This window comes from Canis lupus, chromosome 10, assembly GCF_011100685.1.
Source record: "Canis lupus familiaris isolate Mischka breed German Shepherd chromosome 10, alternate assembly UU_Cfam_GSD_1.0, whole genome shotgun sequence".
In the NCBI taxonomy this organism is placed as follows: Eukaryota; Metazoa; Chordata; class Mammalia; order Carnivora; family Canidae; genus Canis; species Canis lupus.
In genome coordinates, this window is record NC_049231.1 from 47,173,385 (window position 1) to 47,386,662 (window position 213,278).

General features: G+C 39.8%; 5 protein-coding genes across 15 annotated transcripts; 3 read left to right on the forward strand and 2 right to left on the reverse strand.

The window, feature by feature from the left end:
- Nucleotides 1-329: 329 nt before the first annotated feature.
- PLEKHH2 (pleckstrin homology, MyTH4 and FERM domain containing H2) lies at nucleotides 330-113,079 on the forward strand. Of its 5 annotated transcripts, none has more exons than XM_038551157.1 (31): nucleotides 330-428; nucleotides 7,992-8,120; nucleotides 28,505-28,567; nucleotides 37,597-37,746; nucleotides 39,375-39,458; nucleotides 40,087-40,168; nucleotides 44,409-44,594; nucleotides 47,283-48,244; nucleotides 51,392-51,467; nucleotides 52,825-52,919; nucleotides 53,541-53,685; nucleotides 56,307-56,443; nucleotides 56,553-56,663; nucleotides 56,829-56,915; nucleotides 58,884-59,042; nucleotides 67,448-67,528; nucleotides 71,396-71,575; nucleotides 75,441-75,549; nucleotides 76,450-76,562; nucleotides 81,185-81,364; nucleotides 83,528-83,625; nucleotides 85,384-85,561; nucleotides 86,676-86,831; nucleotides 88,684-88,781; nucleotides 96,238-96,379; nucleotides 96,886-97,137; nucleotides 101,119-101,264; nucleotides 103,376-103,505; nucleotides 106,619-106,705; nucleotides 109,538-109,675; nucleotides 110,998-113,079. In XM_038551157.1, the coding sequence occupies exons 2-31, from the start codon at nucleotides 7,998-8,000 to the stop codon at nucleotides 111,181-111,183; spliced, it is 4,734 nt and encodes a 1,577-aa protein (XP_038407085.1). In that variant the 5' UTR covers nucleotides 330-428; nucleotides 7,992-7,997; the 3' UTR covers nucleotides 111,184-113,079. The 5 variants fall into 5 exon arrangements, 3 of the variants coding, with proteins under 3 accessions (XP_038407085.1, XP_038407086.1, XP_038407087.1); XM_038551158.1 differs by having other exon boundaries at nucleotides 96,886-97,014; XM_038551159.1 differs by lacking the exon at nucleotides 96,886-97,137.
- Nucleotides 25,994-26,762, reverse strand: C1GALT1C1L (C1GALT1 specific chaperone 1 like). Its single transcript, XM_038549551.1, is given in 8 exon segments — nucleotides 25,994-26,261; nucleotides 26,264-26,386; nucleotides 26,389-26,438; nucleotides 26,440-26,516; nucleotides 26,518-26,575; nucleotides 26,577-26,631; nucleotides 26,634-26,654; nucleotides 26,732-26,762. Coding segments are annotated over 8 exon segments (678 nt in total). The 3' UTR covers nucleotides 25,994-25,998.
- A 5,154-nt stretch (nucleotides 113,080-118,233) lies between the features above and the next one.
- Nucleotides 118,234-156,925, forward strand: DYNC2LI1 (dynein cytoplasmic 2 light intermediate chain 1). Of its 4 annotated transcripts, none has more exons than XM_038551165.1 (13): nucleotides 118,234-118,392; nucleotides 120,496-120,604; nucleotides 132,533-132,567; nucleotides 135,213-135,282; nucleotides 136,906-136,994; nucleotides 140,626-140,812; nucleotides 141,967-142,035; nucleotides 142,656-142,733; nucleotides 146,700-146,776; nucleotides 147,359-147,429; nucleotides 150,947-151,044; nucleotides 151,406-151,498; nucleotides 156,627-156,925. In XM_038551165.1, the coding sequence occupies exons 1-13, from the start codon at nucleotides 118,385-118,387 to the stop codon at nucleotides 156,687-156,689; spliced, it is 1,047 nt and encodes a 348-aa protein (XP_038407093.1). In that variant the 5' UTR covers nucleotides 118,234-118,384; the 3' UTR covers nucleotides 156,690-156,925. The 4 variants fall into 4 exon arrangements, with proteins under 4 accessions (XP_038407093.1, XP_038407095.1, XP_038407094.1 ...); XM_038551167.1 differs by lacking the exon at nucleotides 156,627-156,925 and adding an exon at nucleotides 153,477-153,524; XM_038551166.1 differs by lacking the exon at nucleotides 156,627-156,925 and adding an exon at nucleotides 152,179-152,256.
- ABCG5 (ATP binding cassette subfamily G member 5) lies at nucleotides 148,991-198,427 on the reverse strand. 4 transcript variants are annotated; one of them, XR_005365817.1, is made up of 19 exons: nucleotides 198,207-198,426; nucleotides 197,549-197,935; nucleotides 186,605-188,274; nucleotides 185,825-185,946; nucleotides 179,263-179,399; nucleotides 179,083-179,181; nucleotides 174,537-174,669; nucleotides 172,866-173,005; nucleotides 172,168-172,297; nucleotides 171,497-171,710; nucleotides 171,209-171,414; nucleotides 170,264-170,402; nucleotides 165,395-165,580; nucleotides 161,097-161,209; nucleotides 159,861-159,978; nucleotides 158,595-158,665; nucleotides 155,212-155,353; nucleotides 152,070-152,199; nucleotides 148,991-149,805 (listed from the first exon to the last, which is right to left on the reverse strand). XR_005365817.1 is itself a non-coding variant. In XM_038551161.1 (15 exons), exons 3-15 carry the CDS (start codon nucleotides 186,748-186,750, stop codon nucleotides 159,785-159,787), a joined length of 1,959 nt encoding a protein of 652 aa, XP_038407089.1. In that variant the 5' UTR covers nucleotides 186,751-188,274; nucleotides 197,549-197,935; nucleotides 198,207-198,425; the 3' UTR covers nucleotides 158,672-159,784. The 4 variants fall into 4 exon arrangements, 3 of the variants coding, with proteins under 3 accessions (XP_038407089.1, XP_038407090.1, XP_038407091.1); XM_038551161.1 differs by lacking the exons at nucleotides 148,991-149,805; nucleotides 152,070-152,199; nucleotides 155,212-155,353; nucleotides 158,595-158,665 and having other exon boundaries at nucleotides 158,672-159,978; nucleotides 198,207-198,425; XM_038551162.1 differs by lacking the exons at nucleotides 148,991-149,805; nucleotides 152,070-152,199; nucleotides 155,212-155,353; ... (1 more) ...; nucleotides 197,549-197,935; nucleotides 198,207-198,426 and adding an exon at nucleotides 188,825-188,972 and having other exon boundaries at nucleotides 158,672-159,978.
- Nucleotides 187,055-206,610, forward strand: ABCG8 (ATP binding cassette subfamily G member 8). The gene is made up of 13 exons (XM_038551160.1): nucleotides 187,055-187,201; nucleotides 192,508-192,609; nucleotides 194,087-194,237; nucleotides 197,863-198,101; nucleotides 198,675-198,807; nucleotides 198,913-199,182; nucleotides 201,456-201,618; nucleotides 201,707-201,790; nucleotides 202,705-202,904; nucleotides 203,341-203,417; nucleotides 204,178-204,445; nucleotides 205,704-205,831; nucleotides 205,917-206,610. The coding sequence occupies exons 1-13, from the start codon at nucleotides 187,142-187,144 to the stop codon at nucleotides 206,052-206,054; spliced, it is 2,013 nt and encodes a 670-aa protein (XP_038407088.1). The 5' UTR covers nucleotides 187,055-187,141; the 3' UTR covers nucleotides 206,055-206,610.
- Nucleotides 206,611-213,278: the final 6,668 nt, after the last annotated feature.

Here is a 213,278-nt window from a genome sequence, read left to right on the forward strand (position 1 = left end):
CAAAAGTGCATTTCAGGACAGTTAACCTGACAGAGGGTAAAGGATGCATTGGCAAGAGGAGGGACTTCAGGCTGGGAGACGAAGCGGGTGGGTGTTGAGCCGAGGCAGAGAACGGAAAGGAGGTGAACGCTAAGACCACCTCTGAGCTCTAGGTATGGCGAAGGCTTGGGGCAGGCAGTCCGGGACAGAGCCCGCTCCGGAGGCAGGGCCTGGGAGGAGTCAAAGTCATAGCCACACCCACGGGTGACGTCAGACGGCCGGCTGCGCTTCCGATTGGCTACTGCGACCGCCAGTCCGAGGGGAAGGCGGTGCCCTGCCCCCGCCCGCTCCGGGCTCGCAGCTAGGCGGGCGCCCGCGGAGAGCCCCGGGAGCCCCGCGCCAGGCGCGGCCAGGACCTCGGGCGCTGCAGCCGGCGGCCCGCAGCGGAGGTAGGCAGGCGGAGCGGGCCCGGAGCTCGGATGCCGGGATCCCCGCCCCCTCGGGAGCGCGCCGTCCCGGGGGCTCGGCGGGCCGAGGTTGGGGGCAGCGGGCAGAGCGGGCGGGCGGGGACCTGGACCGTGGGGCGCGCGGGCGCTGGACCGAGCGGGACCCGCGCCCCCCCCCCCCCCCCCCGCCGCCGCGCCAGCCCGCGGTGTCGCCCGCTCGCCGCCCCCGGCACTGGGGTCTCGGCTGGAGGCAGTGGCCCGGCGCGGTGGCCGGCGGCTCCTCGCCCCCTGCCCTCCGGTGACATTTTGTTTGAAAACGCGGGGCCCGGTGTGCGGCGCGGCGCGGGCGGCCCCGGGGGTGCAGCCGGCGGCCCCGCGGCCGGGGATGCTGCGGCTCGGCCGCGGCTTCCTGGGAGCCGCGCTGTGATCTCGGGGTGAAACTTCTCACAGCCCCAAACACCCATTTTCTGCCTCTCCAGTGGCCGGAATGTCAAAGTGCCCTTAGGTGACCTACCCGTGAAACTGCGCTGGCCCTGAAGTTACTAGCCCACCTTTATGTAAAAGACGGGATCTCTGAGCCTGATTTTTGATGTGCGGAACTCCGTGGAAAGAGCAAGTTGAACGATTTACGCGTAAAAGCTTTGGTGCTACCTGCAGGTCGCTGCTTTCTTTGTGAAAATGCCTGGCGCAGGCTCGACCGCACAGCCCCGTGTCCCTGCGAGCTTGCAGTCCAGGGCACGGCTGCTGCCCCGGCCAGTGCCACCCAAGGGCAGGCTTAGCCCAGTGGGGTGGTTGGCGGTCAGGAGGCGTCTTCCACAAGGCATGCCTCAGTGTGGTCAAGAAAGGGATCCTTTCTGCTTTAGAAAACAAACGCACGCTTACCTGGCCAAGTGAAGCCGTTCCTTAAGAGGAGAAAATTAAAGAATGTGAGTGGCTAACCCTGCGCTTGGTCAGGATAAGCCTAAATAGAGACGAATTCTTTCTTTTCGTTTTCTTTCTCTTTTGGGATTTGGAAGAGAAACAGGAAGTCAGAGATTCGGAGAAAGGAGCATTCACTCCATAATTGTAAACAGTTTATTTTGTGGCAGTAAATATTCCCCAAAGTCATTGGGGGTGGGTATTTGGACAACCAAGACTTACACACACACACACACACACACACACACACACACACCCCGTCCACTGCAGTGAAGATAGATTGCTTTCAAATTAAAAATCTAGAAAGAATATTTGTTTAGCAAATGGTTATAATTCCCAAAGCTATACAGTTATGTTCTGTAAAATCGATGGTAATGGAAAAGGATAGTGGACGTTGTTCAAAGTTACAGTCTTTGCTCAAGATGGTGTATTAACACAACAGTTACTTTATGCTAACTGAAATTATGGAACGAAATGAGGAAATCAGGTGTCTAGACCTCTGGGTGGACATTAGCCAACCAATCTGTAGTTTTGAGTTTTTAAAAATTATGGCACTATTAATAGAGAATGCAGACATTAGATGCCTATTTAATAATAGGCTTAAGGTTTTGCTACTTCGTTGTAAAATATATAATGAGCATAACTAAATATATGAATAGGTATGTTTAACTTAGAGTTTATTTATTGTGTCATTTTCATAGCTAAGGAGTCTTGGTAAGATATATGTATAGACTTGCCATATTTGAGGTTAACATTTACCTCTAAATCATTGGAGTTAATGGTGGAATTCTTGGCAAGGATAACAAGCAACAATGGATCATTAAATTTGTAAATGTTGACATACTATATACATCCATGTAATGGGTGGAGTGGGGAAGATCTTTCAAAATATAAAACAAAGCCCAGAGTCCATGATGAAAATGATTGTTACACTTTACCACATATTTAAATGAAATTTTTTCTTTGTGTATATCACAAACAAGTTTTAAAAGATGACAGATGTATGGGGAACAATTGTGTGAATAAATGTATGATGAGAATATTTGTATCTGCATTGCTTTTTTAAAAATTTATATTTTTATTTGAGTATAGTTGACACACTTACATTAGTTTCAGGTATACAACATAGTGATTCCACAGCTCTATACAACTGTTACTTTTTCTTTACTCATTTGTAAATAAATGCTCTTTTTTAGATTGAAGTATAAAATTACCCTTTTCAAGGGTACAGATCAGTGGCTTTCAGTATATTCACAAGGTTATGTGATCATCAGCACCATCTAATTCTGGAATAATTTTGATCACTCCAAAAAAAAATCCTATACTCATTAGCCATTGATCACCATTGCCCTCTCTTCACAGTCTTTGGCAACGATTAACTTACTTTCTGTCTCTTTGGATTTACCTATTTCATGTAAATGGAATAATACAATATATGGCCTTTTTATGTCAGGCTTCTTTTGCTTGGCAGCTAGGATAGTTGTCATAGCAAGTATTAGTACTTTATTCTTTTTTGTGGCTGAATAATATTCCAACATACACATATACCACAGTTTGTTTATCCATTCATCTGATGATGGACACATGGATTGTTTCCACTTTTTGGCTATTTGAATAGTGCTGTTATGAACATTTATGTACAAGTTTTGGTGTAGACTTATGCATTCAATTCTCTTATAATAGTAGCATTGGAATTGCTGGGTCATATGGTAACTTTATGTTAAAACTTTTGAGGAACTGTTAAACTGTTTTTCTAAAGCAGCTATACCATTTTTACATTCCCAATAGCAAATTTTGAGGGTTCCAATTTCTCCACATCCTCACCCACACTTGTTATTACATGTCGTTATTATTATAACTATCCTATTTGGTGTGCAATAATTGTCATGATTTTAATTTGCCTTTTCCCTTACAGCTAATGATGTTGAGCATCTTTTCATGTGCTTATCCGGCATTTGTATATCTTCCTTAGAGAAATGTCTATTTAGATCATTTGCCTATTTTGTAATTATTTTGTTTTTAATTGTTGAGTTGTAAGAGTTCTTTATATATTCTGGATAAAAGTCTCTTAAATTTATGATTTGCAAATATTTTTCTCCCTTCTGTGGGTTATCTTTCCATTTTCTTGATGGTATCTTTTGAAACAAAAGTTTTGAATTTTGATTAAGTTCAATTTATCTATTTTTTATTACTTAAGCTTTGAATATCAGATCTAAGAAACTGTTGCCTAATCTAAGGTCACAAAGATGTACACCCATTTTTTGTTCTAAGAATTTTAGAGCTTTGGCTCTTACATTTAGGTCTTTGATCCATTTTGAGTTAGTTTTTGTACATGTTGTGATACAGGGGTCCAAATTCATTCTTTAGCATGTGGATATTATCCAGTTGCCTAGCACCATTGTTGAAAAACTATTCTTTCCCCATCGAATGGTTGTGGCATCCTTGTCAAAAATCAATTCATCATAAATGTGAATTGGACTCTTGATTTTATTCCATTGATCATATGTCTATCTTTATGGCAATCCATACAGTTTTGACTAATGTAGCTTCGTAGCAATTTTTGAAATTGGGACATATGAGTCTCAAGATTGTTTTCACTATTTTGGATCCCTTGAATTTCTATCTGAATTTACGATCAGCTTGCCAATTTTTACCAAAAACTGCAGTTGGAATTTTGAGAGGGATTAAATTGATTGTGTGTGTCCATTTGCAAGTATTGGCATCTTCATAATATTAAGTGTTCCAATCCATGAACTTGGATGTCTTTCATTTATTTAGGTCTTTTTTTTTTTTTTTTTAAGATTTATTTACTCATGAGAGACACAGAGCGAGAGGCAGAGACACAGGCGGAGGGAAAAGCAGGCTCCATGCAGGGAGCCCGATTTGGGACTCGATCCTGGGACTCCAGGATCATACCCTGGGCCGAAGGCAGGGGCTAAACCGCTGAGCCACCCAGGGATCCCCTATTTAAGTTTTCTTTAATTCCTTTCAATGAGGTATGCCTGGGTGGCTCAGCAGTTGAGCATCTGCCTTTGGCTCAGGGCCTGATCCTGGAGTCCTGAGATCTAGTTCCGCATCGGACTCCCTGCATGGAGCCTGCCTCTCCCTCTGCCTATGTCTCTGCCTCTCTCTCTATCTCTCATGAACAATAAATAAAATCTTTAAAAAATTTTTCTTTCAATGATGTTTTGTAGTTTTCAGAGCACAAGTCTACACTTCTTTTGTTAAATTTATTCCTAAATATTTAATTATTTTTGATGCTATTGTATGTGGAATATATTCTGATTTCATTTTTGGATATATTTTTAAAAGATTTTATTTATGTATTCATGAAAGATGCAGAGAGAGATGCAGAGAGAGATGCAGAGACATAGGCAGAAGAGAAGCAGGCTCCCTGTGGTGAGCCTGATACAGACTCGATCCCAGGACCCTGGGATTACAACCTGAGCCAAAGGCAGAGGCTCAACCACTGAGCCACCCGGGGTCCCCATTTAAAAATTTTTTTTCTTGATAATGCATAGTAAAACAATTGATACAATTCATTGTATTCTGATCTGGCTTCCTAAAACCTTGCTGAACTCAGGTAGTTCTAATAGCTTGTTTGTGAATTCCTTAGAGCTTTCTTTTTTTTTTTTTTTTCCTTAGAACTTTCTATGTATAAGATCATGACATCTGAAAAGAGAGATAATTTAGTTTTTTTCTTTTTGTTTTTGTTTTCTTTATTTATTCCTTTTTTAAAAATTTGAGTATCTATTATATGCCTGCCAGGCCCAGAGGTAGATTTAGTTTTCAAACTGGATTCTTTTTCTTTTATTTTCTGTCCCTGGCTAGAACTTTTAGTATGTGGTTGAATAGAAGTGGCAAAAGCAAGACATCTTTGTCTTATTCCTGGTCTTTGACCAGTTATTTATCATTAAGTGTGATGATAGCTGAGGGCTTTTTGTAGGTGCTTTTTATTAGGCTGAAGAAGTTCCCTTCTATTACTAGCTTATTGAATGTTTTTATCATGAAAGGGTGTTGAATTTTGTCAAATGTTTTTTTCTGCATTGATTGAAATGATTATGTGGTTTTTGGTCTATTACTATACTAGTATGGTTCACTGTATTGATTTTCATTTGTTGAAAAAAATCTGCCTTTATGTTGTTTTTTAAACTAGAAATTTTACAGGAGGACATATACAAGTTATTTTAAATGGAGAGCAAAAATTCACCAATGTGAATTAAACTCCTCTTGTTTAACAATGTACATTTCTGTGCAAAGATACAAATGATTCAGTACTTAATGACATCTCTTTCAGGATCGCTTTTTATTTTATAATATTTCATCCATATTTTCTTTCTGTGTCCACTCTAAAGCTAAGGAGGAAAGAAATGAAGTAGCAGAAGTGAGAAAAAGTTTGTGACTGACAAAGTTTGTGCATTATCTACTCCTAAATCATTGATAGTAAATGATAATTGGGTAATGATAAAGGTCATTGATAAGGTTGATATCCTTAGAAAAGACTCAGAAAAACAATGGTGTGAGCCTTCTATAAAAACAAAGATATGAAAAGAGAATGATTTCCAGTTTTACACTTTTAAATATCCCTAAAATTATGACTAGAATTTAGGAGCATTTGGAGGCTTTGAGATGGTCAGGATGCTCTTAATAAAGCTGTAGCCGGGGATCCCTGGGTGGCGCAGCGGTTTAGCGCCTGCCTTTGGCCCAGGGCACGATCCTGGAGACCCGGGATCGAATCCCACGTCGGGCTCCCGGTGCATGGAGCCTGCTTCTCCCTCTGCCTGTGTCTCTGCCTCTCTCTCTCTCTCTCTCTCTCTCTCTGTGACTATCATAAATAAATTTTTAAAAAAATTAAAAAAAAATAGAGCTGTAGCCTCGGGGATCCCTGGGTGGCTCAGCAGTTTGGCGCCTGCCTTTGGCCCAGGGCGCGGTCCTGGAGTCTCGGGATCGAGTCCCGTGTCGGGCTCCGGGCATGGAGCCTGCTTCTCCCTCTGCCGGTGTCTCTGCCTCTCTCTCTCTCTCTCTCTCTCGTCTATCATAAATAAATAAATCTTTAAAAAGCTGTAGCCTCTGTAGAATAACTCAACTTTTATTTATTTCTAAATTATTGAATGATAATGTCAGTATTAATGTGAAAATTGGTTTAAGCACAAAACAATATTTATACTAGGAAAATAATCTTTTGTGGGTCTTTAACAACACAAAGTTTTAAAAAACTATAGGTTTAGGAAGGGTTATATTACACTAAATATTGAGAAAATCAACTTTGCTAATATGTGAGGGACACATATTTTTGGAAAATAAGAGTAATACATTCAACGGCAGATCTATTCTGAAGTTCTGAGAGTTTTGCTGTCAAGTATATGCTGAGACCAGGGCTTGGCTCCTTCTGGAAATCCATTCCTAGTGCAAGTTTTTTTTTTTTTTTTTTTTCCTAGTGCAAGTTTTATCTGTTCAAAGCGAGGACAATTTAGAAATATATCATCAAGCTGCTTATTCAAATGGCCTGATGAAACATTAACATTTATTTATTTATTTGGAGAACATTAATGTTTAAAATAACATTTATGAATCCCAGAACCAGGAACAATGAATTAATAGTTTTTTTTTTCACTTTAGAATTTTAAAACCAGTTACCCTGCCTCCAGGCTTCCCTCTTATTTATGGTGCTTTTCCTTGAGATTTATCTTGTCCAAAAGAAAATGTTAATTTCATAGGGAACACTGATTCCATATTTACTTAATGTAGGTGATTCCAAATTTCATATTTATATCTTTTTTTGCACCAAAAAATTATACAAATGTGTCCAAGGTCATAATACTTTGCCTAGTTAAATATGCCAAATGATTTTTGGCTTGAAAGAGACCTTGGACTTAGATAAATTTAAGATGATGAAAGCAATAATTGTAATGTAAATCTAACTTATTGTAGTGCTAGTAGTGAAGTTTCTTAGGTTATTCTATCATGCTACCAATTGAATCAAATTGAGATAATTCTGTAAGTTTAGGACTGTAGTAAAATTGTGAGCTAAAAGATTTAAAAAATGCTATATCTGTTGGGCAGAGCTAAAATAAATATCAGTAGCCTATGTTTGGGTGGTGCTATTGTATTGTCCAAAGTGCTGTTAAAAATAGCATTATTGGGGGATCTGTGTGTGGCTCAGCAGTTTAGCGCCTGCCTTCAGCCCAGGGTGTGATCCTGGAGTCCCGGGATCGAGTCCCACCTCAGGCTCCCTGCACAGAGCCTGCTTCTCCCTCTGCCTGTGTCTCTGCCTCTCTGTCTTTCATGAATAAATAAATAAATCTTTAAAAAATAAAATAAAAATAGCATTATTTAATTTGTTCCTCACAACATACTCAGGAGGAACAATGGTTTTTTATTACCGGTGTCCTTCCCACTGAGATATGGGAAGGATATGTTATACAGAAAAGTTGAATAATAAACACATTGGGCCTCCAGTCCTGGCCTCCTGGCTCCCCCTAAGTTTTTTCCATGAACTATAGAGCCAGTTCTGAAATTCATCAGAGAATTTATAAAATTTGTATGTGAATTTCATTAGATGGTAACTATAATGTGTACATGGGATTATGTAATGCATTATCCTGAATGCTAATGGGTATTATGCTATTTGAATGCTTTCATTTCTAGATAAATATGGCAGAGCTTTCTGAGACAGAAGGACCAGTAGATTGGAAAGAACGATGTGTAGCTCTGGAGTCCCAGCTCATGAAATTTAGAGTTCAAGCAAGCAAGATAAGAGAGCTCTTAGCAGAGAAGGTAAGCTTTTCTCTCCAACTTTTGTTATTAAACATCAACTATTTGGGGCATATTTCATTTATATTAAGAAATCCCAGTACTTTTAGGGGTAAACATTTTTAAAACAACATAATTTAACTTTTTGTTATGGCTTTGAAGCTATTTTTAGCATATTCTTTTGCCAGTGTTAGAGTGAATTGGACATTAAGCCAAAAAGCATTTCTTTGCTAATACTAGTGTAATATGTAAGAATTGTATGTATTTGATGAATGTGGAGTTCATTCATTCTAGAGAGAAAAGCTATAATTTACTTGACTTTTACTAGAGGCATGTGACAGCATTTTAATTTACTAAATGTTTATGAAAATCATGTTTAAAGTGATTATAGAAGAATATTCACTATTGATAGTAAAACATGTTTATATTGTATTTGAAAGTATGCATCTATTAGGATGTATCGACTAACTATATATCACTAAACTATGATCTAGGCTAGAATTGAGTTTAATATAATTATATGCTTCTCTTAATAGTTCTAGTCATGTAATTAAAATTTCATTTATGTCATAGGAATTTTTTTATATATGTGAATAAAACCCATGGATTAATTCATTCATTTATTCATTCATTCAACAAATAGTCACTGAGGGCTCATTTTGTGCCAGACACTCTTCTTAATGCTGCAATTACATCTGTGAACAAGAAAACCCATACTCTTATTTGCAGGGAACCTGGATTCTAGACCTGTACTATTCAATAGGGCAACCACTAGCCACAAGTGACTATTAAGCACTTGAAATGAGGCTAGTACAAATTGGGGTGTGTTGCAAATGTAAAATACAGCTCAATTTCAAAGCTTAGTATGAAAAAAATATCTTAGCAATAATTTTCATATTGATTGCATGCTGAAATAACATTTTAGATGTTAGATTAAATAGAAAATACTAAAATTAATTACATCTATTTCTTTTTTTAAAAATATGGTTACTAGAAAATTTTAAATTACATATGTAACTCACATATTTCTTTTTTTAAGAATCATTTATTTAAAACATTCCTTAAAAATTTAAATTCAGGGTAGTTAGTATAAGTGCTATATTTTTCAGGTGTACAATATAGTGATCCATTAGTTCCACATGTTACCCAGTGCTCATCAAGACGAGTGCACTCCTAATCCCCTCCACCTATTTCACCAATCCCCTCCATCCACTTCCCCTCTGGTACTACTATTTGTTCTCTATAGTTAAGAGTCTCTTTTTTTTTCTTTATTTATTTTGTTTCTTAAATTCCACATATGAGTGAAATCATATAGCATTTGTTTTTCTCTGACTGGCATTTTTCACTTAACATTATACTTTCTAGATCCATCCACATTGTTGCAAATGGCAAGATTTCATTCTTTTTTATAGAATAAAAATAATATTATTTTATTTTATATTATTTTACTGAATAATATTCCACATATTTAATAATGAAATGTGAATATGTGAAAATATTCACATTTTTATACATTCATCTATTGATGGACACTTCAGCTGCTTCCATAGTTTGGCTATTGTAAATAATGCTGCAGTAAACATAGGGGTGCATATATCTCTTCAAATTAGTGTTTTCATATTCTTTGGGTAAATACTCAGTAGTGCAATTACAGGATCATAGGATAGTTCGTTCTATTTTTAATTTTTTGAGGAAGTTTCCATACTGTTTTCCACAGTGGCTGCACCAGTTACATTTCCAGCAGCAGTGCACAAAGATTCCTTTTTTTTCCCTTCCTCGCCAACACTTGTTTCTTATGGTTTGGGTTTTAGCCATTCTGACAGAATGACTCCCGTTATGTTTCTATTGGATACTGCTGTCTGGATGAATAGATATTGTATTGTCATTCATAACTGGTCAGAAGAATTTACAGGTGGTTTCTCAAACACTTGTCTGCATAATCCGTTGGGCTGGAGATTTTTACACACATCACATCTTAAAAAAGGATCTTAAGTCTTCCATTGATAGCTGAGAATCTCTCTTTTTTAAGATTTTATTTTTAAGTAGACTCTACAACCAATATGAGGCTCAAACTCACAACCCTGAGATCATGAGTTGCAAGCCCACTGAGCCAGCCAGAGGCCCTGCTAGCTGAGAATCTCTTAGCACAGAAGTATTCTAATAAATCCAAGAAACCATCATTCAGTTTAAACTTTCATATATATCATTTAAAATTTTTGTGCTTTAACATCTTTTAGGTGGAAAGATTAAAATTACTCCACTACTTTTGGGTCAAAGAATGACCTAGTAATAAACTTTGTGGAATAAATCCCTAGTATCAATTGGCTTTACTTATCGATATTAATTAGAATAAAGTTTTAATCTGAAAAAAAATCCCAGTTTGAATATCTCCCAAGTTAAAGAAGCTTATTCTAACTCAGTTAGTGACTATTGCTTAGTCTCTTGTTCCTCTCTCTATAAAAATAATTTCTCAGATTGTATTGATTCATTTAGTATTTTCTACAATCCCAACCACTCCATGCAATGATTTTATTAAGATCACCAATTATATGCTTGCTGCTATACCTCATGGACACTTACCAGGCCTTAGCCTTTTAGCAGTTAGCACACTGTTGGCCACAGCCTCCTTAAAATTTTCTTGGTTCCCTTGACTTCTATACTCTCTGGGTTTCTTTGTGGACTGAACAGGAATTATGCTTATTTTGGTTTCAGTGAATTGACCTTTAAGTTCTAAATTTTATGGCAATATTTGTTCTTTAGAAGGCCTATTTCCACAAATTTCCATAGGAGTGCCTACTTTTCAAAATTTAAAAGTGTCATTTTCTCTGTAAGTACATTTGTAAATAAGCTTTTTGCTTGTGAGTATATGTTATTAGGTTTTGTTTTTTTCTTTGTCGGTGAATGAATACTGAGAGGAATATTATTTCAAAGTTGCTATTGTAGTTGTGGTTTCTTTCCTCCTCCTTCTTCATCTTCTGTATTTTTTTTATCTGCAACTTAGATCCTGTGACAGGTCTAAGAGATGGAATTACTCAGATGTGTTTTACACAGTGGAAAGTGGATGAGTATGCCAAGTTACTCATGGTTTCCCAGTAAATATATTCAACACTAAAAGAGAATAATGTTTTTCATGATATTTTCTGTTATATTCCATTATGCAATATTTTTCCCTGGATTAAAATTATTTTTGGTACCCTCCCATGTTCTAATAAAAATACCAAATATTTATTGATTTGTTATGTGGTGAGCACTTTATAGATGTAATTTATTTAACTCTTATAACAAACTGTGAAGTAAGACATTTTATTGTTCTCATTTTACAGATTGGGAAACTGATGCTTACTATGTACCAGGCAATCTTCTTTATATATACCTTGTTAGTGATATATATATATATATATATATATATATATATATATATATGTAATTAACATATATAAATCTATTTATATGTTTTAAATTATATGTATATAAATATATATTTGTATAATATAATATAAAGTACTTTATATATTTTAACTTTTTAATTTTTATAACAACCCTATGAGGATGGTACTAGTATTATTCTTTTTTATCCAGGAGAGGACTTAGACACATAAAAGTTCTTTAACTTCCTGAGTTTATGCTGAATGATGAGTGATGGAAACAAGAATTGAAACTGAGCATTCTGTGTTGAGAGCCTGAATGCTTAGTTACCACCTTCTATGGCTTCTCTAATCTAGTTTTATTGACACATTCCTTGCTTTCTCTGGTATACTCAGCCACTCTATTCTGTCTTCTTCTCAGCCATGCAACATTTAAATCCATCTCTGCTTAAGGGCAGGTATCTGTGTGTGTTAGGGTGTGTGTATGTATGTAGTAATAAACAATTTACATAGCACTACATATTTTTAAAGAAAACCCTGTTACGGGATCCCTGGGTGGCGCAGCGGTTTGGCGCCTGCCTTTGGCCCAGGGCGTGATCCTGGAGACCCGGGATCGAATCCCACGTCAGGCTCCCGGTGCATGGAGCCTGCGTCTCCCTCTGCCTGTGTCTCTGCCTCTCTCTCTCTCTCTCTCTCTGTGTGACTATCATAAATAAATAAATAAATAAATAAAAAAAAGAAAACCCTGTTACATTGCTTCTGCATGCCAACTTGAGTCAAATGCTACATTCCAGAGGCCAGTCTGGTCCCATCCATAACCTTTGGTTTTGTGTTAGGACCAGTCTGCCCCAAGGCTTCTCCTTAATAGTTCTCTAGACCTTCCCCCCAAATGGATGCAGGCCCAAGTCTGAAGATTCTTGAGAGAATACTAATTTGATTCTTCCGCTCTTAGCCAGGAATTTTGGCCAACTTTTCTTTCCTTCAATAGTTCTAGTTCTTAGTTCGGTTTTATTGGCGCTGGCTATAGGCAGCGAACACTAGGTGCCAATGATGGTTCCTAAGCCTTTGTTACAACAACCATTAGCTTGTTTAAACCCCACGGTAACCCTATAAGGGAACCATTATTATCTCAAATATCAAGATGTTGGCATTAAGATTGAGAATATTTGAGTAGTATGCCCAATATTGTATGCTAACATATAACAGAATGGGCATTAAACCTAAGATCTTTCATACTTTTTGTGATGTAGCTAATAGAGTGCATGGCACATAGAAGTAATTCATTATGATTTTCCTGTGTCTTTCGGAAGGGGCACACTGGTTAAGTGTACAAGGAGATAACAAATGTAAATACCGATTAATAGGAGACATTTTCCCCAATTTTTTTTAGGAAAAATATATGAGATGATCTCAGTGTTTTTATAATTAAAGATGGATTTCAACTATATATACTTGATGTTTTCTGGAGATGGAAAAAGAGAATAAATGAGATTTTTTTTAAAATGGGACTATTTTGCTCAGGTTTTTTTTTTTTTTTTTCCATCACAATTTCCAAGTAACTTTGAATATTGAAGCTTGTGAAGAAAAAGACCTTATTGAAGTCTTGGGCAAATACTGCTATAAGTGGGAGAGGTCTTTAGAAGAATTTAAGGAATGGTGTTGGAAATATCTCTAGCATGCCAAATATAAACTCTTCAGGGAAGCTGAGATTTAAGGAGTTTTCCTACTTTACAATATTACTAGTTAGTGTTCTGAGTCACAGAGGGAAAGAGGAAAGTTTCTTTTTAAGTTGAAGTGAATGCTGTTTCCTATGGGTTAGATTTTCAGCAAGAAAAAAAAAGGATGAAAATATGAAGAAATTTCCCTTTGGGCATCAGCATGGCCCATGTAAACTAATGCTGCTGTTACTTGATACAGCATCGCTGTCTGGGATTTCCTACCACTTGACCTTCCTTTGTGAATATGATTCCTCTCAGGTGATCTAGGATTCTCTCATAGGAATGAGGAGCCCCTGGGTAGTATAGTATTTGCCTTCATATAATGGTCCAGTACAACATCATGACCACCCTATTTTTCTTTCTGTTTTTTTTTTTAAATTGGAGTTAAGTTTGCCAACATATAGCATAACACCCAGTGCTCATCCCACCAAGTGCCCCCCTCAATGCCCATCACCCAGTCACCCCAACCCCCTGCCCACCTCCCTTTCCACTACCCCTTGTTCGTTTCCCAGAGTTAGGAGTCTCTCATGTTTTATGACCACCCTATTTAAATTACACATCCTCTTAGTCACTCTGTTACTTCATTTCTCAGTACCTAATGGGAATTACACACATACTGACAATGAGATTTTGCAGGTTAATTTAAATGTCAGTTTTTGGGCAACTGGATGAAGATGTTATTTATTATAACAAAATAAATAAAAATGGTATTAGAGTTTTTCATGGGTTATGTTGGGAAAAATCAGGAAGAGATAGTTGGTGGGGAATTGCAGGCCACATCAGTGAGTGTAAAGGTCTTAAAGTATTCTGCTAATGTGACCAATTTGTTAAATAAGGTGTGTATACACACACACACACACACACACATTTGTGTAGGAATATTACTCAGCCATCAAAAAGAATGAAATTTTGCCATTTGCAATGATGTGGATGGAGCTAGACTCTATTATGCTAAGTGAACTAAATTAGAGAAAGACAAATACTATATGATTTCACTCGTATGTGGAATTTAAGAAACAAAGCAGATCAATATAGGGGAAATGGAAAAAAAGAGAAGGAAGCAAACCATAAGAGACTCTTAACCATAGAAAACAAACTGAGGGTTGATGGAGGGAAGTGGGTGGGGGATGGGTTAGATGAGTGATGGGTATTAAAGGAGGGCACTTGTGATGAGCACTGGGTGTTTCATGTAAGTGATGAAATACTAAATTCTACACCTGAAACCAATATTATACTGTATGTTAACTGGAATTTAAACAAAAACTTGAAGTAAAAAAATAAATATATAATACAGCACAAAAAACCCTGCCAAGTTTATTTGTATATGGTGCTTAGGACAGTGAGTATTAAATGTGGTAGTGTTAGGATCCAAGGTCAGTGGCACATTGCCTTATTCCACTTGCTGCTGTGTTCTCTGGCTACAGAGGGCACTTCTATGGTAGTAAATGAGAGCACGAGGCTTAGAATTTGCTACTTCATTTTGTTATTGTGTAAGTAGCCTATTTGTAAAAATACTTATTTTTGTTCAAAGTCTGATATAGGGCAGCAGATTATTTCAAGTTTCTTTTAAACTTGATATGGATTGCTTGTGGACTTGACCCAAGGCTTACTTTTTAGTCGATGTTGTGAAAGTAAAAACTTACTTGAATATTTCCTACGTTGCTTTTTTTTTTTTTTGTATTTCACAAAGTTATTTTACAGCTTGAATGGTTATAAAAACATTCACTCAAAATCAAAGTATTGCCTTTCCGATTACCCTTGTGTTTAAACTCATTTTAGAGTGTTCTAAACTTTGTTGAATGTACTTTACATATATTTACTTTACGCAATGTGACGCGTTCAGTGTTTAGGATCTGTAATACAGATAGTGAAAATGTAGTGATTTTCTTTTGTCAGAGTTTATCCTTTTATTTTAAAATATTTTTATTTTTAATTTTTTAAAAAAGATTTTATGTATTTATTTGACAGAGAGAGAGAGAGATCATAAGCAGGGGGAGAGGCAGGCAGAAGAAGAGAGAGAAGTAGGTTTCCAGCTGAGCAGGGAGCTCAATGTGGGGCTCCATCCCAGGACCCTGGGATCATGACCTAAGCCAAAGGCAGACACTTAACCCACTGAGCCACCCAGACGCCCTATCCTTGCTTTTAAATAAGTTTTTTGGGGGATCCCTGGGTGGTGCAGCGGTTTGGCGCCTGCCTTTGGCCCAGGGCGCGATCCTGGAGACCCGGGATCGAATCCCACATCAGGCTCCCTGCATGGAGCCTGCTTCTCCCTCTGCCTGTGTCTCTGCCTCTCTCTCTCTCTCTCTCTCTCTCTCTCTGTGACTATCATGAATAAATAAATAAAATCTAAAAAAAAAATAAGTTTTTTGGAAAGAGTTGGAACCTTGATGCATCAATTCATTTATTCAACAAACATTTATTGAATCTCTGTTATGTGGTATTCAATTACCCTGCCTCAAGCATTGTTATGTAAATAAAGCATACATGCAGAACCTGGGGGGACACCTCTTAGCTTATTTACTATCTAGTGGTAGAATTATGTTAGAATCTCAAATTCCAAATTTAGCCTTAGTCATACTTCTATCCCTGTGCTTCATTCTGTGATATGTTCCATGAGAACGTGCAACTTAAAATTGTTCCTGCTATGAATGTTACTATCACTTTAAGTTACCAATAAAAGATGCCTATGCTAAAAGGATAGCATACATGGGATAGAAATATAGACGAAAGCTTTCCAGCTAAGAATTTTGTGGTTTCATGTATTGGGGACTTATTTTCATATGGTTCTGTGTAACCATATGCTGTGTCGAGTTTATAAATACCAAAGCAGCTGCGGTTCAACTAAAAGACCACTAGAGAATCGGTGGTCTTTTAGTTGATTTTTAGCATGAAGACTCAAATCCCAGCCATGTCAGTGACTCGGAGCATAAGCTTATATAAGGCATACTCATTCTGAACAGCAACTTCCTAATCTTCACGATAAGCATAACAATTTCTGTCTTACGGTGTGGCTGAGAAATAATGTAGTGGAAAGTTTCTGGTTCCTAAACACTAGGATTTTTTTTTAAGTTCTCTTCTATTCTCCAAATTATTTTTCTTTCCTCTGAGATGATTTCCCACTTTTATGTTGTTTTGTTTTTGTTTTTTTTTTAGGTTGTAAACTTTTCTCAAATTTCGGATTATTTTTAGTGGTCCATTCATAGCTAAGAATGGGACATCTGAAAAGTTGACCAGCACTAAGTAGTTAGTGAACAACTAAACATTTTTTTGACTACTGGTCAACAACTGTCAATCTTTGTTTTAGGATGAGTGGGTGGGAACTGCCTATTACACCATGAACCCATAAATGCCACAGTTATTGGACTGATGCCCTCCAAACAATTTATTCAGTTTTGTAAGAGAAGAACATTTCCATTTTCAACAGGAAGTAAATGCTTAGCTGCTGGACATTTGGCACATGGGGATAAGTGAGAAGGTTTCAGGGAGTTAGTTGACTCTAAGGGCTACATATTTTCCATTAATGTCCACTATTTTTACCCCACACCCTTCACTCCTGCTCCAGGTTTTTATAGGATACTGTGAGGAAATTAGCTAGCAGGAGAAACCCAAGAACCTCCAGTCCTTATTCTAGACTATGGTTTCTGCTTCATCAGAAACAAGAGGAAAAATGAATATATGCACATTTAATGGTGAGCTTGTCTCCCCCCACTTCCAACCTTCCTCTTTTACATGGCTTCTAAAATGCTGGCAGCCAAACATTTATCCTAGGGGATAAAGATTGAAAGTCTCTGGGGAATCTTACCAGCCCAGGAGGAAAGAGGAAATAATGCTGACAATCAGTGGTTCCCCAACAGAAAGCTCAGCCAGATCACCTAATGTTAAAAGTTCATGGTCAACAAGCCCCAGATATGTGCTAAAAGCATGTAGGCAGCTTTTTATACTTTAATCTTAAACATAAGTAGGCAGGGCAGCCCGGGTGGCTCAGCGGTTTAGTGCCACCTTCAGCCCAGAGCCTGATCCTGGAGACTCGGGATCGAGTCCCACTTCGGGCTCCCTGCATGGAGCCTGCTTCTCCCTCTGCCTGTGTCTCTGTCTCTCTCTCTCTCTCACTCTGTGTCTCTCATGAATAAATAAATAAAATCTTTAAAAACAAACAAACAAACAAACAAACAAACAAACATAAGTAGGCAGCTCATGAATGACCAGACATATGAGGAAAGCCTCTAACATGATAGAGAACAAACACAAAACAAAACACAATATTGCTTATGCAGGGGAAAGGAAATAAAACAGAACAAGCAAAATCCTGTCATTTAATATTCCCAGAGAGAAAAGATATTGCCTTCCTAAAATAAGGAATATTCAGAGAATGAACAAGAACTCTTGAAAGTTAAAAACATGGTAGAAGACGGGTGCCTGAGTGGTTCAGTCAATTAAGCATCTGCCTTCGGCTCAGGTCATGATTCCAGGGTCCTGGGATTTTAGCCCCATCTCATGGTCCCTGCTCAGTGGGGAGTCTACTTCTCCCTCTTTCTCTGCCCTATTTCCTCTCTCTCAAATAAATAAAATCTTTTTTTAAAATGATAGAAGAAATAGTAAACTTAATAGAAGGATTGGAATATAAACTTAAGGTAAATACCTGGGAAGTAGAGAAAAAAGATTAGAAATTTAGAAGATTAGTCCAACATGTTCAAGACTAGGATGGTAGGAAGTCTGAAGTGGACAAAGCCAATGAAACAAGACACAAAAATTTCCCAGAATTGAATGACACAAGATTCTCGATTGAAAGGTCTACCAAGTACCTACCATAAAAACAAAAACAATAGTTTCACCCAAAGGCACGTCATCATGAAAGCTTACTATAGACCAAAGAACAGATTCTGCAAGCTTTCAGAGGAAAAAAAAAAAAACAAAACAAACCCAAACAGGTTATATGCAAACAATCAGGAATTAGAATAGATTTTTAAGACATGCAAGTTGCCATATGACTTGAAGAGTCTCCAGAAGGACGTGCTCCATTAAAAGGAAGAAGGAAACCAAGAGAGGAAAGCATAGGATACGGAAACAGGAGCTCCAGTGTGGGGGAAAGGGCTTTCTCTTTTCTCCAGCTGTGTTCTGGCAAGAGGTGGGTCAGTCCAGATGGGTGCAGGTCAGAAGCTCTGGGAGTGCCTTCAAGAATATGAATTTGGGGGCAGCCCGGGTGGCTCATCGGTTTAGCACCACCTTCAGCCCAGGGCCTGATCCTGGAGTCCTGGGATCAAGTCCCATGTTGGGCTTCCTGCTCCATGTTGGGAGCCTGCTTCTCCCTCTGCCTGTGTCTCTGCCTCGCTCTCTCTCTCTCTCTTTCATGAATAAATGATAAAAAAATATGAATTTGGTAGGAAATCGAGCATGAATGAACATCTTGAAGATGATTTAACTTGGAATTAAATTATTGATGAGTTCATAGGTAAGTAAAAGAACAAGACATTTAACTATAGAGGAAAAAGTTATGTAGCATGGGAAAAAGTAACCATGGTTTACTACGTGGTTCATCTCTGAATATCATACGTATAGTCACAGTAATACTGATACTGAACAGTGAATTAACCAAAGGTAAGATAGAAACATTTTGGAAGAATGGGAATGTATCTGTGTTGATGGTGGGATCAAAGAACTAAATCCTCATTCTCCATAGGAATTCTCCATAGGAAATCACTAAACTAAAGAAGTCCATAAAAAAGAAGTATGTTATTTAGAACGTCAAAGTAGAATATTAAGAGAATTGGCTAAAAGAGGATAATTTTTACTAACAAATCTTATGGAACCAGTTGGCATTTTATGTGCATTTATGACATGGATAAACATATAAACAAAAGTTAAATCAAATTGTGAAGTAAATGGACTTGTCTAGTCTTTTAAGGGGAAATCTTCATATCATAATATCATAATGGGATGTTTCCATGGAAATCACTATCTAAACAAAATAATTTATTTTGTGTTTTCAGGATATATCAAAAATAATCAAACATTCTGGGTTTTATGTTTTGAAGTTAGGTGCATTCAGGATCAGAATTGCTACATGTCCTGAAGAATTGTCGCATTTATAATTTTCAACACTCTTTGCTAATGAAACTTTGGCATTAAAGTCTCTTTTGTCTGATTTTGATATTGCTTTTAGGTAATACCTGCTTGGAATAATTTCAATCTTTTAGCATCATTTTTTAAGTATGCCCTTTTAGATACTATATAGCAAGATTTACGACTTTATCTGACTAGTGAGATAATCTCTTTAAGTATATCTGAAATCATAAATGCATTCTGTTTCTACACATTATGTTGTTGAAATTTTCTTTATCTTCCCTGTTTCATGCTCCCCCCCCTCCCCCACCTCGATGCTTTGGAAGCTATAGACTGAATTTCTATTAAGTGGGTATCCTTAACTCTTTTTAAAAAAGAAAGGCCAGGGCACCTGGGTGGCTGAGTCGGTTAAGTGTTTACCTTCAGCTCCCGTCGTGATCCCAGGGTCCTGGGATCAAGCCCCATATCCGGCTCCCTGCTCAGTGAACAGTCTTCTTCTCCTTCTCCCTCTTCCACTCCCCCAGCTTCTGCTCTCTCTCTCTTTCTGTCAAATAAATAAATAAAATCTTGAAAAAAAATTCTAACACTTCAATCATACCATATATTTTTAATTAATGAAATACCAAAGCTTTTTCATTTCTTTTTTTTTTTTTTAAAGGATTTTATTTATTTATGAGAGACACAGACATAAGCAGGCTCCCCCAAGGAGCCTGATGTGGGACTTGATCCCGGATCCTGGGATCATGCCCTGAGCGGAAGGCAGACGCTCAACCGCTGAGCCACCCAGGCATCCCATGAAATACCATTAACTTTTTCACATCACTTTCGTGTTTTCTTATTTTTATCCTCACAACTTCCTGTAAGGTAGGTAGAGCAGGTTATATTTTCCCTATTTTATAAATAAGAATTTTAAAGTACAATGTCAAACTGTTGAATAGTAGAGTGAGAATTAGAAACTGGATCTCTTGAATCTATCTTATTTTAGACTTGCTATATTAAGCCTTGCTAACTTAAAATTATTCATAAAACTAAAATATGTGTATAGTAGAAATATGCTGCTATATCAATATCCATTGAGCACCCATTAAGTATTAGACACAATGCTGGGCACTCTCCTGCTCAATCTTCACATAAATACTGTGAGATAAATGTTAATCTCTTTTACAAATGAGGAATGGAGACTCAAAGAAGTTAAATGACTTACCCATCATTATATAGCTCATAAGTAGTGGGATCTGGATTCGGATTTCAGTTGTCTTGCCTCCAACATCAGTGCTCTTTCCACTTTTCTCTATATTAATATTTCAAGGGCTACATTTTTTTTTTAAAGATTTTTTATTTATTTATTTATTCATGAAAGACTGAGAGACAGAGAGAGAGAGAGAGCCAGAGGGAGAAGCAGGCTCCATGCACCGGGAGCCCGACGTGGGATTCGATCCCGGGTCTCCAGGATCGCGCCCTGGGCCGAAGGCAGGCGCCAAACCGCTGCGCCACCCAGGGATCCCAAGGGCTACATTTTTTTAAAAAGATTTATTTATTTATTTTGAGAGAGAGAGAGAGTCAATGCCATATGAGCAGAAGAAAAGTTATTTTGCAGCAGTAAAAATACTATCCTTCATATGTCCTGCATATATGCAGAGTGGTTTACAGGAATAATAGCATTCAATAATCTATAACATATTGAATACTTACTGCATATAAACACCTGTATTAGGATATGTTACAGTGAGGCCAAGAGAAAAGGCTTCTGCTCTGTTAACTACTAGAAATTTTCAAACTCCAGAAAGAGAAAACTGACCAGATATTTTTATAGTCCTTGCCTTAGTTTGTTCTGCTATAACTAAATGCTATAGACTATGCAGCTTATAAACAACAAAAGTTTATCATAGTTTTTGAGGCTGGAAATCTGAGATCAGTGTGCTGGCTAAGTCAGGTGAGGGCTCTCTTCTGAATTGCAGACCTTTCATTGTATCCTCACATGATGGAAGGGGGTAGGAAGCATTGTGGGATCTCCTTGATAAGGACACTAATCCCATTGATGAGGGCCCCCCCTCAGGACTTCATCACCTCTCAGAGACCTCCTAACACCACCGCAGTGGGTGTTAGGATTCCAACATGTGAATTTGGTGGGGGGGACACAAACATTCAGACCATAGCATTCCATCCTTACCCCCCCAGATACATGTCCTTCTCTCATACAAAATACATTCATTCCATCCATCCCAATAGCCCTAAAAACCTAAAAAGTGCATAGTCTCATCTAAATCAGTTACGGGTGAGACTCAAAATATGATTCGTTCTGAGGAAATCCCCACCAGCTGTGAACCTGTGAAATCAAACAAATTATGTGTTTCTAGAATACAATGGTGGATAGACATAGGATAGACACTTTCATTCCAAAAGGGAAAAGTAGGAGAGAAAGAAGGGGCAACAGGTTCCAAGCAAGTTCAAAGGCCAAAAGGCAACCAACATTAAATATTAAAGCTTGAGAATAATCCTCTTTAACTAGATGTTCAGCCCTCTGGGATGGAGGTCCTACCTTTTGGACCAATTGGAGGGGAGGAGAGGTCTCACCTTCTGGACACTCAGGGGCATTTGCAGCTCCATGGCTTTGCAGGGCAGCTCTTATGGATTCAAGTTGTGCACTGATGGCTTTACCAATCTGGGATTCTAGGAGTGGCCCCAGCCTCATGGCTTCACTGGGAATTGGCCTGGTTGGGGCTCTCTGGTGGCCTTGCCCCTGAGGTGGCCCTGTTGTTGGGTTGTATGCCCACAGCACTAGGTGGCTTTATCCTTCCAAATCTAGGTGGAGGTAGCCATGCCTCCATGGGTCTCCTGGGCAGGGGTTGCCACACACCCCCCCCCCCTTGGATTTGGGCAGCTCCACTTTGGTTTGGACAGAGGTTGTATGGCTAGTTAAAACTCAGGAAATGTCCTGCGTTGGCCTTGAGAAACTGAGGAGGCAGCTCTGATGATTTCTGAATTGCATTTAGGGTCCTTCCTTCTTGTCTTGAAGAATAGCCCAGTATCACAGCCATAGCTCTAAGATCCCATCCTGTAAAATCCAAGTCCAACAGCCAGCCTCATTCCTTCCTCTTCAGTTCATATGGACTTTTCCTTTTTTGGTTGCTACCTAACTTTGTGGTTCAAATCCCTACTGACTCCTTAATGGAAAGGTGGTTTGGCCACACCCTGGCCGCTCCTGAACAGGCTTTCCCATTTCTTCCAATACAGATATGCTGAAAAGTATCTAGATTTTTAGGCTCTACTTCCTCTTTGACTGACAATCTATCTTTAAATCATTTCTCTTCTCATATTTTACTGTAAGCACTCAAGAAGAGTTAGGCCACTCCTTCAACACTTTAGCTTAGAAATTTCCTCAGTCAAATATTCAATTTCATTGCTCACAAGTTCTACAAAACACCAAGAGGAAAACCTAATTAAGTGAAACTCTTTGCTGCTTTATAACAGGGATCACTTTTCCTCTCGTTTCCAATAGCATGTTTCTCATTTCCATCTGAGACCTCATCAGAACGGCCTTTACCATCCATCACATATTTCTACTAACACTGTTCACAACCACTTAGGTATTCTCTAAGAAGACTGAGACTTTCTCTGCTGCATTCCTGTTTGCCTCTGAATTGTCACCAGAATTGCGTTAAATGGTCTGTTCATGGCAATGTAGGTTTTTTCCTACCATGCACCCCAAAATTCTTATGCTTTTTACCAATTACCCAATTCCAAAGTCACTTCCACATTTTTAGGTATTCGTTACAGCAGCACTCTACTCTCAGTGCCAATTTCTGTCTTGGTCCATTTGTGCTGCTGTAACAAAATATGACAGACTGTGTAGCTTATGAACAATAGAAATTTATTTCTCACAATTCTGGAGACTGGAAGTCTGAGATCAGGGTGCCAGCGAGGTCAAGTTCTGGGTCTTAGACTTGTATTTTCACTTGGCAGAAGAGGCTCCGTAGGATCTCTGTTATAAAAGCACTAATCCCATTCCTGAGACTCTCATCCTCAGGACCTAATTACCATCACGTTGGACATTAAGATTCTAATGTGAATTTGGGGGGGAGGGGCACACAAACATTCAGACCATAACAATCCTTTTAAGAAACTATTCAGTCTTTTAAGACTTTATTTTTTAGAGCAGTTTAGGGTTCACACACAAAATATTGGGTGGTACAGAAATCTTCCATATAGCTTTCCTCATTACCAACATCCCCCACTAGAGTGGTACAACTGATGAACCTGATGAAGTTTTGGAATATAGGTGAGATTTGGTGGGGTGAGGTCCGGAGCCGACAACCAAGAAAATTCTTGAGACGTCTTTGGTGCAAAATGGTGGTTTTATAAAGCAAGAGGACAGGATCTGTGGGCACGAAGAGCTGCTGCACCGGGGCCTGTGAGGGGTGGCTGATTCTATACCTGGGAGTTGGGAGGGGTTTGAGGATAGCATACTCTCTAAGGAATTTGGAAGCAAGTTTTCCAGAACCTTGAGGGGCTAGCTATTGTTGGGAAAAGGTCGCTTATTACTGTCTAATAAAACCTGAGTCACGAGACCTTTCAAATGTATATTTGTGGCCATGTGCTTGGGGGATGATTGCCAACATGTATCTTGGGGGATAGAGATACAGGAAATTTCTAAAGGAATTTTTATATGTTAAAGTAAACTTACAGGACCCTGGGGGTCGGGCTAAGATTGCCGTTTGCCCTTAGCAAAATATTAACATCCGAGGCAGTTGAGTCCGTAGAGGAATGTCCCTTTGCCTGTTTCAAGGACTTGTCAGTGTGCTGCCCCGGGCTCGTGCTTTGTCCTCAGCTAGCCCTGTGTTACCCCATCAAACTTACACTGACACATTATAAAAACCCAGAGTCTGTAGTTTCACTCTTTGTGTACATTCCATGGATTTAGACAAATGTATAGTGACATGTATCCATCATTATGGTATCCTACAGAGTATTTTTACTGCCCTGAAAAGCTTCTGTGCCCTGTTTATTTATCCCCTCACCTCAGTTGGAATCATACAATATGCAGTCTTTTCAAATTGGCTTCTTTCATTTAATAATATGCATTTAATTCCCTCCATGTCTTTTCATGGCTTTATAGCTATTTCCTCTTAGTGCTAAATAATATGTCACTGTCTGGATGTACTATGGTTTATTTATCCATTCACTACTGAAGGGCATCTTGATTGCTTCCAAGTTTTGGCAATTATGAATAAAGCTGATGTGAACATCTGTATGCAAGGTTTTGTGTTGGCATAAGTTTTCAACTCCTTTGGATAAATACCAAGGAGTGTGATTGCTAGATCAATAGTAAGAGTACTGCCTTCCAAATAGGCTGCACCATCTTGCATTCCCATGAGTAATGAATGAGAGTTCCTGTTTCTCTGTGTCCTCACCAACATTTGGTGTTGTCAGTGTTCTGGATTTCGGCCATTATAATAGATGTGTCAATAATCTTTTTTTTTTTTTTTTTTTTTTTTCACCAGCAAAATTTTACAGATCAGCAATTTGTTTGTGGATTTTCCTGGCAACCTTAACAATATTCAAAATTGAGGTTAAGTCTCTACAGGTGCAAATTTTCCCTAATAATATAAAGTTACATTGTAGAGGTGACACTTATCAGCATATTGTCAGTAGTGGAGGAATGTAGTGTTGGCATATGTCTGCCAGTTGTTTTCTTTTTCTTTCTTTTTTTTTTTTGGTTTAAAGAACATCCTAGACAGGAGACAGTGCCTGTCCAATGGCTTATATGTAGTGCCACAGTCTATACAGTAATTCAATAAAATGCTTTTAGACAACAGTATTGGCTTATTAAACATTTGAAATATTTTCACAAAAATTCAAGATGATATGGGGTCCAGAGAATACACTCAGGAAATATCTATTTATACACTCAAATATTTGAAGCCTCTTCTAGAAGCTAGATCCCTGCAATAAACTGTCTTAAAAAGTGCTGCTATGTGGACAGGAAGTTAAATGGCCAGGTATGATAACAATGGAATGTTTCACACTTTCGTTATTCAATAGAAATGTAATACAGACACATCTGTAGTTTAAACTTTTCTATTAAACAAATTAATAAAATAAAAAACAATTTAATATTTAATGCAACATATTAAAAATATTTCAATGTTAGTCAACATAAAAATTACTGAGATGGGGGATCCCTGGGTGGCGCAGCGGTTTGGCGCCTGCCTTTGGCCCAGGGCGCGATCCTGGAGACCCGGGATCGAATCCCACATCGGGCTCCCGGTGCATGGAGCCTGCTTCTCCCTCTGCCTGTGTCTCTGCCTCTCTCTCTCTCTGTGTGACTATCATAAATAAATAAGGATTTTTAAAAAAATAAAATAAATAAATAAATAAATAAATAAATAAATAAATAAATAAATAAAAATTACTGAGATGGTTTATACTTTTCATATTAGGTTTTCAAATAACATATGTATTATTGAGTTAAGTGTGTACTTTACACTTATATCTCTCTTTTTTTTTTAAGATTTTATTTATTCATGGGAGACAGAGAGAGAGAGGCAGAGATGTAGGCAGAGGGAGAAGCAGGCTTCTCACAGGGAGCCCGATGTGGGACTTGAACCCCGGACCCTGGGATCATGCCCTGAGCCAAAGGCAGAGGTTCAACCACTGCACCACCCAGGCGTCCTTACACTTGCATATCTCAATTCACATTGCAAGTAGATTCACATTTTAAGTGCTTCTGGACAGCACAATTCTATTATCCCTCAGCCCTCAGTCATATTCTGAACCATCTGGAAGCAAAAACAACAACAACAACAACAACAACAAAAAACAGTATACTGTTGAAATAATGAATGCCCTGAGCCAGTGTACACCATACATCATTACTATCGCCTTTCTGGGAGTTGGCCCATTAAAAGTAATAGCCATACCCAAACAGCAGCCTTCCACTACTTGCTGAGGGTTATTACACATTGTCTCTTGAATAAGATGTGCAAATGGTTTTGTATTAAATACAACTCTTCCTTAGAAGCCTCTGCATTTTCTGCAAGAACTCCAGCTTATTTGAGGCTGACCACCAGCCGAATGTCTTCAGATAATTTCCAAATCGCACTTCAATCTGCACACTTCTCAGACTTACTGAGAAGGCTGTCTCGACTCTAGACCTGACAATTTCTCCTTCCACAGCCAGGTTTTGGAGGTTGCCATGTTATAGTGTGGCCCATATAGAAAGGTCATGTTAAAGCCCTAGTAAACGGCAGATACACTGAATTGTCAATGACAGCAAAACGTAGTGGGATGTGCAAGAAAGAACCAGGTGTAGTTGTCAACACGCTTTTCAAAGACATTTGTAAGTTGGCCTTATCTCTAACCACATGTCATTTTTAAAAATATTAACCATCTATCATTTTGAGCAGTGTAGGACTCTGTTGTGTCAGAGCTTGGTGCAGGTTCAGGACAGCCTAGTAACTAACGGTCATCTCGGATTCTCCAAGGCTGATACGGTCAACACGAATAGTGTTATTAAGATCCATGCGTTGCATCCTGTTTTTCTGTTTGGTGGGCAAAGGTGTTGGTGATGGTGGTCGTTACCTCTGTCGAGTGTTAAGTGGCCACATAGTTACCAAAACACACTTAGTGCTCCCAAGCACCATACTAGTAAAAACAAAAACAAAACAAAAAAACACACCCACAGCAGAAACCCTCCTTTAGGCATTAAGTCCGCGCGCTGCCTGGGTCAGGTCCCTGCAGCCCACGTGGCCCGCAGCTATGGCCGCCCTCCTGGCTGGGCCGCTCTGGCCGCGGGAGGCCGCTTCTCTGTGGTTTCGAGAAGGGGGCGGGGCTGGAGCTGGGGGTGTCCGCCGTCGGGGTGGTACTCGGGATGCCCTTGAGTTTGAGATGCGGTAGGAGTTCTGGATACTAACCAGCAGTGAGACTGAAAATGAGCAAAGATCCAGCGACAGATGGCTCTAGTGTTGATCATATTTCAACAGTCAGAAAAAAGAACTTAAAATTGAGGTTTACATCATAGTTGTGTATTTAGTACCTGGTACACATCTCTTATGTTAATTTGCATCAGATTCTTTTTAAGGCTTTCCTTTGTTTTACTTATAATAGTCACTTTAGTATTTTGCTTTAAATCTCTGGGTGGCTCAGTGGTTGAGCATCTGCCTTTGGCTCAGGTCGTGATCCCGGGGTCCTAGGATTGAGTCCCCCACCAGTCTCCCTGTGGGGAGTCTGTTTCTCCCTCTGTCTATGTCACTGTGTTTCTCATGAGTAAATAAATAAAATCTTTTTTTTTAAAGATAAATAAATCTCCAAAGTTTTTATTCTCTACAGAACTTTAAAAGAAAACGAAAATTTTTTTTATTCCTGTGCCGTACGCTTTTGAGGACCTGTGTGTGTGTGTGTGTGTGTGTGTGTGTGTGTGTGTGAAATCAGAATCTCTTTTCTACTCTACTACAATAAATAAGAATTCAAACTACCTAGAGTTTTGATTTATTTTTTTTTTAAGATTTTATTTATTTATTCATGAGAGACACAGAGAGAGAGGCAGAGACACAGGCAGAGGGAGAAGCAGGCTCCATGCAGGGAGCCTGACGCAAGACTCCATCCCAGGACCCCAGGATCATGCCCTGGGCCAAAGGCAGGCGCTGAACCACTGAGCCACCCAGGGATCCCCTAGAGTTTTGATTTAAACATACCACCTATGGAGCTTTTGAGAATACACCATTTGTTGGTGTCATTGTGACTTTTTGATCACAAAACAAAAATGACATTTGAGGTCTTACTGTTCTTTTAGATTTAAATTACTGTTATTAATGTGTTGTCCAGTAATTTATGGTTCAATGAAGAAAATTCTATGGATGAGTACTTTTGTAGCATGTATTACAGTGTGCTAAAAGTATGAAATATTTAGTATGTTATTTGATCATTTTTAAAGACTTTATTTATTTGAGAGAGATAGTGGGAATGAGCATGGGCAGGGGGAGAGAGAGACGGAGAAGCAGATTCCCCATCAAGTGGGGAGCCTGAGGCTGGGTCCTGGGGTCCTGGGGTCATGACCTGAGCTACCCGGGGCCCCTGGTCAATTTTTAAATATGCTCTTGTCTTTAGTGTCATAAATTGTATGTAATTCATATCCATTAAACTACTTTAACTATTCTAAAAGAATTGGAAAAGAAAAAAAAGAATTTGATAGCCTTGCAAGATTTTTAAGTTATTTTCGTAAGAAATAGGAACTTTTATATTTTCTCTGTTTTTCCACATTTTACAGATGCAACAGCTTGAGAGACAAGTTATTGATGCTGAACGTCAAGCAGAAAAAGCTTTTCAACAGGTAGAGTATAATTCTAGTTAAAAAATTTTTTTCTCAGGTGCCTGTGTGGCTCAGTCGGTTAACGGTCTGACTTCAGCTCAGGTCATGATCTCTGGGTTCTGGAATCAAGCCCCTCAAGGGGCTCCGCCCTTGGCAAGGAGTCTGCATTTCCTTCTCCATCTGCCCCTCCCCTGGCTCATGCTCTCTCTTGCTCTTCCTCTCAAATAAATAAATAAATAAATAAAATCTTAATTTTTTTTCTCTCTCTCTACCAATGTAAGCCTTGTTTTGCCCAAAACAATTCTCAAAATAGTCTTCAACCCTTCTCTATCACTCTGACTATTCTGTGAGCTGGATCGTTAGAGAAAGTGGAGGATCTAACTTTATTTTGCCCCTTAATAAATTTTCACAGGATGAAAATGCTTCCGTTAGAAGGTTTTAGCTTCTGAAAAAATCAAATATTATTTTTATGGCAATACTGACCATAATGATGTTTTGAATATAAATATGTTCATAGCAGTGTCCTTTATAGAAATAAGGAGTTGAAAATAATATGGATGCCAAATTAGAAGAGAATGAATAAGTGAACTATGTTTATTCCATGAAATATTAACAACCATTAAAAATAATTATTATAAAAGATATACTAATATAGAAAAATGCTTAGAGTTATATTAGGAAAATTATATACAAAAATTTATTCTCAGTATTAATAGACATGTGGGAGAAAAGTCAGACCTTTGATAAGTCACTTAACCCTATCTGGGCCTTGCCAACATTAAAATGAGTGTTTTGGATGAGCCCACCAGCCTTAAAGTTTGTCCAATGATCCTCAATCTGTAGCTTTGCATTTTATGAAAAGATCTTTGTCAGATTCAGGCAAGTCAGGATTTTCAAAATTATTATTTTTTCCAAGAAATGTGTGTTAAATTTCTTATACTTGCTCTACATTTGTCACATGTCTTCCCTTCAACTTAAGAACTACTAAATCTTGTTTTCACCTATAAGATTTTTGCAAAAAGATTTTTGCTTATTTATTCATGAGAGACACACAGAGAGAAAGGGAGAGAGAGAGAGACAGAGAGAGAGAGAGAGGCAGAGACATAGGCAGAGGGACAAGCAGGCTTCCTGCAAGGAGCCTGATGTGGGATTCAATCCTGGATCCTGGGATCATGCCCTGAGCCGAAGGCAGATATTCAACCACTGAGCCACCCAGGGGTCCCTCACTTATAAGATTTAATTTTATAAGTAGATTGATTTAGTGGCCTGATAAATTTCTAAACAAATCCAATCTAACCTAATCCTTGACTTTCTTAATTATGCTTAAAAGACAGTCCTAAAAATTTATTATACCAAATTTCAACCAGTGTAAGAATAGAGAAAAGGGTAAAATGAACCCCCATCACCAGCTTTCACAATTAGTCAACTCAGTGATAATCTATACCTCTTTTTTTTTTTTAAGATTTATTTATTTATTCATGAGAGAGAGAGAGAGAGAGAGAGAGAGAGGCAGACACATAGAGGGAGAAGTAGGCTCCTCGCAGCGAGCCTGATGTGGGACTCAATCCCAGTTTCCAGGATCATGACCTGGGCCAAAAGCAGGTGCCCAACCATTGAGCCACCCAGGCATCCCAGATAATCTATACCTCTATCCACTTTATTCTTCTCCACCCCCACACCAGGTTATTTTGAAACAAATTCTAGACATCGTATCATTTCACCATGAGTATTTCAGCAACTAATCTGAAAATAAAGATTTAAAAAATCATAACTATAGTACCATCATCACACCAGTAATTCTTTAAAACCTCAAATTTAGATATTGAGAGAAGTAGGTAATGGTAAATAAAGATCTATGCTGTGCTTGGTTTTTTATATTCTTTAGCTGATAAGACCAAATAGTAGTATTTCCTCTTATAGCAATAAAAATCCAATGATTAACAGTAAACTCAGAAAAGGTCACTTATATCCTATGAAAGACTCTCATGTTTATGTCACTCCCTGCCATTCTATATTAAATGTCTTTGTCTATGTCTATTGTGGGCCTTGTTATCTATATCCCTGTTTAATTCCACAGCTAGCAGCACATATTCAGCAGTGTGTACCTCTCTTTCTCTCTCTGTCCCTTTTTTATAAAGTCTTTATTTATTTATTTGAGAGAGAGAGAGAGAGAACAGAGGGAGAATGAAAGGGAGAGACAGACTCCCTGCTGAGCAGAGAGCCCGATGCAGGGCTCCATCCCAGAACCCTAAGATCATGATCTGAGCTGAAGGCAGATGCTTAACTGACTGAGCCACCCAGGTGCCTCCTGCCTCTCTCTCTTATCTCCCTCTTTATCTTTCCTTTTCTGACTTCATCCTTTCTTGGTGACTTACTTCTCTTTTTACCTTCATATACCCGTGGTTGTCTCTCTCTGTTTTCTTTTCTTTTCTTTTCTTTTCTTTTCTTTTCTTTTCTTTTCTTTTCTTTTCTTTTCTTTTCTTTTCTTTTTTTTCTTTCTTTTCTTTCTTTTCTTTTCTTCTTTTCTTTTCTTTCTTTCTTTCTTTCTTTCTTTCTTTCTTTCTTTCTTTCTTTCTTTCTTTCTCTTTCTTTCCTTCCTTCCTTCCTTCCTTCCTTCCTTCCTTCCTTCCTTCCTTCCTTCCTTCCTTCCTTTCCTCTAATGCCTCATAGTGTAGGAAAAAAAGAAACAGGACAGTTTTATTTTGCCTTTTCTTAAATTAAAATTCTAAATTTATATGTGCAGCATATTTGTTTAGCTCTGAAAATTAAAATAAGTATCTTACTTATTTGTGATTCTTAGGGTTTTCTTCTGTGATTCATTAGATCTTAAGAGCAAAAAATGAATCCCCATTCCTAATTTGAGAGAAGTAAGCCATGACCATTTGTAGTTGTTAGAGGCCAACTACAGATCTTGGTAAGCTAACAGGAAGAATTTCTTGTTTGAGGTTGTCTTTTGAGGATATCAGGTGTAAACTTATTTAATTCTATGCTACAATTTAAAGAAAAAGACACCATGATTGGCTAAATGTCCTTAAATCAAACCTTCCTCCAATAAAGAGTGAGTGAGAATTGTAAACCTCTCAAAATTTCTATATAATTTGGCATATCTATAGATATTTGTTTTTGTCTCAACACTTTAAATTTATTCAGTACTTATTTTGTTATGCTTCAGAAGGGATTTTTTCCTTATATAATGATACATTATATTGCATTATATGTTATATTATTGTACATATTATACATTATATGTTATACATTATATACATTATATTATTATACATTATATACATTATATAAATTCTCATTCATATTAAATACATAATGATTCTAATAGTTTACAGGAAATATAAAGAGAGCAAATGAATTTTCATGCACCGATTATATTACCTTTTTTTTTGCCTTGCCAAGACAAAGTAAATGTTTTAACATAGAGTAACCACGTCCTTTGCTATCTTTCACAGTTTCTATGGGATTGTGCCCTATTTCGTGCTTATGCTGCTTAAATTCAGCTTATCCTTTGTCATTGAGTCATATCCTAATACTTAAACTGTATTTATATTAACCAAAAAGGAACATTTCACTGCTAAAAGCAGTAGTCAGCTGAAACCATCTCAACTCTGCACTTGAGCTTTGTTCCTTTTTCCCTTTGTTTTTAATGAGTCGCATTACCTTACCTGTACAACCATTAAATGAATTGGCTGTAGAAAAGAAATCATATATTTTTCCAGAGAAATCTTGGCAATCATTATACTTATTGCTATAGGACATTTTTATTGTAGTTGTTCAAAGTTTGGAAAGCAGTATGTGCCAGTCAATCTCATATTACTTATGAGTATTCCTGTGAGACAGAAAAACAGCAAATTGCACATGTGAAAGATATTGATACACAGGATTCATTCTTAAGTATCTGATTAGGTGTATATTCCAATCTATTACACTCTTTTATGCTAATCAAAAAGGGGTACAATAATTTCCTATATGGAAATTCGTGTTTTCATTCTTCTCATTTCAATCCCTTGCCTGTGTTTGCTGCAAACTTGGTAGCAGCTGGATTTTAAAGTTCTCTCTGACCATTGTAATATGTGGACTAACCTTTCTGTGAAGTTGGTTCTTAGATTCCAAGTCACTTGTGGTTTTTAATAAGTGACAACTACTTGGTCACACTAATATCCAGGACCTTGTAATGATTTACTTCATTACATGAAAATGTACTTTATCCAGTGCTTTCCTTTTTACCTTCAGTGAGAATGGTTCTGGGCTTACTGCATAAATTCTGGAGCACTGTTTCCAAAATAATTGTGTTTAAGATGTGATTAGAATAATTAATTAATTTGCAGTATGTTTTAAATAACTGGTAAATGGTCTGGGATTCAAAATACCCTTATAATTCCTCTCTTCATTCTATTTTGGAATGATCAGGTTTTTTTGTCATAGGATTGCATGTATAGAGAAATAGAAACTTTTAACCCTTTCCTCAAAAAAAATAGTCACATCTTAATTACATGTGATGGGGTAGGGAGGGGTGAGGTTAGAAATGGGAAGAGGGAAATACTGGTAAGGTGATTACAATAGAACAATATTTGCAGCTCCTGCTTGCTTCAGTGTGGGCAGGAAAATGGAAAACAGCCCTGGGAATTGTGTCAGTGTCCTCAAGACTACACTCAAGGTTTGTTGATTCAGCAGAAGGACTCACAGAACTCAGAAAAGCTATTATACTTACGGTTATGGTTTATTATAGCAAAAGGATGCAGATTAAAAGGAAGAATGCACACAGAGTCCAGGAGAAACCAGACATAAGCTTTCAGTTGTCCTCTTGCACTGGAGTTACACAGGGATGCAGTTGATTCTCCCATCAGTGATATGTAACAACACACTAAGTATCGACAAACAGGAAAGTTCATTTGAGACTTGGTGTGCAGAATTTTTATTGGCAGGGAGCGAGGGTGGTGGTGTCAGTCTTATAGGCATGGAATGCGCGGGTTAACTGACCTTAACTACCCAGTCTCCAACCTTGCACAGGTCAAGCTGATATGGTGTGGCTCAGGACCCTAGGTGAATTTAAAAATGAATAAATAAAGAGGCGTTCACCATAAATCACATTATTGGCATAAACTATCTAGTGTCGTCCAGTATCTTGGATATATAGTCTCATTAGGGAAGATAGTAACAAGGGCTCAGAGGTTATTTCTTCCAGGAGCTAGTCAAGCACCAGTTCTTTTTTTTTTTTTTTTTTTTGGAATGTGCAGGGTTTGAGCACCCCCACGTCTGCTGAGTTAATCTTTTACTGCAGAATAGCTTAGAGACCTCAGAAGCAGAAAAGATTTTGGGGAACTGGCTGAGGAATGTGCTAAGGTGTGTGGATGCCACCAGAAGATCTCCTGGAAGAAAAGGAGAAAGGTAGCCTAAAAGTGCAAAGTGAATATCCATATATAGGTGATCACAAGGGTTTCTTTAATGAGCAATTTGAATTTGTAGATGTTTGTTATTGGTCTCTGAGAAGTTAAAAGTCATACATGGTTTGGGTTAAATGAATAGAGAAAGAACTGGACTATTTTTCTGTAGTGAGATTTTTTAATTTTTTTATTTTTAAAGGCTGCTTGGTTTTTCTGTAGGTCTCTTATCTTTCCTATGGACTTATTATATTAATTACAAAGGAAAGCTGGTGAATCCTGTAGAACTTTGGTCCTAACAGGACCAGCTGGCAAGTAGATTGCCCATAGCTACTTTGTGATCTCTCTTCCTGAGATATTTTGACATTTTTGCCAGTAGTTTTCTTGCTTAGGAAAGTTTTGTTTAGCTAAAAGTAATGGTCAAATTAAACAGTTGTACCTGGCAAAGATGCATCCAAGGAGCTCTGACAGTAGCATTCACTCATAAAATGAGAACACCTTTTAAATTGTACATACTTTTCAGGGGATAAGAGTACTCCCAAATCCGGAGTACCGACTGGGAAGCTCAGTCCATTAAGGCATCAGCCTTCAGCTCAGGCCATGATTCTAGAGTCCTGGGATTGAGCCCTATGTGGGGCTCCATGTTCTGTGGGGAGTCTGCTTCTTCTCCCTCTCCCCCATCCCCCATGCACACACTCTCTCTCTCATATAAATTAATAAAGTCCTTTTTAAAAGATTTTAATTATTTATTTGACAGAGAGAGAGAGAGAGAGCACAAGCAGCAGGCAGAGGGAGAGAGAGAAACAAGCTCCTCACAGAGCAGGGATGCAGGCATGATCCCAGGACCCCAGGATCATGCCCTGAGGCCAAGGCAGATGCTCAACCAGATGAGCCACCAGGTACACTAAATAAAATCTTAAATAAGAAAAAAAAAAGTACTCCAAAATCATAGTTTTCTAGAACTGTAGACCTTTCCTAAGCATTAATAGGACAATTTTATGGGGCAGCCCAATGTTTGTAGGGTGGCTTGCTCCAACTTAATTAAAGGAGACTATAGGTGTAGATCTGGTAATATTTATTTATATTCTTGCTTAGTTTCTTTTCTTGAGGTTTGTAGGGGTAGAAAAATTTCTTCCCTTCTAAGTTCTTTGGCTCGTCTAATAATTAAATTGGCATAAGACATTAACAGGAAAAAAACAAGTTTAATTTCATATATATGGAGCTCCATAAAAATACACAACTCAAAGAAGTGACTGTAGCAAGCAAGTATACAATACATTTGTGAAAAATTAACAAGACAAAGAGGTTTAGGCTTGAGGTAGTAAATTAGTGAAGAAGTAACAAGGCTTGTCTATACAGCCTTCTCAGCCCTAAATTCCCTAACCAACTCTGGTGATAAGGATGACTTCTTCCCTCCTGATACAGGAGAGGGATTTATTTCCAGCTTTCAGGGGGACAAAAGAAGGTCGGAGTCGGAGTGTTCTTATACCAACTGTTTCTTAGGTAACTTTAGTTCAAAATAATCAGTATCCTGAAGTGGCATATTTTGGGGTGACATATTCTGCTTCCCTGCAGGTTTGGCATATTTTGGGGTGACATATTCTGCTCCCCTGCAGGTTTGTCATCTCTGTCCCTGAAGAACTACCATTTTGAACTTAGTCTCTGCTCTTCTCTCTCTGTTTCCACAGCTATAGAATGTCCTGTGTGGAACTGGCTATGCCATGTTAAGGATGATCCTTGGTATTTATTGTCCAGCTTTCTGTCCTCCTCTGGCTGTTTTTCATGGTAGCGTTTCTGATATAGACCTTTGCTGGTTTGCCATTCCTGCAGAAAGACTGCTATATTATGTTAAAAAACACAAATCTTAAGATAACTTAAAATTATCATCTGGATAGTGGAATGCAGGGTTTTTCTTCTGTTTTTTAAAAACCTACTTTTATTTTTATAGTTTTCAGACATCTGAGTGGTATTTAAGTAGGATACTTTGGCATCTGAGTTGATTTTACATTTCCACAGTGAACCCACGGATGACATCTTGTATTCATGGTTAAAAAAACAAAACAATGGGGAGCCGGAGCGGCTCAGCGGTTTAGCTCCGCCTTCAGCCCAGGGCGTGATCCTGGAGACCTGGGATTGAGTCCCACGTCGTTGGGCTCCCTACATGGAGCCTGCTTCTCCCTCTGCCTGTGTCTCTGCCCCCCTCTCTCTCTCTCTCTGTTTCTCATGAATAGATAAATAGAATCTTTAAAACAAAAACAAAAACAAAACTAACCTTAACACTCTCCTTCTAGAAACCCTCATTAGTCAAGTATTTTTGAACTTTAAGTGGATTCATCATGATTTTTCAGAAGTGTTTTTAACAGTTTAAGATTTTTCATCTTGATTATCATTGTTAGTTTCTCAAATGCTTTTGCATATTTTTCCTTTTTGCCCCCTACAATCTAAAACATTACAAAAATTACATTCTTAACTGTTTGGAGTATATGAAATAGTCTTAATATACAGTGCCCAGTACTTTATTTTCTTTCTTCCTGTCATTAACATCTCATACATTCCTTCATATGCCCAGATGTGTTTTGCAAAAGATCTAAGCAGAGCCAGTGTATCTTAGTTATTAAAAAAATTTTTAAAGATAGATTTATTTATTTATTTATTTATTTATTTATTTATTTATTTATTTATTTATTCATAGAGACACAGAAAGAGACAGAGAGAGAGAGAGAGGCAGAGGGAGAAGCAGGCTCCATGCAGGGAACCCGACACGGGACTTGATCCTGAGTTGCCAGGATCATATGCTAAACCGCTGCGCCACCGGGGCTGCCCTGAGATATTAAAATTAAAGCATCACTCAACCCCAGGTCACACACTGGTCTCTTTTATCTTGTTCTACTTTTCCCACTGCCTTTATCTCCTTGTGTAGCATACTCTATGATTTTTACATCTTTATTATATTTGTGATCTCTCTTACCCACTAAAATCTAATTTCTATGCAGGCAAAGATTTGGGGTCCATTTTATTCACCAGTGTCTTCCCAGAGCCTGGCACTTGGCAACTATTCCCGGAATGTTTGTTAAATGAATGAATCAATAAACCCTCACTGAACATACTCTCCTACCTATATCTTGATTCTCATTTTTTTATTTCTTGTGATTCCATCATTTGGGGCTTTAAAGTTCTTTTGTTTTCCATTTCCTTTCCATGTGTATTTGTCTGTTTTTCACCTAGGTTCAGTTTTTTTTCTGGGTCATCCAATCAGATCTTTCCTCACTAATCACCTTCTTTACTTTATATTCCTATTTAATTTAAATGTAAAAAATGAGGGCTGCAAGCTTTCTGATTTTATACACACATGAAATACTTTGCATATTATCATTGTTCTAGAAAAAATGAGCATTACTTTGTATGGTAGCAAAATTCTGAGAATCTCTCATGTGCCCTTATGTACCTCAAAGGTAACACTACTTGGCAAAATAGTCTCCAGACTTTATAATTGTTAAATAGATTAGTCTTCAGACTTTATAATTAATTAAAACATGCTGTTCAATATTTTGTTTTTATGATGATACCTTTTAGGAATCTATTTCACATTCAAGTATAATGTTTAATACTATGATAAATTAAATACATGCCTACTATTAATTTTCTAACCTCTGAATTTAGGTACAAGTTATGGAAGAGAAATTAAAAGCAGCTAATATTCAAACCAGTGAATCAGAGACAAGGCTGTATAAGAAGTGTCAAGATTTGGAGACCCTCATACAAGAAAAAGATGACATCATTCAAAACTTGGAACTGCAGCTTGAAGAACAGGTTAGGAAGAATTTGATCATCACAGTCTAAATACATGCATTTTGCATAATCTCAAAGGTTAAAAAGAGAGAGCCCACACTGCTAAATTTGGGTCAGAAATCTCACTTATTTGGTCAACTCATGGAGTCTAATCATATTTAAGGGTGAAAGGTACAAATAAAATGGCATTCTCTTTAAGACTGGGTGATTCCAAGGCCATATCTAACACTTTCTGGATGCGACTGTGCTCCTTAATGTTCAGACTTTTTAGAGTTTGAATGTAATAGTCAACTTGAAAACATTTGGTTATCAGCAGGCATTTCTGTCTGTAAAATGTTTAAAATAGTTCTTTGCTTTAGATTTTTAGGGTGTTGGAAATATTTATGGAACATTGTGTTTTAAAGGTATGTTGAATGATGTGAATCCTATTTAAAAATGTGTACACTGTTTTTAAGCCACTTTATTGAGATCAAGTTAGTTTTTAGTTTATTTTAAAATTTTATTAGGAAAAATCTGCATTAAGGTCATTTGCTTAAATTATCATTTGGCATCATTTAAATATGACCATTATGAAATTATTAAATATGTCAAATTGTTTTTTATCATCAGCATTTTTTTTTTCATTTCTCAGAGGATCAGTATTTCTTTAGGTCAGTGGTTTCCAACTTTTCACCACCTCCCAACTCCCACCCACCGTGATTTATATGACAGTCACATTCTCTTAGTTTTGTGAGCATAACCACATTTGAAGGTTGGTAAATGTGAGCTAGATTTTTTAATTTTTTTTTCTGGATCTTTAAAAATTTGCATGTAAAAATAAAATAATATATATGAAAAATAAAAACTTATGTTTGAGGGGAAAACGAATCATCTTCAGAAGAGATTCTGATTTTCCTCTCCCTAACCTGGTTGACCCCTCTCCTACTGTTCTAAACCCTAGATCATTTCCAGAAATCATTTATTTTGCTGATAAATTCAGTGGGTGGATTTCAGTATATGATCTTTCAGAGAAAGAGGATAGCATTTGTTAAAACTAGTAATATTTGCATATGCCTTTGTCGTTTATTATTACATCTGTTGGACAATGGTTTTCATTTTTTACCCTATTTGGTAATTTGAAGGTAGATGTATTACTTGGAAACAGGTTTTAAGTGGATTTGTCTTTTGTATTTACAATGTAACATTTCCAGGGGCAGCCCTGGTGGCTCAGCGGTTTGGTGCTGCCTGCAGCCTGGGGTGTGATCCTGGAGACCGGGGATCGAGTCCCACATCGGGCTCCCTGCATGGAGCCTGCTTCTCCCTCTGCCTGTGTCTCTGCCTCTCTCTCTCTCTGTCTATGAATAATAAATAAAACCTTTAAAAAATAAATAAACAAATTCAAGTTTGGGGGACACCTGACTTGGCTCAGCTGTTGAGCATCTGCCTTCAGGTGAGGGCCTGAACTCAGTCCAGGGATTGAGTCTTGCATTGGGCTCCCTGCGAGGAGCCTGCTTCTGCCTTTATGTCTCTGCCTCTCTGTGTCTCTCATGAATAAATAAATAAAATATCAAAAAAAAAAAACAATGTAACATTTCCAGATGTAACGTTTATGAGGTAATCATTTCCATGAGCCTATGTTTGAACTAAATACACTGCTAATGTTATTTCAGAAACAAATAAGGATACAAGAAGCTAAAATAATAGAAGAAAAAGCAGCTAAAATCAAAGAATGGGTAACACTTAAATTAAACGAGGTATTTATTGCTCTCTATATTTTGTGTTTTCTTTACCTTTTACTTCCTTTGAATAGATAAGCCATCAGAATATCTGATCATTTGAATGAAACAAAATTCTGATCAGTTGGTGGTGCTGCTGTCTTTTGGTAAATGTGAGATAGGTAGCTTTCATTTTTATGTCCAGTGTATTTCTACAATTAAAAATACTGATAGACTCCTAGTAAGTAGTATAGGTAGCCTCATTCTCATTAGTTGATTTTAGCTCTAATTTGTTAATTTTAAATAATTATAGAACATATGTGTATATCATAAGATTAATGTGTTCAGTATCTTGAGAAGTACACATTGGTTTATATGGCAGATTAAATGATGAAATAATTTGGTTTAAAATAATTTTACAGTGGGAAAGGCATACAGGCTGAAAATATTTGAAACTCTCAGTTCTAGAAAAAATAAATATCAAGGCCATAATTATCTAGGCTATCTAGGCTAATTATCTAGATGATAAATTCATCTGATATTTGCTCATCATTTCTTTGTATTTTGATTACATGCAATTAGGTATTAACATCTTAAAAATATTATAATTTACTAACACGTTAGAAAAATTATTCCTATATAAAAGGATACCATTATATCTTTTCAGCTGGAATTAGAAAATCAGAATCTTCGTTTGATCAACCAAAACCAAACTGAAGAGATAAGAACAATACAGTCAAAACTACAAGGTATGAATATTTTGACTAAGACAGGTTAGTTGGGTTTATTAGGCTACATAGAATTTTGCTGTTGAGCACTTGAAATATGCCTCGCACAACCAAGGAACTAAATTTTAGGTTTTATTTAATTTGAGTAGGTTTTAATTCAAATAACCACATGTTCACATTAGACAGCACAGCTGGACAATTGCAAATAACCCAAAGGGGGTACAGTAATTTGAATGTTTAATTTCAGGTATGTTTGCTTTAAAAAACTCAGTTATTTTATTTTCTATTTTCACTTGTATTGTGGTGATCAGTAATGAGTAAAATTCTTACAGCCTGAATATTTTCAGCAGAATTTTGTAATATGAATGATAAACTCTTAGCACTTTCCCATGCTTAGGGTCACTTTCTTTTCAGCATCAAAGCCTAAAAATGAGTGATAGGGTTAGAGGTAGAGATTTACTTAGTAACTCAAGTGCATACTGAGCTGAAGACAATGGTTTTTAGATCTTGGCCACTATAGTAGTTTTCAAGCTTATTTAGCCATAGAACTCTTTTTAAAACAATATTTATTTTCCTGTAGAAGCTTAAGAGATAAAACAGGTGAAAGTGGTTTTGTGTGACAGATCCAGAGTTCTGCAGACTCAGCATTACCCATGCCTCTTCTTATACCCACTGTGACATTTCCAAAAAGCCCTGAGGTTTCATAGAATGCATTGGAAAAATACTGGCATGGTAGAAAGTGCATGGACTTTGTTTTTATTTTTATTTTTATTTTTATTTTTTATTTCTTTATTTTTTTTAGACTTTGAAGTCAACGTTAATGCCCTACAGTTTAATAACTGTGTCATATTCTCAGATTTTTTTTTTTACAACAGTGAAGTAATGGTAGTAGTACCTTCCTGGTTTCATGATAGTTTGTTGATTTTAAGACACATAAGAGCATTTTGTCTACTGCACGTTCATACTTATTGCTGTCATTTTGTAAAGGAAAAAGCTCCTGTTTTCCTTTTTCCTCAATACTTCTGATGTCAGATATGTGCGAGTTTTTACCACACAAAGCAATTCTCCAATTCCCAGAGGACACTGACTGGTTGCCTTTCAAATTTAACTCAGTTCTGACATTATCTACTTGAGGTTGGCATCAGATTCCACAGGTTACAAGTTTGGTCCCACAAAGCTACCCCCGCCCCATCACAACTTCATACACCGCTTCAAACACTGTTGTAATTATCAGTTCTCAACCTGCTTCTGGCCAACTGGCTATAAATCAGAGGTTTCCATCACACACACACACACACATGACTGATAATTTGCTAGAGCAGCCCACAGAATTCGGGTAAACATTTTCTTACTAGGGGCACCTGGGTGGCTCGGTTGTTGAGTGTCTGCCTTTGGCTCAGGTCATGATCCTGGGGTCCTGGGATTGATTCTCACATCAGGTTCCCCACAGAGAGGCTGCTTCTCCCTCTGCCTGTGTCTCTGCCTCTCTCTCACTCTCTGTGTCTCTCATGAATAAATAATAAAATATATATTTTTTAAGATTTTATTTATTTATTCATGAGAGACACAGAGAGTGAGAGAGAGGCAGAGACACAGGCAGAGGGAGAAGCAGGCTCCATGCAGGAGCCCGACATGGGACTCAATCCCAGGTCTCCGGGATCAGGCCCTGGACTGAAGGCAGTGCTAAACCGCTGAGCCACCAGGGCTGTCCCAATAATAAAATATTTTTAAAAAACAAAACAGTTTACTTACTAGATTTTTGGTTTATTACAGAGGCTCTAACTCAGGAACAGCCAAAATGGAAGCAATACAGAGGGTGAAGTATGGAGAAGGGGCACAGAGCTTCTATGCTCTCTCCAAGCACACCACCCTCCCATCACCTCCATACATTCACTGAATTGGAAGCCTATCCTTTTGGGTTTTTATGGAGACTCCATTATATAGCCTTGACTGACTAAATCATTAGCCTTGGTGATTAAGTCAGTTTTCAACTCTCCCTTCTCCTAAGTTCAGAAGTAGCGGGGTGGAGGATGAGGCTAAAGTTCCAGTCCTCTAACCACAGGGTTGGTTCCCCTGGCAACCAGCCCCCACCCTGAGGCTGTCTAGGGGCTTTCCAAAAATCACCTCATCAACATAAACTCAGATGTGGTTGAAAGGGCTAGTTATGAAAACATAAGATACTTTTATCGCTTTTACCACTTAGGAAATTCCAAAGATTTTAGGAGCTATGTGCCCGGAATCATGTAGTTCTTATATCACATACTTCCTCCACCTATATGATGAAAAATTAATATCCACACAGTTGATCTAGAATTCCATACTTACATATGGAATCATTGACATAAATTGAATGTACCTAGTCTACTCTCAAAGGCTGTTATTTTATCTGATATTCTTAGCTTGCAATTCTAGTCTTCATTGGCAGTCTGTTAGGTCTTGTAGACTAAGGGATTATGAATCCTTGGAGCCTAGAGGTAGGCTGGAGAAGAATAGGTACAATTATGTAGATATAATTTAGTACTTTAAAAATGTATATCCATATATATGATTATTAAAATACTGTGGATTAGTTCTGTGAGAGATAACATAAAAATAGTAAAAGATACACCTAAAGGAATATACTGTGTAAAGAGTTTTCTTATGCTCTACTCAGTTATCAGCTGCTATTTAATTTACTCCTTTGGTGTTCTCCCAGAGTTAATTAAAAATTTAATTTGGGGGACACCTGGGTGGCTCAACGGTTGGGTGCCTGCCTTCGCTCAGGTCGTGATCCCGAGATCCAGGATCGAGTCCGACATCGGGCTCCCTATGGGGAGCCTGCTTCTCCCTCTGACTATGTCTCTCCTCTCTCTCTCAGTCTGTGTCTCTCATGAATAAATAAATAAATCTTAAAAAAGAAGAATTTAATTTTGGAGGTAGGGTTTCTTTTTCTCTCTCTTTTTTTTTCTTCAAGATTTTATTTATCTATCTGAGAGAGAGTGAAAGAGCACAAGCGGGAGGGAGGAGCAAGGTCCCACTGAGCAGGGAGCCCAATGTGGGGCTCAACCCCAGGACCCTGAGATTATGACCTGAGCCAAAGGCAGGCGCTTAACTGATTGAGTCACCCAGGTGCCCCTGGGAAACCTTTCTTACTATCTCTATGCTTTTACAGATTTTATTTATTTATTTTAGACCGAGAAAGAGAGAGCTGGGGGAATGGGTAAGGGGTAGGCACAGGGAGAGGGGAGAGCATCTTTTTTTTTTTTTTTTTTTTTTAAGATTTTATTTCTTTATTCATGAGAACCACAGAGAGGCAGAGACAGAGGCAGAGGGATAAGCAGACTCCATGCAGGGAGCCTGATGTGGGACTGGATCCTGAGACCTTGGGATCACGCCCCAAGCCAAAGGCAGATGCTCAACCGCTGAGCCATCCAGGCGTTCTGAGAGGAGAGCATCTTAAGAAGACTCCTTAAGTCTGCCCAATGTGGGCTTGATTCCAGGACTCTGAGATCATGACCTGAGCCAAAATAAGAGTTAGACACTTAACCAATTGCACCACCCAGGCGCCCCCTCCATAGTTTTAATCTTGCAAGCAGGTATGTTACAACTCTTTCAAGATTGGTTAAACCCAGGATTAATCATTACTCAAGCTATCTAAATTCTCTATCTAGAAGCTGTCCCCTCCCCTTTTTTTCTCTAAAGAAGTGATGAAGGCCCTCCATATTGTGGTCATCCATAGATCAAGCACCTCCATTGGCTGTTATGGGAGAAGCAAACTGAAAAGTAAGATAGCAAAAGTTAGTACAGTGATCACGTGATATTTTCCCCAGTGATGATATAATTTCCTTTGGTTGTCTTGGCAATCAGGACCTCAGTCCCTCTTCTCTCACCATTAGCAGCATTGCTGCTCAATCAAATTTTGCCAGTTCTTGACTGATATTTACCAGTATATGATTTTGCAAGAAGCTATAATCCTCTACTTGTCTACAATCTGTTTTTTTGTTTGTGGTTTTGTTTTTGTTTAAGAACTACTTTTAAAGGGATTAGATATTCTCTCTACAGTTAAAAAATACTTAGAACATTCAAAATATATAAACAGATTTAAACATTAGCATGTGATACTAGACATTGAGGGGTCCATGTTACTAGACATCAATAAAGATAAACTTCATGCTTTTTTCTGTCATAAGCTGTGATTTGTCCAGATTTTTATACACTTTGGTTCTATGTTTAGTAAACTTATAAAAAATTCAGATCTTGGTTTTGATGAATGATGTTACAGAAGTTCAAGGAAAGAAGTCATCCTCTGTCTCCACACCAAAGCTTTCGGAAGGCCAGCGCCTAAGCAGTTTGACCTTTGGATGCTTTTTATCCCGAGCAAGGAGCCCTCCTCAAGTAGTAAAATCTGAGGAAATGAGCAAGATATCATCCAAAGAACCTGAGTTCACGGAGGGAAAAGACATAGAAGGTATTTATGGACTAGAGAAATTTACTTTTACTTTTTTTTTTTAAAGGAAATATCAGGGATCCCTGGGTGGCGCAGCGATTTAGTGCCTGCCTTTGGCCCAGGGCGCGATCCTGGAGACCCGGGATCGAATCCCACGTCGGGCTCCCTGCATGGAGCCTGCTTCTCCCTCTGCCTGTGTCTCTGCCTCTCTCTCTCTCTCTCTGTGACTATCATGAATAAATAAAATCTTTAAAATAAATAAAATAAAAGGAAAAATCATTTACTAAGATTCATCCAAATACTGTTTAATTTTCCTTTTTTTTTCTTAACAATTTGATGTTTATAAAAATATTTTTAAAGAGCAAAATCCAGCCTTTAATTTATATAATTAGTTATCTTGTGTGGTTTTTTTTTTTTTTTTTGAGAGTCTTTGACAAGGAAGCATAGAAGAGACTGATTTTCCCCCCTTGATACTTTTTCCTGCAGTAGATAGCAGCGATATTAAAAATTAAAAAGTTCACCTTTGTACTCACAAGGTACTTGTTTTAGTTGCACATCCCATTAGAATGATGAACTATTATTTACTTAAAATATTTAAAAATTACCTGATATCAAATACAAAGTTAAATATGGCATAGCAAACTTATAAAGAAAAAGAACTCCAGGGGGACAGTTTAGTAAATGCTTTGATTTTTCCCTTTTTGGTTTTGCTTCAGAGAGGAAAATATTAGCATAGATGTTTAAAGTCCTGGACTGGCGTGCAGATTTCTACCCTTCTTTTATTCATAAAGCCCCTTTAAAATTTGCTCTGTTGTACAGTTCCTGACTTTGCCACCTGTAGTGTGACTTTGCCCAATTATTTTAGAAAGGCTTGAATTTGCACCATCTCTGTTTTCAGCTCCTGCTTCCTTCCTCCAAAGGAGAAAAACTATAGCACTAAAAAGCTGGCTCTATGCTTGGTTGTAAAATCCTGAAAACTACATAATGTTGTTCCAATTGGAATTCTCCTTTGCTACTTGCTTTTATGCTGTTAGTTGCAATTTTTTTTTTCCTTTTTCAAGAAGTCATTTTAATTTCTTTTTTTTTTTTAATTTTTTTTTTTATTTATTATTTATGATAGTCACAGAGAGAGAGAGAGAGAGGCAGAGACACAGGCAGAGGGAGAAGCAGGCTCCATGCACCGGGAGCCCGACGTGGGATTCGATCCTGGATCTCCAGGATCGTGCCCTGGGCCAAAGGCAGGCGCCAAACCACTGCGCCACCCAGGGATCCCTCATTTTAATTTCCCTTCCACTTTCTGTCAGTTGAATATAGCTCGGTACAGCTGAGATTGCCTATCCTGAAGCTCTGGCTCCCTTGCAAATTTAACAAATTGCTCGATACCAAATCATAGAGTTTATTTGTTCAGCCTCTATTTCCTTTTTATGAAGGTCATATCTATGTTTTAAAAGTTTCTCTTGTAGTCTTTACAGATCGTACAAATTTTTAGATTGCTGTTTATGAAGCCAGTGGTTCATTCTGTTAATTATATTTAAAAAAATAGGCCATATTGAAAGACTTTTTTTTTTAAAGATTTTATTTATTTATTCATGAAAGACAGAGAGAGAGAGAGGGAGAGACACAGGCAGAGGGAGAAGTAGGCTCCATGCAGGGAGCCCAACGAGGGACTCGATCCCAGGTCTCCAGGATTACGCTCTGGGCTGAAGGCAGGCACTAAACCGCTGAGCCACCGGGCTGCCCGAAAGACATTGTTAAAGAGCATTATTCTTGTTATAAAACACATTCATGGATATGAATTAACCAAAAGTAGAATGAAGAAGGCTTTCCTGTGTTTATGTTTCTTCATGGCTTTGCATATTTCATATATTGAAACTTGGGAACAATGTTTTTTTTTAACTATAGCCTTATATTTATTATGTTTAAATTTTCTTATGATAATTTTGAAATTTAGTTGAAAGAGGGCTGTCATTCTCTTTGCTTTAAAATAGAATTAGTGGGCAGCCCGGGTGGCTCAGTGGTTTAGCGCCGCCTTCAGCCCAGGGCGTGATCCTGGAGACCCGGGATCGAGTCCCACGTTGGGCTCCCTGCATGGAGCCCGCTTCTTCCTCTCCCTGTGTCTCTGCCTCTCTCTCTCTCTCTCTCTCTCTCTCTCTCCTCATCAATAAATAAATAAAATCTTAAAAAAAATAAAATAGAATAGAATTAGTGGTATTCTTTGGTGGCTGCTTTCTTTGATAGAGTTGCCCTGTTTCACATTTTGCTTTTTCATTTTAAACTGTTGTCAGTTTCCTTTTCCCCAACATGTTTCTTTGTTAAAAAAAAAAAAAAGTGTTAGGGCTCATATTTTATATTAAAGCTTACAGTTTTCAAAGTTGGATTTAAAGGGGATCCCTGGGTGGCTCAACGGTTTAGCGCCTGCCTTTGTCCCAGGGCATGAGCCTGGAGTCCCGGGATCGAGTCCTGCATGGAGCCTGCTTCTCCCTCTGCCTGTGTCTCTGCCTCTCTCTCTCTCTCTCTAATGAATAAATGAATAAAAAAATCTTTTAAAAAAAAAAGTTGGGTTTAAACAAGACAGCTAAGAAAGGATAATGTAAATTAACTTTATTTATATGAAAATGGCACTTTTTACAGTGTGGTTTCATAAAGCTTAAATATATAGAAAGCTCACATTATCAAAGGCAACATGCTGATATGATGTTACTTTTCTAGAAATGGAAATTCCAGAAAAGTCGGGCGAGAACCAAATTCAAGAAAACAACCGGGGTCAGAGGACATTGCATCAAACCCCTTGTGTCCCAGAACAGAATCAGAATACAAGAACAAGCTTTGCAACAGATGGTGGCACATCTCAGAATTCTGGGGCTCCAGGAAGTGACTGGAGTTCTGATGAGGAAGATGAGAGCAAAGGAAGATCCAAGTGCAGGTATACGTCTACCCTTTCCAGTCACACATCAGAGGAAGGGGTACAGTGCAGCAGGATGGGCAGCGAAGTGTACCTGACAGCATCTGATGACAGCAGTTCTATATTTGAAGAAGAGACTTTCGGCATTAAGAGACTAGAACACAAGAAGCTGTATTCTTGGCAACAGGAGGCACAGTGGAAAGCTCAGAATTGTCCTCTCATAAAGGGAAATTCTGAATCAAGTAAAAAGGAGCATGATAGTTCGTCGGATGAACTGAATAAAAAATTTCAGTCTCAGAGACTGGATTATTCATCTTCGTCTAGTGAGGCCAACACCCCCAGCCCTATTTTGACTCCAGCTTTGACTCCCAAGCATCCTAACTCACTCCCTGGAAGAGGCACACAGTTAGCATCTTCATCATACCTGCCGCCCCCAAAGTTAAGGATTCCTAATGTTTTCAGTATAAGTGTGGCGCTAGCCAAAAGACACTTAAGTCAACCACAGTTAAGCTCCGATAGGATGTTTGGCACAAATAGAAATGCTATAAGCATGATACGGCCGCTCAGACCCCAGGAAACAGACCTTGACCTGGTTGATGATGACAGTACAGACATTTTAGAGAATATGGACACCAGTTGTGATGATGGATTGTTTTCCTACGACTCCCTGGAATCCCCATGCTCCGATGACCAGGAAACCTGCGACGTGGCCAAGAAGCCGGCGTGCAGCAAACCGCCTACCCCGCCGCTGCACCGGTTTCCCTCTTGGGTAAATGATACTGCTGTGTGCGACCCTCGCACGCTGCTTTTTAACTAATGTCCACTTTCAGGTTTTACTTTACTTCTTTTCAGACCCAGATTGTTCTGAAAAGTCTCAGTTTTCAGAATACCATTTCCCCTTCTCTTTTGCCACTGAGTTCTGAGTCAGTTGAGAATAAGAGAAGGTGAAGATGGGTGGGAGATGAATATATTATCTTTATAAACTCAGAAAACTGATTTTAGAGAATTGCTGGGCAGATGACCTTTCCAATACTGAACTCAAAATTCTCTAGATTTATAAACCAGTCTCAGAGGCTTCTTGAGGAGAGGCCTGCCCGTCCAAAATAGCTCACAGCCCAGAGAAAGAACAAATGGGGTTTCCTACATGCCTTTACTTTTCAAGAGAAAAGAGAGAGGAAGGTGCCTGTCTGGTTTCTCCTTCTAAGCCTACTTATCACAGTAAACCTTTCTTCTTCCTTGGAAGGAGAAATGAATGGTTGGAGAGGGATCTGGAGTGGAAGGAAACACCAAGGGTGTGGAAGAAGGGTGTCTCCTACTTGTGTAACACTTTGGGCAAATTTGGAGCCAGGATACTTAACTCTTATTTGTCATCAGTTTTTGAACTTAATTAATCATTTACTTGATTGATTTAAGAGAAATTTAATTTTACTCTTCATGAGCTTATAAATCCATTGCTTTAACCAAAGGCATCGTCCTATGTATCTAGAATACATTGAAATTTCTTCCATTGAAACATTGACCATTAGGCATCTGGGTGGCTCAGTCAGTTAAGCATCTACCTTCAGTTCAGGTCATGATCCCGGGGTCCTGGGATCTTTCTGTGTTGGGCTTCTTTCTCAGCAAGGAATCTGCTTGTCCCTCTGCCTCTCCCCACTGTTCATGCACGCGTGTACGCTCACCCTCTCTCTCAAATAAAATATATAAACAAAAATCTTAAAAACAAGAGAAACACTGATCATTAATACAATTGTTAAACCCATCAATTGTGTGATTCTTTATAGGAATATGTACATCACTAGATTAAAAAGCTATTCTTATATTTGAAACAAACTGAAATTATCTGTCTTGTAAGTTTAACTTTTCCTTCAGGGGATCCCTGGGTGGCGCAGCGGTTTGGTGCCTGCCTTTGGCCCAGGGCGCAATCCTGGAGACCTGGGATCGAATCCCATGTCGGGCTCCCGGTGCATGGAGTCTGCTTCTCCCTCTGCCTGTGTCTCTGCCTCTCTCTCTCTCTCTGTGTGACTATCATAAATAAATAAAAAAAATTAAAAAAAAAAAAAAGAGAGAGAGAAAAAAAAAACTTTTCCTTCACATAGAGATATATAGTTTAACCTTTGGCCTCCAGAGAAGCATCTGGGTTGCAGGATTTTTTGGGTTCGGGGGTCATGTTCTGTTATTATTTTTTATTTAATGACCCATGTGATTATAAGCAAATTAAGGCAACCATGTTTTCCTACTGCAAATTCAGACCTTGAGATGTATCTGCTCTTTCTTACTTTTGAAAGAACATTTCATTGCAGTGTCTGCATGAAACTGTCTGCAGTTCATTATTAAATTCTGGGTAGCACAAAAAAGTAGACATTATTGGCATGTGAATCTCTGGAATTTCAATTATGTTATCCTTTAGGCAGTGAGGATTCAAAATTTTTGCTTTTATTATGTTGAGATTTTCAGAGATTTAGGTTAGGCTTTTCAAGTTCGCTTTGTTTGGCACACCACTTTCCTACTCTGTTGCCTTTCTGTCCTCAATGTGTCTTCTGAAGCTATTCAATCTTGAAAAAGTAGTATTGCTTTTCAAAAGCCTTCTAGCAGACTGGCCAAGTTTGAGGTTTTATTTCGGTGTTTGTTAGGTATTTTCAGGTTTCAAGGAAAAGAGATGTATTCCAGTTACCTCAACTTATGAGAGTTTATCTTAAGGATTTTTAAGGGTTTATTTGAAGGCATAGCCCATCCTTACTGAACTGGACTATCACTCAAAATACAATAGTCACTGTAGTGGGGAAAACACGTGATGTTTCAGCAGCACTTACTGCTTAGAAGCAGGTGACACCCACGGCCCCGGGTCCAGTAGTGGCTTAGCTTGACCTCTCCTGCCTGCAGTGACTCTGCTTGTCTCATTCCTAACAGCCCCTCTGTCATGCTTCCAGCTGCCTCTCATCTCCTGCTTTCATACACTTTCTATTCCGTATCTCACAATCACGTTCTCAAAGAAACCACATCTGATTCATTCACTCAGCCACTCTCCAAATTAAAGTGTCTCAGATAGCTAGAGACCTCATGCCCGTTACCTAGCAGGACACTGGCTGGCATAGTCCTGAAGAGGACTGTGATCGGCACCTGCTATGCTCTGGTCCAGGCAACTGTGTCCAGCTTATATGCAGCGCAGAATTAACGACATGCTGATGATGTGTTAAGAACAACCTGGAATCCCTTTTGTTACAGAGGGCAGGGCTAATAACCTTTCCAGCACCACTTTCGGAGAGTTCTCTCGAAGAAGAGAAAGCAAAATAACCTGTTTTTGGAATAAGACAATATTATAAATTCCATTGCCATTCTCAAATGCACTTTCTATTTGGCCTCGGGTGTTCCTTCTACTTCATTGAAATGTACATTGAGCTAAGGAGATGATAGCACTTAATGCTGCTCTGTGATTTCTGACTTCTAGATTTTTCTCCTTTCTTTCACCATATTCTAGAATAGTAGGATATTAAAGGTAATATTTTATGTGTAGTCAATGATTATGAATGGTTTCTAACCTCATATTACAACCATTCAAGGTTTTCTGTTTTTTTTTTTTCTTTAACCATGTTCTAAAATGTTAGAATACTAAATGTGGTGTTTATGTGTAGTCAATGATTATGAATAAGTTCTCTCTTACTTTTTTCCTATTTCTTCAAAATAATTTAAAATGCCAAACAAAAACTTGGAAACAAAGATAAATAATGGAATGACTAATAGATGGAAAATGTCTGCAGTGCTGTTCATGGTGGCATATTTGAGTTGGCACTGATGACAGTTTTATAATAATGCTCTGCTCTAGTGTATATTAAATGAAGAACAAATGAAAAACATGTGTACTGAAAGTAATCATTTCTTTGCTTTTAAATATCCAGTTTAAATCTCTCTTTTATATTAGGAGAGCAGAATTTATGCTGTAGCCAAATCAGGTATTCGAATGTCTGAGGCCTTCAATATGGAGAATGTTAATAAAAGTAAGTGATTTTGCATGCTACCATGTGGATGAACGTTGAAGACATAATGCTAAAGGAAATAAGCCAGTCATGAAAAGATAAATACTGTATGATTCCACTTCTATGAGGGATCTAAAGTTCATAGAAAATTCATAGAAACAGAAAGTGGAAGGGTGGTGAGTAGGGCCTGGGTGGCAGTGGTGTGGAGGGGGTATTGCTTAATAATGGGTATAGAGTGTCAGATTTGCAAGATAAAAACAATCTGGAGACCTGATTTACAAGTGCGCATATAATTAACACTAACTGAACTATGCACTAGAAATGGTTAAGGTGGTAAATCTTATGTGTTTCTTACATATGTTTTTCTTATATTCCAAAAAATGTTTTAAAAAATTATTGATTTTGTATTGCCATTTCACTAGCCAGCAACTTCCTAAACATCTAGTCATAGAATATGTAAAACTTTTAGAATATGTAAAACATAGAATTATGTAAAACTTTTAGAAAATAATTTCGAAGGTTGCTGATTTACATTTTAAAGTTGAAATTCATTGTTACCCAACATAGGGGCACATCTGTGTTGAACTCTGATGTAGAAAGTGCCTTTTTTTGTTTTTGCCTAAAAGAAGATAAAAGAAATTGTGGAGTTTCAGCTGTTTAAAACTGCAGTAATATCCATCTCTGTGTCCTTTTTCCAGCGTTTAAAACACATTCCTTCTTTCTTTCTTCAAAAAAGTTTTAAAGAAGGAATGCATTCCCATTATAAAAAGTAAAACCAAATAACAGAGAACTGTCTGGAATAAAAAGATAAATTTTCCTATAGTTCCTTCTCCTAGCCCCCTTCCTATCCAACACTAATCCAAATCTTAGAGGCAAACGTTGATGTTCTGTTTCTTCTCAGCAACCTTCTATTCTAGCCATTCAGGAAATTATACTCTAAGCTTACAACATGAGGTTCGCCTGATAAAGTCTCAAGCATGCCAGTATTTTAGCACCACACCATGTCACTAATAGGGCTACGAATAATCAGAGAGTATCTTCAAAGGGTACTGGTCACTGAATCAACAGGTGTTTGTGCTATTTCTGTCCAGCCTGAGCTGGAGAGAGGTGCCTGCCAAAGAAAGAAATAAAAGCTATGATCCTTACTTGCAAAGAGCTTACAGTCTAGTTGGGGAAGTAGCACATGTGAGGAAATAATGAGCCATGGAAGACAGAGTAGCGTTCTTAAAGCAGACAATATGAGAACAGTCATGTGTGTTAATCCAGCTTCTCTTTAATTGGAAGTTTTGCTAGCTCACATTCATTGGGAATAGACCTAAGTGCTAGAGAGAAGTTTTTTTTGTTTTTTTTTTTTAAGCCACTTTGTTTTCTGTTTCAGATTCTGTTGCTCTGCTCTCCTATACCACATCAGGGCTTTATACCTCTCTGATATACAAGAATATGACAACCCCAGTGTATACAACTTTGAAGGGGGTAAGTCATTATTGTTACTGCTAAACATGTGGCTTTCTTCATGGTGGATCCAGAAAACTGTTTATTCAAGCTCCAGATTCCATTCTTGACATTTTACACAGACTCTTCCTTCATAGGGAGTTTTAGATGTTCACACTAATATATCATAAAAAGAGAAGAAATGGAAAGATCTAGAGAAGATACTTATGCTTCTCAGAGTACTAGAAGTCTACTACTAGTCTAATACTAAACTAGAAGTTTGTTATACCCCATGTGATTTTTCCACCCCCTTCTTGGTGGTTAATTGTTTAAAGAAATATCACTATTAATGATGTATAGTGGAGATTCCTAATTTGGAAAGATTTTTCCGTCATTGCCTGAATTCCGCCCTCTTACTTGAAATAATTAAAATAAGCATTGTCAAGTATTAAGGGCCTTATGTTTTCAGGAATCTTTTATATTTGATAAGTGTCTTGCTAATTAGAATCTGGGATTTAACAACATGACTTTGATAATGCCAAAGTATATTCTTACATTCCTTAAAAAAAAATTTTATTCCATGACTTCTGGTAAAACATTTCACATCTAAAAAGAGAGGTGACTTTAGAGATGGACATATATAGGCTGTGTGCTTTTCTTTAGAAGGCAACCCAAATAAGCAGCAGTCCGTTCCTGGATGACTCCTCTGGGTCAGAGGAAGAAGATAGTTCCAGATCTAGCTCCCGGACTTCAGAGTCAGACACACGCAGTCGGAGCGGACCAGGCAGCCCCAGAGCCATGAAACGAGGTGAGGCATACAAGACAACTCCAAATAAGTCAGCATATTTAATAGGAATTTTATTTCCATAGAAGGATTTTTTTAAAAACAAAGTACTTGCTTCGAACCAAAGTGAAAAGAGAATTAGCCAGGACTAAGATGCTTATATTCTGGTCCTAATTCTCTTCTTAATTCTTTCTGTGATTCCACTCAAGCAAGCCACATGATCTTTTTTTTTTTTTTTTTTAACCTTATCTCTTACAGAAGAGAGAGATCACTTTATTATGGGAATAGAGTGAGATAATTGGCCAAAATGATGTTTCTCTTTTACAATTGGTGTGTGGCATTTTGGATAATAATGGAATAGACTTATTTCAGCTAAATTTGTTACTCTAAGTGGCAAAGAAAATACATCTAAAAACTTGATAGTCTGATATTAAGATGAAAACCAACAAAAACTTTACTTTGGGCAGGTCTGTGATTTTTAGTGGATTTTGGAGACATTTTTGGCATAGGTAGAGGTTATAGAGAGACATAATCATACAAAATGACACCTGTATTTTACAAAAGCCTTTAATGCACTGTACTTTTTGGCCTTCAAACCATGTTCCATGGAACCCCCTAGGTAATCCTCAACCCCTCAACTTCAACTGGAGCTGCTCAATTTTCATAGGCTTAGTAATTTGGATTTCCACTGGCCTCTTTTCTGCCTCGGCCCCCCAACAGCCAGAATCCAGTTATATCACACTTTTGCCCAAAACACTGCTAAGACTCTTAATGATTCTCAGGTGTTATGGGACTCATGTCTTTGATCTCTTCTTTCTCCTTCTTTACTCAGCTCTGGCCACACTGACCCTCTTCCTGTTTCAAGGACATACCAGGGATGCTTTTATTTCAGGGCCTTCTACTGATTGTTTCCTCTCTACCCAGTATTCTTCCCCCCAGATGGCACATACACCATGCTTTGCTCAAACACTGCCTTCTCAGGGAGATCCACCCCAAGCACACCATTCAAATCACAATCCCTTCCTCTTCTCCAACTACTAGCTCTTTTAACTCCCTCTAGTCTGCCCTATATTGTATTTTTTCATAGCACTTACTGCCTATTTTTTGTCTACCTCCACTGACTAGAATCTATGTTCCATGAAAGCAGAGGTTTTCCTGTTTTGTGGTCTGCTCTATCCTTAGCACCCAGGAGAGTGCGTAGCACACTGGCTCTGGACCAGGGCGCCTTATATTTGCACTCCACCATTGCTCCTGCTTAGCCATTTGACTTCGAACAAATGTGTGGTTTTTTTTTTTGTTTTTTTTTTTTTAAGATTTTATTTATTTATTCATGAGAGACAGAAAGAGAGGCAGAGACACAGGCAGAGGGAGAAGCAGGCTCCATGCAGGGAGCCCAATTCGGGACTTGATCCCGGGACTCCAGGATCATGCCCTGGGTCAAAGGCGGGCACCAAACTGCTGAGCCACCCACGGATCCCCCAGACAAATGTTTTAATTTAATCTCTGGGCCTTAGTCTCCTTAGAGAATGAAGGCCTTAATCAAGATGATCTCTGAGGTCCCTTACAAATCTAAATTCTTGTTATTCGATGAAAAATAAAGGTATCATTCTTGTCATGACTGTTACTTGTCTTAGTCGAATAAACAAGAATAAAGATATAGTGACATTGCCCTAACAAGTCCCTTAAATGTTAATAAACACTTGAAAAAATTGCCAGATGCTGCAATGAATAATGATGTAAGTTCTTGATTTTTTTTTTAAAGATTTTATTTATTTATTAATGAGAGACACACAGAGAGAGAGGCAGAGATACAGGCAGAGGGAGAAGCAGGCCCCATGCAGGGAGCCTGATGTGGGACTTGATCCCAGATATCTGGGATCACACCCTGGGCTGAAGGCGGCGCTAAACCCCTGAGCCACCTGGGCTGCCCAGTCCTTGATTTTATTATATTGAAAATCTACAATTGTAGTGACCCTGCAAATGTGGCTTGCAACTTGCAAGTCATTTTCTGAAAAAGGCAAGTGAATTATTGTGAAAATGTTCCCTTGAATTTTACTTTGTAGCTGCTGGCAAATCAAATAGTCTGTTTATATCTTTAAGTCTTACTGCTTTTCTTTCACAAAAAGATTTTAGAAATTTACAAACTGGTGTATTTGACGTATGAAAAATACTACTAAAGTTCTGAAGTTGTTTTTGATGTGAATTACTTTAAGAGTGATTACAAAAACTAAGTGGTCTAAAATGAGATTGCACAAATCTTGATAAATTAAAATCAAACATGTGTTTACTTACATATATCAATATGTAAATACACATTTTTAATCCTTAATGAAAGATACATTAGTATTTTTGTGTATGTTTTATATATATTTACATATTGCACAGTTTATGTAAAATTAGCTGTGCTTATAATCATATCAAAGTATTTATTTTCCTGTGACTTCCTTGGAGGTTTGCATGATAATCCTTACCCTTTAGTTCTGTTTTCTGCTCTAAAAGTTCTTTATGGTGAAAGATATGAAAATAAGCCTTCCTAGTAAGGCTTGTGATGTTGGAATAGCTGTATTCCTTAAGAGAACTCACAGCTGGCGTTTGGACTACCTGATTATTAAATGTTGAATTGATTTATTTCTTTATTCATTTAGGTGTATCTCTCTCTTCAGTGGCTTCTGAAAGTGATTATGCCATTCCTCCAGATGCTTACTCCACAGACACGGAGTACTCACAGCCAGAGCAGAAGCTCCCTAAAACTTGTTCATCATCCAGTGATAACGGGAAAAATGTAAACACTGAATCAGATTTTATAAACAAAACAAAACAAAACATTAATGAATCTTGTTAGTTTGAGCCTCTAAAAGGAAACTTAAATTTTAAAATTTTTCTTTAATTAGGAACCACTGGAAAAATCTGGCTATTTATTAAAAATGAGTGGTAAAGTCAAGACTTGGAAGAGGAGATGGTTTGTTCTTAAAGGTGGTGAATTACTTTACTATAAATCTCCGGTGAGTGGGAAGTGCTTGCTCTGTAGAACTGAATTCCTCAAACTGTAAATCAAACTCCTGATTGATTTTCTCCCCTGTAATGCAATTAATTATACAAAGCATTTCTTACTATTACTGTTACAGGTAATCAATCACGTTAACATTTGTCTTCTTCCTTTTCTGCAGAGTGATGTAATTAGAAAACCCCAGGGCCATATTGAACTTAGTGCATCCTGCAGCATTTTAAGAGGAGATAACAAACAAACAGTCCAGGTACTTTTTTAAACCTTTTTTTTTTTTCTTTTTCTTTTTTGTAATGTAAAACTTGGTTCTTAATTATCCAACCTAGCAGAGAAGAGGTTGGATGATTCAGTGTTTCTTTATTCTCTTTGTGTTAAGTGTGATGCCTCAAAAACATGTGAAACCCCAGGCCTTCTCAGTCAAAAATATAAGCTAGATTTGTGTTGAGTGACCACAGTGGGTTTTTTTTTTGCCTTTTATACTTTTCAGTCTTCTTTTTCTAGACTTACTATGCTTAATCTCCCAGCTGGTCTCGGCTCTCAAATGTCTAGCTATTTTAGGGAAGGTTTATCTGAGAAATGAATTCCCAATAAGATATTATTTGATGTACTACTAAATTCAGGAGAGTTTGCATTTTAATATAGAACCTGAAAATGGCATTTCTTCTATGAGCTTCAGCTGCTACAGCACCTAAGTGGAAAGATACTGGTGAGGAAGAGGCTGCCTTACTTATCAAGTCACACCCTAGACATAGCTGCTGGCTATTAACCCACAAAATAAGGCTAATCTTGCTTGAAACCTGTTAAATTTAAAACACACACCTGGTATCCCTGGGTGGCTCAGCAGTTTAGTGCCTGCCTTCGGCCCAAGCTGTGATCCTGGAGTCCCAGGATCGAGTTCCACATCGGGCTCCCTGCATGGAGCCTTCCTCTCCCTCTGCCTGTGTCTCTGCCTCTCTCTCTCTCTGTATCTTTCATGAATGAATGAATAAAATCTTTAAAAAATAAATACATAAATAAATAAAACACACACCTTTGAGATCATTTGGTATATGCGATTTAAATTCAGACACTTCATTTTTGAAATGCCTTTAATAATTATTATTTTCTTATCTTGCTCCTTTGGAGAGCGGAATAAAGCTCATTATCAGTGTTTTCAGGAGATAATACCTGAGAACTGCCCAAGAATGTAAAAGGGAGAATCAGGGAAAGTTTCATTTTGAATCATGGCAGATAAGAATCATCTATAATTGGGGCGCCTAGGTGGCACAGTTGGCTAAGTGGCCAACTCTTGGTTTCGGCTCAGGTCCTGATCTCAGGATCCTGGGATTGAGTTCCGTGTCAGGCTGTGAGGTCAGGGTGGAGTCTGCTTAAGATTCTCTTTTCTGGGCAGCCCCAGTGGCTCAGCGGTTTAGTGCTGCCTTCAGCCCAGGGCATGATCCTGGAGACCCGAGATCGAGTCCCATGTCAGGCTCCCCGCATGGAGCCTACTTCTCCCTCTGTCTGTGTCTCTGCCTCTCTCTCTCTCTCGTGTCTCTCATGAATAAATAAAATCTTAAAAAAAAATTCTGTTTTCCCCGTCTCTCCCCCTCCATGTGCTACCTCTCTCTCTCCCACCCTCTCTCTAAAATAAGTAAATAAAATCTTTTTAAAAAAGAATCATCTATAGGCTGAAATATTTGGAAATTTTGAAATGAAAAATTGTGAGTTCAGTTATGAACTGATCATGTTAGTGGTAAGAATTTCTCTTCTTCTAAGCAAGGTCTTCTTATTTTATTTATAATTGATTTCTTCATTTCTATAACAAATAACTCCTCTTTATTTGCTGAAAATATATGACTTTATTACAGTCTCCAATGCTGCTCACTTCAACAGCCAGGAGCCTGTGGCACATCTAAAGGAGAAAAAGAAAATGTAAATGAGATAAAACGAGAGTAAATGAGATAAAAAATCATGACTCAAAAGCTTAATACTCTGAAAATTTTTAAAGTAAACTAAAACAAAAAAAATTATTTCAACATAAAGTTAATTATTATAATTCTCACAAAGTGGTTAAGCTACTTTAAATTATTTATGGAGTCACTTATTTAGCTCCTAGGATTCAAGGTATGGCATGTTTGTTTCTATGTTAATCAATGATGTTTTTAGGATAGACAGGGAAATGCTATTAATCCTAAATCTTCAGAGTTTCCTTTCCTCTCTCTTTCTCATCCCATTCTAGTTGACCACTGAAAAACACACATACTATCTGACTGCAGATTCTCCCAACATATTGGAAGAATGGATTAAAGTGTTACAGAATGTTCTCCGAGTACAAGCTGCCAACCCGCTTTTTCTGCAGCCTGAGGGCAAACCAACGGTGAAGGGATTGCTCACCAAGGTAGGAACTTTATGTGTGTAACAGTGTCCTAGGCAATTGAGGAATTAGCCCCACTGATCATAAGTGGGGTCAGAGAGTATGTATATTGAATATTTATATTATCTTGGGTGGAGAAGGAAGTTTCACTTAGTATACCAAATGTTCTTACTATCAAAAATTCCCTAACCAGAATTTTTAAAAGATAGGTGAAAAGCTTGGGCAAGTATTTATAACATGTGAAAAACAAGCTTTTCCTAATCAGTAAGTAAAGGGTAAATATCACTGCAGGGAAAAGGATCAAAAGACACAATGGGCAAGAAGTAGAGTTGGTAGACATAAAAAACACAAATGATATTTTCAAAAATCTGGTCAAGTTGTTCCTGGGTAGCTCAGTTGGTTAGGTGTCTAACTGCTGATTTTAGCTCAGATCTTGATCTCAGAGTCATGAATTCAAGCCCCACATTGAGCTCCATGCTGGGCATGGAGCCTACTTAAAAAAAAACATCTGGTCAAAGAGAGGCTATTTTTAAAAATTATGAAACACAGCATGGACACAAATTAAGAAATCTGCTAGTGAGCATATTACTTTAGAGACAATTTGGGAAAAAAAAAAAAAAGAAGACGACGATGGCAATTTGGCAGTGTCTTGACCAAAGTGTTAGTTCAGTGAATGCTTTTGAATGGAGAAATGAATGAATATTAAATGTTTAAAAACAACAATCTCGGGATCCCTGGGTGGCGCAGTGGTTTGGCGCCTGCCTTTGGCCCAGGGCGCGATCCTGGAGACCCGGGATCGAATCCCACATCGGGCTCCCGGTGCATGGAGCCTGCTTCTCCCTCTGCCTATATCTCTGCTTCTCTCTCTCTCTGTGTGACTATCATAAATTAAAAAAAAAAAAAAAAAAAAAAACAACAATCTCAGTCCAAAAAATTTATAATTAGGAATTAGTCTTAGTTTGCAAAGATTTAAGTGTAAGAACGTCCATCACATCATTATTTGTTTTTTTTTCCTATTTTAAAAAAATGATGTATAATTAACATACATTAAAATGCAGATCATGGGACACCTGGGTGACTCAGTTGGTAAAGCGTCCAGCTCTTGATCTCAGCTCAGGTCTTGATCTCAGAGTAATGAGTTCAAACCCCGTGTTGGGCTCCACATTGGGCATGGAGTCCACTTAAAAAAAATAAATAAAATTCATATTTTAAGTGTAGAGTTTGATGAGTTTTAACAAATATTTACTGTCACTCTATCATGATATAGAACATTTTAATTGCCTCAGAAAGATTACTTGCATGGCACAGTTTATAATAAAGAAAAATTGGCCCCAACTTAAATGTAGAGTAGGGGATAGGTTTTTTTTTTTGTTGTTGTTGTTATTGTTTAAGTTTTTATTTATTAGAGAGAAAGAGAGAGAGAGAGAGCACAAGCTGGGGGGGGGGGCAGGAGGAACAGAGGCAGAGGGAGCAGTCTCCCTACTGAGCAGGGAGCCCAGTGAGATGCTCAATCCCAGGACCCCAAGATCATGACCTGAGTCGAAGGCAGAGCCAAAGGCAGAACCAATTGAGCCACCCAGGTACCCTGAATAGGGGATAGTTTAAACAAGTGCATATAATCAGATAATACTTTACTATGCAGCCATTTTAAATATTGTAAAAGAATATTTAGTGCTATAGAAATATGTTATGATGTATTGTTAGTTGATAAAATAGATATTAGTATTATGTTATCCTATTTTGTTATATACATCTATAGAAAAATGTCTGAATATGAAATATACCAAGATATAACTCTGATTTTATTCTTGTTTCATTCTGTTTTCTCACTTTTTTAGAATGAGGAAGAATTGATTTATGCTGAGATAAATATTATTTTTAAATTAAAAAAATCCTAATGGTCATTTTAAGAAAAAAAACAATAAAATATTCACATATAAAGTATCATACACAAAAATAACCTCTAAATAATCACTCATCATTCAAGTGCTTTGTTTATGTAAGAAGTTAAAAACTTAGATTTAGAAGAGCTATGTCACCATGTAATTTATACTTAGCATTAATGTGGGAACATAGATGGGTGCTACTCAGTCATATTTACAGATTGACCAGCTACACCAAAATTAAGAGAAAAAATTCACCAATATATTCAAAAAGAATCGTGCTATTTTCTTCCAAAATGTTACATTTTTGTGAAAATGTTTTTTCTGTTACCAATGACTTAGAATCTCACTGGTATTATGCAAATATATATTTTCCAGTGAACACAGTGCCACTTTAAATCATAGTCTTGCTATAATTCATAATAACTAGTTGTCCTCCTATTTCAAGGACAATGTTTATCAAACCCTTAGACTTTAATATGATCCTGTGGCTAAGGGTTTGTTGCTTCTCCCACAATTTGTTTGTTTGACTGTTTTTCATCCACATAGCAATGTCAGTTCTTGCATGTTACATTTATGCTATTCCCTGCCTCCCATCTCACAATTGCATTTTAAATGAGAATAAGTAGGTATCATTATCAGATGACTAAACCTTTTGGGGTTATAGACAGGATGCTTATTAGGTTTGCTTCCTACCATTTTTCATGTCCACCCCCATATTTTCACCCTCACAGCCTTATAAGAGAAAAACGTCCCTCACTTATTCTGAGTGACTTGTTCTGAGCTCTCATTCAGGCTACAATTTAAGATACTGTAGAACAACAGCACTTGAATACTTTGGAGGGGAGGAGGTTTTTTCAAGTTGTCACATTGTTATTAAGTACAGAAATATGTAGGTAGATATTAAGAACTTGACTAATTTGATTCCGGATATTCAGTCTTGCAACTTTTATTTTAATGCTTAAGAAAGAACATTTTCTCTACAAAAAAAGTCATTTGTTTAAAAAAACAAAAATTTATTGAGCAGTTACCACATGCCAGGCAACGGGCTGAATATTGAGATGAGGAGGCCACTGCCCCATCCCTCAGAGAACCTCATAATCTGTTGGGAAAGAAAGGGAAATAGCATATTATAATGATATGTACCAAGTGCAATTATGAGATGCATGGTAAGGTCACAGAGAAATCTAATTTAGGCTGTGGGATCAGGAGAACTTCTGAGAGAAGATTCATTTGGGCTGAGTCTTTAGGGAGGAGGAGTAGTTATACCAAATGGCAATGGGCAGGGAAGGTTTCTCAGGCTAGGAGCCAGGGAGAACAGAGGCAGGGTATTTCAAAACACTGACACTTAACAGTGAAAACAAGTCCTTTGGAGAGCAGGCTGGAGGAGCCTGATCATGGAGCGCTTTTTCTGCCTTGTTAAGAACTTTTTCATCCTGAAGGTGATGTGGAACCCTTCAGCTCTCTAACAAGGGCAGGGAGGCATATTCATGTTGTTAACAGATCACTCTGCTGAGAGGAAGGTGGCTTTGCTGGAGGCAGGCTGGACATTCTAAGAACAATTTTCAGAAGTGGCTCTTATGAAGAGGATGAGACTGAATTGTTCATAGGGCAAGAGAGGAGAGGGTGAAGTTAAGTAATGGTAGGAGGTAAAATCTTCAGTTAGATTGATTGAATTTGGGGTTAGGAAGTGGGAAAGACAAGATCGATTGGGTGAAAGATGGTGCCACATAGGAGAGCTCAGGGTGGGGCACCTGGGTGGCTCAGTCACTTAGGTTAAGTGTCCGACTCTTGATTTCAGCTCAGGTCTTGATCTCAGGATCACAAGTTCGAGCCCTGCGTTGGGCTCCATGCTGGGTGTGGAGCCTACTTTAAAATGAATGAATGAATGAATGAATGAATGAATGAATAGAGAGCTCAGGGAGGAGGAGAAATTTTAGGATGATTCAAAGGCTATTTTGGACCCTGCCAATTTTTAGAGCTTTGAGGCTACCTGAGTTAAGGATTAACAAGTCCAGCAGAAGGTGGCAACACCACACTACATCCAAGGAGGGGGGTTAGGTTGGAGAGAAGGATTTGGGGAATCCTCAGCATGTATGTAGTGGTGGAATTCGTGACAGTGAGAGAAGTCACCCAGGGACATGTGTGTTGTGGAAGAGCAGGGACTGGTGCTGGAACACTGGGTTTTACAAAGCCTAGGAGCACATAGAGGAGATGTGTAAAAAGACTCTGGAAGGTACATCATGCGGGGCGGGGAGTGGAATGTCTGACAAAGAAGGAGTAATCTGCAGTATCAGATGCCTTGGAGCACTCAGCAAGGAAGGCACATTGCAGTATGTTTAAGCATAAAGGGGAGGTGAAGAGGTGCGGTATTTGAGTTATTTGGATTTGGAGGACTGTCCATACAGTCCAGTGCATTAGAAGGAGCTGTAGGGAACATGGTATCAGGAGAAGCATTTTTAGGATGGCAAAGGCATCCCTTGAATTTGCAAACTGAGGGGAAGAAGCCAGGTGAGAGAGGTGAAGTGGGAAATGAAGAACAAGGCTCAGAAGAAGTGAGTGGAAGGGCATGGTGCGTGGGCATGGTGGAAGGGCCGGGCTGGCAGAAAGGCAAAGAAGGATGAATATCTAAGTTTGTGGGGCATTGAGTGATACCGCGTCCGATATCCTCAGTTTTCTTGATGAAGATTACTCCATAAGACAAAGTCACTTAGTGAGAATGAGGGAAAAAACTGAGAATAATCAGAGACATAGGGAAATACTCAAGGGCAGATAGAAAGGTCGATAAGTGTTATCAGGGCCTGCCTGACTTTAGTGATTTGAGTTCATAATTGATTATTTTTCTCTCACATCTTCTGATGCCCAGAAATAGGAACAGAGAATTTACATTGTAGTGATGTGAGGATAGTCATTTTTTCTAACATTTTGTTGTGTAAAATGTCAAATATACGGGAAAGTTGGAGGACTATTTTATAGTGAACACCCATCCTGCCACCACGTAGATTCTACAATTAATCTTTACTTGATTTATATATACCCATCAGGATGATATACATATATATGTCATAGGTGTGTCCCTATATATATAAAAGTATATATATGTATGTGTGTGTATATATATAAAGATTATACATATATATACACATATATATATATAAATGTTTTCTTAATGGGCATTTCAAACATGTGAAAGTAGAACAAAGAATAGAATGTACCCTAATGTATTTATCACTCAATTTTAAGTTATTATCTATGGCTAATGTTATGTCTGAAAACCCCTCATAACCTTCTTTCTCTCTTCCCACACTCCCCACTGGATTACCTAAAAGCAGATGGAGATGAAATTTTATTGAGTGGATATGTTAGAACCAGGATATGTGACACAATCCCAGACTTTGGAGAAAGTTGTTTTGTGACCAAACTCAGTATCCAAGGTTGATAGGGAAGAGAGAGAGGCCAGGAGAGAACTGATAACCTGGAATAAAATGGAAGAACCAGGTGGACTTAAAGTTTGGCATGAGGTCAAAGAATAGGAGTGGTGCAAGTTAGGAGAGAAGGAGGGGGAGAAGGTTGAGATCAGAGGATAGATTGTCAGTTTCAGAAGTGGAGCAGTTTCCAGTGAAGAAAAGTTGAGGGTGTGGTAGAAGGATGGATGGCAAAAATGGAGAGATAATAAAGGTTCTTGGAAATGAAGAGAGCAAGAAACTGTGAGTTAAGGATGTAGCGAGGCAGTGAAGCAGAGGCAAGGGCAAGGGCATGGGTGCAAGTCCTGGCCCTGCCACCTGCCCACACGTCACCTTGACTAGGTTCCTTGCAGGCTCTGTGCCTGACTGTCCTCATCTGTAAAGTGGGGGGTTAGTCATAGTGCCACCCTCACAGAGTGCTGGGAGGATGAAATGAATTATTTAAGCACATAAAGTGCTTTAGCACAGTGCCTGGCACATCATAAACACTCCTAAAATGCTAGCTGTTATTCTCACAAGACTTTCACCTAGATAGGGAAGTCAGCAAGGCTGGGTGGCAGGATTTGTGGTGAAGGCTACAGGCGTGAGAATTTAGGAGCGGAGAGACAAATGTGGGAGACTATTTTTTTGTGATGACAGAGGCTAATGGTTAGGGTATGATATACCATGCCTTCAAAGTTTCAGACAGAACTGATAGGCAGGACCTTTGTTAGAGATTCAAGGTAAAAAAGGATTCTTTCAGTTATTTCATTCGCCAAAGCCCTGGAGTTTGAGGTCACCTTTAAATTTTTATGAGGATTCTTCTAGCATAATTTGGTTTATTATAAATTTTTCAGAATAACTCAGAGTTTTAAGAAATCCTAACACAGTCAGATGTATATGTAAAGATAGATTGTTTTTTTAAAACAACTTTTACAGTGAACTGGCAAAGGTCGTTGTTAGCTTGTAGTTCTTCAAAGGTACACATTGTTCTGTTTTAAAGACAAATCATTTCAAAAGTATGCTCTCTACAGCCAGATGTATTATACTACAGTTTTGATGAGAGGCCCTTCTAGATTTTGTTTAAAAGAAGAAGAAAGAAAAAAAAAAGAAACCTGGGTGATGCAAACTGTTTAAAACTTCCAGGATATTTGTCTGTAAATATATGTTTCTAAATTTAATTAAACTGAAGCATGTCTTGTCACATGAGACATTTTTTGTTTCTGCTCAAGCCGGATTCTAAATCCATTAAACTGTCAGATGGTGGTGTTTGCTTAAACCCCAGCTTTGAAAGTCCAAAGGCTGGCTGCTTGAGTGGGTTTAAATGACACATGTTTTATTTCTCCTTATTCATATAGTGAGGAAGGAAACATTTATTGAGTAGCTACTATTATCTCTTATTTACAGGTTCTTGGTTCTTGGTCATCACAGCAGCCCAATAAGGTATTACAGTAACACCACATTATGGACAAAAAGGCTGAGAGGTTAAGTCAGTCACCTGAGGACCTCCATCTAGCAGGAGGCAGAACTGGAATTTAAGTGATGGTCCCTTTGACCTCAAAAAACCAAGCCTTTTCTTCTGTGGTGACTTGCCTCCTGTAAAATCTGTTGTGGCAGTTGTTTGCTTCCTCCCCAGTGTATTACTATCAGAACAGTTCATTTCAATGTAAGTCATTCCAAGGGCCCTGCAAAACATGTATGCCTCCCCCACCCCCATGTCCCTTCCCCAGTGACCTCTCCCCTCTGTCCTCACTGCTCAGTCTCAGACACACCATCTCTGGGCCTTAACTCTCACCCCTTTGTCCAGAGTGTTCTTCCCTCAGATGACTGCATGGCTTGTCCACCTCCTTCAGGGCTAGACTCAATATCAGTGAGGCCTTCTTGAGCTCTTTCTCTTAAACTGTAAAGCACACCCCCTCCCCTTTCCCCAAGCACTTACTTCTCTTCTGCATTAGTTTTCTCTGTAATACCTATCACCATGAGCAAGCATGACAACAGAATGTCAGGCTCTAGTTTTACTAGCCAATGTCTTAGGTTTCTAGGAGGTGGGCCTCTCCAGATTGAAGCCCACTCTGTCGCAGGAGAGGATCTAGCTTCAAGGCTTAGTGGGGCTGCCAGGGAACGATAGGGGAAATTCAACCTGGCATGCCACATTCTAGGTCTGGAGCATTGGGGCTTGTTGTAAACCTTACCCACTGGCAAGAATGGAGTTTTTGGTATTTTTCTAGTCTTGACAGTGTGGCTGGGATTGTCTGGCAAAGATCTTCAATGCCTGTACCTGGGCAGGACTGGGGCAAGGAGGAACTCACAGTAAGGATCTTCATAAAGCCACCAAAGAATGAAAAACCTACAATATTCAGTAAACATTTTGATTAAATGTCTTCCATGTGAAACATATAAATGTAAATTTTTTGTGTTCTTCATGCTAGTATATAGCCTACTGCTGGTTTCATTGTCTGTCTTCCCCACAAAGTCGTGAGCTCCTTGTGGGAGGAGCCTGTGTCTTGTTCATATCCCTCTTCTCAGATCCTAGAGCAATCTCTGACTATTCATAGTCAAGAGCTAGATTCAAATTCTTTCCCACTTGCTTAGCATCATTCCTGACATATAGGCAGTTTATTCAGTATAGAATTAGAAATTTTAATATTATTTTACTATTTTGTATGAATCCCTCTGGAGAAGGCATCAGATATTTTGAATGCATAAATCTTTAATATCTGTGAAAGCAGGAGAATTTTTTAGGTTTTAATCTTCTCATTTCTAACATTATTGAGGAGTTACCAGAGGCACAAGGTTATTGAAAATCTATGAAATATGGAAACTATGAAATACACTTATTTGTAGAATAGGCATCTTTTTTTTTATCCGTCTTTGAATCCTCAGCTCTCTCTAGGCATAGTCTTTGACATTCACCAAACATTTAGTGAAACATGCCATTTTACTGCTATAACAGGTAAATCTTAAACCACATTTGGACAATGTAGGTTGGAATATCACTTATACCTTAGCAAGCTAGATACATACAGAGTTTCAGGTGGGGTGTATTTGCTATATTTCAAGGTGTTCTGAGCTACATTTGTAATTCTTTGAAATATGATTTCAGGTAAAGCATGGTTACTCCAAGAGAGTCTGGTGTACACTTATAGGAAAGACATTATATTATTTTCGTAGTCAAGAAGATAAGGTATGTATGTATTTTTAATAAGCTAATTAGAAATATTTTGTTTGTTGTGGCTTAAAGTTTTCTCTTTCACTCTTCCACTACTAATTAAAACTTTTGAATTTTTGATAAGGTTGAAATCTTGCATAAAATTTATTACTGAGGTAATCATATACTTCTAGGAGTCTTGATTCTTAATCAGAAGTCTTAGAAGCTTTTAAGTAATTCATCTTTGTCTTAAAAAAGAAAAGTCTTCCCTACTCCCAACTGTCAACTTCTCATATTTGTCCAGGTTCTGATACACTAGGTGAGGTTGAATGAAGGGAACAGCAAGATAGGAAAGAAAAATCTTGGGAGGGAAAAGAATCCAGTCCTGTCTCAGACCCTCAAATCCCTAGATACCACTTGTCTATCCCCTGATCTATCACCTTCTACCTATTTATATCCTTATATTCATTTTTAAACTAATCTCCCAAAAAGAACTTGAGTTCTCTTCACTTTCAGGGTAAAAGGATGGGATAGCTTTCAAAGGTGAAATGTATGCCCAGTTATCACTATAGGTATTCCACATCTTCTTTGGATTACTGAAACTAAAACTTGAATCAACATGGCCAAAAGCACTTGCATAAGATAGTGATGCCAACTCCACAGAATGGCAGTCTATGACTGATTACTGTGTTCATGAGACTAGACTTCTTGATTCAGAGACCACATAGGTCAGTACTTACTTCTCTGTCCCATTTTCAGACTGCACTCTCAGTTCTGACCAGTATGTATTTAAGACACATGCCATTGCTCTCACTATTGCTCAGGTGGTGGAAATTAACACAGAAAAGCTATGAAAAATGATACCTCTGAAGTAATGCAACATGTACATAAAAATGCAACATGGGTAAGCACAATACAAAATTGTGCATTCGATATAATCTCAACTAATTTTAAGTCAGAAAAACAGAATCCACTCTATGTATTCCAGGTTTAACAGTTCTAATATAGAATTAGGGACATCCATAACTTTTAGAAAAGTTCTGTAACTTTTGGGTTGGGGGAACAGAGGTCAGGGAAGCTGCCACTGGAGATTTGAGCCCAAAACTTGGAGGCAGCTGGTCCTCAACAGGTTAGAAGAAGCTCTCACATCAGCCCATGCATTTGACTGCAAGTGTCTCAAGAGAGTAATGACTTTTTCACCCTTACCTTCCATACTTCATGTTCTTTCAGAGCAGGCTCTAACTGAGAACCCTGGGGATAAGTTCCAAACTTCTTTTCTGCAATTACTGGGAGACTTTAAAAGTGAGTGGTTGGGATGGCAAGTTTATAATTCTCAGGTTGGCACATCTATGTAAAAATATGCATAGCAAAAAGTTCATAAACAACTGTACAAAAGAAGGGGTACCTGGCCAGCTCAGTTGGTGGAGCACGTGACACTTGATTTTGGGGTTGTGAGTTCAGGCCTCATGTTGGGTGTAGAGATTACTTAAAAATAAAATCTTAAAAAAGAAAAAAAAGAATTATACCAAAATGCTGAGCAATTATCTGTGATGGTAGAATTTACAAATGATGTTTTTCCTACTCTTTTCTTATACCTTTCTATACTTCCTATAATAAGTATCTGTTTTATAAATAGGAAATTACTTAAAATTTGCTAAGAGAGTAGAACTTAAATATTCTCAATAATAATGATGTAATAAAAATGGATAACATTGGTCACGGAAGAAATAAATCAGAAGAATGTAAATTGATGAGTAGAAATCCATTATAATCACTGGAAAAGTATTGATAATGTATGTAAATTTGTATAGACCCATTTCATTGCATGCTATAGATGTTTCAGAAACAATTTGTTCTTAGTCTGGATCAGTATCTTTTTTTATTCAGTCAAAATATGTAAAAACACTAGCTCTATTTACTATTTATGGAGCCTTGGTGAATTCTATAGTAAAATGAATAATCATCTTTAAATGTTGGGGTGGAGGGATCCCTGGGTGGTGCAGCGGTTTGGCGCCTGCCTTTGGCCCGGGGCGTGATCCTGGAGACCCGGGATCGAATCCCACGTCAGGCTCCCTGCATGGAGCCTGCTTCTCCCTCTACCTGTGTCTCTGCCTCTCTGTCTCTCTCTGTGTGACTATCATGAATAAATAAATAAAATCTTTAAAAAATAAAAAAATAAAAAAATAAATGTTGGGGTGGAAAGAGCCTTGCTTTTCATATGATTGGATATGCCTAAACATAATTAGGATAGTATTGTCATATATCATCACAGTAGAATTAGTTTTCTTTATCCCATTTTTAAAAGCTTGCTATCTATTTATTATTAGAAATATGCTATAAATGTATAATAAATATGTTCAATGAAAAATCTTATTTATTCTATAAGTAAAACATATTATTCATTATCTATTTATTTGGTTTTTGTTTTACTGCCTTTCTTTTTCTGAAAGCATGTAGGTAAGTTAATTTTATGTTTTTCCTTCAGAAGTAAATTTTCTTCTTTCAGTGCCCAAAATAGTGTTTTGCACATAGTGACTACTGAGAAAATAGTCATTAATGTAATGGGGAAAAGTCATGTTTCCCATTCGAGACAATACATTTAATTAAATGAATTACTTTTGTACAATTAATTAGCTTTTAGGCAGATAATAATTCAGTTTAGATAAGATATCCAGGTAAAACCTCACTGGGAAGGTGACATTTTAATTAGGTTCTAAAGGAAGTAAATAAGGAGCCGTGTGGGTATTTCAGGCAATAACATGCCAGGCAGCAGGAACAGCAGGTGCAAAGGTCCTAAGGCAGGAGCATGCCAGTGTGTTTGAGGAATAGTGAGAAGGTCAGTATTGATGCCAAGGTTTGGAGCTAAACAGAAAAAGTTAAAAAATAAAATAAAATAAACAGAAAAAGTTGCCATCAAATAGAGAAGACTGGTCATAGCAGGTTGTTTGAGATGCTATTAGGCAGCTTAGTAGACAGAATGAGTCTGGGGTTACAAATAGGAGAGTAGCTAATATATGCCAGTACTGAAGCTGTGAGCTTGGATGAGATCACCCAGAAACTGAGCATAGTTGGGAAAAAAATCCAAGCTTTGAACCCTGGGCCTGAGCATGAAAATGGATGACAGTAAATATCCTTGAGGTTAGAATAAACATTTTCCAACTGCAATTGCAAACCTGATAAAATATTTTAGAAACTGTAATTTGAAACAGACCATGTATTTTCTTGGAATAAATGAACTTAATTAAAGCAAAAGTTTTTAAACAAATACGCTAAATATTTAACACCCAGATCGAATTGCTTTTTGTCAATAAAAGTAGGTAAAATTCAATATAAATCAGTTTTAGGAAGTTTTTTTTTTTTTTTTTGGAAGTTTTTCTTATTCTTAAAGTAAAATGGAAGAAATCATGGCATTGTTTTGTGATATATATGTTAATGCCCTCAAAACACTTCTCAATGGGGATTGGGGTGATAGTTAAGCACAATTCTTTGTATCAGCTGCCTAACCTTGTCACTTTTTCTATGAATAGTATTGAGACTTTGTCTACACTGTCCTTTTGATCCAATATCTCAATCAAATCAATTCTGTGGGGGCGGGGGGAGAAGGTCAAATGAATATTTTGACTGAATTACATAATTGCTTGACTAGGTAATTGGTCATCTTAGTGTAATGAATAATCTGAACCACTGCACAGAACTAGCTTCTTGTCTAGTACTCAAACTGTTCTTTTATATTACAATTGGGCGTTTTAGTTGTGGCTAATACTTTTGTAACAATGTGGGTAACCCAACTGCATTTAAAAAAAAGATATGCTTAATAAAGGTAAGAATGAAAGGGACTATGAAAAATTTTAGTGGAAAAGATCGAGAAAGTGCCTTCCTCACAATCACTAACATTTACTTTAGTTTCCTTTAGGTCAAATCAAACTCTGGGAGGCTAACGTTGAAGAGGTTGACAGATCCTGTGATTCAGATGAAGATTATGAAGCCAGTGGAAGAAGTCTGTTATCCACACATTACACCATCGTGATCCACCCGAAAGACCAAGGTCCAACTTACCTCCTAATTGGATCCAAGCATGAAAAGGTACCTAAGGGCTTACTGGTTGGTTTTGAATGATGTGCATTGGTGTCATTAAGTACCGGTAATAATTATCAAATCAGTTTTATGTACATGAAGAAGAGAACTTTGTTAAAGACCTTTAGCTCTATTTTCAGAGATTCTTCATGTCCCTGGAAACTAGCCTTGTTCACATGTGTCATTTTTCTGTCCTCTCCTTAAAAGTGATCTCAAGGCTGAAATTATTACATGAAGCTGGAAGACAAAGAGACCTTAGTTCAAAATGTGAATTTCTTAGACTAGGTATTTTGGGGTGGTTCTAAGGCCTCCTTCTTATATTTTTGACTCATTTGCAACAAAATTTTGGTTTAGATACAATTGAAAATGAATTATTATATGTATTATATGTATTATAATAAGCAAACAATATAAAAAGTTAATATAAAATAAAAATATAAACTGTGATAAAAGAGGCATCACAAATTAAGGGGGAGGTAATGGATAATTCAATACATAGTATGGTATGATCATTATATATTGAGGACATTGGCTATTTAGGAAAACAGTTTAGTTTTTTATCTCCCACATATAGCAAAATAGTTCTAAATGAATTTAAAGAGTTAAATGAGATTATTTTTTTTCTATTCTCTGAATAGAAAGTACTTTATGAAAAGAAAAAGCAATGTAAGAAATCACGGTAGAAATGGGTGATAGATTTGACTATAAAAAATTGAGGGGCACCTGGGTGGCTCAGTCGGTTAAGCATCTGCCTTCAGCTCAGGTCATGATCCTGGGGTTTAGGGATTGAGCCCTGTGTCATTGGGCTCCCTGCTCAATGGGAAGTCTGCTTCTCCCTCTCCCTCTGACCCTCCACCGTGCTCGTACTCTCTCTCTCTCTCAAATGAATTTTTTAAAAAAATGTTTTAAATGAAAATAGTTGTCTATATCAAATAAAATCACAAAAAGAACCAAAAAGATAATATAAAAAATAAAATATTTCATGAATGGTTACTATATCTTTAACATATAAACAACTTTTATAAATTATTCCTTCCTTTTTAAGGCATTATATTGCATTGTATGTATATACCACATTTACTTTATCCATTCATCTGTCAGTGGACATTTAGGCAGCTTCCATGTCTTGGCTATTGTGAATAATGCTGGAAATAAACAAGTGAATACAGATATCTCTTCATGATCCTTATTTCAATTTGTTTGGATACATACTGAGAAGTAGAATTGCTGGATTATAGGATAATTCTATTTTTAGTTTTTTGAGGAGCCTCCATAATGTTTCCCATAGCGGCAGCATCAGTTTGTATTCCCACTAGCAGTGGATAAGTGTTCTCTTTTCTCCACATCTTTGCCAGCATTTGTTACTTTTTTAAATAAAAGACATTCTTTTTTTTTTTTTTAAAGATTTTATTTATTTTTTTGAGAGAGAGTGCATGAGCAGGGGAAGGGAGAGAGAGAGAAGCAGATTCCCCAGTGAACTAGGAGCCTGATGTGGGACTTGATCCCAGGACTCTGGGATCATGACCTGAGCTGAGGGCAGACTCTTAACCAACTGAGCCAGCCAGGTGTCCCTGGAAAAGCCATTCTAATGAGTTTGAAGTGATATCTTATTAGGGTTTTAATTTGTATTTCCTCAGTGATTGTCAATGTTGAACACTTTTTCATGTTGGCCATTTGCATGTTTTCTTTAGAGAAATGTCTATTCAGTTCCTTTGCCCATTTTTTTTCTTTTGCTCATTTTTTAGTTGAGCTACTTGTTTTTTTACTATTGAGTTGTAGGAATTCCTTATGTATTTTGGATATTAACCCTTTATCAGATAAATGGTTTGCAAAATATTTTCTCACATTTCATAGGTTGCTTTTTTGTTTTGTTGATTGTTTCCTTTGCTGCACAGAAACATTGACCAAGGTCAATGTCCAGAAGCCTTGTCACTATTTTTTTTTCCAGGACTTTTGTGTTTTCAGGTCTTAGATTAAGTCTTTATTCCATTTTGAGTTGATTTTTATGTGTGATGTAAAATAAGGGCCCAATTTCATTCGTTTAAATGGGATATCCAGTTTTTCTAACACTATTTATTTATTTATTTATTTATTTATTTATTTATTTATTTATTTAAAATTGTATTTATTTATTCATGAGAGACACAGAGAGAGAGAATGGCAGAGACATAGGCAGAGGGAGAAGCAGGCTCCATGTAGAAACCCTGATGTGGGACTCAACCTGGAGTCTCCAGGATCACGCCCTGAGCCAAAGGCAGATGCTCAACTGCTAAGCCACCCAGGCGTCCCACTAACACCATTTGTTGAAGAGACTATCCTTTCCCCATTGTGTATTCTTGGCACTCTTACAAAAGATAAGTTAACCAGTTTTGCATGGGTTTATTTCTAGGCTCTCTGATCCATCGGCCTATATGTGTGTTTTCATGTCAGTACATGATTATTGTATTGACAATAGCTGTTTGATTATTGTACCTTTGTAATGTATTTTGAATCAGGAAGTGTGATGCCTCCAGCTTTGTTCTTTTTGCTCAAAATTGCTTTGGCTACTCAGGGTGTCTTGTGATTCCTTAGGATTGGTCTTTCTACTTCTGTAAAAAATGCTGTTGGGATTTTGATAGGAATTGCACTGCATCTGGAGGTGCTTTCGGTTGTATGGACATGTTAAAAATACTCTACCAATCCATGAACACTAAATGTATTTGTGTCTGCTTTAATTTATTTCATCAGTGTTTTATAGTTTTTGATGTCTAAGTCTTTCACCTAGTTTGTCAGGCTTATTCCTAATATTTCATTCTTTTTGATGCCATTGTAAATAAGATCATTTTCTTCATTTCCCTTTTAGAGAATTCATTATTGGTATATAGAAATGCAACTGACTTATGTATGTTGATTTTGTATCCTACAACTTTGCTGAATTCACTTCTTAGTTCTAACAAGAAATGTGGAGTTTCTAGAGTTTCTTATGTATAAGATCGTGTCATTGGCAAAGACAGATAATTTTACTTCTTCCTTCCCAATTTGGATGCTTTTTACTTCTTTTTCTTACCCTATTGCCCTGGCCAGGACTTCCAGTGCTATATTGAGTAGAAGTAGCAAGAGTGGTCATCCTTACTTTATTCTAGATCTTAAAGGAAAAGCTTTCAGTTTTTCACCATTGAGTATGATATTAACTATGGGCTTTTCTTATATGGCCTTTATTGTGTTGAGGTAAGTTCTTTCTGGGTATTATTTTCTTCTTTAAATTCTCTGGATTTAAGAAAAAATTAAAAAAAATAAATTCTCTGGATTTCCCAAGTATCTTATATGTGTTATTTATATGTATTGGGAATCAGATTTTATTATTTTTTTAAAAGGTTTTATTTATTTATTAATGAGAGACACACAGAAAGAGACAGAGACACAGGCAGAGGGAGGAGAAGCAGGCTCCATGCAAGGAGTCTGATGTGGAACTCGATCCCCAAAATCCAGGATCACACCCTGAGCCAAAGGCAAATACTCAACCGATGAGCCACGCAGGTGTCCTGGGAATCAGATTTTAAATTTGATAGACTTTATTATCTTAAAAGAATATGAATTGTTTGTATTTATTCTCATCTTTCAACCTTGTACTAACTTCCTTAATTTTATCATGCTTTCCTAAGAAACAGTTATAGAATGCAATAAAAAATGTGAGCAGTGGGAAGAGGCACTATGAGTATAATTCAAGTGAGCCTGCTTCAGAACTGTTTGACTAGGTGGCTTTGGGTTATTATTTTAAAATTAAAGAATTTTTTCAGTGTCAAAGCTTTCCACTGTTTATACAAGTTGTTTTTTTCTTTAAGTCATCACAAATTATATCTTAGTTAAATCTCTAATAATGTGTTTTGACTTGAAGGACACTTGGCTTTATCATCTGACTGTTGCAGCAGGAAGTAACAATGTTAATGTTGGATCAGAATTTGAACAACTCGTTTGCAAACTGCTCAATATTGAAGGAGAACCTTGTAAGTTCACAACATATGAGGTTTTATGATTTATGAGATGGACCCAGGCCCCTTAGCCTAATGGAATTTTCACTTCGTGAGTGCCTGTTTCCCTGTAATTTACCTATCATTTCGTTGGCTTTGTTTGTTGTGGGCCAAGTTTCTCACAGTAGTTCTTAGGCTCCACAGACACCATCATTCCCTGATATGCTATGTCCTGTAACCTTTCTGTCTTTGCTCACATTACTCCTTCTGTCTGAAACTTCCTCCTTCCTTCACATTTCTCACTAACCTGCTAAAATCCTACTTAAATTAGGAACTCCTGCTGCCAGCAGGCCTACTCCACATCAGGATCTGGCTCATAAAAGGCACTTAAAAATGTTGAAAGTATGCACTCTACATTTAACTCCTTTATAGCATTTGTTGCTTCGCATTGAAATTATTATTTTTTTTATTGCTCAGGTGTCCCCACTGAGAGTATAGATTCTATGCTATGCTTTACATAATACAGAGATCCTATTTGCAGTATCTAGCATAGGAATTTAATAAATGTTGATTTTAGGAAAGACTTCAAGTTTATCTTTCAGTCTCCTTCTTTGGCTTCTCTTCTCTCTCACCTCCTTCTTCTCAGAGGCATCTTCTACCTGGGTCACCAGTCTTTAGCACATTTCAGCAATGTGATAGTGCCATGGTAGACTTGCCTCAGCCTAGAATATGGGGACCAAACTCTCCTAGATTTAGTTTATCCAAAACAGAAACATGAAGATCGCAAATAAGATAATGTTGTTGAAGGTTTTTCGTGACCTGTATGACTTAAGGTTGTGAGTCAGGACTGAATGACTTATTTCTAGAGGGCTAATTAATGGGAGGGCAAAATAAGTGATTCTTCTGTTTTCTGTTCACATTTTATTATGTATTTAGCTTCTCAGATATGGAGACACCCTACCTTGTGTCACAGCAAAGAAGGAATCATTTCCCCACTGACAACACTACCTTCTGAAGCTCTACAGACAGAAGCTATTAAATTATTTAAGGTAAAACTTTATATGGGTTTATATGTTGTTCAAAATTTTGTTGGAAAAAATAAAAGTAAATAATTTAGGTTATAAAGTTTCACTCTCTCCCCAAAAATTCTAAATGTGAACATCATCATTGTTTTTGTTATTAAGAAAACCTACTAAAATAAAATTAGGTGAATTTAATGTGCTTTCTGAGTGGAGATTTGGGATTTACTTAAATAAACTCTGAGTGGTTTGGGGAGTATAAAACATTTAATATCAGAAGAATCATTTTCCTTTCAGCATCTCAAAAGGAGGGATTTCTCATATCACACCTACCTTAGTGTTGGAGGAGAGGTGTCAACATCCTCCTTCTTGTCTAGTGCTGTTCTCCAATCCATATTACTCAACAGCTATTATAAATCCCTAATCACTTGGAACTTACCATTCCATTATATCACTCTTTATCCCCTCATCTCTGTCATCAGTCATTTTCTGGTAACTCTTCAAATTTCGTTAAGGATTTTGGCTCCCAATTCACACTCTTTCTTTCAACCTCAACTTTTGCCATTATGTTGAATGATTTTATTATCACTTCACTCACCAGTGCCATGGTCTTAAGATTCCTGACCTTCTTAATGCCAGTAAGCTTCACCTGTAGTCAACTTCACCTTCCCATTCTCCATGTCCACATCCTGACCCCACCATTCCTTATACCACCTCTAAAAACTTATGTTCTAATATCTCATTCTATAACCATAATCTCTTAGCCTTCGAGTTTCCTTATTTTCTTATTCTTCCATTTTTCATCCTAAAACCCTTGTTTTGAGCCATTTATTTTCTTTGGGATCAAGAGAAAGCATGGTAATTGTCTCTTGGCTTTTCTTCCTTCTTTATCCAGTCTAGATGGCTTTCATTAATACTCAGTTCCTTGGGACCCATAATTCTGTGCATTCTTCAGCCAAACCCCAACATAGAGCAATACTGCTGTCTTGTCCATTTCCATATTGATCAGATGCACACAGCTAGAGAACATCAAGCAAACATGTATGGACTAGAGCCAATATAAATCCATGGTCTTCATTACTCAGGGCTGACTCCTCTTCTTTTGCTTGTCTTTGGTCTCACACACCCCAAACTCCCTATTCAATAATTTTCTCTACAACCAGTTTACCTTCTATTTCATTGAAAAAAGAGAGCATCAGACATGAATACCTCAAATCTCTCTTCCTGACATACATTCTTTAATTTATTTTCTTTTTCTTCCTTTCTTCCTGTCTCAGAATCTTATGTACCTTCTGTGGATTCAGGTCTTGACTCCATATCAGACCAATTTGCCCTAGTTTCTGAGTTTCAATTTTTGTCTTTCCTTTGGCTTCTTCTTACCTACATTCCTCCCATCTTAAAAAAATCATCTGTTTATTAGATAATGTAAATCGTTATTAATTTGGGGGTATGATATGGTGGCTATGGAAAAAACCTGTAGCACTTGGAGATCCATACTGAAGTATTTATTGACAAAATAACATGATGTACGTTAAAATATTCCAGAAAAAAAGTGGAAGAGAGTTTAAATTAAACAAGTTGGCAATATGCTAATGATTGTTGACACTGGGTAATGGGTATATGTGTAATGTTACACATTACACTGTGTAACAGTGTCATTACACTGTTCTCTTAATTTTTCCTTGTTTTAAAAATTGCTGTAATAAACATTTTAAAAAATCCTCCTGTAGAATACACAAATACCCCAACCAAGAAAGATTCCATACAGAAATGTTGGAAAATCTGGATGAAGGAATGAACGTTATGACAAAGTATAAATGGCCCAAATTGAATGGAAAATGAAATTTAAATAGGGGAATTGGTCTATCTCTGTAAGAATAAATCATTTCAATCCTGTGTCCCAAAGCATAGAAAAGGAATGAAATTTTCCCAATTCTGTTTTTTTCTTTTACTTTTTATTTTGGGAAGTTTCAAACCCATGTAACAGTAGAGAAAATATGAGGTCAAAGCGCTTGTGACCCACTCTACAGGTGTCAGCACATGGCTGGTTTTATTTTTTTTATTTTTTATTTTTTTTCCTGTTGTTGCTTTTTCTTTTTTTTTTTAATAATAAATTTATTTTTTATTGGTGTTCAATTTACCAACATACAGAATAACACCCAGTGCTCATCCCGTCAAGTGCCCCCCTCAGTGCCCATCACCCATTGACCCCCACCCTCCGCCCTCCTCCCCTTCCATCACCCCTAGTTCGTTTCCCAGAGTTAGGAGTCTTTATGTTCTGTCTCCCTTTCTGATATTTCCCACACATTTCTTCTCCCTTCCCTTATATTCCCTTTCACTATAATTTATATTCCCCAAATGAATGAGAACATACAATGTTTGTCCTTCTCCGATTGACTTACTTCACTCAGCATAATACCTTCCAGTTCCATCCACGTTGAAGCAAATGGTGGGTATTTGTCGTGTCTAATGGCTGAGTAATATTCCATTGTATACATAAACCACATCTTCTTTATCCATTCATCTTTCGATGGACACCGAGGCTCCTTCCACAGTTTGGCTATTGTGGACATTGCTGCTATAAACATCGGGGTGCAGGTGTCCTGGCATTTCATTGCATCTGAATCTTTGGGGTAAATCCCCAACAGTGCAATTGCTGGGTTGTAGGGCAGGTCTATTTTTAACTCTTTGAGGAACCTCCACACAGTTTTCCAGAGTGGCTGCACCAGTTCACATTCCCACCACCAGTGTAAGAGGGTTCCCTTTTCTCCGCATCCTCTCCAACATTTGTGGTTTCCTGCCTTGTTAATTTTCCCCATTCTCACTGGTGTGAGGTGGTATCTCATTGTGGTTTTGATTTGTATTTCCCTGATGGCAAGTGATGCAGAGCATTTTCTCATGTGCATGTTGGCCATGTCTGTGTCTTCCTCTGTGAGATTTCTCTTCATGTCTTTTGACATGGCTGGTTTTATCTTCATCTCCCCACTCCCACTGCTCCCCAACACTGGATTACTCTGAAGCACTTCTCAGTCATCATATCACCTGATTCTTTTCATGAACTGTTACTTTGATACCAAAGCCCAGAATAGATTGTACAAAACAGAGCATTTCATGCAAAAACTAATACAATCTTAGTAACAGAAACCAGCATCACTTTAAAAGAATATGAAGTCATGACTAAAAGAGACTTACTCCAAGAAATCAAGGACGGCTAAATATTAAGGTGTCTATTACTTTTATATGTATCAGGTAGACAGTCATCTCCATAGATTGAAAAGGTGTTTGACAAATTCAACATTCATAAAATAATGATAGATACTTCCTTAACACGATGAAATTTAATGGTAGAAATCTTTTTTTCATTGAGCATTTCATGTAATGCTTGGGTGCAGTGCTTTACATTAGAGAGTATATTTATTTGATTATATTCTGTTCTCAGAAGAGGTAAAGACTATCTTTTTTTTTTTTTTAATTTCATTTATTTATTCATGAGAGAGAGAGAGAGAGAGGCAGAGACACAGAGGGGGAAGCAGGCCCCATGCAGGGAGCCTGATGTGGGACTTGATCCCGGGTCTCCAGGATCACACCCTGGGCTGAAGGCGGCGCTAAACCACTGAGCCACCAAGGCTGCCCAAGACTATCTTTTATATATAACAACACGGTAGTTAAAGCCAACCATTGGTGTTTATGAACACTTCCCTTTAATCTTTCTTATATAGATTATATTTAATCAGATTTTGAATGCATTCATTAATGAAACATTTACTGTATCACTATGTGCTGTGTAGAGAACACAAGGATAAATAAGACAGAGGCACTGCTCATATGAATTTTTTTTTAAGATTTTATTTATTTATTTATTTATTTATTTATTTATTTATTTATTTATTTTTAAAGATTTTATTTATTTATCCATGACAGACACAGAGAGAGAGAGAGAGAGAGAGAGAGAGGGAGAGAGGGGCAGAAACACAGACAGAGGGAAAACTGGCTCCATGCCGGGAGCCCCACGTGGAACTTGATCCCAGGTCTCCAGGATCACGCCCCAGGCCAAAGGCAGTGCTAAACCACTGAGCCACCCAGGGATTCCCTCTCATATGAAGTTTATAGTCTGGTGGATGATAGATTCACATTCTGTATACTTTTTAAATGAATGCATATTCCACTCTTGGTGGAGTGTTCTATAAATGCCCACTAGGTCATGTTGGTTGACTATTTGTTCAAGTTTTCTAAATCCTTAATGATTTTCTGTCTCCTTGTTCTCTCAATTATTATGAGAAGAATATTGAAATCTCCAACTATATTTGTGCGTTTGTCTATTTCTCCTTGCAATCCTATCAGGTTTTGCTCCACACATTTGGAAGCTGTGTTATTAAGCACATAAATAGTCAGGATTGTTATGTCCTGTAGCAGAACTGACCCCACTGTCATCATAATGACCCTCTCTGTCTCTTGCAGAATTGCTTGCTCTGAAATCTACTTTGTCTGATTTTAATGTTGCCATTCTAGATTTCTCTGGGTAGTGTTATCATAATATATCCTGTTCCATCCTTTTAAAAAAAAACTGTTGCTATGAAGAGAATCAATATAATCCATGCAGAATAAATCTAATCATTTCTCCCCTTGAATATCTCTTTTCTGTTTTAATTCAGACATGCCAGCTTTTTATAAATGCAGCAGTGGACTCCCCTGCGATTGATTACCATATATCTCTAGCCCAGAGTGCTCTGCAAATCTGTCTGACACATCCTGAGCTACAAAATGAAATTTGCTGTCAGCTCATTAAACAGACAAGACGGAGACAGCCACAGAATCAACCAGGACCGCTGCAGGTGTATATTGACACATATACATGCAATTTAAAGTGATGTTGTTTTCCTCACTGTAAGCATGGTACATATTCAATATAGACATTTGAAAAATGCAAAAAGTATGAAAAGGAAAAAATAGCTATTAATATTTTGATATATATTCTTTCCATTTATTTATATATTTATACATTTCCATATAAATATGCATGTGTGTGTATTTATGCACACTCACTGTTTCCACATCACTTGAGCTGCAGTGTGCATACTACTTTTTTAAAAACTGTAGAACATAACATTTCCCCTGTATCCTTCAACATTCTTCAAAAACATGAATGGTGCATTAATATCAATCACTACATATTTAGGTCCTTCCACTCATTTTTCTTTTCTTTTTTTTTTTTTTTTTTTCTTTAAAGAGTTTATTTATTCAGGAGAGCCACAGAGAGAGAGGCAGAGTCATAAACACAGGGGGAAGCAGGCTCCCCAGAGTGAGCCTGATACAGGACTCAATCCCAGGACCCCAGGAACACAACCTGAGCCGAAGGCAGATGCTCAACCACTGAGCCACCCAGGCATCCCCCAATCATTTTTCTTATACTAGATACCACTACAGTAGACATCTTTGAACTTAAACCCTGTGCACAAGCCCAGTGAATTTCTTTGAATCCATTTGTAGAATTTCTGTATATTTTCAACAATGTTCAGTGTAATTCTTTTAAACTCCTTCCAGATAAAGAGTGATAGTGATTTAGGATGCATTTCTTTATTAGTGTAGCTGAGTATATTTTCAGGTGGCTTTTGGTCACTGATGTTTACCCTTCAATGAATGCCTATTTTCATCTTTGCTTATACCTCTCTATTAACTGCAGGATGAAACCAGAAAGTTCTTACCCTAGCAAATAGTACTCTCAGGGGTCCAGGTTCCTGGTACTTGAAGCTTATACAGTTTAAGCTTATACTATTACTAACATGTTATTTTATTTTTTGTTAAAGTATATTAATTTCATACATTTTAAAAGAACATAGGAAAAAATAAATAAATAAATAAAAAAAATAAAAGAACATAGGATGATGTAAACACAGTCAACAGGGCCTTTCCCAGGTCTTGGAGAGCCCATGCACAAGTGATGTTGGAAGCTTAAGCTTAACCTGCATTGAAGACCCTTCATAATCTAGCTTTAGGGGCCTCTTCTTTCTCCACTTAATTTTATGCATCCTGCATCCAGCATACACTGAAAGAATAAACATATCCCATTCTTCAAACACACCATGCTGTTACATTGTCCTTCACCTTGCATCTGCTATTCTTCCTATTACCTGGATCCCCTGTCTCTCTTCTCACCTGTCGACTTTACAGTTGGCCCAAACAACACTCTCCTGTGAGTTGTTCCCTGACTCCCACAGCAGTTAGTTATTCCCTCCATTTGGTTATACTTTAAAAAAAAGATTATAACATGATATTTGCCATGTTATATTGTAAATTATTGTTAAAATATATAAGGTCTTCTCCTAGGCCATAAATAACTCAAGAAGAGACAGTACATTTTTCTCTTCCTTTTTCATATAACATTTATAAAATGATTGAAGTTATACTTGCTTAATAGAAAATAAATAAAATAGAAAAGAAGATACAGAATGGAGCAAAGGAAAAACAAAAATTACATATAATCCCATTACATAGAGATAACCTCTGCTAATATTTTTATACTTGCCCCCTATTTTAGATATGTATATATGTGTACGTATGTGTGGGTAGATTGGTTTTGGCTTGGGGTATATGATTTTTTACTGTTTTTCAGTCTGCCTTTCCTCAAAGCCATTACTTCTATTTCAGAGAATGAGTAAATACATAAATGGACAAAAAGGGGAACAATGCCCCTCATATTTGAGAGGAATGTCAAAAAGGACTACCATAGCTACATGACCTTTGGCACCTCAGTGTAGACAATTGGGTATATAACTAGATGGATGATGGAATGTGGAATGTTTTCCAATTTATGTATTATAAATACTTTAAGCAGATAATGTTTCTGGGAGAGAAGCAAAAACATCGGGGGTGGGGGGGGGCGGGAGACAATAAAGGCCATCATCATCCCTTTCTTCAACCTGTCAGTCACACTGGTTCTTACTTGGACCTTCTGACTGTCAGGTGGTATCTAACCTGTGGTGCTTCTCTTTGCCCAGGGCTGGCAGCTCTTGGCTCTCTGTGTTGGGCTCTTCCTTCCCCACCATCCTTTCCTGTGGCTCCTCAGGCTCCACCTAAAGAGGAATGCAGATTCCAGGTGTGCAGAACACTAGCCAGCTGAACCGTTTATGTGGCTCTGAAAGTCGACAATAAGTCATAAGTATTTAGTAACCTGCCAGGTATATTTGCAGAAGAATGCGTGGAACAAATGTTGGTACGGGAAGCCTTTGGTTGTCCTTTATGTGAGGCTTGGAAAATATTTCCTTTGTTTGTGTTAAAACTCTTACAGAAGACTGCAATAAGAGCTTGAAAAACTGACAAAGAATATTTTTAAGTGAGAAGTCTTTGTACACTTCAGGGATGAGTGACTTAGCAATAGTGGGTGCTCATTTTTCTCTACATTGCTATTTTTCTCTACGTTGAGTTCTTTTATAGTGAAACTTCCCTGATGGTCTTCCCTCCTTTTATACTTGTGTGTATTTGAATTACTTCAGAATTTTTACCCCCTTTAAAAAAACATTGAAAATCTACCTGTCAGTATGGTTTTCTTACAGTGGGACCCAGGGCACCCAGCCAAGGGTTATCAGGATCATTCTGTGCAACAGGTTCATGTTACATGACTTAAATATACTCTGGCTCTAAAACAAAGGAAACAAACACAATGAAACAGAAAACAACTTGGAAATTGTAGGAAAATATCCCCCTGTTTGTACTATATTTTGGGAACTCTGTGACCAAAGTCATGTGATTTTACTTATTTATTTATTTATTTTTATTTTAAAGTAGTCTCTGTCCCCAGTGTGGGGCTTGAACTCATGATCCTGAGATCAAGAGTCCTATGCGGTCCTAATGGAGCCAGCCAGGAACCCCAATGTCATGTGATTTTAGTTGTAGTCACTGAAGAGCCCCTAGACAAAGGTTGGATGGCATTTTAAGATTTATTTATTTGAGAGAGAGAGACAGAGAGAGAGAGAGGAAAGGCAGTAGGAGAGGGAGAGAGAGTCATAAGCAGACTCTGTGCTGAGTGTAGAGTCCAATGTGGGGCTCAATCTCACGACCCTGAGATCACAACCTGAGCCAAAACCAAGAGTTGGATGCTTAGCTGACTGCACCACCCAGGCGCCCCAAAGGGTGGCATTTTAAAGATTTTATTTTTAAGTAATCTCTACACTCAACATGGGGCTCAAACCCACACCCCTGAGATCAAGCTCTACCAACTGAGCCAGCCAGGTGCCCCTAAAGGGTAACATTTTAAAGTTAGCCTAGAAGGCACTTTATAATATAAACATATTTGGAGGTTTTATCAGTCTTCTTTTATAAAAATTATGTATAACAAATGAAGGCAAATAAGATCTCTCTCTAGCTTTTTCATTTATTTACTCCAGCAGTTTTGTTTAATGCTCAAGATTTTTTAAGAAGTGCATGTTTCATAGGATAAAGAAGGAAAATACATGTACTTTTTTGTTTGAAGATAGGTTAGCAAGTCAAGCACCAGCCTCCATGTTCCTCCAAAGAGAACTGTGCTAGATCATGTGTTTCCTGAGTTAGCCTATCCTATTTTTATACAATTATTTCCTTTGTATTTGTTAATAGAATTACTGTCTATTGACTATATAATGACTGGCAACTTTAAATTCATTTTGTGACTACAATAATACAATAAAGAGGAAGAAAGTTTGATTCAGTCAGCTGCAAAAGAAGCTAGAATTTGAGAAAAGTCATGGCAGTTTAATATTATCATTCAAATAGAAAAATTACTGTCAAAATTAGCATAATACATGATAATGTACACCAACCTAATGTATTAAGTTGTTTAAATTTATTCCTAGGCTTTATCTTAAGTTGTGTATTATAGGACAGAATTTGGAAAATATGCCATTTACTGCCAGCGATGTGTAGAAAGAACACAACAAAACGGAGATCGAGAAGCAAGACCCTCAAGAATGGAAATTCTTTCAACCCTTCTTCGAAACCCTTACCATCATTCTTTGCCTTTCAGTATCCCTGTGCACTTCATGAATGGGATATATCAGGTGGGTTACACTTTCTGCCCTGATGAAAGCATGCTTGCTTAACCTTCAATCCTTTGTGTAGCCTCTGTGGAATAGGGAAAGGAGACTGCCTGCCTACCTTTGTCAGCAGCTGGCAGTGATCATAAATGTACAAATATATCTTCTATCAGAACAGCTGCATTTTGAAACAGTTTTGCTAAGGATTCACACTGAAATCTGAATTGAGCCAAATAGGGGAGGAGTTTTACTGCCCTTTTAGTTCTGATGGAGAAAATAAAAAATACTCTGGTTGAGGCCTTCTCAACCTGTGCGCTTGCTAAATGAGAAAATAAATACTGACAGTGGGTATGTACAGGTTTAAGTTTTTCAATCTCCAAATCTCAGAGATTATCTGGGAAAACTCCTCCAGGCCCTTGTAGCTCTCAGATCTAGTTGTTCACTTATTAACTGAAGCAAACATGTTCCAAAGCTGGCATCTAAGCTTTGCAGCCATAGCTTTTTATCACAGAGTTCAGATATGTAACCACGTATTAAAGAAACAAACATTATTTATTTTTATTTATTCATTTTTAATTGAAGTGCTATTGACACACAATATTACACTACTTTCAGGTGCACAGCATGGTGATCCTACATTTTTATACATTGCAAAATGATCACAAAGATAAATCTAGTTATCATTTGTCACCATACAAAGTGATTACAAGATTATTGACTGCATCCCCTATGCTCTGTTTTACATCCCTATGACTGTTTAAGTGCATTTCTGGTTTACTTTCTTCTATTAGCTTAAAGTTTGAATATTGTACTGTAGATCTTGGTTTGCTTTTAATAGGTAGGCATGATATCTCTGCAAGATGTTTATGGCTGTCAAATGATCTTTGTATTTTGAATTCATGTCTGTTGGCTGAAGCCAAGATTTCTGAATTCTTACAGCAACCTAGCAATTAAGATGACACTAATTTTCTCTGGTGGAGCTTTGGTATGGGGGGAGGTAAAGCACCTAGATAAATATATGTTATCATTAATCATGCATCAAATATGCCCTGTCTCTGCCCTGAAATCGTTCTTGAAATTTAAGTTTGAAATGTACATGTTTTTTTATTAAAAGAACAACTTCGTTATTTCTGCTTAGGTAGTTGGATTTGATGCATCTACCACAGTGGAAGAATTTTTGAACACTCTGAACCAGGATACAGGAATGAGGAAGCCAACACAGTCCGGCTTTGCATTATTCACCGACGATCCTTCTGGCAAAGATTTAGAGCATTGTCTTCAAGGAAACATTAAGGTGAAGCCAACTCCTTTTAAGAAGGCAGACCCAACAAACAGTAAAGCAGCTACTTTTTGCGATTTGCAAAAAACTCAGTTCAAGAGGTTTCACAAATTTTAAGTAATCTAGTCTGCACAACAAAAAAAAATTGTTGAGGTCATAGAATTCTCAAACACAATCTACACACATACCATGCTCCATGTTGCGACAGGAGAAAGATTGATAATAGCATTAATACCCTAACTACTAGGCTAAAAGAGAAGAGGTATAGAAACTCTAGTAAAATAGCTTTTTATTATATTCACTCACTAGGCAGTATTTATTTACCCATTATAGGAGCTGGGCTGGCCCTTGTAGGGAATGCAGAGAAAGACCACAACTAGTCCCTGTCCACAGTCAATTTGTAATCTGCCTGGGGAAGAACAGTCGTATACACTGATAAATTTAAGCCAGAATTGTGTTAAATGATTTAATCATCCTACGAGTGTTCCACAGATGGAGAGATTAAGTTCAGTTGGAAAACGGACTTCCAAGGGCGTGTAGGAAAATGGACCTGTGGAAATAAAGAGGGAATTGTAAACATAAGGAAAATCATGAGCAAAGGTGGAAATTTGGAAGATTTTTTAAAGATCTTTTCTAGGTCATAGTAAATGACTTTAATAAAGTTAGCATCTAGCAATGATAACCATTAGGACTATAAGAATATAGAACCATAGGAACCTTAACAGGAAAGGCCCTCTTATTTTGCAGATGAGGAGGCTGTAGCCTAAGAGCAGAAAACGACTTCCACCAAATCACACAACTAAAACTAGATCAGGACCATTTTCTTACTTGTTGTGGCCCTTGACTGCTCTTGGGAATCAGCACCTTGTTGTGGGGTGAAGGTATTTCTGTGATTTGAAGCTAACAGACTTGGGGCAGAATAGAAGAAATAGGATCTTAGTAATAGATCCCACAAGTTTAGAGGACATGAAATGTCAGTACTTTCTTCGAACTACCAAAGTCTTACAGCTCGGCCTGTTAGCACTCAAAGGGGTTCTACAGAACCCTGTTGAAACTCATACATAGTTCATTAGGAATGTTGGTTAGTAGGTGCTACCCACCTCCCTGCCTGCTCCCCATCCCCCACCCCTAGCCACCTGCATATGTGGCTGCATCTTGAGAAATCTAAATAAAGGAATGTCTTTTTCTCCTTAGCTCCAGGTATATCCTATTCAGTTCAGCACATTCAAATGTAAATTTTTGAGACACATTCCTAGAGCACTGTTGTTAATAATTAATCAAGAAGATAAGCTAGGCTTTTTGGTTGACTTGAGCTGAGTAAACGTTAGGGGCTTTACTGAATAACTGCTTCCCACATATTTTTGAAAACTTTTATTTATAATTCTCTGGATGACCTGTTAAAAAAACAAGCAAACGTTTATTTGATTCCTGAGGGATTTTTATTCTTTCCCAATCAAAGCATCTTAAGATTATATTTCAAGTTTCTTTGAGATAACTTTGGTTATTCCAGTCTTTATAAACTCAGAAGGTGGAAAAGTTGCTTCTTCAGTGATTAAATTATGAAAAAATTCCTGGAATCTTCTTATTTCCAGTCTCATGCAGTCTTTCATTAAGATTCCTTTTTTGAGTAAAAAATTCATGGCCACAGCCCAAAGTTAATGGATATCTGAGGGGATAAGTAAACCAAAGAGCAATTTATAACTAAATGGAAAACCAGGAGTGCACAGAAGCTTAAAACAAAAGGCTTCAGTCCATTTGGTTTGATGATGTTAATTTCATGGAACGTTTCAGTTTGCAGACATGCTTGTCTTCAAAAAATGCTGATTTGAGAACTGCTATAAATCTCCATTTCTTACTTGCCTCCTAGATATGTGACATCATTTCTAAGTGGGAGCAGGCCTCCAAAGAACAGCAACCTGGGAAATGGGAAGGTACGAGAACTGTTCGTCTAACTTACAAAAACAGGTGTGTAATGCCGTATCTAAATGCCAAAGTGTGTACCATTATGCTCATATCATGTGCCAACAGTTTCCTAGTGAAAGCTATGCTGATTGCAATATTTATTTGTTCGTTTTTCTGTAAGAGGAAACTACTTCACTAAGAAGAAACTGTCACATAAAATTTTGTTTCTAGCTCTAGTCATGAATGGCTATATTTTATAAAGATATGCATTTGGATAAAGATCAGGAAAAAACTGTAAGAAAGAATAGCTGCTCTCTTAAGGTGGTCACTACAAGCATGAATTTTTTTCACTTTCAAAAATTTCTTTAGCATTACATTTTTTATAAAGACTAAATAAATACTTAAATATCCTACTGAAAGATATATAGTAAGAAGAAATATTTCTGGGGGCGCCTGGCTGGCTCAGTCTGAAGAGCATGTAACTCTTGATCTCAGAGTTGGAGTTTGAGCCCCATCCTAGGCACAAGAGATTGCTTAAATAAACAAAACTGAAAAGGAAAAAAGAAAAGAAATTGTTCTGTTTACTCATGTCTTTTAGAAGTTACATACTCATTTATTCTCCTTTCATATTCTCTTTTTTTCTCTCTCTAATTATTGAGCTTCAGCTATGAGCTAGCTAGGTACTCTGGATAAAATGGTAATAAAAGCAAACAAAAAGACAGTCCCTGATCTTTTGAATTTATAGGCTAGTGATGAAGACTATTGTTAATCATAAAATAGTTCTAATGAATACATAATTACACATTAAGTTCTCTAAAAGAGAGGAGTTTGGTTCTGTAAGAGCATATAGGCAGCAGCCTGACCTAGACTGGAGGGAGGCATCGAGAAGCTTCTTTGAGGGAGTGAGGCTTATGCCTGGGTGAGAAGGGGCCAGAAGCGGGCTGGAAGTGGCACCATGGAAATGGGTAGAAAAGGATGTTCCAAAGCTTGTAGAGAGAAGCTGCTCAGAGGGTTTCAGGAATTGGGAAAAAGCCAGTGGGCCTGGAGCACATATCTTCCCAACAGATACATTTTTAATATACTTTGGCATATGATCAGAAACCAGATTTTCTTTGTTTCTTTCTTTTTTTTTTTTTCCTGAATACCTTCTTTTCTTCCATGTATTAGCAGAAGGTAGTACTTAGTAAACAGTGTTCACTGACCAGGTGACACTAATTGTACAAAAAAAATAGAGTATTTTGCTGATTTTATGTGGCTCTTTTACTACATAAAATAAGGAATCTAAAATATCAGACTAGAGAATTACTGGTAGAATTACTGATTTAATAGTTACTTCCTTCAGAAGCCAACTTTTGTTTTTTTGTTTTGTTTTTTAAAGATTTTGTTTATTCATGAGAGACACAGAGAGAGAGAGAGAGGCAGAGACACAGGCAGAGGGAGAAGCAGGCTCCACTCAGGGAGCCTAATGTGGGACTCGATCCTGGGTCTCCAGGATCAGGCCCTAGGCTGACGGCAGCGCTAAACCGCTGAGCCACCCGGGCTGCTCCAGAGGCCAACTTTTGGAAGACGTTCACAGGCCTAAAATTGGAGTGTAAGAAGTAACATAAAGAATATGATTGCCTTTGATCCAGTTAGGGATTTCTTTTTCTAACGATCTGTCCCAGAGAAATACCCACAAATGTGAATTCTCATTCCAGTACATCCCAGATCTTCACATGTTTAGTAATAGGGGAACAGTTAAATAAATATGGTGCATTCATATTGTGGACTCCTCTTATACAGACAGCTGCTAAAGGCCACCCACTATTTGAAAGGATTCCTTTGATCTGAATAAATTATAATTGTGAGCCATTGGAGCTTCTCTATTCAGGGTCTCATGAACTATGGTGATTTGCAAGAATTCTGAGTAATGATTGTTAAGCTTTGGTGTCTAAGGTTTTAAAATTGCTTCCTGGAGACACGCAGGATTTCTTAGATCCTGGAAATCTAATAGAATCTACTCCTGGAGGAACCTATTTACACTGATGGCAGCCTTTATCTGTGGTCCTTTGGTGACTGGCAAGAATAGCAGGCTGGACCTTTCAGATGATTTGGTGTTAGTTCTGTGATTGCTGGAGCAGTGGTTCCCAAAGTGGGCCCTGGACCTGCAGCTTCAGGATCCCATGGAAACACGTTAGAAATGCAAATTAGGGGCACAGGGTGGCTCAGTCTTGGTTTTGGCTCAAGTCATGATCTCAGGGTCATGGGATTGAGCCCTGCTAGGGCTCTGTGCTTAGCGTGGAGCCTGCTTGTCCCTCTCCCTCTGCTCTTCCTCTGCTTTCCCTCCCTCTCTATCTCTAAAATCAATCAATCAATCAACCAATCTTTAAAAAAAAATGCAAGTTATTAGGCCCCACTTCAGACCTACTGAGTCAAACAGAATCTCTGGACATAAGGAGTCTGTATTTTAACAGTTCTCCAGATGGTTCTTATGTGTGCTGACTTTGAGAAGCACTGATCTGGAGATCCCCATTGCTGCTCTGTCTCTTAATCTTACTTTTGGTAGAAGAAAGCCAGCTCTTGGACCTGACCTGCTATATATCTTTATGGAGAGAGGTTCAGGAATTCTGGCTTGGTTTTGTTGGAACTAAATGGAATTATTTCCATGTCTAAGACGATCCCTAATAGTGCATACCTTATGAATGCTTTTATACATGCTAATTCTATCTGTGATGGCTACGGTTGGAACCCAGATTAAATTTGGGTGAAACGGAGAAAGGTAGTCTGAACCACAGATAAGAAGAATACTCCAAGTCTAGCAAAAGCCACTAGAAAGGACAAAGAGGGTTTTGAGTAACACATAATAAAAATGGCCTTGTCAGAAAAGGAAAAAAAAGCCTCACAGCAGTATCTTTGACATCAGAAAAAAAAAAAAAAAAACCTCAACCAAAAGGTTTAATTTTTTACAGAAGTCTGAAATGTCTGGATAGCCACAGCTATGAGAAAGTACTGCGTTTCTAAATACAGTTGAGCTTCGCACATGTATATAAATAGCTTAGACAATGAGCCCTAATTTCCAGTGACACAGGAGAGGAACTGGCTGTGACCTATCATGCGTCCAAGGATTTGATTTTTTATCTGTCAGGCAACACCATAGTAAGTGAAACTGGATGCCAGCTTTCTATCCTGGAATTTGTACTTATGTTTAATAAGTTAATGGAATTTCAATTATGTAGATTTAGAGGTTAAAGGTCTAATTAATAGCATTTGAACTTGTTCTCATAGGCAACCATTTGGAAACTAATGTTTAAGTTCTGTTTATGTGTAAGCTGCTTATTCAATTTGGTTTCTTATGTTTGAAACTGCAAAAGTCAAGACACGTTTTTAACAAAACAAAACTGGCAAGGGTCTTTCCCTGAAGAAGACTACTCTTCCTATCTCCCCACCACCACCACCAAGCATGAAATAAGAGATTATTTTCAGTAGTCCTTTGTAATCACTGTTTCTCTGGAGCATAGGCAAACATTGCCATCTCTGCCACCTTTAGCACCTCTATCTGTTGGCTCCTAAGCCAAGAAGCATCTTGACAGGTCATCTAGTTTATCCCATTTCTTCCAGCTGTGTTCACAGTAAAAAAGTTTCCAGAATGGACTTTTGGGGGACAGAAACAGGGTAGGTCTTTGGAGCTGCCCTTGGAGCCAGAGCTGTTATGTTCTCTTTTCTGTCACTTCTGTCACTTCTGTCACTATTACAAACAATAAAGGCTGTTGGTACTGTTAAAAAAAAAAATCCAGGATAAAGAGACTTGTGATTCTATAGACTTCTAGAGGAGGATCCTAATACTACTAATAGTAATAATAATAGCCAACATTTATTGACCACTTACCACACACCAGGCCCTGTGCTGAGCTCCTCCTATGCATCTTCTTTTTTTTTTTTTTCTATGCATCTTCTGATATAATCCTAACAGCACCCTAGTGAGACAGGTGTTATTAATATCCTCATCTTACAGATGAGGATACTGCATCTTTAGAATGTTAAATCACTTACCCAAGGCTGCAGAAGGGGACTTTTCGGTCTTTTTGAGCAAATAATCCCTGTAGTTAGCAATTCTGACTACCATTCATGCAGTTACCCATTCATGCAGTAAACATCTGTTCAGTGTGTACCAATGCCAGGCCTTGTCAGAGCCCGGGGGATTTAGCGGTGAATAGAACTCCCCTACCCTTTAGAATCTTACAGTTTACAGGGAGAGACAGATGTGAAATCTTCACAGTGTAATTAATCCTGTAAGTACAGTAGAGCACAGTAGTGAAGAACAGAGGCTCTGAAGAGAAGCTGCCTGGGTCAGAATCCTGGCTGTCCCACTCACTGTGTGGCCTTGAGCAAATTACTTAGCATCTCTGTGCCTCAGATACCTTCTACATGAAATGGAAACGCAAACGGTATCTATTTCTAGTGTTTCTAAAGGACTAAGTATCGGCAAATGTAAATCCAAATTAAAGCCAGCCACACAGTAAATGCCCACCCATATTAGCTCTTAACACGAATATGACATGTGTATGTACAAAGCGTACTGGGAATATGGAAGAAGGCTTTGCGGAGTGGTGCCTTTTGAGCAGATGACTTGAGGTGGTACCTATAGGCAGCAGGCAAGGGGGGGTGGTCACGACTGCCGTTCAGTAGTGTCATCAGTAGACCACAGTGGACAGAGAAGTGAAGAGAAGGTAAATGGAGAGTCAAGGAAGTAAGTGGACAAGAGGAAGAGAAAGATAACAGTAGGAAATACATGCTCCTAGGAATGAAATACAAAGCCAGTAGGAGGCAAAGTGGCCCCCAGCAGTGCTGTACGTTCAGAAGCAGAACTGATCCTCATAGTGATGACAGAGGTGGACATTTGCAAATACCCCTGCTGTCTGCCCCTGGCCCTGCCTGGGGACAGAAGCCTACGTCCTGGGCAGCCCTGGTGGCTCAGCGGTTTAGCGCTGCCTTCAGCCCAGGGTGTGATCCTGGAGACCCGGGATTGAGCCCCACGTTGGGCTCCCTTCGTGGAGCCTGCTTCTCCCTCTGCCTCTCTCTCTCTCCGTCTCCTCTCTGTGTTTCTTATGAGTAAATAAATAATATCTTTAAAAAAAAAAAAAGCCTACTTCCTCTGCTGCAGATCTCTTTAGAACTGAGGAGTGCCTAGAAGCTCATCATATCTGAGACACTCATATCACATTCACCTGGCACCTTGTCTGTTCAAGACTGTGGATTTGAGTTTCTGACCCCTGTGATCATTTTTGTGACTCTTTGGTTCCTCTCCACATTCTCTCCAAGTCTGGTTGTTGGAGCCCAAACTGTTTCATTAGGGGCTTGAGTCAACGATTCTGCATGTTGTCTTCCTATATGCATCTCCAGGATGGTTTTTCTCTTTTTGCTTAGAGAGCTTCATTTCCCCTTCCCAGGTTCCATCTTTCCAGCACTCTAGAAGGAATAGAAAATGCACTCTAGCTCTTCTTGCCCGCAGTGATTTGCACACTTGGTTCAGTTCTTTTTTCTCCCCTCCTAACTATATTACCAACTATATTACCAATTCAAGCTTTTATTAAGAACCTTAGTTGAGAGCGTCTGAGTGGCTCAGTCGGTTAAGTGTCTGCCTTCAGCTCAGGTCATGATCTCAGGGTCCTGGGCTCCACCCCTGTGTTGAGCTCCCTGCTGAGCAGGGAGTCTGCTTCTCCCTTTCCCTCTACCCCTCCCCACTGCTCATTGACTCTCTCTCTCTCAAATAAATAAAATCTTTTAAAAAAATCTTAGTTAAATCTCAGTGGATTACAGTGACAAGTAAGACATAGTTCTTAACTTCAAGTGGAGAAATAAGCTATACCAATAAGAGTGGGCTTTCATCTTAAACTTTATTCTCGTTGTTTTATATCATTCTGCTGATAGCATTTTGAATTTAGAATCTGTTTCTGTTGCCCAGCCATAGTCTTCTATGAGTTAACAATTTGTCATCAAGGAGTCACAGATGAGTAGGGCTTACGATTTGTTTTTTCCGGAGACCACACTTATTGACTGCCTGTCCAGTGATTCCGAAGTGTGGTGGTTAGAAGAATTATCAGAAGCATGAGAAGGAAGAGCTTTTCAGAGTACACCCACCATGCTTCCCTGAGATTCTGACCTACCACCCTCAGTCCCTGCCAACGGAGCTAATTTGTGTGAAAGATGTAACTGATGCCAGTGTGCCCTCTCCCATAAGTGTATAGGGACAAAAGGGGCTGAAAATCCACTTATAGCCAATTGGGTACACACCTAGCATGTGCTGGACCTAAACCTCTCTTTTTCTGCCACCCCGTTGTCCTGCCAGTCTTAAAGTATGGCAAGGGGGCTCCTGGGTGGCTCAGTCAGTTGAGTGGCGGGCCCTTGATTTCAACTCAGGTCATGATCTCTGAGTCATGAGACCCAGCCCTGCACTCAGGGGGTGTCTGCTTGAGGATTCTCTCCTCTCTCTGCCCTCCACCCTGATCATACTCACTCGCTCTCTCTCTCTCAAACAAATAAATAAATCTTTAAAGTATGGCAAGGTATTGCTTACCCACCCCACTGTCATAACATCTACAGCATTTACAGCACTCTGTGCCTGGTCGGGAGCCTGAAGTCGGAGCCCCCAGAGGTCTCCTGAATAGTGAAGCAGCATAGTGAATAAATAAAGAGGGTTCCTGAATTGCTGAAGGCCTCCTAGGCAAACAAAAGATATCTCTTATTTCAATAAGTAATAATAACAACACATGGACTATTTTTGAGCTCCTAAAGCTGTTTATCCGGATATGGCAAAAAAAAGAGAAAAGAAAAAAAGTCAAAACATTCAAATGTATAAATAAGATCTTTTAGACCCTCAGAGAAAACTGCAACCCCCATCCATTTGATGTTGACTTTGAATTGAAACCTTCATTTTCTATTCCCTGGTATGTCTAAGTTATTTAGGGAAGATCATGAGTGTTTTGAAAATTGCTTTTAGGGGATCCCTGGGTGGCGCAGCGGTTTAGTGCCTGCCTTTGGCCCAGGGCGCGATCCTGGAGACCCGGGATCGAGTCCCACATCGGGCTCCCGGTGCATGGAGCCTGCTTCTCCCTCTGCCTGTGTCTCTGCCTCTCTCTCTCTCTCTCTGTGTGACTATCATAAAAAAAAAAAAAAAGAAAGAAAGAAAATTGCTTTTATACAGCCCACTGAAATGAAGGTTCCATCAGCATCCTGTACAAGAGAGGGCATACTTAATTTCACTCAGTGCCTTAGATTCTTCCTCAGTAGCACTTAAGGATTTGGTATTTTAGGGCATAAAAAATAGCATAGAAGCATTCCTCAACCTCAAAGCAGCTTTGTCTCTATTTGCTGAAGATGTTATATGAAACAGAAACAGAGATCACTGACAAATAGTTATGGTCTCAGTTTGTATCACTTGGGGAACTACATTAGAATAACCCCATACTAGTCCCCTGGAGTTGTCTTTCCTTTCTTCCTTTGTAAGGATACCATTTAATGAAAAATTTTCTCTTTTTTTTAGACTATATTTCTCAATGCAAGCACGTGGAGAGACTGATAGAGAAAAGTTGCTGTTAATGTATCAGACAAATGATCAAATAATAAATGGACTTTTTCCTCTGAACAAGGATTTGGCATTAGAAATGGCGGCTCTTTTAGCTCAGGTAACTTCTGTGTTCTATAGAGTCATATTTAGTGAAGGTAAGATACTAATTTCTACATTGATTTATATCTTGTAATTCTTTAAATTCACATGACTGTGATTAACACCTTAAAACTTACAGGCATTATAATTACAGTTTGACTCAGAATTGCTGACAACTGTAATGATGTCGATTGAGACAGTATTCCTCATGGAACCTGGTTTCTTAATTATCTTGAAAATATCCCACTAGGCTCTGCATTTAATTAAGGAGTTTGAGTGTAGAGCTGCAGGGCTGAGGGCACCATGCTGAAATCATTCAGTAATCTAACAGGAATAGGTCTTTAAAATGGTTAGAGTACTTTCTTTCATTTACCTGTTGTATCAGTAGGATTAAGTTCAGACTTTTATAAACACACACACAGAAATTAATAGTGCCTTAATCCAAATAGAAGTATATTTGTGTCTCACATAGAGGCAGAGTCATCAGCATGGGCTTTATCTTGTTCTCCATTGTTCTTTCCCTAGCATGTCCTCTTCGTGGTCCTGGAGAGCTGCCAGAGCTCCAGCTATTACATCAGAGTTCCAGGCATCATGATGGAGGAAGGGTTGAAACAGGGCATGTCTTCCCTCTCACCTTTGAGAAACTTTCTAGAGGTTATACAACACATGCATTTATGTCTCCCTGGTCAAAACTTGGCTGTATGGCCTTGCCAACCTACAAGGGAGACTAGCAAATGTTGTCTTTGCTGGGTGGCAAGGAGCACAGCTAAATTCAAGGTTGTTGTTGTTGTTTTTTTTATATTTTCTCCCATTCTTTTTTTTTTTTTTTTCAATTCATGAAAGAGAGAGAGAGAGAGAGAGTTAGGCAGAGACACAGTCAGACGGAGAAGCAGGCTCCATGCAGGGAGCCTGATGAGGGACTCAATCCCAGGACTCCAGGATCACGCCCTGGGCCAAAGGCAGGTGCTAAACCGCTGAGCCACCCAGGGATCCCTCAAGGTTTTTATTACTCAGAAAGAAAGAGAGAATAGTCATCAGAGGTGACTCACAGTGTCCACCACATCTGAGCCTGTGCACAGGTTAATTAAGGAAAAATGTTAAGGCAACTCTATGATATGTCATTGGGACAAAGGCTTAGATACCAGATACCTAAGGTTTTCGGTCCTTGTACTCTGCACACTGTCACAGTTTATTTTATCTACCACCTGTCATTGATTCCCAAATCTTTTCTCTCCAGTTCACTTCTTTCATGGGCTCCTTAAATTCAACATATCAAGAACTGAAGTAATCATCTTCTCTCTTTTTCCTTCACATTCTGTCTCCTTACTGTGCTACTATCTCTGTGCAGTCCCCCATGCAAGCTCCAAGTCCAGGAATCATCACTGACAACCCTCCTTTTCACCCGGTCCCACCAGTCACCATGTCCCATCCATTTAACTCTTAGATACATGCTCCTCATGATTCCTCTGCACGTTGGCCACCACTGCTGTGGTTTGGACCACCATCCCTCCTGCAGCGGACTTCTAACTCATGAGCCTTTCTCTGGTTTGATCCCCCGCAAATTTGTCCTCCACCCAGATGCTAGAGAGATTGTTCCAGTTATCTATTGCTACATTAAAAAAATGGCTCCAAGATTCTATCACTTAAAATAATAATTTGGGCAGGGATGAGTGAAGACAGCTTGTCTCTGCAGCATGTGGCATCAGCTGGCCTCACCCAGAGGCTGGCTGCAACTCTGTGGCTGCAGGATGGAATCATTTGAAGACTCCACATCCATGTTTGGTGCTCGACTCCGGCTGGTAGTCGGGACTTGTGCTGGCGCGTCAGCAGGAACCCCTCCCCATGGCTTTGTCACATGGCTGCATGTGCTTCCTCACAGAATGGTGGTTGGATGGCAAGAGAGACAAGAAGTGGAGACTGCCATTTTCTTAAGACCTGTGCCTGGAAGCTGTGCCATGGTGGTTTGTTTGGCAGCCTGAGGAACTGGGGTGGAGATTTAGCAAGCATGTGAATCTAGCTAGCGGCGTCATTCCCTTTGTTTACACAGAAGAACATCATGATCTAAGCTCTGTGTGCCTCTCCAGCATCATCTGTTAATATTCCCTGCCTTGAACTTTATGCTCCACCAAAGTGTAAACTGTGGTTCCTTGCACAGTTCCCTGACGTGCATGTGGCTCACTTTTTCTTACCTCTTATGTTTACGTGTTTGTCTGCTCTGCCTGGGAACATCTCGATCCCCATTCCTTCACCTGTTAATTTCAGTGTATCCCTTAATTCTCATCATTGGTGTCACTTATTCTGGGAAACCTTCCTGAATTCTTGGGGTGTTTGTCCTGTCCTGCACAGTACTATCTTTACCTCATTGGTTTGTTATTACTGATTTGTTTCCACTTTGCATCACTGACTGTAGCCTCCCTGAGGGCAGGGGCTGTCCCTAGTCATCTTTGTACCTAGCACAGTGCCTTACGTGTCGCCCATTCTTCATGGAGGAATGAATAGTTGATAATTTAGTTCACTTTTTTAACAGTTTTATGATCATCCAAAATTTAAAGCATTCATGCTACACTGAGGGTTCTCTTTTTGCAAGTGATGAAAAGCTGTGGAAAAGACAAATAGGTCACATATTTTCTTGGTGATAGGATTAGGTATAATGTCCTATCTGCTGCCCTTCTAGGCTCTAGTTCTCTAAAAGCACAGATTCTATAATCACTCTCATTTTTACTAAAATTTAAATTAGTCTGCCTCTTTCAACTTGTAATTTTGTCAGGCAGTTTCTCCAAGAAAAACTGTAACGTAATTTGGAGACATATACTTCTAACATGTTTTAGATGAATTTGAGGAAGGAGTAGAGAGTATATGTACAGCTAGAAAATTCTGAACATGTTGCTAACTAAAAAGTATCATTTCTCCATCTCTGAAAGGAAAGTTAAATAATACCTCTGTTCTCTTTTCCTAGAGTAGTCTTTGTGAAGACAAATGAAATAGACTACTCTAAGGTCTGTAGACGAAAGATTATTTCAGTTGTAATTTAAATATCTCTAGGTCCCTGTTGATATTCTGCATCTCAGGAAATTCTTGGAGGTAACCCATTAATCACTGTAGATAGTGTCTGGTAGTGCATTATGTTGATGTGAGTCATATTGGGAATCCTGTGAATTGATTTTCAATTATTCTGCAAGCATTTCTGTGCTCATTCTGTCCCTCACAGTATAGTATGCCAGGTGCTGGAGAGGGGATGCTGAGTGTGGAGATCCACTGTAGGGTTCCCCAAAAGGAAAGGTTGCCTTGAATGGCCAATCTTTGTAACTATTGTTTATCCAAATGCCATCTCCTTGGGGGTGAAATCTTGCTCTTAGGTTTCGCAGGTAGCTGTGCCGAGTACAACCTTGTGGTAGGTGGGGACAGTAAAAAGCTTGCTCTGGGGGAAGGATTTTAGTATGTTTGAAGAGCTGATGGACAACTTGTATTTGGTGTGAAGAAATTAGAGAAGGAGATAGAAGATGGGGATGAGAGCTAAACAGCCGGGCCAAGCCAGGAAACCAACAAGAAACTGGGTCGGAGACCTAGAGACATAGAATACACTGGAAGGGCAAAGCTCAGATGAGGATTGTAGACAGCAGTGAGTCAGATGAAGAGCCAGGAAAGAGAAGACACAAGGGTCAGAATCTCAGAGGTTGGTTGTGCTAACAGCTTGCCTGGAGGCAGAAGGCCCTCTTGAGATGGAGACCCCACCCAGTCTGGATGGATCCCTCCATCTGCTTGTTGGGGAGTGCTGAACGGAAGGATGTGAACGTTCTTTTTATTTTTAAAATAAAAAGATATAAACATATATTTTTATTGGATATAAACATTCAGTAGGACATTCATCTGAATGTTCCCCCTCCATTTCTCCCCTTGAGCCCTCTTTGGTACCCTACCTATACAAGGCACTTGACACAAGTCGTTATAAGTATAAATACTTTGTTTATACTTCAGTCTCCTCTACTAGACAGTAAAATCTGAGGGTGGGAACTGTGCTTAACTATTTTTTTTTAATTTAATTCCATGTAGTATAGTGCCTGACATATAATGGAGACTCAACATAGGTTTGGATAAATGGGTGGGTGAGTGAGTGGATGGAGAAATGGATGGGTAGGTAGAGAATAGCATCTGTGTAGCCTCATTAATAGAGATAAAGATTGAACATATTTTCATTCAGGGAGAAAGAGGAATAAAGGGGTCTATTCCCAGAATAAAGAATAAGGGGATGGATACAGAACCATTTATGGAGAAAATCTAGGAAGAAAGTAATGAGAATGTAGTTTCTGTTCCATTATATTCAATAGAGACTCTTAAGAGGTACAAACAACACTTTTTTGAGACTCCTCATAGCTTTATAACTTTGTATTTTATTTTTAACCTCTATTTTGCCTTATTACTGGTAATTAAAATAATACCTTAAAAATGAAAAAGTGTTTTGTGCTGTTATGGGTAATATTAGTGGCCGTTGGGAAATACTACTAGATGACAACATTTACAAAGGATAGTTTGCGTAGAAATGGAATTGAAATGTTTGAATTACAGATTTTTTTCCAAAATTAGAATACAAATGGAATTTAAATTTTATTAATAGCATCTATGCATGATTATAAATTCAATAATCACTCAATCATGATAATTTTATATATTATATATTATAGAGAATGTTTAGAAAGAATAAAACTAACTTTTAAAAATCTTTTCAATATCCCATTATTTTCTCTTTGGATTTCCAATTAGGTGGAGATTGGAGATTTTGAAAGACCCTTTTCAACTCCAGCGGGGCATGTTACTAATCAGTGCAAAACAAATCAAACTCTAAAACAAGTCATAGAAAAATTTTATCCTAAAAGGTATAGAGATGACTCTTCTGAAGAACAGTTAAGGTAAGGAACTACTTGTGACTCTTCATTTTTAAATTTTTATTTATTTTTAAAAAATATTTATTTACTTATTTTAGAGAGTGAGGAGGGGGGAAGGGCAGAGGGAGAGAAAGAATCTCTGGCAGACTCTTGCTGAGTAAGGAGCAGGAAACCAAGCTGTCTAACTCACTGAGCCACCCAGGCACTCCTACTTGTGAATCTAAAAGATAGAATCACACTGGACTGTTGGTGATACTCTTCTGTTCAAATTTTAAAGATGAAAATTATTATACATGGCAATTTTCTTAAGATTTTTTTAATATTGTTGAATCCCAAGAGGTTATAGATTTTTTAAAATTTAAGATGGACCTAGAAACTGGAGAATCCATATTTAAAGTTGTTAAGGGAGCACCTGGGTGGCTCAGTCAGTTAAGCACCTGCCTTCGGCTCAGGTCATGATCCCAGGGTCCTGGGATCCAGCCCCACGTCAAGCTCCCTGCTCACCGGGGAGTCTGCTTCTCCCTCTTCCCCTCCCCTCAGTCATGCTCTCTCTCCCTTTCTCTGTCTCTTTCTCTCTCTCTCTCTCCCACTCGTGCTCTCACTCTCTCTCTCAAATAAATAAAATCTTTAAAGAAAATTAATAGTCTTGTAAGGAAAAAAAATTTACCTTGATTTAGAAGATCTACTTTTCATTTGCTCTTATTCATTCTTGTCCAAATTAATCCTGCTAATAAAAGGGAAAAAATGGCCAGTACTGTGTTTAATTTTATGAAGTGTTTACCAAAAACATTTTACCTCTTAGGATTTCATTATAAACAAATTGACATAAAAACAAACTATTTAAAAAAAAAGAAACAATTTTCTTATACAAGATTTTTTACTATAAATTTTTAATTAAATACAACTGGTATAATAGTTTGGTTTTACAGAATATTCAAAGAAAAGCTGATTCAGTTGAAAAATAGAGGCAAATCCAATTCACCATGAGTTTTCCAAAATAGAAACATTTAAGATCAGTCTGTTGTCTATATAGAGTGAGCAGTTGCCATTGTGATTTTATTTAAGGCATCTTCCTCCCGCAGCCAACATCTCTCCAAGCCAGAGGTGGCATCACATAAAATTCCACCATTAAGGATTCATTCTTTGGTCTCAATGTCTTGTACTTTTCTTTTAAAATGTAAGTTATTCCCATGAGAAAGGTTTGATGTTAGTTTATCAAATTTTTTTTTTAAGATTTAATTACTTATTCATGAAAGACACAGAGAGAGAGAGAGAGGCAGAGACATAAGCAGAGGGAGAAGCAGGCTCCCTGCAGGAAGCCCAATGCAGGATTCGATCCCAGAACTCCAGGATCATGCCCTGAGCTAAAGGCAGACGCTCAACCACCGAGCCACCCAGGCATCCCAGTGTATCATATTTTTTTAAAAAGATTTATTTGGGGATCCCTGGGTGGCTCAGCAGTTTAGCGCCTGCCTTTGGCCCAGGGCGTGATCCTGGAGTCCTAGGATTGAGTCCCACGTCAGGCTCCCTGCATGGAGCCTGCTTCTCCCTCAGCCTGTGTCTCTGCCTCTCTCTCTCTCTCTCTCTCTTTCTGTCTGTCTCTGAGTGTGTCTCTCATGAATAAATAAATAAAATCTTTAAAAAAAAATAAAGATTTATTTACCTGAGACAGCACATGTGTGTGTGTGAGCACGTGAGTGGAGAGAGGGGCAGAGGGAGAAGGAGAGAGAGAATCCTCAAGCAGACTCCTTACCGAGTGCAGAGCCCGACATGGGGCTCGACATCAGTCCCCGAGATCATGACCTGAGCCCAAACCAAGAGTCTGGTGCTCAACCAACTGAGCCATCCTGATGCCTCTCATCAGATTTTTTTTTTTTTTTTTACTTTGCCTGATGGGGTGGGAGATGGAGAATCTAGGTCATGCTGAGAGCACTAATACTATGAGAATGTGGGGAAAGGAATGTCCTGAAAGGATGAGGGGTGGACAGTGGTGAGATGGGAATCAGAAAATAACAGCTCCTCCTGGGCGACGCCCAGTCATGCCTAGGATTGGCTCAAGGAGAGCTTTGCCTCAGGAGGATGATGCACTGTTTATGTCTTTGCTTTTGCCTTTTCGTTTTTTGTTTTCTTCATAGGCAGCTCTGCCAGCGACTGTCGACCAGATGGATGGCCCTCCGGGGTCACAGTGCTGCTGACTGTGTACGCATTTATTTGACCGTAGCCAGGAAGTGGCCATTCTTTGGTGCCAAGTTGTTTCTTGCGAAAGTAAGAAAGGATGGGAGGGAGCAGCAGAATTAACACCCTAACCTGTGCGGTTGACCCTGTTCAGCTGAGTGAAGTCCGACAGGGACCACAGGCCCCCCATGTGTGGTGTAGTGGGCTTTTAAGAAGGAAATGAGGAAATTCCCAACAATGTAAAGAAAACAATGAAGGGGTACTAAGAAAGGGCAGGAGAGCGAGTGGCCTCTCCATCTGTGCCTTGTGCTTCACTTCCCTTCCCCCGACCGTAGGTCACTCACACTCAGCAGGCTCACCATGAGACTGGGGTGACCGCTGAATCCCACTTACTTCTCTTCGACCACACAGCCTCTCACACATCTGTCACTCACTCTGTCACTTGTTCACTCACTTGTTTAGTATTTAGCGGCTTCTGTTGGCCAAACATTATGTACCTAGGGATACATCAGGCCGTGTTTTCAGATGAGTTGGGCCCAAACCTCCAGGAACTCCCAGCCCACTTGCAGCAGGCGGGAAACAAGCCTTGTAGGGTGAACACAGAGTGACAGGGACAGAGCGCTGCAGCACGCTAAGGACGGAGAGCTGCACCCTGCCACGGGGGATGGCCAGCCCAGTCCCCGGGGGAAGAACTATACGTCTGAATTCTGCTTCTTTCTCTTGAACCGTGTCACCTTAAACTCTCTAGGGTTCCTAAAATACTTCTCGTCTTATGTTCTCTTTCTGTGTGTTAGGTCTGTCCTCACTGATAGCTTGCACACATCATCAGGGCATAGACTCACTGATCCTGGAATTCTCCTCTAGTGCTCACGTCTTGCTTTGCATAGAAGTATTGCTTAATAAATTTTGCTGAATAGCTGCGCCACTTTGGGCAACTCAGTTAACCTTAGTTTTGTCATCTATACATGACAACTCAGACTAGAAAAAATAAAATCTAGGCTATCTTACTCTGATTCCATGAGTGACTGTATCGTGGTGAGGTAAGAAATTATTTTGCTACTGGTACTGGAAGCCATATACTAAGTCAGTGCTTGAATATCTCTCAAGTTAATACATTTATGAGGAGTTGAACATATGTTTTCTAAAAATATAAGGGTTAGATTAATATAAGGGTTAAAATATAAGGGTTAGATCAGCATTTTATAATGAATTTATTTATTTATTTATTTATTTATTTATTTATTTATTTATTTATTTATTTAAAGATTTTATTTATTCATGAAAGACAGAGAGAGAAGCAGAGACACAGAGGGCTCCATGCAGGGAGCCCCATGGGGAGCTCGATCCTGGGACCCTGGGATCCCAACCTAAGCCAACCATTGAGCCACCCAGATGCCTCTTATAATGAATTTTATTTATTTATTTATTTTTTTATAATGAATTTTAATTCTAATTTCAGCATTGCAAGAAATATTAAATATCCATCTTTGATCATTTGTTCTGTGCCTTTTAGTACAGAAATATTATTAAATAATATGTAGCATTTGCATGTTGCACGACTGGCATCTTTTCTTTGCTCACTTTTCTTCCTTTATACTACAAAAACACCTCCTTTGTTTGCTTAACGACATCCATTTTGGGAGGGGGGATAAATATATATATCATCAAATATAGCATTTTAACCATTTTTAAGTATACGTTTCTATGGTATTAAGCACATTCACGTCATTATGCTATCCTTACCACCCTCCACCTCCAGTACTTTTTCATCTTTCCAAATAAACCTCCATACTCCTTATTGCCCCTTCTCCCTAGGCCCAGATAACCACCATTCTGCTTCCTGTTCTGTGAATTTGACTGCTCTAGAAACCTCATCTAAGAGGAATTATTTGTCCTTTTGTGACTGGCTCATTTTCCTTTGAAGAATGTCTGCAGGGTTCATCCATGTTGTAGCATGTGTCAGAATTTCCTTTTTTTTTTTTTAAGATTTTATTTATTAATTCATGAGAGACACACAGAGAGGGAGGCAGAGACACAGGCAGAGGGAGAAGCAGGCTCCATGCAGGGAGCCCAACGTGGAACTCGATCCCAGGTCTCCAGGATCAGGCCCTGGGCTGAAGGCGGCGATAAACCCCTGAGCCACCTGGGCTGCCCAGAATTTCCTTTTTTCAAAGCTAAAAAGTATTCCACTGCATGTATATGCCATGTTTTGTTTCACCAAAGAAACAAAAACAATGTTTTGTTTGTTAAAGAGCTGAATGGCATCCTTTGCAATGGTTGCCTATCCTTTGCAAACCAATTCTCAGTAGATGGTAACCCAGGGGTTTTTTATACATGAAATTCTGAAAAGTTTTACTATATAAAATATAGTATATATATAAATACTATAGATTTATATAAATATTATAGGTTCATCCCAGTTCCTTATCTCTCATCTCTGTTTCTTTTATAAAGTTTAAGAGAAGTAGTTAAGTTTTTATTAGAATTTCAATTCTTGTTAAACAGTCATTGTAGAATGCTCAAAATCATTCATGGGTTTTAATTGGGGGCTGGTGGTGAGATCTTTTTATTAACATAATTTCATTGCTTTTATACAATAAGGAATTTAGTGGAAATTTTGGTATTTCTCATTACCATTCATCCCACAGTTTAATATTTTCTTTTTATTCTATTGTTATTAGTCATTGAATATCAGATTTAATAAACTTTCAGCAAAAGTGTACTTTTATAATCCTAATCCTTTATGTTGTTGCAGTAGTATTACACACACCTTAGAAAGCATATCCGCATATTTTGTTTCATTAGGATTTTGGTCATCATAGAAACCCACAAGCTTATTAATGATTAGCTTCTTAAAACAAAAGAAAAGTAAGATTAAACATTGTTGTTCCCATTCTAAAGATGAGAAAATTGAGCCACGGAGAGATTCAGTAGCTTGTCCAAATGTACAGCTGAATAAGTGGCATATTTGGATTTCAGACCCACGTCTCTTAATATCAGATTCACTGCTCTTTCCATTATGTGATATTGCCTCCACGCCAAGAGAGATTCCCCCCGATAGGTTTTATTTTCTTTTTTTCTCCCTTCTAAAGAGATTTTTTTAATACGATGTTGTTGCAAATGTTGCATTGCATTTTGATGAAAAAATGCTTCTGTGATTTTACTTAGCATTTATTTATACAGTATATTTGCACCCTTCACAGCCCATAACTCCATCAGCACTCGGAAGTACTTTCATGTGGCTGGCTATCCATGAGGATGGTTTAAGCATCTTAGAATACAACTCCATGGTAAGTTTAAGTTTTGTACTAAGTCAACTATTTGCATTGCAATGTACATAGAAAGTAATGATCTCTTCATATGATTTTTCTCATACACAGATAACATTTTTCCGATGCTGTATAACAAATAGTCATTTTACAAATACAACTGTGATTATAATTTAATCTTTTAAAACATGGTTGGACGGGTTTTATATTGCGTATGAGGAAAATATTAAGATACCATGCCTAAATTGTATTCGTGGTCATATTCGTAAAATGATTACTAATTTATCATGTCAGGGAGGTTACTTCCTGTGCAAAATGAAAGTCTTTAAGATAACATTAATGTAGAAACTTTAATTACCAAAGTTTAGGTTCAGCATCACTAAGGCTTCTGTAACTTTCTGTAATATTACTTACCAGTTCACTTGTACATATGTGGTATTTTAGAACTTTTAACATGCTTAAATATAAAGTTAAACTGTGCTTTCTACATGTTTATTTGCCTTATTTTCTATCATATTTCATATTGTTAGATTATTTTTTCCTGTTTTTGTTTTGTTTTGTTTTTTTTAAACCTGGCAGACAGGAATTGTTAAATTCACCTGGTAGGTATACTGGGCTCTCCTATGTCCAGCTGTAGTCGGGGATCACTAAGAATTTCTTGAAACCAAACTATTCTTTAGTGTTATAGTAGTTTCTCCTTATGGTTGCTAAAAAAACTTTTTGAAGAACTTTTTATTTCCTGAATGCTTTTCAGTTCTTGAATGGGTAGCTTGAAGATAGGTTATAAAATTGATGACCTAAAGTCAACAAAGAATTGTAGACTAGTATTGAATTACCATAGGTAAGTAAGCCAGTCCCTCAGACCCTGGGAGTTGGACACCAAGGCCAGAAAGTGGACACCAGTTGACTGCAGCTTGTGGGGCGTTCAGTGCTGGAATGGTCTGCTTAGAGACTTGCAAGCTAATCATTAGATACACAGATTCCTTTACCTATACATTTCTTAATTATATTTTAAAAATTTTATGCTACAGATGGGAAAAAAGATTTGCTGCATACATGGCAAAGAGTTTATATCCTTATGAAACAATAAGGAAATGATAAACAATAAACCCATTAATAGACAAATGAGCCAGCACAATTCAGAGAAGAAATACAAGTGTTCAAAAATGTATTTTAAAATGTTAGTTTCACTAGTAATCAAATAATTTAAAACAGCGAGATTCTACTTTTCACTAGTCAGGTTGGCAGAGATTTAAAAGAATTATTATATCTAGTGTTAAGACTAGAGTGCTAGGAATGTCACTGGGTATAACTTTTCCAGAGGAGAGTCTTTTATTTTTTTTGAGGTAGTAATTCCAGTTATTGAGATTTATAACTAAAGAAATAATTAGGTATGTGTATTATGAAATACGCCAAAAAATATGCATTGAAATATTGTTTTAAGGGCAGCCCAGGTGGCTCAGCGGTTTGGCACCTGCCTTCAGCCCAGGGCGTGGTCCTGGAGACCCATGATTGAGTCCCACATCGGGCTCCCTGTGTGGAGCCTGCTTCTCCCTCAGCCTGTGTCTCTGCCTCTCTCTCTCTGTGTGTCTCTCATGAATAAATAAAATCTTAAAAAAAAAAAAGAAATATTGTTTTAAGATAGTAACAAAAAATGATTTAAATCTCCTGCAAAATATAAATAATAGTGAAAGGGAATATAAGGGAAGGGAGAAGAAATGTGTGGGAAATACCAGAAAGGGAGACAGAACATAAAAACTCCTAACTCTGGGAAATGAACTAGGGGTGGTGGAAGGGGAGGAGGGTGGGCGGTGGGGGTGAATGGGTGACGGGCACTGAGGGGGGCACTTGACGGGATGAGCACTGGGTGTTATTCTGTATGTTGGTAAATTGAACACCAATAAAAAATAAATTTATTATAAAAAATAAAAAAATAAAAAATAAAATAAATAAATCTCCTGCAATAAGAGATTAGTTAAATAAGAATTAGCTATCAAATCACTTAAAAGGATGTTATACAATGGCATTTGTTGTCGTGAAAAGATATTCATAATTTATTACATTTAAAAAGAAGCAGAATCCTAAAAACAATATGCATATCATTTGTGTTTATATCAAAATATGTATACGAAGATGAACCATATGGATTTGCCAATATTTGATCATTTTTTTAAAGGTTTTATTTATTTATTCATGAGAGACACACAGAAAGAGGCAGAGACATAGGCAGAGGGAGAAACAGGCTCCCCATGGGGACCCTGATACGGCACTGGATCCCAGGACCCCAGGATCATGACCTGAGCTGAAGGCAGATGCTCAACTGTTGAGCCACCCAGGCATCCCTGACCTTTTTTTTTTTTAACCTTAAAAAACATCAGTTTCAAAAAATTTTTTAAAAAATAAAAAAATTTAAAAAAATTTTTAAAAAGCATCAGTTTCATATGGTTCAACCTAATATGGATAGAGATCTTAGAGGACACATACAAGATATTAACAGTAGTCTTCCACTAGATGCTGGGAATATAGGTGCTTTTTATTTTCTTTTTGTTTTCTGTTTTTTTCCACAGTTAGTGTCAGAATCAAACTGTATTTTAATTATAAAGGTAAATTATGCCTATATAAAATTAGTACATTTCTATCTTGAATCATAGATCCAAAAGTAGATTTTATTTTAGAAAATAATTTTTACTATATATAATTAATACTAGCATATTTTTAGTGAAGTATAGTTAAAATAGAATGTTACATTAGTTTCATTAATATTAGCATTTCAATGGAAATATATTAATCATTTCTCATCTTTCTTTGAAAGTAGAAGGTATATATGATATTAACTTTTTCTTCTCTTTGAAGAGGTTAATAGTCAGCTATGTGTACAAGAGTCTGATGACCTTTGGGGGTCATCAAGATGATTTCATGATAGTCATTAACAACACACATTCAAAGGACAAGCCAACAGAGAAATTACTTTTTGCCATGGCAAAACCCAAGGTGAGTAGAAGCCTTTCTACTAACGTTTTTATACTAGCTTTTTCATGCTAAAACATTTATTGTGCAAAAACTAACTTGTAGATGGAAAAACAGATTTACTTATAATCAAACAGTTCTAGGTCCAAATTCTGGCTTATCTCATCTTGCTAAGCTTTGTCTTTTTCATCGAAAAAATTATATGATGCCACTTACTTTTTTTTGGCTTAAGAATGAAATGATGGAATTGTTAACTGTTTTAGCCCAGTGTCTTGTATACAGAAGATTCAAAATAAGTGGTCTTGATGTAAGTTGTTGTCAGGTACTTTATACACAATTTTCTTATTTACTTGGGGTAATTCATGTTACAGACTCATTAAAGAGAAAAGTCTTATAATTAAGACATTACTTGTTCTTTGTAGTTTTAATGTCTGTAAGCAAAAACAATAAGTACAAAGGCTATATTTTCGTATTAACTCTAGTTTTAGTAAAAAGAATGAGAAACTGAGTTTCCTAAAACTTTAACAGTCTTAAAATTGTCAGAGACTATTTTTTTTAGAATCTGAAACATTTTTTAATGGCAGACATTTAAGTGAAGGCAGTTAGCCAATAAATGCAGAAGATTGAGACATACTCAGAACTTTACTTAGTTTATTTTTATTATTTATTTGTTTTTTTTAGAACTTTACTTAGTTTAAATAAGTAAATTTATTGATATTATGCACCAGATTTCTTCATTTTTTTTTTAATTTTTATTTATTTATGATAGTCACAGAGAGAGAGAGAGAGAGGCAGAGACACAGGCAGAGGGAGAAGCAGGCTCCATGCACCGGGAGCCTGATGTGGGATTCGATCCTGGGTCTCCAGGATCGCGCCCTGGGCCAAAGGCAGGCGCCAAACCGCTGCGCCACCCAGGGATCCCCAGATTTCTTCATTTATGCACGAATGCGGCTTTAAGATAATTGGTAGACTTGTGCTATTGTCACATTTTTTAATATCGCCACTAAATTGGATGGTTCTTTTTTTGTTTGTTTTAAAGATTTTGTATTTATTCATGAAAGACACACAGAGAGAGAGAGAAAGGCAGAGACACAGGCAGAGGGAGAAGCAGGCTCCATGCAGGGAGCCTGATACGGGACTCGATCCTGGGACTTCAGGATCACACCCTGGGCCAAAGGCAGGCGCTAAACTGCCGAGCCACCCAGGGATTCCCAAACTTAATGGTTCTTTAAGATCCATTCGTTTTTCTGGTTGAAGCAGGGCAAAATATGTCAATGCCTTGATGGTGCTGAACATATGATGAGCACTTCTCCGGAGCATTAACAATTCTATTTTTCTTGTTTTAGATTCTAGAAATCACTCTTTTGATCGCCAGTTACATAAACAACTTCCATCAGCAAAAGGCAGCCTTTCACCACCTCTCTGCTCCAGCACTGCTGTCAGCCCAGACTCGGGGACCCGAAGCCAGGGCAGTGGGAAGCCAGCCCCTTCTGTCAAGTAGCAGACCAACTAAAGGACCCACTTTACTTTGAAAGCTCGGGAGCCTGAACATTCACTCCCATCCTCCAGGCAATGGCTGCATCAGCTGCAAAAAAGTTCATTTACACCCTGACAGCATGGCACCCACACGTTGGTATTCTAGACTTTAAAAATGTGGGGGTTTATTTATTTCTTAAATACTCAAATGAATACTACTAATAAAACATAAATACAAAATTTGCCCGCATGCTGATTTTCTCTTAGATTAAATGGGTTAGAATTCATCTTTCCCCACCTCCTTTGTCCCTTGCTATCAGACATATCATGCAACATAGCATTTTTTGTCTTTAAAAAAAATATATTTTGGCAAAGGGAGATTCCAGACTCTCATTTGGCAAACCAGTTGATTATTTGGAAATTCTCACCGCCAAGAAATTAAGTACTGTAATTAAATGTGCTTTTAATTAATGATATGGTCTTTGGAAAGAAGTAGAGTATATAGTGTCAGAAACAGCTGAAGGATGCTGTTTAGGGGTAAATTATTGGAGCAAGTGCAGTAACTCTGGCACTATGAATCTTGTAAGAAAATGAGAGTTAGGTAACCAGAACCTCCTGTGTGGTACTTGGAAGTATACTCTGTCACCTTTTCAGATCACTGGAGTGTATAAAGTTTAGAATAAGACAGTGATTCCCCAAATTCCTTGGCTATTACTAGATAGCCCGCATTCACTGGAATATTGCCCACATTTCATTGCATTTGGTGCTGGGTCATCTTGACCTTATTTTGTTAAATAATGTCTTTGAAAGCAAAGACAGTTCTTATATTTTGCCCTCATATAGTTCTTTTTCATTATAGTTTTAACATAAATTCTCAGAATATTTTTTAAAAGAAAAGAGAATTCTTCTGTCAAAGGAGGTAAAATTTTAGTTGAGAGTATCTAAAATGTATTACTTTGCTAGGTTACATAAGTGGTCAGTTCATTTCAGTATATGTCAAACAAAGTAATTAGTATTCATGATAAAAATGAAACTGTGATAAGACATGAAAATTATATTGTAAGACTAATTGCAATAGTAATCATGAGTATACTTAATTTTATTTATGTATAGAATATTTGTATTTATTTTTTGAACATATATTTATCACTTTGTGTGTGGTATTTTTTTAACCAGTTTGAATAAAAAATGTTAGCTGCTGAATTAATTTGTTGGCAGAGCCTTCATATTTTTCTTCTTTGCTGCTTTCACCCTATGGCAATGTACTGTTGTCACACTAAGCCTTTTAAAAATATTCCATCTCATCAGAGCCAAGAAATACCCTGCTCAACTAAGATTTTACTTTATTGTTAATGTCAAAAAGATAAAAAAAAAAAACCTCCATAGAAATATATTTCCATTTACTGTTTCCCCTAAGTCTTTTGAGCCACAACCACTCACTGCATAAGCAAGTTGGTTTTTGAGAATATACCAGTTACCAGTTTGTGATGACTGACAGGAATTTTTTGGCTGGGATACAATAGTGTTTCTTAGTTCCCAGAAAACTGTTCAATAATCATTAGTTGGTGAGCCAGGGGCTTGGCACAGCTTACATATGTGTGAGGATTTTATTCTCAGGCAGTAGTTAGTTCACCATCTGGTAAGCACACCCCCCTCCAGATCTTCTAATTTGAACAAGTAGTGAAGGCTTAGCTTAAATGGTGGTACCTTACACTTGGCATTTATTTTTGATAGAACAGAGATAAAATATTTTGATGGAAAGAAATCAATTTTCTGTAACTGATGATGTGAAAATTTTATTTTCTGGGAAATTACTTATGTAGCCATTTAAAAAAATTCAAAGTATGTTATTATGATTGGTTACAAAAGAATAATGTTACGTGTTTAATTGTAATATTTGTCTCCTATCATTTTCTTCCCTTTCAATCATAATAAATGATTTACAAAACCCATTTTGAGCATTATCTTTTGAACAATCTTCAAGAAATACCTAATGTTTTCATTGTCAAAGCTGAGGTGTGCTACTAGTGAAAATGGTAGTTATTACCTCCTTCTCTTGCATTCATGCTTTGTCTTCAGTGTTGCTTTGTTTTATCCAGATAAAAGGAAGCTGTTTTGGGAAATTATAATTTTAAGATGTATGTATGCATATTGACACATATACAATATGTATAAATCATGGGGTTCTCCCATGATTTCAAAGTAAGTTCCATAAGTTTCATATAGGTGAAGTGATGGACTGTGTTCTAAAAATTTATTTTAAATGTTCTAGATTTTTTTTATATGTGTATCCTTAAAGTCAACTAGTGTCTAGCTTGGAAATGAATTTAACTCTCAATTTACAAGAAAAGTTAGTCACAACTTATAAAGTCTTTGTTCTGAAAATGTGCTTATTAATTGATTGTTTGGAAATTTTTCCCAAAGAAAAAAATACATAGTGGCCAGGTTCCTAGAACAATACACTTACCCAATTGTACTGTAGAATAATCCTGAAGAATTAACTACCACAGATAATCATATTTCACTAGACAAAGATTTTAAGTGTTTCTGGGATGCCAAGAACACATTTCACCTGTCCACCTAACGCCCTAGCTGCAATGGAATTTGGACTTCCCCAGTGCAGTGTCCAGGCTGATTCCTGTGGATCAAAGGCTCTAAGAATGTGAGGACTAAGGGAAGGGAAATGAGGAGCAGGAATAATAGGGTGGAGAAGCGTCTCTGCTAACCGGTTCATGGAGAACTGGTATCTCCTTTTACATTTTTCCCTATTTTCTTTTCCTTGAAAGAAGAAAGGGATTTTACTGCCACAGGGATAACTTTAAACTCCAAATTAAGGGGCACCTGGCTGGCTCAGTTGGTAAGTATCTTTCTTCAGCTTAGGTCATGATCCCAGGGTCCTTGAGGAGTCTGCTTCTCCCCCTGTCTCTGCCCCTTCCCCCAGTAGTGTGCACTTTCTCTTTCTTAAATAATTTTTTAAAAATGTAAAAACCTCCAAATTAAGGTAACGTCTACCTTAAGTAAGATTCATCCTTATTCGAGTGGGACCAAGACTCAAGCTCATCTTGGGCACTTAAGTGGGAAGGTGGGTCCTACAAAGAAGAGATGGGTGGACCTGGACAGAAGCTGGGGTGAGGAAATGAAATACATACGTGCTCTTGCCATAATTTTACCTGTTGAACTTAATTTTGCCTATATCAAACATAGTCACAATGATTCTGGAGGCGTATTTATAATTGGCATCAATCAGAAATCTTCATTGTATGCTTTTTAAGTATTTTTAGGTCCAGTAATAGTCAAGAAACAAAAACTTGCTTACTAGGGCAACGTCTATTAGCAAATAGCTCCAGAAGAAGATACAAATGTTCACCACAGCGCTTGAAAACAGGGTACCCTTCCTTCCAGCCCTTTGCTAACATAATCTAATCAATGGGAGGGGGTTGAATGGGGGTGGTATCCCTTTCTGAAAGTAGATTATATTGGTGGTTTTATTAAATCAGACAACACTTCAAAAGCACAGGTAACAAAATTTTAAAAACAGACAAATGGGACAACTCGAAACTATAACTTCTACACGTCAAAAGAAACAACAGAGTGAAAAGGCAGGATGGGAGAAAATAATCACAAGTCACATATCTGATAATGGGGTTAATATCCAGGATAGATAAGGAATTTAGCAACAAAATAGCTTCTTCATTCAGCAGAGAACATGCCAGTTTCCTTAGAAGGGGAATGCCTTGGGTTTCCCAATTCTAGTTTGAAAAATCCCAGAGAAAGGCTCAACTGTGCCCAACTCAGGTGTTTACTCTGAACTACTTCAAATGCTCAATATGAGGGTCACCTGGGTGGCACAGGTCGTTAAGCCTCCGACTGTTGATTTTGGCTCAGGTCTTGACCTCAGGGTTGTGAAATTGAGCCTGAGTCCAGCTCCATGCTGAGCAGGAAGCTGGCTTAAGATTCTCTCTGTCCCTCTCCCTCTGTCCCCCCACCAATGTGTGTGCTCTCTATCTAAAACAAAGTGAAAACAACTCAATATGAAGAGAATACTTAAGTAAATTCTGAAAAATGTGTATAGCGGAATATTTTTTAAACGATTTTATTTTAAAAAAAAAAAGGTTTTACTTATTTATTCATGGGAGAGGGGCAGAGACACAGGCAGAGGGAGAAGCAGGCTCCATCCAGGGAGCCCCACATGGGACTCGATACCAGGTCCTCAGGATCACGCCCTGGGCTGAAGGCGGTGCTAAACCACTGAGCTACCAGGGCTGCCCTATAGCGGAATACTACACAGCCATCAAAGGTATGTTTATGAGGGGATCTCTGCGTGGCGCAGCGGTTTGGCGCCTGCCTTTGGCCCAGGGCGCGATCCTGGAGACCTGGGGTCGAGTCCCACGTCGGGTTCCCAGTGCATGGAGCCTGCTTCCCTCTCTCTCTGTGTGTGTGTGTGTGTGTGTGTGACTATCATAAATAAAAAAAAGTTATGTTTACGATGGATTTTTAAAAATTGAGATGGGAGGGATGCCTGGGTGGTTCATTGGTTGAGCGTTTGCCTTTGGCTCAGAGTGTGATCCTAGGGTCTTGGGATCAAGTCCTGCATCAGGCTCCCCTAAGGGAGCCTGCTTCTCCCTCTGCCTATGTCTCTGTGTCTCTAATGAATAAATAAATAAAATATTTTTTTAAAAAGACATCAGAATACATTGCTTCTGGAGTATGCTGCTTTCACCCTCTTCATTTTTTCCATATAAAATTTTTTTCTACAATAAACTTATATAACTTTGAAAACAAGGGAACAAATGTGAAAACTCTGTCACTGTCTGGGCTATCGTTAATAGCCTCCATATGGACTTCCAGACTCCAAAACATCCTTCACACAGCTGCAAAAAATTATCTCACTGAAACTTAGGTCCAGGCACGGAATACCCCTATTTTAAAATTGTATTTAGTTTCTCACAACCAACACAGTAAAATCCAGGCTGCAAGATCCTTCAATGAAGCCCAATCTACCTGCCCAGTTGGCTCTCCCACCATAGCCACACCAGACACTTTATATGATCCCCTTCAACTATTCACAACCCCCCAAATATACTCTGCACACGTCTTTATTCTTCTGCACTGTTGCTTACTCTACCTAGCAAGCATCATAAAATTGTCTTCTCCTCTATCACCACCATTGAAATCCTTTAGTCTTTTAGGGATGATCCAGTAGAGGAGCTCAAATCTTTACATATTCCTACCTTAAGAACAATATTCATCTACCCAGGAAGGTCACTTACTTTGTTCAAATATGAAGCGTCAGGAGGCATAAGGGCAGAAAAGGAACTCATCTGCTCAATGAGATCAGTGGAATCCATTGATTAACCTCTGAACCAATGCTGGTGACCAGGGCCCAGCCAGACAACTTTTACCTTCCTTGTTACCGGGTTTCTTTCTTCAACCTTCTATCCTAGTCATGCAAACAATTATACTTTTAGGATGCTAGTAGAGTGCCTGGTATATAGCAAGTAGATGGCAAAATGGTAGTCACCGCTTTTGTTATTCATATCAATAGGGCTTCCGAATTAACATAGAAAGTGGTTCCAAAGTTCCAGAACTCAAATTATGGTAATTTTTTAAAAAAAATATTTATTTATTAAAAAATATATTTATTTATTTATTCATGAGAGACACACAGAAAGAGAGAGAGGCAGAGACACCAGCAGAAGGAGAAGCAGGCTCCCTGCAGGGAGCCCAATGCGGGACTCAGTCTGGGATCCCAGGATCATGCCCTGAGCCAAAGGCAGACACCCAACCGCTGAGCCATCCAGGCATCCCAAATTATTGTAATTCATTACACTCTGTCCCACACCAGTTTGTGAAACTATAGGAAGGCTAGCCCCAGGATATAGATGCTTGTGCAATGGCAGATATACCAACCTTCCTTGCACTCATCCTCTCTCTATTGAACTGCACTCCCATTACAAATGTGCAACTGTAGTTTGCTATGGCTTCAAAATGCAACTAGGTGTTGGAAGGATTTTGTTCCCAGAGATCTTACGTCATGAATGCTTTCGTTCTTTCCTTAAAAAAATTTTTGCTTCATTTCCAGGAATGTGATCTTAATGTTTCTTTGTTCAAAATTACCAATCAGTAGCTTACAACATGATAATAACAAGCATGAAGCACTTATAATGTGTCAGACACACACAGTTTATGTTTTAACTATATATTTTTCATTAAAAACTCATAAATTTCTCCTGCTTTACATAATTAGATACTGAGGTTCAGAGATTCTGAGTGATTTACCCACTGTGACAAGGTGGCAACTTAGCCAATGTAGCGGAGTCAGAATGTAAATCTAAATCCATCTAAAGCCATCAATAAGCCAAAGGGCAGAAAGGTGTAAGGAGAGTATCTCCTTCAAATATTCAAGACATCTTGGGCCAGAGGGGCCAGGTCCACTGAGCATTCAAAATAGATCAAATATTGCTACTATGATGAAATGTTTCAACAACCCCTTCAGCATAAAACTTATTCTTATGTGATTTTTTGGTATTTCTCTACAATACTTTATATCACTGGCTTTCTTTGGGTTATTATATTTAGTTTTGAGTTATTATATTTAGTTACATCTTTCTCAAGAGCAGGGATCTTGTCTTACCTCTTCATTCCATACTGTGTAGCACTGTTGCATTTATAGTAATAACTCAGTGTTTGCTATGGATTCAGAGATAAATGAAGTATCATGGAGATGCATTTGCTTTATTAACTTATTTATAAATAATGCGCTAATGCATAAACCCCGAAACAACCAAACAAGCAGAAAGCTGGAAAATACTAAAATAAATATTCTTTGCCTCTGGTGAATCACTAGAAAATAGTTCAGGAGTTTGTTTCACCCTTCATTCCCAAAGCGTTGCTATCAGGAAGAGAAAAGTGACTGGAGACAGAGAGCAGACACCCCTGGCATATAGTCCGGTACTCAGTAGAACACTCTTTATGTAAAAGAACACTTCCAGCCAGAGCTTTGGGGTTCCAGGCTTGTCAGACGTATCACCTCTTTGTCTTCTATCTTAGAGGAGGAGATAATAAGCCAGACTGGATGAAGGAACGCTGAGAACTACATTTCCCAGGATGCCCCTCTTCCGCACGCAACGCCGCCTGCGACGTCGCTCCCATGGCAACGCAAGAGTCGGAGCGATCCGGCGGGTCGGGAGCTGGCGGGCGGCCTGACCTTAGGCGACCTGGACGCTGAGCCCACGACTCCGGGTCGGTGGAGCCACGATGCCCAGGTATCCCCGCGGCCTTGCTTGCGCCCGGCTGACGCTCTCCTCGAGAGCCTGGCTTTCTCCCCTTTGCCACCCCAGCCTGGCAGGGGCAGGGGAGGGAGGACCGCTGGGGGTTATATTTAGGGAGAGGAACCCTGGGTCTTTTCTGCCGGCAACCCCTCTCTGGATGGTCAGGGATCCCTAGGAACTCGCCTTGAGCACGTGGATTCGGCAGGTAGAAAAGTTCTCCAGGTGGAAAAGTAAGATTTTGAAAGATCACTCAACTTCACCCGTTCACTTAGTAAAAATTTCTTGCAGGCCAAGGAATGTTCTAGAAGCAGAGGTTCAGGCAGTGGATTAGGCCGCAGAGCCACCTCTTCGGAGTTCGCCCCCTTTGGGTTCAGGTCCACCGTGAGTGAAGGGGCCTGGAGAACGCCCCGCAGCAGTGGAAGGCGGTGGAGCGGGAGGCCGGAGCCGGAGGCCCGAGCGGGAGGTCCGGAACGCGCATCTGGACCCTCCGGTTCTGTGACGCGAGCTTCCATTGCCCGCCCTCAAGATACCACCCGAACCTCCCATGAGGACGTCAGGGAGACAGGGCTTCTGGAGTCCCCCACAGAGCAGGATGGATCTGCTTTTCTCACTCTGTGGATCGCGGCCTACCTGATCTCTGCTGAGGCTATGAACCTTAATGTGAAAAACTGCCAGCCGCTTTCCCATCGTGGCCTGATTGGTTGCAGTTACAAAGTTACGGTTGATGGTTACAAATTTCCACCGGTCACTTGAATGGTGGCCGCACCTCCTGCTCTCCTCTTTTCTGGGAGCTTGGAAAGCAGATAATCCCATTTTGGAAGGGTGGTGTGTCAACGAGGAGCAGACAGGCCTGGGCTGAGTTCCTGGGGGGTTCACCTTGAAATAAATGCATACATTTTAGTGCATTTAGGAACACCTATATTGGTCTTTCATAGCCCCTTCCTTCATCCCTGTTTCCTGAATAGTAATTATTATAAGCTCTCAATATTTTTAAAGATTTTATTTGAGAGAGAGCGAGAGGGAAAGACAGAGAAAGCACAAGTGGGGTGAGGGGCAGAGGGAGAAGCGGACCCCGGGCTAAGCAGGGAGCCTAAGGTGGAGCTCCATCCCCGACTTCGACTTCGGGGTCATGACCTGAGCTGAAGCATGACGCTTGAGTGACTGAGCCACCCAGGTGCCCCAAGCTCTCAATACTTTTAGATAATTATATGTAGGTCAAGCCCTAAATGAAATGAATTAGCACATTTTAGCAATCAATCATGACAGTCTTAGAAGATTGCTGTTCTTCTTTATTGGCATTTTAGAGATGAAGAAACAGAAGTGAGCCTGAGGAATAGCACAGAAGCTTGCATCTGTTAGGTGCTCAATGTATATTTGTTGAATTAATAAAGGAATGAATAATCCAGAGAGGTTAGGTAATTTGCCCAAGTTGGTATATGTAGAAAGGAGCAGATTCAGGCTTAGAACACATCAAATCTTTTTCTGTATTTTTTTTAGTTCAGTACTCCATTTTTCATTTAGACTTTAATTTTAAAAAGGTATAATCTTATTTGTGAAAAATTATATGTTTGTAGAGAGATGAATGGAAAGATTATTTTCAAAATGTGTTTTTAGGTAATTTTTTTCTTTCATTATATTTTATATATTAAAAAGTGGAAACTTCAGCCAGAAATATAATTTATAAACAAGAAATACTTAAGAAAACAAAGATTGTTTGGTATACTGGCTTTACATGCTCCCCATATTCCTAGATGTTGGTAGTTTTCAAGTTATAGATTTCTAAAATTCTTTGTACGTTCATGTACATGTCTGGGAAGTTAACACGTACAGCTTCCAACCTTGGCTGGAAGCTCCAAAAGAAGACAGCCTCAAATCCTGGTGACAAAGGTTCTGCTTATCATTTTCAGCTTTTCTTTTGTGAACCAGTGGAAAGAAAATGACTAATCCTCGGAAGTTTTATCAGTTTATTGTCTCCCAGAAAATAGTGTTGATTTGTTTTTATAAATTTAACTGAAATAACATTTCTCTGAGCTTAAAATAAATATTGGAAAGGATTCCCTATGATTCTCTGAATTTTGTTTTTTGCCCCCCTCATAGTGAAACTCTCTGGGAAATTGCAAAAGCCGAAGTGGAAAAACGTGGAAGTGAAGGTGATGGACTTGAAATTGGAGAAAAATCTGTTTTCTTCATTGGCAGTAAGAATGGGGTAATGCACTTTTTTTCCTACTTCCCCGCCCCCCCCCCCCCCAATTATTATAATTTAGCAACCAGTGGAAAATTCATTTTAATACTTTGGTAAAAATGTGGATACTTCAACTCTTTAGCCAGATGACCAATCTCTGGACTCCTGGTTACCTTGGAGCTGGTTGTGCTTTGTATGAGGGTGCCCTGCTCATGGGTGAGTAGGGACAGCATCCAGCCTGAGCACTTCTTGCGTCAGGTGGTTGCTCTGATGTGGGCCGCAGAGGAAGGAGCACTTGTTTCAAATTAGACTACCCATTAGAGCAGTCCTTTTTACCCCAAAGGCACCATAAATGCTAATATGATGGCTGTAGTTCCAGTAACTTATACAACTGAAACAAGAATATAGATAACAGGGACACCTGGGTGGCTCGGTGGTTGAGCGTCTGCCTTCGGCTCAGGGCATGATCCTGGAGTCCCAGGATCGAGTCCCACATCGGGCTCCCTGCGTGGAGCCTGCTTCTCCCTCTGCCTGTGTCTCTGCCCCTCTCTCTCTCTTTCTCATGAATAAATAAATAAAATTTAAAAAAAAAGAATATAGATAACAAAAACATAACCTGACAAAGTATGATACATTTACCCTTCACTTATCTAACTAGAGTCACAGAAACTGAAGGAAACCTGGAGATACTCTAGTCTTCTACTCCGAGGTCCATGGAGATACTTCTTAGGACCAGTGAACTCTAGAAATGTATGCAGAATTGTGCGTGATTGTGTATCAGTGTTTTTATGGGAAATGGTAGGAGAACCATTCCAGCACCTTCAAAAAGGTTAAGAACCACTATAAACAGTGGTTGTATAGTTTAGGTTTGACTCTCTCAACAGGGGGGGGGAGGAGTTGTCTTCTACAAAGCAACCTGGTTCCATTTTCCTGAATTCCTAGTTAATGAGAAAACCTGAGCGGCTCATTGTAACTTCCAATGTTTGCAATTTTGGCCTGTAAAAGTATATAAATACTTGGTATTCCTAATTCTAAGGTCCCAATTTAGGTCCTAATTCTTGGTCCTAATTCTGATTTGTAACAGTACAGAAATAAGTCTGAATTTTCTTCTGCTTTTTAAATCTTGAGATATTTTTAAATTACCCTTCAAATAATTAATGGCAACCACTTTGTCTCTCTGAGTCTATTTCAGCTTTAATATCCTCCTTTCTTTCAGTCATGCCTTCTGTGGCATGGATTCCATATTGGTTATGGATTCCCTGTCATGATTTTATAACTCTTAACTGGAACTATTCTAATGTGTAATTCTTGGGAAGGAACAGGACTTTGGAGGTTTTGCTTAACTGCAGTAGACTAGAAGGTCTGCCAGCTTCTCTTTTTCCAAATGCTGTGCTCCTGTTATTGTATAGAAAAATTCTAGTAATCCCATAACCTTGTTAACTAAGGTTGAGCTTGAGATCTATGTTCTTTGCATACATGCTGTTTTGTCCTTAATTTTCTCAGATTGGATCCTCTGTTACAGTCTATATTTTTAATTACTTTTATTAAAGTGATTAACATATGTGGTTTAAAAACTCAAAGATAATCAAAAGGTGCACAAAATACTAAACCTCTCCACATTGTTCAGGGCTTCTCCTTTAAGTGGCCTCTTTCGTATCTTAAATCTGTTTTTTTTTTCCTGTAATTCTTTATTAAATAGCTTATAGGCTATTTTTAGACTTAAAATGTTAGACATTATCTATTGAATTTTTGATAATAGTAGAAGATTATTTAGTTCTAGCTGTTTTTTTAAATGATTTTTTTTTTTTTTTTTTTACATTTTAAAGTAATGTCCACACCTAACATGGGGCTCAAACTTAAAACCCTGAGATCAAGAGTTAGAAGCTCTACTGACTGAGCCAGACAGATCCCCTAGTTTATCACTTTTAAATGCTCATTTCCAGCCCTAGTCTGCAACATAGTTGTTTTTATAGTTTTGGGCTAAATCAATATTCAGTGTTATTATTTCTAAAACTTGTTTGCTGCTGAGCCAAATGGATTCCTTTCCTTTCCTTTTTCCTTTCCTTTCCTTCCTTTTCTTTTTCTTCTTTCTTTCTTTCTTTCTTTCTTTCTTTCTTTCTTTCTTTCTTTCTTTCTTTCTTTCTTAGTTTTTTTTTTTTTTATTTGAGAGAGCACATGAGCAGAGGGAGGGGCAAATGGAGAGAGAGAGAGAGAGAGAGAGAGAGAGAATGAGAATCTCAAGCAAGACTCCCTGCTAAGTACAGAGCCCAACGCAGGGCTTGATCCAGGACCTTAAGACCATGATCCAAACTGAAGTCAGACACTTAACTGAGTAAGCCACCCTGGCATCCCTCTTTTTCTTTTTTCTTTTTTTTAAATATTTTATTTATTAGAGGGAGAGTGTGTGCACAGTCAAGGGGAGGGGCAGAAGAGAAAGAGAATTTCAAACAGACTCCATGCCCAGGGCAGAGCCCCACTTGGGGCTCAGTCTCATGACCCAAGATCCTGACCTGAGCAGAAATTGAGAGTTGGCTGCTCAACCAACTGAGCCACCTAGGTGCTCCTACTTTCTTTTTCTTGAATAACTTTTCTCAGAAGTTTAAAAATGCCTTAATTTTTTTTTATTTGCTTAGCTTTTATGTGTTCCTTAGTTTTTATATGCACTAGTTATTTGTTGCTACATAATAAATTATTCTAAAACATAGCAGCTTTTAAAACAGCAAACATGGGGCATCTGGGTGGCTCAGTTTGGCTAAGCTCTGCCTTCAGCTTGGGTCATGATCCTGGGGTCCTGGAATCGAGCCCCACCTTGCACTCCCTGCTCCATGGGGAGCCTGCTTTTCCCTCTCCCCACCTCCTCACCCATGCTTTCTCTCATTCTCATTCTCTCTCTCTCTCTCTCTCTCTCTCCCCCAAATGGATAAATAAAATATTTAAAAAATAAAACAGTAAACATTATCTCATCTAGTTTATGAGGGCCAGGAGTCTGAGAGCAGCTTAGTTATGTGGTTCTGGGTCAGGGTCTATCATGAAGTTGTAGTCAAGATGTCGTCTGGGACTAAAGTCCTCTCATAGCTCAACTAAACTGGGGAATCAGTTCCAAGCTTGTTGACATGGTTGCTGGCAAGAGGCCTCAGTTCCTTGAAGATTGTTGGCCAAGTTTCAATTCTCCACATATATGCCTCTCCATAGCGCCGCTTACAATATGGCAGCTTGCTTCCCCCAGAGCAAGAGATCCAAAAGAGAGAGGGCACCCCGGTAGAAGTTGCAGCCTTTTATACCCTGATCTTGGAAGTGATGTGCTATCATTTCTGCCATAAGCTATTGATCACAAAGACCAACTCTGATACAGTGTGAGGGACCATGCCTGGGTATGAATACCATCAAGGAGGATCATTCGGAACTATCCTTGAAACTGGCTCCCCAGCTATGTATTTCTAATTCTAATTTCATAGTCCCCAACAGGCATTCAATACGATCTTCATCTAGGTAGCTGTACCCTATCATCTGAAAGTTCCCCTCTCCAGCCAGAGTCCTGTTGTCTTTTAACTATTGTGCTGGTCTGTACTGTGGTTCTCAGGACCGGCTGCATAGCTACCATCCTCCCCCAACATCTTGAGAATTCCTTTTTCTTCTTTTTTCCTGGATCCTGTGTCTTCTCTGTTCTTGGTTTACTCACTTATTTTGATGGAGCACATTCTTTTTGTAGTTTTCTAGGAAAGCATTATATGGTAAGTAAAATTTATGAGACCCTTGAATCTCTAAAATTTTCTTTATTTTTCCCTCACTGGATTGAATGTTTATGTGGACATAGAATCCTACATTACGATGAGTCACTTAATCTCTATCTGATCCTAGTTTCTGTCTAAGTCTGGATTATTTCCTTTGGGAATGACCAAAAAAATGACCAAAAATGACCAAAAATTCAAACTGATGTAGGAGCTTTTTTGAATATTTGGTATCCTCTTCACTATTAGACTTCATCTGTATTCCTCTTGTGATGTGTACCATGAGATACCATATTTTAATTCATTTCATATGGTCAGACAACAGTCTAATTACCGTCACAACATTACATCTGTTCTCATTATTTTCATCCAAATGCATTTTTCATGCATATTTATAAATTTCCATATAAATATACAAAGTGTGCTGTATTTTCTCTCCCTTTCTGTCTCTTTTTATTCCTTTTCACCAATATATTGCACTCGTAAGTTATATGCTAGTTTTGGTAATCATATGAGATCATTTTGCTTCCCTGTGATAATACTGCACTTATTACCTGCACTGTTAATGTATCTGTCGCTGTGAATATTCTTTCTAGGCCTTGACTCAGTTGTTTTCTCTTGTGAATTACTTGGACCCTCTTCCATTATTTTCTTAAAATTTTTCTTAATATCATACCTAATGACATCTCAATTTATTTGGACTTCTTTCTCTCATTCTCTCCACTCTGATTTAGATTGTCAAGTCCCTAGGCATTGGTCTTATCATTCTCTTAACATAGATTTCCTCTTACCAAGTGATTACTCCAGTATCCTAAGGTATGGGCCAGAAAACTTAGTCATTGACCAGCCTTTTTCTTCCCAGAGCTCCTGTTCTCATTCCATACCTCAACTTCTAGGTAGAAGAAAAGTGGGGAGGAAATGTCTTGACTTCTAAATTTTTCCTTTTCCAGTTTTCCCAAGTATATTCTGGTTGCAAGAGGATGCTTTCCAGGGTTCCTTAAGAGATAGCAGATACTAGTTACACATCTTCCACACATAACTTATTGATCACAACACCCTTTTCTACTGAGCCTGAAGATGACATCTAATCCCTAGCATTCCAGGAAGGTGTTGGCACTTGCGATAAAATTGATTTGTCATCTCTGACTCTAATAATGTTTATTTATCACCACACAACTAGGAAACATCAGCCAAAATCCATAAGTTGATATATGCTCCGGTGTAGCATACCCTTCAGGTCAACAGAGAGCTGATTTCACATGGAGTACCATACTATGTCACCTGAGGACTTTAAGAATTGTGCACTGTAAGGAAGAAGTTTTTTTTTTTTTTTTTTAAGATTTTATTTATTTATTCATCAGAGAGAGAGAGAGGCAGAGACACACGCAGAGGGAGAAATAGGCTCCATGCAGGGAGCCCGACATGGGACTCAATGCTGGGTTTCCAGGATCACACTCTGGGCTGAAGGCGGCGCTAAACCGCTGAGCCACCAGGGCTGCCCAGGAAGAAGTTAATTAAGTAATTTTGATTGCCATCTGAGTATTCCGACTGAAACGTGATTGAAACATATCCAGATGGAAGAATTTTAATATAAAATTTTTGTTTTTATTATCTAATGTTCTAATAACTACATTTTAAAAGTAATATTTACATATTTTACTCAAATTCATGGTCATGGAGCCATTAAAATTGAGGTTGGTAAACTAATTTTGTATGTAGCCAATACCATACTTAGTAAGAATTAGAAAGCATTTATTATTGATCTAGGAAAAATTATAAGATTAGTCAAAAATTTTAAAAAATGTTTTAACTTGTTTTTTATTTCCTCTTTTGAAAGCATTCAAGCATTCAGGTCTTCTACTACATTTGAGTATAAAAGTCAGGGTTCATTTAAATAAGTCAGGAAGGGATGCCTGGGTGGCTCAGCAGTTGAGCATCTCTGCCTTTGGCCCAGGATGTGATCCCAGGATCTGGGATGGAGTCCCACATCGGGCTCCTTGCAGGGAGCCTGCTTCTCCCTCTGCCTGTGTCTCTGTCTCTCTCTCTGTGTGTCTCTGTGTGTCTTATTTATTTATTTAAATAAATAAGGAAAATCTTAAATAAGTCAGGAAAAATAATTAAATAAATAAATAAGCATCTAAGTCAGTATCTTAATAATATTCATATTTTGGTTTCAGTTATTTTACTTTTAGGATTATCATTTAAGGAGTTACTGATTATATGAATGATGTGTGTTACAGTGTTATTTGTTATTGTGGGAAGCATGGGGAAAATATAGCAGCCCATCCCCAGGACCACTGATTGATTGGTAGGAAGAGGCCTCTCCCTACTCTTTGTAAGTTTGTTTAATTTAGCCACTATACAGAAAGGTTTTGGAATTGGCCATACAGAGCAAGAACAGATGTATCACGTCTTCATGCAGCTTTGCTTGACTCACAAAGTTCTTGCCAGGAAGGCAGAATGGCTAGTGACACTGTCTAAAAAAAGGTCAACGCTTGCAGACCCAAGATGCTGGAATTTATGTGGCTTTATAGTTCATTTCTATTTGGGGTTCCTATTATTCTTTTACTTTTAGGCTTCATGCTACCACCTTAGGGTCATGTTGACAATGAAACTTTCTGGAACTAAAGTCTGCATCAGTGAGGCTACACCTTTGCCAGGTGATGTCAGTGACCAGGTAGCCAGAGCACTCCCCTGTCTTGGAGAGTGTCCCAGAGAGCCCTCCCCACACAACTAGACATCCATCATTGTGAGATATTATACATAACATTAACATTATATTTATTGGAGGGAAATGTTATACAACCATGAAATAGTTGTTAGTAATGAAAGAATATGTTAATTGAAAAAAGCAGGACTGAAATTTGTATACAGTATGATCTCAACTCTAAAAATGCAAAGATAAAAGGTAGAAATATGTATGATAAAATTTTAGTCATCAAGTGTGTTTTTATTTTGTCTTTAATTTCTGCATTTTACAAAGTTTTCTTATTGGCCCACTTTTATTTTATTTATTTATTTATTTTTAAAGATTTTATTTATTTAATCATGAGAGACACAGAGAGAAAGAGAGGCAGAGACACAGGCAGAGGGAGAAGCAGGCTCCAGAAGCAGGGAGCTCGACATGGGACTCGATCCCGGGTCTCCAGGATCACACCTCAGGCTGCAGGCGGCGCTAAGCCGCTGTGCCACCGGGTATTGGCCCACTTTTAAAAATCTGAACTTAACTGTTTAAATAAAAGTTTCATAGGGATCACTTATATTTTAAAATTTTAACCCAGCTATAGCATATACACATTTCACAAATTTACTGTTGTAAGGAGAGTGATTTTTGCATTGATACAGTACTTTTCCAATTTCCTTTTTTTTTTTTTTTTTTTTAAGATTTGTATATTTATTTATTCATGAGAGAGAGAGCGAGGCAGAGACAGAGGGAGAAGCACGCTCCATGCAGGGAGCCCGATGTGGGACTCAATCCTGGAACTCTAGGATCTCGCCCTGGGTGGAAGGCGGACGCTCAACTGCTGAGCCACTCAGGTGTCCCATTTTTCCAATTTCCTACTTACTGCCACATAGATACATACATGGATTTTAAAAAATGAGTAAATAACTAGTACTAGTCTTATGGTACAAGTAAATTTCTATTACAAAAAGTATTCTGTATAATAAGCTACTTCCATATCCTTAAGGCGGCTTATCCTAATAGTACTGATCACTGATACCAGCGCACAAATGCTCACACACAAAATGCCCCCCAGTGTCCTTCACTAGTCACTCTCTGTAACAGTTCTTCTAGATTTTGTTGTTTTGACAGCCCATTCATGTTTTATTTGTTATTTGTGAAACCATACTTAAAAAATAAAAGTAGATTATGGCATATGCAAGCTGTTTATTTTCATTTATGTAAATTAAAACTAATTTTGCTTTTGAAGATTGGCAAACTCTCTTGATATAGGTAGTACTTTTGAGACTATTCTTTAAAAAGTATCTGATTCCATGCTTTATGCAGAATATTATTTTGAAAAATAAAGAGAAGCAACCAATTAATGCTTCTATTGTTCAGCTAATAGTAATCACCCTTTACCAAAGAAACTGCCTTGCTGCCTTCTCTATTTCTTTCCTATACTTCTGTTTTTCCATTCAGTAGGTATCTATTGAACATCTTTTATGTGCCAGGCATCCTGCCCGACTCTGGGGAAACAGAAATGAAAGACATGTTCTTTGTTGTGTGGGAACTTGGGTGCTAGTACTTGTACAACATAGCATGAGACAAATGCTATGGTGGAAACAAGGGCTCTTAACTCAGCCCAAGAGGCTAGAAGACTGGGAAAGCCTCTTAAGAGAGGGTGATGTCCAGAGTTTTAAGGGTAGGAAGTGAGGAAAGAGAGGTAATTTAGGTGAAGAGGGTCAAGTGGGTATTCTGAGGAGAGAAGAAAAATGTATGAAACAGCGGTTACAACAGATGAGAGCGAGAACATACTAGTCAAACGTAATAGGATTCCCGTCATTGCTGACTGCTGTTTTGAAGATGGGGATTAAGAATTTAGGTGACACCATTCTGTACAGCATGTGTACTTTTTCTCTGTCATCACTCACCTGCATGGGTACAAACATGGAGGAGAAGGGAAGGGAATTGAGTTTACCAAGGTTAGATTTTGCCGAGTGGATCCAGGACAAAGCTAGAGAAAGCTTGGTGGGGGGTAATATTTGCAAGGGTGATTGTAATGATAAACTGTGGAGTGTAAGGTGGAAAAGGAGAGATGTGGAGGTAGGAGGGAGCTGGTGGAGAAGGAGAAATGTTGATGGGTCAACGGACTTTTAAGACCTCTTACTATAGCCAAAGAATTGTTACTGTGGGGATTCCTCAAGAAGTGGTTGGAGAATGTGTTGTTGTGTTTGTGATTTTGGAAGTAATGCAGTTTCCAGTGGTGAAATGATTCAAGATGTAACCTTGGAAGTGACATATGGCAGAAATAGAGTGAAGTAAAGAGTCTCTGGGAGGAGGCAAAGGCACCGAGAGATCAGTGTTAGATGTGTTGCTCCCCATGCCCACATATGTGGGTATGAAGTTGTTTTTTTTTTTTTTTAAGTAAATTATTTTTTTTTAAAGATTTTATTTATTTATTCATGAGAGACACAAAAAGAGAGGCAGAAGACAAGACATTGGCAGAGGAAGAAGCAGGCTCCATGCAGGGAGCCCAATGTGGGGCTTGATCCCAGGTCTCCATGATCATCTCCTGGGCTGAAGGTGGCGCTAAACCACCAAGCCACCTGGGCTGCCCTGTGGGTATGAAGTTAACAAGACTAATGACAATAGCTGAGAAAGGGAGACTGAGCCAGAAGAGATGACAACAGCCATCACAGTAGACTGGTAGAGGCCTCTAAGGCTTTTGCAAAAGGAGGGAAATAGAGTAATTGTTTAAAGGTGGCATTGGGGGGCACCTGGGTGGCTTAGTCATTTGGGCATCCAACTCTTGATTTCAGCTCAAGTCACGGTCTCATGGGTTGTGGGATAGATCCCTGTGTCCGCTCTGTGCTCAGTGGGGAGTCTGGAGGCTGCCCTCTCCCTGCTGTCCCCCCTCACTCACGCTCCCTCCATCCGTCCCTCCCTCTGTCAAATAAAATTTTTTATTTTATTATTTATTTAATTTATTTATTTATGGGGTGGGGAGAGAGAGAGCGCTCACAATCAGGGAGCTGGAGAGGGAGAAGCAGACTCCCCACTAAGCAGGGAGCCTGATGTGGGGTTTGATCCCAGGACCCAGGGACCATGACCTGAGCTGAAGGCAGATGCTTAACCAACTGAACTACCCAGGCACTTCTCAAATAAATAAATCTTTAAAAAAATAAAGGTGCATTGGGGAGCAAGGAAATCTCTGAAGTACATGGGGTGGTAGAAGAGAATAGCCTTCTTTAACAAGATGGTAGAGGAAGTAGTCCAGAGGCAGCCATATTTTAGGTAAGGCCAATAGGTGGAGTGTACATTCTGAAAAAGAAGTTGAGGATACTGAGGAGTTTGCTAATCATAGAGCTGGCGCTATAGAGTGGAAGGATGTTGGAAGTAGGGAAGGGATTTATTGTACCAGATGAAGGGATGCATAGAGGATTATGGAATTAGAGTTCAAGGATAACAGGTCAGAGGAAAAGACTGGATTTCCAATGTCACCTGAAAGATAGGATTCATTTTGATAGTCTCTGAGTGAACAATGTAATACATGTTGTAATACAAGTATATAACAAAACACTGTAATACAAGTTGAATGTGGTCTTTCTCTCAAAATATCTTACTGTACTGTACTCACTCTTCTTGTGATGCTGTGAGATGATAAAATGACCACGTGATGAGATGAAGTGAGGTAAATGATGTGGGCACTGTGACATAGTGTTAGGCTACTACTGACCCAATGATACTATGTCAGAATGAGGATCATCTGCTTCCGGACCATGGTTGACCATGGGTAACTGAAATTGTGGAATGCAAAATCATGAATAAGAAGAGACTACTGTAGTCTTCATTTATTTAAAAATGTTAAAATATGCTACGTGTGATACATATTCAGTACAGGAAAATTAGAAAATCCTGATCTTTCTTTAAAAATATAAATTACCAGGCACCTGGGTGGTTCATTGGGTGTAAGCATCTGCCTTCAGCTCAAGTCATGATCAAGCCCTGAGTTGGGCTTCCTGCTCAGCAGGGAATCTGCGTCTCCCTCTGCCTGACCCCCTGCTCATGCTCTTTCTCTCACATAAATAAAATCTTTAAAAAATAAATAAAATAAATTACCTGCAAATCCATCACCTAGAAACATTTACTGTTAGCTAAGTGATATACCCTGGATGTTTATTTGAGTGTGTTTCTGTGTCTGTCTCTGAATCTGTTTATGTGTATGTATATATGTATATCTCAAAGAGCAGGAAAAGATATTTTGAATATTGAAAACAGGGTTATGCTAATCTATTATTAATGTTTTACCATGTTAGTATGTTCCTGTATCATTATTACATGTTATTCCATTTAAGGATTGTCATAATTGATTTAGTCCCCTATTTGGGGATATTTAGGTTTTTTCTAGTTTTTCACTTTGATGTAATACCTGCCAATTAACATAATTTACATTTTTGGTCCTATTTCAATTATTATGTTTCCCATTACTAAAAAAATAATTCAATTTTTTCATATCCCAGATATAATTTAGAGTAATATATTTGTGATCATCTTTTTTTGGTAAAAAAATTATAACTTTTGAGGAGAAAACATCTGGTCAAATGTTCTGTGTTTTTGTCAGTCCAGGATTTTCCAAACTATTTTCCTTGGAACCCAAAGGCTTCTTCCATTAGAGCTTCCCCTGCTGTTCCTCTTTTATCTGTTTTCTTGTAAGAGATTTTTTTTAAGGTTTTACTATTTTTAAAAAAATCAGTAATTAAACCACTGAGCCAATCTCTTAAGATATGAAGTTAACTTTCATGATTAGTGGCAGAGATGGCCAGAACCTATATTTTCTGACTCCTTTTTTTTTTTTTTTTTTTTTTAATTTTTATTTATTCATGATAGTTACAGAGAGAGAGAGAGGCAGAGACACAGGCAGAGGGAGAAGCAGGCTCCATGCACCGGGAGCCCGATGTGGGATTCGATCCAGGGTCTCCAGGATCGCGCCCTGGGCCAAAGGCAGGCGCCAAACCGCTGCGCCACCCAGGGATCCCTATTTTCTGACTCCTAATAAGAAACTTAGAATAAGTTCATTTTCTACAAATAAAATGACAAAAAATACTCTAACCCAGTATCTGGATTGCTTACTTTGAATATATTTGCAGCATGTCCTTTATTTGTATGTTATCTTTCTTCTTTATTTCCACTTCAACAATTGGAATTAAAACATATTAGAAGATACTAATCATCTGCTTAACCAGTAATTAGCATTGATGAATAGAGAGAAAATTTCAGACAGCTGCCAAGTTGACCACTAAAGTGAGGTATGATTTGCTAGTATTTGTCATCTGCAGGACTTTATAATTATAATAATAGCAGTGTAGTTACACTGTGATAGAAAGTTGACAGTTAACTTTTTCCACTTATCAAACTTAGGAACAATTCTGAAAGTTTCTAGTTTCCAGGTAATTTATCATTCAAGTGATTAAAAGCTATTTTTGGCCACAATTATGAACAATAACAAAATTTTACATGTGGATGACATTAACACAGTATTCTTTCTTTTTTAATTCCCAGGGAAAGACTACTATTATTCTAAGGTGTCTTGACAGGTAAGTGTTATGTTAACCTTTAGACTACATTTTTTGTTTATTCTAGTTGTACAGGGCAAGTTAGATTCTAAAAGACATACGGAAGGAGAAATGAATTTTAGGTGCAAACAATAACTTAATTCTTAGTGAATCCTTAGTATGGCCTCTAAGATCTTCTTTATTTTTATTTTTATTTTTTTTTTTAATTTTATTTATTTATGATAGTCACACACACACACGCACAGAGAAAGAGAGGCAGAGACATAGGCAGAGGGAGAAGCAGGCTCCATGCACCGGGAGCCCGACGTGGGATTCGATCCCAGGTCTCCAGGATCGTGCCCTGGGCCAAAGGCAGGCGCTAAACCGCTGCGCCACCCAGAGATCCCTAAGATCTTCTTTAAAGATAAAGACAACAAAAACAAAATATATATACAGGATTACTGCTGAATTTTCCTATTTGGGAAAGAAATGAACATAACTATGATAGTACTTACCTACTTTTTGTCTGTGCTACTCTGATATTATTTTACCTAGTTCATGATTATCTGAACATTAATTATAATCTTTAAAATGCTCATGGAAACTTTTTTGAAGCACAGTGTTGATCCTCAAACTACTTTTTACCGTTTGTTATTTGTACTTCCTAACCTATTTGGCCATCCAATTAAGTTTTGGACAGTGGACATTGCAGGAAATTAAAAGGGAAAGTCTTCAACTGATTTCGGAAGATATCCCTTCATTCCAATACCTATTTCTTATAACTTCTCCAAAAACATCAAAATAGATGGAATTTTGTCTCAAGGTCATATTAAAAAAATCATCCATTTGAAAAATACTATTTAAAAGTTTAAATAATAGTATCCTGACTTTGGGGATGCCTAGGTGGCTCAGTGGTTGAGCGTCTGCTTTTGGCTCAGGGTGTGATCCCAGAGACCCAGGACTGAGTCCCACATCAGGCTCCCTGCATGGAGCCTGCTTCTCCCTCTGCCTGTGTCTCTGTGCCTCTCTGTGTGTGTGTCTCTCATGAATAAATAAAATCTTAAATCTTAATTTAAAAAAAAAAAAAAAGGGATCCCTGGGTGGCGCAGCGGTTTAGCGCCTGCCTTTGGCCCAGGGCGCGATCCTGGAGATCCGGGATCGAATCCCACGTCGGGCTCCCGGTGCATGGAGCCTGCTTCTCCCTCTGCCTGTGTCTCTGCCTCTCTCTCTCTCTGTGTGTGACTATCATAAATAAATAAAAATTAAAAATAAATTAAAAAAAAAAAGAATCCTGACTGTGTAATTCCTTTCACAAAGATCCATACTGACACCTGCATCATCTTTCCATCCCAGGAATCATGGCTCTGTTTAGACCATATGAGTTTCTTTCTGCAAATAAGTCCTCTACTACAACATCAGCTTAGGATGAAATACGACACTGAGCTGAATTTCAGTTCCCTGATAGTCTACTTAGAAAAAAGACAGTTCTGCCTATTATATGCTAAATTTTTGTCTTAAAAGTAGCATTTTGTTTCATAAAAGAAAATTCGTATCTTTCAGGAAATATAACCGAACATTTTACTATATATATATATATACATATATATAGCATATAGTATATACATATATAGATATCTAAAAAAGACATATGTAGAAATGATATGCAAAATACTTAATAAATATATACATCACAAATTTAAAATTGTTTCTCTTTGTACTCCAAATTAAAATGATCTATAGCAATATTATTCAGCCTGAAAAAGGAAGAAAATTCTAATGCATCCTATAATATGAATGAACCTTGAGGACATTATGCTAAGTGAAATAAGTCAGCCACAGAAAGACAAATACTGTGTGATTCCACTTCTATGAGGTATCTCAGAGCAGTCAGATTCACAGAAACAAAAAATAGAATGCTGTTTGCCAGGGTCTGGAGGGAGGAGGAAAATAGTTATTGTTTAATGGGCATAGAGTTTCAGTTTTGCCAGATGAAGAAGTTCTAGAATATACTTAACATTACTGAGCTGTATGCTTAAAAATAAGGTAAATTTATGTTACATGTTTTTCACTACAGTAAAAAAATGAAGTAAATAAGTAGATATATACCATAAAACTGCTTACCAAGCAGTATAAGCAACAGTGTAAATAATTCATCAAATCATTTGTGCATTCTTAGAACTTGTTGATGTAATATCTAGCTCTCACTAGTTAAGTGATGCCCGTGTTTGAGCCATGAGTTTAGATAGAGAAAGATATTAAAGTCTTCTGTTGATGTCTCCATTGAATCGATAATTATTAGATTCCCAGCTGCCCACACCAGGGCTGAGCACAAACCTGCTATTAGTGATTCCCACATAACCTGAATACCCAGAGCTGTCGCCCGACATGGCCACCACCACTGGCAGCCACACCGCCTCCTCCACTGGCGCCAGCAGTGCCTGTAAGGGTTGCCACATCACGCAGGTGCCACTATTCCTCTCCAGCTGTGACTAAAAAGCCCTTGAAGGTGGTTTGCGAAGGCTTATTTATTTTTTACATAAGATTTTATCATGTTTACCACACTGCTATTCCACAAAGTAATGTCTCTATTAACAGAACAAGTTTTTAAGAGGAAGCGGAAATGAATTGGGTAATATAATAGCATAAGAAAACCCACGAGGGTAATACTGTCTCTCTTTATTGTGCAGGGATGAGCCACCAAAACCAACTTTAGCTTTGGAATATACATATGGAAGAAGAGCAAAAGGGCATAATATAGTGAGTGTCTTTTTAAGTGATACTGCTATGCTTGTGGATGGAGAAGTAATAATGTTGACTTTGTTTTATATTTTCATCTTATCGGTAAACATACCCAGTTGTATACTGCATGGCTCTGTGCTTTTAAACTTCAAATGCACCTCAGAGAGACATGAAGCCAACCCAAACAGAAAATAATTTAGCCTTCTTAGTTGTGCCTTAAAATGCTGTAATAAGGTTCCTTTGTAAACTTTTTGTACAGTTCTTGGAAATATTTATATTAATTGTGTTAATGTGACTTTCTCTTCTTGTAGGTGGGAATAGTATTGTTATATCCTGTCTCCCCCAAAAATCTGCTAAAAATATGAGTTAACCTTTAGGATATTTTTGAAAATATACTACTCAAAATCCAAATTATTAGCATTTTTATAAATATATCTTGAAGTTAGTAATACCAGTATTTGAGACCAGAGGCCATAATTGGTTATAATCCAATTTTCACTTGAGTGTTCAAAGGAAAGTTGGAGATTATTCAGGATAGAAGGAGAGTTTATGGCATATGTTAGAAGGATAAAAACAATCTGAAATAGAATCCTCATTTGGAGTTCTTACATGAAAATAGGTCATTTCTTAAGGAGAGTTAGGTGTATGAAAGAACAATCTATAATAGAAGGCCCCTTTCTCCCCTAACACAGGCAACATTTTACAGATTGATCTAGTCCAAATGTTTGATTAGACAATGTGTAAGAGTTAAAACTGCCTGTTACTAGATTCACCAATGAAAGTTGATTATTAAAATTGTGAGATTAAAAAGAAATAACATAGTGAGATGCAGAAGAACTTTACTTTTGTGACTCACATGAATTTTGATATGAGTGATGATGTAGAAATGGGATTATCCTTTTCACTGGAAACTTTGAAACAGCTTTCAGAGCTTCACTTTTGAGAAGAGCTCTAAAAACTCCCCTTCGTCAAATTGTGACTCAGGGAGATTTTCCAGGGAAAAATTCCCCCCCCCCCATAAACATTACTGATTTAAATATCAACAGCAAATATTCAAATAGCAACAGCAAAACAGTCTTCGTGATTATGAGACGATAATTTGTCAAAAAAATATTTTTTTCCCTAAACTTTGTGTTGGCAAGTTGGGCTTTTCCATATTCATTCTGGAAGATTTATGTCTTTCTCAGATTTAGTGTTCCCTAAGAGTTCTAAATGGAAGCACTGTGTCCGCTCCTCACACAGTTGTGGTATCCTGAGGGCTCCTCAGCAGCAGGGTGGAAGCAGAGAAGCCATGAGCTAGCAGTGGAAGAAGGATGTCGAGGAACACCTGCTCTTATTCCCACATGGCTGCCTTTCCCTTACAACCCCCAATGCTTAGGCATCCTATAAAAAGGGAATCAGTTGTTCAAACTCTTCTTGTTCCCCACCTGCCATGTTAATGTTTCATCTTTGTTTTTTGGAATAGAGGTTTTGGTGCATTTTGAGGGATGGGATAGAGAAAGAGGCAAGTTTTGACTGCCAAGAAAAGGTTCAGTGAGGACTATATTTTTGTATCCATAATTATTACCGGCTGATGCTAATGAAGTATTCATTACTTAATTTAAAAAAAAATTTAAATACGAAAAACATTTGTTTTTTCAGCCAAAAGATATTGCTCACTTTTGGGAACTGGGTGGAGGAACCTCTTTATTGGACTTAATCAGCATACCAATCACAAGTGACAACTTAAGGTAAGTGAGCTGGATCCAGGAACAGTTGGGGTTTCTTAATTTTTTTTTAAGATTTTATTTATTTATTAGAGCACACATGTGTGCACATGAGTGGGAGGCAGAGGGATTGGGGAGAAGCAGACTCCCTGCTGAGCAGGGAGCCCAATACGGGGCTCCATCCCAAGACCCTGGGATCATGACCTGAGCTGTGAAGGCAGATGCTTAACCTTAACCACCAGAGCCACTCAGGTGCCCCAGGAACAGTTGTTAGTGAGGACCCAGTAGTGTCCACAGGATGAATATGAGTGGGCTTTTGGGGATCAGAATTTGGACAGGGGTGGGGGCAGTTTTATGTTGCTGAAGGGTTACATTCTCTGCCTTTCTATGCGCTTAAAGTGTAATGCTTTCAAAGAGATTTTAAAAGAACCAGGGTTTGTCCTGTGCTGACAGCTGGCATTCCAACTGGTCACATATTTTGCAAAGCTACAAACAAACAAAATACGTCAAATAACACTTGAGCGATGAATTCACTTGGCAAACAGCAATTTGAAAAGCTTAATTCTTTTGAATATGGGCTAATTCAGCCCTGAGTTTTTTCTTCAACTGGATATTTAAGTCTACCTTTGAACTAAATGCTAATTAGTACCATAGAAGCTTCACCCAAGGGAATAGTGACTTTAGAGGAGGGAGAAAGTCTATTTGCTGACCTTAAGAAATAGAAACTTGAGGAAAACCTCAAACTCTTTGGTTGCGTTTCCTGACAATGACTCCCACATGTTGGCCAAATCAGATGTGGAAAATTGTGACATTTCTCACAATGTTCCTGGGAATGTGTCTTAGCCAAGGAAAACACACATTTTTACATCTGAAATATTTTACTCCTGTCAGAGTTTAACCCAAACCATTGCTGCAGCCTGGACCAAATACAAAGGGCTTGACAATTATTTGTTACATTTCAGCCATTAAGATCTTTAGGGTATGGAATTATTTCTGGTTAACAGAACAATTGTTTTTCTGTAAGCTAGCTAGATACAGATAGCATTGGCTTTATCTGGCTAGTGATATTTTTTCTTTTAAAGAAATTTAATTTACTGTCTTTTACTTATTATAAAAATAGTTTATGCTCATGTAGAGATCTTGGAAAAAAATTGAAGGGTATGAAGAAAGTAAGAGCGCCCGTAATCACCTGAAAAATAATCCCTGTTAACATGCCAACATATTTCTTTCAGTGTTCTCAGCATTTGTAAATATACTTTGTACAGTTGTGGAATTTTTTTCTATGTATGGTTAGATCTTGGTTTTGCATGTATAACGACTATTTTCCCCTGACATAATTTTTCAGCAACATGGATTTTAGAGTTATTTGGTATTTCATTTGTCCTCCTTTAAAAGAGACAAATCATAGAGGCCACCTGGGAATTAAGGCCACTCCTGGTGGTATGAGCAAGAGAGGGCAAGGACAGGGAGTAGCTGAGGAACCAGAGCTGCCAGACAGTGTGGCCTGAGGCCGAAAGGAGTGAAAATGGCTGGGAACTGCTCTTACCTGGGTCGGAAGCTGATTCCTGTTGTGGCCCTGACTGTCACATCACCTTGTCAAGTGATCTCACTGCCCTCCTCTGGCCCAACAGGCTTTGGGCCTGATGGCCTTGTCGAAATTCTGGTTTCTGCAGGAAGCCACATTTTTCCACAGCTTCTTTAATGCCTCTCTCTCTGAGTCTTCGTTCCCTAGAAGCCCAGGGCAGCTGTGTTTTGCTTGAGGAGAGAGGGGAGGTCAGGGTTATGATGAACAACGGAAGGGGAGCCGGAGGCCTGCATTCAGAGTAGGTTGCTGAGTGGTTAAGGAATTCATGATAAACATTTCACTCCTAATACGGTCACAAATCTCCGAGTGTTCTGTGACTTGGATCAATTTGACACATAATTAATTTCCTTATATTGGACAAAGCCCAAAACTTGAAAAAAATAATACTGCTAAATGCTGTTAGATACTGTTTATCTTTAAGATGACTGTTCATAGAGTAATTATAAATGCAGTGAACAAACTTTAGATAATCTGTAACGGAGCATTTCCTATGCTTTCATTCCCTGTTTAAAGAGGTGGTTGGGTTTTTTTTAAAAAAATGTTTTTTAAGGATGAGATTGTGGCATTTGAGACAATGTGGTTGGACCTAGAGGATTCTATGCTAAGTGAAATAAGTCAGACTAAGAAAAACAAATACCGCAGGATTCCACTCATAAATGGAATCTTTAAAAAAAAAAGAATAAACAAAAAGAATCAGATCTATAAAAACAGAACAGACTGATAGTTGCCAGAGCAAGGTGGGTGGAGGGAGGGGTACAATGGGTGAAGGGGATTGGGAGATTCAGGCTTCCAGTTACAGAATGAGTAAGTCACGGGAATAAAAGTCACAGCATAAGGAATGCAGTTGATGATATCATAGTAGCGGTGTAATGGGACAGACGGGAGCGACACTGGTGAGTACAGCATCATGTATAAACTCATCAATCACTAAGTTGTACATTTGAAACTAATGTGACATTCTGTGTCAGCTATACTCAAATAAAAACAATTCTGGGGATCCCTGGGTGGCTCAGCGGTTTGGTGCCTGCCTTTGGCCCAGGGCCTGATCCTGGGATCCCGGGATCTAGTCCTGCATCGGGCTCCCTGCATGGAGCCTGCTTCTCTCTCTGCCTGTGTCTCTGGCTCTCTCTCTCCCTCTGTCTTTCATGAATAAATAACATCTTTTAAAAAAAAAAAAATTCTTTTTGGCTATCATTTGTTATGAAGGTAAAAGTAACAAGTGTTTCCAGTGCAATGGAAACACAAATTTTAATCTTGGAAAAAGCTTGAATATTTCTGGTTTGTTTGTTTAAGAATGAATTTATTTACTTATTTATTTATTTATCTGTTTATTTGACAGAGCACAAGAAGGGGGAGCAGCAGAGGGAGAGGGAGAGCAGGCTCCCCACTGAGCAGGGAGCCAGATGTGGGGTTTGATCCCAGGACCCTGAAATCATGACCTGAGCCAAAGACAGATGCTTAACTGACTGAGCCACCCAGGCGCCCCTCTGTTTTGTTTTCACTTACAGTTATTTTCATATGGAAAATGATCAACGTATATATTATTTATTATAGTCAAGCAAAGCTGTTAGCAGTTTATTAAAATGATGTAGCTCTGGCTATACAATTTAATGGCATACTAATTTTATAGAAAATCTCAATAGTTACTGTCTAAAATAATATTTTCTGAAGTTACTAATTAGTGATACATCCGTTCTCATTCACCTAATTGTTGTGTTGTTTGTGTTGTTGCTGTGCTCTATTATTTTCGCTTCCCTTCTCTGGAGGACACAGTAAAATTGGATCCAATCATCACATTGTTGGATCCCGTTCTTGCAGATTATTTGAATTGGATTATTATTAGTGCAAATAAAACCTTCAGTGCCACAGTTGGTTGTAATACTTAAATATCACTAGAGAAAAGCACTGGAATAAATAAGGCCATAACTTTGGTGGTGGGGGCTATTTTATTAGAATACTGCTATGTTTTATAAGCTATAGTGTTACTTTTTAGCTAATAAATTTCAGTATAATAAGGTTTCAAAACTAATTATTTTGAGTTTTTTTAAAGAGATATTTTTATTTTTTTAGGACATTTTCTATTGTTCTTGTTTTGGATCTTTCAAAACCTAATGACCTTTGGCCCACTATGGAAAATCTGTTACAAGCCACAAAAAGCCATGTAGACAAAATGATAATGAAACTGGGGAAGACAAATTCTAAAGCAGTTTCTGAAATGAGACAGAAGATCTGGAGTAATATGCAGAAGGACCATCCAGTGAGTTGCTGTTGGGATTATTCCCAGAATCCGTAGCCCCATACGTAGTTAAAGATAACATCACAAACAACTTCCTTAAATTTTTATGCATGATTTGAAATTCATTTGATGTAGATGAACTTGTTCACTGGAAAATTACAGCAATTTAATAAAACCTCAGTGAGAGCAAAACCAGGGAAAGGATTTCTCATGTCTTGTTAGACATCCACTGTGATTGTTATGGCATAGGATACCAATCAAAAGAAACAGAATTTTGAAGTAGTAGTTTGATATTGATTTTATAATCTCTGTAAAACGAAGATAAAAAAGCAGACTGTACAAAAGTCATCTGGCAAAGACCAGATGAAGCTACAAATGTAAACAATGAATAGTTTTCACAGCCTTCATTGCCACTCTGTATTTTACATTCATTTAGTTCTGTCACATATTTTATATCTTTTGATTATCTGACAACTAATTAAATTATAAAGTTGTATTGATGGTAACACAAGTTCTTTAAATACAATCATGAGTATCATTTTCTAGAAAACCTATAGCAATATTTTATATTGCCCAGGGTTTATACAAATGTGTTTTACATAAGGGAATATCAGGAGGAAACTGATAGCTTATGGTTCACAACTATGCAGTGTAAATGATATTGCAACAAAAGATAATACCAAACAGTGAAAAACAAAACAGGCAGATGACATGTTATTTAAGAAAATAGGATAGGGGAACCCTGGGTGGCGCAGCGGTTTAGCGCCTGCCTTTGGCCCAGGATGCGATCCTGGAGACCCAGGATCGAATCCCACATCGGGCTCCCGGTGCATGGAGCCTGCTTCTCCCTCTGCCTATGTCTCTCTGCCTCTCTCTCTCTCTGTGTGTGACTATCATAAATAAATAAAAAATTAAAAAAAAAAAAAAGAAAAGAAAATAGGATAGAACGTGACAAATAAGTATGGTAATTTAGGGAACTGCCATTTCTAGTTTTATACTTGAGAAATATAACTTAGGTTAAGTCAAAGTTAAATATTAGGACAAACTCTTAGTCAAGCAAACGAAGTCAGCATCTATGAAAAGACTAAAATGGTATATTTTTGGAAGTCAATAGAATTTGCTAAATACATAGTACAAACAATTATAATAAATCAATGAAATGTATTTGTTAACAGGACCGTGAATTAGTTGACCCATTTCTAATACCTCTGGTCATAATTGGAAGTAAATACGATATTTTTCAGGTAAGCTTTTCCACTTCTAGTTAAAACGGTTGCTTCTACTCAGGCTTTATGGGAGAAGAACAAAAATAATAGTGAAGTGAGAAATAGGACTCTAGGAGGGAGAGGTCAAGGAGTCACACATCTTAAAGATTTTGGAAAAGACGACATAGCGGGGAAAGAGAAAATATGTAAAGAACAATACATACAGTATAATGGGGATAAGGCAGTAGAATGGGGATAAGATAGCTTGAGAAACTGAATCTTTCACCCAGTCACTGAGGGATAGGACTGACTTCCCAACTTTTAAATTGAAGAAAGTAGAAAATTGGTTTCTTATCTTTGCTTGTCAGAGAATCCCTAGGGTATTCCACACTATAAAATGTGTGCTCATATCTAAATTCTATTGAGCTAAGTGTTTAAACAAGGAAAGATCTGATAGCTGTAGTTCTAGAAGGCTGCAGCTACTATTCAATTCTCTATAGAAAAAGTATCAAGGTAATGGAATCCTACTCCTCAGGGTATGTTCCAAAAAACAAAAACAAAAAACAAATTATGTATTTCTACACTTAGTAATTTGCACCTTCCCACTACTGATATTTAATTTTCTCAACTTTTTTCTTTTTAATAATGTATTTCTTCAGGATTTTGACTCTGAGAAGAGAAAGGTTATATGCAAGACACTTCGATTTGTTGCACATTATTATGGAGCATCATTAATGGTTCGTACATTTCCTATCCTTTGGCTCGAGTGGACAGCACCATACTTAGAAAGATAAGCAACTTGATGCATGATTATAAATACTAATGCTTCTACTAGTGTACATAATCCCCTTCTTTCCTTTCCCACTGCCCCCAAATCCTCATTACAGAGTGTTTGATATTTCTTTTTTTTTTTTTAAGATTTTTTATTTATTTATTCATGAGTGACACAGAGAGTCAGAGACATAGGCAGAGGGAGAAGCAGGCTCCCCATGGGGAGACTGATGTGGATTCCATCCCCAGACCAGGAATCACACCCTGAGCAGAAGGCAGACGCTCAACCGCTGAGCCACACAGGTGTCCCAATATTTCTAGAACATACTCTGCTAGATGGCCTACCAGGTCTTCAGATCAATTGCTTATGCTCATAAACCCCAGTCAGTCTCTCTCTCTCTCTCTCTCTCTCTCTCTCTTTTTTATTTTTTTTAGAGAGAGCAGGTGTACAGGAGTGGGGGGGAGGGGCAATGGGAGAGGGAGAAAGAATCTCAAGCAGACTCCCCACAGAGCACGGATTCTCAATCTTACAACCTTGAGATCACAACCTGAACTGAAACCAAGGTGCCCCAAACCCTAATCAGTCTTAAACAGATAAACTGGCTATTAATTTATTCATTTTTAGGGGTACCTGGGTGGCTCAGTCAGTTAAGCATCTGCTTTCGGCTCAGATCATGGTCCCAGGGTCCTGGAATCAAGCCCCATGTCAGGCTCTCTGCTCAGTGGGGAGTCTGCTTCTCCTTCTGCCCTCCCCCTACTTGTGCACACTCACTTTTTCTCTCAAATAAATAAATCTTTTTAAAGACATTTATTCATTTTTAGTTTCCCCTTAAAAATTAGAATCTGTCTTAAGGGAAAAGAGGAAAAAAAAACCTATGTTTTTAAATTTTTTTTTTTTAAAGATTGTATTTTTTTATTCAAGAGAGAGAGAGGCAGTGATGTAGGCAGAGGGAGCAGTAGGCTCCCTGTGGGGAGCCCAATGCGGTACTCAGTCCCAGGACCCCAGGATCACACACTGAGCCACCCCGGCGTCCCTATATGTTCTTTTTAAAACTTAAAACAACAACAATATTGTCATAGGGGTTAAAACCATGAAGTTGGGAGTCCTGTTGCCTCTGTTCGAATCTCAGGATAGCCATTTACCAGATGTGTGACAGGCCAGGTCATCTCACTCAAGCCTCGGTCTCCTCCAGGGTAAAATGACAAAACCAGTGCCTTCTTCATAGAGTTGTTGTAAGGATGAGAGAGAGAAAATGATGTGCCCACCCCAGGGCCTGAAACAAAGTGTTCCTCAATAAATGTTGCTTAGTCTAAGAACTGTTATCCTTACCTTCTACAGCAGGAACAAAGGATAAAGGATTTTTTTTTTTTTCAAGATTTTATTTATTTACTCTGTGAGAGACAGAGTGAGGCACCCAGGCATCCCAGGATAAAGGATATTCTTTAATGCAATAAAATATAAAATCACTTCTATTTAAAAGAATTAATATCTTCCCATTTGAATGGTTTCTTTTTCCTGCTTTTTCCTGCATGAAAGTGCTGAGGAAGTTGGAGGGAGATAACAGTCTAGTCGCTGGCCTTCATGGGTAATATATTATGACAAAGTGATAATATGATCTATGTTTAAATTTTTTATACTTTTCAGAATACTCCAAATAAATGCATTGTGTATTTCCCTACAAATCAGAATGTTTTATGTTTATACTGTATCCGCTTATATATGAAATTGACAGAGTGCTTTGGAAATATTCTTTTTTTACTATTTCAAAACGATATGGGGAGTTTAAAATGAATGGCTCATCCAGGATACAAAAGCAAAGACCATGGATCTTATAGTTTATTTTTACACAAGATAAAGCCCCATAGTTAGTTCTGTTTAGTTAGCTGAGGGAAATCTCTTTCTTTAGGAACAGATCACATTTGAACAGGATCTAATCTGGTGTTATGTGTACAAATTTAGATGAAGTCAGATCACTGTAGGCCCCAGCAGGTCTAGAAGGTCCTAGAAGATCAGGATCTTCTAGGGAATGGGTTTAAGAATGGTTTCATGTCAGCTTTCAGCAAACCAGAAGATGAGAGCTTGGATTAGAGGAGCCCTTCTGGACTGCCAGGAGAATCATAAAGCTTGTTTAGCTTCTCGGACCAAGAAGAGAGTAGCCAAAGTTACAAAGCCCCGTCTTTCCATTTCACTTCCACTCTTCCCCATCCACCCCCCCAAAGGAGACAGTATGGGACTGCTTGAGAAGATTGCTAGATGCTCAGCAGTTTTCTTTTACCCCTTTAGTTGATCCTTTATAATTCAGTCAAGAAAGTGGATTCACTATTACAAGCAATCTAATAAAGTTAATAAAAATAGAAAAACATTGATGAGTAGGACCAGATTCAGTGGAGAGCTGTCAGGATGGTATGAGGCTTAAAAATATGATATATGAGAAGGAGTATAAAATTATGTTCTATTATCTAGAATGTGATAATGCTCTTTAAATATTCAAAGGACTGTCCCATGGAAAAGGGATTAGATATATTCTTTGCTCTCTTAAAGTCAAGAACAAGGAATCAGAGCAGAGTTTAGCTCAAAATAAGAACCATTTCAGATATTACCATTATCTGAAAATGGAATGGGTTACTTTTGGAGATTTTGAGTTCCTACTAAATTAATGCAAACAGAAGCTCTACAGCAATTTTTGGAGGATGTTTCAAGGCAATTGATGCAACAGATGGGGGGGTTGAGTCAGAAAACTTCTCACGTCCTCCCAGCCCTTCTATGAAATACTTTTGTGATAAGGTATTTTCCTTTCCACATAGGGAACATAAATAATAGTAAAATTGTGTTTTAAAAGTTCAATTAGTTTTTTATAGTTTTAAACTCCTTCAAAAGAAGTGTTAAAATTGTTTCAATTTTGAAAAGTCACTGTATTAAATTTTATATATTCACACGAGTCAAGATTTTGCCTGGGAGCCTGTTTTTTGTTTTTTTGTTTTTTTTTAAGATTGTATTTGTTTGTTTATTTATGAGAGACAGAGAGAGAGAGAGAGGCAGAGACACAGGCAGAGGGAGGAGCAGGCTCCATGTAGGAAACCCGACATGGGACTCAATCCCAGGTCTCCAGGATCAGGCCCTGGGGTGAAGGCAGCACTAAACCGCTGAGCCACCAGGGCTGCCCAATGGAGCCTGTTCTTAATTCAGAATGAACCTTATCCTGAAAATTGATTTCTTTGCCTTATAGAAGTACATTTCATTTTGGCTCAAGGTTGTTTTTCCTACTTTCATACATCTTAGCCATTCTGATTTGGCTGAGTAACTTTTGGTATTTCCAAAAAATCAAATCTAGTCTTAAAAGATTTGTAGGGTAACCACATGTCCTGATGTTCTCCTGGATGTCTCAGCTTAATTTCTTATTTATTGATAGTACCCACCCCCTTTCATTCTCTGAAGTGTTCTGGTTCTGGTCACCCTTGTTATATACCACTTCTGAGAATGTTCTTTGCAAGCTCAAAGGCAATTCTGAAGAGAAGTTAAAAGATCTTTTTAATGAGTATCACTATTGTCAGACCAGTCTGTAGCTTCCATGTTAGCTTTTTGGAAGACAGTAATATGCCCATGGATGGAAAAGTTATTTATGATATATACCTCCCATTTTCTACCAGCCAGACTGCATTTGGTACATAGTTATAATCCATATGTGGGTGTGGTGAACAAGTGCATAAACACAAGTCCCTTCGATACCGTGCACTCATGAAGTTAGAAGAACGAGTTGAAACAAATTTATTGAGATTTATTTTCCTTCAGATTTTTTGTCTGCTCAAACACAAGTGTGGGGCAAATAATAATTCTGTCCGCATTTTGTACTTGTTCAAAGCCATTTTTATTTTACCTGTTTCTATTTGGAAGCAGAGCATATAATTTATTCCCCTGATTTTATTTTTTTTAGTTTACCAGTAAATCAGAAGCTTTATTACTAAAAGTACGTGGAGTTATCAACCAGTTAGCATTTGGCATTGACAAAAGGTACTATTAAAATATATTTTGTGTATCTTTTTATCTTATTTTATTTTTGCCAATAATCTCAACTGATTATTGTTCTCATCTCATTATTTCTTCTAAGAAAGTATCCCCGGATGGCTATTCTTAGAGAAATAATTTCATATTATTTCCTGTTTCTTGTATTGCTTAAGTATTTCTCATTTCATAACAAAAATGTTACATAATAGAGACTAGAATAAAATAATGATACTGTTACACTTATTTCTCTGATTTCTTTGACTTCTCTCATTTTAGTAGCTTTCCCTATATTATCATTTTCTTATATTAATTAGAAATTGAATTGATAATTGTAGTATGTGTATTTTTTTTAACCTTCTACTTTTCTTGGCTTTCACTTAAGGTAATTTGGGTCTGTCACCTTTTTCCTTATAAAACTTTATTAATGACAGACTTTAATTTTTGAAACCACCTAAATATTCACTCATTCATTTGAGGGCAGTGCTCTTTCACCAATGGCTAGGTATAAAACTTGGTTCTTCTATTTACAGTAGAGCAGGATATTCGACTACTAAACTAAATTAGACTCTTTTCTTCTTATCCATGTAGCAAATCAATATGTGTGGATCAGAATAAACCACTGTTTATCACAGCAGGATTGGATTCTTTAAGTCAAATAGGTGGGTGAACTTATTAAGATTGTTCAATCTTTTTTTAATTGCTTATTGATTTTATCCTACCCCATGTTCACTTCATCTCCAACATACCACCATTTCTGATTTCATTATCATCACTGTTATTTCTCATGTATTTATTTGTATACACAGTATTGATGCAACATACATCACATTGACATATTTGTGATGGAAGGAATGTCGCCATATAAGAGACTGATTTCGGATTTCTGTTTTACTAAAAAATTTCCTTTCCCTCACTGATTTCCAGGTACTTTTAAATTTTAGCTCATTGGGTCTAGAAGAAAACCAGAAGCACAGAATAGTGAGGAAATTGAAAGCTATATATTATGGGCAGTGATGAAAAATAGAGATTCAAGTGATGGAATAAACTAAAAGACAATAGTTGTACTAATTATTTTATGCTTTAATTCTTCACTATGAAAATAGCTTGCTTCAGATATGAGATGTATTTCTTAAACTTATGGACATTTTAGGTTCATGAAGCAAAAAGAATTTTAAGAGTTTATATAATCAAGCTCCTTATCTTCCCACAGAAACTACTTTCCCTGTGGAGGTTTGGGCCTAGCAACTCTTTCTACTCAGGGGCTGACATAGTTTGGTTTTAACACTCTAGCAGATGGTAGCTTTTTATTTCCCATCCATCATTACCCTTACACACTAAAGTTGACTTCAAATATAGATCTTTGTAATTAGATTATAGACTGAACTGGAATGAAAATAGAGGTGGTTAATGAGTGATCACAAAGGCTGATTTTCCTAATTATTATTAATATCTAAATAAATACTTAAAATCTTAAAAAAAGGGGGGGGGGGCGATACCTGGGTGGCTCAGTGGTTAAGCGTCTGCCTTTGGCTCAGGTCATGATCCCAGGGTCCTGGGATCGAGTCCCACATCAGGCTCCCCGCAGGGAGCTTGACTCTCCCTCTGCCTATGTCTCTGATTCTCTCTCTGTGTCTCTCATGATTAAATAAATATTAAAACAATCTTTATAATTAATACTGACTTTTTTTTAGAAGATTTTATTTGTTTACTCATAGACACACAGAGAGGCAGAGACACAGGCAGAGGGAGAAGTAGGCTCCATGCAGGGAGCCCGATGTGGGACTCGATCCCGGGTCTCCAGGATCACACCCCAGGCTGCAGGCGGCGCCAAACCGCTGCGCCACCAGGGCTGCCCATGACTTACTTTCATTAGCAGTGAGAATCACTGTGTGTACCAATAGATAATGCCCCTATAAGTAGTTGGAGGTCAAAAAAGAAATGAGAATTACTAAATTTAAAAATCATGGAGCTTAGACCTCATCAAAATGAAAAACTTTTGTTCTTGAAAAGTCCATTTGAAAAGGATAAAAAGACATGCTACATTCTGAGAGAAAAGATTTTCAACTACATATCTGACAAAGGACTTATTATCTAGGGTATATAAAGAACTTAACAGTAAAAACAAAATGCAGTTAGAAAACAGGCAAAAGACATGAGCAGACATATCACCAAAGAGGATATACAAATGGCAAATAAGCACATGAAAATATATTTAATATCTTTATTAGGAAAACGCAAATTGAAACCACAATGTGCTCATAAGAATAGCTAACAAAAAATGATAACACCAAATGCTGGCAAGAATGGAGAAACTGGATATTCATACATGGCTGGTGGGAATATAGAATGATACAACCACTCTTCAAGACAGTTCAGTTTCTTACAAAACTAAACGTGTACCGACCATATGAGCTAGAAATTACATTACTTGGCATTTATCTCAGAAAAATTAAAACTTACGTTCACATAAAAATCCATACACAAATGTTCATGGTGGCTTCATTTGTAATAGTCCCAAACTAGCAACAACCAGATGTTATTTAAACCTGTGCTATCCATACCATAGCTTACTACTCTGCAATAAAAAGGAACAAGTTATTGATACAGTAACTTGCATGAATCACCAGAGAATCATACTGAATGAAAAAAAGCCAGTCAGTAAAGGTTATATACAATATGATACTACGTGTGCAAAAATTTTGTGATGAAAACATTTTAGAACTAGAGGAAAGATTAATGGTTGTAAGAAGTTAGAAACAGGATTGTAGGTGGGGAGATAAAGAGATTGGAGAAGGGGGTGGTGTGGGTATAAAAGGGCAACACAAGGGATGGCACTGTGTAGTATCTTGATTTTGGTAGTGGACACATTTATCTACAAAGATGACACAATTGTATAGAACTTAATACACACACACACATACACACAAATAAGGACAAGTAAAAAACTTGGGAAAACTGAAATTGATTGGTGATTTGTATCACTGTCTTTCACACCAAAGTGGTAAGGAGGTCCTGAAAGATCAACAGGGTAGATGCTAGAATAGAAAGAATGAGAAATCTAAGATTATAGACTGACAATTGCCAAGAAGTCAGCATTTTTTCAAATTTTCAAATTATACAATCAGTACACAAGACATTCTCATTATAAAATGTTAAAATAGTACATGTAAGGATCAAGTTTGATATGTATACTTCTGGATTATTTTCTATATATGTGAATGTGATATAGAAAAAACTACTTGTTAGGGATTCCTGGGTGGCTCAGCGGTTGAGCACCTGCCTTCAGCCCAGGACGTGATCCTGGAGTCCTGGGATTGAGTCCCACATCAGGCTCCCTGCATGGAGCCTGCTTCTCCCTCTGCCTGTGTCTGCCTCTCTCTCTCTGTCTCTCTCATAAATAAATAAAATCTTTAAAAAAGATAGAACATAATTCTATCATTCTATAGTTATCATTTTGAAAGTTTCTGTTTCTACTCAGTATGTCTTAGTGGTTTTTCCATATTAATGCAGTAGCTAGATCTATTTGGTATTTTGACTGCTGTGTGGTTAGAGCGTGAAAATGCAAAGTAACTTAGTTCACTATACCTTTATTGATGGACAGTTTAGCTTGGCCAATTTTTCACTTATACAAATGATGCTGCAGTGTGAAACCATTAACACTTGTATACAGGTGTTTCTAGGTTAAATACCAAAAACTAGGATTTCTGGGTAGTAGCATTTAACCTTTTTCCATATTTTCAGGGTAGGAAGTAGTGCCAAATCCCCCTCTGAATTAGTTGTCCCAATTTGCACTCTGGTGAGTAGCACCAATGAGCGTTTCCTTACAAACTCATAAACACACGAGAATATCAAACTAGGTATTTCAGTGGGTGGTGGTGTAATTATGGGGCAAGAGAATCACAACTGACTAACTGCTCTGTCTCCTCTTTCTCTGGTGCTAGAATCTGTGGCCTTGCTATACTGGGTTGGACTAAATTTTAATAGTGGCTATATTAAGGGAGAAGGGAAATGAGTGATCTAGGATTTGTATTTTTCTAAGTGCCATCCATTTTCTTGATAGTTTGTCAAGTTTTTTTATTTGTTTGTTTTGGGGTGGGGGTTAGCTTTTTTTTTTTTTTTTCCAGTTTGTCAAGTTTTAACCAGTGCAGTCATTTGGTGTACAACTTCCCATTTTAGGATCTCCTCCTATTCCTGATAATGACATTGGAAAGCTTCATGCTCATTCACCAATGGATTTGTGGAAAAAAGTGTATGAAAGAGTCTTTCCACCAAAGGTAATACTTCTAATTCTTTTAAAGCAAGAATTTTTTGCATTATTCAACAGTTACTAGGAAATGTTCCAATGAGCCTATTATGACTTTTTTACTGGCATCTTCAAAAATCAAATATATGCCAAAAGTCTATTGTACAAGAGGCACTGTGAGGTTTAAAAGATGCTCCACTTTGAAATTCAGCTTCCAGACTGTTGGAGAAGTGAGAGACAGCTGCTGGAAGGAGAGGGCCTGGTGGAATTTGAAAGAGGTTCAGCAGTGACAGTAAAAGCTCAGAAGACCATAGAGAGCCTTGCTGAGGCCGACGGTAGTCACAGATGGTTGGGGGGGGCGGGGCATGAAATGACTTGAACTATAATTTCAGAGCACCAACACACTGAAGCATATCAAAGACCCTGCGAGAGACCCTCAGTATGCTGAAGGTGAAGTTGATGAAATGAGAATTCAGAAGGATCAGGTAATAATCCTCAACATTTATTTTATCTCCTCTTGAGTTTATCACAAAATACCTCCAGAGCCCCTTAGATTTTTCACTCTTTGTTTTTACTTTTAAATTATTGAAGGGGAGGGATCCCTGGGTGGCGCAGCAGTTTGGCGCCTGCCTTTGGCCCAGGGCGCGATCCTGGAGACCCGGGATTGAATCCCACGTTCGGGCTCCTGGTGCATGGAGCCTGCTTCTCCCTCTGCCTGTGTCTCTGCCTCTCTCTCTCTCTCTCTGTGACTATCATAAATAAATAAAAATTTTAAAAAAATTATTGAAGGGGAGCCTGGCTGGCTCCATTGGTAGAACATGCAGCTTCTGAGGTTGGGGTCATGAGTTTGAGCTCTATGGTGGGTACAGAGATTACTAAAAAATAAAATCTTAAAAAATAAAATAATTGAAATAGCATATCTTCACTATATAAAAAATTTGATGTTCATAAAGAAGGAATTCAAATCATTCCACCACCCAGAGATGACCTACTGTTCACATAGCCTCTTCGGGTTTTCCAGTTTACCTTATATTGAAGATGGGTAGTGATTCTTACCTTGCTGCTGGGGGGACACTTTCACAATATTCTTTTGTTTGTGGAATTATTTAAATGATTTCATTTTTTGTTAGAATATTCAGACATACTTAAACTTTTCTTGTACCAGGAAAATTCCGGACTACCCAGTCTGAAAGCACACAAAGACAGGATCTCTCAGGAAAGTAGTTAAGAATGGAGACTGTGTTCCATATATGCCCAGCTAGCACGAGGTGTGATATGAAATCTGATGTAAGAATGCAAAAGCTGGTAAATTCATCATGATCTGATACTTAGGTTTTCTCAGATCTCTAAAATGAGACATTGTGCAGAATCCAAACTTATATCAGCAAGCACTATAAATTGAATGCTCTGACAGCCTCTCAGATGGGATTTGTAGAGCTGTGTCACTTGGGCCATCACATTGTTGCAAGGGTAATCTGAACACAACTGTCCACAGGAGCACAGATTGGGGTATTTTTTTCAGCACTAGCCTTTCACCTTCAGGGGCCCCAGAATAAAAAAGCAAAACATCCTATTTAAACATAATCCAGGGATCCCTGGGTGGCACAGCGGTTTAGCGCCTGCCTTTGGCCCAGGGCGCGATCCTGGAGACCCGAGATCGAATCCCACGTCAGGCTCCCGGTGCATGGAGCCTGCTTCTCCCTCTGCCTATGTCTCTGCCTCTCTCTCTCTCTCTCTCTCTCTCTCTCTGTGACTATCATAAATAAATAAAAATTTTAAAAAAATAAAAAAATAAAAAAAATAAACATAATCCAGGGACACCTGGGTGGCTCAGTGGTTGAGCACCTGTCTTTGGCTCAGGGCGTAATCCCAGTCTGGAGATCGAGTTCCGCATCAGGCTCCCTGTGAGGAGCCTGCTTCTCCCTCTGCCTCTCTCTCTTGTCTCTCATGAATGAATAAATAAAATCTTTTAATAAATAAACATAATCCAGGAGAATTAAAAACTATGTCAGGAATATTTAGGGGGTTTTGTTGCTGTAGCAAAGTGAGAGACATGTTGTTGGAACAGTCAGATGGCCTCATACAACCTTTATTTATGTGCAGCTCAGCTAAAAATTAGTTGGAAGCCATCCCTGAATATTTACTGAGGAGTCAATGACTAACTGCCATTGTTAAGAGTATCTGTTTATATTGCATGGTGACCCCTTTTATTACACTTATATACACAGATATTATGAAAGGGCTGGAGTGTTTTTCAGCAAGACTTTTCACATTTAAATCCATCTTCCCTAACTGACCTAAAACTGTAGGAATTTGGAATGGAACTGGAAAGCAACCCCACAATACCTATCATTCTTTGCTATTAACACAGCCTATGAAAGAATTCATCTGGCATTACTTGAAAATCTAGCCAGTTGTCTACAGCTCTTTCTTCATTCACATTGCCTTTTTTTTTTTTTTAAGATTATGTGAGAGAGCAAGAGACAGAGCGTGAGCTGGGGGAGAGGGAGAAGCTTTCCTGCTGAGCAGGGAACCCAACTCAGGGCTCAACCCTGGGATCATGACCTGAGTCCAAGACAAATGCTTAACCAACTGAGCTATCCAGGTGCCCCTCTTTTTGATCTTTTAATATGATTATTGCCACATAACATTTTTCAGTGAAAGTAGCATTATAATCTTTAGATTGATTTTGTTTGCCATTTGGAACAAAATAATATTCATTTAAAAGAAATGTCTCACTCAGGGTTTTCCATAATTATGTAAGCTGTCCTTACTTAAAACCAACCTGTAAATGCTTAGGGAAGCTCATACTGTGTGCCATATGTCTACATGCCTTTAACCCAAATGCTTCTGATTCTTGTGCTTCTTGGGAGAACAGATGATGTCCTGTTTCATTAAGATATAATATAGTTGCATAGGAGTAGAGGGCTGGCCCTAAGCCTGTCTGAGACCACATGTGATCCTCCTATCTTCTCCATCCCCAAGCCCCATTATTAGTGGCTTAATCATCAGGGAAGAAACAAAAACAAAGTTTGGGGCCTTTAAGTTTTGCCAGTGAAATTAGAGCATGTCACTTCTAAGATGAAGAGGCTAACTCACAAGTTCCATTCTAAAGATGGACACTGGGATCCCTGGGTGGCGCAGCGGTTTGGCGCCTGCCTTTGGCCCAGGGCGCGATCCTGGAGACCCGGGATCGAATCCCACATCAGGCTCCCGGTGCATGGAGCCTGCTTCTCCCTCTGCCTGTGTCTCTGCCTCTCTCTCTCTGTGAGAGATTTATTACTATCATAAATAAATAAATAAAAAATTAAAAAAAATAAATAAAATAAAGATGGACACTTGGGTTGCTTCCATTTTTTTAAGATTTCTCACAGAGAGAGAGAGGCAGAGACACAGGCAGAGGGAGAAGCAGGCTCTGTACAGGGAGCCTGACATGGGACTTGATCTCAGGTCTCCAGGATCAGGCCCTGGGCTGAAGGTGACGCTAAACCACTGAGCCACCTCGGCTGCTCTGCTTCCATAATTTAAAAAGCCCTCTAGTTTTAAAGCATTCCTGATTTTAAGGGGACATATGTATAGAAAGCACTTGCTAAATCTTTCTACCTCTTTTCTATATTTTTATTGCCAAAGAAAACAACAACAAAAAAGTGGGTAAACAATATTTTTTTTTTTTTTTGTAAACAATATTTTTAAGGTCTTCTTGGCCAACCATACATATCTATTTTGAATCCGTTTTCAAAAATCAACTTGTTCATACTCCCTAAACCTATAACTTAAAGACATACTCATTTACATGTTTAGGGGGAAAAGTTCTTACTGTCCTTTATTGAAGATGCTGTTTTAAACATCTTCAATCTTCAAGTGTTTTAAGACAGTGGACCATTTATGGTTGAAAACCTTAGAGGTTCTTAAGAGGCAAGGTGGAACCCTTTCTTAGTTTTACATTCATTTTTAAAATGGCTCTTTAGGGATGTCTGGGTGGTTGAGCCTCTGCCTTTGGCTTAGGGTGTGATCCTGCAGTCCCGGGATCAAGTCCCACATCCGGCTCCCTGCATGGAGCCTGCTCTTCCCTCTGCCTACATCTCTGCCTCTCTCTCTCTCTGTCTCTCATGAATAAATAAATAAAATCTTTAAAAATAAATAAAATGGCTCTTTAAAGCAACCACAAAGAATTGCAGTGTAAAGAAAATCCTCTTACTTGCTCTTCCTTTAGAGCGTCATCATATTATTTTGACTTCCTATGGCAGCAGTATTGAAGGTCTAGTGGACATGGTGAATTCTGTATAACACCACTAATTCTTTGTGACATGGCTGTGTGACCAGCCCTGTTCTTCTGTTCTCTGCAGAAGTAAGATAGATATCTTTAACAGAATGTCAAAACAATGTCCTCACCCTTATCATTGGTAATAACAATTCAGTGCTTCCAATTAAAGGCAAGAAAACTGATTACTGTATTCCTTATGAGTTAACAATCTTCAAAACCCTATGTGGTAGATGATTGGTGAACTGAATTAACTTCATTTTAAAAGAATAAACCAGGCTGCAAATTCTACCTTGGAATTATCATATAAAGACTCTTCAAAGTCTTTCTTCAGTTTTAAAACTTTTAACATTTAAACTTCAGTAATTTGAGTATAGGTATGAAAGAGACAATCTGCAATTTTTCTGAAAATGAGAATGGAATTTTCATCGCAACTATGAACTTCAATTATGTTAGCCAAAGGGCAGTGTTTGCCATATCTTGCAGAGTAACCACTTTCTGCTTATTTGAAATAATGTACTTTGTACAGTTACTGAGACACTGAACAATACGTAAGAAGAAAGGAGGCAATCCCCTTTGATGATCCCTTTGCATATCAATCGTCTAATGCAGGGTTCCACCCATACCAGAACTTATTTTATGAATTTTAGAAGTAACATATACTCATCACGGAAAAAAACCCTCATAAGATATAGAATAAAATAAAAAAAAATAGAAAGTAGAAGTATCCTGTCCTCTCCACCTGTTTGCTTTTTTCGTGTGGCACATACGACCACTGGTATTTTTGTTGGCTGCCCATGAAACCCTGTGTGAATGGGCTCTGACATCTTTAATAATGTCCTTCCTGGGAGATAGCTAAGTTGTTTCCATTTGTGTGCCAGTATACACAGTACAGTGACCCTCCTTTTATTTATATCCTTGCATTCTTCTCTATTATTCTGTGAGATTCATTTTAAAAGGCAGAATCACTGGGTCAAAAGAATATATACATTCTAAATATTGATAATTTGACAACATCAACCCAGTTTTGGCAAGACTTGAACAGAAAACAAAAGATCACTTTTAAATAAAATATGACAAATGCATTTATTTGAATAGTTTAAAGAATTTGTATGTATATATAGTATATAATTTCATCTTTATTAAGTGCATCTCTAAGTGTTGCTTAGGCTGTAGAAACTCTAAAGACTCTACATTTCTAGAAAATAAATCCTAGTAAGAATTTACAAGATAATTGTCAAGAAATTTTGCAAATGGTAATACCATAAAGGATGTGCTGTCATACCTAAAAAATGCTAAGGTGCCTAGTTTAATTTTTAAAGTTTTTTTCTTAATACATATTTTTGTTTTAGGAACTGGAACAATACAAAAGAAGTTCTTCCAAGTCTTGGAAACAAATTGAGCTTGATTCTTGAACCTAATTTGTATTTAGGTTCAAGTGTATTTATTTCTTCTTTCCCAAATACAAGTAAGTTTATAATTAGCATAATGGTAATAAATGAAGGAAGCAAAGATTTGTAATTTGTTAAAAGTGGCATTTCTTGTATTAAAGTGCAACTCCCTGGATAATTAGAAGTCTTTTAAAAGGGGGAAAAGTTGTATAATGACATGCAGTATTTTTTAAAATAAAAATTCTTCTACCTTTCTCTAATATGTTTAGTGTATACTCACTTCAGCACTTATAAGTTTCTGCTTTATTATGCTGTTTCAGGACTATGAAAAAGCAAGATCCTTTAGTAACAATTATGAATATGAGTTTAAACATTTCTATTAGACACATTCCTTCTCAAAGGAATTTTTTAGAATCGTGGTCATGTGCACAGGTGTCATCATTGACTGTAAAACACAGGCACAAGAAGCACCCGAAGAACCCATTTCAAATGAACACTCCTGGGCAGCCCAGGTGGCTCAGTGGTTTAGCGCCGCCTTCAGCCCAGGGCTGGATCCTGGAGACCCAGGATCAAGTCCCACGTCGGGCTCCCTGCATGGAGCCTGCTTCTCCCTCTGCCTGTGTCTCTGCCCCCTCTCTCCCTCTCTGTCATGAATAAATAAAATCTTTAAAAATAAAATAAAATGAATACTCCTGAGTTCCCACACCCAGAGACCCTGAATCAGCGGGTGTGGAATGGGGTACAGGCAGCTCTAATGATTCTCACATACTTATTTTCGGTAAAAGTTTTTGAAGAACAGGTAAATTTAAGGAGATATTCTATCAGAAAGCAGGCCAAAATTAATGAATTGGTAATATTGGAAGATCACTTCCAAAGGCTTTTAAAAAGCCTTCTCCATCTATGATTTGTATGCCTGCTAGCCAAGTTCAATCTGGAGTAAATATAATTATCACTACCAAGAAAGTCATTTATTCTGTGATCTTCCATTTCCACCATAAAATATGTTCACTGTAATAAACCATACACCCAGCTTCAAATAAGCACACTTACTAACCCCAAGAACACCAAAACTGATGAGTGGTATCTGAGTGGAGAGCAAACTCCCTGATAACTGCAATGAAATAAGACTTCATAAACTCTTAGCAGTGCATGTGGTTTCTAACACTCCTGACAACAGGATTCAACACGTTTCCAAAGAACCTCATTCTTAGGTGCAGACAGGCACCCTGCCCAAGTGCTGTGGAGAAAGAGCTCCCTTTAAATTAATAGTGAACAGTATCATCTCAGAAACATCCACTGACTTGGTGGGAAGAAACAGCCTATTCCACAATAGTAATAGAAATTTCTATTATATAATTTGATTGTCTTACACATCACTGTCCATTTTTGACTTGAGACATAGACTGTCACATGTTGAAAGTCATTGTGTTTTTCTAAGATGGTATCACTAACATTTAATAGCTTGAAGTCACGTGCTGTGTCAATTTTCCAAATGTTTCTGAGCTAGATGAAATTCATCTGCATATGAATAGTAGAAATGTTTCCACTTACAATGCACACCCATATCTTTAGTAAGTTGAAATCAGCGATTTCAAAAGAGGTTCCTGTGGGACTCTCTTTGAACTACTTTAATAGATTATCATCTGCAGAATTGTCTATAACTGATGTGACATATATAATCTGTAAGGCATTATGTAACTATTATACCATAATCATCAGTGTCAGAGACCTTTTATAAAAATTGACAATACTATTCTGGTAATTTGCCAATGTCTCCAGATCCTTAAATACTGTTCTAAGAAATAGAATTTTACTGTGGTTTCCTTAATGAAATGATCTTTTCTGCTACAGTGTGAGACATTTCAAATGCTATAATTTATCATTCTTTGCAAGTTAGGTCACAGCAACTGAACAAGTTCATGTACTCACTAAGATGTTCTCCCTCAGCATTACCATGGTAACATTGAGACAGGGTCTTTTCAGACTTGTACATGAATTACCTAAAGATCAACCAGAAAGATAATCAGTCATTTAGTACAGAACCCATTTTTAATCCTCTATATACATCATTTCATCCCTAAAATTATGTAATACAAGTATCTCTATTTGTATTTGTCAGCATCTTTTTCTCTTTATGATTCAAGAACCTGAATTCTGTGTGTGTAACCTGGTTCTTTCGATGTCAGTTGAACATTTTATCTTTATGGACTTCAAATAACCCCTCTTCTTTAGCATTAAAGATGTCATTTCTCAGTGCATACACTTTATCTAGTAACATTCACTTTTGATTTTGTAAGTAAACTAAGGGAAAAGTAGAAAAATAGCAAACTAATATTTAAAAACATTACCCGAGGTCTGTCTGGCATGCTGTGTTCTCAGTTCAGCCCATTCCTGAACGTTTTAACTCCCAAAAAAATCCCTGAGTATTCTGTATCAGGGGTCTTCATCATCCAGCATCTGTCCAACATCCTTTCAGTGTGATTGGGTAACGCAGACCCTCATGTAAACGTGTACAAATAAATGTGGATTTTTCAATGATGAAGCATTCCCACCCAGTTCTGCATGATGCTTTGCTTCACTTGAACCCACAACACTCTTTTCTGTTACTTACAGTCAGTAACCATTCAAATATCTTCTTCTCACCAAATCTTTTATTAAATGTAAGCATAATTTTGTTTGTAAACAATTTTTTTAAGATCTTTTAAATTTTTAGTCTACACCCAGTGTGGGGCTCGAACTCACAACCTCAAGATCAACAACTGCATGCTCCACTGACTGACCCAGGCGCCCCTGTAAGCATAATTTTTTAACTGACCTATTTTTCTGTGTCTAGAACAAAGAAAACAGTCACACTAGTCTCCCATAATTTTATGAAAGATTGTAAGTTATTACTATTTACATTTTTGGACTAGCCCACTCACAATTTCTAAATAGCCCATGTCCTACAAGTCAGACTATCATTCAAGGCCAGCATGGATCTGAGGGGGGCACAGATGGAGTTCAAGTGGTTAAAAGACTTAAGATGTACTATCAAGAAACATATGGCTTTCTTATTTCAGACATTCAAAGTAGTCATGCACAATTGGGCTTAAGTTCCATTTTTGTGGCAATGTTCTTTACTATCTGCTAATGAGATGATCCCTTATTTTAAAAACAACTATTCCTAGGATGACAAGAACTGGAATAAAGGCATACAATGTCAGAAAATTGGTTGTGAATCTGGATGTTGCACCCGGGCAGGTTCTCTCAATGAACTGAATTCCTTGAGTGAAGGCACACATTGGATTAGTTGTCACAGAACCATTTGAGCTGCCTGCCAGGAAAAGATGGACAGTGTCAGATATGGTGTGTCCCAGGTACTTTCATCAAGTATTTACCAACTGCCTGCTAAGTTCCTGTCATTATGAAAGATACAGGACATTTTAGAGAGCCCAGAACTCATTATTAGGTGAAGCAATAGTGTTCTGGGTCCTAGCTTCATTTTGAGATGGAAATGGATTTGTTTCCATTTGGGATGTAAATTCCTTACAACAGTACTGAAAAAATCATGATCACTATGATCACCTAGTACTGAATATCCTAAAGTTACTGCTATTACCACCTAAAACTACTTAAAACAACCATTAAATTCTGCCCTGTTCTTTAGTTGCCTTCACAGATTGGCCTGGGATTTCCATGGCCAGAAGGAACTGGTTATGCTCCCACTGCTTCTCATGGGCTTGCAGAACAGACTTTTGCCAAAAATGGCTTACTCAGCTATATACTACATACATTTTAGGGAACGAGAAGACACTGCAACCTGCTTCAACCTGTTCTCTTCGGAACGGATTCCAGGGGCGCCTAGGTGGCTCAGTCAGTTAAGCAACTGACTCTTGGTTTTAGTTCAGGTCATGACCCCACAGACATGGGATGGAGCCCTGTGGGGGGCTCTACACCCAGTGTGCAGTCTGCTCCAGATTCTCGCTCTCCCTTTGCCGCTCTCCATTCATGTGCATGCGCTCTCTCTCCTTCCCTCAAATAAATAAATCTTAAAAACAGATTCCACCCAGAGTATACTAAAGTTTATCCTGGTGTACATTAGGTCTATCAATTTTTTAAATATTTTATTTTTTTAAGTACTCTCTATCCCCAGTGTGAGGTTCAAACTTGCAACCCCAAGATCAAGAGTCTAATGCTCTTCTGAGTGAGCCAGCCAAGTGCCCCAGGCCTACTGTTTTCTAAAAACATCAGAGTGACTTGAGCTGTTGGCCTTTGACGGGTAACTAACTTGACTTTTATTTTAAAAATCAGAGAAACTGTTAGACTTTTATTTCAAAACAAGGTTTTAAATCTATTATAAAACATAGCTTTTATTTAAAAAATACATTTCCCTCAGGGAATTGCTTCCTCAGAGTAACATGTAAAAATAATATTCTAAAACAGAGTACTTACCACAAGTGAAATTCTGTCCATAGAACTCATTGACTATAAGAATCTCAGAGCAGTATTTTTGGAATGTAAAATAACTGAAGATTTTAAAAGGAATGGACATTTCTTCTGTGTTTCTGAAGAAAAGAGAGAGCAGGCTAAAATTCAGTAGTCTCTGGTAACTGTCCTACCAAGTGAAAAGAAAAGCCGCCGCCTTTCTATGTTTCCCATTATTAATATAGTTTTTATCGCTCATTATAAAAATTGTGCTGTGAAAAACATCAAACAATACTGAGAAGTACAAAAATATACCACTGCCCAGAAATAACTGGTTAAAATTTTGGTGATACATGTAACGTGTGTATATGTATGTGTTTATAAAATTATACATAAGGGGAATCACACTCTTCATGCTCTTTTTTAACCTACTTTTTTTTCAACCAAACACATGTGTCAGACAGCCTTCCAAGTCAGTAAGCATAGCACTCCATCATTTTTAATTATAGCTCAGTGGTCCATTATAGTAGAAACCTTAACAATCCCCTGATGATGGATTGGTGTCTAATTTTTTTGATAAGCACCGATGATATAAACATGAAAGAAAATACACACCTAACACATCACTTTAGAGGAGGATATTTGTGATTAAATAGAGATTTGAAGGAGCTAGTTTGTGAAGTGAGAATTAACGATGATATAAGGGGAGAGGATGGAGAGAACAGCAGATGTTCATTGTGATGTTCAAAATGAACTCTGTTCCCTCTTCAGTCTCTTTTAGGAGAAACTTCATGCTGACCTTGTGGCTTCCTCTGTCCACTATATAATTTCTATCAATCAACAAATATGGATTAAATCTTTTTATTTGTGAGGCACTAGTTCTAAGTGCTTGAGGAATTCAAAGAAGTACCCTACCCCTAGAGAACTCGCAATGTAATTGGGGACAGAAAATATATATCCTTAAGACTAAAAAAAAAAACACAGTGGTAAACAATCTGTGCCAAGTATAATAATCCAGCACCACATGTCCATGACATTCTTGTACTTCGTATTTATGGTTTTTACCTATTCCCACGTGGCCTCCAAACCCCATGACTTTCAGTTATGGGCAATGTTCTAAGGAACAAAATTGAATCAGCCAATCGAGAGGCTAATTGGAAAGGACAGGATAGATGAACCTGGGGAGGAAGGAAGGAAGGAAGGAAGAGAGGAAAGACATTCTAGGAAGGAAGGATGGTATGAGCACAGGCATGTCAAGGACTGCATATGGGGCCAAATGAGCCAGAAGGGCTGAAACAGAGGATCTGAAGCAGTGGGAGCTGAGTTTGGAATGACAGGAACTTGCTGTTTCAGAGCCTTGTGGTGGGCTGACATTGAAAGACCATAAAATCAGTGTTTTAAGAAAACGCTGCACCAGCAACTAGAGGGATGGAATAAGGGCAGATTAGGAAAAGCAGAAAGGCAAAAAGGGAACTGTTTCAGCAGTAGTTCAAGTATAAAATGACAAAGGCCTGCAACAGGATGATGGCCATAACAGGCTGGCTGCCTAGCTGGCCAGAAGGTTCCTCTCTTAAGATAGGAACTATGTGACTTCATCTTGCAGTGCACCACACAGGGTGGAATACATGTAAAGGCTCCACATGTATTTGTGGTTTGGAAGCAAAGAAGAAACCCAACAGAAGTTGGTGATTGATCCGATGTGTAGGCAGTCCCAGGAGAGAAAGCAGTCATTCATTCACTCAATTCAGATATTTATTGCAAACCTATTTGGTTCAAGGGCTTGGGCCAGCCACTGAGAACTATAATGAATGAGGCACCGCTACTGTCCTCCAGAGGCTGCCATCCTTTGAAAGGAAAGCTGCAACAGAAGTGACATATAGTGGGATTTCAGAGAGAGCTAATCTAGCCAAGGAACAGCATGCAGGCATCTTTACGGGTGGCAAACGGACACAAACAGGTCTGTGAAAGACACAGGAGGATAATCAGGCTGTATCATAGAAATCTGGAGCATTTTAGAGAGGAAGGAACCATGTATCTAAATTTATTGATGTGGGGCAGCCCAGGTGGCTCAGGGGTTTAGCTCCTGCCTTCATCCCAGGGCATGACCCTGGAGACCTCGGACTGAGTCCCACGTCGAGCTCCCTGCATGGAGCCTGCTTCTTCCTCTGCCTGTGCCTCTGCCTCTCTCTCTGTCTCCCTGCATGGAGCCTGCTTCTCCCTCTGCCTGTGCCTCTGCCTCTCTCTCTGTCTCCTCTCTGTGTATTCTCATGAATAAATAATAAAATCTTAAAAAAAAAGAAACATGTTCTTTATAAAAAAAATATAAAAAAATAAATTTATTGATGTGGGACTGTCCACATTATATCGTTAAATGCATACTTCTTCACAATAGTGCAATCTCATTTTCATTAAATATAAAAGTCTAGCAAGATACACAACAAAATTTAACTGAAGGTTGTGATACTTAAGGTAACTTTTACTTTCTTCCTTATACAGTTCTGTATTGTGTACCTTTTTTCTCCAAAGAACTTGCATTTATTTTGTAAGCACAAAGCAGCTATTTCTGTTTGTGTTTAAAGGAAAAGGCAGCCAAAAATGCAAATATTGCAGGAAGGCAGTCAGGAAAGGTGATGACCTGAGGGAAGAATATGAACTTTATGACTAAGAGGTTGATGTGGCCCTTGAAGAGCAGTTTCTTTTTTAAAGATTTTATTTATTCATGAGAAACACACAGAGAGCCAGAGACAGAGGGAGAAGCAGGCTCCCTGTGAGGAGCCTGATGTGGAACTCAATCCCAGGACCCCGGGATCACAACCTGAGCCAAAGGCAGATGCTCAACCACTGAGCCACTCAGGTGCCCCGAGAGCAGAGTTTCAGTTCAGTGATGGAAGCAGAATCCAGATGAAGCCTTGGGATGTTGAGGTTTTGCAAAAAACCCAAGAGCCTTTGATAATGCTGGCCACTGCCTCTCTTTTCAAAACAATGAATCTCCTTTTTCTACAAACCAAATACACAAAATAGTGCCAGAGTGACTGGAGCAGGTAATAATTCAAATATTCAAGAGGAGATCCTGCCCAGTGTTGGGTCTATACCTTGCTGGCTTGATTGGCTACCCTTGGGGTGACTTGATTTGTGCATTTTTTATAGATGTTAACAATCACTTAACACAATGTAATAATGGCATTGTAATTTTGACTGATCAAAACCAGCTCACTTTGTAATTTTCGCCTTTATATAATTCAGTACAGCTTATGAAGTGCTTTCCTGTTGATTATTATCTCATTTGTTTCTCATGTTCCCTTGAGGCTGGTAGGGCCGAGATCATTAGCTCCATTTTATAAATGAAGAAGCAAATTTAGATAGAAAAGTGACTTGCCAATGGTCATGTGGCAGATAAATGGTAGAGGAAGTATCTGACTCCTGGGTCAGAGCTCTCTCCAGGGAGCCACGTGTGGCCTGGGAGTCTTCATAGTAGTTTGACTAGAAGTCAAGTCTGAAACATGGATTGCTCTAAGAGTTAAATAATTAAATATATAAATATATAAATGTAATTACATATAGTAGATGCTCTGAGCTTTTTTGTTTTTAAGTCAAAGAAATAGCCACCTTCACATTTCCTCAGGGACCCTTAGCATACTTAATAGACACTCACATCACCTGCCTGGGACCACCAGCACTCTTCTAAAATTCTCCACCCTTTCTGCTATTGCTTTTTTTAAATGTATGTATGTGGACATATATATTGTCTTATAAAATGATGCTTTATTATAGAAATTCATAAAAATAAGGGAAAATATAAGAAAAAGTTAAACTACATTATTACCCAGAAATAATTGCTGGTAACATTTAGTATGTATCCTTCTAGTCCTGATATTTTCTTGATCAGTCTTTTGTCATGCAAGCTCTTAATCTGACTGTTCTTACTTCCTAAAAGAAACCAGTAATTGAGAACCAGAACAGAGAGAGACTCCACAGTGCCAGAGCAGAAATGAATTAAATACATGCTATTTAGCTTGTAATGATAGGCTGTGAGTTTTTCTGGAGGATGGGTTGGTTTTCCTCCTCTTGTTAACTATCTGTGAATCATATGGATAACATGCCTAAATTGTCATTTCTTGATTCTCAGTGTGAAGACATTTTACTGAACACGTGGTAAACAGTTCAAGGTCTAAACAGTAATGATAAGTACTAAATACTCCAGATCATAAGGCAATACCTTTAGCCAGTATCACACAGCTCTTCTCTGCAATTTCTTATAACTATTGTTATCAAGTGATTCATTAACAACAGATAGTCAACGAAAATCCCAAACTGTCATATCTTACCTTACTAATCCAGATCCCACAAGTATCCCAGCAATGCAGAGCAGAGCCACTATACTGTTGACCACATTTGGGTTTTGGACCATACCAAGTAGCACAAGAGTTAGAAATTCACCGATTAAGTGGGGGGCCAAGAGAGCAGCAGAGAAATACCCAAATCTGGCAACCTCAGGATACAAGCCCAGAGTCCTAGAAATACATAAAGTCTTTAGTTTCCTCTCCAGGGATTATTTAAGAAAAATACCACATGTGCCTTCTATGAATAAGTCCATGGTGGTTAATGGGTGGGAAGAGTTTGCAGGGTAAGCCAAACTCCTTGAAAGGCCTTTTGGAACAGAGACACCCTTTGAGACCATTTTTTTACTACAAACTGTTTCTGTTGGCTCCGACTTAGTGTGCCACCTTTTCCCTTTTACAGCTCCTTCAGTTCTCAGAGGAAAATATTAATACTTAAACAATGCTCACAATCGGTGCAGTAAGTGGAGGTGTTGAACTCTCCAGGCTTCTCCATAAATAACCATGTTCTGCTTAGCTAGCCGTGCTCCTACCCTAACTAGCCTAGCCTACTCTCCCAGTGCTGAAGGCTCACTCGACCTGCCGCTCTGCCCCTCCATCCCTGTTACCGTGGGATGGTTGCCAATGTGAAAACCCTTCACTGCCTCTGGTGAATTAGCCCTTCAGGTCTGCTCCATTCTTGTTTCTTGTTCTACCAGCTCCTTCCACAGACTTGATCCCCATTTTCTTGTGAACAGACTTCCCTACATCCATGCCCCTTCACTCTTATATTCCTTCCACTAAATACACTTCCCTGGTGATAGCGTGTCCCCAACAACCATTAGACATGGCTGCTCTTTCTTGCATTTGTACAGTAAGGAAAAGGAGCTGGCACGTCTTAGATGCATGCCTCCCTACCACTCAAGGCCACAAATCATGAATTTGCTTCTACTATTAATTCTCTTTCCCTGTGCAACCCTTTGTGGCTTTTAGGGCATTCTCTCACCTTTAATGATTTTACAGCATCTGGACAAGGGTCAGTCTTTGCACTCCTGCCCACTATCATTTATCCTCAAGGTCTTTAACCTTCCTGATAAACCATCAACATCAGTGCCTCCTAATCAGGCAACCTGACCAGTTCCCATGGCTCCATCTACCTAATCTTCATCATTCACCATGTCTTGGACTTAAATGTTACTCAGAACTGTTCTATTTTCCCAAGATTTCAGATTCTGAAAGTGCTGTCTGATCAGGGCATCCCTCATCTCTCCTACCTCAGGTCCTTACCCCCTTCTGTCTTTGCCTACCAGTCCCCACACCCAGAGATCCGGGTTCTTCACTTAAGTTCTCTCCCTGAAGGTGTGCTGAACAAGGCATTCCTCAGCACTAATCAAATCTGCTCTGCCTCACCTGAACCCCTAGACCCCTAATTTTTTCCATTTACTGGGTTCCAATGACATGTCCCTCATGGCTAATCTATACCTCTACTTTAAATTATCCCGTCCACTCAATTACTAATTTCTTGCTATCTTTATCTTCTCTACTTTTCATCTTCCATGTCTTGTGCTCATTCTCTCTCTTTTCCTCCTATTGTTGCCAAGTTGATCCTATCCATTTGTTCCCTGATTTCATGTTATCCTGATTCCCTATCCCTACCCTGCACTCCCCTCGAAACTTGATCTGTGAATTTTCCTATTTTGCTATAGTTTCATCTACTCTTCAATCTAACGGTTTTTCCTGATGGTGTTATTTACCATATCCTAAAAACACCCACTCCCTGAGCCTGATAACTATGTGAGCAATTGCCTTCTTTTCATCCTACCCTATACCATCAAGCTTCTCAAGCAACATCTGCTTCTTCTACCTCCTTCTTTACTTGTTCTCTTGTGAATCTGACTTGTAGCCCCATCACACTACTGACGATCCTTTTTGGAAGACTGCTAATGACCTCTTAATCTGATCCCTTACCTCCATGAAGCTCTGCAATATGAATGGATATACCACACCTCTAGTCTGCTGCCAAAGCAAGCCAGCCTCACCCTCCAGAGTCCAAGAAAGATGGGTCACTCCCTAGTTCAAAACCCTCTCCTATGTTCCATTATCAAATCCACTTCAGCCCCTTAGCTTGACATCCAACACCTTCCCCCCCACAGGGACCAGTCATACCTTTCACTACTCCTTCCAACCCTTTTCTCTCACAGCACAACTGAACCTTTCTCTGGAAAGGTCTTATGTGTTTTTGCTCCTGAACTTATGCCCTTGCTCTCTTTTCTATCCATTCGAATAATGCTCATCTCTCAAGCTGTCCTCTCAACCAAATGGGCTCTTGTTCTCCTTTGTAATTAACTTGGATAATGGATGTGAAATGAAAAAGATACTTCCATCTGTACCTCAGTTTGCTCATCTACAAACAATAATTATAGCACCACCTTTATAGAATTGCAAGCCAATTATCTGAATTAATACATTTAAAACCCTTTAGTGCCTGACATAGCCAGTGCTCCGTATGTGTTAGTTATTATTATTATATTCCTCAGCATAGTGTTTGTGCATCCTTATAATACTAATCTTACACTCTCTTGAATTAAAATCATCTGGAGGGATCCCTGGGTGGCGCAGCAGTTTGGCGCCTGCCTTTGGCCCAGGGCACGATCCTGGAGACCCGGGATCGAATCCCACATCGGGCTCCCGGTGCATGGAGCCTGCTTCTCCCTCTGCCTGTGTCTCTGCCTCTCTCTCTCTCTCTCTCTCTCTCTGTGTGACTGTCATAAATAAATTTAAAAAAAAATTTAAAAAAAATTTAAAATCATCTGGAGATTTATGCCTACAATCCATCATCTGAAATACTCTAGAGCCAGATGTGTTTTGGAATGTGGCAATTTACAGATTTTGGAAAGGCTGTACACTGCATAGACCATACTTGTCACAGTGGGATCGGGGACTCCACTTATAATCAAGCATGTTGTGTTGATATGGGGAAAGTATAAAGAACATCATGTCAGTTCAGATGAGATTTTGCCACTTATTTCAGGTCATTTGTGCTGCTAAAAGTTACAAAAACACTGTAGCTTTCGGAGATGTTTACATTTCAGAATTGCAAGCTTGAGTGCAGAAGGCAACACCTTCTGTTCACTCCTCTTTGAGTCTTCTGTTGCACCTAGTATTATGCCTGGTACTTAGTAGGCATTCAACAAATATTTCTGTCATTTATCAAAGAATTTGCTACATTGCTAACAGCTTTGCTGCCACTGGAAATGACTCTTTTATGCCTTTTTATCAAAAATAGTCATGACCTGTGTGCTTACACTGAGCCTAGTTTAAAACTGCCCTATTTTCTCAAATCTTAAAGTACTTTCTTTCTCATCGGCACTTTTTCAAATATTATATGGTCTTCAAAATCAGTGCTTCACAAATTTTAAGTGCATATGAACCACCTGGGGGTCCTTTTAAAGGCAGAACCCAATTCAGTAGCTGGACTGGAGATTCTGCATGTTAAACAAGTTCCGAAGTAAGGCTGACACTGGTCCATGGGCCACACTGAGTAGCAAGATTCTAAATTAGCAACATCTTCAATTTTCAGCCAAACTTGATTTACTCAAAAATGATCAGATTTTTAAAATCTTCTGGATCATTCAGCTTAAACTAGACAAACCTGTGGTTTACATCATGGATTAGAGATTCAATGTTCCTGAGTGTCTGAGAATAGCGAGGCTTCATCAGGGCAGGCAGGGAGGCCCTATGGTCCCTGCCATCACCCTCGGTGGGGAACCCATCCTGTTGCTAACTCGGAGCAAGTGGCTCTGCCTCTGTCTCTCTCCAGAATGAGACCAACTTCTAAACACCCACCCCAAGACCTTCCCACTCTTCATCAGGGAGCTCAAACTCACTAGGCCCTGGTTTGTCTTTTGCTTACATATCACTTAATTCATAATAATTATTTTCATGTAATGTATCATGGGTCTATATACAAGGCTATGTTAGGAACACCTGCTTCTGAATTCTGGCCTGAAGAAAGCATCCCAAGAACTGCCTGAAGTTCTCCAAATAACAAGCTGGGCACCTTTAAACTACCAGAGTCACAGAATACCAGGTAATACCCCCATCTTTTCCTAAGGGAAAGCCATGGGGAACAGGGAAGATACTTCTCCCTCTGATGACAATTATGCAAATAAGTACACATTCTTAGATTTATATCTTTTAAAAGTTCTAACAAAAACCAGAAAGAAGCCATCAATCCAAACCTAAGAGCAACAGGGATGTGCCCCTTCCCAAAGCCGCTCTTCCAACTGCTCAAGCCCCCTCACGCCAGCCCAACTGTGAGGTTGTAGGTGGAACCTCAGCAGAGTTGCCCTTCCAGCTAGGAGGAGCCTGGGAGCCATGTTCTTTTTTTCTTTCTTTCTTTTTTTTTAAGATTTTATTTATTTATTCATGAGAGACACAGAGAGAGGCAGAGACACAGGCAGAGGGAGAAGCAGGCTCCATGCAGGGAGCCTGACGTGGGACTCAATCCCAGATCTCCAGGATTAGGTGCTGGGCTGAAAGTGGCGCTAAACCTCTGAGCCACCCGGGCTGCCCCTGGGAGCCATGTTCTATTGCTATTGAACAGCTGCTGGTTGCCTCTGCTCCTGGATCCCAACTACTTCAGGGCAACCTTCTCTTTGCAGGCCCTGCAGAGGATGTGGGACACAGCAGTGCCTAGCACCATGCAGTCCTGCTGGTCAGCTCTCAGGTCCCATGTGGCCCCAGCTGGCTTTTTTTATTTGTCTTAAAGGACAGGATATTGTACTAGGCACTGATGGGCAAATAAAGATCTCCAGGGCCACCTGGAGACCCCAGGAGGCCAGACCCAGGACTGAACACCTCTGAACACCCCCTTACCAGTAGCACACACTGCTGAATATTATGGTGGCAAGGACACTGAAGGGGAGGGCATGGAGCACATAGGCCAGCAGCATCTGCCACTTCTGGTACAATCCGTCTTGGCTCTCCTGGTCGCTGACAGCTCGCAGCACAGGAACTGGGCACAGAAGACAGGCTTCAGGATAGCTGGTCACTGCCACAGAGCTAAGGGGAGGGCTAGCCCAGAATGAACTTGAGTTCTGTCAGGGTTGGATGATGGGGACGAGCTGGGGCTCCCTAGTCATGTAAAGAGGAGACCTGCTGTCCACAGAACTGTAAACACTTCCCCCTACAGAAATCTACTGTACTTGAATTACAATATGGTTGCAAAAACTGTCATAATTTATTTCCTTCTCTAAAGTCAGGGGAGAGTCGTCACAAATTCAAGAACACGTGCAAAAGGGTCACGAATGATGTGAGGTACTTTGTCCTCTTTTTGTGCAGGGTCTTGGTACAGAACACCAGGCAACTAGGTGGTGTTTCTGGATCCTCACTCAATTTGAAAAATGGGTGCTAGCTGTCCTAAAATAGGCTTCAAAAAGAATATAACAGTACAAAATTGGCAGGTATCTTGGACCTCAGGCTGCACACCCTAATTGCCAAGATAGGGATAATGGGAATTATCTTTTAAAAATCTCTTCCCAAACCCTGCCCCATCAGTAGCCCTAACTTCTTGTTTTCCCGAACCCTTAAAAACCCTCAGAGAGATCTACTTGATCAACTAATTCACACAAAGATGTTAGTAACTCAGTAGTTAACTCTTTGCCAGGGAGAGAATCTAGAGAGGGCCAAGTTTAGTTCAGCAAAATACCTCTTATAATGGTGGAGTCTTACAAGATAAGATGCCAGCTGGAGAAGGGAGATGATCAGGAAGAGAGGAAGTGCCCTCCCCACCCCTGGGGTGAACTGGGCACAGGCACTCACATAGATTCACAGCGTTGAGCATGCCTGTGTATGGGGTGGCACCCACAAACTGGTATAGGAGACCCACACGGTCCTGGACAGCACCCTTCAGCACATCGTTCTGGACCCGCAGAAGGTAGAAAATGACGAACAAACCCATGATCAGATTCTGAACAAGACGCATAATCACTGCCAGCTTATTTCTCATTAAGTTTCTTGTCACTCTCCTGAAAGCCAAACAACCCCATTTTAATCCCTTTTCTTTTATTGGTGGGTATCTGACCACTTAAAACAGGGTGAGGCTCTTACCTCAAGAGAACACCCAGTTTAGAGAGAGCTCCAGGAGAATCTTTGGTTTTGAAAGGAACCATTGGTAATGTTTTCAGGTGTTTTGTTCTTTCAATGTTCTCCAAGGTTTGGCGATAAATTGCTGATTCTTTGTAGGCAGATTCAATCATCTGGACTCTCTTGTAGGTTTCTAATTCCCGTTCTTTGCTTTGGGTATCCACTGATGTCAGGTCCACTAATTTTTTCCCCCAAAAGAAATGACCCATGTGTTTTTAAATACATATATATGTACAATGGCTAATAATATATGCTTCATCATTGATTCAGGAGTACTAGCTAATACCTCATCCCATCAGGAAAACACCTGTTGTTCATGCCTACCTATAAAATCAGAGTATCTTAAAACTATCAGCAAGACCCTGAGGATTCAACTGGGGCTGTCTGGGAGACTTTAGAAGCTGATTCTTCTCTGACAAAGTGGACATGCAGCAATTTAAGAAAGATCCCCCACCTCATTCTGATAGGTCATCTATGGCAAAGTTAACTGACCTGACCAAATTAATTCCTTAAAGACTGAAATCACCAAAACAAAAGGAAGAATAAAATCCACTAGTGCTCTTGATACCTATGCAGAAATCTGAGATGATAAAATTGAGTGAATATTCATGATGGGAAGTGTGAAAAAAACTTACTATAGAAGTCAAAAGGGTTTGAATGTTCGGGACAAGGGTAACTGCAGCCATTGAAGAAATCAAGCATTTCTGCTGGTGTCCCACAGAAAACTAGCTCTCCGTAGCTCAGAATGGCAATTTTATCAAAGAGCTGATGGGAAAATCAATGGCATTAGTATGTATCAGTTCACCGTATCCTTCTGGAGAATAAATTTCCAAGCAGTCAGTCCCTGTTGATCGTGGCCATGCATCAGTATTCTTACTGTGCCACTGGGGACATAGAGAGTATGTCCCTATTTTTTTCAGCCTGCGTTGCCACTGTGCATCATCCGCATCTGGCCTGGACCCAGCATCACACCCAGAAAGGACAAGAACTCCTGGACCTGGGCAGTGGACCTGGGTTTGAGGCTCAGCCATGTTCCCAGAGTGACCTTGGACAAGGTGTTTATTTTATCTTAGATCCTTGACTCCATTTTGCATAATTTCTGAATCTCTTTTCTGTAAAGTGACAATACTGATACCCACCTCATAAGATTGTTATGTGTACTAAATGAACTAGTGCATAGAAAGTACTTGGTACATGGTAGACACCCTTCCCATATCAGGTCCCAAATGGACCCAAATGCTCTGGTTGACAAGTACTAATCTCTACTTCACGATCCTCAGCTCAACACACACCCACTCTTGATGAAGTAAGCAGAAACAAAAGCCCCCCTCACCTGGAAGAGCTCGGAGCGTGGCTGGTGGATGGTGACAATCACAATACGGTCTTTGTGAGCCAGCTCTGCCAGGAGGACAACGATCTGATTTGCTGTCATGCAGTCCAGGCCCGTGGTAGGCTCATCAAACAGCATGACTTCTGCAGGCAAGGAAGGGTCAGGCTTCTGAGTCACTGACAAGACTGGGCTCTGCTCTAAACTCAGAATTTTGAACAGTTCCTTACTGAGATGTCTTATCCCATCCCATCTTACCCTATCTAAACAGTGCCCTGTGAGAAGTACCTGCATGTAAACTGGCTTTCAGCTTGAGCCCAGGCAGAGGAACCTGACCTCAGAGGACCCACCTCCCAGCTCCAGAGCACATCTTGGCCTTAATCCTTGAGGGGACAGAGCAGCAACAAGATCAGGCCTCTCACATGGTACTATGGACTGTCTGGGCTCTGTCCCAAGGGCCATGACAAAGAACAAGGGCTGGCGAGCAGGCACCAAGTTATTTTCAAAAGGCTGAGAGGAGGCTGGTTAAAAAGACATAACCTTGGGGATCCCTGGGTGGCTCAGCGGTTTAGTGCCTGCCTTCAGCCCAGGGCATGGTCCTGGGGTCTTAGGATCGAGTCCCACGTCGGGCTCCCTGCATGGAGCCTGCTTCTCCCTCTGCCTGTGTCTCTGCCTCTCTCTATCCCTGTGTCTCTCATGAATAAATAAATAAAATCTTTAAAAAAAAAAAAAAAAAAAAAAGAGGGACGCCTGGGTGGCTCAGCGGTTGAGCGTCTGCCTTTGACTCAGGGCATGATCTCTGGGGTCCTGGGATTGAGTCTCACATTGGGCTCCCTGCAGAGAGCCTGCTTCTGCCTCTGCCTATGTCTCTGCCTCTATGTCTCTCATGAATAAATAAATAAAAATATTTTTTAAAAAAAGACATAATCTTCATGTGGAGCACTTTCCAACACTAAGAGTCTTTGCACTGCAAAAAACTCTGCACCATAAAACAAATTCTTAGGTGGGACAGGCATTTAGATTCTTTAGAAGGTTTAACTGTGGCCATTTCTACCCAGGAAGTGAGAAGGGCTCTTTGTGAACATCCCTCTTCTTTGCCTTCTAGTGACCAACCACTAGTTGGAGAGCAAGCAGTCTTAGTGTGCCCCAGTGGAGTATCCAGGGGTAACATGTCCTCTTCCAGGTGATGGTTAAGAACTGGGATTTTCCCAGTGGTAGGGAGAATGACCAAACCCAGCAGGAGCAGCAGGTAACTGGCTACCCCATCTTGATAGCTCCTCTCTCCAAAATATACACTTTTTTGCATATCAAAGTCCCGCTTTAATTCCTGCCATTTCTAGTCACACCCAAACTCATTGGCTTTCCATAGCACCCACAGTGGTGCTTCTCTAATAAGAATGGACAGACCAGAGGCCTGTGTTCATGGAAGACCCTAACTGCATATTAAAACACAAATATAGTGTCTCCAAGTCCAAGAGCTGTTTTGTACTTGGATGGTAGAACAGCATCAGGAACTATGTAGCATTTCCAAAGAAATTGGGTCCCCAGTTTGAAAAACCTCAATGATGTCAGTTCCACACAAACCCCTTTCCAAACGGAGACTGTAAAAAAAGAATGGAAAATGTCTGCAGACCCTGGAAGACAGCAGCAGTAGTAATGGTTCTGGGTCCCACTTACTGGGATCCTGGAGGAGCTGGGCTGCAATGGAGACCCGGCGCCGCTCGCCACTGGAAATCCCCCCAAGGTTGTAGTTGCCAATCAGTCGATCTGCCACGTGGCTCAGACTCAGCTCTACCATGACTGTCTCCACCTGTAAGAGACAGAGTCCAGGAAGGCTGGTCACTGCAGGGATGCTGCTCCAATTCATGGCGTGCAGATGACATGGGAGAGGCAACACGCTTCCCCTAAGTCCTCAGGCCACCTTCAGGCTCACCACCCCCTAGGAACAACATGCCTATTACGATAAAATCCAATTTGGTCTTAATCATAATACATGTGTCAGGTTAAAATAAGTAATACAACTATTTTTCAAAAGTCTCTAGAGCAGCAAAAACTATGTTTGTTTCAGGCAAATTCACCAGAAAACAATGGAGAGGTCACTGGACTCCTATTTTCAGATGCTGCATTTAAGTTCAGCATACAGAAAAATCCCCTAAAAGCATAGGTACAATGCAGCTTTTTAAAAATGTTTGGTTTTTGAAATTTTACTATAATAAATGTTTTAAATGTAAAAAAAAAAAATCCAATTTGGTTTAAACTAACTTGGCTACCCTTATGTAACCCAAATAAGTCCTGGAGTCCCATGAGGTTCAATTTCAGTGTGATTTTGCATCAAATATAATCCAGCTATCAAAAGAAATTAAAAATAATGCCAATATTTATTTAACTCTCTTTAAAAATTTCCCAGGTGGCCAAGTTTATAACCTGCAGCCATACTTAATGTCCTGTATCCCATTCTCCTCACTCTATCTTAGACTCTGCCATTCCCTGAAACCATCACCTTACTCCTCCTCCTCAATTCCCCCACAACAATAACAACTAGAAAGGTTCTTTACTGGCTTTCTAATCAAGAAAGTTGGCCTTTGCTTCCCCCTCCTTTTTTTTCCTTCCTCAGCTTAGCCTATCTCCAGAGACCCTTTCAATAATCTTTATTTCTGGCCCTGCCTTTCTGATTACCACTATCTGCATAAGGCCCTAGGGAAAATAGCTAGAAACGGACCAAAAATCTTCATATATTGGTGGGCTCAATAATGAGTTTTGTTCTTATGTACCTCAAATGAGATTGTGTTACTTTTATAACGAAAAAGGAAACAAAACACTGCATTAAAAAATAACAAGGGGCACCTGGCTGGCTCAGTGGTTGAGTGTCTGCCTTTGGCTCAGGTCATGAGCCTAGGGTCCTGGGATTGAGTCCCACATCAGACTCCCCGCGGGGAGCCTGCTTCTCCCTCTGCCTAGGTCTCTGCCTCTCTATGTCTCTCATGAATAAATAAATAAAATCTTTAAAAAAACAAGTAAAAAAACAAAACAAAACAAAAAAACAAGTAAGCAGGAGTAAAAGAGGGGATAATTTGTGGAACAAAGTTCCAGTGTATCCAGGGAGTGGGATCAACAGCATGGATGAATGTTAGGACCAAATGAAGGAACACATCTAAAATAGATCCTAAGGAGTAACAGGGTTTTTGTTTGTTTGTTTGTTTTTAAGGAGTAACAGGGTTTTAAAAATGCATAAATAAATCAGTATGATTTACTCTGGAAAAAAGAAGGTTCTCCTCTTGCCATCAGAGTAGGATTCTGGAATTGAGTCTTGCTTGACATGGCCAGGTTGAGGTGCTCACCAGCCAGGGCAGATTCCTGAACATCCCTTTCATCTGTTCTGCAACAGCAAGAAAGGAGTAAAACTTGCCTCTCCTGGCTTGGAAGGGATGGACAGAGGAGACATTTATTCAACCTGTTTCACATGCCCCATGCACTTTCCCAAAGCCTCTCCCATGTTTAGGAAATACTATTGGGAATGGAATTCACAATGTCTTAGAAGGAATCCTTGGGATCATTGGGATGCACTGGGATCATCAACCACTATGCTATTATGTTTTCAGATAAACTGACTCACTCCTCGCATCAACTCCAGAAGAGATACATTATTATTCTATTTATTATAGAGGAAAAAACAGATCTTCAGAGAGGTATATAACTTGTTCAAGGTCACACCATTAACAGGTGGCAGAGCTGGGACTAAAAGAACTGTCTGGGTTCTCTCAAGTGGTCCTTGAAGCACAGGGATTAGCCAACAGTCCAGCAGACACAGCTTTCTCATGTCAAGCACAGCTTTATGTTCAGGTTCCTCAGAGGAGAGATCTGCTGTGTTCTGTTCTCTATTATCACCACCACTTCCTTCTCACTAAATTGTCACGATTTTACACCCTGTGGACTGGATTTGCTCAGAAAGTACTTTCAAGCAGAACTTTTGCAGGATATTTAGGGACTGTCAGTGCCAGAGGAATGTTTAGCAGGGGAAAATATCTGCAATCAATTGATTTCAAGGCATCTACGAATTTTTTGAATTTTTATGCAAATGTGCATTTTCTGGGGAAGAGCTCAGTGACTTTCTTAGATTCATTCTCTCAGAGGGAAATGTAATATAAATGGATCACCAACTCAGAAGAATCTGTTTATGACTGCATTTCTCCCACCCAAATACCAATAGGATCTTCTCCTGCCCTTTTTAGATACATAAATACTAAAGCAAGCAGAGAGAGAAAGTCTGCAGATGGACTTCTCTGTCATTCACTGTCAGGGCTACTGAATTATGTGAACATGGCTGTGCCTCAGTGTGGGCTAACTTGGCTTCCATCTTCTCTCATCACAGTGGGGCTCAGGAGATCCCAGAAGCTCAGGGAGACAAGATGGATCTAGAGGACCTGAGTTCACCTCCCAACTCTGCCTTTCCCAACTGTCTGATCTTAATCTTGTGTGTCAGAAGATAAAGTCTCCTTCATAGGGTTGATGCCAGGATGCAATGAAATACTGTGTGACAGAGTCTGACTAATGTCAGCCAACTATGAGTTCAGAGTCCAGGCACACCTTCTTCCATTGCACTTCACTTTATTGCACTTCATAGGTATTGCATTTTCTACACATTGATGGTTTGTGGCAACCCTGTATCAAGAAAGTCTACTCAAACCATTTTCCAACAGCATTTGCTTACTTTGTATGTCAATAAAGTATTTTAAAACTAAGTAAGTATATTGGTTTTTTTAGACATAATGCTACTGTACACCTAACACACTAGAGTATAAGTGTTAACATAACTTTTATATGCACTGGGAAACCAAAAAATTCATTTGACTCTAATTATTTTGATATTTGCTTTATTGCATTGGTCTGGAACTAAACCTACAGTATCTCCAAGGTATGCCTGTGTACCTTGCAATGCCTTCTGAACCCTCTAAGCTAACCTCCGGGCAGGAAACAGAGCTAGGTATCACTGTGAAGCTGAAGGTCCTTCCTGAGGACCAGGCTCCTTGCTAAGACTCCACTGGAGTAAAAAAACTATCCTCCAGCACTGTCTAGGACTCTCAAACAGAAGAATGCCCTTTATTCATCTGGGCATTATATCAATCAAGTCTACTGGTATTTGGGACACAGCTTAGACCTAATATCACTCTCCAAGCCCTGTCTGAAAGTCCAATGCCAAGGACAAATTGACTAAGTCCCTGGTGACACACCCAACAATGCCTGATAAAATGGTACAACCTCAGCTGATATGGAAGATTTCCTTGGAGCCTCAATGGCATTAGGGAAGACCAGCCCTGGAGCCTGAACTGCAGATCCCTCTGGGTTTACCTATGAATACTTCCAAACTGGATACATTTATTTATTTATTTTTTTTTTTTTAAATTTTTTTTTTTAATTTTTATTTATTTATGGTAGTCACACAGAGAGAGAGAGAGAGAGAGGCAGAGACACAGGCAGAGGGAGAAGCAGGCTCCATGCACCGAGAGCCCGACGTGGGATTCGATCCCGGGTCTCCAGGATCGCGCCCTGGGCCAAAGGCAGGCGCCAAACCGCTGCGCCACCCAGGGATCCCCAAACTGGATACATTTAAAGGAACAGATTGAAACCTGGAAAGAGTAGACAAGTCAATTGTTTCTTCCTTCATTAACTTAATCTAGTTTGGATGAGGCACATTCAGAATGCCTCAAAGAAAGTTGAGAAAAATCTCAACAGGGCTACAGGGCAAAGTATGGTGAGGAAAATAACCATTTTTATTCAAAAACAGAGCTCCTAAAACAGTACCATCCAACAGAAATATAAGCCCCACATAGAATCCAAACATTTTAGTAGCCGCATTTTAGAAAGAAACAAGTGGAATTAACTTTATATATTTAACCCAATATAGCCAAAATACTACTATTTTAACCTATCAACAATATTTTAAAAATTGTTGAAACAATGTGAAACAATTTCACATTGTTTTTCAGACTAAAGTTTCTAAAATTCTGTATTTCCCATTCATAGCACATCTCAATTAGGCCTGGCCACCCATCAAGTGCTTAAAGCCACAAGTGACCAGTCGCTGCCATACTGGACAGTACAGGTCTAGACTAAAGAGGTGAGGAGTGAAGGGGAGGAACGGACAAGTGGAGGGAAGAGGAGGTGCGAAGCCACCACGGAGTGATCCCCGAGGGAACAGGGCTGCAGGAGGCCAGGTGCTACCCACCTTCTTCCGGTAGAAGCCCGCAGAGCGGTGGCGTACAGCCAGCAGTGCTGCATAGTGCAGCGTCTCATGCACAGTCAGGTTGCTCAGCAGTGTGTCGCTCTGTGGGAGAGGAAGGCGTCAGCGTGGCCAAGGCCAAGACTGGGCTGCAGTGGCTGGGGTGGAGGCCCTGGACATACCCACCTGCTGGACATAGGAAAAGCAGTCCTGGAACTGCTCCCTGCGTAGCAGCCGGCCATTCACAAACACCTCTCCGAGGAAGGTCCCCTTGCGCCGCAGCCTCCCGGACATGGCATCCAGCAGCGTGGTTTTCCCTGAGCCTGGGAGACAAGAAAACAAGGCCCAAGAGGACTCCCCCCACGAGGCATTGCTGGGCTATCCCCAGACCCTCAGTGTACCCTTGGTCTAGCACTGACTTGCTCTATCTGTAGCCCCCTGTGTCAAACTCTCATTGTACCACTGAGTCTTTCCGGCTTGTCTCCGGAGTCAGAGAGGGACAAGCCATTTCCTTTATCCCAGTCAGGGCTGGAGGAGCTTGTCTGCCTGTTTTCTAGGGGTTTTTTGTTTTTGTTTTTGTTTTTTTAATTTATTCTTGAGAAACACAGAGAGAGGCAGAGACATAGGCAGAGGGAGAAGCAGGCTCCCCACGGGGAGCCTGATGTGGGACTTGATTCCAGGACTCTGGGATCATGCCCTGAGCCGAAGGCAGACACTCAACTGCTGAGACACCCAGGCATCCTTGTTTATTAGCTTTTAAAGCTGTTTTGAGTTGAAGAAGAAAATTAAGGATCAGAATAAAAAGAAAACCTAGGCTCTTGGAAACATTTGGATCTAGGACATCTGAATCCTTTTGAAACTCCCCACCCAGGATCATCTGGTGGTTCCTGAAAGTAGAGGACATTACCTAGAGCCTTGATAACCAAGTGTGGTCTGAAGACCAGCAACGTCACCTGAGCACTTGTTAGAAATGCAGAATCCCAGGCCCCAGCCCCTTGAATCACATTCTGCTACCAAGATCCCTAGGTAATTCCCACACATATCAGAGGCTGAGAAGCTCTAGCTTAGCAAGTCCTTTAGTAAAATCAAGTTGGCCTCAGCCTGCACTGAGAGCCTTGGGCATGACCCAGCTGCTTGTTGCTAAGAGCTTTCCCCTGGTTTGGTTTTTCTTGGGTTAGAAGTTAGGTGATACTATTAGGATAAGACACCAGCTATACCCTTCTGTTCATAGTGGACACAAACCTACATGAGCCCAGAGAGTCAATAGAGACAAGGAACTGGCATTGCCAGGTGCTAAGAAGTTAGATTAACAGAGAAATAGGCAGGAGGTTCTGAACTGTCTGAATAGATAGCAAGAAAATTCTACCAAGGATATGACAACTTCTGCAAAACCAAAGAGATTTTTTTTTGTTGTTCAAATATTGTAAGGAAACTGCTTGTTGGGGCATCGGGTAGCCCAGCTGGTTAAGTGTCTGCCTTTGGCTCAGTCATGACCCCAGGGTCCTGGGACAGAGCCCCTCATTGGGCTCCCCACTCAGTGGAAAGTCTGCTTCTCCCTCGCCCTGCCATTCCCCCTTCTTGTGCATGAGATCTCGGCCAAACAGATAAATAAAATCCTAAAGAAGGAACGAAAAAAAAAAAAAAGAAGGAATGAATGAACGAATGAACAAATGAATGAATGAACAAACAAACTGCTTTCTTTGTACCCTGTGAGGGGTACAAAGATGCGTAAGCCAAGCTCCTATAACAGTGGTCTTCTCTAATCCATGGCTGACCAGCTCAGAGTTAGCTCCCCAGTGTCTTCAGTAGATGTCAGGGTGGAAGAGAGGAGAGGGATTGTGAAGAAACAAAATGTGACATCATCATTTGAGTTGTCTTTCAAAACATGCTCTGAAATTTCCTTGCATGATCCCAGGCCTTGTATGTGTTTCTTCTAACTAGAAGCTTCCTTGCCTTCCCGTTTCTGGGATCCAATCTCCACTCTGACAAAAGCTCCAAATAGCCTGGTGCCTGGATCCTAGTCCCATCACATCAAAACTGACTTCCCTGAAGTTATCATGGTTGTTTCCTTATTGCCATATCTGGTGGGCATCTTCCTGGATGCTGACTTCTCAGCAGCATTTATACTATTCTTTCCCTTTCTATGTAAATCTCTCTCCCTTGGCTTTGATGTTACCTCATCCTCTTGGTTTTATCCTACTGGTCTGGCTGCTCCTTCCCAGCTCCCTGTGGACAACACTTAGGGTTCTCTCTTGGGCCTTTGCTCTTCTTATGTAACACATTCTCACAGCTCAACAGCAAGTACCAACTTGCTAGCCAGTATGCAAGGGAGCCACCTTAGAAGCAGATTCTCCAGCCCTGCTCAAGCCCTCAGATGACTGCAGCCCAGCAGACTTCTGACTACAAACTCATAAGGTACCCTAGACAGAACCACCCAACAAAGTCACTTGCAAATTTCTGACTCATAGAAACCCTGGGAGATAATGATTTTCATTATTTTAAGCCACTTAGTTCTGGGATACATTTTACATAGAAATGAATGGCTGGGGCACCTGGGTGGCTCAGCCCATCAAATGTCCAACTCTTGATTTCAACTCATTATTGCTTAATGAGTGTAGAGTTTCAGTTTTACAACCGTGAGATCAAGCTCTACATCAGGCTTGCACTCAGTGCAGTCTGCTTGTCCCTCTCCCTCTGCTCACCACCCTCATGCACACACTCTCTAAAATAAATAAAATCTTAAAAAAAGAAAAAGAAATGGATGGCTAATATAGTCTCTTTTTGTAAGATATCTCAACTATTAACTTATTAAGGACTACCAGGATGAAAAAGTTTATTCGAAAAAAGAATACAAGAGGAAAAAAGTATTAAAAAAACTGATATGTATAATCAGTGGAAAATAAACGGTCAGAGTATGCAAAATTAGACACAGAAATGGTTAATGGCCTAAAATATGACACCAAAGGTACAGGTAACAAAAGAAAAAATAGATACATTGGGCTTCATGACAGTTTTAAATTTTTGTACAAAAGACACTATCCCCAGCGATGTCTGGAATGCTTAAGTGGAGGAACACGTGACTCTTGATCTCAAGGTCATGAGTTTGAGCCCCACACTGGGTGTAGAGATCACTTAAATAAACTTTATTTATTTAGTTAGTCCATGAAAAAGATTTTTTTTTTAAATAAAGTAAAAAAAAAGAAAAAGGACGCTATCCTCACTGCAAAAAAAGGCAACCCACAGAAAGCGGAAATACTTGCCAATCACATATCTGATAACAGATTAATATCCAAAATATATAGAAAGTTTCTAAAATTCAACAACAAAAAATTAACCCAATTTAAGACTGGGTGAAGGACTTAAATAGACATTTCTCCAAAGAAGATATATGAATAGCCAAAAAGCACATGAAATTACTAAGCATAAATCACCATCACTAAACATTAGGGAACTGCGAATTAAAACTGCAATGAGATAATACCTTGCACCCTTTAGGATGGCAACTATGAAAAAATTGGAAAATAAGTGTTGGTGAGGATGTAGAGAAATTGAAATCTTTGTGCACTGTTGGTGGGAATACAAAATGTGAAATCTTTGTGCACTGTTGGTGCGAATACAAAAATACTGTGAAAAACAGTATAGTGGTTCCTCAAAAACTTAAGAATACAGTTACCATATGACCCAGCAATTCCACTTCTTGGTATATACCCTAAATAACTGACAACAAGGTTGTAAACAGACATTTGTCCACTTATCTTCATTTCATTATTCACAGTAGCTAAAATGTGGAAGCAACTCAGGTATCTATTAATGGGTGAATAGATAAGCCAACACAGTGTGTGTGTGTGTGTGTGTGTATGTATATATATATATATATATACATATATATATATATACACACACATATCTCAATAGAATATATCATTCAGTTTTAAAAGAGAAGGAAATTCTGACACATTCAACAATCTTGAGGACATTATGGTAAGTGAAATAAGCCACCCACAAAAAGACAAATACAAATACAGTATGATTCCACTTATGTCAGGTAGTTAGTCAAAATCATAGAGACAGAAAGTATAGTGGTGGGGCTGGGAGCAAGGGGAATGGGGAGTTATTGCTTAATGAGTGTAGAGTTTCAGTTTTACAAAATAAAGACCTATGGGCATGGATGGTAGAAGGGTTGCACAACAATGTGAATGTATTTATTACCACTGTACACTTAAAAACAGTTAAGATGGTAAGTTTTGCATATTTTACCACAATAAAAAAAGAAAAAAGAAAACAAAGTGTATTAGTGTCCTACAGACAATAAAACTCTGACCTTTAGAATTATCTTCCCTAAAAGGACAGAAATTATAACTAAATAGTCTTCTGTGAGGGAGGAAGCAACCCAGAGTCTAGGTCCCAACTGATAGCAAATTTTGAGTCAAATATAGTTACCCTCCCTTGTAGTGCTGGGTGACCCTAAGCAGGCTTGCATTACCCCATTCTGTCATGATACTTTAAACACATCAGTCTTCTTTTGCCTCACTGATAAAGATTTGATTAACAGTGCTGTGTTAGGTAAGACAGCAATGAAATCATCATTTTGGGGACGCCCGGGCGGCTCAGTGGTTGAGCATCTATCTGCCTTTGGCTTAGGGGGTGATCCCGGACTCCCGGGATCGAGTCCCACATCAGGCTTCCTGCATGGAGCCTGCTTTGCCTTCTGCCTATATCTCTCCCTCTCTCTTTCTTTGTCTTTCATGAATAAATAAAATCTTTAAAAAAAATCATTTTGTGAAACACTAGCAGTAATTCAGAGAATTGATTTGTTTCTCACTAATTCAACAAATATTTACTAAGCACCTACTGTAGCCAGCCCTGTTCTAGCTGTTGAGAATACAGTAGGGAAAAAAAACAAAGACAAAACTCCCACCACCCAGAGAACTTGGAGTCTACTGTGAACTCATGGTCAGTATAAAAAGATAGCTGTTGTCATAAAACCATGATGAGATATCATCAGAAACCAGCCCATGAGCTCCCAGATCAAGACCTCCCACCTCCCACCCACTGTCCTACTGAGATGTGCATGAAGCATGACACTGGCTTGTGGGACACCCTTCTGAGAAAATGAGTTCATTCTTTGTTGCATGCAACATACCACCCTAATCCTATAGAAGGCAGGTAACAACAAATTATGGGAATAACTCAGCTGTTCTTCTTCTTAAAGAATATTACAATTATCAATAGGAAAATTAGAATAACCCTGGACATTATGGTACTTTCATATAGTTAGAAATGTTTTGGGGTACCCGGGTGGCTCAGTCAGTTAAGTGGCTGACTTATGGTTTAGGCTCAGGTCATGATTTTAGGGTTGTGAGGTTGAGCCCCATGCTGGACTCTGCACTCAGCAGGGAGTCTGCTTGAGATTCTCCCTCTCCTTCTACCCCTCTCCCTACCACCACCCCCTGCATCTCTCAAATAAAAGTCTTTAAAAAAAGGATGTGGGTGGCTTATTTCACTAACCAAATGGTTAAAAATTTGTAAATAGGAAGAGACAGGAAATCTCAGCAAAGTATAATAATTTTAGTCAGTGAGTTGCTTCTCATTTAATCTTAATGCTATTGTCAATCAGCTGTTCACCTGCTGTAGAAGGGGAATGGCTATGGATTTAACTCCCCAGGTCAAACGAGGCTGACCATGCTTGACCTTTATCACAGACTTGCATTACCCATTTCTATTAAAGAGAATAATGCAAGTGTGTAGTGCTAGTAAATGTCAACAATGTCAGTGCACAAGAACTCAATCAGGAAGCTCCTGTAAGGCAAATTTGTCAGAATCTTTCACCCTTAAAGTGTGCAGGATAACCTAGTGTAGTCAACCCTGTGTGTTCACATAGATCCCCTTGCCCTTGTCAGAGTCAATGCACCCATCCTCCAGCCACTGAGGACTCACAGCTGATTCCCCATGGGGCATGACCCTCAAGACACAAGGGGCTACCGCTCAGGAGGCTACACCTTCCCAGAACAATGACTGGCTGATGCAGGTACACAAACTGTGAATTCAGCCACAAGTGTAGATATCCCAGGAAAGAAGAGGAGAAGGTGGGAAATGGGCACACAGATGGCCTCAGTGGAATCTGTCATTTTAATTCTTAAAAACAAAAAGATCTAAAGCAAATTCTTGGAGTACCTGGGTGGCTCAGTTGGTTAAGCATTTGCGTTCGGCTCAGGTCATGATCTCAGGGTCCTGGGATTGAGTCCCACATCAGACTCCCTGTTCAGCAGAGAGCCTGTTTCTCCTTCTGCCCCTCCCCCTGCTCGTGCTCTCTCTCTCAAATAAATTCTTTTAAAAATATACATAAACATTCTTTATATTATTTGCTTATTTTTGCCTATATATTTGAAATAGATCATAATTTTTAAAAAATGAATATAGGACTAAACGGGCATGCATCTTTGTGCTTAATTCCTTTTCCTGCCTGTTGGCAGGATACAGATCAGGGAAACTGTGTTTACTGAGCACCCCTACAAGCCAGGCACTGTGCTAGGTACTTTCCATACACTGAAATAGGAATTACTGACATGTTAGGCAGGACTTTATTCTTTTCCAAGGATTTCTCTTAAGACTTTACATTAGTACCAGATTTCAATCTAGTATCAAACTTGTAGCCTTCCTCCAACTTAAACCTATTTCCTCAATGTTCAAACCAAGCTAAAGCCTTTTCTGAATGCTGAGAATGTAAAGTACTCCTTCCCAAGCTTACCTGAGCTCCCTAAGATGCACATGATCTGCCCACTCTCGACATACAAGGAGACATCTTTGAGGATCTGCCTGTCCCACTGCTGCCGGCAAGATGCAAAGTCCCACCAGGGCCCAACTCGGTGGCTTTAAAAGAAAGGGAGTATGGGGTTCAAGAAGGGGCCAGACCCTTGCCCCCCAGCACTAATTCCAGCTGTCTCTGGACAGGTTCCTAAATATGCCTGGAGCTCAGTATCCTTCTCTGCAGACACAGGCAGGTAGTGACCAAGAAAGGTCATCTATGTAAAACCCCTGCCCAAGAGCTGCTCTGAATGCCAGCTCTTTGGCCGTGTAGGAAATAAAACAAGCAGGAAGCTATTTATTCCTCCTGTTGACCCGGCGTTCCTTCACCAGGCTTCATTACACTTTGTGTTGTAGGCACTCCCCAACCCAAGCCCTCTCCATTTCCATGGCACAGGCTTCAGGGGGACAGCTCTCTCCATCTCCATGGAATAGGCTTCGGGGGGGGGCAGGAACGACACAACACAACAGGAAGGGATTAAGGAGACACAAAGTTGGGGCACAAAGCAGATCACAGCTGCCTCACTGTCAGTTCCAGGTCTTCATGAGCAAAAGGGGGGCCATTGCAAATGGCCATTGCAAATGGCTTTGTAGCCCAAAGCCTACACACATGGCCCTCATTAGTGAGGAAAGCCAGCAGAGGCTCACTCACCAAAAACCATGACCACAACTCAAACAAAGCCCAGCTTCAAGCTCCCAGTAGACAAAAGAGGCATGGCCTTACCTGACACTGTAGGAGACATGGAGAATGCCCAGGCTGTGTCGAGGCTTTGAAACAGCTGCAGGAACATCCTCTGGGGAACTCTGGGGGCCTCTGCTTACTTGGATCCACGAGGACTCCACAGGGACCAAAGATGGGAATTCACTCATGGCCAAGAGACAGCAGAGACAGGTGAATTTTTGGGCGCCCTGACTCTCCCTTGAGGAGCCTCAGTAGAGCCAGCAGCACACTGCCCTGCCTACTCTTCACCGGGCCCTGCAGTCCCTCCCCAGACCTTACCAGCAGCGGCACTGGGGTTTGGCCACAGATGCCATTATCTGATGTACCTTTGCCCAGAGCATGTGTACTATCTCAGCAGTGGGCAGAACACAGCCTGTGTTTGTAGGAGGGCTTGCCTGAGAATGCTGGGAGAGAGGCACGGTGAACTAGGGCCAGAGATTGATTGCCCAGCCCTGAGAGAGACCAAACACTGGTGCTGTCTGGTAGCAGCTAAGGTGGAAAGGAAGCTGCAGCAAAGCGGCACAGACACTGCTGGGCCTCATGGCTGAGGCCTCAGAGGAGAGAGGGTTCCGGAACAGGGCTGCGCCCCAGGATGCCTCCGTGAGTGATGGGCAGTCACTTCAATCATGGGGGGTGGGAGCAAATGGGACTTCCCCCACCCTCCTCCCGGGGAACTTTCTGTTTTAGCTCATCACCAGGACCACAAGCAGAGGGAGAATATGGCAGCAGAACTCTTTCCTGGGCATCAAAGGGCTGAGGACAAGGGATTCAGGGAAGAGGGTGGGTAGGGGCATCTGAAGTCACTTCCTGCACAGGGAAATGACATTCCTATTTGTGACTTGGGCTGATCTAGCTTTTTCTCAATGAGACTCCAAAGCAGAAATGTGTTCATACATACAGGAGGCTCTGTAGTTTCTCCTTCATCTGTGAGTCAGTCAAAGTCAGGATCTCAGATGCAGAAAAATGAGATAGGATGGCAGGAAACTTTTATCGGAACATCAGAATAGAATTTATGCTCAACAGGTAGACACAAGACCCGAGAGAGAGCTGGAAGGGACAGAGAGCAGCCAGAGGGCTGAGAGGCTGGGGCACAAGTTCTCTACTCTTACCTCAAATGAGAAATGTTTACTTGAGAAATGGCCTTTAGCTACAATGCAGGTGTGGGTGGGATTTGAAGCAGGCGGCTAACGTGAAAGACAGAAAGGAAGCTGAGCCTACCACCTCACCTTGGCACACCTTACTGTCTTTGCCTGTTGTGGGTAAGAAGGAGAGAAAGACAAGAAGGACTGAGGACTCCACACCCAACAGGGAAGGCCACAGGCCACCTAGTCTGGCCCTGAGTTGCTAGGACATGACTTCAGCCTGGCCCATTCCTAATCTATTCTGCAGCCATGACAAATAGCCAGTTCTGATTTGGGAATACAGCCAGTCTTTGCCAAGAAATGATTCCTAGGAGCTGTGACTGCAGTGCTCATAGCCTGATCAGGATATAAAATCAGTGATGTCTTTGGGGACACTTTCTACCTAAAAGGTCTGACAATTCAGCCACCACAGCAGGTGATGCAAATTGCCCAAATCCAACATCCAGGAATGCCTGCTATTTCCAATTTCCTCTTCTCCAATCCTGTTACTCAAGCTTCCAAGTGACAATCTTCCCTCAACTTTTAAGGAACCTGGAACAAGAAAACAAGGGCTACATATCTTATGTCTAGATGTTTTAAAGTTATCAATCAAGCTAAAAACTGTTAAAAGATTTTGTTTTCTTATTTTGACATAACTTCCTCACAACCTAAAAGGCCAGGTATAAATTTAGAAATCCTAGGACCTTTTGGAGCAGTGGTTAGAATGGGGTGGCACAGGGGAACCGGCTTCCAGCCCAAGTTACAGCTTGCCCCCTTCTCTGCCCAATCCTGGCCCCACATGTGACTCACACACTCTTAGGTGGTCATGCCATCCACCCTCCCCACATTCTATTCACACTCCACAGACAAATGCCCTCTGGCCTGGGGTGCCTGGAGTGTCAAAAGTGCCCTTGGCCCACAGACTCCTCAGTCCACAGGGAAAAGCACAGCCAGAGGAAGACACATGGGGCCCGGTCCTCAGGGCAAAGATGTGTGAGATCAGTCTGACCATTTTAGTAAAGGCCCAGGCTCATCCCTTCAGCCAGGAACAAACCTGGCATGTTTCTGCCAGGTACTAAGTCCTCAGCACATCACTACTCACAATGGCATGAATTCCTCATCTTAGAATAAGGAACTTAGGCTCTGTGCTGAGTTCCCTTCTCATCCATGCTTATGACTCAGGAATTTGATCAGAAGTTAATACAAGGAGAAATTACAATGTAGCCCAGCAGAAGCCGAGCAGGTTACCTACAAAAAAAAAAAAAAAAAAAAAAACTGCTTTTGCTTTTTTGGGCATCACCTGTCAGAAATTCAAGCGAATTTCTGTATGACTGACAGTCATACTGATTAAGATGTCAGCTGAATAGATATTTAAGTATTTGAAAAATACAGAGAATTTGTCAAAACCATCTGGGAGCCAAAAAATATTTCAAAATGGAACAGAGACCATCCTCAACCCAGCAATAAATGCTCTTCCTCTGAAGGTCACGCTGCCTGTGCAGATCCAGGAAGGTACAGTCCCTAGATGGTGGTTAAGGTCCCTGGCTGGCCTGCATCTACCTACTTAGCCTAGGGGGAGAGGTACTGCCCACCTACCCCTCAAGAGCAGAGAGCACCTTTCTCCTTTGATCTGTCTTCCCATTCCAACACCTCTTTCCCCAGGGCCCCAGCATCCTCCACCTTTTCAAAGCACTTATATGGAAAGTGGAACCCACTTGGGCATAAAATCACCTGCACCTAATACTCCAGACCCTAAAACATATGACCTCCTTTTCTTTCTTTTTTCTTTTTTTTTCTTTTTCTTATTGGAGTCCAATTTGCCAACATATATCACCCAGTGCTCATCCCATCAAGTGTCCCCCTCAGTGCCCATCACCCAGTCACCCCAACCCCCTGCCCACCTCCCTTTCCACTACCCCTTGTTCGTTTCCCAGAGTTAGGAGTCTCTCATGTTCTGTCATCCTCACTGACATTTTCACTCATTTTATCTCCTTTCCCCTTTATTCCCTTTCACTATTTTTTATATTCCCCAAATGAATGAGAGCATATAATGTTTGTCCTTCTCCAATTGACTAATTTCAGTCAGCACAATACCCTCCAGTTCCATCCATGTTGAAGCAAATGGTTGACCTCCTTTTCTTAAGCACCCCACCTGAAATCTAACTTGGGTAGCCTTTGGCTAGGTGTTTGTTCACAGAACCAATTTCTGAAATAATTCGTATCTTACACCAATTGACTTCATATCCCTCCTACAGATATTTACTTTTTTTATAAGCAAACAAATAAGATGCATGTTAGCCCAAATGAGTCTCCCTGCTAAAATTTCTGATAGTTTAACAGAATTAAATGGAAAAACTAGGGATGCCTGGGTGGCTCAGTCAGTTAAGTGCCTGCCTTTGGCTCAAGTCATGATCCTAAGGTCCTGAAATTGAGCCCTGAGTCAGACTCCTTGTTCAGTGGGGAGCCTGCTTCTTTCTCACTCTCCCTCTGCCTGCCTCTCTCTCCTGCTGCTTATGCTCACAAATAAAATCTTAAAAAGGGGGAGGGGGTACTTGCCATGTGAGTGCTGGTGGAAGAAGTGGTGAGTGAGGGTCAGGTGCAGGGCTGACCTGCCTGGAATACAGCTGCCCTGGACCTCCCTCAGGAGAGATCTCCATCTCCATTTCTGAGAGCACAGACCTTGCACCTTCCTCCATCTCCACAGCCACCTCCTGCCTTGGAGGCATTGGTAGCTAAGGGGTGAGGTGGGAGTGGTAGTATTCTAGAGTTCTACTCATGGGCTTGCTCTCTCACTTAGAAAACATACTTTGAAATATTTCAGACATATCAGTTTATAGAGCAGTGAACTCTCATGTACCCACCAATAATTACCAAGAGCTCTGAAGCTTGATCCCCTAGCCTTCCCTTGTGCCCTTCTCTCTTGTATTCCTCTCTGTTCCCCAGAGATAGCCCTTCTGCTAAATTACATGTTCATCTTTCCTAGTTTTTTTTTTTTTGTATAATTTAGGATCTTTATGGTAATACTTCTAACATTAGACAAGATAAGTAGCTACAGTCTGCTGTTTCCATACTGCCCTGGAACTCTGGGGACTACTTGCTCATAACTGCTGCTGTGGACTATCACCTGTATTGCTCTCCCTCCACTTCCACTGGGCTTGAATATCCTTTCCAAGGACCTCTGAACTCCACCACTTCAGGGAAGTTTGACAGAGACTTTTGGGTGTTATTTTCACATAAGTCATAAGTCATTTTTTTTTAAGATTTTATTTATTTATCCATGACAGACACAGAGAGATGCAAAGAGAGAGGCAGAAACACAGGGAGAAGGAGAAACAGGCTCCATGCAGGGACCCCGACGTGGGACTTGATCCCGGGTCTCCAGAATCACACCCTGGGCTGAAGGCGGCGCTAAACCGCTGAGCCACCCAGGCTGCCCCATAAGTCATTTTATATTCACGTAAAGCACAGATAGGGACTGTGTACAAAGTGTAAATATACCCTGCATGGATGCTTGAGGCCAGTGTGCCTCTACACCTGGCCTGTTTTGTTCCATCCTTTTTTTGTTTTTTTTTTTGTTTTTTTTTTGTTTTTTTTTGTTTTTTTGTTTTGTTCCATCCTAACCACCTGTCCCATTCATTAAAACCTAAGCTTCTTTGCATGGTGACAGATGGTAACTACATGTATTGTACTGACCACTTTACAGTGTACACAAATATTGAATTGTTCTGTTGTATACCTGAAACTTATACGTTATATACCAATTTTACCTCAATAAAAAAAAACCTAAGCTTTTCAGAGACCATTTTTGTCACATCCCAAACTCCAAGCCCGAAGCATGATGTGGGCTCCCAGTAATTACAGGATGCTTGCTTGCTTGCTTGAGGAACACATCAGTGTGAGAATGGCAGCTCTGAGAGGAAAAGATTGGAGTCAACTGGAACTGTTAATAAATACACTTTTTTCTGCACTAAAAAACAAAAGAAAAATGTTATGCATTAAAAAATGGAAAACTTACTGAACATGTTCTTCTTTTGGGAGGCCTCAATGATTTAAATGATTAAACTGATAGAATAGAAGGAATTGAGATCTGCTGATGGCTAATAAGAAAGGTATCAGTTGATACCATGAAACACTGATTTGATGTACAAATATACCATCCCTCCAACAATAGCAACAAGATGATAATGATGACCATGATGATAATGGGGACTTTCTCTGAAATCTCCCAATAGCATTTTGAATGGGTTTGTTGTGCAAAACTTATTAGAATAATAGGCAGCTTTTCCAAGGATGATGTTGGAATTCCAAACATTGAGCATTAGCTTTTTGATAGCTATTTCCTCTCACATGCCAGGTAGGTGAAGTCTGTTTGGCATTAGGAGATAGTAAGCCAGAGGCAGGGAAGAAAAAGTTAAGGCCAACTCCCACTCAGGTCCCCCCAGAGCAAAGAAGTTCACAAAGCTCTCTCTCCAGTCCAGAGTCTGGGTCTCACCTACCATAGGCTGCCTGAACAGGCTCCACCAACCTGCAATTGAGTTCTCTGGAGTCAAGAGCTGTGCTGGAGGGAAGCTCCAAAGCTCCCTCTGCAGGGAAGGAAAGATTTGCCCTCACTGATCCTATTTTCTCAAGAGCTCTTGGGCTCTATATGCCCAAAAGTCTTGTCTTGCCAATTCTGGATCTCAACCAAACTAGCTGCTTCTCTCACTTCTTTGGTCTTCTTCCTGTTTTCTCCTAAGTTCTTGGTAGCTTTTGAAGGAGGCCCTCACCTGTCATGTCTGCCAACAGGGACTCCAGGACAGCTTGTTCTCCTCCGAGAGTGACAACAGCCTATACTTCACATACGGTGGCCAGTCCAACACCTTGGAGGTCCGAGATCTCAGCTACCAGGTAGAAGCACATCTGAGGGCAAGGTGGGAGGAGTGGGCAGGGAAGGCCTAATGATACCCCAAGTGGAAGGTAAGGGTGAACCCACCTTGGGGGCCCTCTGCCCCAAGTACAAAGGTCCAGGCCATGTAGATGCTTCAGGTGTTGAGTGAAAGTACAAGACTCCCCTCAACTACAAATACTGTAGCTGGAGACTGACAGGCTTAAGAGAATGAGACCTTTGTTAAAATATAAAACAAATTATGTAAACCTATGGAGAAAAAAAACTCTCAAACTTTTTTTTTAACTTCAGAAATAACTTTAGACTTTTGGGAAAGGTATAAAAATAGTACAAGTTTCCATATACCCTTTGTCCAACTTCCCCTAATGTTAACATCATGTATACTGGGGCAGCCCGGGTGGCTCAGCTTTGGTGCCGCCTTCAGCCCAGGATGTGATCCTGGAGACCCAGGATGGAATCCCACATTGGGCTCCCTGCATGGAGCCTGCTTCTCCCTCTGCCTGTCTCTCTGCCCCTCTCTCTCTCTCTCTCTGTGTTTCTCATGAATAGATAAATAAAATCTTTAAAACAAACAAACAGGGATCCATGGGTGGATCAGCAGTTCAGCGCCTGCCTTTGGCCCAGGGTGTGACCCTAGGGTCCCGGGATCGAGTCTCGCATCAGGCTCCCTGCATGGAGCCTGCTTCTCCCTCTGCCTGTGTCTCTGCTTTCTCATGAATAAATAAATAAAAATCTTAAAAAAAAATCTTGTATACCCAGAGCAAAACCATCCAAAATTAAGAAATTAACAATGCCATGACACCATTCACTAAATTACAGACTTCTTTCAGGTTTCAGTAGTTCTGTGTTTTGTTATTTGTTTTCAAAACATACTATCCCTGGAACTAAAACATCCAAAGTGCAAGGACCACTGGCTTTTCAGAGGCTTTCAGGGACTCCTTGGTCAGATTCAAAACTTCCATGTCCAAAAAAAAAAAAAAAAAAAAAAACTTCCATGTCCCAGATCCTTGTGGGGGCAGACCCCAGGTGATCCAGATAGAACATGCTGAGGGCTGCAATGGTGAACCCCAGAGGCCCAACCCTGGCTTCCTGTAAATGTGAGTTAGGACAAGCTAATGAGGCACACCATAATCTTCTCTGCTTGTCACTTGTTAGCTGTGTGACCTTGAAAAAGATTTACACAATACCTTATACATAGTAAACACTTAAAAACATTTTTAGTAAATTACTATTGTTAAGTGAAGACATTGTTTTGTTTTATATTTTCTTTTCTGTTCTATTGTACATGCTTCCCATGTCTTCACTTCAAACTTGGAAGTGGCAGCTTCAGGTTCCCAGCATCGTGGGGAACCTATGTAGGGGCCCCTCAGTCCTGTTTTGTACCAGCAGGAGGATGTCTGCTGTACAGAGGTGAACAGAAGTTGCTGAAACCCTATGATCACTCAGCTCTCTGAGGAATCTTCCAATGACTCCCCACAGGTGGACATGGATTCCCAGGTGCCTTGGTTTAAGAAGCTAGCTCAGTTCAAGATGCCTTGGACATCTCACAAGGATTCTCGTGAGCTGGGCATTCAAAACCTGAGCTTCAAAGTGAGGAGTGGACAGATGCTGGCCATCATTGGGAGCTCAGGTACCACTAAGGGTAAACAGTGAGACATTGAGTTCCATCTCTCCTGGAAAGCAGAATGATCCCTCAGACAGAGGGATGCTTCTCACAGAACCCTTTGCTGATAAGTAGAATAGCACAGCAGAGTGGGTGAGAGCACAGGATCTGGGTCAGGCAGACCTGGTTCAAATCCCAAAACCTCCATTTACTAGTTCTCAGGTAGTCACCATCATTATGAATTACAGCCAGGGCTTAGTTAATACCTATATTGAGACAAGGTAACAACCTTTACAAGATCATAAGGCAGCTTCAAAATTGAGTGTTCTTTTTGGGGGAGGGGAGGGATTCCTCTACCACCAGGGACTTTCATTCATTTTTGCCCCAGGATCCAGTAGGCACAGCCCTCTCCACAGCTCCCACTTCTTAGAGAGCCCCTCATCTTAGTGCAGCCTTCAACCTCCTGCAAAGATCCAGATTCTTGGAGTGCTTCAGAGTCACTAAACTATACAAGCCAAACTTAAAATTATACGATGCCAGAGGTGAAAGGGGACTTGGAAGAACAAAATTTACCTTCTCCAATGTATTCTTTCTTTCTCTTTACCAGTTTGGAAGCCTCTTTAAAGGAGAGCTTTTAAATTATCAGTATTTTAAGTAATCAATATTTCTAGAGTGTCCTCCTGCCTCCCCTCAATACATGCACACCTTCAATTAACAGACGGGGAGACTAAAGTCTAGAGAAAGTGAGTGATTCACTTAAGGACATATATTTAATGCAGAGCTAGATCTAGAACTTTAGTCTTCTGATCCTCAGATCAGGGCGTTTCTCTCTCACATGGTATTAGAATGCTTTATACCTTTTAATTAATCATTTCCAGAAGTAGAGATTACTGAACTTTTGAACATCTCCAAATTTTTAGTCTTCGGACAGGGAAATTCCATTTATTGTCTAACCAAAGAGCAAATGAGATAATGTGTGTCAATGCACTTTGTAACTTAAATAACACCCACAGGTCAAGTTCTGCCCGCTTTTGACCCTGCCTCTGCAATTCTGATCTACACAAGAAAACAGGAGACATTCATAGGCCAACTTTGTTTTTGTAACTCCTCTTGGCTTTTCTTGTTATATCTGCTTTTTCTTCATGAGCTGAGAATTTGAGGGATATGTGGACCCTGTGGAGGCACTTCCACAAAGTCTTAGAGTCATCACAATGAATACTCGCTACACATGACCCTACATTAGTATTCCTGAAGGAAGTGAAGTCCAGAGAGACTGAGCAGTCTCCAGGACTTCTGACTCTAGGTTCAATGTTGTTTAGCTTCAGGTTTACTAGGCTGAAATTATTTAAATGATTTCTTTTTAACATTTATTTATTTCAGAGGGAGAGAGAGAGAGAGAGAGAGAGAGAAGAGGGTGTGAGCGAAGGGAGGGGGAGAATCCTCAAGAAAACTCCCCACTGAGCATAGAGCCTACTACCATGGGGGTCAATCCCAGGACCCTGAGATCATGACCTGAGCCGAAATCAAGAGTCCACTGCTTAACGGACTGAGCCACCTAGATGCCCCTCAATAATTTCTTAGAAAGATTTATCAGGGATACCTGGGTGGCTCAGTGGTTGAGCGTCTGCCTTCAGCTGAGGGCATGATTCCAGGGTCCTGGGATCGAGTCCTGTAGGGAGTCTGTTTCTCCCTCTGCCTCTGTGTGTGTCACTCATGAAAAAATATATAAAATCTTTAAAAATATATTTTTAAAAAAAGGAGGATTTGTCAATTATGCTTCCTATGGCTTTTACTCTACTTAACAAAGAATGAAACAAAGAATAAATGAATGTTCATAATTTATAAAATATAAATTAAAACAGCACCACTTTGGCTACTTCTGTAGAATCAGCAGTAGTGACAAAGGTGTTTTCCAATGAATGCATTTGCTGAATTGGAGACTCCTGCCACTTTATAAGGCTCTTGAATGTGCTTGGTGTTTTCTCCTGGCTCACCTGGCTCATAGAAAGTGTTGCCAGTTGCACTACTTAGTCTCCACTGAAAAGGCCACCCATTACTCTCATAAAGTGTTGTTTAGGAAATGTAGCCTTCCCACTTCTGATTGGGAATCCCACTGTACCTATGAATGTTGACAAAGTCCCCAGCTATCTCAGAGCCTGGATCTGATGATGTCTGAGGCTGGGCAGGGAACAGGACCAGAGCCCTCCCCTCTGCTTCTTTCCCAGCTGGTTTGCTCCACTTTCATTCTCAGGAACCTTGAATAAGGTGTACCTGGGAGGCAGCAGACAGGTCCCTTTCCACTGTGAGAGCTTCTGGGCTTCTTGAGTTTTGTTTTTTGCACTAGAGGCATAGGGCTTCTTGCAGGAAGCATATGTGTATGGAAAGGAGGGGTGGTTACATTTGAGTACTGGCACTTTCCTTATTTGAAAACAAGTTGCAAAATTTGCTTTCTGAAAGAAATTGAAGAAACCAGACTCTTACTTGGGGGAACTGGACAGATCCTCATCCCTAGCTGTTTGCAAGGTGTTCTCACAGCTGCAGCCAAATTGGCATTCACAGCTTAAATGGCTGTCAAAAAGTCTCATCGAATGCTTCTGGAAACCTGATCCAATCTGACACTTTCCCAAATCGATAGCAATGGCTGTCACTCAGAGGTGGATGGTGTTAACTTATGGCAACAGATCACTTTTTCTAGAGACAGTAAAAAGTACCACTGATAAAAATAAGAGAAAGACAAGTGTAGTATATAATCACATACACATGTAGTATACACATGTATACTGTGTTTAGTTTTCAAATTATGACATCAATTACTTTTCTATTTTTTCTCCTGATTTCTGAAAATTCCAGTTTTGCATTTTTAAAAAACACCCTGTGAGGTCAAGCCCCTCATGGGTCTCCTCGCTCAGCTGGCTGCTTGAGATTCTCTCCCTCTCCTTCTGCCACTCCTTTCTCGCCTTCTCTCTAAAAATAAATAAATATATTTTTTAAAACCCTATTAATTGGGTGGCTCAGTGGTTTAGCACTGCCTTCAGCTCAGGGAGTGATCCTGGAGTCCCTGAATCGAGTCCCACATCGGGCTCCCTGCGAGGAGCCTCTGCCTGTGTCTCTGCCTCTCTCTCTGTGTGTCTCTCATGAATGAATAAATAAAATCTTTAAAAAAAATTTAAAAACTCTATTAATTAAAAAAAAAAAACTATTAATTCTCCAAAATTAGTCCTTCCCATAATGCCAGCTTCTGAGCCAAACAAATGCTGCTGGCATATTTACCACCCCAAAACAGTTAAGCTTCAGGGTGCAATTAACACCGGGCTTGCTTGGGAGAGAAAGGGACTTACTAGAGGTGGAAGGGGGCATTTGCTCCAGGCACAGCCAGGGCCACAACTCCGGCCGTTGTCATGCAGCCTCTGGCTCACCGGCTTGAACCCTCAGTGTCAACGTGCTTCTAGCTCCCCACCCGCGCTCAAGCTGGCTGTGGGTAAAAGGTCTAGAGCTGCAGGTGCTGGGTCCAAGAGCTGTGCCACTTTCCCTAGAGGCGGGTCACTTCTGCGAGGAGCGAGCAGTCTAGGGTGGCTGGAGAGTCGTGGGCTGCGGCGGCTTCCAGGCTGGGCCTCGCAGCTCTGCTTTCAGGACGTCTCTGGTGGCTTCGCAGGCTGTGGGAGAGCCTCTCTGCTGGACGTGATCACCGGGAGGGACCATGGCGGCAAAATTAAGTCAGGCCAAATCTGGATCAACGGGAAGCCCAGCTCGCCTCAGGTGGTGAGGAAGTATGTGGCCCACGTGCGCCAGCACGACCAGCTGCTCCCCAACCTAACCGTCCGCGAGACCCTGGCTTTTGTTGCCCAGCTACGCCTGCCCAGAACCTTCTCCCAGGCTCAGCGTGACCAAAGGGTAACTAACTCCCTGACCCTGGGGACCCCAAGAAGCCACGCCACCCTTCCCCGCCGTGCCGCGGCGCCCAGCCCACCATCCGTCCCGCCCCACACTCGGCCTTACCTCGGGCCGCCTTTAAACTCCGCAGCCCTCCGGAAGCCGCCCGCCCCGGCCAGTCCCCTCCACCGCACAGGGCAAAATGCGTGAGGAGCGTCCAGCTGCTTTCCTGTCCCGCGTGGGCAGGCAGCCCCGCCGTCCTGTCCCCAAGTCGCAGTCACGTTCCCAACGTGGCGCCGGGCTCTGTGCGTGGGAGCCCCTCAGGGCGCACGGACTGAACGTGGGAACACACACCTCGCGGGGCAGGGAAGGCGGCGGCGCGAGCCCGACGGGCAGCCGCTTCGCGCCGGGAGGCCAACACCCGCGCCTGGCGCGTGGCCGGAAGCCGGGCCCGTCGCCGGAAGCCAGGCGCGTGGCCGGAAGCCAGGCCCGTCGCCGGAAGCCAGGCCCGTCGCCGGAAGCCAGGCGCGTGGCCGGAAGCCAGGCGCGTGGCCAGGCGTGTAAACCCCAGCTCCCCTACCGCGCCCCCCGCAGGTGGACGACGTGATCGCCGAGCTGCGCCTGCGCCAATGCGCCAACACGCGCGTGGGCAATGCGTACGTGCGGGGCGTGTCGGGGGGCGAGCGGCGCAGAGTCAGCATCGCGGTGCAGCTCCTGTGGAACCCAGGTGAGGGCGCGGGCTGAGGGGAGGGGAGCTGCGTCGCCCACCTGGACGGACGCGGGGCAGCCTGAGTCCCCGCGGGCCGACCGGGCCTTTCTCTCCGCTGGGAAGGAATCCTCATTCTGGATGAGCCCACGTCGGGGCTTGACAGCTTCACAGCCCACAACCTGGTGAAAACCCTGTCCCGGCTGGCCAAAGGCAACCGGTTGGTGCTCGTCTCCCTCCACCAGCCTCGGTCGGACATCTTCAGGCTGTTTGATCTGGTCCTCCTGATGACGTCCGGCACCACCATCTACTTGGGGGCAGCCCAGCACATGGTGCAGTACTTCGCAGGCGTCGGCCACCCCTGCCCTCGCTACAGCAACCCTGCCGACTTCTACGGTGAGGCTGCAGGCAGCGCCCGCACCTGCCCAGCCCCGCGGGGGCCTGGTGGGGAGACTCAGGAGGGAAACTCCCAGAGGCTTCCGGGGAGCAGGACCTCGGAGGGAGCCGGGCAGAGCGGGCTGCAGCGCACGGGTCACTTTGCCAAGTATCAGATGCTGGAAACGGAGGGCCTGACGGAAGCAGCTTCTGACGTAGCCACCGTCCTGTGCACCATAGATGAGAAGCCTGTAAGAATTCCAGTAGCTGGAGGAGATAGAATCCAAGAGGGTTTGCATTCGTTTCCAGAGTTGTGGTCTTTATTCAGACTCGGTAGGGAAACCTAGGATACCTAAGGTCAGGAGGCCCCTGGGAAATCTTAAAGCTGTGCCCTGGTGCCCCCATAGAGGCAGGGACCTGGAGGCACTGGGTGGTTGAGGGGGCCCCAGGGCACAGGGAGCTCAGGGCCATTTGGAGGTACTGGTCAACGAACCTCTAGATATGAAAATTTCTCTGTCAGCACCAGAGAGCCTTCCTACATGGGGTTCTGAGTTCTCAGCATATACCCCTGAGGGGAAGGTAAGCCAATTCCTTCATTCCTGGGGAGACAGTTGTCTTTACAGGTGTTTGGCCTGAAAGCGGATGCCTGGATCCTGAATGCTGAGGAGTGCTGTGGCTGCTTGCTGGCCGGGCCACACACCTTCACCAGTGCCAGGGGAAGCGGTAGTTATGGCTTGTCCAGTACGTCACCTGGAGCCCCAGCCTTCCTTCCAAGATGGCTCAGTGAAGCAAGGGCCTCACCAATGACCATGACGACAGGGACCATGTCCTTGAGGGCGGACACTGGGCCCAAAGGCACCAAGCTCTCTCACCCTCACAGCCCTGCCAGGGTCATCTCTGTCCCTACAGATGAGAATACCAAATCTGAAGAGTTAAACTCCTTGCACAGAACTTGCAAGGCACAAAAGTAGGACTCCCAACCAGGGTATCTGGCTCCCTCCCTGACTCCTGGCCCTGGGCTTACATCCTCCTCCTGGCATCCAACGTCCAGCCCTCCTCCAGGAGGATAGGCCACTCTCTCCAGCCTGCCAATCCTTGCAGTATGCACTCACACTGTCTGAACTCACACAGAGGGTACCTTCAACCTGGCCACAGGGAGCAATAGGCAATAACCCCAGAGGGGGGTTTACCAGGAGGCAAATGTCCATAACAGACCTGAAAAAAATTTTTCTTTATACTTTTTGCCTTTTTTTTTTTTTTTTTTTTGGTGTGTTGGGGGGGTGGCTCTTGTCTACCACCTTCCAGTCTTCGGTACAGGACCTGCAGTACTCAGAGATTCTGGTGTCCTGAGCTGCAGCCCTGAATGCTGAGGAGGCTTGTTGCATTCTACAAGACTCCTCCTAGACCTTATCCTGTCTTGGGACATGTCATGAAAATGACAAGAGAGAAGAGGCAGAGGTTAAGAGGAGGAATAGAGGGAGGTGAGCCATCTCTGGACTAGAGTAAAGCTGGGCTCAGGAGGGCCCTGGCTATGACTGGGTAGGTGTGTCTATGTGACACTGTGGGAGCCCCATGAGAGTAGAGCTGTGGCTGGGGCTGCCAGATGTTCCCCACAAGTAACATGGAGGTGGGTGCAGAGCAGCCTGGTTCTCCAGCTGGTCATGGCAGCTCCCTCTTCTGGAGGGCAGTGACACAGTGACAACTCTACTTAGAATTGTCCAGGCACTGGCACCCTCCAGCCAAAACATTTTCCCCTTTGAGGGAGGCTGTTTGGGGAGCCAAATTACTAATCTAGAGTGAGAACTAGAATTTCTGGGTGCCCAGACTGCCCAACCACCTCGCAGCCAGCCCACCTTCTCCCTGTGGGCAAGCATACCTGGAAGCTGAGTCCTCATCACAAGCTTCTTAAATGGCCTGAGTTGGAGTCAGGGCATAACTGTGCCATGACCTTGGGCTCTAAAAGGCCAATGCCTTCTGTTCTGTCCTAGACATGTCCCCATAATGAGACTGGATGTGGATGAGGGCTCACAGGGCTTCTGGTGTTAACCCTTCTCCTACAGCAGGCTTTCCCTGAAGTGGATGTGGCCAGGCCCAGCAGGGAAAGCCAGCCCTAGGTGTTTCTCTGCTTCTCTCTGCTGTTCATGACTTCATGGTTCACTCTCAGAGGGTGGGGAGCATGTCCTGGAGTCCCTAAGAGCTGACCAGCATTGTAAACTGGCCTTGCATCAAGCTCCTCACTTGCAAGCAGGTGCAGAGACCATGGCCACCCATGGCCCCACATCCTCTCTTTACAGTGGACTTGACTAGCATTGACAGGCGAAGCAGAGAGCATGAAGTGGCCACCAGGGAGAAGGCTCAGTCCCTTGCGGCCTTGTTTCGAGAAAAAGTTCGTGGCTCCGATGACTTTCTGTGGAGAGCGGAAGAAAGGGAGCTGGGTGAGGGTACTTGTCTGGAGAGGTAAGGCAGATGAGGGTGGCTCTGGGTGCAGAACTCCTTGCAGAAGACCACCATCGCCACAACCCATGACACGTCTGTTTCTTGACAGCCGGGCCCTCCCCCAGGACACCGACCAGCCTCCGACTCCCACTGAGCTGCCTGGCCCTGTGCAGCAGTTTACCATGCTGATCCGGTAAGTATCTGCCATTTCTTCCCACTACCACCAGCCCTACCCCAGAAGTCTTTATTATATCAAATTAAGTCTTTTCTATCTAAAGTGAATTTGAAAGAGATAGCAAGAGGTAGACTCATTTTTAAAAAAACTGGTGTCGCCAAGACTAGCACTAGCCCTCTGTGCAATACAGAACACTCTTGTTTTTATTCTTTAAACAAAATCAAAATGTCCTTATTGGCCAGATGATTGGAGAAATTACATAGGCTTGTGGAGAACTCAGATAATACAGGAGAAGCTTAAGTGGAAAGGGAAGATTTCCTGTCACACCAGCCCTCAAAGAAAACCAGACCCAATGTTTAGTGTGAGTCTTTCTAGGTATTCCCATGCACACAAGCATTTTAGGGCATAGATAGGATCATACTCTTACTATTGTTCTGTAACCAGTGCTCGCTTCGGCAGCACATATACTAAAATTGTTCTGTAACCATTTTTTTGGTTTTGGTCTCATATAGAATAGGCCTCTACCTCTCATCTGGGTAGGTCCCCCTCAGCATTCCAGTCTAGCCATAGCTGTTTTCCCTGCTAAGTGCATATTGATGGTCTGATTTTTTTTTCAGGATTTTGCTATGACAAGTAATGGTGCAATAACTATCCTTGTATGTATGTCTTTATGTACTGGATTGGTTGTTTCCTTAGGGTAATGTCTTTAAATAAAATTGCACACTGATACGTTGACAATAACGTGAATTATTTATGTGTATCTAGTGTGAGACACATACTTTCATCAATGATCTCATTTGAGCCTCATCCTTGTGAGAGAGTAGTGCTAGTCCATTTTATAGATGAGAAAAATGAGACTTACAGAGATTGACATTGTTAATGTCACAGGGCTGGTGTATGTTGTTCCCTTGGCACCTCTTTTGTTTTCTAAGTCGTCAGATTTTTAATGACTTCCGAGACCTGCCAACTCTCCTCATCCGTGGAGCAGAGGCCTGCCTGATGTCCTTGATCATTGGGTTCCTCTATTATGGCCATGGGACCATCAAGCTCTCCCTCATGGACACAGCTGCCCTCTTGTTCATGATTGGAGCTCTCATCCCTTTCAACGTGATCCTGGATGTCATTGCCAAATGTGAGTATGGCTTGCTCTCTGTAACTCACACTTGGAACAGCCAGAGGACCATGGGATACATCACCTTTCTGAGCTGATCCAAAGCTGACCTCTGTTCCTCCAAACTTCTGGGGAGAATAGGTTTGCTGAATGGTTTCACCATGATTGCAAAATAAAAGGTGATGATTGTTTTTAAAGTTCGTACATTAATATTAGTATGCAAATGAAAGACGATTACCCAGGAGTCTTAGGCATTCCTATTATAACAGGAATTATACTTGACAGCAATGCACAAGTCAGAGAATTACAAACGTCTATATTAGGATGGTTTAACTCTGCCTGCTTTTTAAAAATAGAAGACATTTAGGCAATATGACTATTTATAATTGTACTAAGACTCAAAAGAAAACACTAAAAATTAATGTCATTTTCATTCTCCTTTTCTCCCTTTTGTTAGGTCACTCAGAGAGGGCAATGCTTTACTATGAACTAGAAGATGGACTGTACACTGCTGGTCCATATTTCTTTACCAAGGTGACTGGTCAGGGCTGAGAGCAAGTGACAAGGTGGGGGATGGGTAGACAAAGTCACACTGCATTGACAGAAGCTCCTGAGAAGTATTTTGCTGAACCAGGGGACCGTGCATCATCTGTGGTTATAGATATCATATTTCCTAGGGGAGTTTCAGAGACTTGATGTTTTAAAATATTTACCTAAAGACCAGGACTGTGGATGAGGAATGACACTTTCCTGGTCAGCAGAAACCAAAAAAAGAGAGAAAGACAGACAGACAGGAAGGAAGGAAAGAAAGAGGGAGGGAAGAAGGAAGGAAAGAAAGAAAGTGGGAAACATCCAGCATACTCCCCTTTCAGATATCATGACATCTCCAGGAAGCAGGTCAGCAACTATTACTATACTTATTTCCAGGATGCAAAGGCTCAGAGAGGTTATGCAGCTGTCTCAAAGCCCCACACCTATTAGGTCTAGGCAGGCAGGGCGGGAACTAGAAACAAGAAAACAGATACCTTACTGCAGTTTTCACCCGGCTACACTGCCCCCACCCCGGGGGAAATGACTCTAACTGTCCCAGAGGGAGCACATGGCATCTGCAGGGAGCAACCAGCAAGGAGAGCTCATGTTCCAGGGTCCCACACCTACTGCCCTTCCTGCTGCAGGCTGATAATCAGTGGGAGGGAAGATTGGCATCACAGAGGATTACTTATCTTTAAACACTTAAAGAACAATGATAGTGAAGGCATTAGTTCCACATCCTTGCAAGGGCTATTCTTTGCAGATCCTAGGGGAGCTTCCAGAGCACTGTGTCTACATCATGATCTGTGGGATGCCTACCTACTGGCTGGCCAACCTGCGCCCAGGCCTTGAGCCCTTTCTGCTGCACCTTCTGCTGGTGTGGCTAGTGGTCTTCTACTGTAGGATCATGGCCCTGGGTGTTGCTGCTCTGCTCCCCACATTCCATACATCCTCCTTCGTTGGCAACGCTCTCTACAACTCCTTCTACCTCACCGGGGGCTTCATGATAAGCTTGGACAACCTGTGGACAGGTAAGGCCTGCTCCCCTCCCCTGGTCAAGCTTTTTAAGGCCTTCTGGGGCTGGATGAAGCCCGCTTTCACCTGGGGATGAGAATCCACGATTGATTGATTGATTGATTTTATTTATTGGGTGGCCCTGGGTGGCTTAGAGGTTTGGCGCCGCCTTCACCCTGGGGCCTGATCCTGGAGTCCCCGGATCGAGTCCCACATCAGGCTCCCTGCTTGGAGCCTGCTTCTCCCTCTGCCTGTGTCTCTGCCTCTCTCTCTCTCTCTCTCTGTGTCTCTCATTAATAAATAAATAAGCTCCATGCTGGGAGCCTAATGTGGGACCTGATCCCAGGACCCTGTGATCCTGCCCTGAGGCAAAGGCAGAGGCTCAACCGCTGAGCCATCCAAGCGTCCCTAAAACTCACTATTTAGATCCAAGTTAAGCCTGGTTTTTCTGGGTCCTGCTTGTCAAAGAAATGAGTCCATGGGAGAATACAGATGGCAGGCACCTCCTTATAATCCCCTAGCTGATAACCTGGAGGTCACCCTTGACTTCCCTCACTCTCCACGTTCACCAGTGTGCCAGGTCAGTTCTGCTCCCTACATCTTTCTGAAATATCCCCCTTGCCTGATCCCTCAGGCCTTATCTTGTCGTCTGGTCTTACACCACTGCAGTGGTCTATGTGAGCCTTGTCCTTCCACTTCTCTCTTGACCCTCGCCCATGGAGTGGTGCTTTGTAAGGTACAAATCCATGTCACTGCATTTTTTAAGCCCTCTGGGGTGGCTACTGCCCCCACCTCACTCTTCTGAAGTCCCCAACACATTCCATACACTCATCTCAGAGCCTGTGTGGCTGGCTCTTCTCTGTCCACCCCTGCCCCTGCTTCTATGGCTGCTCTCTTCTCCTTGGCCTTTCCTGACCAGCCCGGCTGGGCTTGTTCTTTTCTCCTGTTCCTGGCACTGTGATACTACCTTGGGGTCAGGGCACAGACTCAAATTGCGGCTGTACCTCCATGAAGCTGAGCATATGCTGGGACACACAATAAATTACTCTCTCAAATTGTTATTCATAAAACTTGGTGACCCCCGAGCCACCTGGCCCTTCCACTTCAGACCATGTCCCAGGGTTTCACTCTGGTCCTTTCACCCTCTCCCTGCCCCCTGACACCTCAGGGACCTTGCTTCCCTTGGATCAGAGTCACCGGGGCCCTGGTGTCCAGGAGTGTTTCCCAGTGGGCAGGTGATTAGCCTTTGTGAATAACATGGATCTCTGTCTTCAGTGCCCGCTTGGATTTCCAAAGTCTCCTTTCTCCGCTGGTGTTTTGAAGGGCTGATGCAGATTCAGTTTAAAGGGCACACTTACCACATGGTGGTCGGCAACTTCACCATCCCTATTCCAGGAGATGTAGTAAGTAGCTGAGGCCTCCAACTCTAAATAGATAACATTCATCTGAATGTTTTCTTACTGAGTTCACTGATGTCTGTATCCCCAGATCCTCACTTCCATGGGCCTGAACTCGCATCCACTCTACGCCATCTACTTAATCCTCATTGGCATCGGTGGTGGCTTCATGATCCTGTACTATGTGGCCCTAAGGTTCATCAAACAGAAATCATATCAAGACTGGTGATTCATGCCCAGGCTCCTGCCTGCTGATGGGGACTTGAGAAGACTTCAACTGCACTCCTCTCCTTCCTCTCAAGGAGGCCCCCATCCCTGGTACCAGGAGGACAGTACAGGGAGCTCAGTGACACCAGCCCTCAATGTTGCAGTGGCGCAGGCTGGCCACAGGATGGCAGTAGAATAAAGACAGTAGAAAGGCATTTCTGATCACTGGCCAGAGTTTTGGGATTCCTGGGAAAGTGACAACGGAACTTAGGGACACCTACAATGTTGCTAATTTATTTCCTTTTCATGTATATTTATATAGGCAACTCAGTGCAGGATGAGAGCAAGTTAGGTATGAATTGAGTAGGCTATGCAAGAACTCCTGGATCCAGAGGAAACAATATTGCCTAGCGAAATGTTTGGTCTCATCTTCCGGGACTCCCAAACTCTGTGTTAAGTCATTCTCAATACAGAAAATGACCTTAGACATACCAGTGAGATGCCATCCTTTCTTTTTGTGTGGGATTATGGGCTCCAAAAGCCAAATGGAACAATTAAAAATTTGTTGAACATCTGTATACCAAGTATAGCTCATAATGCTTTGTTTATGTGGATGACGGTATATAATTCTCAACCCTTTGAGGTGGGTGGTATCCCATTTTATAGATGAGGAAACCAGGTAAAAATTCAGTAAGGTCACTAATATGTAAGGTCACATGTCTGTCATGTGGTGGAGTCATATGGGGGTCAGAAAGCTTTGGAAGCCTTAGGAGTTGGAGGGCAAAAGGCAAGTCCTGAGCCACCGTACAGCTTGGAATTCCAGGAAGGCTCCAGAAGATGAAGATGGCTGTAGAGGCTGTTCTTGGCTCAGCCAGGCCTCTTGGAGTTGCATCTCACTGGCCCTAGCTGGGTCTAAGGACCAGCCTTGAACCTTTCACGGTGGCTAGGGTATGGGATAGGTCATCCCCAGGTTGCATGCTTCATTGCCTGAGCACTGAGGACCGTCAGACCCAAAAATGGTACACAGGGGAGCAGATTATTCCCAAAGGAACCACCAGAGTCTGGGACCAAAAAAGGAGAGAGGTGAGTGTTTGGGAGGTAAACAATAAATGAACGTCTAAGGTTCCCTACGCCCTTCCTGTTGCTCGAGACAGGCAATTAGGACCTTACCTGGGAGCTGGTTAGGCAGAGTCAGTCTCCCACCCCACCCAACCACCTGAATCCAAATCTGCATTTTTAGAAGATCCCCAGGTGATACGTGTACCTGAGTTTGAGCAGCAGTGCTCTAGCACACTGCCCTTTTACACACAGCCATGAAACTTAGGGTACTTCCGATGCTACATTGTAACATGGCATATTGTGACATGGTTACATTGCTACCATCCAAAGGGCAGGCCCAACTCAAGATTCAGTAATTGTTCTGACAAGGTCCTTCATAGCAAATAGCAGATCTAGTTGTCCATTCTCTTTGATCTTCGTTTTAGAACGGTCCTCAATTTTCCTTGACCTTTTTGACATTGACACTTGAAGATTTTGCAGAAAAGCTCTCAATTTGGGTTTGGTATATTTTCATGATGGAACTCAGATCAGAAATTTAATGGGATATCACAGGGATTTCCTTTGGCAGACACGTCACAGAAGTGACACACCCTTCTCGCTGAATCCTGTGGTGAAGATTGCAGTTTGTCCTGTACTGAAGGTGTGCACTCGGCTCCCTTGACACAAGGCATGTCTGCTGAGCCTCTCCACAACCGAGTCCCTTCTTTGGTAATTCATAAGCATTTTGTAGATAGGTGCTTTGAAACAATGTAAGTTACCTGTTGCTCATTAAGCCTCCATTTATTCATTTTTTAGTTTACATCAATATAAAATTGTAGTTTCCTGTTTTATTCAATGGGTATAACCCCTTAATATCATTATTAATTTTTATGTTCAAATCATCCCTGATTTGGCCCTGGGTGCCCATTCAAGTGGACCTCTGCATCTTTTGATCTGTCTCCATATTGTGTGAACACTCACAAAAAAGTGTTTCAGGCTCATCTTGTACTTTTCCACTCCCAGTCCTTAGACCCAGTGCTTAGAAAAGCAGACATTTCTTTAAAAAATCTTGGATTTTTTTAAGTGAAAAATGGTATTTAGAAACCAAGATCTGAGTGATTAGTCTGCTCATTGCTACTGGGGCATCACTACCCCCAGGCCCTCTCAGGAGACAAAGTTGAGAATGCATACATATGTACACAGGTCTGCATGTGTGTGTGTACATGTGCACATGCACACATATAAACACATACCTGTACCTGTGAGTTCACATGAATACATCCGATTCTCAAATTGCGGTACACCACAGAGTTGATTCTAATTTTCTTCCTTTCTGTATTTGTATCTCCCTTTTCAAATTGCAAGAAACCTGGATTCCAGTGGCCTTCATATTTTTTCATTTGGTTAATCCCCTGTATATAACCAACCTCCCATCTACACCACATTTTTTCTAGTATGTGGATACCCTTCTCACCCTGCTGGGGCTGTATCTCCTGTATCAAGCTGCCCCATAATCTGCACAGATGCCTTCCTCATCCTATTCCAGCGCATCCTGGCTTCTCCCATAACCATACTGTGGTTACCTAAAGGCTTTAGGCCTGTATGGAGAAGGGAGGAGGAAGAGGATGTTGGGCTTTTTTTTCCATTAACTCCTCAGGGATTCCAACATGTAGTGAGGACAGCCACTGGGGTACATCATCTGAGTTTTGGCCAGTCTCCAGGGGCTTTAATGACTCAGTAGGCTCTGGTGTGCAGGACTGTGGGGAAAGGGGGCAAAGTGCCAAGGCTGGAGAATGGGAGAAATCCAGTAGCTGTCATTTTTCTGCTGGAGCATCCTGGTTCTCCACCCTAGTTGTCCACCCTGGACCCACCCCCAGAGATTCTGATTTCAGGGGTCTGTTTCTTGAAACAAGACCAAAAAAACAAACTTCCTCCAAGAGCATGCAGGTTGTCTATTCGGCCTCTCCCTGCACTGAAGGGAGAGATCTGCTTGTGAGTAATTATCAAGAGCAGGGGTTGCAAACTTTTCCTGTTAAGGGTCAGTTTTTCAGGCTTTGAGGGCCACAGTGCCTTTCTCGACTACTCAACTCTGTTGTAGTGTGAGAGCCACCCCAGACAATTCTAAAGTACTGCTGGTATGGCTGTGACCCAGTGAAACATTTATTTATTTAAAAAGGCAATATGCTGGATTTGTCCCAAGGCTGTAGGCTTCATAGACCCTTAATCAGAAGGTGAAGGTTTTGAAATTTGCATTTTAAACCCTCCAATCTCAAATCATGCTATTGACAGGGAAATTTTAATTAAGCAGAAAGTAATTACCTGTATGGACTCAGAATATTTATTTTGTTTTTTAAAAGTAGGCTCCATAGTGGAGCCCAACACAGGGCTTGATGAGCTCACAACCCTGAGATCAAGATCAGAGCTGAGACCAAGAGTTGGACGCTTAACTGACTGAAGTCACCCAGGCTCCTGACTCAGTATTTCTGATGGGATCCTTTTTTCCTGCTCTTGCTCCTATAAAAATGATTTAAGACCTAATCTTGCCCTGGGTCAAGCTAGTCTCACCAGTCAGGTTCACAGAGATATCTTCTACTTGTTTTCTTTCTTCTACTCGACCTCTTGTTTTGAATCCAAATTCAACAGCTAGCAGCAGGGACATTTAAACAGACACCAAATCTAAGTGCTAACCACAGACCTGGTAACCATAGGGTCTCTACTGAGACCCAAGTATTAGTCACGTAGCAGAGGCCCCTTCCTTCAGCCCAGCCACGTGCCTGGAGCACCAATCAGGCTCCAAGGGGGAGAGCAAGGAGGGACTGGGAAGCAGAGTGAGGAAGCATCTTGCTGGCTGACCTGTTCTCCTTTCAAGAATACAGCCAGTGTTCATGCCTGAAAGCAAACACTCCTATTTTCATAATCTAAACTAGATCATTCAAATCTCCTCTGTCATTTGTTGATAGGATTGGTTCTTCCTTTAAAGTGGCCAGGGAACAGAGGAATAGCCTGGTCCCTATTATCTGGTCTCTGCCTGAGACCGCTATAGCAGGGGAGGCGGCAGGCAGGTGGAGCACCACCCATTTTCTGCTGGCAGCTGGGGAACAGCAGCACCTGTGGAAGTAGCAGCTAACAAAACAGTAATATTTTAAGCAATAGGTTGAGATTTTTTTAATGCACACCAACTCAAAGGCTGATAATACTTCTCAGCTTTCCATGTAACAGTGCCCATGCTCGTCTTTTTGTAAGCCAGAGCTATTCCTTGTTTCCCCAAACTGTTAAAAAGCTTCACTGCCCCATGTTAAAAAGTGAAGCTCTTTATTTTTATTGATCCCTCTTGCACTGAAGCTGCTTCCATCATGATTTGAAAGCCCTCCTCCTTCTCTTGGCAGTAAACTTGAACATGTTTTCACGTGGGAACATGGGTTTTGAACGATTTCTTGGGCCTGGACTCCCAGTATCCTAGCTCTGAGCTACAGAATGGCATCTCTGATCTCAGGAATACAAGTGTGCATGTGGGGAAACCGTCCGATAAATGCAACACACACCTCTCCAAAAGAACATGGCGTGGAAAGCAGGACAGGCGCTGTGTTCATTGCTTCATTCGATGACGTACAACCAGGTGCCGACCAGTGCCTGGTTCTAACTAGTGTGTCTGCAGAGCACCAGTAGAGCTCACAGTCTAGGGGAGGAAACGACAAAAGCCAAGTAAATAATGAAGAGAATTTCAGCAAATGCATGCCTGGAGCAGGGTTGGTGAACATACTACTTTCAAGAGATCTCTGCAAACGTGGATCCCAGCAGCCAGCCAATGTGCAAACAGACGTGCAGGGGCAGTAAGTATGAAGTCGGTTCAGTGTTTTTGCTCTGCCTGAACCAGATGTTTTCTTTTCTTCGTGCAAAAAAGAAAAAAGATAAGTGCTTATTTTGAATTTGCAGATGCAGCCATTTCCTTTATTTGTACTAAGGCTGCATAATGTGGGCTTTGTAAAGTCCATGGGTCTGAAAGCAGGATACATTTCTAATGGAAACAGCAAAGTGATAAATTACCATGATTGTGTACCCCCTGCAGCTATTAGCTAGACCATACTTCAGGAATGTTGCTTGCACTTTATAGAAACTCTACAAATACTGGTTTGTCGAAAGACAAATATTAAATGAAAATTGTGCTCAAACACAAGAAAAAGTGTGTAGAGTACCCACTGCAGACTTGAGGAATAAATTGTACAGGGAAGAACAATTTGCAACACAAAGCTTACTTAGTAATTTACTGGAATTCACAAATTTGGCATTTATGCTAAGCACTGTGTGTTTGACTAAATGGAGGAAAATCATCGTACAGTGTAAAGCTGTCCAGCCTGGGAACATTTGTTTTAATGTAAAACCTTGCTTTGTCTTTAAAGCAGAAATATCCTAACAGTTTAGAGATTCAAATTCGAATTTTAACTGGATTTTTAACTGAATGTAAGATTTAACTGGATTGAGTTTTTTTTGGGAAGTCGGGAGTCCTAGCCATGTGCTAGATCACTGTGATTCTGATCATTGTGGGTAAAGTAACTTCTGTAAGCCCAAAGTTTCTCATCGTGAACGTGAGGTAAGAGGGGTGCCCAATGCACGGTAGTGGGTGCCCATGGTTGGCACCAAAGAGCAGATGGGACTTGACAACAGTACACTGGCGGCCTGCGGCTACGGCTGTGCAAAGTCTGGAGCTATAGACCCAACATAGGGAACCAGGCCTTGGGAGTTCACAAGCTGCATGATACTTGCTCTTTTAAATGGCTGCAGGAGTCCTGGAGAGACAACTAATACACTAGGTGGGGAGAAGGGCAGAGAAGCTGCAGTAAACACGCCAGAGAAAGGGACAGCAGGTTAATAATGCATGAGGGGTGAAGTGTGCCCGGGACCATTCTGTGTAGCAGTCCCAGACACCTGTGTAGCTGTGGAAATGTTCCTTCTGACAATACAGATAAAAACCCCTTCATGTTCAGTGTCCATTTACCATATATCCACCCCTACTATTAATTCTTGCTAACCTTGTACCCTCAAATATTTACTTGTCCTTACAACAGAGAAGCTGTGATATTATTATTGGTTCTCTACACACAAACTGTATACCATTTAGCAAAGAAATTCTGGCTGCGACAGACTACCAATTTTTAGTTTAAAATTTTAAGACTAAAAAAAATTTTTAAGGCTAAATTCCTTGAAATGATAAAAGTGATTATGCTAAAAATCTGATAAGATTAAAATGAAGAAGCTCACAAGTTTTTGGAGTATAATTTATTCAAAGCATTTCACATTAAAATTACATTAGGTTCAAATACACGAACATACAATTACATATAAAACATTTTATACTTCCCAGGTTTACTATGACATTTAATTTTTAGAGTTAGCTGTGTGCTTAGTCTAAAATGTATTGAGTGCTATAATTGTATGTGCTCTCTATTTCTATTTGTTTCAATTTTTCTATTAGATATTTAGAAAGCATTTCTTAGCCCACCTGGTATATACAATCATACTTTAAATATTTAAATTCAAAAGGGGAAGCCATAAGTGCTGTTTAGAAGGCTAGATGAGGGATTTGTACCTATTTCCCCTGCACTGCCTTGCATTTTACCAGTCAATATTCAAGGATGGCTTAGAGTCACTTCATGCAATAAGACTGTACCCTCAGTCTCTGGCCCAGACAATACTGGGAAGTCCAGTGTATGCCCCAAGGTTATGCCTCATCTGAGAGACCTATTTGAATGAATGTCAATAAAATGTTGCTTCACTAACTTATGGTTAGCGTAACTGCAAAACATAAGGCCTGCTGCAGCAGAATCACTAATGGCGTGAGGCTCATGGCCAGTCGGGCAATATAGGTATAGCCATAACAGGTACAGGTCCCACACCTGGGGAGCAAACAAAGGAGAGTCCTCTAGGCTAGGCCTTGGCATCGGCCAAAGCCTCTGTACCCTTTGGTCTAACTCCACAAAACAGAGATGAAGGAAAGCACAGCCAATGCCATGATGACATTTCCTTCTTGGCTTCCCTCCATCAACCCCTCCCTTTTCATGGCATCTACAGGCTCTAGATGAAGGACAGCTGGGTCCATAACTCAGGTAAGCAGGACAACCAGCATGAGGCCAGGTCTTCCTTCAAGGCAAGGTCTCCCCTCATGTAAGTAGTGGGAACCACTGACTTCAAGTGGATAAGGAATATACCAAAA

Bases quoted from the DNA above. Each gene is read 5' to 3' on its own strand.
- PLEKHH2 (XM_038551157.1), top strand. From the start codon at position 7,998: ATGGCAGAGCTTTCTGAGACAGAAGGACCAGTAGATTGGAAAGAACGA. The intron at 28,568-37,596 runs GTAGAGTATAAT...CTCTGAATTTAG, and splicing joins CAGAAAAAGCTTTTCAACAG to GTACAAGTTATGGAAGAGAA. The intron at 56,444-56,552 runs GTAAACACTGAA...TTCTTTAATTAG, and splicing joins CCAGTGATAACGGGAAAAAT to GAACCACTGGAAAAATCTGG.
- DYNC2LI1 (XM_038551165.1), top strand. The intron at 132,568-135,212 runs GTAAGTGTTATG...TTTATTGTGCAG, and splicing joins ATTCTAAGGTGTCTTGACAG to GGATGAGCCACCAAAACCAA. The intron at 135,283-136,905 runs GTGAGTGTCTTT...TTGTTTTTTCAG, and splicing joins GAGCAAAAGGGCATAATATA to CCAAAAGATATTGCTCACTT.
- ABCG5 (XM_038551161.1), bottom strand. From the start codon at position 186,750: ATGAGTGAATTCCCATCTTTGGTCCCTGTGGAGTCCTCGTGGATCCAA. The intron at 161,210-165,394 runs GTAAGATATGAC...TCTTTTCTTCAG, and splicing joins GTGGGATCTGGATTAGTAAG to AAACACAGAAGAAATGTCCA. The intron at 159,979-161,096 runs GTAAGTACTCTG...TTTTCCTGGCAG, and splicing joins TGGACAGAATTTCACTTGTG to GCAGCTCAAATGGTTCTGTG.
- ABCG8 (XM_038551160.1), top strand. From the start codon at position 187,142: ATGGCTGAGGCCTCAGAGGAGAGAGGGTTCCGGAACAGGGCTGCGCCC. The intron at 194,238-197,862 runs GTACCACTAAGG...GTGGCTTCGCAG, and splicing joins GGCCATCATTGGGAGCTCAG to GCTGTGGGAGAGCCTCTCTG. The intron at 205,832-205,916 runs GTAAGTAGCTGA...CTGTATCCCCAG, and splicing joins TCCCTATTCCAGGAGATGTA to ATCCTCACTTCCATGGGCCT.